Source organism: Cydia splendana, chromosome 20 (genome assembly GCF_910591565.1).
Source record: "Cydia splendana chromosome 20, ilCydSple1.2, whole genome shotgun sequence".
Classification (NCBI taxonomy): Eukaryota; Metazoa; Arthropoda; class Insecta; order Lepidoptera; family Tortricidae; genus Cydia; species Cydia splendana.
Window position 1 is genome coordinate 2,102,805 of NC_085979.1, and position 288,358 is coordinate 2,391,162.

At 38.7% G+C, this 288,358-nt stretch overlaps 6 protein-coding genes and 1 long non-coding RNA gene across 9 annotated transcripts in view; 4 read left to right on the top strand and 3 right to left on the bottom strand.

Moving 5' to 3' along the window:
* The first annotated feature begins 38,976 nt into the window (after positions 1–38,976).
* On the top strand, positions 38,977–179,151 carry LOC134800719 (gastrula zinc finger protein XlCGF26.1-like). Of its 2 annotated transcripts, XM_063773235.1 has the most exons (4): positions 38,977–39,118; positions 41,012–41,300; positions 42,655–43,395; positions 177,662–179,151. In XM_063773235.1, exons 2-4 carry the CDS (start codon positions 41,048–41,050, stop codon positions 177,664–177,666), a joined length of 999 nt encoding a protein of 332 aa, XP_063629305.1. In that variant the 5' UTR covers positions 38,977–39,118; positions 41,012–41,047; the 3' UTR covers positions 177,667–179,151. The 2 variants fall into 2 exon arrangements, with proteins under 2 accessions (XP_063629305.1, XP_063629304.1); XM_063773234.1 differs by lacking the exon at positions 177,662–179,151 and having other exon boundaries at positions 42,655–44,980.
* Positions 85,603–93,085, top strand: LOC134800882 (uncharacterized). Of its 2 annotated transcripts, none has more exons than XM_063773419.1 (6): positions 85,603–86,170; positions 86,603–86,686; positions 87,603–87,674; positions 87,782–87,931; positions 88,909–89,055; positions 92,532–93,085. In XM_063773419.1, the coding sequence occupies exons 1-6, from the start codon at positions 85,888–85,890 to the stop codon at positions 93,011–93,013; spliced, it is 1,218 nt and encodes a 405-aa protein (XP_063629489.1). In that variant the 5' UTR covers positions 85,603–85,887; the 3' UTR covers positions 93,014–93,085. The 2 variants fall into 2 exon arrangements, with proteins under 2 accessions (XP_063629489.1, XP_063629490.1); XM_063773420.1 differs by having other exon boundaries at positions 88,912–89,055.
* LOC134800605 (uncharacterized) lies at positions 94,419–102,580 on the top strand. The gene is made up of 4 exons (XM_063773089.1): positions 94,419–95,049; positions 95,248–95,480; positions 96,173–96,239; positions 102,150–102,580. Exons 1-4 carry the CDS (start codon positions 94,620–94,622, stop codon positions 102,578–102,580), a joined length of 1,161 nt encoding a protein of 386 aa, XP_063629159.1. The 5' UTR covers positions 94,419–94,619.
* LOC134800883 (oocyte zinc finger protein XlCOF6-like) lies at positions 118,658–121,315 on the bottom strand. Its single transcript, XM_063773421.1, has one exon. It carries the CDS (start codon positions 121,228–121,230, stop codon positions 118,927–118,929), a length of 2,304 nt encoding a protein of 767 aa, XP_063629491.1. The 5' UTR covers positions 121,231–121,315; the 3' UTR covers positions 118,658–118,926.
* LOC134800445 (uncharacterized) lies at positions 143,798–146,822 on the top strand. The gene is made up of 3 exons (XM_063772909.1): positions 143,798–144,147; positions 144,430–144,569; positions 145,080–146,822. Exons 1-3 carry the CDS (start codon positions 144,069–144,071, stop codon positions 145,617–145,619), a joined length of 759 nt encoding a protein of 252 aa, XP_063628979.1. The 5' UTR covers positions 143,798–144,068; the 3' UTR covers positions 145,620–146,822.
* A 92,362-nt stretch (positions 179,152–271,513) lies between the features above and the next one.
* LOC134800884 (uncharacterized) lies at positions 271,514–272,668 on the bottom strand. The gene is made up of 2 exons (XR_010145587.1): positions 272,121–272,668; positions 271,514–271,887 (listed from the first exon to the last, which is right to left on the bottom strand). It is a non-coding gene; the product is annotated as an uncharacterized LOC134800884 (long non-coding RNA).
* A 14,693-nt stretch (positions 272,669–287,361) lies between these two features.
* Positions 287,362–288,358, bottom strand: part of LOC134800606 (uncharacterized) — a 1,170-nt gene continuing 173 nt past the window's right edge. Inside the window, exon 1 of the mRNA XM_063773090.1 lies at positions 287,362–288,358. This exon is cut by the window's right edge and continues 173 nt beyond it. Coding sequence (XP_063629160.1) covers positions 287,362–288,358 — 997 coding nt within the window.

Sequence of the window (288,358 nt, forward strand, 5' to 3'; positions counted from 1 at the left end):
AGATGGGTATGTTGAATACCTCCCATTCTGTTGATATAGCATATGGCAGTGGTGTTATCAATCCTCAATAAAATTTGACAATTGCTACGATCCCGAGCAAACATTTTTAACCCATAGAAAGCGGCCTTTAATTCTAAAGCGTTTATATGCCAATCTAATTTAGACTTGTCCCAATGCCCTCCTGCAGATTGGTTATCGCAGGCGGCGCCCCAGCCAGTAGGGCAGGCATCAGTAAAAATTACAAGGTCGTAATTATTACTGTATAAAGGACAGTAAGAATCATCAATATTATCGATCCACCACCGAAAATCTTTCTTTAGATTCGACTGTAACTTCATTATTCTATTGTAATTTTCAGTATAATTTAAAGCTAAAAACTTTTCTCTTTCAAACAATTTTGTGTATAGCCAGCCGTATCTTACAGCTGGGCAAGCTGAAGTTAATAAAGCAAGAAATTCGGCAAAATGTCTTATAGAACACTTACTCAATTTAGAAAATTTAATAGCCTTGTCTTTTACTCGTTTCTTTTTCTCATCGGTCAAGTTAATTGTCATATTTTCGGTATTAAATAAAAAACCTAAGAAAATACACGAAGTATTAGGACGCATCATACTTTTTTTTGTATTAATAACATATTAATAATGAAACCTAAGGATTCTAAAAATGTTCCTGTTGTTTGAACATTATGTAAACAGTCCCAGTAAGACCTTCCTATACAAAGAAAGTCGTCTAGGTATTGAACCGATACGAAACCTAAATTTCGTAAGTGTTGTATAACCGGTTTTAACAATTTAGTAAACATGTAAGGGGCCGTGCATAAACCGAATGGTAAAACATCAAATTGGAATAATTGGGAATTCCAACAGAATCGTAAATATTTTTTATCATTTTTGTCAATAGAAACCAAAAAATATGCATCTTTAAGATCAATAGTTGCCATAAAGTCATTACAATTTAACAATTTTAAAACAGTACGGTGGTCTTCCATTTTAAAATGTTCCACTTGTATAAATTTATTCAAGTTTTTCAAGTTCAAAATAAATCTACATGTGCCATCTGGTTTTGGAACCGTAAAAATCGGTGAGATAAATTGACCTTCACACGGTTCGCAGGACGATATAATTCCCTTTGCTAACATATCAGTTATACACGCATTGATTGACTCAGTTTCATTACTAGTATAACAACGATCGCTAGGTACCGAAGACTGAGAAGGCTTATCCTTGAAGGGTATAGAATAGCCCCTGATCCAAGACAAAATCATGGGATCATGTGTTAACTCACACCAGTTTTTATAAAAATATTTTAATCTGCCAGCTACTGGAATGTCGTGGTCGTGTATCTGCGACGCGGTGCTCAGCGTCTCCTCCTCCCTCGCTGGACTCGATGACGATGATAGCTCGAGCGGCTCGTAGACGATTCGTGACGGCGATCCCTGGGCCCAGTTTTATAAAGTTACAAGTTACAAGTTTACAGGCGTTTACTGGCAACACTTGCTCCGTTTTTTACAATTTGCGTTTTATAAAAGTACTGTGTCAGGGGTGCGAAACTCCTGAGATCGGTCAAACTCGGCTCCGCTCGGCTCAGCATTGCTCCGAGCAATTATTAGGGTTGGCACCACTTGACTTCCTTCTGCGTGCACGACCACAGATAAGATAATCACTTGAATTTTGACAACCCTAAATAGCCGAAAGGGATAGTGCCATATATTAGAAAGGGATAGCATGATTCGACCCTGAACCGCTGTCAAACTTCGGTTTTGTAGGAAGTTTCCTTTCTGTACGGTAGTACTATTATTTATTCTGTGACTGTGTTACAATTTTACAGGTTACAGGTACAAGTGCCTGTAGCTCAACCATAGACGAAAATATGGGAGTTTAATAGTTTTTTTTTTTTTTTTTTTTTCTTTATTAAGGGGCTTTTTCGATTTAACGAATATGTCACCCCATAAAAAACAGACTTAATTAACAAAGTTAAAAGAAAGTACTAAGCTACATCTAGTTTAATTACATCACACATTTCTGTCCCTCAGACCGCACTTAACAATATTTAATACCTTTTCAACAACCTCAGACATGGGGTTCGAAAGGTAGGTATTACATAACCTGTTAATAATATAGTATAACAAGCGGTGTTAACCATTTCCCAGATAAGTTCATACTGTCTCGAATAGCTTTAGCTGTCATCTTCGCTTGACAGATATGTTATCCGTTTCTCTTTGATCCTAGACACCGTTCGGTTGACATCGTTTCTCATAGCTAAGTAATAGATAAGTCTTAATCCTAAGCCATCCTTTATTTCAAGTGTTTGATATTGCTCTGGTTTAATGAATAAACTCTGTGCAACATCTATATGTGCGTTCTGGATTTATTTTCTGTCTCATCATCCTGACGTCGAGCTGCAAGTGTGCATTTCTGCCAAGAGGTTATTGCCCCAGCACTACACGCCGCCATTGCAGTTGTAGTTTGAGCTTGCCAAAAACAGAACGGCAAAGCGGGCATGTCTGATGATGAAAGAAGAAATCCCAGACAGAGTGATGCACCTTCAGGCTCCGGCACGGTCGCCGCGCTGCCTCCGTCGCAACCTGGACCTTCGACTAGTGGTCATGGAAGTTCCGCGACCGGCGGTTACCACGTGGAGAAGCTGAATGGTCACCAAAACTTTAATGCTTGGAAATTTGTTATGCGGAATATCCTCATAATCGACGGCTTGTGGAAATGTGTCCTAGGAGAGGACCTTGACCCCACGCGCGACGAGCGGGCGCTCGCGCGAATATGTTTGTCAGTAGCCAGCACTTGCCACCAATATGTGCAGAATGCCAAAAGTAGTAAAGAAGCCTGGACCAACCTAGTAAAAGTATTTGAAGACTCCGGTTTAGCAAGAAAAGTTCTTCTAGTAAGAAAATTACATAGAATGGAACTAAGCACATACAGCACAATGACTGAATATATTCAGGAAACGATGGCTTTAGTGCAGCAGTTGGCTGACATAAACAAAGTTATTGATGACAGTGAGGTCGCAGAAATATTACTCTCTGGACTACCGAAAGACTACGAAACACTGGTGACTAACCTGGAAACAGTGAGCATGACTTCAACACTTAGCAGCGAAATTGTGAGGACCAGACTTTTACAAGAAGAGGCCAGAAGAGCCGATGCAAGTCCCAGTAATGGAACGGCCTTCATGTCCAAACCTTCATCTGTTTCCAACTTAAGACGCTGTACATATTGTGGCAAAAATGGACATTTAAAAAAATCCTGCTTCAAACTCAAGAGGAAGAAGAAAGAAGATCAGGCAGCCTCCAAATGCCTGCTTGCCTCTGCCTTCGCAGCCTCCAGCAGTGATTTTCTTATAGACTCGGGCTGCAGCCAAACAATGGTCCAGTGCAGCGAGCTTTTACAATCCATGAAGCCAGTCAATACCAAAGTCATTATTGCCAACAACTCCAAACTGAAATGTATTGGATCAGGAGAAGTCGAGCTACAGTTTAACAACAATGACAATGTTTTGAATTTAAATAATGTACTGTTGGTTCCGGATCTCTCTGCCAATTTGCTTTCGGTAAGTTGTCTAGTTTCTCAGGGGTATAATTTAGTGTTTTCAAAGGAGGGATGTCTAGTTTATAATGCTAATTCTCTTAAAATCTCTGGCAAACCAATTTATAAAGTTGCTTGTACAAATGGGATCTATCGATTGCCCTTAAATATCTCCCCCGTGGTGCACTCTTCATCTCTCTTGCATAGGCAAAAGGCTCAGAGTGCTAAACCAATTGAGGTGTCAGCTGCAGAGTGGCACAGGAAATTGGGCCACTTAGGTACGTCTGGAATGATAAGTTTAAGAAACGGGATGGCATGCGGTGTTTGCTTTCAGGATACGGGTCTGCAGGAGTTGAAGGATTGTGCTACTTGCCTCAAAGGAAAGATGGCGAGCCAGCCTTACCCTTCGGCCTCCACACACCGTGCCAGTCAAGCGCTGCAGCTCATTCATTCTGATGTCATGGGACCCCTGCCAGTGGAGAGTTGGGGCGGCTCGCGCTATGTCGTCACATTCACTGACGACCACACGAGGATGACCCATGCCTACACTTTGAAGAGGAAAAATGAGGTACTTGCAACATTTATTAATTATAAAAATCTTGTTGAAAAACAATATGGTCTGCCAATAAGAACCTTACGTTCAGATGGAGGTGGGGAATACTGCAGCCATGCTTTTATTGATTATCTCACTAAACATGGGATCGTTCACCAGACTACTGTTCCATATTCACCTTCCCAGAATGGAGTCTCTGAACGCCTAAATCGCATTTTATTGGATAAAGTTAGATGCATGCTTTTTGAATCCGGTTTAGACAACCGTTTTTGGGCTGAGGCATTGATGACTGCGGTCTACCTAAAAAATAGGTCGCCTACATCAGCACTCTCTGGCCATACACCATTAGAGAAGCTGACTGGATTGAAGCCTAATCTCAGTCATTTGCATACTTTTGGTTGCATTGCATATGCTTTATTGCCTAAACATAAAAGGACTAAATTAGACCCAAAATGTAAAATGTATATTTTTGTGGGATATAGTGAAACTTCAAAAGGTTACAGGCTTGCAGACCCACTTGACCCCAGAAAGGTCATTATATGTAGAAATGTAGCATTTATAGAGAATACATTTTATACCAAAGACATGGATAAATTAAATTTTATTAACAATGATTTTAGAAATGATTATATTTATTATGAATTTTTAGATAATGATAATGAAATTAATGATGTCAATAATTTAAATTTATCTGATAAATCAATCAATTCTAGTCAAATTAATTGTAGTAAAGATTGTAGTCAATCTTTATGTGAGCAAAATGTAATCAGTTCGCCTCTGGTTTCAGGAGATGACGAGCACTACTGTACCGGGAGTGAACACGATGACTCCGTGTCGTCACCTGACGAGGAGTCGCCGCAGCAGCGTGTGACGTCATCCGACGTCGAGACGCCGCCGCAACGCGTTACGCCACCGTCGAGGGGGGTGACACATTCAGGGGAAGAGGAAGTCTCTGTTCCCGTGCCGCCAGTGTCTTCACGCCGTCCCGTTCGTAGCACTCGTAATAAGTTGCCAAATATGTATGAAGATTATGATCTTAACTTTTCTCTCCTAACACAAGATGGCGCTGGGTTGCATGCGGATCCTCTAACATACGAGGAAGCCATTTCTAGCTCTGACTGTCTCCATTGGCAGACAGCTATGCAAAGTGAATATGACTCACTTATTGCCAACAAGGTATGGAAGTTAGTTGACCGCCCTAAAAATGAAAATGTTATAAAATGTGACGTTCCACGGGAAAAGGTACCTTATGAGGGTTTCTAGTTTCGGAGATATTAAATGTTTTGTAAAGAGGTGAAAACATGCTCAATTTTTTTTATTGTGTGATCTGAAACCTTAATGCGTAACGTTTGTTTACCTGTTTTTATTTTTGTTATAAGTTAGTTATAAGCCTAGTAATGTCGTCTCAGAGTTTAGTAGAAAAGGTACCTTATGGAAAAAAGATTGAAAATTCCCAAAAAAACTAGTTAATACGGGAAAAGAAGTTTGGTAGAGAACTGTATTAGCATTCTGCAAAACTAATTTGATAATTTCAGTTCTGGTTGGGGCGCCTCGCAAATATTATAACCGTACATAGACCTACATCACAAATCCAAGTAGACTGCTATTATACCAAAGTTACTCTCGTCAAGTCTTTCTTAACTAGAATAATCTTCATTTGGTTTGGTCGCATGCAGTAAATCAGCCATTGGTTGGTGCTGAAAAATGCCAATATCCGACGCATTACCTTATGGAATATCTGAGGTCATTGAACCTCAATGCCGCTTATCTTCAATAGCAACCGAAATATATTATTGATAAGAAATAGACGATTTATACCATCTTAACCCCAAAATATTATTAGTTTATCCTAACTGTTCCATCATCATCATGCCTCATCATGTAACTTGACCACAAGGTACCTTTTCATTACATACAAATTATTGGTCTTTTTTAAGATTATTATGACGAAGAACTAATTAAATTGGGGGCAGTTTAATGTAAATTAATATTTTCTATTCATAAAAGATAAACTATAATATGATTGATATTTTGTAGTGATGTATTATTAGATTTATTTCCATAAGGTACCTTTTCGTAAATGTATGGAGCAAATACTGTTATTGTTATGTAAGTTTAAAGTGGCATAAGGGGTTAAATATAGTATTTAGTTGGGGTTTTAGGATTTATTTCATTTGAATGACAGAATTTCTTTCATATGTGCTCAGAAAAATTGATTGTGTGTCACATTAAAAGTAAAAATATTCAATTTTGTGATTTTATATGAAAAAGTCAGAAAATACATTTTCACCTCTAAATCGGTATTGTTTTTTGCTTAAACTGTCTGTCAGTGTCGTTTTCTAATAGATAAAATTTAAATCTTGAGAGCTCATTGCAATCAATCGTGAAAATGAAATAAAACTTTATTTTCAAGAGATTGGTTAGTATACACATAAATCAGTCGATATCAAAAGTTTCTATTTGCATTACAGAACAAGTCGCAATATTTTTTTAATCTCAGATATATAAGGCATTATTATTTGTAGTCAACTATGTAACTTACTTCAGGAACATAGTTTTTTAGGCGGCTAAACTTAAAACTTCTCTATCGTAAAGTTGCTCATTTCACAACATTATTTTCAAAAAATCATATCTCTGTAACTACGCAACCTAGAAGGTTGATCTTTTGTGTTATCGATAGGTTATTTATTGTAGATTACTGGGGTATGCATAACTCCATACCCGCCATAAGGTACCTTTGACCGTGGGACGTCACAAATGTAAATGGGTATTTAAAAGAAAATTTGATGCATCTGGTAAATTTGAAAAATATAAAGCTAGGTTGGTTGCCAGAGGTTTCACACAAATTTTGGGGGTTGATTACAACGATACTTTCTCGCCTGTTGTTAGGCACAGTACATTAAGAATATTGTTTTCATTAGCAGCTGAGTTGGATTTAAATATTAATCATGTTGATGTCGCTACGGCATTTTTGCATGGTGAGCTGCAAGAAACCATATATATGGAGCAGCCTCCAGGTTTTAGTGATGGTAATAAAAGTAAAGTCTGTCTACTGTTAAAGGGGATATACGGCCTTAAGCAGGCTAGTAGGATTTGGAACTTAACAGTACATGATTTGTTATGTAAAAATGGTTTTAAGCAAAGTGATTGTGAACCATGTGTTTACGCTAAAATTTCAGGTCAATCAATGACTATTCTAGCACTTTATGTAGATGACTTCTATATTTTCAGTAATAATACTAGTGATAATAAAGAGATATTATCTTTGCTTGAAACTCATTTTAATGTTAAAAACTTGGGAACACTTACCAGCTGTTTAGGTTTAAATATATGTATAAACAGAACTGAGCATTTTATAAAAGTGGACCAGTCTGATTATATTAAAAAATTATTAGTCAAGTTTGGCATGCAGAATTGCAAACCGGCCTCTACGCCTATGGCTACAAATTGTAAGTTGCAAAAGGCTGATGTGTGTCTAGATGATAATACTTATAGATATAGAGAGCTGTTAGGGTGTCTTATGTATCTGAGTGTGTGTACTAGACCGGACATTGCATTTTGTTGTAGCCAACTGAGCCAATTTAGCCACGCGTACGATAAGTCACATTGGCAGGCAGCTAAACGTGTTCTGAGGTACTTGGCAGGGACACTAAATTATAGTCTATATTTTTATAGGTCTGGTAGTTTAGACTTAACTGCTTACTCAGACGCAGATTGGGCTAACGATACTGTCGATCGTAAGTCATACACAGGTTACGTGGTTAAGCTGGGTCGTAACGTAATAAGTTGGGAGGCACGTAAACAGCGGTGCATAGCCCTTAGTACGGCCGAGGCCGAGTACCTTTCTATTGGAGATGTTTGTAAAGAACTTTGTTTCATAAAAAACTTTCTTACAGAGCTTTTAAATGTTAATTTTAATATTACTCTGTATAACGATAATCAAAGTGCTCATAGAATTGTAGAATCAAAAGAATTCTGTCACAAGCGTACCAAGCACATTGATTTGCGTTATCACTTTGTCAAAGATTTAGTACAGAAAGGATTTTTAAGTGTTAAGTATATGCCTACTGAAGAAATGGTAGCCGATGTGCTCACAAAGTCTCTAAGTGCTGAAAAACATAAGAAATTTGTTGAGAAGTTGTGTTTAAAATAACTAAAATGTCTTGAATTTTTCTTTGTATTAGTATGTGGAGACTTCAATTTGTTTTTATACATTAGACTAAGCATGTAGAGCATGTAGAGTTTGCTTTATTATTTGTTTAGCTTGTTATCCTAAGGGGAAGTGTTAATAATATAGTATAACAAGCGGTGTTAACCATTTCCCAGATAAGTTCATACTGTCTCGAATAGCTTTAGCTGTCATCTTCGCTTGACAGATATGTTATCCGTTTCTCTTTGATCCTAGACACCGTTCGGTTGACATCGTTTCTCATAGCTAAGTAATAGATAAGTCTTAATCCTAAGCCATCCTTTATTTCAAGTGTTTGATATTGCTCTGGTTTAATGAATAAACTCTGTGCAACATCTATATGTGCGTTCTGGATTTATTTTCTGTCTCATCATCCTGACGTCGAGCTGCAAGTGTGCATTTCTGCCAAGATAACCCAATGGAACTGTCATTGTCATGAAATATCTGTCTTCTAAGTCGCTCATTTCGGACACACTCCATTAAAATATGATACACATCCTCGACGCGATTACATAAGGTGCATAATTCCGAATTCACTTTACGCATGAGGTAGGCGAACTTATTCAATGGAATGTGTCCAGAGCGCAATCTCAATAATAAAACTAGATCCTGCCTACACAACACACTATTATCAATCCAAGGAGAATTAAAGGGTTGTGGCTGTATTGTCTTATACCAAATACCTTTGTCCCTAGATCTCTCGTCGAAATATTCCTTCCACAATTCGCGACACTTTAATTTGATTAAAATTATTCGTTTTCTGAGCGATTTTAAACTTTAATCTTTATTGTTAGGCACCAACGCCAACGATTTTGCCAGGGCATGCATATTTTTCCATGCACTGACCTCATCAGTTTTTGTTAATGTATCTGAAGTATATAGTAAATAGGAAATAAAGTGACAATATGTTTGATATTGATTTTATTGATGATATCGTTTTATTTTATCTACTAGGAAACGGAAAAGGATTGGTGCCGATATTTGTCGTTGATTTATTAGCATTCGTCTCTTTATTTAAGTATAGTGCATTCACATTATGGCAGGGGTGCGAAACTCCTGAGATCGGTCAAACTCGGCTCCGCTCGGCTCAGCATTGCTCCGAGCAATTATTAGGGTTGGCACCACTTGACTTCCTTCTGCGTGCACGACCACAGATAAGATAATCACTTGAATTTTGACAACCCTAAATAGCCGAAAGGGATAGTGCCATATATTAGAAAGGGATAGCATGATTCGACCCTGAACCGCTGTCAAACTTCGGTTTTGTAGGAAGTTTCCTTTCTGTACGGTAGTACTATTATTTATTCTGTGATTATGGTAAAGTGTACTATTCATAATTTTCGATACACAGCGCAGCTTTGAGCCGCTACCGAAGCGATACATTTTATAATGTAATGTGAAACAGTATTTATTTACTTATTAGGTAAATATTTCATGAAATCTAACTTAATCTGAATCTGAAAACGGCCCGAAAAGTATATCCTTGGCATCGAACACCGCTCTCAACCACTCGATTTTTCCTTTTAATTTCTGGGCATTTTTCCAATAATTAATATTTTACAGCAAACAACAACACAGCTTACACAGCATTTAGTAGAGCACAGAGTATCTATGACAGACGTTTTTTTTAAATAGTGATGTCCTTCACACCTGTAGATTTCACATGTAATCGAGATTGACCGTGGTTCTTTACAACTGTAATTATCTATGTGTATTTATAAAACACCTGTAGCCGTTCACAGTGCATTACAGGTGCCTGTAGCCTGTACTCTTGTAACCTGTAACTTGTAACTTTATAAAACTGGGCCCTGGTCGTCGAAACGGTCGCTGGTGGTCTCCGGGCAGCGGCGTACGGGCGCGTCTCGGAGGCTGCTGTCCGCGACACCCCCCGTGAGTTTAAAGCCCCTCGTTGAGGTTGCGTGGCTGGAACTATTTTCGATTGCACCCGCGGTGTGTAAACGGGTTTTAATTCTAATCCCGATTTCTTAATTGCCTTAGACGACCTCAAATGATCGGCAAGGTCAGATCCAGAGAGATTTTCGCATACCTTTTCATTATTATCTGCAATGCAAAAAAAACAAAGCGCTGACATGCATTTATAGTAAACAGAAATACTAGGTACACGCTTAGCGTACAAGCAGGTAGGAAGTTATATAGTACGCATATTTTTGCGATCACCAGTAGCTAGGCCATAAAGGCACCTATATTTCTCAACGCGATATACGCGGAAAAACAATCTTTAACAATCCATATAGGATGTTAGGTCAATTACTCGACACTAATAGTGGAGATTTAACATTCCATATAGGAAGTTAACTTGTATTTAGCCACACGATATACGTGAGCCAATACGTACAGCGAAGTTTGAAAAATAAATTATTACTAACTTCGTAATTATATGCACTTAGGAGGCAGGAAACCTTGATCCAATAGGTTAAGGATCAAAGTCGGATGCGAAGCTATTTTCATTTTACGGCGACAAAGTTGTTTTTTCTAGCGGTAGGTCACTAAATAGTCATCCCAACCTACCTGCTTCGGTAAATTCCGTATCCCGCAACGGCGACTGCATTTCCGATTGATGCACGTCTATATTCACATCTATATTTTCCTGTTCAATAGACGGCGAGCGCGAACTACTTCGTCGACGATTTTTTAACCGTTGTTCAAGTTTCTTAATCTTTCTTAATATACGGTCGTAATCGTCGTCCCTAGAACGCGACCTCTTCCTTTTCCCCATGGCGTAAATGTTTTTGTGCTTATTCGAATCGAAGGAATACTACAAATTAATTTTATTTAAGAGACGTGTGACTTCGACCGCACAAAAACGCGTAATGGCGCGAGCCCCGGTTCCCACTACCACCAGGAGTGTGCGGTTGAGATAAAAAATCTAGTTTTTTGTTGTGGGCTCTAAATGTGTGACTGAGACAGCATCATTCCGTGAACTGCTGCCTTGTAAACCTTAAATCGTCTTCGGTTGAAGCTCGAAGTATAAAGCTCGACGAGCTTACGAGTCATGAGACGAGCCTCGAGCCGAACCACGAGGCGAGAGTGTAATCATTAGCTCGACGGGCTCATGCGCTCAAGGCCACTCGAGGCGAGCCACGAGACGCGCCGCGAGACGAGCCGCGAGTCGAGAGTCTAAACCATATGTCAAAAGATTGGACAGGACTGTCACTACTGTCAGCAAGTCAAATTATTAAGGTTAGGTTAGCGTTGTACGCTGATATGCTCGTTTTGTTGTGGTATTTTACTTATTTTTGGGACAATTGAAGTATTCTTGCGCTCCGCACGGTGGCCGCGATGGACGTGATGCATGCGTGTCGCTGCTGCCTGCGGCGTGCTCCGGACAAAGACCTGATGACGCCGTACACACATCTCGGCAAAACGGAGATATATGCCGACATGATCAAAGAGAGCTTCGATATACAGGGTGTCCCATAAGTGACACGTCACAGTGACACTGGAGGTAGACCAAGCCAAGAGGACCCAAACCAACTTAACATGACCCCAGTAAAAGTGGCACGGTTTTCGAGTTATTGCCAAATTAAGGTTTTTCATGAATTTGACCGTTTTTAACATTGTTAGTGCCAGTGTGCACTCGGAAAGGTCTCGAAGTTAGTTATTTTTATGTGTACGGCATCATGAATAGTTAATTAAGATGACAGAATAGGTATTTTATCGATAAACAATGTAAAATGCTAAAAAGTACTGGTTTAATCTTGAATTAAATTCACAGCGAAACATTAATTTCGACTTTGACCACCTATCGTGAAAAAAAATTACTAGAAAAGTAATGAGCAAATAACGTCAAAATATTGAGCATGTTATGCAGATTCAAAAATGGTATAACACATGTACCTTCCTGCAATAAAATAGGAATTATTATCATCTTTCGGAAGCCTCATAAAAAATAAGTTAAAACTTGGAAATCTGCAATCCGTTGCTACTTAGTAAAAATAACGATTTATGTTAAGATATTTCATTCTGGATACAGAAATAAAAAAAGACGCCTATTCAGTATTTGCCAAATGCCTAAAAGAAAGAGATGAAAAAAGCTTATTTCCCTTTTTAAGGATATCATTGAGTTGATAAAGGTTCAAAGAAAATAATACAGGTTGAAGTTTGAAAGGGTAGGTTGAAATAATTTTACAATAGGTGCTCGAATTGCTTTTCTCCGGCTCGTATGCATGCTTGGCACCGTCTTGTAAAACTTCAAGTTAATATTCTTAAATTAATTTCGGATATGTTTCGTGCTGCCTCGAACATGCCGTCGTAGTTCCTCTTCGGACCTTATTGGGTTGGAGTCAAATTTATCTTTTAAGTATTCCCAATAAAAAAATCTAATGGATTTAGGTCCGGGGAACGTAGGCCATGCCACTGGTACCAGTCGGCCGATCCATCTTCTGGAGCTGGAACCACAGCAAGATGGCTGCCCAGAACACTACGCTCGCGATGTCCGCGACCACCTCACACAGAAATTCCCAGATGGATCAGCCGATTCGGACCAGTGGCATGGCCGCCGCGTTCCCCGGATATTTGATTTTTTTCATTGGGGATGCTTAAAATGCTTAAAAGATAAAGTTTACTCCGTGCCAATAAGGTCCCAAGAGGAACTACGGCGGTGCATGTTCGAGGCAGCACGAAACATATCCGAAATTAATTTAAGGAAATTAACTTGAAGTTTTACAAGACGATGCCAAGCGTGCATACGAGCCGGGGTAAAACAATTCGAGCACCTATTCTAAAATAAAATTACTTAAAAAAATTGATTAAACTTCAACCTGCAGTATTTTATTTTCTTTGAACCTTTATCAACTCAATGATATCCTTAAAAAGGGACGTAACCATTTTCCATCTCTTTCTTTTAAGCATTCGGCAATTACTGAATAGGTGTTTTTTTTTCTGAATCCAGAATTAGATATCTCAACATAAATCGTTATTTTTACTAAAAGTAGCAACGGATTGCAGAGTTCCTAGTTTTCACTTATTTTTTATGAGGCTTTCGAAAGATGATAATAATTCCTATTTTATTGCAGGAAGGTACATGTGTTATACCATTTTTGAATCTGCATAACATGCTCAATATTTTGACGTCATTTGCTCATTACTTTTCTAGTAATTTTTTTTCACGACAGGTGGTCAAAGTCGAAATTAATGTTTCGCTGTGAATTTAATTCAAGATTAAACCAGTACTTTTTTGCATTTTACATTGTTTATCGATTAAATACCTATTCTGTTATCTTAGTTAACTATTCATGATGCCGTACACATAAAAAAAACTAACTTCGAGGCCTTTTCGAGTGCACACCCCATACAACCATTTCCAGTTGCCGTTACGACGCGGTGTTGACACATCTTGTGTCGACACCGTCTGTTTCGGTCACAATTCCAGTCGCAGAGTCGTCGCCGTGTCGACACAGTTACCAGAAATGGGGAAGGGTCGACACATGACACAAAGTGACATAAAGTGTGGTCGCCGTGTGCACACATTGTTTCGGGTTTGCGACTACTTTATGCCAAAATCATTCGTTCATTCGTTCATTTTGTTCCTGTCAAATGGAAACTGTCAGATGGAAAAATACTTAAATAAAAATAAGTGACATTAATACGCCATCTCTAAAACGGATTACAAGACGTAATTATATATTGTTTGCATTTATATTACAATAGGACTTAAATTATTATGGGGAATTAAACTGCTCGAGTGATTTGATAAACTAAGTGTAATATAATCAACGCGCCACCACATTGTTTTAGTTTAGCCGGAAATGAAATTGTTTACTTCTCAGTGCCTGTGTTCATAACTATATTATTTGAAGCATTTTTAGTACTTCGATGCGTATACTATACTTAAATAACAGAAATAACGCTTTACATACTACGAAACTTGTTAATTATGATGTATAAATATGGTTTAAGGCTGAGAAATATTGCAGTCACAAAGTAGTTGCAATGTTTCGACTTTGTGTCGACTCTGTGTTGACACATGACACGCGCTGTCAAAAGTAATAACAAAGTTACTGGTATGTTACTGGATTTGCAAAATGGGTCCTTGTGTTGATTTGTTTTCAGATATTCTCAAAGTGTAAAAATGCCGTGGTCAGAGATGGGCATTAATCGATTAACTGTTTATTCGACTAATTAATGGAATAAAAAAAGTTAATTCTCAAATTTTAATCGCGATTAGTTTAGTCGACCTAACATAGATTGAAATTGAATTAATCTGAATATTAATCGAATAAATTATCGATTAAATCTCGATTGAAAGTTGACAGGGGGCCATTTTTGTACGTAAAAATAATAGAAATGTCTTGCATGCAGATGGTAGCAAAACACTTTGTCATAAAAGTCGAGATGGGTGTCGATATATAGGTTTTAGGGAGTGCCGATTTCGAAAATAATGACCATTTTGGAATCCGAAATGGCGGCCATGCACTGTGTCATAAAAGTCGTCATGGATGTCGTTTTATACGTTTTAGGGGGCCCCAATTTTGAAAATGATGACCATTTTGGAATCCAAAATGGCGGCCATGCACTATGCCATAAAAGTCGTCATGGGTGTCGTTTTATAGGTTTTAGGGGGCGCAGATTTCGAAAATGATGACCATTTTGGATTCCAAGATGGCGGCCATGCACTATGTCATAAAAGTCGTCATGGATGTCGTTTTATAGGTTTTAGGGGGCCCCGATTTAGAAAATGATGACCATTTTGAAATCCAAAATGGCGGCCATGCACTATGTCATAAAAGTCGTCATGGGTGTCGTTTTATAGGTTTTGGGGGGCGCAGATTTAGAAAATGATAACCATTTTGGATTCCAAAATGGCGGCCATGCACTATGTCATAAAAGTCGTCATGGGTGTCGTTTTATAGGTTTTAGGGGGCGCAGATTTCGAAAATGATGACCATTTTGGATTCCAAGATGGCGGCCATGCACTATGTCATAAAAGTCGTCATGTATGTCGTTTTATAGGTTTTAGGGGGCCGCGCTTTCGAAAATGATGACCATTTTGGAATCCAAAATGGCGGCCATGCACTATGTCATAAAAGTCGTCATGGGTGTCGTTTTATAGGTTTTGGGGGGCGCAGATTTCGAAAATGATAACATTTTCAATTTAAAAATGGCGGCAATGCACTATGTCATAAAAGTCGTCATGGATATCGTTTTATAGGTTTTAGGGGGCGCAGATTTCGAAAATGATGACTATTTTGGATTCCAAGATGGCGGCCATGCACTATGTCATAAAAGTCGTCATGGATGTCGTTTTATAGGTTTTAGGGGGCGCAGATTTCGAAAATGATAACATTTTCAATTTCAAAATGGCGGCAATGCACTATGTCATAAAAGTCGTCATGGATATCGTTTTATAGGTTTTAGGGGGCGCAGATTTCGAAAATGATGACTATTTTGGATTCCACTTTTATGACAAAATACGTAGCCGCCATCTTGGATTATAAAATGATCATCGTTTTCGAATTCTGCACTCCCTAAAACCTATAAATCGACATCCGTGACGACGCAAGTTATCTTTATTTTCAGATCTAACAAATTGCTACAGAATACAAAGGACAAAAAAGAAGCGAGAGGTAATGAAACAAGCAAAAATACAGATGATTCCTCGACGCAATTGGGTGATTCTTAAATTGTGTCCAGATTTTTTTTGTCATAAAAGTTTTTATTTTTCACATATTACTCTCACAAGTTCCGTGACATTTCGACCTTGTAATTTTTTAAGTAAATGTTTTTGTTTATCTATGAGGATCTCACTAGAATAGTATAATCAAGGTATGTTTATATTTGATGAATGAAATAGTAACGCAAAAAAAAAAAAAATATTTGTGTCTTATATTCCTGCCGAAGACTTTTATTTTACCTTTTCCTTCTACACAAGTTTGGCCAAGTAATAAGAATTTAGGGCTCTCAATTTTATTTTGACTTCTACAACAGTAAAGCTACGAGGCCATGTTTGGTATCGTTTTCGTATAAATTCGCAGTACCAAATTTAGTTAAGGTATCACATTGACACCATTCCGAAGTAAAAACATATAAACTTATTAAAATACTTTCTTTTAAACTCCTCTTCACGCTTAAACTGCTGAACAGTTTTAATTTAAATTTGGTACACATATATTTTGAGTCCCGAGACAGGATATAATAAGTTATCTCAAAAATCATCCTTTAAAGGTGTGAAATGAGGTGTAGGGGGGAATTCAGAATTGACTTCTTGAAGTTAATACTGTTTAAGTTTAGGTTTGAAGTCATGTTTTTTCATCATTTTTAACTAAATCAAAGATGTAGACCATCCCAAATTTCATATAAATCGGTTCAGCGGTTATTGATTTCCCGTACAAATTTCTACGCCACTTTTCACACCTTCAAAAGATGATTTTGGTTATAAGATCTATCCTATGTCCTGTTCCGGGACGCAAACTATTTCTATACCAAATTTCAACGAAATCGGTTCAGCGGTTAAGCGTCAAGAAGAGTTTCAAAAAAACCGGCCAAGTGCGAGTCGGACTCGCGTTAAGGGTTCCGTACATTAAGTCCGACTCGCGTTTGACTGCACATTTCTAATAGGTTTTCCTGTCATCTATAGGTAAAGAACTATTTTGTGTATTCAGACGGACATACATACAGACGCACGAGTGATCCTATAAGGGTTCCGTTTTTTCCTTTTGAGGTACGGAACCCTAAAAAGATTTATTTTTATTTTGTGGAATGGTGTCAATGTGATATCTTAAAAAATGGATTCAGCACCCCAGATTTATACGAAAACGATACCAAACACGGCCTAGCACCTTCACTGATATAGATATATCAAGATAAAATTGAGAGCCCTAAATAAACTTTTAAGAACGGATATCTCAAAAACTATTCAACATATCGAAAAAATTGATTGAATAAACTTGTAACAAATTAAATTAACTTTCATTTTGTATAAGTGGCCATGTCGCTGAGATGCATAGTTTCCGAGATATAATCGAAAAACGGGAAAATGGGACCTTTAAAGCCCCCTCTCTCCCCCCCGCTCAAGGGCTACGACCGGGGTCTTTTGATATGTTCACCTCCTAACTTGTCAAACCGAGTTACGGAGTCAAAAATTGTGTTCCGAGCATTTCCCTCTACAACTTTTGGAGCATTCGTTGCCTGACCTAAGTAGCTTATTGAATTTCTTTAAAAACTTTTCTGTAAAAGGTTGACGGGTGTTGGGTGTTTATATGGTTTCGGTCGATTATTATCATTTGCATTGCCCATGATGACTTACTAGAATTACGAGCACACGAGACACTAATAGTAGTTTGACAAACCTTGGTTTTCAAGAGGTATTTTATATTGACATTTGCTGTCACAAATTTGCTGTCAGATTTAGTCGCAAACCGCACGCAAAGTGCACACAAATGTGTCGACACCTTGTTACGGAAAAGTGTAGACACGGCGACGACACTTTGTTTCGAAACAATTCTAGACACATTGTGTGGACTCTGTTACGACACATCTGACATTTAGTTACCACTTTGTGATTCTGCGACTGGAATGGTTATATGGGACTGGCACTAACAATGTTAAAAACGGTCAAAATTCATGAAAAACCTTAATTTGGCAATAACTCAAAAACCGTGCCACTTTTACTGGGGTCATGTCAAGTTGGTTTGGTTCCTCTTGGCCTGGTATACCTCCAGTGTCACTGTGACGTGTCACTTATGGGACACCCTGTACATGTAAGTAAAAGTATGACAATCTGGTTATTGTAATATATCCAAGTACACAAACCATAAATTGCGAAAACTTGTTTTGTTTGAATAATTTAACTTGCAGCTGGTGGTGAGCGGCCCGGGCTCGTGCGGCATCTGCTCGGCGTGCGTGGGCCGCCTGCGAGACGCGAGCGACTTCAAGCTGCAAGTGCAGCGCAGCCAGGCGGAACTGCGGGCGCGCACACAGGGAGGGAGCCATGTCAAAGGTAGAGAAGCACCACACATGAAACAATTAGTAATTTTAAGTCTATTCTATATGAATACACGGAAGTCCATTAAATAACAATGTTATTATCACCACCAGTGGCACCATACTCGCTCCTGCTAAGGGTTCACTGTCCTAATGGGTATTATCCAGCCAGATAGTGTTACTGGACTTCTTTAAAATCTTTGAGCATAAATTTAACAAAGAGATATCTAATGTGATTTGTTCCATCCATTGTTGTGTTGAATCCAGAAATGCAGGAGAAAGATGGGACCAGTGAGTTGGTATCAGGTGAGTCTATTGCTCTTCAATGAACATTATTATTATATATTATATGACAAGCCGTTATAACTGATGTTCAAATAATGCAATCTTCAAATAATGTCATTGCCAAGTATTAGAAGACACATGTATGTGCTTGTCTAAGGTGTCGTCATTGTGGGCCGAGACCACATCTACAGGCAGTTTGTTCCAAACCCTCACTACTTGGTTGCTAATGGGAATTTGGCTTATAGTAGAGGTTACTAGGTTTGAACAGCTTGTGGCTAAACTAGCCTGTTGCTTATAAACTTGTATGTTTGCTTCAGGTGAAGAGCCCCCGGTCAAACCGGAGATGCTGAAAGAAGATCAAACACCTGATGAGAGATTGCGTGAGTCATTAGTTTTAACAACAGGTTTAGAAGATGTGACAATGTGTGATGTGTGAGCAACAGGCTAAACATTTAAAACATATGAATAAATGTGAATATTGAATCTATGGGTATTGGGGATTTGTAAAATATTGAATATTATCATTAGTTTAAGAACAGAAAAAATGTGAAAGTAAAATGTATTACTTCAAGATAAAAAGTGTATTTTACAGTTTACTAAGAAAAATCCTTTGACGTAACCATTGCAAAGAAGAAATTGCACTTTATCGGGACAATGGCGCGGTTTAGTTTAATATAGTGTTGGTTGCTTTTTTTTTTTTAATGTTGTTACACAGTTTGGTCGACACAGTGACCAGCGACTGCTTTTTGTGTGAAGAGATTGGTGTCGTGGCCGAAAGGGTCACGTCACCACCAAGGATGAAAGGGAAAGGAAATTTAGAGAATATATAAGGATAGCAAAGAATAGAGAAGAGAAGTAGGATAGAGAAAAGCAAAGAATAGAGAAGAGAAGTTAACTCATAGCAAAATGTTGGTTGCTCTAGATGACATGCTCCGGTTAAACATGGCGGCCGGAGCCGGGGCGAGCGACGAGGATGACCCTGGGACGAGGGTGAGTGCTTCATGTACAAGTCACTAGTTCAAGTGGAAATCAGATTTTCTATCATCAAATTTTTTTATATTAAAATATTAGAAAAATGTATTAGGTTGCACAGTTACATATATGATTCGTACTGTCATCTATTTGAGGATTTTGTTTCTATTGTGCTGTAAATAAGAAAATTTATACTTCATCATATTACTGCATGGCAGCGTTGCCACACTGAACCAGATCTGTTGCACCAGGCACGACCCGGAGCGAGGCTGCGAGATCCCTGAGTCGTTCACACAAACCCACGAATAGTATGTTTGTTTCAGATCAAGAGCTCCTAGTCAAGCCAGACTCGGCGAACGAAGATAAGACAAGTGATGAGACGTTGCGTAAGCACCAACTTGAATAGGAAACACAACCTGTAGTATTGGCAAGGCTTTTCCCATCGGCGAACCGACCTACGAATATGCCGGGACCGGGACTAAAGATTATTACATCAAAGATTCAAGAATAGGATCTTCGAAATAAAAGTAATCAAAATAAGATATATTTAATGACATAAGTATTGTGTTAATTTTTGTAGATATTGCACTCCGGGCTTTAAGTTGATTGTGATCAGACGTAGTTTGATTTAAGAATTTTAAGATCCATTATGCGGTAAGTACTCCAACTTAAGTGCCTACCCATGTCGCCATACTCGATGTGTAGACAAGTGAATACTCAGCCTGGAGTCCGCTTGGCAACCAATCCCAAAAATTGCCGAAGGCAAAAGTTTTTACGAAAACGACTGCTACATTTAACCTTCCAACCCATAGGAGAGACTAGGCCTTACTGGGAATAGTCCGGTTGCCTCACGATGTTTCCTTCACCGTGTGCTGCATAAAAATACATTGTTTCAAGCATTATATTTGTCTAAATACTTATACCAAACTCTATCGCGATAATCCACGCTCGACAATGCGAGTCTTTAATACCTACTGTTAAATTTTAAATGTAAGACAGCCTGAAGTAGAGTTGTTGTTGTAGTGGAGGAGCGGGCAGTCAAGTCGGAGGTGTCTGACGCGGCGAGTGACGCGGACTGCGTGTCGGGTGAGTACTGCGACACCACGAGTCATTCATTTAAAAAAAATCCCAGTAGGTACCACCAAATCGAGTTGGTTGATTGGTGGATTTAGTACGCTGGGCGTAATTGAATTCCGAGCGTGTGCTGGCTGGTCCAAGCAGTCAGCCCATCCGAAGCGCTTTATAAGCTGGTTTAGTAACAACCATATACACCTGGCCTGTACTTATTTAGCCTTACTAAATTATGAAAATTTAGTTCTGCGTCATATTATAATAGAACGAAATGAAGTAGCTTAGCTATCAGTATTGGAATATTTATTAGTATTGGAATCAAACAAAATTTTCATGGTAACTACTGGGTTTTTTGTACAGTAAAACGGTAAAAGGTGGGAATAAAATTATCAGTTATTACCACTGGTAAAAACTTAGTGGTAACTAGTTGGAATAGCCCCAACACTACGATACTACTGCACATATTACGATACGAGCCACACTACATTATACTTACGTAAGTACGTACGTACGACTCATATTCATTATGGTATGTACCACCCATACTCGTGATTATATAGCGAAGATATTTTTAGATTGCGTGTAGCGGAGATGAGAATGTTAAGATGGATGTGGGGCGTGACGAGAATGGATAGGATAAGGAATGAGTATATAAGAGGAAGCCTCATAGTAGTAGCAAAAGTAAGGGCGAATCGCCTAGCGTGGTACTGGCCTGTGATGCGGAGGGATGAAAGTCGGGTCTCTATTGTTTCCCAAATAGTTTTAAGTCATAATGTATTATTTGTCCGAATTTTCGTTAGTCATAATTGGATTTTCCCAGAAACGCATAACTTTTCAGAATTGCCATAAAACAAACCTAACCTAACCCATCTATAGAATAACTTTACGAAAATCCTGAAAAGTTAACGGTTTCAGTTTTATGACTAACGATAATATGACAAACAATACATTATGACTTAAAACTTTATGGGAAACAAAGGGATTGGGAAACAATTTGATTGATTGAAAGGGACCCCATGAAGGAGGTCATGTGACGAGAAAGGTATTACGAATGAATGTGGATGGAAGTAAGACAAATGGAAAACCGAGGAAAAGGTGGATGGACTGTGTGAGAGACGATATGATACGAACGCAAGTGAATGAACAGCACAGAAGACGGGTGACAGAGAAGTCTGGAAGAAAAAGACATGCTGCGCCGACTACAAGCGAATGGGATAATGGCAAGCGAAGGATGATGATGACGATGGTTGTGTTTGTTATAGCTAGGTTAAAATAAAAATATTTCGATGAAAATCCCACACAATGCCGAGATGTTTGTTAAATTAATTATACGCGATGTACCCGATATAAAACTTACAACCTGTTTAGATTGTTTTGTAAATGTGTGTTTCAGTGTGTTCGGAGGGCAGCGCCGCCCGCGCCAGGCAACAGCTCGCGATGGCTTGTTACGTGGTGCTCGAGCGCCTCCGAGGCGACGCGACTGTTCACAGTGGAGTCAAACCATACCGCTGCGAACACTATGGCAAGCATTTTATGAACAAGTCTGTTTTACGAGAACACATTCAACACACCCACTGACCGGACAGAAACCATTTGCTTGTGATTTTTGTAGTTCTCCGTTTCAAACCGAATTGCTTGTAACAGAACACGAGAAGAGCGAACACGGGGTTACAAATTTCATGTGTGCTGAATGTGAGTATACAACAAGTTCCAAGAAAAATTTGGAGACTCATTTAAAGAGTCATTCTTTGGAGAATAATTTCAATTGTAGTCACTGTAGTTACACAAGTTCGTGTAAAAGTGATTTACACAAACACCAAACAACACACATTGCTGAAAATCCTATTAAGTGTAGCGACTGTGATTTCAAATGCAATGATGAATCAAAACTGCGACGTCGGAAGTCACACTTACAAAGTCACCTGAGGATACATACTGGGGCAAAGCCATTTCAGTGTAGCCACTGTGATTACAAATGCAGTCGGAAGTCACACTTACAACGACACCTGATGATACATACTGGGGCGAAGCCATTTCAGTGTAGCCACTGTGATTACAAATGCAGTCAGAATTCACACTTACAAAGTCACCTGATGATACATACTGGGGCAAAGCCATTTCAGTGTAGCCACTGTGATTACAAATGCAGTCAGAAGTCACACTTACAAAGTCACCTGATGATACATACTGGGGCAAAACCATTTCAGTGTAGCTACTGATTACAAATGCAATAATAAATCAAACTTACATAATCACCTGCTGATATATGTATCAGCAGGTGATTATGTAAGTTTACTACTAAACTGACTAAAAGGGTTTTATTTGTTTCCACTGCAACTACAGGAGTGGATGTAAATGCGCTTTATAAAGACATCTTAGAAGGAAACATCCTGGCAAAAACCCCTAGTTCCGCACGCAAGTGACGGGAAATATGATCCGCTAGTTACTGGTGGAGCATGTGTCGGGTGTGGGCTGTGTGATGTGTGTGTCGTGGTTCCCTTGCACGCGCGTGCACGATGTGTTCCCGGTGTCGTGCCGGCGTGTGTCGCGCAGGACGAGCGAGTGCCGTGTGTCGCGGCGAGAGGCTTCTTAAGGTTGCGTTTTCACCAGAGGTGTGCGAGGATGCGTGGCGAGAGATGTTTTTTAAAGAACAGAATCACTTCATTTGTTTTCCACGCTCAGCGTGTAGTGATTCTATTGGTTCTTAACAAACACATCCCTCGCTACGCATCCTCGCACATCTCTGGTGGAAACACAGCCTTACACGTTACTATAAACTACAAGATATTAGAGAAAAACTATAACCTGTTTGCGGATAATGTGTCAACACTCAATACATACAAACTTTTTGTTATTCTGTTTAACCTTTTCGACGCCGTATCAAACACAAAAGCTGTCACTCGGACGCCACGTCACCCAAGTGTTAAAACTGAAATTGAACTTTATGCATATGCATGTAGGTCTATGTTGCTCTGTGGTCTGTGACCGATTAATCGGTCTTTGGCGTTGAACCTGCGGTGCGGATATATCGGTTATTGGGCGTCCAAAAGGTTAATATTTTGCTTACACCGGCCGAAAAGAACAATTAGTAGTTATGAATTTTTGAGACTTTTTCAAATAAATAAAAATGTTGGTGATGTACATTTTTATTGTTTTACTTTTCATTCCTGTGGTGTTAATGTGTGTACTATCATAGGTTGAGGGAACCTACTTCGCGGGAGGAACATAGTCGGACTAAGCTAACTCTGCACCGTGTTTTCGCATTTGTAATATTAAGTATGGATTATCTCAACAATGACTACCTACCTACCAAAATGTATTAATTTATCTTTATATCTAGTTACCATGTTTTTGCTGCAATAAGGACGTACAGGGGATATTTTAACTATCCTTTCGCCATTTTGCGCCATGTTGAATGTTAAGAAGGACAGGGAGACAACATATAGCTTTCTCTATCTTTCTCAGCAGAAAGTGTCCTGAAAAAAGGGTAAATGTAATAATCCCGTCACCAGGGCCACAGTCTATACTTACAATTACTTTTTACACTGTGCCAGGGCTATGACCGCGAGCCACTTCGTTAGATCGATTGTCTTTTTGCCTCTATCGTTTAAATGATACAAGAGCGACAGAGAACCCATATAACCATTCCAGTCGCAGAATCACAAAGTGGTAACTAAATGTCAGATGTGTCGTAACAGAGTCCACACAATGTGTCTAGAATTGTTTCGAAACAAAGTGTCGTCGCCGTGTCTACACTTTTCCGTAACAAGGTGTCGACACATTTGTGTGCACTTTGCGTGCGGTTTGCGACTAAATCTGACAGCAAATTTGTGACAGCAAATGTCAATATAAAATACCTCTTGAAAACCAAGGTTTGTCAAATTACTATTAGTGTCTCGTGTGCTCGTAATTCTAGTAAGTCATCATGGGCAATGATAATAATCGACCGAAACCATATAAACACCCAACACCCGTCAACCTTTTACAGAAAAGTTTTTAAAGAAATTCAATAAGCTACTTAGGTCAGGCAACGAATGCTCCAAAAGTTGTAGAGGGAAATGCTCGGAACACAATTTTTGACTCCGTAACTCGGTTTGACAAGTTAGGAGGTGAACATATCAAAAGTCCCCGGTCGTAGCCCTTGAGCGGGGGGGGGGGGGGGAGAGAGGGGGCTTTGAAGGTCCCATTTTCCCGTTTTTCGATTATATCTCGGAAACTATGCATCTCAGCGACATGGCCACTTATACAAAATGAAAGTTAATTTAATTTGTTACAAGTTTATTCAGTCATTTTTTTCGATATGTTGAATAGTTTTTGAGATATCCGCTCTTGAAAGTTTATTTAGGGCTCTCAATTTTATCTTGATATATCTATATCAGTGAAGGTGCTAGGCCGTGTTTGGTATCGTTTTCGTATAAATCTGGGGTGCTGAATCCATTTAAGATATCACATTGACACCATTCCACAAAATAAAAATAAATCTTTTTAGGGTTCCGTACCTCAAAAGGAAAAAACGGAACCCTTATAGGATCACTCGTGCGTCTGTATGTATGTCCGTCTGAATACACAAAATAGTTCTTTACCTATAGATGACAGGAAAACCTATTAGAAATGTGCAGTCAAGCGCGAGTCGGACTTAATGTACGGAACCCTTAATACGCGAGTCCGACTCGCACTTGGCCGGTTTTTTTGAAACTCTTCTTGACGCTTAACCGCTGAACCGATTTCGTTGAAATTTGGTATAGAAATAGTTTGCATCCCGGAACAGGACATAGGATAGATCTTATAACCAAAATCATCTTTTGAAGGTGTGAAAAGTGGCGTGGAAATTTGTACGGGAAATCAATAACCGCTGAACCGATTTATATGAAATTTGGGATGGTCTACATCTTTGATTTAGTTAAAAATGATGAAAAAACATGACTTCAAACCTAAACTTAAACAGTATTAACTTCAAGAAGTCAATTCTGAATTCCCCCCTACACCTCATTTCACACCTTTAAAGGATGATTTTTGAGATAACTTATTATATCCTGTCTCGGGACTCAAAATATATGTGTACCAAATTTAAGTTAAAACTGTTCAGCAGTTTAAGCGTGAAGAGGAGTTTAAAAGAAAGTATTTTAATAAGTTTATATGTTTTTACTTCGGAATGGTGTCAATGTGATACCTTAACTAAATTTGGTACTGCGAATTTATACGAAAACGATACCAAACATGGCCTCGTAGCTTTACTGTTGTAGAAGTCAAAATAAAATTGAGAGCCCTAAATTCTTATTACTTGGCCAAACTTGTGTAGAAGGAAAAGGTAAAATAAAAGTCTTCGGCAGGAATATAAGACACAAATATATTTTTTTTTGCGTTACTATTTCATTCATCAAATATAAACATCATCATCATCATCATCATTTCAGCCTATATACGTCCCACTGCTGAGCACAGGCCTCCTCTCATGCGCGAGAGGGCTTAGGCTATATAGTCCCCACGCTAGCCCACTGCGGATTGGGGACTTCACATACACCTTTGAATTTCTTCGCAGATGTATGCAGGTTTCCTCACGATGTTTTCCTTCACCGAAAAGCTAGTGGTAAATATCAAATGATATTTCGTACATAAGTTCCGAAAAACTCATTGGTACGAGCCAGGATTTGAACCCCCGACCTCCGGATTGAAAGTCAGACGTCATATCCACTCGGCCACCACTGCTTTTTATATATATATAAATATAAACATACCTTGATTATACTATTCTAGTGAGATCCTCATAGATAAACAAAAACATTTATTTAAAAAATTACAAGGTCGAAATGTCACGGAACTTGTGAGAGTAATATGTGAAAAATAAAACATCAAACATCAAACATCAACATTTATTCAGCAAATAAGCCACAAGGGCACTTTTACACGTCATCATTGAATTTACATACAAGCAAAAATAATAACATCAACAATTTTATAAAATAAAACTAATAATTCAATCTAACTTATTACAATTACTAAGAGATGTATATGGTCTCTTAATGTCGAATTACATAAAAAATACAGATACAAAACACAAAAAAAATTCTAAAACTTTTATGACAAAAAAAATCTGGACACAATTTAAGAATCACCCAATTGCGTCGAGGAATCATCTGTATTTTTGCTTGTTTCATTACATCCTCGCTTCTTTTTTGTCATTTGTATTCTGTAGCAATTTATTAGATCTGAAAATAAAGATAACTTGCGTCGTCACGGATGTCGATTTATAGGTTTTAGGGAGTGCAGAATTCGAAAACGATGATCATTTTATAATCCAAGATGGCGGCTACGTATTTCGTCATAAAAGTAGAATCCAAAATAGTCATCATTTTCGAAATCTGCGCCCCCTAAAACCTATAAAACGATATCCATGACGAATTTTATGACATAGTGCATTGCCGCCATTTTGAAATTGAAAATGTTATCATTTTCGAAATCTGCGCCCCCTAAAACCTATAAAACGACATCCATGACGACTTTTATGACATAGTGCATGGCCGCCATCTTGGAATCCAAAATAGTCATCATTTTCGAAATCTGCGCCCCCTAAAACCTATAAAACGATATCCATGACGACTTTTATGACATAGTGCATTGCCGCCATTTTTAAATTGAAAATGTTATCATTTTCGAAATCTGCGCCCCCCAAAACCTATAAAACGACACCTATGACGACTTTTATGACATAGTGCATGGCCGCCATTTTGGATTCCAAAATGGTCATCATTTTCGAAAGCGGGGCCCCCTAAAACCTATAAAACGACATACATGACGACTTTTATGACATAGTGCATGGCCGCCATCTTGGAATACAAAATGGTCATCATTTTCGAAATCTGCGCCCCCTAAAACCTATAAAACGACACCCATGACGACTTTTATGACATAGTGCATGGCCGCCATTTTGGATTTCAAAATGGTCATCATTTTCTAAATCGGGGCCCCCTAAAACCTATAAAACGACATCCATGACGACTTTTATGACACAGTGCATGGCCGCCATTTCGGATTCCCAGGGTTGGGCAAAATACTGGCTTCCACGTATTTCAAATACAAATTACAAAATACATTTTTAAAAGTATTTGAAATACCAAATACAAACTACTTTGGTGACTGGTATTTGAAATACAAAATACAAATTACAGTGTTTAAAATAATGTATTTCAGATTAATTCAATTTCAATCTATGTTAGGTCGACTAAACTAATCGCGATTAAAATTTGAGAATTAACTTTTTTTATTCCATTAATTAGTCGAATAAACAGTTAATCGATTAATGCCCATCTCTGACCACGGCATTTTTACACTTTGAGAATATCTGAAAACAAATCAACACAAGGAGCCATTTTGCAAATCCAGTAACATACCAGTAACTTTGTTATTACTTTTGACAGCGCGTGTCATGTGTCAACACAGAGTCGACACAAAGTCGAAACATTGCAACTACTTTGTGACTGCAATATTTCTCAGCCTTAAACCATATTTATACATCATAATTAACAAGTTTCGTAGTATGTAAAGCGTTATATCTGTTATTTAAGTATAGTATACGCACCGAAGTACTAAAAATGCTTCAAATAATATAGTTATGAACACAGGCACTGAGAAGTAAACAATTTCATTTCCGGCTAAACTAAAACAATGTGGTGGCGCGTTGATTATATTACACTTAGTTTATCAAATCACTCGAGCAGTTTAATTCCCCATAATAATTTAAGTCCTATTGTAATATAAATGCAAACAATATATAATTACGTCTTGTAATCCGTTTTAGAGATGGCGTATTAATGTCACTTATTTTTATTTAAGTATTTTTCCATCTGACAGTTTCCATTTGACAGGAACAAAATGAACGAATGAACGAATGATTTTGGCATAAAGTAGTCGCAAACCCGAAACAATGTGTGCACACGGCGACCACACTTTATGTCACTTTGTGTCATGTGTCGACCCTTCCCCATTTCTGGTAACTGTGTCGACACGGCGACGACTCTGCGACTGGAATTGTGACCGAAACAGACGGTGTCGACACAAGATGTGTCAACACCGCGTCGTAACGGCGACTGGAAATGGTTGTATGGGAAGCAAATAGACGAACGAACTATTGAAGAGGTTGGCGGTAGGCGCCACTGTAACTATCATCCTGACCAGCAAGGCGTTAATACTAGACGAGAGAGTCCTTTTTACAAGCTTTTATTTAGTTTCACCTGACCATTGTCTGTCAGTCTGTCTGAGTGTAATCAAATCTTGCAAGTTAAATTTGATCCACTTCCCGGTTTCCGATTGAGCTGAATTTTTTTATTACGAAAGTATTATTACTTACTCAGTGCGGGTTCACGTACCGGCCGTTCTCGAGGCGCCGAGTCGGTGTAGCGCAGCGGTAAGTATTGTGTATCTACATGTTCTGGAAGTGTAAGAGGGCCTACACGTGTGCCGTATGCAGCAGAATCACCAGCAAAAGTAGCGGACCGGCGGAGTATCTACTTCTCTAATAGCTTCACAAAAATACATATGTAGAACGAAAAGTCTGTACCCAACTAACCACAGAATAAATAACCCTTCAAGTGGCGCCACCGAAAACGCGAAAAGTAGTCAAGTGGCGGGGCCTCGGTGGGTGGTCAGCGCAGATTAAGAAAATTTTACAAAATCGTCGATTTAAGGTTTTCTATGTTTGAAAGTATATTAAATCACATATTGTTAGAATCAGCATTATATAGGCTATTTGAATATAGCAATTAAATTATTCTAATGTTTATACATTTGGCCAGACATAATCAAACTCCGGAAGAATGACAGTTTTCCAGCTTCCATGTTAAAAATGACTACCACCATAAAATTTATTGATTATTGGAGGTCATTGCTATTTACCCTAATTATCAAAGGAAGACTTTTATCTTTAAGTATAAATCAATAAACAAGACCTAAGATACAATTTCTTTTACAAAACAACCTCTTAAAAAACGAGACTGACCTCGGACTAGGCGGTCGCTCCCGAATCAATGGTCCTCACCAACAAATTTTGTACCAAGTGTTTTGGTGTTTCTTATGGTATGCTATCCTTCTCTAACTCGATACCTAATTTTGGGCGCTAGAAGAGCGTAACTATACTTAAATGCGTTCAATTTCACCTCTAAATACGTCAACACCTCATTAACCACTCACTGGTGGATGACAGTTTACTGGTTTTCGCATCGACCATTCACGGGTTGACCGCCACTTGAAGGGATAATAGTACTCGTACTACCGTACAGAAAGGAAACTTACAAAACCGAAGTTTGACAGGTGTAAGTTGGACTCGCGTGTACGGGCTTTTCTGTTGTTTATAGGTAAAGAACTAATGTCGTGAGTATTTATTTTTTAATTTTAGGCATCGGAGAAGAGTTGTGGGTATGTAAAAATGTATATTCTCAGAAGCAGCTCCACCTAACGCACCGAATTTCCACTAAATCGGTACTTTCGTAGCACTCTGGATGAAACAGAGGGGCAGACAGACACGAGTGATCCAATGAGGGTTCCGTAGTCAACTAGGCACCCTAATAGTTACGCTATGCCTTTCTGTCCGTCCGCGGCTTTGCTGCGTGAACGTTAGTGCTAGAAGCTGCAGCTTAAATCAATCATGCCGACATACTTAAAAGAGGTAAAATAGTACCTAAACTAAAATAAATATCCCCTACACGTAAACCTTCCCTTTACGTAAAGTGGGGATCGTTTTTTTTTTGCTTTATCCTTATGGTGCGGGATGTCATTGGATAGGTATTTCAAAATAAATAATAAGGGTTTTAAAAAAGACGTAAAATAGAATAATTATTTTTATTTGAGGATACGAGTACACATCAATTAATTTTTGTAATATACTAATTATAGTGGAATACAAAGTCACTTCTTATATTTTCTAACAACACAGCAGCCTCAAGCCGCTGTGGGCACCGAGACCTTCCAAATTTGTAATATAATTACTTTAATATGCAGATGAGATTTTCATTAAGCAAGCAAACTTGAAAGCAACTGGTAAATATCAAACGATTCTTTAATTTAGTCGTTATGTTGTATCTTCTTGCTGTGCAACTTTTTCTTATTTAACTTGTTATGTTATTTTATGTCTTTTTTCTTGTCTGTTACCTTCCGTGGTTCTTCTCACTTGATGGTTTTATCGGAAGATCAGCGCTGGAAGCCACCAGCAACATGCTGAGATGAGGCCATTTCCTGGCACTTTAATCTTATTCTGTGTTTTCTTTCATATTATGTAATGTTTCGTTTGTTTGTGCTTAAGAATAAAATAAATCTAATTCTCATATGTACATAAGTCCCAAGTAAGTCGGTGGTGTCTGTAGTTTGAGGCCACGACCTCCGGCTCGGAAGCCACATGTCTCACCACTTCGCTCACAGCGCTCACTCACTGCACTAAATAGCGGATTAACACTAATATACTTCACCACTGTATTTTAATATTAAGTGATTACATTTGTACAAGTACATTATGTTTGTACTATAGGAGCAGCACAGGAGCCCGCTGCTTATTGCGATGTGTCAATGTCAGGTTTAACTTTCCGATTTAGGACAAAAGGCGACATACCCTCCGCCGCGAACGATCCCTATAATAAGGGTTCTCTTCCGCGTCTCATCTGGTGTCTCCGCAGGTGCTGTTTCAGGCTGCACTTGTAGTCGCTATTATTGCTTTTTAAGATTCGTCCCATGCGTCTTCTGGTGACGTCGCAGGCTGGATTTATTGCTGAATTTGTAATCACAATGACTACATATGAAAAGCTTTTCTCGAGTGTGTATCCTCTGGTGTTTTTTTAAATCCGATTTATTAGTGCATTTGTAATCACAGTGGCTACACTGAAATGGCTTCGCCCCAGTATGTATCGTCAGGTGTCGTTGTAAGTCTGACTTCTGACTGCATTTGTAATCACAGTGTTTACAATGAAATGGCTTCGCCCCAGTATGTATCATCAGATGTCTTTGTAAGTCTGACTTCTGACTGCATTTGTAATCACAGTGTTTACAATGAAATGGCTTCGCCCCAGTATGTATCGTCAGGTGTCGTTGTAAGCACCACTGCAGACTGCATTTGTAATCACAGTGTTTACACTGAAATGGCTTCGCCCCAGTATGTATCGTCAGGTGTCGTTGTAAGCACCACTTCAGTCTGCTTTTGTAATTACAGTGGCTACACTGAAATGGCTTCGCCCCAGTATGTATCATCAGGTGTAGTTTTAAGTGTGCTTTCTGACTGCATTTGTAATCACAGTAGCTACACTGAAAAGGCTTTTCGCCAGTATGTGTCCTTTCATGTCTTCGTAACAAAAAACTAATACTGCACTTATAGTCGCAATAACTACATTTGTAAGATTTTTTTCTAGTAATAATACTCTGGTGCCTCCGGTTGTGCGTCTTCTGGTGACGTCGAAGTTTTGATTCATCATTGCATTGCATTGTGATTTCAAAATCACAGTCGCTACACTTAATAGGATTTCCAGAAATGTGTGTTGTTTGGTGTTTGTGTAAATCACTTTTACACGAACTTGTGTAACTACAGTGACTACAATTGAAATTATTCTCCAAAGAGTGACTCTTTAAATGAGTCTCCAAACTTTTCTTGGAGCTTGTTGTATACTGACGTTCAGCACACATGATATTTTTAACACCGTGTTCGCTCTTCTCGTGTTCTATCACAAGCAATTCGGTTTGAAACGTAGAACTACAAAAATCACAAGCAAATGATTTTTGTCCGGTCAATGAATGCGTGTGTAGAATGTGTTCTCGTAAATTAGTCTTGTTCATAAAATGCTTGCCACAGTGTCCGCAGTAGTATGGTTTGCCTGCACTGTGAACAGTCGCGTCGCCCCGGAGACGCTCGAGCACCACGGAACAACCCATCGCGAGCTGTTCCCTGGCGCGGGCGTCACTGCCGGCCGAACACACTGGAACACAAAATAATTTAAACTGATTACAATGCGTATAATTAATATAACAAACATTACGACATTATTAGACTGGTCATATTTTTGTAAAAATCGATTTCGACTGGCTAATCATATTACTTTTTGGCAACCGGGTTTTTTAACCTAATTAGACCCCGCTGAATCCGAATTTGCCGGTTTCTTGATCGAATTCTTGACTGGAAGTGAGATATTTGATATTAAAGGTCCCGTTTTTTAGTTTTTCATAAATAACTCTTAAACGGTGGGGCATAGCAAAAATGTTCTAATACATAAGTAATCTGCATAAAATTGTCATAAGAAAGATTCCGTACAATTTTTCGCAAGGATCAATATGCAAAGAGATATTAACGCGGGAAAGTTAATACAGTGAAACCTGGATAAGTGGGATCTCAAGGGACGAGCAAATTTGTCTCACTTAAAGAGGTTTTCCACTTACCCAGGCTCCCAGTTAGCCAGGTACAAATAAATTTCTGTCTCATTTACAGAGGGTCCCATTAATAGAGGTGAGAATAGAGGATATATCTCAGTTATAGAGGTGATTAATTAGGTATTTTGTAATATCTCTAAATATTTTTTAAGTCTATTTAAATATTTCTTTGAATTTATTTTGAATGATTTTCCGGAGGATAGATTTTTTCAATTAAATTTGATACGGACGGAAGACGCAATGAGTCTTAGAAATTAATTAAATGAAATTTTGTTTATTTTTGTTACTTATCAAAATTTCAGCTTTCGTTTCGATAGTATTAACTACATAAAGTAACTAAATGAAACTTAAAGTCGTTTAGACACAATTAAGCAAATGCGAGATTTGTGGATAGACTAAAAGTTAGGAAGAATACGGAAACAGATCAATAAAGTCCAAGTTAGAGAGGTCACAGATTGACGTTATCTCAGATACAGAGGTAATTCGTATAAAATTCTAAAAAAACAATTAGGAAAATGTAATCTTAATAAATATAGTCTCAGTAACAGAGGTAAAATACACTCTCTGTCTCAATTATAGAGGTAAATGTGACTATAAAATCACAACAACTAATCTCAGTTATAGAGGTTCGTTTTATCTCACTAACAGAGGTAATTCAGTGCTAAAGTGTCGGGACCGCACCATGAGTCTCAGCTATAGAGGTTTCTCACTTATCCAGGTCCCACTTAACCAGGTTTCACTGTAATAATCACTTCTAAGGTTTTTTTTAGTTTTTCATAAATAACTCGTAAACGGTAGCCAATATAAAAAAATGTTGTTAAACGTTAATAATCTAGACAAAATTTTCTATAAAAAAGATTCAGTACACTTTTCGCAGGGATCAATATTTAAAAAGATAAAAAAGAGGGAAAGTTAATTATAATAAATTCTAAGGTTACTGTAGCAGTTGGACGTATATAGGCTCTGAATTATATATGGGTGGTACAAGACCATAATGAATATGGGTCGTGCATGTGTAATGTAGTGTGGCTCGTGTCGTACTATGTGCAGTAGTATCGTGGCGTCGCAGTACTCACCCGACACGCAGTCCTCGTCACGCGCCGCGTCCGACACCTCCGACTTGACTGCCCGCTCCTCCACTACAACAACAACTCTACTTCATGCCGTGTCTTACAATTACAGTACAGTTGTACTTAAAATAAAACAGTATTAAAGACTCGCATTTGCGGTCGTGGATTACCGCGATGGGGTTTGGTATATTTGGCCAAAAAGAATACTTGAATGACAGCAAAAGCAATGAAAGAAATGCAGGAATATAGTAACTGGATACCGAGCATGAGAAACAGAAGAACCAAAAAATTAGAAACAAAACGTAAGAATATCTCAAAAGCTGCCACACAATTCTACAAAGAACTATATGACTGCGAAGATACGACCCTCCCAAACTTAAAGTCACTATATCAACTCGACGAGGAGATAATACCACTAATTGAAGAAAATGAAGTTATTAAAGCTGTGTCAACTCAAAAAAATGGAAAAGCAACTGGCGAAGATCAAATCTCTAACGAACTTCTTAAATGTACACTCCCAGCATCACTCAGAAGCATCGTCACGTTATTCAATGAGATCCTTCAGAAAGAAGAAATACCTAAACAATGGACTACCTCCACTATCATCCTACTACACAAGAAAGGCGACAGAAACGACGTTGGCAATTACAGGCCCATCAGCCTCATGTCAAACCTATACAAGATATTTTCCAAAATCATACTACAACGCATAGAAAAAGTGTTAGATGAAAACCAACCCAAGGAGCAAGCGGGTTTCAGAAAAGGCTTTGCAACAATAGACCATATTCATACCATTAAACAAATAATAGAAAAGAGCAATGAGTATGGTAAAAAATACTACCTAGCTTTTATAGATTACAGCAAGGCCTTCGACTCCCTACTCCACAGCTATACAGGGTTACTTTTTTACCGGTACAATAAATTTTACCACATCATTGGTATCGATAATAGATCACATTGCACAAATAAAAAAAATTTTTTTTTTATATCGCATCAATCAATTTATCCTTCACCAATTTAGTAACTTCTGGTTGCACTAATTACAAGGTGTCAACGGTATGAGGTAAAAGGGGCGGGGCGGGGCGAGCGGCCGGCGGCGCACGATTTGACAACTGTTGGAGACTAAGAACGCAACCTCATTAGATAGGTTTTATTTTTCTGTTCTTACTGACATGTGTTGTCACGTCACTTCTTGATTTCCTTCAAAAATACGTTTGTGTTATTTGTTCCCGTTTTATTTAACTCTCACTTATCTTACAAATAACCATCAACAACAAAGCATCCAGGAAACTGCGAATGCAAAGTGCAACCCTTTGACCGATAAGACAGTGCGTTTGACGATTTTAAACGTGAAAATTACTTGGAAAGAATCGAAGCAAACGTACAAAAACGGGCACGGCTTTGTTTACAAAACCACGGACAGCATTTTGAACATTTACTTAAGTATGTGAATTAGTACGAGAAATGGACTCCATTAATTTGGTATGTAGGGTAGATTTCAATCATTGTACATAGTTGCTTCCAATTTTTTAAATACGCCTCAATGAAAAATGTTGCAGACTTACTTCGTAATTTTATCAGATTTCCAGACCTTTTGTCATACTTCACACAAAGCAACATCTTCATTTTGACGGTCCTAAGCCCGTGCAAGTATGAAGGAAGAATTGGGATCAAGTAGTATTTTTTTATGTCAATACGTGTGCCGCCGCCGCTCGCTAAATCGCGCGCGATGACGTAAACAAACAGTTGCCAGTTCGTGCGTTTGCTAATTGATGCGTAAGGCATCCACATTTTCTAGTACTTTAGCGGATAAGTTCGGGCATTGGTATTTTTGTTTTTTTGTTCCCAAATAGTAGTAACAAAGAATGCTGGTATTTTTTATTATTGGCAACAATAACGTATGTTGATTTATTGTACTGGTAAAAAAGTAACCCTGTATATGGGAAGCGTTGAAAATGCAAAACGTCCAGAACAAATATATAAGAATAATCAGCAACATATACAAATGCATAACAGCAAAAATAAAACTAGAAACAGTAGGCGAGGAATTCAAACTGAAAAAAGGAGTGAGACAAGGAGACCCACTGTCACCTAAATTGTTCTCAGCAACTTTAGAACAGGTATTCAGAAACCTGAACTGGAAAGAATATGGTTTAAAAATAGATGAAAGGTTGCTGAACCACTTGCGATTTGCTGATGATCTCATACTTCTCTCGGAAAACACAGATGACTTGCAGGAAATGCTTCACCAACTGTCTTATGAAAGCAGGAAAGTGGGACTGGAAATCAACACCGAAAAAACTAAACTTATGACAAATGGACAAAAAATTAAAATGTCAATAAACAACAACATAATAGAATATGTAAATGAATACACATATTTAGGACAGATAATTTCTCCAGAACACCAGAATGACAAGGAAACAGAAAACAGAGTGTGTATTGCATGGAAAAAATACTGGTCATGGAAAGAGGTTATGAAGAACCCGGAAATCCCACTAAAATGCAAAAGTAAATTGTTCAACTCTTGCATCCTCCCTAGCATGACATATGGTTGCCAAACGTGGGCCTTAACACAAAAAAATAGGAAATCCCTAGAAGTATGTCAACACAACATAGAGAGAAGTATTCTCAACATCAAAAAGAAAGACAAAATAAGACTAAGCACCATAAGAAAAAACACAAAATTAAGAGATGTATCCTATGTAACAGATAGCCTAAAATGGAAATGGACTGGACACATGCTCAGAGAGCCAGGACAAAAATGGTCAAAAATTGTTACAACCTGGTACCCCAAAGACGGGAAAAGGAAAAGAGGCAGACCTTACCGCAGATGGGAAGACGACATTAGAGCTATCGCTGGACCAACATGGACATGGACAAGAAGAGCAACTAACAGAGAGGAATGGAAGGTCTTAGGGGAGGCCTATGCCGGGAGGCAAGTCGACCGATGTCAACTCTAACAAAAATGACAACCAACCTTATTCTAAATCAAATTATAATAATAATAGTGTAATATGTTTGACTAGCATGACAAATTTGACAAATATTCAATAACATGACAAAACTGTACCATTTAAAAAAATTTAAGGTCGAAATAAAAGGCTATTTTATTTTATTTTATTTTTATTTTTATTTATGCTATCCTAACACTATTTCTAACAATAACATCCATCTTTAACTGAACAGAATGTTAAGTTTGTGTACGTTTCGCTACACTAACAAGAATGTCGTACTTACATTTATGTCATGCTTTCACTTACATGTATATCGAAGCACCCTTTGATCATGTCGGCATATATCTCCGTTATGCCGAGATGTGTGTACGGCGTCGTCAGGTCCTTGTCCGGAGCACGCCGCAGGCAGCAGCGACACGCATAGATCACGTCCATCACTGCAACTGCTACGCTTACTCTAAAGTAATGCAAGCACGAACGAGTTGTATCAAAAGTAAATAAAACAAAACAACCGTGCTTTGCTTTCGTTTCGTGGTTGTTTTCATTAACAAGTTAACCTCAAATATGCCTCAAATTCTAAAAAGTGTCAAATCAAATTTGACAGCTTAATTTTTTTTTTTTTTTTTTTTTCTTTTTCGTCCATCAGGACAGGCTAAAGCTCTAAGCCATACTGCCTAGTCATAAGTAGATTTTTTGTCTTTTCAGTAAGTTCAATCCGGTAAACGTCTTCAGTAAATACTATCCATATTAGGTTAATTCCGATAGTAATGTCTTCAGTAGTCTTCATTTTAAAAATACTTTAAGTAAAAGCGTCTCTTCCAGTTATTTGGTCATATCCATTCTCATTCTGTTTCATTAAAATCTTGTTCGATAATTGAATTTTAAGGATCTTGTAAGGCGCTTGTAACGTCCGGACGTTACAAGGGCCTGCGTGAGCTACCCAGCGTTGACGCCAGAATGGTGGTTAAACGCGTTTCGTGATAAATTTTTCGTTATCTGCACACTTCCACATTAATTTACTGCATAATACGCTATCAATATTACACTTTGAACAACATTAATGAGCAAAAACAAAGAAATGAATCGCGAAGCGACACGACCAATTTGGCGGTCGATGAATAACTCGTGGTGTGAAAGTAAAAATATAGCGATTGTGCACTACAATGAATTTTACTGTCCGGCAGTCTGAGTTTTCATGGTTTGTTTCGCTGTTCCACGAGATTCAACTCACTCTATTGTGATCGATCAAATCAAGGCGTCAATCTCCAATTTAATCACCAATTTTAAAGTTCTAGCACACTATCGCACCTCACCACGACCTTGGTATTTCGATTTAACGACCAAGGCTTAAAGTCGAAAATCCAACAACGCTTCATAAAAAGCGTCACCGCTGTCGTGTGAATACATACATGGCTATCCATTTGTGTCATTCAAACGCTTTTTTAACGCGGGTTGAAAAAGCTGCCGTGCGAACGGGGCCGTACGGCTTTAAAACTATAACAGACGGGCGTACCGGCCACGGACTTGGTTTGGTCAGCACAGCACATAGAAGTAGGACAAAACATACGCAAAGTGACAGTATTAAAAACACGTTTTAACATTCCTGACAATATACCAAATCAATCTACGTAATTCGGTCGGGTTATTTGTTGCCCACCATAAACCATGCAAAATTTTTGGTGGGGAACAAACAAAAAGTGAGACTGTGACAAGGACAAGCAATAATACCGCTTTCTCTGCTACTCCTACTGAAAGGTCCATAAGTGCATCTCGTTCGGTCATTTGGCCCCTCCCCATGTCCTCTCTATATTATTGTACCTCTATGGCACAGCATAATCTCTTCACCGATTCGTCGATTTTCATGATTCATCATCGTGTCTAGAGTGGCTTTAATGTTAATTGTCAATTTTTTGAGGTTACGTGTGGGTTTTTTACATGAATCTAATCCTACCTTCTATGGTTTTTTATTAGTTGTTTTTTGTTAAGAGAATTGCGTCTCAATTTCGCTTTAAACATACTAGATTTATGGCTTTAAATTAAATGAAATAGTTGTACCGGCGCGAGTTGTTTCCGATACGTATTATGTAGTTTTGCCCCGTAATGGAATATACTTCCGCTTTCGTTGACTGTTCGATGCTGTAAAGAGAAAGGTACTTACTCTCATTAGTCATTACTTACGTATGTTATATTGTAGCTTCTTTTACGTGTAGTCTAGTTATACTTGTCAACGTTATTTCGTCTAACTCTATCTAACATGTAATTCTGTGGTATTTTGTATTTTTCTTTTAGTTTAGGTGGCTATATAGGTCAATGTGGAACTAGTGTGACTTGTATATTATTTGTTATGCTCTAATGGATATTTATCAAAAGATTACTCCTTCTTGGAGTTGCTAAAACCTTTATTTGCAAGCTTTGTACCTCACCCACTTCCATGAGACAGATGTGATTCAGCTACATTTTAATGATTACTTTTTCTTGGTGTTAGAACACCTGAAATACTTTGTACTTGTCCTACTTGGGTAATAAAATAAAAATTAAACGCCATTTATTTCTGGGTAAACATACACTACATAATAATATTAAGTATTTGTACTTAATCTAAGATAAATCTTAATTACTAAAAAGTTACTCCCAAACCCTCATGTTATTCCCACTAGTTACCACCAAGTTTTTACCAGTGGTAACTACTGGGAATTTTTCCCCACCTTTTACCACTGGTAACTACTGGGAAAAAATATTCCCACTAGTTACCACCAACTCGGCTTGGTGGTAACTACTGTGAATTTTTGTTCCCAGTAGTTACAACTGGTATAAAGGTGGGATTTTTTTTCCCAGTAGTTACCACCAAAATATTGTTAGAATTCAATACCAATAAAAACAGTATAAATATTATAGTATAAATGTAGCGTGCTGTAATAAATAATTATGTGTCAGTTAGTGATTCAGTAAACTGCTTTAAAACTGGTACGTGAAATCAAAGATGTATTGGACTGTTTCGCATTACAGGATGATGTTGATCGAGTCGTACAATGGAGTCAAAAAAATAAACTTTACTTTAACGTTGGTAAATGCTCATCAATATCTTTTAGCCGGTCACACAGTCCGATACATCATCGATACACTGTGGAGGGAACGGCCATAGAACGCGTTGCGGAGGTGCGGGATCTGGGCGTGCACTTTACAGCTGACCTTTCCTTCAGAGATCACGTTGTTAGGATTTGTAAAAGGGCATACAGGAATTTAGGGTTTGTCATGAGGCAGGCACAAGGTTTTACAAATATAGTCGCCATACGTGCATTGTACGAGGCTCTTGTAAAAAGCCACCTCGAGATGAACGCTAGTATCTGGAGCCCGCACGAATCCAAATACAAATTAATGCTGGAGCGAGTACAAAATAAATTTGTGAGGATTTTGTACCTGAAATGTTATGGTGTTTACCCTTTTTACCCCCTTATGTACCCAACTTTATTTATACTGGGAATGGTAGGGTATAACCAGTTGGAGGTTAGGAGGGAGCTTGCTCTAACATCCTATATATTTAAATTGTTGCGCGGTAGAATCAGTAACCCGCGGGTACTGGCCACGGTGAGCCTGTGCGCGCCCCCGCGGTATGTGTGGCGCCGACGCCGACCGCCGCTGCTGGCGGAGCCGCGCGCGCGCACCGGCCTGCTGCGCGAGGCGCCGTGGACGAGAGCTTTGCGCACGCTCAATCGAGTTGCTACCCGGATTGATGTGTTCCATTGTTCTGAGAATGACTTCAATAAAATCACTTTGTTTGTATTATGTTATATGTAATTCTTTGAAATAATAATAGTATTAAGTCCTAGGTTAAATATTTGCTACACTATCGCATTGGGCAACTGTCATGATAGCTGTACCGTTATTATAAATAAATAAAAAATAAATAAAAGTGATCAAAAATATTAAAACAGTTTTACCGGTATAAGTGTAAAAAATAAAATAGAAGAGTCTCATTCTAGTTAAGTAGAAATTAACTTATCATCCGGATTAAATTTATCTTTTTATATTTACTTGCATTACAGGTTCTCACTGTTACCAGCTTGTGAGCACACAACAACATGTCACTAGAGACAGTGTGGGTGAAGATGGAGCCTGGAGAGGTGTGTGTGAAGACGGAGCCTGGAGAGGTGTGTGTGAAGACGGAGCCCGGAGAGCTGTGTCTGAAGACGGAGCGGGAGTGTGAGGACAGCGCCTGGCAAGGACTGAGCACGGCGGCCGCGCAGGCCGGACTGTATACCGACCATGAGGTCAAGGACGAGCTCGTGCTGGGCCCCGAGGAGTGGCACCGCCCTAAAGTGCGCCCTATACAAGGTCAGTTTATTATGTATTTAAAAATAGTAATAGTTTTGCACCTGCAGCCCAAGAAGCTGAGATATTTACTATTAATATGGTAAGATTGTGCACCCGTTAATATTTTACAATCTTACGTAGGTTAGGTTAGTTTGTAATCTTCCTACCATCAGTTTAAAATTTTACTAGCGAGATTGTAAACTGACAACTGTTTAAAATTATATGGTAATGTTTGACCAACTACTATATACGTGTGATTGAACTGACATTCGGAATACTGTGCAATGTTATTTCAATTGTTTACTCACATACAACTTAAGTTCTTTTGATCTATTTAGAGGCATTTTAGAGGACTGTTTAAAGACATGCACAGTTAATCATTTTAAAATTAGTTTTCGTTATTTGAAACTTATTTTTGTGGTTTTAGGGTTCCGTACCTCAAAAGGAAAAAAACGGAGCCCTTATAGGATCACTCGTGCGTCTGTCTGTCCGTCCGTCTGTCCGTCTGTCACAGCCTATTTGCTCCGAAACTACTGGACCAATTAAGTTGAAATTTGGTACACATGTGTAAGTCTGTGACCCAAAGACGAACATGTAACTTCAACAAATAAATTTGAAACATAGGGGCTACTTTTGGGGGGTAAATGAGAAAATAAAAAAATAAAGTTTTGCAAACTATATCATGTTATATATCAAACGAAAGGGCTCATTGTAAGAATTTCAAATATATTTTTTTTATAATTTTAGGATAAATAATTTAGAAGTTATTCAAGAAATTAAACAAAAAATTACCATTCCCCCCCCCCCCCTCTATCTCCAAAACTACTGGGTGTACAATTTTGAAAAAAAATATACAATATAGTTCTTTACCGAAACATGACAGGAAAACCTATTAGAAATCTACAGTCAAGCGTGAGTCGATTTTAGAAACAAAAATGCGGCTAGGCTTTTTTAGGGACACAGCCGCAATGGTTTAAGTGAAACGTGGTGTAGACAGGTATTGCCAAGGCCGTAGGCCGATATCCGCATAAAGCCGAAGCCCCGAAGCGTCCCGAAGGTGAAAGACTGAACACAAAAAATGCGACTACATAGGCTATATCTGGCACACAGCGACAATGGTACTTGTACTATTAATTGATTAGGTACTTGTACTATTGTAAAGGCCCGTCTCCATATCTATAGGTGTATAATTTGTTAAGGTTTTGTGAAACCCATGTGAAGCCGGGGCGGGTCGCTAGTTGAGTAATATGTAACAATATGATAAAAAAATTACGTCTACTCTTAACGCGCGTCAATCAGGCGAATCGTCAAGATGTATGTTACAGTCATTGTAAGTGGTATAATTAGTTTAAATTGTTTTGTTAATTTGTTCCAGTGTGTTCGGCCAGCAGCGCCGCCCGCGCCAGGGAACAGCTCGCGATGGCTTGTTCCGTGGTGCTCGAGCGCCTGCGCGGCGACGCGACTGTTCACAGTGGAGGCAAACCATATGCCTGCGGACACTGTGGCAAGCATTTCGGAAACAAATATATTTTAAGGAATCACATACAAAACACACACTTGTCGACCGAACAAAAACTATTTGCTTGTGATTTTTGTAGTTCTACGTTTCGCACTGAATTGCTTGTAACGGAACACGAGAAAAGCGAACACGGTGTTACAAATTTGATGTGTGCTGAATGTGAGTATACAACAAGTTCTAAGAAAAGTTTGGAGACTCATTTAAAGAGTCACTCTTTGGATAATAATTTTAATTCAAATCACTGTAGTTACACACGTTCGTGTATAAGTAATTTAAATAAACAGCAAACAAAACACATTGCTGGAAAACTTTTAAAGTGTAGCGACTATGATTTTAAATGCAGTGTTGAACCAAACCTGCGACGTCACCAGAAGACGCACAACCGGAGGCACCAGAGAATACTCACTGGAAAACAGCCTTACAAATGTAGTCATTGCGACTTCAAGTGCAATAAAAGTTCAGGCTTACGAAGACATGAAAGGACACATACTGGCGAGAAGCCTATTCAGTGTAGCCACTGTGATTACAAATGCAATCAGAAATCATACTTACAAAAACACCTGATGATACATACTGGGGCGAAGCCATTTCAGTGTAGTCACTGTGATTACAAATGCAGTCAGAAATCAAACTTACAAAATCACCTGATGTTACATACGGGGGCGAAGCCATTTCAGTGTAGCCACTGTGATTACAAATGCAGTTATAAGTCACACTTGCAACAACACCTGATGATACATACTGGGGCGAAGCCATTTCAATGTAGCCGCTGCGATTACAAGTGCATTCAGAAATCAACCTTACAAAGGCACCAAAGCATACATACTGGAGGGGAGAAGCCTTTTCAGTGTAGCCAATGCGATCACAAGTGCAGTGATAGGTCAAGCTTACGCAGACATGAACGGACACATACTGGCGAGAAGCCTATTCAGTGTAGCCACTGTGATTACAAATGCAATCAGAAATCATACTTACAAAAACACCTGATGATACATACTGGGGCGAAGCCATTTCAGTGTAGCCACTGTGATTACAAATGCAGTCAGAAGTCAAACTTACAACAACACCTGACAATACATACTGGGGCAAAGCCATTTCAGTGTAGCCACTGTGATTACAAATGCAGTCGAAAGTCACAGTTACAACAACACCTGATGAAACATACCGGGGCGAAGCCATTTCAATGTAGCCACTGTGATTACAAATGCAGTCTGAAGTCACGGTTGCAACAACACCTGATGATACATACTGGGGCGAAGCCATTTCAGTGTAGTCACTGTGATTACAAATGCCCTAATAAATCGGATTTAAAAAAACACCAGAGGATACACACTCGAGAAAAGCCTTTCATATGTAGTCATTGTGATTACAAATTCAGCGATAAATCCAGCCTGCGACGTCACCAGAAGACGCATGGGACGAATCTTAAAAAGCAATAATAGCGACTACAAGTGCAGCCTGAAAAATCACCTGCGGAGCCACCAGATGAGACGCGGAAGAGAACCCTTATTATAGGGATCGTTCGCGGCGGAGGGTATGTCGCCTTTTGTCCTAAATCGGAAAGTTAAACCTGACATTGACACATCGCAATAAGCAGGGGGCTTCTGTGCTGCTCCTACAGTACAAACATAATGTACCTCTACAAATCACTTAATATTAAAATACAGTGGTGAAACTGGTGAAGTATATTAGTGTCAATCCGCTAGTTTGTGCAGTGAGTGAGCGCTGGGGGCGAAGTGGTCAGGGCTGTAATTGCGGAAATCGAAGTTCGCAAATTGCGGGCTTCTTTCTCTGTCCCTCTAATTACGCCTTAATTGAAGTAAAAGAGAAAATTACCCGCAATCTGCGGAGTTCGCTGTTCGCGGTAGGCCCTCAGCCATGTGGCTTCCAAGCCGGAGGTCGTGGGCTCAAACTGCAGACACGAAGTACCACCGACTTTCTTGAGACTTATGTACAGTCGCCATCAGATATATCGGAGCGGCCAACGTGCTCACAAATATCTGAACACGCCTCTATTGTTGGGGTGTTAGAGTGTGTGTTCAGATATTTTTGAGCACCTAGACAGCTCCCATACGGCGACTATGCATCACTTGATACTTACCAGTTCCTTTGTAGTTTGCTTGCTGGAGGAAAATATCTCAAATGAACCTGCATATTAAAGTTATTGCGAGGGCTGTCATGAGAACAATAGTCATAACCCTCTTATTCGGTGAGATCTACATCTCTCCCGCTCTTGCTATATTGGAGTGACAGAGATGGAGGTACTCTATACTTAAAATTTTCGAAGGTCTGCGACTTGAAGCCGCTGCGTGTTAGAAAATATAAATAGTTACTTTGTATTCCACTATTAATGATTAGAACAAATTGAAAATTGATTGATGTGTATCCTTTAATAAAAAGTATTAGTCTATTCTACTTCCTTTCTTTACCATTCCTACACACTCGCTGTCGTATAGCGCCCTCTCTCTCGACCGTCCCGGGCTGTCACGTCGGCGACATTTATATACTCATGGAACCCCCACACAGCAGCAACGCAGAAGGAGCGGAGATATTACTGGTATAACGCCTTTATGTATACAAATGGTAAGGTATACCTTCATGGTATCGCCTGTATGCTTTATCTAATTCCCCTGTGCAAGATACGGTATAAGAAGGGTATAAGAAATATATACAGTCATCTGTTATTAGTGATACGAAATAAATGATTGATAATATTCACATTGACACATCGCAAATATGTTGCGTAGTAATTGCGTACTGATAATATTAAATTAATAATAATTATTATTAAATTTATTTAATCTACTTCCCGCCTTTGTTATTTAAAAAAAATTAATAAACTTACATGTATAATCTACTTCCCTCCGTTGGTATTTTAAAAATACATACACTAGTTAAGAGAATATTATATATACCCAACAGAATTGAAAGAGTAAAGGTTGCTTACTTTCCCCTCTGCCCAACTGTGAGTTGCCAGGTGTCGGTGCAAGGTAAGTGGTGTTTTTATACCCTCATCACCAGGGCCGGGTTAACCCTAAGTCAAAGTAGGCAACTGCCTAGGGGCCCCGCCTCGGCTAGGGGGCCCCGGCGGCTCAGCGCGCTTCCATTTTGTTCCATAGGGTCAAAATTCATGAGTAAGTACCTAAATGTTTTATTTTATAATAATGATTATGCTTTGTTATTGTTTTTTTTTCGATCTACGCGTCTGTTTTACACGAGTCGTGTATTTTTACTACCCGTATAATGATATAGGTACGTGTTGGTTATATTTTGGGTGTACTTTACTTTTAGTTTTTTCTATAAATAAAACTTGGGTTTCGTGGATTTTTTATTTTATTTATTTCATTGCATGTTTGAGAAAAGCACTATACATACCTCGGCGGGAAATGGGGTTGCCCGCGCTCAGACCTATCCGGCCGAAGACATATCGTTCTATATGTCTTCGGCCGGCAACCCCTTTCGTCCCGGCCTCTGTAGTAATGTACTATTGCACTGCGAGTGCTATCAAAATTGTTGCAGGCTTATCTTGGTCTAACTCTAGTAATTTAAGTAATTTTAACATATGGAAATTCTTTATTATTAGTTTGATGCTAATCATGCGGCTCGGCGGTCTTATGGTCGGACAACGCTGTTCAGCCTGGCAAAGTATTAAGTTGACGCTAAAGTTCACATCTTTGGTATTCCACTGGGAATCGCCTAAAGGGCTCTCCCCACACTTGACGCGACGCGGAATCGGCAAAATCTGATAGAAAAAAGCTTCATGTCCACGCAATAAGAGCGAAAAAGACATCGTTCAATCGGATCGGCTCGGCCGACGCCTGAAGATTGAAATTAAAAACGCAAACTTATTTCCCTGTACTGAATATATATGCTGTGTGCAGTGCAGTGTGCAGAATTGACTGTAGGGGGCCCCGAGCCTCGCACTGCTTAGGGGCCCCGACATGCTTAAGACGAAACAGGAGCTGAGTTTTAAATATTTTAGGTAAATATACCCGTCTCGCTAACGCAGTGGTTCCTAACCTGGGGGTAATTACCCCCGTGGGGGTAAAACTGGTATTTTACGGGGGTAATAAGCTAACCTAATATGACAATACAACAAAGGTACACTTTTTATTTTTTATTACCATTGGAAAGAGGGGTAAAATCAGGTTCCCTAGTTAGTCATAGGGCTGACCGGACTGAAAAGGTTAGGAACCACTGCGCTAACGGAAGTGGCACCTAAAAGTAGTGTGATAAGGACAAGGCGAAAAATCCTGCGTAAAAATCTCAAAAATCGAGGTTTCGTACTCCTCTGTTTCCTCCTCCAAAACTTAACCCTTATCTGTGTCGGACCGTTTTGCTTTTTTGGCTAATTGATATCAGTTTTGAATGCCACGCCTCTCATTGCGGCATAGTCAATTAGGCCATTTTGGCCATTTTTGAAGGGCTCTAGCGCCTTAAAAAACAAAAATATCAAAAAAAGCAAAACGGTCCGACACAGATATTGACAATATTAATCTGTGTTGAAAAAATCATTTCTCTAGCTTCAAAAACCACGGAGGAAAACGAGGAGTACGTTTGTATGGAGAAATGACAATTCCTGTTGGCTCTTAATCCGGCCCTGCTCATCACATCAGTTATAATCGTAAATTATAACAAACGAAAAGTATTTTCGTCTTAATTTAACTGTATTAACTTATTGTTGTTTTTTTTAAAAGTCGGTACAGTCCAAGGTTGCCAGCCTTTTGGAGCACAAGACAAGTATCAATGTCTCCCATCATTCATGACTTTATCGACATACACAGTTAATCATTTCATGACTCGTTTATGTATCTAATGCGAGTGTATATACTCGTGTAGGTTTCACTCAGGGTGTCTGTTCCATTGCTGTAGGCTCGACAACTACAGGAGATGGACAGCCCTTTATTACTACTACGTACGATGGTATGCGTATACGTATGATGGAGCGTGATGACATGACACTCCGCGATTGTGTCGCCATTTAGGGTCCTAGTTAAATTGGTTGTTGCATACTTACGCTATGGAATGTCAAATTAGCTAGAACCCTAAGCTGCGTAACAATCACGGAGCGTAACTGTTCTCACTGGTACTTGCATACTCGTCGAGGCCCGAAGCCGTCCCGCGACTAGGGCTTCCGATCCCGCAGAATATCTTCCCCGTGGTCCTTTATAATCCTGCCGGGTCGCGGTTCCGGCAGAGGAATTAATATGAAACGTTAATAGTTGCAAATGTATTTTATCTTCCTGAGACTCGGAAGCACATGTTTGTTTTTGAATTTGGAAATTTTAGTGACTGTATAATAGTTCAGAATATATTGTGGGATATGTACAGCGAGCTGCAAAATTACATGGACACATCCCCTGAAGCTGCCGGAGCCACTGCGGGTTGGGAGACGGACGAGCTGAGGGACGTCAGCTGGGGCCGCTCAGGAACTGCCGGGCTGTCTTCACGGCTACGGTTCTAGCCGTAACTAGGCTCCCTGGAATTTATTTCCATTGTGTGAGGAAAAGCTCTTAATAAGTCTCCGCTGACTGTACCCGGCACGGCAAGAAGCAAAGCAAGAAGCAGTACTGCGTGATGATGATGGTGAAAGTTTGGTGAAGTGCGGAATGGTACAGTCAGACGGAGTTTACACTTTACACTGATGCTAAGTTTAAATGAACAAGCTTTAAAACAAAACTGAGTATAGAATGTAACGGTCAAATTTTGAATTATAAATTACTGGAAAATAAACTAACTCATAGACTTTAAAGAAACACAATTTAGCAATTAAAACGAGATGTAATAAGAGTGGAATGAATGCAAGAGTACTTGAATTAAGTGGCAAGCAAAATCACACAAAGAAGTAGCATAGCGAAATAGCCGTTAGAAATAACATTTAAATCTACCTGCTTAGAATAAGCGTAAGAAATGTTCAACACTTACCCAAAGTTGCACTTTTGCAGCGGGAAAAACAGAAAAAGTACACAGAGTCTCAGGTGGTTGAAATTGGAACAGGAGTCTTCCTGTCGGACCGGGGCTGCTGAGGAACTTGTTACCATCCACAGCGGTACAGCTCTGTGTGGGAAATTAAATACAGTAAAAATAACGTACAACATTTAGTTGATATTATATAACAAAATACGTTCAACTTAATTAGACCCTCGTCTAGCGAGCAGCCTCTCGCCGCGACACACGGCACTCGCTCGTCCTGCGCGACACACGCCGGCACGACACCGGGAATACATCGTGCACGCGCGTGCAAGGGAACCACGACACAAACATCACACAGCCCACACCCGACACACGCTCCACCGGTAACTAGCGGATCATATGTCACTTGCGGAACTAGGGGTTTTTGCCAGGATGTTTCCTTCTAAGATGTCCTTGTAAAGCGTATTTACATCCACTCCTATAGTTGCAGTGGATACAAATAAAAGGCTTTTAGTCAATATGTATCATTAGGTGATTTTGTAAGTTTGAATTATTATTGCATTTGTGGTGTTGTTTTCAGTGTGACTTCCGACTGCATTTGTAATCACAGTGGCTACACTAAAATGGCTTCGCCTCAGTATGTATCCTCAGGTGTCTTTGTAAGTGTGACTTTTGGCTGCATTTGTAATCACAGTGGCTACACTGAAATGGTTTCGCTCCAGTATGTATCATCAGGTGTTGTTGTAAGTGTGAGGTCCGACTGCATTTGTAATCACAGTGGCTACACTGAAATGGCTTCGCCCCAGTATGTATCATTAGGTGTCTTTGTAAGTGTGACTTTTGGCTGCATTTGTAATCACAGTGGCTACACTGAAATGGCTTCGCTCCAGTATGTATCTTTAGGTGTTTTTGTAAGTTTGAGTTCCAACTGCATTTGTAATTACAGTGGCTACACTGAAAAGGCTTCTCGCCAGTATGTGTCCTTTCATGTCTTCGTAAGGCTGAACTTTGACTGAACTTGTAGTCGCAATGACTACAAGTGTACGGCTTCTCTCCGGTGTGTATCCTCTGGTGTGCTTTTAAGGATGATTTGAAACTGAATTTGCGATCACAGTAGCTACATCTGTGAACAGTCGCGTCGTCGCGGAGGCCCTCGAGCACCACGGAACAAGCCATCGCGACCTGTTCCCTGGCCCGGGCCGCGCTGCCGTCCGAACACACTGAAACACACATTAACAAAACAATTTAAAGGGATTATAGCGCTTATTATATTTTTTCTGGCCTCCGGCCGGAAAAGAACAGCTCTGGACTCGCTGCGCTAAACGAAGTTGCCGCTTTCCGGCTTCGTCGAGGAGAAACATACATAGAATACATGTACAACTCAGGCAGTAAATAAGAAAGCTGAGGCTTCACGTGTAATTGTCGGCCGAGGCCAAGACATTTCTTACTTTACTGCTTTATTATTTATTGTGAAAACTTCTTTAGCGGCGCTGTGCACTTTTTGTGATGGGGAAAAAATGTTCAACTCGTAACAGGTCTCACGTGACCGTAAGACGTGACGTCACGTGTGACGGATACTGTTACAGGCCTGGCCAAATACACGGCGCGAACATCAAACATCAACATTTATTAAGCAAATAGGCCACAAGGGCACTTTTACACGTCATCATTGAATTTACATAATTACAAGCAAAAATAATAACATCAACAATTTTATAAAATAAAACTAACAATTCAATCTAACGTATTACAATTACTAAGAGATGTATATGGTCTCTTAATGTCTAATTACATAAAAAATACAGATACAAAACACAAAAAAAAAATCTATAATATTTAGAGGTGTAAATGTCTCTAGGTGTCGGAACTATAAGATTATATAGTTTATCAAGTTATCCTTAGAGATGTATAGGGTCTCCAAGAGTCAATATCCTGTATAATTAATACATTCATTAAGAGAAAAGAAACATACGAGAGCAGAATGAGGCGTCTCACTGTAATTAATTAATAAAAATAAAGTTACTAAGTATAATAGCTTGTGTTAGCTTAAACAGACCAGTCTCCACAAACAGCACCCGTTCACGAGTATGACGCGTATCTCAGCCATCGCCTCCCTCAACCTTCATTCGGGAAAGTGGCGACCCGATCAACGACGCCACCGTAAGCAAAGACTTTTAAGCGAGCATGACATGTTCAAGCGCGCGATGCCGGCGCGCGACCGCGGCACATGCTAACAGGTTACCGACGTCAAACAGACTGCGTCCCGCCGGTATCACGCCCCGCTTCTGTCGCGCCCCGCGCCGCGCGGCCCCTTGCGTCCACGTTGCGCGTTCGCGCGCGCGATGAGGGCGTGTTGAGAGCGTGAGGCCGGCGCGGCCTGTTTGAACAGGCATCGCGTCGGCATCACGCGGCGCTGCGTCGCGCCGTGTGTTTGGCCAGGCCTTACAAGTTTTTCTTTATTGATTTAAATACCATCTAGTGAGTTTCCCTCAAACTGGTACTAATATAACTGTAGTACTCACAGTGATGTGCTTAGGGGTTTCAAGTAATGCGACGAAATAACGCTAGATGGCGTTAACCGCACAGTCATAGTGCTGCAGACATTCATTGATTTTTCACTTCTGCCGGCACTCCCGGAGTGCAACCCGTTGTTTTTTTTTTATAGCTTTATTTACTCAGTGCTTAACATATTAATTTATACAATTCAGAAGTGTATTCAAATTGTTACTTAATCCTATTTCATGTTAGATTGGTTGCACTTTTGATTTCATTGATCCCTGCTGGGATAACGCCTCCTCATTACCCTTCCATTTCTCTCTGTTGTTAACTGCTTTAGATATGTAATATCACAAAACACAAAACGTTCGGACAATCCGCTGAAGTAAGTGTTAACAAAATCGACTCACACGTGTGATCTCTTGAGTGCCACAAAGGAACACATATACATATATAGTAATATTCTATGTAGTACACATTACCCTCCTTTGCATCGTTTTGATTATCTTTAAAATTATTTAATTTGATTCATTTAATAGCCATTTTAAATATTTTTACACAATTTTCAATCATAGCTGAATGCGGACGGGCCCGTGCCTTTGATGCCTAACTAAACTAGTAAAAAATTACAATATGGAAGACGAATGTATGTGCTTGCAGCTGTCGTGAATACATAGACTATCTTAACGTTATATTAACTGTGGATGTATTTAAACAGTTCTCAAAGTGAATCAAAAGAACTTTTATGTGAGTAAATAATTTAAATAACATTTTGACCTAGTTTCCTATGACATACTATGGGCAAAACTAAGGAAAACCAATATACCACCGGAAACAGTATGTATGTTCAGGTACTGGTATGGAAACCAGGTCAACTGCGTTAGGTAGCAAAAATTAAGAATTTGGCTACCACTGTATTACATCTATTTGTCAATTTTAATGTGTATATGTTGTGTTTATGTGTAATTATTGTATGTTTATTGTTTTGTATAGCTATGTGTGTAAATCACATGAAATAAATAATTTTGAATTAGAATTTGAATTTAGCCTTCTTGAGCTTACCGTGGGACTTAGTCAATTTGTAAAATAATATTTATTTATTTATTTAATGTTTTTGTGTTGTTTATTTATGTAATGTATTTCACAGTTCAGTTCAATCAGACACCAGTAGTTGGTCAAAGTAGGTTTGCAAATTTTGATGATAATGTACAATGGTAAATATAAAATGGTATTTATATTATATTACCTATGTGAATAGTAAAAGCCCTGCTCAGGTTCAAGGGCTGCACATGCAAACATATCATTATTTTTACATAATAAACGGACCTTGTAAAGGGAGCACTTGAGGGCGATGCCACTCCTCGGGGCCCAGCAAGAGCTCGTCCTTGACCACATGATCAACATACAGTCCGGCCTGCGCGGCCGCCGCGCTCACTCCGTGCCCGGCGCTGTCCTCACACTCCTGCTCCTTCACACACGGCTCTCCGGGCTCCGTCTTCACACACACCTCTCCAGGCTCCATCTTCACACACACTGTCTCTAGTGACATGTTGTTGTGTGCTCACAAGCTAGTACCAGAGAGAACCTGCAATGCAAGTAGCATGTGATGATTTGTGGAGCCTCACAGAAATCACAGTAGATCAAGAAGCATTGTGGTTCTTGTGGTATTAAATTTCCAACAGAATAAGGTACATAATCATTACGAGAAAAAAAAAACACCTTAACTAAATAACTGTCACTACATCTCCTATACACCACAGAGTGGTTTGGTGTGAGGCAAAGAGCATATAATCACTACGTGAGGTAAATAAGATAGTTACCCTAATATAGTAACTATAACATACGTAAGTAATGAAAATACCTTTCTCGTTACAGCTTCGAACAGTCAACGAAAGCTGGAGCATATCTATTTACGGGGCGAAAACTACAAAATACGTATCGTAGACAACTCGCGCTGGTACAACTAATTTACAGCAAAATTAAAATTAACACAGTATAACATAACCTCTAAAATTTGACAATTGACATTCAGTCCGAGAGATCCGAAATTCGTAGAGCCATACCACACTACCGTACCGTACCGCAACCTTGGTGTGCCGCATATCGAGATATCTCTTTCTCGCTCTCACTTACCTGTGACCTTGGTGCGGTGCGGTAGTGTATTACGGCGGACCACCTTCTATACGATCGAACAGGGCCTCGGACCGGACTAAAGTTGCCCGTTTGTTACAGCTTTAGACTTACTACTATTTCTGAACGCATCCTTAGCTTTGCTATCTGTCAAACCAATGTTAAATGTCAGTGTCATTAAGGATTTGAGGTTAACTTGTTATTGTTAACGAAAACAACCACGAAACGAAAGCAAAGTACGGTTGTTTTGTTTTATTTAGTTTTGATAAAACTCGTTTGTGATTGCATCACTTTAGAGTGATTGGAATTTTAACTTTCTGTTAATTACATTTATATTTCATACAAACATTCAGCGTAGCAGTTGCAGTGATGGAAGTGATGTATGCGTGTCGCTGCTGCCTGCGGCGTGCTCCGGACAAGGACCTGACGACGCCGTACACACATCTCGGCATAACGGAGATATATGCCGACATGATCAAAGGGTGCTTTGACATAAATGTAAGTACGACATTCTTGTTAGTGTAGCAAAACGTACACAAACTTAATATTCTGTTCAGTTAAAGACGGATGTTATTGTTAGAAATAGTGTTAGTATAGCATAATGGTCTTTAATTGAATACTAGCAAATGTTGGTGATTGATTATTTTACATGCAGCTGGTGGTGGGCGGCTCGGGCTCGTGCGGCATCTGCACTACGTGTGTGGGCCTCCTGCGAGACGCGACCAACTTCAAGCTTCAAGTGCAGCGCAGCCAGGCGGAGCTGCAGGCGCGGCTGCTGGGAGAGAACATCAAAGGTAGTTTATAAAATCTCTGTTTAAGAATACAAATGGATGTTAAATAAAAAGAAGGTGATGTGATTTGTGTTCTGTTTCTTTGCCCTAGAGGAAGAATCTGCTGTCGAGCCAGAGAATCCTGAAATACAGGAGGAAGATGGAACCAGTGAGCCTGTATCAGGTGAGTACTGCAATGAGTAATAGTAATAATTATCTAGTACTCTTGGTACTTTGTTTCAACTACTGGTTTAGAAGATGTGACAATGTCAGTGTGTGAGTAGCCGGCTAAATTTACATTTAAAACATCTGCATAAATAATGTGAATATTGTTATTGGACTGATCATCCAGTGAAGTTACTTATAACTTATAAGTTACTTATATTAGGATAATAAAGAACTTTATGTAAAATAATTAATATTACTATTTGTGTAAGAACAATAAAAAATGTGAAAATAAACTGAATCACTTCAAGATAACAAGTGTTGCAAACAAGAAATTGCTCTCAGTCCTGGTTCCTGTGCGGATCGAAGTCGCGGAACATGGGGTTAATTAGTATTGGTTGCTCTAGATGACATGCTCGGGTTCAACATGGCGGCCGGAGACGGGGCGAGCGACGAGGATGACCCAATAGTGTTGGTTCCTCGAGATGACATGCTCCAGTTGAACATGGCGGCCGGAGACAGGGCAAGCGACGAGGGTGACCGGCTGTTGGGTGAGTACAACATGCTTCATGTACTAGTAACTAGGTCTAGTGAAAATTGAACTTTAGTTTATTCAGATATTGCATTGCATAGATATATGCGCCTGTAGGGGTCGCGTGGGTATATGTCTACATGAAGCAGTTTTAACAGGGGCTCCCAATCTTATTTTGTCTGCGGCTCACTCTCAAGTTTAAAATCAGCGCTATACGTATATAATACATTGCCTCATGGCATCCCTCTTTATACGGTGTACCGGGGCGCCGCAGCGCACAATTTAGGAACCCCTGAGTTATAAGGTTCATACTGTTTTCTATCTGATGGGATTTTTTCTTCTGTGCTTTCAAATAAATTCAAACTTTATATTGCTGGCAGCGTGGACACACTGAACCAGATCTGTTGCACCAGGCACGACCCGGAGCGAGGGTGCAAGATCCCTGACTCGTCGACACAAACCATGAATAGTATGTTTGTTTCAGGTGCAGAGCTCCTGAGAGTCAAGCCAGAATCGACGAACGAAGATGAGACAAGTGATGAGACGTCGCATAAGTACAGTCCCCATCACATATATCGTAGGTATATTCATGGCGCTTCTAATGTGAATTTGTAATGTTTATGTGTTAATATTAGATACATCTCTTAATTATTGTAGGTATTATACCTCCAGTCCTGGCTATCTGTAGATTGTGATAGGACTTTTTTTTTACTTAAAATCCAATTCCATTGTGCAGTGTGAGCCCCAATTTAAGTACCCGCGTCGCCATACTTGCTGTATCGAAAAATGGATACTCAGCCTACGGTCCGTTTGGCGACTAAGCCTAAGAATTGGCAAAGGCACTAGTTTTTAGGAAAACGACTGCCATCTGACCTTCCAACCCATAGGGAAAAGTGAGTCTTATTGGGAATAGTCCGGTTTCCTCATAATGTTTCCTACACCGTGTGCTGCATAAAAATGCATTGATTCAAGTATTCTTTTTGGCCAAATATACCAAACCCCATCGCGGTAATCCACGATCGCAAATGCGAGTCTTTAATACTGTTTTATTTTAAGTACAACTGTACTGTAATTGTAAGACACGGCATGAAGTAGAGTTGTTGTTGTAGTGGAGGAGCGGGCAGTCAAGTCGGAGGTGTCGGACGCGGCGCGTGACGAGGACTGCGTGTCGGGTGAGTACTGCGACGCCACGATACTACTGCACATAGTACGACACGAGCCACACTACATTACACATGCACGACCCATATTCATTATGGTCTTGTACCACCCATATATAATTCAGAGCCTATATACGTCCCACTGCTACAGTAACCTTAGAATTTATTATAATTAACTTTCCCTCTTTTTTATCTTTTTAAATATTGATCCCTGCGTAAAGTGTACTGAATCTTTTTTATAGAAAATTTTGTCTAGATTATTAACGTTTAACAACATTTTTTTATATTGGCTACCGTTTACGAGTTATTTACGAAAAACTAAAAAAAGCCTTAGAAGTGATTATTATTAACTTTCCCGCGTTAATATCTCTTTGCATATTGATCCTTGCAAAAAATTGTACGGAATCTTTCTTATGACAATTTTATGCAGATTACTTATGTATTAGGACATTTTTGCTATGCCCCACCGTTTAAGAGTTATTTATGAAAAACTAAAAAACGGGACCTTTAATATTAAATATCTCACTTCCAGTCAAGAATTCGATCAAGAAACCGGCAAATTCGGATTCAGCGGGGTCTAATTAGGTTAAAAAACCCGGTTGCCAAAAAGTAATATGATTAGCCAGTCGAAATCGATTTTTACAAAAATATGACCAGTCTAATAATGACGTAATGTTTGTTAAATTAATTATACGCATTGTAATCAGTTTAAATTATTTTGTGTTCCAGTGTGTTCGGCCGGCAGTGACGCCCGCGCCAGGGAACAGCTCGCGATGGGTTGTTCCGTGGTGCTCGAGCGTCTCCGCGGCGACGCGACTGTTCACAGTGCAGGCAAACCATACTACTGCGAACACTGTGGCAAGCATTTCATGAACAAGACTAATTTACGAGAACACATTCTACACACGCATTCATTGACCGGACAAAAATCATTTGCTTGTGATTTTTGTAGCTCTACGTTTCAAACCGAATTGCTTGTGATAGAACACGAGAAGAGCGAACACGGTGTTAAAAATTTCATGTGTGCTGAACGTCAGTATACAACAAGCTCCAAGAAAAGTTTGGAGACTCATTTAGAGAGTCACTCTTTGGAGAATAATTTCAATTGTAGTCACTGTAGTTACACAAGTTCGTGTAAAAGTGATTTACACAAACACCAAACAACACACATTTCTGGAAATCCTATTAAGTGTAGCGACTGTGATTTTGAAATCACAATGCAATGCAATGATGAATCAAAACTTCGACGTCACCAGAAGACGCACAACCGGAGGCACCAGAGTATTATTACTAGAAAAAAATCTTACAAATGTAGTTATTGCGACTATAAGTGCAGTATTAGTTTTTTGTTACGAAGACATGAAAGGACACATACTGGCGAAAAGCCTTTTCAGTGTAGCTACTGTGATTACAAATGCAGTCAGAAAGCACACTTAAAACTACACCTGATGATACATACTGGGGCGAAGCCATTTCAGTGTAGCCACTGTAATTACAAAAGCAGACTGAAGTGGTGCTTACAACGACACCTGACGATACATACTGGGGCGAAGCCATTTCAGTGTAGCCACTGTAATTACAAAAGCAGACTGAAGTGGTGCTTACAACGACACCTGACGATACATACTGGGGCGAAGCCATTTCAGTGTAAACACTGTGATTACAAATGCAGTCTGCAGTGGTGCTTACAACGACACCTGACGATACACAGTGGCGTAGCTAGGGGGGGGCGGCGGGGGCGGCCCGCCCCGGGTGTCACCCATTTGGGGGGTGACCAGTGGCGTAGCTAAGGGGGGGCGGCGGGGGCGGCCCGCCCCGGGTGTCACCCATTTGGGGGGTGACACCCGACCGTGAACATCAGTAGTGCCATCTATAAAAAATCGTAAAACTGTGGCAGATTGCACAACCGCCATTAAGGAAATAATATACAACATGCCCACGAGGAACCCGAGAGATTTTGACAGAATATTCCTGATCATATTTAAAGACTAATATGTCCTATAAACTGTTTTGGAATTCGCCTAGTTTCATAGTCCAGTAGCACCAGCATAGCAATGTACAAATTGCAGAACATTCCCAAAAAGCGGAAACGTTCTTGAGAATGTTCTCAGAACATGGAAATTATTGTTCCGCCATCTTGGATTTTTTCCAAAAAAACTTTTTTTTGACATAGGAATCTAGAGGCCTCTATCTCCCGCCATGCCAAATCTCAGCGCGCTCGCACCAATTTGAAAAAAATAAAAAAAAAAGTCGGCCATTTTTTTTTAATGCAGTTTGTTTTGTCTCGGGGCCCTCTATGACATTTGGTCGAGCACCCCCCACCTATCACGGACCGTTTAAAAGTTGCCATACAAAATAAAAGTGGCCAGTTTTCCCGCAATTGTAGCATTTTTCCAAAAAAACAATTTTTGATAAGTATTTAGGGGATCCCGAGATTCCGTGGCCAAAATTTCAGCGCGCTAGTGCAAACTTGAAAAAATTAAAAAAAAAGTCGGCCCTATTGAAAAAAAATATGGCGGCGTCAATATGACATTTGGTCGAGCACCCCCCACCTAGGTCTGACCGTTTGGCCGGGCCGTCATACATTTTTCTGACCGGAAGCGGTAGACCAAAAGTCGGAATTTTCTGGGGGTAAGGATACTACACCTAAACTATCGTGAATATTCATGGTATAAACTACGATTAATAAATAAATTCTCGTTCTCGAGAACATTCTCAGAAGTAACCGAGAAATTCTCATGTGGAAAGTTTCGCAACTTTGGAAAGTTTTTCTTTAATTATGTGATTATTTCTGTAATTGACAAAAAAAAGTTAAAATTATTTTTGGTGACAGTTTTAAAAATTATAGCATTTACATTTTATGTACAAAAAATCGAAAAACGAGAAATTCTCACGTGGAAAGTCTCGCAAATTTGGAAAGTTTTTTTTTTAATTGTGATTATTTCTGTAATTGACAAAAAAAAGTAAAAATTATTTTTGGGTGTCAGTTTTACAAATTATAGCATTTACATTTTAAGTACAAAAAATCGAAAAACAATTTTATTTTGGCGAAATTGACGTAAACTCTTTTAGTATTTTTTCCTTATTTTGGCCTCAGAAATGCATGGTTAAAATCTCTCGGGGTTCCTGGTATGTAACAATAATATGTTGGTGCCTCGTAGGTTTTTTTATTCAGAAATTATTTTTTAATTATGTGATTAATTGAGAAGCTATGTCACTATTTCTAATTGGGTGACTCTGGACTATTTGAAATTCATTGTGAAATGGGATTTTACAGAATCTCTTTGAAATCGCGCACTTGGCAAAAAAAGTTTTAAATTTTTTTTTAACGTAAATTATTTGTATATCTTTCACGGGACAATGATGACTCGGACCTTTAGGAGGCGTGCGCGGAGCCCAGGCCAACATGTAGACCCTTATGACACTTATGAAATGTGGGTTACACCGAGCGGATGCTGTCCTTGCCCGTGTCATAGAACGCGCGCAGAGGCAACACCCACCAGGGTGTGGACTATTGAGAGTTCATGGAATCTAAAATGAAAGCGATGGAGTAAATTGTGAGCTATGGAAGTATGGAATATTAAACGTAATTTTATAATTGTAAAATATTAAACATATTTTACAATTTTGATTGAATTTTGGGGTGACACCCACAATTTCCGCCCCGGGTGCCACTCATGCTAGCTACGCCACTGACGATACATACTGGGGCGAAGCCATTTCATTGTAAACACTGTGATTACAAATGCAGTCAGAAGTCAGACTTACAAAGACATCTGATGATACATACTGGGGCGAAGCCATTTCAGTGTAAACACTGTGATTACAAATGCAATCTGAAGTCAAACTTACAACGACACCTGACGATACATACTGGGGCGAAGCCATTTCAGTGTAGCTACTGTGATTACAAATGCACTAATAAATCGGATTTAAAAAAACACCAGAGGATACACACTCGAGAAAAGCTTTTCATATGTAGTCATTGTGATTACAAATTCAGCAATAAATCCAGCCTGCGACGTCACCAGAAGACGCATGGGACGAATCTTAAAAAGCAATAATAGCGACTACAAGTGCAGCCTGAAACAGCACCTGCGGAGACACCAGATGAGACGCGGAAGAGAACCCTTATTATAGGGATCGTTCGCGGCGGAGGGTATGTCGCCTTTTGTCCTAAATCGGAAAGTTAAACCTGACATTGACACATCGCAATAAGCAGCGGGCTCCTGTGCTGCTCCTATAGTACAAACATAATGTACTTGTACAAATGTAATCACTTAATATTAAAATACAGTGGTGAAGTATATTAGTGTTAATCCGCTATTTAGTGCAGTGAGTGAGCGCTGTGAGCGAAGTGGTGAGACATGTGGCTTCCGAGCCGGAGGTCGTGGCCTCAAACTACAGACACCACCGACTTACTTGGGACTTATGTACATATGAGAATTAGATTTATTTTATTCTTAAGCACAAACAAACGAAACATTACATAATATTAAAGAAAACACAGAATAAGATTAAAGTGCCAGGAAATGGCCTCATCTCAGCATGTTGCTGGTGGCTTCCAGCGCTGATCTTCCGATAAAACCATCAAGTGAGAAGAACCACGGAAGGTAACAGACAAGAAAAAAGACATAAAATAACATAACAAGTTAAATAAGAAAAAGTTGCACAGCAAGAAGATACAACATAACGACTAAATTAAAGAATCGTTGGATATTTACCAGTTGCTTTCAAGTTTGCTTGCTTAATGAAAATCTCATCTGCATATTAAAGTAATTGTATTACAAATTTCGAAGGTCTCTGTGCCCATAGCGGCTTGAGGCTGCTGTGTTGTTAGAAAATATAAGGAGTGACTTTGTATTCCACTATAATTAGTATATTACAAAAATTAATTGATGTGTACTCGTATCCTCAAATAAAAATAATTATTCTATTTTACGTCTTTTTTAAAACCCTTATTATTTATTTTGAAATACCTATCCAATGACATCCCGCACCATAAGGATAAAGCAAAAAAAAAAACGATCCCCACTTTACGTAAAGGGAAGGTTTACGTGTAGGGGATATTTATTTTAGTTTAGGTACTATTTTACCTCTTTTAAGTATGTCGGCATGATTGATTTATATGTTAATGCCAAATTGCAGCTTTCTAGCACTAACGTTCACGCAGCAAAGCCGCGGACGGACAGAAAGGCATAGCGTAACTATTAGGGTGCCTAGTTGACTACGGAACCTGTAACTCCCCCCTTATTTATCTACCTAACCTACCTTAATATAATATCCCCTTTAGATTTACCCTTAAAATATGGCCATGTGATCGTCTAGCTAGTGGTTAGGACCCCTTGAAGTGAACCGCGGCAACCTCAAATTCTTTAATGAGTATCAGCAAAATTTTGGACTCTGACTTTATTTATTATTACCTAGATTTTGAGAACAGATATTTATGGTAATAAAATAAGTATTTATGCAAGTAAGAAATAATTTAAAGAAAAATGAATTACAAAAATAGAAAATTATTAGAATTTATTAGTGCAATGTAAATGATGGTGTAAAATTTACTATAATGTATTTAAGTATTGCAGCATATATGATGATATAAATATATAAAAATGTTGTTGGTAAAATCCTGCCACACCTATTAAGCTTCCGGGATAACATAGAAGCAGCACTCCTGAGATAAGCTCTTTTACACCCTAGCATTTCAAGGTTAATTATAATTAACTATCATCTTCTAAACGATGTGTGATTTAATCACACGTGCTGCTCCGTACGCCCGATGCAGGTCTGGAAGCTCTTAGTCCGATTTGCAAGTATTAATCGGAACACCTACCCTACCAGTTTAGCCAGACGGGCTATGACCAACACTTCATAACCTAAACGCACCTAGATGATGATGAAAAGAAGTGTCAAAGTATCCATCAATCATCATAATTACTTATCTTTTTTATATTCAAAAGCTAGGGATGCTAATCCCATAGTCCCATTCCCCAAAGCTGATAATCTAGACAGAATTCCTAGTTCTCTAGATGTATAAACGAAGTACCGAGTTTATTCACTAATTATTATGTTTAATCGAGGCCGAAATTGAGTATTCACTCAATTTATCCTTTGTACTGCTCTTGCCTGACAAAGGTTCCCTAAAGCAAACCGTTCTTCAATCCCAGAATAGTCTGCGTTCCTAAATCCAGATTGATAATTAAGAGATTATGTTGTATGTATTACCTGATTATATTACTCAGTACCTCGTCCCTACACCAGACAACCAGAAATGAAAAGTAGAAATAAAATTTTATAGAAGCATTAATTCTTTCCCCACATAAATTAGAAATTAGGAAGATTTAGGCAGTTGAACCTTTACCTTTTAAACACGCATATTTTAGGATAAAGAAACCATATTTTTAAACCCTTAAAGAGAAATATATATCAACCATATCAATTGTATAGACCAGAACTAAAAAAGAACCCTAATAAACAATAAAATGAGTGTGTGATTCTACCCTAACTCTACCCATTGTCCCTAATCTAGTACATTCAAAGCATAGTTCGTTCTTACCATCGACCTAATGCTTTGTAATATACGCAAGTGTGGTCCCTACGAGAAGCTGTAAAGTTCGGCAGGCGAAACCGAGAAGGCAACCTACAGGCCAGTGTATTTGACTCCCTCCTTATCGCCCGCGGGCATGGTGGATAAGAATAAGTCGCCCTATTCCGTGTATATAAGTGGATCAGTACCCTAGCACACACACGCACTAATCACGAGAGAAACTCTGCCGCAACAAAGACTAAGTGTAATATCAGTCACGACAGAAGTCTGTCCCCGCAACCAGCACTAGCATGAACCGGAGCACCGAAATATATAAATAAATTTAATAAGAGACCTAGTCTCAATTACTGTCGACTTCAGTGGGCCCAGATTACTCCGGATGACGCGCACGTGACGTCCCCACATCCATCTAAACAGCTGGGCCTTGAGACTAGTGAGATAATTCGTCTCTTATGTTGATATAAAAGAGACGCCAAGTCCTCTCAAACTTGGAGCAATAGACTCCTAACCATCCAATCCTTTGGCACCGTTAGGCGGAGTGAATGCTTAGCTGGACAAACTGTCAGTCCAAACAATGATCTGGCTTTTAAAATAGCAATAATACCCCATAGAAAAACACTAAAATAACTAAGTTATCACTAAATTAAACTAACTCAACAGAAAAGTGAAATTCCCTTAAACACTGTCATCTATATTTAACGTTACGAGAATTTCTTCCCGCAAAACCAAACACAGACACTATTCCTAGCCCCGGCTATGCATTGACATTGTCCCTGCATAACATGACGGCACTTAGAACACACAGCGTAGAGAAAACTTCACGATAACTAAAACCCCACACATGGCAGTAAAGAATCTCCACAACAGTCTAAACTTAGCGTTACGACAATTAAAATCCCCGCAAAACCAAGCACAGACACAAATTCTAAGTTTAAATTCACTAGGATAATTCCAAGTAAAAACAAACACAGAAAAAGTCGCGGAGAAACTTCACCTCCCCGCACTACGTTACACCCGAAAACCAGAGTCACTGCTAGCCCGGTCGAAGAATGAATGAATCCCCAACGCTCCGCACCGGCCTTTTATACCTTTTTACTATGGCGACATAACGGCGACATATTGGCGACATAACGGCGACATAATAGCGACATAACGGCGACATATTGGCGACATAATAGCGACATAACGGCGACATATTAGCGACATAACGGCGACATAACGGCGACATAATAACGACATAACGGCGACATATTGGCGACATAATAGCGACATAACGGCGACATATTAGCGACATAACGGCGACATATTGGCGACATATTAGCGACATAACGGCGACATATTGGCGACATAATAGCGACATAACGGCGACATATTGGCGACATAACTGCGACATATTGGCGACATAATAGCGACATAACGGCGACATATTGGCGACATAATAGCGACATAACGGCGACATATTAGCGACATAACGGCGACATATTGGCGACATAACGGCGACATATTGGCGACATAATAGCGACATAACGGCGACATATTGGCGACATAACGGCGACATATTGGCGACATAATAGCGACATAACGGCGACATATTGGCGACATAATAGCGACATTACCTAGAAAGACTTAATGGCGACATAACGGCGACATAACAGCGACATATTGGCGACATGAATCAAAACAAAGACAACTGGCGACATAACAGCGACATAACAGCGACATAACAGCGACATAATAGCGACATATCGGCGACATATTGGCGACATAATAGCGACATAACGGCGACATATTAGCGACATAACGGCGACATATTGGCGACATAATAGCGACATAACGGCGACATAATAGCGACATAACGGCGACATAATAGCGACATAACGGCGACATATTGGCGACATAATAGCGACATAACGGCGACATAATAGCGACATAACGGCGACATAATAGCGACATAACGGCGACATAATGGCGACATAATAGCGACATAACGGCGACATAATAGCGACATAACAGCGACATAACGGCGACATAATAGCGACATATTGGCGACATAACGGCGACATATTGGCGACATAAAAGCGACATAACGGCGACATATTGGCGACATAATGGCGACATATTAGCGACATAACGGCGACATAATAGCGACATAACGGCGACATATTGGCGACATAATAGCGACATAACGGCGACATATTGGCGACATATTGGCGACATAACGGCGACATAATAGCGACATAACAGCGACATAACGGCGACATAATAGCGACATATTGGCGACATAACGGCGACATATTGGCGACATAAAAGCGACATAACGGCGACATATTGGCGACATAATGGCGACATATTAGCGACATAACGGCGACATAATAGCGACATAACGGCGACATATTGGCGACATAATAGCGACATAACGGCGACATATTGGCGACATATTGGCGACATAATAGCGACATATTAGCGACATAACAGCGACACAACAGCGACATAACAGCGACATAATAGCGACATAACGGCGACATAATAGCATAAACATTATTCCAAAAGTACCAGGATGGCAGAATTGCAGAAGAGGTCGTTTGCCTCGGGCGGGTAACCGACAACAGGTGTCTTATTGAGACAAACGTTTACCAAAAGTACCAGGATACCAGAACTGAGGAAGATGTCATTAACCTCGTGGCGTGTAACAAGGTTTGATTCAAGAAGAAAGATCATAAGTTCCAGGTTGTTTACTAAACCATATGTCTTAAATATTAAGGTTCACTATTGCTTACTTCAGAATATAAATCATGTCCTTTTTACTCACGCAGTTTAGAGAAAGACGGAGCTATTTTTAATGACATCTACGAACACATTCATAGGCAATAGTCGAGTAGTCAGTTGGAGTAGACTAAATTATGATAAAAGGGAACGTTCGAAAACTCATCACGTACGAATTTGTAAGCATTATTTTTCTTTGAGATATTTTTTAGTTTACTTCTGAAAAACGTTCCTGTATTGAAGTTTTTTTATGTTTATTAGTATCTAATATATTATTTAAGACATCCGGAATATAGAGAAATAATTATTTTAATATTTTTATTTATCTTATGATTTTTTAGATTTTATGTTTCGAAATTGTACTAGAGCATCAGCGTAACGGAACGTCGAGCTGTCTTCATCAGTTTTATTGTCAACGTTAATACCAATTTGTTGTTGATTATTTCCTGAAGGTTTATTTTGTTTATTTCTAAGTTAAAATAGAGAATAAAAAAAAAGAAAGACACGTGATAAGTATTATGGATTACCATGGAATTGCTTCAAGTTTCAATTGTTAGAATATTCGATGGAATCATGAATGAAATATGCGACTGAAGAGGTCTTTAGTATTACAAGGTATTCCTTTCTATTTTCTGTGTTTCAATGAAAAATGTGGTTATTACTAGGCAATAGGCATACGACTAGTCACAGTTCGCCCCCGATTTAAGTGTTTTATGAATTACTACAGTAATTTGTAAAATACTTCAATCTACTCTAGATTAGTCGGATATATCCCCCCTTTTCTAAACGTGTAGTGTGTGTCTCAATACTAAGTGACCTTTAATGATTCAGTTCTGAAATTAGTTCATCAGAATTCTGTCAATGAACCATGACAACTTTTTCCCCAGTCACCTCGCTCCACCAAAGATATTAGGTTGTGAATCTAATAGGCTACTAGTTAACCCGTCCTTGCCAGCTCAACCCGGCCGCGTCGAGTATTACTCTTGTCTCTACCCGAATTGCGCCGTACACTTCCGTAGAAGAGCATCTGTTGAGACAGCAAAAACTCCCCAAGCAAAACGAAGAGACCTTTAATTTTTATAAGTACGAAGCTTTCAAGTTCCATCGCCAAAATTCGAACCAATTTCATTGCCTTATCACCCTCAACCACGTTTTCTTGGCGCGTGTCTCATACTTGAATAAAATATACCGACCTTTAAGTTTGTTTGGATGTGTATATTTTTTTTTTATATATAAACAAACTTAAAATTGACATAAGTAAATACCCCAATATGGTATGATAAAGATACTTTTGTTTAAAAAAAAAAAATACCAAAATAAACAAAATATTTGCTTATTATTATACTGTATGTAGAAAGTCTGTGATGTCCTGTATATATACTAACCTTAGTTGTAGGAACATTAATTTAATGATTTCACACTGTTACTAACACATGTAATGTATTAATGTAATGTAATGTTATAATTTAATTTAATTTTAATATTAATTTTAATTTTAATTTTGATTTTAATTTTAATTTTATTTATTTTAATTTTAATTTTATATGGACCTGGTCTGAAATAAAGAATATTCATTCATTCATTCATTATTATACCTCATATTGAAAGCAACATAAGATATGTAATTGTATCTAATTAACCTCTTGAAAAGAGCCTCGTCCTTTTAGACGCTCACGGCCCTTAAAATATGTCGAGTGTCAGATATATCTCACCCAAAATGAGTGTGTGGGTTTCGTAAGGGTCTTATTACCTTGTGTAGTACTAGCCATAAAAGCCTACCCTTGTGAATGGGTCGAAATTTTAACCTACCGATAAGGTTTTTCTGGCTAGTTGTGTATGCCCTTCCCCCCCAGTTTGTTCCCCTGCAAATACCGACAAATCTAGTTTGATTACCCTCCAGCCTTTGTCTATCTGTATCAATCCGTTCTTTCCAATAAAAGTACATACGTCCACTTAGCATCCGTCATCTCATATCATACATCTCTTTCATAAATCACCACAAAGTCATAACTATAAACACTCAATGCACACACATTTTCATTCCTCCTCTGTTACACTTTCACACTGATTTCTACAGACAGCCAACGCGTCGATTAGTAATCAAAATGAGAATATATAAACTTATATTTATAGCCACATAATCATTTGAAAAAAAACTTACTCATTTTGTCCTAACCCCATACTAGCCCAACATTTCTAGATGATTCCCAGATGATTTTAATATCCCTCAATTTTCCAATTAATATATATTATTTTATGTTTATTTATTTAATAATTACTAGTTAAAAGTACTTTGACACTAAGTATTAGAATCAAATGATACGCACATAAAGAAAAATCTGCACTTTTGTTGTTAGATTTTATGATAACGCTCCGCGATTAATTTCTCTATAATCCCTATCTTTCGCTCACTTACTGTCGTTCAACGCGCGGCATCAAAACCTACTATGCAATAAACCACCGCGGAAGTATACAGACAAAAAAGAGTCGAACTTGAAACGCGTTTTCGCGTCATTCCGCTGCCAAACCATGGCAGTTCACACGGCTGCTTGTAACGTCTAACTATTGCTCATAACCGTACATTGTATAGCCTTTAAACGACCTTAATCTCACTACTCCAAAACCCACGCACAGCCACGAATATATAAAAAAAACTGACCTAAAGCGATTATGCGATTAATACATTTAAAACCATAATGATTGACTCTACTTGTACGTTGTTTTTATATAATTAGCCCATTGGCCAGCCAAAATAATGCAAACATGCTCACAAATAAATAAAAATAAAATTTATAAGACATTTATAATGATGATGATAAATCAAAAATTATAGTAGTGACGAATCATAAAGTATAGTAACATAAATGCTGCAAAACATATTTATATAGTTTTTTTAAAATTTTATAAAATTATTATCCGTTTTAATGCATTTTTACCAGCCTATTTACACTATAAAACACACACCGTTTGACTTAACGTACCTATAAAAAAATCCGAATCATAATATTATTAGCCATGGTATTCAAATTACTATTGTGAGACCTACTGACTCGTTTATGCACTGAGTGCTTAAAAATGGAGGCCTAGGCATTCTGAAACATGCCGCACGAGTGATCAAAAATACGTGAATGAATATCTAGGTATTTTAAGAACTAAGTACCCAGGTGCTCCTAATACAAATACAACTGCATTGGAAGGGTTAGGTAGGTAATGAATCCATCTTTGATATAAAGAGTAAGTAGGTAAGTATTTATCTAAACATTGTGCAACAATTAGTTTGTGTAAACAATTTAAAAAAAATAGCCTACTGAACATAAGTTTATTCATAACTCCAGTTTATTTTATAACGCTACTCGTAGATACATATCCAAAATAACTTGTATAGAAAGATTGTAAGAAAAACAGACCACGGAACTAAAACAAATAAAATAAAATAAAGTTCTAAAAGGATCCTAAGTATCTTAATAAACTTGCAAACAAGTCTAATAAATTAAAACGAATTATTTAAAAAAAACTAAACAAAAAAAAACTTATTTGCTTGCCGGGATTCGAACCCATTCCACGTTCAAGTAATCTTCATACATTTGTCCACCTTGATATCCACTAGACCACGGGAGAGTTACAAGTGACGACAAATTTAACAATGGCTTTTATAACAAAGTGTTTTATTGTTTTGTTTTATTTTTCAAGTGTTTTTCGCACTAAATTACTAACAAAGAATTTTATTTATCACATGAAAACCATGTCATATAATGCAAATACCTATGTATATACCTACGAACACATTATTATGGAATCCATTGAAAACGTGTTACTAACCGAATTCCATTTAGAAAAACCAAGAAAGCATGTGATTATATTCATATTGAAACGCTTGAAAGATCTGAACGTCAATTTAGTATTATTTCATATAATGTAAACAAGCTATAATGCGTTTTATATACTAATATATCCTACAATTGTTCTAGGCTTGCCAAAATTTCTACTCACGTGTTTATTTGTTGAACGCACGTTTCTTGCAGATGAATACTATTTTCACCACTTTATCACGTCACTAATTTCACCCACTACACTATTCTACTAATTCAATATAGATTTACTACAGAAAACTACATGATTTTTGTTATTTGTTTTCAAAATGCACTCGTTACTTGCGTCCGCAAAATGCACGTAAAACTAACCATTTCTCGCTCAAATACACATTTGCACTCAATTATGGACCTTTTCCGGGTTAGTATCTAAACACTGTTCATTCTATTTTATCACTTCTTAATAACATAAATATTTCCGTTCAAACCAAAGTTGTTTCGTTTACGAAACCGCAATATTTTATTTTAACACGTTTTGACCAGACAACATGGCCCCGGTTTGTTGATATGCACTTAAACTAAACGTCACAATGATTTTCATTTATCTCACATAAAGATTTCCATTATTAAACCATCTACAGTCTCATTTTACGATTAGAATAGGATCCTATAGAAATGCGAATAAATTTAACTATAACTCTTCAATAATTGTTTTTGTAAGTAGCAACACCATTACGATTGTCATCCATTATCTTCCGATTCTATGATCTTCCGTCATAGATGGTAGAATCCTATAGACGTGCTATACTCGCGCGTCCGTGAGGGACAAATCATACGCAACTACACGAGACCGTAACAAGGACAACCAATAATAGCGCTTTCGCTGCCACTCCTACTGAAAGATACGTAAGACTGTCCCGTTCTGTCACCTAGTGACAGTAGCGCCACCATTACCATCGCTAAATATCTGTTAATTTTTGCAATTATTATCAATGCTAAATGAAATCGTTCGTGTGAACAAGTTTTTACGCATAGACAAAATTCTAATAACCAATTTACAATCGCGTACAATCGGCGAGTCGAGCCGCGGAACGAGACACGAAACGAGAGTGTAAACGGGTGCGCGTGCGTCCATGCAATGCGACAAAATCAAAAACACATTCCAATACTCCTGGCAACATAACAAGCACAACCCACTCAATTTGGTCGGGTTCTTAGTACGACTTCTTAAGTAACAATTCCGATAGATGGCGTGAATAACTAAGTGGTTTTGAATAAACTATTCGAGACTGAATTATAAACGTTCAACAGTGAAACATGAGTGAAACGAAATTTTGTCTTTGGCAAATTATAACTGCTGTCATTTCAGATTATGCTTATTTTTTGAAACGTAATTAATTTATCCTTCATACAAGTAAACTAATCGTGATGTTAATGATTAAAATTACTTCAGTTTCCGGTGACATTTTGATCAAATACCTAAACATTTGACAATCACTCAAAACATGCTCAGAACAAAATTAAAACGCCATTTTGAATACAAGCCATTGCCTTTGTTTCACAATGATTTCCTACAGTAAAATACCACGACGCAAGCTTTACCCGATGTAGCGAGTAAGGATTGCCTCCAAGAATGCCCTAATGGTTTCCAAAATATAGCCCCTTGAAGAATTTACTATAAAACGAATGAAGTTAAAGTTCTGTTTCGTCGCCGCATGGCTGACCTTTTCTCAGCTTGCGTCTTCTATTTTTCTGTGAACCTAGTGCCCATAACTATGACCTAGTGTTTGAACTATCTAGTACAAAGGATGTGTAATGAGTCTAGCTGTCGATACTGCGAATGAAATGGACTTAAATGTGGAAACTGTTGCTTCAAACAAAGGTAAGATTTTATTCCTCTTCTTTCTTTAAACAAGTTACTGCTATTCAAAATCTGTTTCACTTATTAGAATATCAATCAGCGGAAAATAATTGATCACAAATTGACCTATCTATCAATAAATCTGCTTTTTATTCGGTCCTATTCAATACAGACAAACATTAAAGCTTCCTAGTTTTCGTATGATTCTGCTTGTAATGACCTAATGTAGTGAGTTGCCTTATTTTTATTCTTCGTTCAGCAACACATTTCTTTCTGAAAATTGTGATCAAAGTAAAAATCCGTATTAAAGGAATGACATGTTGATTTTTGATTTTATGCTGTCTGTCTAATATAATATCTGTTTTTCACTACATGTTTTCTGCCGCATTATAGATTTACAAAGTATATTTGATTTTTCAGCATACTGACAACTTTATTAGAACCCCCGGGAACCCCGGTATATATATATTGTTATTGAAAGAAAAGGAGTTGAAATCTTGCTGTGAAGACTCCCTGGCTATTTTCGATGAATCAAAACAACTGTGAGACGTAAGTATGATATTTCAACTATTAGACATTTACTCACTGGTCCCTACTGTTTTTGGAATTTTAAAATGTTTTCACTCTAAAAAGATGACCAGGCTCAATTTTTTTTCGGAAATACTAGCTTTTTTAAATTTAGAAGTGCAATATAGTATAAAAATCATAATTATATGATAATATCAGCTAAAAATAAACAGGATTTCTTGCGTGGTACTGAAAATTTGTTAATAAATATGTATTTTCTTTACAAAAGGATCCCGCAGTCTTCCGGTAAATTTAATACAATATGTGGGCCTAACCCTAGATCTGTCATAAATATTCCTCTTTTTGCAATAAATCTTACAATATATACTGTTATTTTTCAGCAACCGAAACCCAATACCTAGTCGTCAGTGAGCGGAACAAATTTCCATTAATGCCCTCATGGGTTCTTTCGAGTCTTTCCACAGTCCCCTAGTAAGTATAACACTCATGCTACTAGAAAACTACTGTAACATATACATATGTACCTAGAAAAACAAACTTCAAAATTTTTCATCGCTCTCAAAAATAAAATAAAAATTGATTTTATTTTTATCTTGACTGTAAAGACCCTACTTGTACTAAATAATAAACACTTTTAATGAGACTTATGAATAGGTTCTCTTAAATATACCCTACTTTAGCTAACTTTTATACTTTATCAATTTCAGAGTTCCCGGAGAAATGGCTTCGCTCCGCAGTAACAATATGCCTGCCTTCAATGTACTTCTATAGACTGTCTCCAGTCATGACAGGTATTTTATTTCATTATATAAATACCAAACTTATCATAAGCTATAAAAACTCTTAACTTATGTCTGACTCTAATATTTCAAAATAATGAGTGAAGAGGTTCCGGATGAAAGATCGGAGATATGAAAACTGCCATTAACCTTACATCCTATTATGATTTTGTTGACTAAGTAACTTAATCTAGCTTATTTGTGACCTCACTTTATGGAAATGTGCCCTGTAAGGCAAAGATTCTCAAACTTTTTTGGATTTTGAAGAATTTAAGTACTGTCTAGTCTACTTTTGTGAAACCTAATATTTCCTATGAGTGTATTTGACAATAAAATAATGATGCGCCCCCTCTAATGAATGACTGTTGATATTTTACTACTATTATTGTACTTATTCAACTCTTTTCTCTAAGGTTTCCTAATACTTGCCTAATTTATTCCAGGCTACCAAGAACCTCTGACTTCAATACTTCAACACTCCTGTTTGATGGCCGTATCTCAAGAATTTGCTGCTAAGGTCGCTCTAGTCTTCAATGGATACAAGAAAGAAATGTTAGGTACTAGCGTGTTAGCTTAACCAATTATTGTATATTATTACTTAATAGCAATCAGAATACGATTGAAAAGTACCGTCAGCAGAACTGTACTGTAATCATAAGTTAACAGGCTACCTTCATACTACAAATATGTCTTTGTATGCACGCTGTTCGTCCGGCTAATTGGCGCGTTGCATTTCTCAATTGATTTTCATGAAATTATTTGAGCGGCTTAAATAATGACAATAAGGTACACAAGGCAGCTCGCAGGAGCTCTTATAGATAATAGTAATAACTATAACCAGTAAACTATACATATCTCAGCGCTGTTCTCGATAAATGTTGTGACTCTTAGGGTTCCGTACTGAAAAATATGTAGATAAACTTTCATACAAATGTGTATGTTCTACTTATGCTCCAATAGTGATTGCAGCATGTACTATTACTCTTTTCTTAACCTAAATATCTATAAATTGGCCTAAAAATAGTCTTAACATACGATTTCCTATTCAAATCCAAGCTCATGCATACATATATGCTCATTTTTCTTATCCTACAGTAGCAAATGTATGATGTTTCCGTACATTAATGAAATTTAAGCTTATTACTGGCATGTGTGGTTGTCATTCGGACCCACACGTGAAGCGAATAAACCCTAACAGTATTATCTGTAATATCTGTTTCATACTCTTACTCTTTGATTGACAGGCCTATCCAGGACCGTACATACATATTATGCAATCTGTAACTTAACTAGTTTATTATAGTGACAGCTTATCAGTAAACAAAGCATGTAACAAAGATGGAACTCCAATGTTATCTATCACACACGCTATTTTTTTTTTATGATATAGAAGGCAAACTAACAGACATATACCCGGTGATGAATGATTGCCGTTTCCTCGTAAAGCCAGAGAGGTTGTAAGTGCGTTGCCGGCTTTTAAGACGGGAGCATGAGAAAGTAGTGAAATACGCCCCCTGTGCCTTAGTATTCCTGCGTGTAAATAAACAATTACACGCCCCCATAGTTTTATAACTAAAGTATATCTTAGTAATACGCCCTCTGTTCTGTAATATTTCAAGTAAGCCTACGTGAAATGAACAATTTCACGCCCCCATGATTTTTCGACTAAAGTATATGTTCTTACACAACTAGATATCTTATCTAACCATAACCTAGGCTAACTTAGGTAAACTAATCTTATTTCTAGACTATGGCAACAGCCTCCTAACCCAAATTATAGTAACCCTGCCTACAAATGCTGCCTGGCAAAGGCCGTCTACCACGAATATGAGTTTCCAAGTCATGGACATTATTTGTTAATCTAAGTATGTATTTATCTATACAAGTATGTACTGCGCCGCCTAGTACCAGCAGTACAAGTTTTGCCTAGCCCCAGGCCAAATTGATATGTGAAAGATTGTCCCTAGAATATTTATTTATTTATTATTGGTACCTGCAATGAAGCTAATTTCTTAATGAATGTATGACAGGAGATAAATAAGACTGATTGTTTTCGCCTAAATAAGCGTTAATAAGTGCTAATGTTATACTACATAGGGTTTAATTTTGTAACTTTATTTTTCAGATATCAAAGACGCAAGAAGATGGATCATTAGTAGTGATGACAAACATCTTAAGCTGAGGAATATGAAAATAAATCCCTAATTACGGCGCGCAGAGAACGAGTAAAAAAATGTAGTACCAAACTCGTCAAGAGATGGCGCCACCTCCGAGATAGAACGCGCCAACGATGTGTCAACGTAGAATCTTGATATCCGAGATGCAAATTACTAATCGTTTTTAAATGTTAGGAGAAGATTAATGCTTGGTTGGCTGCATAAGTGCATACCTCTGCTGAGGTCTCAGCAGCTACGCACAAGTTATCAGTAATTGTACATAGTTAGTGTTTTAATAAATAAGCCGACTGATATAATTACGTTCTTTTCGTCTGCGGATAGATAACCCTTACTACAGTGGAATAGTAATAGTTTTTCTTTGTGTACATAGTAACTATTGAATAATAAACTTAATGTTTCATGACTTTTATATAAGACCTTTCTACGTGTACATAATAACTATTGAATAATAAAATTAATGCTTTATGACTTTTATTTAAACCATAATAAAAACAGAGTCCAAAATCAAGTGTACCCATTCCATTTCACGCCAGCAAAATGTAGCCTGGAAGGCTACTTTTACATACATATACCTTGAAGAACCGTAGTAACCCAGGTAAACTACATCCTGGTCACGGCACCAAAATGTAACTCCCCCCTTATTTATCTACCTAACCTACCTTAATATAATATCCCCTTTAGATTTACCCTTAAAATATGGCCATGTGATCGTCTAGCTAGTGGTTAGGACCCCTTGAAGTGAACCGCGGCAACCTCAAATTCTTTAATGAGTATCAGCAAAATTTTGGACTCTGACTTTATTTATTATTACCTAGATTTTGAGAACAGATATTTATGGTAATAAAATAAGTATTTATGCAAGTAAGAAATAATTTAAAGAAAAATGAATTACAAAAATAGAAAATTATTAGAATTTATTAGTGCAATGTAAATGATGGTGTAAAATTTACTATAATGTATTTAAGTATTGCAGCATATATGATGATATAAATATATAAAAATGTTGTTGGTAAAATCCTGCCACACCTATTAAGCTTCCGGGATAACATAGAAGCAGCACTCCTGAGATAAGCTCTTTTACACCCTAGCATTTCAAGGTTAATTATAATTAACTATCATCTTCTAAACGATGTGTGATTTAATCACACGTGCTGCTCCGTACGCCCGATGCAGGTCTGGAAGCTCTTAGTCCGATTTGCAAGTATTAATCGGAACACCTACCCTACCAGTTTAGCCAGACGGGCTATGACCAACACTTCATAACCTAAACGCACCTAGATGATGATGAAAAGAAGTGTCAAAGTATCCATCAATCATCATAATTACTTATCTTTTTTATATTCAAAAGCTAGGGATGCTAATCCCATAGTCCCATTCCCCAAAGCTGATAATCTAGACAGAATTCCTAGTTCTCTAGATGTATAAACGAAGTACCGAGTTTATTCACTAATTATTATGTTTAATCGAGGCCGAAATTGAGTATTCACTCAATTTATCCTTTGTACTGCTCTTGCCTGACAAAGGTTCCCTAAAGCAAACCGTTCTTCAATCCCAGAATAGTCTGCGTTCCTAAATCCAGATTGATAATTAAGAGATTATGTTGTATGTATTACCTGATTATATTACTCAGTACCTCGTCCCTACACCAGACAACCAGAAATGAAAAGTAGAAATAAAATTTTATAGAAGCATTAATTCTTTCCCCACATAAATTAGAAATTAGGAAGATTTAGGCAGTTGAACCTTTACCTTTTAAACACGCATATTTTAGGATAAAGAAACCATATTTTTAAACCCTTAAAGAGAAATATATATCAACCATATCAATTGTATAGACCAGAACTAAAAAAGAACCCTAATAAACAATAAAATGAGTGTGTGATTCTACCCTAACTCTACCCATTGTCCCTAATCTAGTACATTCAAAGCATAGTTCGTTCTTACCATCGACCTAATGCTTTGTAATATACGCAAGTGTGGTCCCTACGAGAAGCTGTAAAGTTCGGCAGGCGAAACCGAGAAGGCAACCTACAGGCCAGTGTATTTGACTCCCTCCTTATCGCCCGCGGGCATGGTAGATAAGAATAAGTCGCCCTATTCCGTGTATATAAGTGGATCAGTACCCTAGCACACACACGCACTAATCACGAGAGAAACTCTGCCGCAACAAAGACTAAGTGTAATATCAGTCACGACAGAAGTCTGTCCCCGCAACCAGCACTAGCATGAACCGGAGCACCGAAATATATAAATAAATTTAATAAGAGACCTAGTCTCAATTACTGTCGACTTCAGTGGGCCCAGATTACTCCGGATGACGCGCACGTGACGTCCCCACATCCATCTAAACAGCTGGGCCTTGAGACTAGTGAGATAATTCGTCTCTTATGTTGATATAAAAGAGACGCCAAGTCCTCTCAAACTTGGAGCAATAGACTCCTAACCATCCAATCCTTTGGCACCGTTAGGCGGAGTGAATGCTTAGCTGGACAAACTGTCAGTCCAAACAATGATCTGGCTTTTAAAATAGCAAAAATACCCCATAGAAAAACACTAAAATAACTAAGTTATCACTAAATTAAACTAACTCAACAGAAAAGTGAAATTCCCTTAAACACTGTCATCTATATTTAACGTTACGAGAATTTCTTCCCGCAAAACCAAACACAGACACTATTCCTAGCCCCGGCTATGCATTGACATTGTCCCTGCATAACATGACGGCACTTAGAACACACAGCGTAGAGAAAACTTCACGATAACTAAAACCCCACACATGGCAGTAAAGAATCTCCACAACAGTCTAAACTTAGCGTTACGACAATTAAAATCCCCGCAAAACCAAGCACAGACACAAATTCTAAGTTTAAATTCACTAGGATAATTCCAAGTAAAAACAAACACAGAAAAAGTCGCGGAGAAACTTCACCTCCCCGCACTACGTTACACCCGAAAACCAGAGTCACTGCTAGCCCGGTCGAAGAATGAATGAATCCCCAACGCTCCGCACCGGCCTTTTATACCTTTTTACTATGGCGACATAACGGCGACATATTGGCGACATAACGGCGACATAATAGCGACATAACGGCGACATATTGGCGACATAATAGCGACATAACGGCGACATATTAGCGACATAACGGCGACATATTGGCGACATAACGGCGACATAATAACGACATAACGGCGACATATTGGCGACATATTAGCGACATAACGGCGTCATATTGGCGACATAATAGCGACATAACGGCGACATAATAGCGACATAACGGCGACATATTGGCGACATAATAGCGACATAACGGCGACATATTAGCGACATAACGGCGACATATTGGCGACATATTAGCGACATAACGGCGACATATTGGCGACATAATAGCGACATAACGGCGACATATTGGCGACATAACGGCGACATATTGGCGACATAATAGCGACATAACGGCGACATATTGGCGACATAATAGCGACATTACCTAGAAAGACTTAATGGCGACATAACGGCGACATAACAGCGACATATTGGCGACATGAATCAAAACAAAGACAACTGGCGACATAACAGCGACATAACAGCGACATAATAGCGACATATCGGCGACATATTGGCGACATAATAGCGACATAACGGCGACATATTAGCGACATAACGGCGACATATTGGCGACATAATAGCGACATAACGGCGACATAACGGCGACATAATAGCGACATAACGGCGACATATTGGCGATATAATAGCGACATAACGGCGACATAATAGCGACATAACGGCGACATAATGGCGACATAATAGCGACATAACGGCGACATATTGGCGACATAATAGCGACATAACGGCGACATATTGGCGACATAATAGCGACATAACGGCGACATATTAGCGACATAACGGCGACATATTGGCGACATAATAGCGACATAACGGCGACATATTAGCGACATAACGGCGACATATTGGCGACATATTGGCGACATGAATCAAAACAAAGACAACTGGCGACATAACAGCGACATAATAGCGACATATTGGCGACATATTGGCGACATATCGGCGACCTAACGGCGACATATTGGCGACATAATAGCGACATAACGGCGACATAATAGCGACATAACAGCGACATAACGGCGACATAATAGCGACATATTGGCGACATAACGGCGACATATTGGCGACATAATAGCGACATAACGGCGACATAATAGCGACATAACGGCGACATATTAGCGACATAACGGCGACATAATAGCGACATAACGGCGACATATTGGCGACATAATAGCGACATAACGGCGACATATTGGCGACATAACGGCGACATATTGGCGACATAATAGCGACATATTGGCGACATATTAGCGACATAACAGCGACATAACAGCGACATAATAGCGACATAACGGCGACATAATAGCATAAACATTATTCCAAAAGTACCAGGATGGCAGAATTGCAGAAGATGTCGTTTGCCTCGGGCGGGTAACCGACAACAGGTGTCTTATTGAGACAAACGTTTACCAAAAGTACCAGGATACCAGAACTGAGGAAGATGTCATTAACCTCGTGGCGTGTAACAAGGTTTGATTCAAGAAGAAAGATCATAAGTTCCAGGTTGTTTACTAAACCATATGTCTTAAATATTAAGGTTCACTATTGCTTACTTCAGAATATAAATCATGTCCTTTTTACTCACGCAGTTTAGAGAAAGACGGAGCTATTTTTAATGACATCTACGCACACATTCATAGGCAATAGTCGAGTAGTCAGTTGGAGTAGACTAAATTATGATAAAAGGGAACGTTCGAAAACTCATCACGTACGAATTTGTAAGCATTATTTTTCTTTGAGATATTTTTTAGTTTACTTCTGAAAAACGTTCCTGTATTGAAGTTTTTTTATGTTTATTAGTATCTAATATATTATTTAAGACATCCGGAATATAGAGAAATAATTATTTTAATATTTTTATTTATCTTATGATTTTTTAGATTTTATGTTTCGAAATTGTACTAGAGCATCAGCGTAACGGAACGTCGAGCTATCTTCATCAGTTTTATTGTCAACGTCAATACCAATTTGTTGTTGATTATTTCCTGAAGGTTTATTTTGTTTATTTCTAAGTTAAAATAGAGAATAAAAAAAAAGAAAGACACGTGATAAGTATTATGGATTACCATGGAATTGCTTCAAGTTTCAATTGTTAGAATATTCGATGGAATCATGAATGAAATATGCGACTGAAGAGGTCTTTAGTATTACAAGGTATTCCTTTCTATTTTCTGTGTTTCAATGAAAAATGTGGTTATTACTAGGCAATAGGCATACGACTAGTCACAGTTCGCCCCCGATTTAAGTGTTTTATGAATTACTACAGTAATTTGTAAAAGACTTCAATCTACTCTAGATTAGTCGGATATATCCCCCCTTTTCTAAACGTGTAGTGTGTGTCTCAATACTAAGTGACCTTTAATGATTCAGTTCTGAAATTAGTTCATCAGAATTCTGTCAATGAACCATGACAACTTTTTCCCCAGTCACCTCGCTCCACCAAAGATATTAGGTTGTGAATCTAATAGGCTACTAGTTAACCCGTCCTTGCCAGCTCAACCCGGCCGCGTCGAGTATTACTCTTGTCTCTACCCGAATTGCGCCGTACACTTCCGTAGAAGAGCATCTGTTGAGACAGCAAAAACTCCCCAAGCAAAACGAAGAGACCTTTAATTTTTATAAGTACGAAGCTTTCAAGTTCCATCGCCAAAATTCGAACCAATTTCATTGCCTTATCACCCTCAACCACGTTTTCTTGGCGCGTGTCTCATACTTGAATAAAATATACCGACCTTTAAGTTTGTTTGGATGTGTATATTTTTTTTTTTATATATAAACAAACTTAAAATTGACATAAGTAAATACCCCAATATGGTATGATAAAGATACTTTTGTTTAAAAAAAAAAATACCAAAATAAACAAAATATTTGCTTATTATTATTATACCTCATATTGAAAGCAACATAAGATATGTAATTGTATCTAATTAACCTCTTGAAAAGAGCCTCGTCCTTTTAGACGCTCACGGCCCTTAAAATATGTCGAGTGTCAGATATATCTCACCCAATATGAGTGTGTGGGTTTCGTAAGGGTCTTATTACCTTGTGTAGTACTAGCCATAAAAGCCTACCCTTGTGAATGGGTCGAAATTTTAACCTACCGATAAGGTTTTTCTGGCTAGTTGTGTATGCCCTTCCCCCCCAGTTTGTTCCCCTGCAAATACCGACAAATCTAGTTTGATTACCCTCCAGCCTTTGTCTATCTGTATCAATCCATTCTTTCCAATAAAAGTACATACGTCCACTTAGCATCCGTCATCTCATATCATACATCTCTTTCATAAATCACCACAAAGTCATAACTATAAACACTCAATGCACACACATTTTCATTCCTCCTCTGTTACACTTTCACACTGATTTCTACAGACAGCCAACGCGTCGATTAGTAATCAAAATGAGAATATATAAACTTATATTTATAGCCACATAATCATTTGAAAAAAAACTTACTCATTTTGTCCTAACCCCATACTAGCCCAACATTTCTAGATGATTCCCAGATGATTTTAATATCCCTCAATTTTCCAATTAATATATATTATTTTATGTTTATTTATTTAATAATTACTAGTTAAAAGTACTTTGACACTAAGTATTAGAATCAAATGATACGCACATAAAGAAAAATCTGCACTTTTGTTGTTAGATTTTATGATAACGCTCCGCGATTAATTTCTCTATAATCCCTATCTTTCGCTCACTTACTGTCGTTCAACGCGCGGCATCAAAACCTACTATGCAATAAACCACCGCGGAAGTATACAGACAAAAAAGAGTCGAACTTGAAACGCGTTTTCGCGTCATTCCGCTGCCAAACCATGGCAGTTCACACGGCTGCTTGTAACGTCTAACTATTGCTCATAACCGTACATTGTATAGCCTTTAAACGACCTTAATCTCACTACTCCAAAACCCACGCACAGCCACGAATATATAAAAAAAACTGACCTAAAGCGATTATGCGATTAATACATTTAAAACCATAATGATTGACTCTACTTGTACGTTGTTTTTATATAATTAGCCCATTGGCCAGCCAAAATAATGCAAACATGCTCACAAATAAATAAAAATAAAATTTATAAGACATTTATAATGATGATGATAAATCAAAAATTATAGAAGTGACGAATCATAAAGTATAGTAACATAAATGCTGCAAAACATATTTCTATAGTTTTTTTAAAATTTTATAAAATTATTATCCGTTTTAATGCATTTTTACCAGCCTATTTACACTATAAAACACACACCGTTTGACTTAACGTACCTATAAAAAAATCCGAATCATAATATTATTAGCCATGGTATTCAAATTACTATTGTGAGACCTACTGACTCGTTTATGCACTGAGTGCTTAAAAATGGAGGCCTAGGCATTCTGAAACATGCCGCACGAGTGATCAAAAATACGTGAATGAATATCTAGGTATTTTAAGAACTAAGTACCCAGGTGCTCCTAATACAAATACAACTGCATTGGAAGGGTTAGGTAGGTAATGAATCCATCTTTGATATAAAGAGTAAGTAGGTAAGTATTTATCTAAACATTGTGCAACAATTAGTTTGTGTAAACAATTTAAAAAAAATAGCCTACTGAACATAAGTTTATTCATAACTCCAGTTTATTTTATAACGCTACTCGTAGATACATATCCAAAATAACTTGTATAGAAAGATTGTAAGAAAAACAGACCACGGAACTAAAACAAATAAAATAAAATAAAGTTCTAAAAGGATCCTAAGTATCTTAATAAACTTGCAAACAAGTCTAATAAATTAAAACGAATTATTTAAAAAAAACTAAACAAAAAAAAACTTATTTGCTTGCCGGTATTCGAACCCATTCCACGTTCAAGTAATCTTCATACATTTGTCCACCTTGATATCCACTAGACCACGGGAGAGTTACAAGTGACGACAAATTTAACAATGGCTTTTATAACAAAGTGTTTTATTGTTTTGTTTTATTTTTCAAGTGTTTTTCGCACTAAATTACTAACAAAGAATTTTATTTATCACATGAAAACCATGTCATATAATGCAAATACCTATGTATATACCTACGAACACATTATTATGGAATCCATTGAAAACGTGTTACTAACCGAATTCCATTTAGAAAAACCAAGAAAGCATGTGATTATATTCATATTGAAACGCTTGAAAGATCTGAACGTCAATTTAGTATTATTTCATATAATGTAAACAAGCTATAATGCGTTTTATATACTAATATATCCTACAATTGTTCTAGGCTTGCCAAAATTTCTACTCACGTGTTTATTTGTTGAACGCACGTTTCTTGCAGATGAATACTATTTTCACCACTTTATCACGTCACTAATTTCACCCACTACACTATTCTACTAATTCAATATAGATTTACTACAGAAAACTACATGATTTTTGTTATTTGTTTTCAAAATGCACTCGTTACTTGCGTCCGCAAAATGCACGTAAAACTAACCATTTCTCGCTCAAATACACATTTGCACTCAATTATGGACCTTTTCCGGGTTAGTATCTAAACACTGTTCATTCTATTTTATCACTTCTTAATAACATAAATATTTCCGTTCAAACCAAAGTTGTTTCGTTTACGAAACCGCAATATTTTATTTTAACACGTTTTGACCAGACAACATGGCCCCGGTTTGTTGATATGCACTTAAACTAAACGTCACAATGATTTTCATTTATCTCACATAAAGATTTCCATTATTAAACCATCTACAGTCTCATTTTACGATTAGAATAGGATCCTATAGAAATGCGAATAAATTTAACTATAACTCTTCAATAATTGTTTTTGTAAGTAGCAACACCATTACGATTGTCATCCATTATCTTCCGATTCTATGATCTTCCGTCATAGATGGTAGAATCCTATAGACGTGCTATACTCGCGCGTCCGTGAGGGACAAATCATACGCAACTACACGAGACCGTAACAAGGACAACCAATAATAGCGCTTTCGCTGCCACTCCTACTGAAAGATACGTAAGACTGTCCCGTTCTGTCACCTAGTGACAGTAGCGCCACCATTACCATCGCTAAATATCTGTTAATTTTTGCAATTATTATCAATGCTAAATGAAATCGTTCGTGTGAACAAGTTTTTACGCATAGACAAAATTCTAATAACCAATTTACAATCGCGTACAATCGGCGAGTCGAGCCGCGGAACGAGACACGAAACGAGAGTGTAAACGGGTGCGCGTGCGTCCATGCAATGCGACAAAATCAAAAACACATTCCAATACTCCTGGCAACATAACAAGCACAACCCACTCAATTTGGTCGGGTTCTTAGTACGACTTCTTAAGTAACAATTCCGATAGATGGCGTGAATAACTAAGCACTGAAATATGAAACCTATGGAAGTGAAACGTCTACGAATTATGCGTGCCACTGTGACGTCATCTTAGAACTAAACATGGCGGTTTTAGTGCTGCCCAGAAGATTTTTACTGTTACTAGGTTTTATCGATACATCGATACCTTTTTAACGTTCTCGGCTCATTTTATTTAAAATACTAAGTATGTATTATTTGTGGAGTTTATGTTTTAATAGGAAGTAAGTAAATAAATAAAAATTCTTTATTAGTATATTGTTATGTGAAAAGATACTTTGATTTAGTAAGATGTGTGGAGTCTAGGACAATTTCGTGCTTCAAATTTGACAGGTAAACGAGATGACGCTGTACTACTCAATACATATTGCGATTTTTGCGGTAACACTGATTTTCAAAAGTTGACGTTTGACAACTTAGTGACCGCAAAACACATGGCGCAGTACAGCGCCATCTGTTTTGGATGTCAGAATAAGTGTACGTGTTTTTCTTGGACTTTACCTCTCTATTACAATCAATTTTGTTGTGTTGCTAACCCTGAAGTCTGTAACACACTACCGCACTGCACCTCGACCTTGGTGCGCCGTATCTATAAGTGAGAGCGATACAAAATTCAAGCTTATTAAGCGACGGGTGAAAAAAAACAAAACACCTTCAGAACATTTTTTTATTACAAAAATAAGGAATGACTTCCGCTCTTCAACTTCTTCAACATTTATTCAGCAAATAGGCCACAAGGGCATTTTTATACGTCAAAATAATAACAATACATTAACCATTTTATAAATTACAACTATATGTATATGGTCTCTTAATGTCGAATTATATAAAAAAACTATAAAAATGATATAAAAAAGCCCGCAGGGCAGCTTGTGGAGTAACGACCCCACGGACCCGAGTGCTCCCGAGAGTCGGTCAGGGTCTCCATCTCCAGCTCTTTCTTTTTATGTTCATTTCTTGGTAAGCTATAAAAATGATTTAATTATTAAATTAAGATAATTTAGTTGGTTTGAAGCGGGGTAGCATGATAAAATAAGAAAATATAAATAGGCAATCATAATATATCGATATCAAATTCGATAAATAAAGTACAACCCTAGCTGAAATGTTTACATTATTTAAGCGTAAAAATATAGTTAAATAAATCCAATCACTTCATGATCTATAACTGCACAGAAGAACCTTGCTATTTATAATGTGAAACATCCTTAAATTTCCCAGGAACATTAACAATAACCAATATTTTTCATGTAAATTATAGCGTACCTGTGTATGGTTAAAGATGGCTGATTTGGTGGTTTTCTTATGCCGCACCCTAATACACTACACACTGGCATATTCGCGACGTAATTATTCACATTTGGCTTCAATTATTTTCAATCACAAGCAAAATATTGAAAGATAATTAATAATTTTAATTTTCACCACGACTTTTTGACAGGACAAGTACCTGCTGAACTGACAGACAATGACATTTGCGTGACTAAACATGGCGGATTTTCGGCCGCATTAGGTATTTACGTATTTTCATGGAACACTTTATGTCCGTACTGAAATACTGTCACCTTTTTTTGCTATGGGTTACAGTGCTGAGTAAAAACGAGATAGATATATATTTATGTGTGTGCCGTCAAAATGGGTGCTATTTCTATAAGCAATTGTACGTATAGAACAATATGTCTTGTCCCTATTATATAGGTCTATGCACGGCTGTTAATCTACGTACAACGGAATGTGTACGATAGCGCCATGTTGCTTTTAGATGATACTGACAACTTGCCGCGCTCTGATTGGCCGATCGTCGCCTAAACGTCAGTTGTCAGTGGTTGTCGCCCATGTTTGTTGAAAACTTTGAACAGTTTAAATTATTTTCAATTGCAATAAAGTGTTGATCGAGTGAAGTTCTTGTACTTATCCTCTCCGCTTTATTTGTGATTCATCCATCACCCAGTTCTGCAAGCATTTATGCATTGTGCAAAATGTATTATCAGTGCTGTGTGTGTAAAACTCTGCGAAAGGACGCTTTTACTTTGTACCGTTTTCCTAGTACTGAGAAAAGACTCATTATGTGGTTGAAGTGTTTGGAAACAAATGGTTTTGGAAATATGTCGCCGGAGCAAGTTCGAAAAGCTTTTATTTGTGAGAAACACTTCGAACAGCGGTTTGTTTCGGCATCGACACGGCGTCTCAACGCGAAGGCTTATCCTTCGTTATTCAGTCAAGATGAGATTAACAGTGGGATCCCATCTCATGAAAATGCCGGTAAGTGTAGAAAATGATAAGAAGTGATATAATAAATCAGTCTAATCTAATTCGTATCATTTACGACCATAAAAGATAATGTCATAAACTTCTATGCAATTGATGACTCATGAATCACGGCATGGTGATTTTATTATGTGTAGGTAATACAAAGTGTTTGTTTATTCCTGTAATAAGAGCATATGTTTCTAGTAAGATAATTATTTCATGCGATCGATATTAATATCTTAACACTTGTGTGTTAATTTTAGCTTAGCATTTTTGTACTTCTTTGGGTAAAGATATCATTGGCAAGTGTTGCAGTCTTTTATTAATTATTTTATTTATATAGAAATTTCCCAATCCTAAAAAAACACCATGCAGAATTTGTAGATAAATAATACCACATTTCACTTTAGTTATTTAAAAATAATATTTTGTTATCAATTTTAGAAAACATGGATCCGCTGAAAGAACATGCATATGTTCGTAAATCACATGACGACCACACATACTGTCAACAAGTGCCTCAAAAAGGTTTGTTTAATTTTTCTGAAATGCATGATAGCCATGATAGATACTCAATTACATTTTAGGTGCAAATTAATGCCTTCTTATCAAAGACATTATTAATATTATTATGCACATATATATTTCATTAATGGTACTTAGATCTGCAAGCAATGTAAAGAATCAATTTCTTGTATTAAGGTCAGGCATGGCTAGTGTTTCCATGGGCAATATTTTTTTTTATAAAATATCACCACAAAAGTAAAAAAAAGTCAAAAGTATTTATTTGTCAAACATAAGTACAGGTCCCATATACATCACTGTATCACTATGTTGTGCCGTAAGGCATACAATTTTTCATTTATGGACTGTGACTGCATGCTGTGCGCAGTTACCATTAATTATCAAAATCATCTAACAAAAATTCACATACACTATAATTATATGTTATTAAATATTTATCATCCAAAATTATCATTTAAAAGTTAATTAAAATCTATTTATACATAATATGCTTTGTTATCTAAAAATTTAAATAACTTACTTTTGAAACTAATCATGTCATCTGTATTTCTTAGTTCAATAGGAATTTTATTAAAAAATTTGGCGCCATTTCAAATATACTTTTTCTAAATAACTCCGTTTTGGAAGGCAATGAATTTATTTTACCACTCTACCCTACCACAGTAATATTTCCAATAAGGAAACAAAACTGTCAGAGGAAGGACCTACATGCCTTACCAATATACGTACATTTTAATTACGCATGTATATAAGAAAAGCCAAAGTTATCCCATAGAAGTATTTCCGTAACTACCCATAACAAATTTGTAGCAATGTGCACTGTGTAGGTCCTTTGGAAGATATTTTATAATAATTATAAGCCCTTATTAACAATAATTTTCAACGGTTTTAATGTGTTTATTATGTATTTCTGTTTTAGCGTCTCCTGCCATTCCATCCACATCGGGGGTTAAATCAACCGCAGTGGGCCATACACCAAAACAGACTATGGGTAAGCTAAATAAATGAATATGACACTATTTCCTATGTATTTTAATATTATCACAAGTTATTAGTAAATCTTATAAAAAAAAATTAAAGTGCTATTTTATGTTACAGCCGTTTCTATAGCCACAGAACCTGTCCCGACAACTTCAGACATTGAAAAGGAGACCATGCCCGAACTATGCAGCAGCTTTATTACAGAACTTGTTGTAGCTGAGAAGGTTACAGCTTGTATTTCACCTAGTGTACAGTCACACAATGAAGGTTAGTGAATTCTTATCATTTTTACAAGCTTTTATTTACTTTCACCTGACCGTTGTCTGTGTGTAATCAAATCTTGCAAGTTAAATTTGATCCACTTACCGGTTTCCGATTGAGCTGAAATTTTACATACATATGTAAGTCGGGTGACAATGCAATATTATGGTGTCATCGAGGTGATCTGATGATGGAGACCGGAGGTGGCCATAGGAACTCCGTGATAAAACAACGAAACCTAATTGTGTTTGGGGTTCTTAGAATTGTCTCGATGAGTATTCGTTGCTTGTGGAAAAAAAAGTACAGTCGGCGATAAAAGCTTGTACCAAAAATGAAATTTTGGCCAAAAACTTATTTTGTGTTATTGTATGGCAGTGACAGTACATATAATAGTACTTAATCATTTTTAAAGCAATGGCAATATTTTATGTTATTGTATGGCAATGACAGTGTTTACATAAAATAGTACTTAAACTTAATCATTTTTAAAGCAAAGGCAATATACCTATTCCCCACTATCATTTGAAACTTTATTACAATGTGATAGAGTTCAATTTTACACAATTTCTAACACTCTTATGCCCATTATAGGGTTATCTCACTCTGTCTTTCGCGTTATGAATATGATGATAGTCACTGAGTAATGAAAAATCAAATCAAATAAATGTGTCATTCTATTTTAAGTGCTCAGAATCACGAAGTCTCTCTGTTCTAATAGGAGAAAAAAAGCCCCAAGGTTTATATTCCTATTTCGTTACCATTTTCCATACTAAGTGAATGGAAATTTAATAATTTCAGAAGTCAATTTGTGTAACTAGTAATTTTAATGAAACTAAGTTTTACCTGTTCAGGTCTCGAAATTCTTGAATAACGATCATCATGTGTAAGTCTAACTAGAGTATGCCCCGTGCGAGCCTGCTAGAACTGAGGCATGATCCATATGTGTGAGACTGATTGTTTCATAATTGTTATTTCTGTTTCAGCAGTCTTTGTAACAACTGCTGAAGCTGCAATCAAACAATCAAATGCTGAAGAGCAGCAGATTTTGCCAGAAGCAAATATTCCAGAATGTGTTGCGGTTGAGGAGGTTACCTCTACCAATTCACCAAGGGAACAGTCTCAAGTTCAAAGTTAGTATTTACCTTGACAATATTTATATTTGATATTTTAGCCGCAATTTGTACATTGTAGTACAATTAAGTATAAAGTACCTGGGAGATTGAGTTTTGCTCGGAAAACATATAAAAACGCTTTACACACTAATTCAATCGTCCTAACTGGCATCCTAACTAAACAAATGGTTCTAGTTAGTGCAGTCAGAGTCTTACTAAACGCAGTTACAAAGAACCGTGTCCCGATTTGGGCCATGGTGCGTCCATTAATGAATCGCATACTAACGGATAGGGGTTTACGAGTACATTCACGGAAAAATAGTTTCATTGTTAATCAAAGTGGGCATATGATTATAGGCAACCCAACACTGGTGGCTTAATTGCCGTTTATGTCTGAAGATTCTTCAAGGATATTGTCAAATCTTATAAAATATGTCTCCCATTTCTGTTCATAGACGTTTTATTATTGTGTTAGATGCCTTGCATACTCTTATTACCAAATAATGGGCTAATTTGGTTAATTTTTTTTAATGAGTTTTTCGGAACTTATGTACGAAATATCATTTGATATTTGCCAGTCGCTTTTCGGTGAAGGAAAAACATCGTGAGGAAACCGGACTAATCCCAATAAGGCCTAGTTTCCCCTCTGGGTTGGAAGGTCAGATGGCAGTCGCTTTCGTAAAAACTAGTGCCTACGTCAAATCATGGGATTAGTTGTCAAGCGGACCCCAGGCTCCCATGAGCCGTGGCAAAATGCCGGGATAACGCGAGGAAGAAGGAGAATGCGCTAATTTGGCCCGGTAGCAACGAAATCATACCGTATACCCAAAAGAAGGGGAGAGGGGAAATAGTCGGCTCCCCAGGTCTAATCTATGCTATATTTCTTCATTTTATTAGCAATAAGGGCAAGTTATATATCATTTTTGTATAATTTAGAGACGAGGAATTCATTTTTGAAATAATCGTTATACCTTTTCATACAAATAAACTGAATTTTGCACAAAAAATGAATATTATATGTATTTTTAGGACAATTTTGGCCTTTACAATCACAGTGTAGTGATTTATACTAAATAAAATATTGGACAATTTAGCTCATTTATTCCTCATTCTAAAAAGTATCACTTTATAATAGGCACTCATATATTTTTTGTGAATAATAATTTGTAGCGCGCGGCGGTAACGATTTCCATTTAAATTGAATTATGGCCAAAGTCAAACATTTTAAAATGTTAAAAAAAAACTGAATCTGTCATTTGAAAAGTATGAATACAATGTTTCAATATTTTACAGATAAATTACATAGGCCAAGCAATAAGAAGGTATAGAGGGAAATGCTAGGAACACAATTTTTGACTCCGTAACTTTGTTTGGACTAGTTAGGAGGTGAACATATCAAAAGTCCCCGGCCGTAGCCCCGGTGCTGGGGGTAGAGGGGGAAAAGAAGGTCTCATTTTTCGGTTTTTCACTTATATCTTGGAAACTTTGCGTCTTAGCGACATGACTACTAAGACAAACTAAAAGCTGATAATTCTTTTTACAAGTTTTATTAAGTCAAGTTTTTCGATATCTTAAATAGTTTTTGAGATATCCGCTCTTGAAAGTTTATTTTAGGGCTTTCAATTTTATCTTGATATCTACATTAGTGAAGCTGATAGGCCGTGTTTGGTATCATTTGTTTGGGGGGGGATGTCGCTAAGACGCAAAGTTTCCAAGATATCAGTGAAAAACCGAAAAATTAGACCTGCTTACCCCCCTCTACCCCCCAGCACCGGGGCTACAGCCGGGGACTTTTGATATGTTCACCTCCCAACTAGTCTAAACAAAGTTACGGAGCCAAAAATTGTGTTCCTAGCATTTCGATATAGGCTATGCACTATATCTAATGATATATAAGTTACTTCGGGACGCGACATGGCCCAGAACCCATACTATCCGGAATACGGTTCTTTACGATTTAGGAAGGATTTTGGATTAAGTAAGTGTTAGTGTCCGACCGAAACATGTTTTTTTGCCGAAACCGAAACCGAAACCGAATGTTCGGCTTTGGCTCTAGTTTCGGCCGAAACCGAAACCGAAACCGAAACCGAACCTTTTGTAGACTTGTTAAAATCGTTAAAAAAATGTCATAAAACCGCTTTTACACACATATTATGGAGCTGTCAACACCCAATGTCCTTGAAATTGACGTTACTTTAGCAGTTTTTTAAGAAAATTACTAGAGTTAGACCAAGATGATTCTGCAACGATTTTGACAACACACGCAGTGCAAGTGTTATTATAAACGTCAAAACTTCTATGAAATTATTACGTATAAATAACATTTGCACTAGTTGCACTGCGTATGCTATCAAAATAATTGCAGAATTTTCTTAGTCTAACTCTATTCATTCACCAGTCAAGTAAACATGTAGATACAGGGTCAACCAAAACAAAAACGCGAGCGCAGCGAGCGCGAAATTTTTTGTTAAAATATCGCAAGGCCGGGTACCGATCTTCACCTGGGCCTAAAAGTCCGAAGTACCCCAGTGAGGCGAACTTTCATGCGAAGTCAAAGCCGTGCTTCAGGGTTCAGGATAAGTAGTTGAGCACAAACTCCAACCAACGTCCATTGTATTAAAAAGCGAGATATTTCCTTGAGCGCTGGTGGCCTAGCGGTAAGAGCGTGCGACTTTCAATCCGAAGGTCGCAGGTATAAACCCCGGCTCGTACCAATGAGTTTTTCGGAACTTATAGGTATACGAAATATCATTTGATATTTACTATTTGCTTTTCGGTGAAGGAAAAACATCGTGAGGAAGCCGGACTAGTAGTAGTAGTAGTACTAGTAGTAGTAGTAAACTCTTACGTACTACTACTAGTCCCGATAAGGCCTAGTTTACTCTCTGGGTTCGAAGGTCAGTCTGATGGCAGTCGCTTTCGTAAAAACTAGTGCCTACGCCAATTCTTGGGATTAGTTGTCAATTGGACCCCAGGCTCCCATGAGCCGTGGCAAAAATTCCGGGATTACGCGAGGAAGATGATGAGTTTTCTTATTATTCCTTTGCCCAGGCCCAGTAACATGCGACAGTGCTATTTCATTTACTCCGATACAATTAGACAGTGTGCGTGCTATAGGTATTAACAGCCTCTTAAGACTGCGTCTAGTGGCGCCCTCATTAGTAGAATTGTTTTGATAATAAACCAATTAATTACTGTACCTATACATGAATCAGTATATTATGTAGGTACATATTAATATTGTTGTCCTACTTATTCCCCAACTTTTGGTCTTTGTCACATAGTTTAGTTTCATAGTACGAAGTACCATTTCGTAAGTTTCGGCCCGGCCGAAAGGTTCGGCCGTTTTTTGGCCGAAACCGAAACTACAGCCGAAACATGATTTTTTGGCCGAAACTGGCCGAAACCGAAACCGAAACCGAACCTTCGGTCGGACACTAGTAAGTGTCCACATAAAAATTTCCTAAATTAAATTAAATGCTTATATTTTTCAGGTGTTGTTGAAGTTAAAGTTCAAAGTGCGAAAAGGCCACAGAAGCAGAGGAAACGATTGATTGGGAAATTAATGAACCTGACACCAACGGGCCGAATGATATACGACGAATATAAAAAATCTAAACGTCAGGCAGATTTTTACCACAGGGCTAAGAGGGCCTTGAAATTCAACAAAGAGAAATCCTTTCAAGAATTGACAAAAGACATGAATCCGTATGCGAAAACTATTTTGAAAATGCAAATCAACCTTTGCAATAAAAATAAGAAAGGGCGTCGATTTTCATTGGAAGAAAAACTAATAGCACTGTCGATAATGAAACAAAGCCCTAAGTGCTATAGGTTCCTGCACAAAATTTTTATCCTGCCGTCGCGATCGACTCTAAATAAAATGGTTGCAGGACTTAAGATCGAGTCTGGGATTTGTCCTCAAGTATTTGAAGTAATAAGAAGAGAGGTATGTATCTACGTCATAAAATCTTAGGATCTACATTAAGTAATTGATAACTGAGTTAAACAATATCATGAAATCATAATTTTTAATAAAAAATACATTGCGAAGATTGTAAAAAAAAAACTAAAGCAAAAAAGGCATATTAAATTTGAACTTTCGTATTTTGATCACATATTAAAACAGTTAAGACCTGGTCTTACGCGAATTTATTGTGTAACCTTAATTTCCGACGTTTCGACACAGGTTTCAGTGGTCGTGGTCGCAGCTAACTGATGTCCTAGTAAAAAAAAATCGCGTTGGACCCGGTTTTAAATATATTTTAATAAAAGGAATATTGTTTTCATTTTGTTGAAAATTATAGAGTTTCATTGTTGACCGAAGCGAAGCGAAGGTCTACGTTTTGACTCGGGCATTTTGCTTTCGTATGTCCGGATGTTCTCCTCTACAGGTCGCAATTCTTAACCGATTCTCGTGAAATTTTGTGATCGAATTTTATGACTAAATACATTTTTTTTGTCAATCCGGTTTTTAGAAATTTTTAAAAATGGCGGAGTCGTGATACCTGGCGCCTAAACAAATAGTCGTATCGATATCATAAGACTTTTTTCTTTTTGAAACATGTTTACAGAGTTAATAGCAAAAAATGCAGAAAAAAATTATCGCTGGTTTAGTCGGTATTTAGATATTTAATTTTAACTAATTTTAATTTGAGAAGGAGTAGCTAAATTTCGTCAACCCATCTAAGAACTATTTGGCTCAGTTTGTAAACGTTCGCTTTTTCTGTTTGTACAGAGGGTCTGGGTTCGATCCCCAGTAATTGTATGCTGGGATATTATAACTTTTTGTATTTTTTTACACATAAATTTCGTATTGTTTTTCTTTAATTTACTATACACCGTGTTTTTATTGAATTCCGTTAACTTCGGGGTATAGTTAAGTACGTTTATAAGAACTAAATGGCATAGTTAATTTTCAAAAAAAAATTTTTTTTTTGTTTTCTTTTTTGTTTTTTTTTTTGTTTAAAAAGTAATTAAATGTAGCATATAGCGTTGTTGTAACACGGGCATTACATTTAACTCAACCAAACAATTGAAATCTGTGACATATCAATGTCATTTCGTACCTCAATCGACCGAGATTGTACTTAAGTTTAGTAGCAAATGTATGAACTCATTCTAAACACTAATCAATATGTAAGCCGGCCCTAAGGCAAATGTACACGCTTGTAGAGGCCTTATAGTAAAAAAATAAATTATGGATTATCTCCGAAATGGACTTAATTAGAACATCGGTGTCTTTGAGAAAGTTACTTGATTTAAGCTCAGGAATGCACCCTTGAAATTAACGGAAATAAAAAAAAACACGGTGTATTTAAAGCTCTTAGCACCATGTTATTTCAAGCTCTGCTCGCGAGGTCTACAGCTCACAGAGCCACTAGTAATAATTGTAATTTAAAAGGGACCTTGACCCGCGCTGTGAGTCATTCTTGGCTGTCCATCGAAATTGAACGCAGCAAGTGTGATAGGTACCTTTTCACTGGCGGTTTATTTAGTAGTTTCATATTGTGTTGAATTTTAGATTTATTAAGGGATCTTAGATATAATTTAGTTTTATTTATATATATACATTTAGTTAAATGTTTTTAACGCTTATCTATGTATTTAAATTTCAGACCGAAAAATGGAGCTACAAAAAAAAACTGTGTTCAGTCATATTTGACGAAATGTCTTTAGAGGCTGGCTTGTCTTATGACAAAAACAAAGATAAAATTAATGGGTTAGTAGAGCTTGGCGAGAGAAAAAATGATTTCGCTGATCATGCCCTCGTGTTTATGTTGAGAGGAGCTGTCCACAAGTGGCAGCAGCCAATAGCCTTTTATTTTTGCCAAGGCGCTACTAAAGGCACAGAATTAAAAAGTATACTCGTGGATATTATCACAGCGGTTGTAGGATGCGGGTTAAAGCCGATATCCCTTATTTGCGACCAAGGGTCAGCTTTCCAAGCGGCTCTAAATTGCCTGAAGGCTGACACAGCGCGTGACCAATTACTGACAAATCAGGAACCAGGTTAGTAGTACTTATAGGTTTAATAACACTTTGAATTGATGTATGTTAAATAATTCTTCAAGGCTTAATTTTTTTTACCATAGCGCGGGGCAGATCATTGCAAAGCCATCGTAAAACAGTTGTAACTCGAAAATAGAATAAGATATTTCAAAGGTGTGATATTTGAAGTGTTTTTTTAATTTTCTGTGTTTTTTTTAGATGGCACAGTAACAATAAACGAAGTCAAACTGATGGTTATATTCGACCCTCCTCATCTTATTAAAGGATTGAGAAATAATTTTTTGAATAAAGACATTTCCTTTGAAGGAAAATTATCCACATGGAGAGACATCGTGGATGTATACGAAACGGACTGCAATAATATGGAAACAAGAATGCTGCATAAGTTAAATGACCAGCATGTGATACCTGAAAAAATTAAAAAGATGAAGGTTGGTGCCGATTTTTACTAAGACTGCGCAGAGCGTCAAGTGACGCCCTCATTAGGGGGTTTGTGTTTTCTAATAAACCAATTAATTTCTGTATAAATAAGTATATATTAGTGTTGTCCTACTTATCCCACAATAATTAATCTGTGATATAGTTTTATATGTTACTTACTTTTGACTTCATCACTTGAACGGAAAAAAGTGGCCACCATTTGCCATTTAGATGATGTAGCAAAATAAAGCTATGAGACAATAATGATTATAATGAACAAAAGTTGGTGAAATCAATAGGGCTACAATATTAATATATATACTTACACTTACTGGATTATAGACAAATGGATTGGTTTATTAGAAAACACAATAATGAGGGCGTCACTGACTCACTTGACAGTCGATACCCTCTCAATGTGTGAAATCTAGTATAACTAAAGATTTTCTTATACAATCAACTAGCATATGCTTTACCTATGTACTGTAGTAAATGGTTCCGTCCTTATAATCAGCCTATAGATGCATTGAGAATGTTATGACCAGTTGGAATATTTTAATGATTTTATATCCTAATACTCAAGTAATTTATACTACATTCACATTGCTGCATTTTATCCGCTAAAATATAGTTTGGTTATTGGTATTTTAATATATTAACGATATATTACATATTGAGTACTGAAATATATATTTCTTTTCAGGTCAAGAACTGTGTAAAAGTATTTAGTTACACACTGTCTTCGGCTCTATCTTACACAGCCAACTTCTGTAAGTAATTAATTTTTCTCCTTTTCACTAACATAAATAGTTAGGTACCCATTTGTAGAATGCAAGAGTAAAAATATAGTTATACTGGGTGTGGCCTGTAACATGAGCAAATAATTAAAACATAGACTCTACTCCTTAAACGGTGACACTTTTGTTCAACAACTTTTAAAAATTATGAAGTATTTTGACTCCCTATTTTTCATACAAAATAAATATTATCTTCAATGGACGCCATCGCCGCGCCATATCATTGTGATAGACGTTGCTTGTCACGCCTTAAACATAACAAAATTCGCAATACATTGCGTCTTAGTGTTAGAAAATTGAATCTTGTATGTACACCCTTATAATACCAACCAATGAATGTACGCATGTGTGAATGACACCTTATGTTCTTTAGTCTATGTCGCTACTCTATTTGCTCCCTCTCTTTGATTTCGGCTGCGTTGATGGTCGGACGCGTAAGCTTTGGCTCCCATAATTGTATTAACATATATTATTTACTAGATAATAAAGTTCATGTGCATTGTGCGAACAGTGAGTATTCTTTCTCCACCGCCCTGCTGCTGCGGAACCTCGTATCCGCGTAATAGGTTCTGGGCACAGTCACGATTGATATATATTCACTGTTCGCCATCACGCCATCCACACGTGGGTCATCATCCTATGATCGCCGGTAAGCGCATTCATCATGGCCGAGGTGAATCAAAACCAACCTCTCAGCTACTCCAACCATTCGATAGAAAAGCTACGTGGCTCGGAAAACTACCAGACATGGAAGTACCAGATCAGGATGCTGCTGACCCTGGACGGTTTGTGGGAGACTGTGGAAGGGACGGACGTTGACCCTTCGCACGTCAAACGAGCATTGGCTCGCATCGGCCTCAGCGTTTCGACCGCGTGCCTACAACACATCAGAAAGGCGACGACCGCTAAAGAAGCGTGGGATAACCTAAAAACTGTTTTTGAAAACAAAGGTTTGTACAGGCGCGTGCTGCTATTGCGGCAGCTGCATCGTATAGAGTACAAGCAATATAACTGCATGTCCCGTTACCTGGAAGCGGTGATGTCGCTCGTTCATCAATTGGCGGATATTGACAAGAACATAGAAGATAAAGAAGTGGTGGAACTTCTCCTTAGCGGACTGCCAGACGAATACGACGCGCTGGTAAGCAACCTCGAGACTGCAAATATCGCCGACACCAACCTCACCGCTGATATGGTGAGATCTCGCCTTCTTCAAGAAGAATCGAGGAAAATGGAAGGATCTTCCTGTGTAGATGAAGCCGCCCTGTTCTCCAAGGCAAGAAACACAGTACCCAGACAACAAAAACAGGTTACTTGTCACTACTGCGGAAAATCAGGCCATATAAAAAGCAAGTGCTTCAAATATAGGAAGGACAAGGTGAAGAATCGGTCGCTTCTGGCTACCGAGTCATCGAAAGCCTTTTTTGTGAAGAAGTCATCCTTTTACCTGGACTCTGGATGCTCCAATCATCTTTGCAACGACAAGACAATCCTGAAGGACTACAAGGAGCTGCCGGGCGAAGGAAGTAAAGTGACTTTGGCCAACGATGACTCTATATCGGCTGAAGGCGTCGGGGAACTGCCAGTGGGAGGCGTCATCGATAAACTTAATAAGGTATTATATGTTCCAAACTTGACCGCTAATTTATTATCTGTTAGTAAATTGTGTGATGTAGGCTATACTGTAGTTTTTACCAAAGAGAAATGTAATATATACAATAGTTGTAAAATTCATGGCAACCCTATTACCTCAGCATTTAATAGGAATGGTTTATATGAATGGGATGGGTGTAGTCAAGGAAAAGGAACTTCGCAAGAAGTGCACTCTTCCATGTTTTTGCATAATAGGCAAGATACACAGAGTGCTAATGTAGCTGTTTCTTCTCTGCCGGTTCAACTTCTGCATTCCCGTTTAGGTCACCTCAGCTTTAAAAGCATGTGTACTCTAAGGGATGATCCTGCAACTGGTATACAATTTCAGGAAACTTCTGGTGCGAAGTGTGAGACCTGTCTGCTTGGGAAGCAAGTTGCCTTGCCGTATCCCGTGGGCGAGGCTACACGTGCACACGTACCTTTGCAACTAGTGCATAGCGATGTAGCAGGTCCGTTTCAAGAAGACAGCATTGGAGGTGCGAGGTTCATGGTTACCATGACTGATGACTACACCAGGAAGTCACACATCTTCCTCATGCGTCATAAATCCGAGGTAATTAAACATTTTATTACTTACAAGAATTTAGTAGAAAAACAATTAGGATTGCCAATTAAAACTCTTCGGACAGATTTTGGGTCTGAATATTGTAACAAAAGTTTTGCTGATTTTCTTAGAAGAGAAGGTATTGTTCATCAGAAGAGTGTTCCTTACTGCCATCAGCAGTGTGGTGTTGCTGAGAGACTGAATAGGACTCTTCTTGACAAGGCTAGATGTATGTTATATGAAGCTGGTCTCAGCAAGTGTTTTTGGGGTGAAGCAGTTATGACTGCTGCATACTTAAAGAATAGGAGTCCAACAAGTGCATTGTCGGGACGTACCCCTGAAGAGCTCTGGACAGGTTCTACACCAGACCTCAGGCATCTTCACGTCTTTGGCTGCATTGCCTATTCCTTAATACCTAAAGAAAATCGTCGCAAACTTGATCCTAGAAGCAAACCTTATATTTTTGTTGGTTACAGTGAAACGACAAAAGGCTATAGGCTTTTGGATCCGTTGAACCCTAAGAAAGTGATCTTGTCTCGAAATGTTGTGTTTTTAGAAGATAAATTTTACAACAATTTAGATAAATTAAGTTTTAACCAATCTGACAATGAGAATATATTTTATGAATTTGAATTTATTTCTAATGATAATGATAAATCTAGTCATAATAATATTGGAATTCCTAATAAAAATAATGAGAATCTAAATAAGAATAATGTAATTGAAATCCCTAGTCAATGTAATGAAAATCTAGTCTCTAGTGAAACTGATGTGGATTCAATGTCTATTCAAAGTGAGCAAATTCCAATCTGCAACCCAGGAAGTGAAAAACAAATGTGTACTCAAAAACCTAATGATTCTTCCATGGTGTTTTCAGATTCGGAGGAATTCTGTACCGGAAGCGAGAATGAGGAGCCAGGCTGCTCTACTTCGGGCTCAGGTGACTCGTCGAGCGAGTCTGTAGTGCTGTCGCCGCGACCGTCACATTCAGGGGAAGCCCGGCCCCCAGCTGATGCGCCGGCTATACATTCCTCGCGTCCCGTACGTACTACAAGGTCACAAAAACCCAAAAGGTATGCTGATTACACGTCAGACTACTCCATGGTAGCGCACGATGCTGCGTCTGTCCACAGCCTAGACATACCCTTATCGTATAAGGATGCTGTCACTGGTCCCCTTAGTGCAGAATGGTCTGCCGCAATGAAATGTGAGTTTGACTCTCTTATAGCTAATAAAGTTTGGAGATTAGTTGATAGGCCACATAATACGAACGTAATAAAGTCTAAATGGGTATATAAAATCAAAACAGATGCATTGGGTAACTTTGATAAATTTAAAGCGCGTCTTGTTGCCATGGGTTATACACAAGTCCCTGGTGTGGACTATAAAGACACATTTTCACCAGTTGTAAGACATAGTACAATGAGAATATTGTTTGCTTTAGCTTGTGAGTATGATTTAAGCATAGATCACATTGATGTGACCACAGCTTTTCTCAATGGAGACCTTGAGGAAACCATTTATATGGAGCTTCCACCAGGTTTTAATAATAACCATAAAAATAAAGTTTGTTTGTTACAAAAAGGGATCTATGGTCTTAAACAAGCTAGTAGAATTTGGAATAACAAAGTAAATAAATTACTGTGTGAAAATGGGTTTGTTCAAAGTAAACATGAACCTTGTATCTATATAAGTAAAGATAAAAATAGTTTAATAGTAGTAGCGCTTTATGTAGACGACTTTTACATTTTCTCGAATAACGAATCCTGTAAAAATAATCTTTTTAATTTACTACAGAGTGAATTTCATTGTAAGAATTTAGGAAATTTAAAAAGTTGTCTGGGCATCAATGTTGTAAGGGAGGGAAATGTATTAAAGTTAGATCAAAGCGACTATATTATGAAAGTACTCAAGCGGTTTAATATGGAAAATTGTAAACCTGTCTCTACACCTATGTCTGTAGGATGTAAATTTGAATCTGAAGGAGAAAATTTATGTGATGAAACTTATAATTACAGAGAACTTATTGGTTCCTTGATGTACTTAGCTGTTTGTACCAGGCCAGACATAGCATATGCTTGTAGCCATTTAAGTCAGTATAATTCAAAGTTTAATAAAAGTCATTGGCTTGCAGCAAAACGGATTTTAAGGTATTTAGCGGGAACAATTAACTATTCCTTATATTTCATAAAGAGTAGAGAATTGAATTTAATTGCATATGCTGATGCCGACTGGGCTAATGATGTAGATAGACGCTCTTATACTGGTTTTGTAATAAAGTTAGGCTCGAATTGTATACATTGGGAATCACGCAAACAGCGTTGTGTAGCACTCAGTTCTACTGAAAGTGAATTTATTTCAATTAATGATGTATGTAAAGACCTATGTTTCATCAAAAATATTTTGTTTGAAATTTTACATGTGAAACCTAACATCACTGTGTTCAATGACAATCAGAGTGCGCACAAGCTTTTACTTTGTAAAGAATATTCACATAAACGTACCAAACACATAGATGTACGGTATCACCATATAAAAGATTTGGTACATAATAATGTGTTAACTGTAAAATACTTACCAACAGAAGTAATGATAGCCGATGTACTTACCAAACCGCTGAGTCTTTATAAACATTCCAAATTTATTCAAAGCATGAATATAAAGTTAAATGAGTAGGCATGTTTGCATTATGTGCATGTAAAATCATTATATAATCGTTTATATTGTTTACAAATGTACATGTGCAATCGTAAAAATAGCATGCATTCTTTCTTCACTCAGTCCATGTTTGTGTCTCGTGAAAGCATGTTATTATACGAATGTGTATATGGATAGAGTTAGTCTCTACTTAGGGCAAGCATTATTGTAAATGTTAACTAATATAATTGATATTATATTAAGTTCAAGCCTTTTATCAGGGATGTGCCAATACACATTGACAACATATGTTAGTTTTGTATAGTGTTCTGTGTACTTATGTTGTGTTTAAGCATGAGACATTTGGTCTTATAAGTGTGAGGGGAAGTGTTAGAAAATTGAATCTTGTATGTACACCCTTATAATACCAACCAATGAATGTACGCATGTGTGAATGACACCTTATGTTCTTTAGTCTATGTCGCTACTCTATTTGCTCCCTCTCTTTGATTTCGGCTGCGTTGATGGTCGGACGCGTAAGCTTTGGCTCCCATAATTGTATTAACATATATTATTTACTAGATAATAAAGTTCATGTGCATTGTGCGAACAGTGAGTATTCTTTCTCCACCGCCCTGCTGCTGCGGAACCTCGTATCCGCGTAATACTTAGAATAAACTTTAAAGTGTATTAGAAATCAAACCACAAGTTATTTTTTAAAGTCGCTGAACAAATGTTGGTCAGTATGAGGAGTACAGCCTACAGTTTAATTTTTTGCTCATATTACAGGCCACACCCGGTATATAGGTACATATCTAGATTAATATCCGGTAGACCGAGAAGACTCAGAACACGAATCCCTACTTATATTATATGCGAAAATATTTGTCTGTCTGTTGCTATAAAGTGCTGCAGGGAATGAAATGAAATTTATGAAGATAGAACAATAGGTATAGATAGTGAATACTATTGATGATAAAGTACCTACTTGAACTTCACAAATCTATTATGCATAAAATAAACAAATATGGTCATTTTCTTGTTTTTAGCTCACTATGCGGACGGCAGACCTGTGAGTGAAACATTAAGAAACACTGCTGAAACAGTTTTGTTCTTTGATAAATTGTTTGATAGCATCAACGGATCAGCAACCTATTCACAAAAGAAAGGAAAAGAGCTACGCTGTGCAGTGACAGAAAAATCTAAGCACCATGAATTTTGGCCGGAGAGCATCGAGAAACTGGAAAAAATTAAATATGTAGATTCCAAGGGAAATCCGAAATCCGTGCCTTCCTTAAAAAACTTTATTGCCACGGTAAAAACATTCATGAAGCTGTGGCAGTTTTTTAAGAGCAAAAATATGACAATAATGCGCCCAAGGTTCTTCAATTCAGATCCAATTGAAAACTTCTTTGGCCAAGTCAGGGCCTATAATTATAGGAACAACGACCCCAACTGCCAGTTTCAAGAACACCTTTAAATCATTATTGATTACTAGAATGATAAAGTTTCATGGTGACGCTTATAATTGTGAGGATGACTCGGCAGACCAAATAATTAATTTAAAATCATTATTTGAAGATAGTGAAACTGCTAGGGTCGAGCCGGGTCATCCCAAAGTAGGAGATGTAGAAGATACTGTAGAAGAGGCCCAACGGGAGCAACTAAATGTTCTCCATTCGCGAGCGTACACTGCTGGATGGGTGGTAACAAAAACAATGCAGAAATATAATAATCAATGTGACAGTTGCAGAAAAAGCCTTACTACTAAAGAAGGCGCAATCCACAAATGGATTCATCAAAGAGAGTATGATGCCGCCACGAAACGCCTTACTTACCCATCCAGAGGTGCTGTTCGGTGTTTCGGTACAATTATTAAAGAAACAAACGGATTCTTGGAACACCGAGCCCATGAATTAAATCTGACGGCCAAAATTATGGAAAAAATTTTGTTCAACAATCCATTTAGTTTCTTTAAATGTACCACACACCGTGAAATTTTGTCATATTTTATTTCCGTGACAGTAAAGTTCTCGATTACAAATTGGTGCAATAACATTAATAAAATATTAAAAGGAACGGATATTGTGCGGATAAAAAACCGCACTTTGCCTGCGATGCAGCAGAAAGCTTTTTTAAAATATAAGAAAAGACTGAGGAATAAATCGTTTAATAAATAAAATTGTGTTTTATTTAAATTATTGCGACAAGTGTAGTTCCCGGCATTTAAATTGAACACTGACTCAATTTTACTGTATAAGTCGGTGTTCAATTTAAATGCCGGGAACTATATCAATTATAAGTATTAATTTCCTATGGAGGAGGGTTGGGGGGGGGGCTGGTCACGCAAGGTTGGCTGTATACGTTACGTCCTTTGCTACGCATCAATTCAAAATTTAAAAAAAAGAAACGTCATACATGACTAGGAGTACAGATAAAATATACTTGTCTAACGTACATAGTCTTTGTTCCCGAGTTGGCGGTCTGATCTCTTTGTAGTCTGTGGGTCTATGTAACTAAGTGGTTTTGAATAAACTATTCGAGACTGAATTATAAACGTTCAACAGTGAAACATGAGTGAAACGAAATTTTGTCTTTGGCAAATTATAACTGCTGTCATTTCAGATTATGCTTATTTTTTGAAACGTAATTAATTTATCCTTCATACAAGTAAACTAATCGTGATGTTAATGATTAAAATTACTTCAGTTTCCGGTGACATTTTGATCAAATACCTAAACATTTGACAATCACTCAAAACATGCTCAGAACAAAATTAAAACGCCATTTTGAATACAAGCCATTGCCTTTGTTTCACAATGATTTCCTACAGTAAAATACCACGACGCAAGCTTTACCCGATGTAGCGAGTAAGGATTGCCTCCAAGAATGCCCTAATGGTTTCCAAAATATAGCCCCTTGAAGAATTTACTATAAAACGAATGAAGTTAAAGTTCTGTTTCGTCGCCGCATGGCTGACCTTTTCTCAGCTTGCGTCTTCTATTTTTCTGTGAACCTAGTGCCCATAACTATGACCTAGTGTTTGAACTATCTAGTACAAAGGATGTGTAATGAGTCTAGCTGTCGATACTGCGAATGAAATGGACTTAAATGTGGAAACTGTTGCTTCAAACAAAGGTAAGATTTTATTCCTCTTCTTTCTTTAAACAAGTTACTGCTATTCAAAATCTGTTTCACTTATTAGAATATCAATCAGCGGAAAATAATTGATCACAAATTGACCTATCTATCAATAAATCTGCTTTTTATTCGGTCCTATTCAATACAGACAAACATTAAAGCTTCCTAGTTTTCGTATGATTCTGCTTGTAATGACCTAATGTAGTGAGTTGCCTTATTTTTATTCTTCGTTCAGCAACACATTTCTTTCTGAAAATTGTGATCAAAGTAAAAATCCGTATTAAAGGAATGACATGTTGATTTTTGATTTTATGCTGTCTGTCTAATATAATATCTGTTTTTCACTACATGTTTTCTGCCGCATTATAGATTTACAAAGTATATTTGATTTTTCAGCATACTGACAACTTTATTAGAACCCCCGGGAACCCCGGTATATATATATTGTTATTGAAAGAAAAGGAGTTGAAATCTTGCTGTGAAGACTCCCTGGCTATTTTCGATGAATCAAAACAACTGTGAGACGTAAGTATGATATTTCAACTATTAGACATTTACTCACTGGTCCCTACTGTTTTTGGAATTTTAAAATGTTTTCACTCTAAAAAGATGACCAGGCTCAATTTTTTTTCGGAAATACTAGCTTTTTTAAATTTAGAAGTGCAATATAGTATAAAAATCATAATTATATGATAATATCAGCTAAAAATAAACAGGATTTCTTGCGTGGTACTGAAAATTTGTTAATAAATATGTATTTTCTTTACAAAAGGATCCCGCAGTCTTCCGGTAAATTTAATACAATATGTGGGCCTAACCCTAGATCTGTCATAAATATTCCTCTTTTTGCAATAAATCTTACAATATATACTGTTATTTTTCAGCAACCGAAACCCAATACCTAGTCGTCAGTGAGCGGAACAAATTTCCATTAATGCCCTCATGGGTTCTTTCGAGTCTTTCCACAGTCCCCTAGTAAGTATAACACTCATGCTACTAGAAAACTACTGTAACATATACATATGTACCTAGAAAAACAAACTTCAAAATTTTTCATCGCTCTCAAAAATAAAATAAAAATTGATTTTATTTTTATCTTGACTGTAAAGACCCTACTTGTACTAAATAATAAACACTTTTAATGAGACTTATGAATAGGTTCTCTTAAATATACCCTACTTTAGCTAACTTTTATACTTTATCAATTTCAGAGTTCCCGGAGAAATGGCTTCGCTCCGCAGTAACAATATGCCTGCCTTCAATGTACTTCTATAGACTGTCTCCAGTCATGACAGGTATTTTATTTCATTATATAAATACCAAACTTATCATAAGCTATAAAAACTCTTAACTTATGTCTGACTCTAATATTTCAAAATAATGAGTGAAGAGGTTCCGGATGAAAGATCGGAGATATGAAAACTGCCATTAACCTTACATCCTATTATGATTTTGTTGACTAAGTAACTTAATCTAGCTTATTTGTGACCTCACTTTATGGAAATGTGCCCTGTAAGGCAAAGATTCTCAAACTTTTTTGGATTTTGAAGAATTTAAGTACTGTCTAGTCTACTTTTGTGAAACCTAATATTTCCTATGAGTGTATTTGACAATAAAATAATGATGCGCCCCCTCTAATGAATGACTGTTGATATTTTACTACTATTATTGTACTTATTCAACTCTTTTCTCTAAGGTTTCCTAATACTTGCCTAATTTATTCCAGGCTACCAAGAACCTCTGACTTCAATACTTCAACACTCCTGTTTGATGGCCGTATCTCAAGAATTTGCTGCTAAGGTCGCTCTAGTCTTCAATGGATACAAGAAAGAAATGTTAGGTACTAGCGTGTTAGCTTAACCAATTATTGTATATTATTACTTAATAGCAATCAGAATACGATTGAAAAGTACCGTCAGCAGAACTGTACTGTAATCATAAGTTAACAGGCTACCTTCATACTACAAATATGTCTTTGTATGCACGCTGTTCGTCCGGCTAATTGGCGCGTTGCATTTCTCAATTGATTTTCATGAAATTATTTGAGCGGCTTAAATAATGACAATAAGGTACACAAGGCAGCTCGCAGGAGCTCTTATAGATAATAGTAATAACTATAACCAGTAAACTATACATATCTCAGCGCTGTTCTCGATAAATGTTGTGACTCTTAGGGTTCCGTACTGAAAAATATGTAGATAAACTTTCATACAAATGTGTATGTTCTACTTATGCTCCAATAGTGATTGCAGCATGTACTATTACTCTTTTCTTAACCTAAATATCTATAAATTGGCCTAAAAATAGTCTTAACATACGATTTCCTATTCAAATCCAAGCTCATGCATACATATATGCTCATTTTTCTTATCCTACAGTAGCAAATGTATGATGTTTCCGTACATTAATGAAATTTAAGCTTATTACTGGCATGTGTGGTTGTCATTCGGACCCACACGTGAAGCGAATAAACCCTAACAGTATTATCTGTAATATCTGTTTCATACTCTTACTCTTTGATTGACAGGCCTATCCAGGACCGTACATACATATTATGCAATCTGTAACTTAACTAGTTTATTATAGCAAAGACATATGTAACTTCGTATAAGACGAATAAAGTCTAAGGAAAAAACGTGCCTCAGATTTCAAGTAAAAGTCATTCTCGAATAGATGGCGCACACACCTTTAGCCTATCCTCGGCTAGATGGCGTGACGACACCGTTTCATATTTAACAATTTTAACACATAGATATCAGTGAATGAACATGGATCAAAATGATATAAAAATAACAAAATCATTTTATCCATATATATACATTTTTTGATAACTTTATACGTTTTCATTTTGAGTTTTAGTCGTGTGTCGATAGATGGCAGTAAATTTACAGTGACTACAAAATTTACAATGACAGGACCCCTCTATACTATCTATTCTTTTTGATTATAGTGACAGCTTATCAGTAAACAAAGCATGTAACAAAGATGGAACTCCAATGTTATCTATCACACACGAGTACCTAGCTATTTTTTTTTTATGATATAGAAGGCAAACTAACAGACATATACCCGGTGATGAATGATTGCCGTTTCCTCGTAAAGCCAGAGAGATTGTAAGTGCGTTGCCGGCTTTTAAGACGGGAGCATAAGAAAGTAGTGAAATACGCCCCCTATGCCTTAGTATTCCTGCGTGTAAATGAACAATTACACGCCCCCATAATTTTACAACTAATGTATATATTTGTAATACGCCCCCGGTTCTGTAATATTACAAGTAAGCCTACGTGAAATGAACAATTTCACGCCCCCATGATTTATCGACTAAAGTACATGTTTTTACACAACTAGATATCTTATCTGACCACATCCTAGGCTAACTTAGGTAAACTAATCTTATCTCTAGACTATGGTAACAGCCTCCTAACCCAAATTATAGTAACCCTGCCTACAAATGCTGCCTGGCAAAGGCCGTCTACCACGAATATGAGTTTCCAAGTCATGGACATTATTTGTTAATCTAAGTATGTATTTATCTATACAAGTATGTACTGCGCCGCCTAGTACCAGCAGTACAAGTTTTGCCTAGCCCCAGGCCAAATTGATATGTGAAAGATTGTCTCTAGAATATTTATTTATTTATTATTGGTACCTGCAATGAAGCTAATTTCTTAATAAATGTATGACAGGAGATAAATAAGACTGATTGTTTTCGCTTAAAATAAGCGTTAATAAGTGCTAATGTTATACTACATAGGGTTTAATTTAGTAACTTTATTTTTCAGATATCAAAGACGCAAGAAGATGGATCATTAGTAGTGATGACAAACATCTTAAGCTGAGGAATATGAAAGTAAATCCCTAATTACGGCGCGCAGAGAACGAGTAAAAAAATGTAGTACCAAACTCGTCAAGAGATGGCGCCACCTCCGAGATAGAACGCGCCAACGATGTGTCAACGTAGAATCTTGATATCCGAGATGCAAATTACTAATCGTTTTTAAATGTTAGGAGAACATTAATGCTTGGTTGGCTGCATAAGTGCATACCCCTGCTGAGGTCTCAGCAGCTACGCACAAGTTATCAGTAATTGTACATAGTTAGTGTTTTAATAAATAAGCCGACTGATATAATTACGTTCTTTTCGTCTGCGGATAGATAACCCTTACTACAGTGGAATAGTAATAATTTTTCTTTGCGTACATAGTAACTATTGAACAATAAACTTAATGTTTCATGACTTTTATATAAGACGTTTCTACGTGTACATAATAACTATTGAATAATAAAATGAATGCTTTATGACTTTTATTTAAACCATAATAAAAACAGAGTCCAAAATCAAGTGTACCCATTCCATTTCACGCCAGCAAAATGTAGCCTGGAAGGCTACTTTTACATACATATACCTTGAAGAACCGTAGTAACCCAGGTAAACTACATCCTGCGTCACGGTTTCACCAAAATGTAACTCCCCCCTTATTTATCTATCTAACCTACCTTAATATAACATCCCCTTTCGATTTACCCCTAAAATATGGCCATGTGATCGTCTAGCTAGTAGTTAGGACCCCTTGAAGTGAACCGCAGTAACCTCAAATTCTTTAATGAGTATCAGCTAAATTTTGGACTCTGACTTTATTTATTATTACCTAGATTTTGAGAACAGATATTTATGGTAATAAATATAATTATTTATGGAAGTAAGAAATAACCTAAAGAAAATTATTCAGAGAAATAGAAAATTATTCAGAATTTATTAGTGCAACGTAAATGATGGTGTAAATTTACTATGATGTATTTAAGTATTACAGCATATATGATGATATAAATATATAAAAATGTTGTTGGTAAAATCCTGCCACACCTATTAAGCTTCCGGGATAACATAGAAGCAGCACTCCTGAGATAAGCTCTTTTACACCCTAGCATATCAAGGATATTTATAGTTAACTATCATCTTCTAAACGATGTGTGATTTAATCACACGTGCTGCTCCGTACGCCCGATGCAGGTCTGGAAGCTCTTAGTCCGATTTGCAAGTATTAATCGGAACACCTACCCTACCAGTTTAGCCAGACGGGCTATGACCAACACTTCATAACCTAAACGCACCTAGATGATGATGAAAAGAAGTGTCAAAGTATCCATCAATCATCATAATTACTTATCTTTTTTATATTCAAAAGCTAGGGATGCTAATCCCATAGTCCCATTCCCCAAAGCTGATAATCTAGACAGAATTCCTAGTTCTCTAGATGTATAAACGAAGCACCGAGTTTATTTGTTAACTATTATGTTTAGTAGAGGTCGAAATTGAGTATTCACTCAATAAATCCTTTGTACTGCTCTTGCCTGACAAAGGTTCCCTAAAACAAACCGTACTTCAATCCCAGAATAGTCTGCGTTCCTAAATCCAGATTGATAATTAAGAGTTTATGTTGTAAATACCTGATTTTATTACTCAGTACCTCGTTCCTACACCAGACAACCAGAAATGAAAAGTAGAAATAAAATTTTATAGAAGCACTAATTCTTTCGCCATATAAATGAGAAATTAGAAAGATTTAGGCAGTTAAACTCTTTACCTTTTAAACACACATATTTTAGGATTAAGAAACCATATTTTAAAACCCTTAAAGATAAATATATATCAACCGTTTCAAATTTATAGACCCTAACTAATAAAGAACGTTAATAGACATCAAACAAGTGTGTGATTCTACCCTAATCCTACCCTTTGTCCCTAATCTAGTATATTCAAAGCATAGTTCGTTCTTACCATCGACCTAATGCTTTGTAATATACGCAAGTGTAGTCCCTACGAGAGGCTGTAAAGTTCGGCAGGCGAGACCGATAAGGCAACCTACAGGCCAGTGTATTTGACTCCCTCCTTATCGCCCGCGGGCATGGTGGATAAGAATAAGTCGCCCTATTCCGTGTATATAAGTGGATCAGTACCCTAGCACACACACGCACTAATCACGAGGGAAACTCTGCCACAACAAAGACTAAGTGTAATATCAGTCACGACAGAAGTCTGTCCCTGCAACCAGCACTAGCATGAACCGGAGCACCGAAATATATAAATAAATTTAATAGGAGACCTAGTCTCAATTACTGTCGACTTCAGTGGGCCCAGATTACTCCGGATGACGCGCACGTGACGTCCCCACATCCATCTAAACAGCTGGGCCTTGAGACTAGTGAGATAATTCGTCTCTTATGTTGATATAAAAGAGACGCCAAGTCCTCTCAAACTTGGAGCAATAGACTCCTAACCATCCAATCCTTTGGCACCGTTAGGCGGAGTGAATGTTTAGCTGGACAAACTGTCAGTCCAAACAATGATCTGGCTTTTAAAATAGCAAAAATACCCCATAGAAAAACACTAAAATAACTAAGTTATCACTAAATTAAACTAACTCAACAGAAAAGTGAAATTCCCCTAAACACTGTCATCTATATTTAACGTTACGAGAATTTCTTCCCGCAAAACCAAACACAGACACTATTCCTAGCCCCGGCTATGCATTGACATTGTCCCTGCATAACATGACGGCACTTAGAACACACAGCGTAGAGAAAACTTCACAATAACTAAAAACCCACACATGGCAGTAAAGAATCTCCACAACAGTCTAAACTTAGCGTTACGACGATTAAAATCCCCGCAAAACCAAGCACAGACACAAATTCTAAGTTTAAATTCACTAGGATAATTCCAAGTAAAAACAAACAGAAAAAGTCGCGGAGAAACTTCACTTCCCCGCACTACGTTACACCCGAAAACCAGAGTCACTGCTAGCCCGGTCGAAGAATGAATGCCCCTCCCAACGCTCCGCACCGGCCTTTTATACCTTTTACTATGGCGACTGAATGGCGACATAACGGCGACATAACGGCGACTGAGCGGCGACTGAGCGGCGACTGAGCGGCGACTGAGCGGCGACTGAGTGGCGACTGAATGGCGACTGAGTGGCGACTGAATGGCGACTGAATGGCGACTGAATGGCGACTGAATGGCGACTGAGTGGCGACTGAATGGCGACATAACGGCGACTGAATGGCGACTGAACGGCGACTGAATGGCGACATAACGGCGACTGAATGGCGACTGAGAGGCGACTGAATCAAAACAAAGATACTGGCGACTGAGTGGCGACTGAGTGGCGACTGAATGGCGACTGAGCGGCGACTGAATGGCGACTGAGCGGCGACTGAGTGGCGACTGAATGGCGACTGAATGGCGACTGAATGGCGACTGAATGGCGACTGAGTGGCGACTGAATGGCGACTGAATGGCGACTGAGTGGCGACTGAATGGCGACATAACGGCGACTGAATGGCGACTGAAAGGCGACTGAATCAAAACAAACATACTGGCGACTGAGTGGCGACTGAGTGGCGACTGAATGGCGACTGAGCGGCGACTGAATGGCGACTGAGCGGCGACTGAGTGGCGACTGAGTGGCGACTGAATGGCGACTGAATGGCGACTGAGTGGCGACTGAATGGCGACATAACGGCGACTGAATGGCGACTGAAAGGCGACTGAATCAAAACAAACATACTGGCGACTGAGTGGCGACTGAGTGGCGACTGAATGGCGACTGAGCGGCGACTGAATGGCGACTGAGCGGCGACTGAGTGGCGACTGAGTGGCGACTGAATGGCGACTGAATGGCGACTGAGTGGCGACTGAATGGCGACTGAATGACGACTGAATCAAAACAAACATACTGGCGACTGAGTGGCGACTGAATGGCGACTGAATGGCGACTGAGCGGCGACTGAGTGGCGACTGAATGGCGACTGAATGGCGACTGAATGGCGACTGAATGGCGACTGAGCGGCGACTGAGTGGCGACTGAGTGGCGACTGAATGGCGACATAACGGCGACTGAATGGCGACTGAGTGGCGACTGAGTGGCGACTGAATGGCGACTGAATGGCGACTGAGTGGCGACTGAATGGCGACATAACGGCGACTGAATGGCGACATAATAGCGACATAACGGCGACATATTGGCGACATAACGGCGACATAATAGCGACATAACAGCGACATAACGGCGACATATTGGCGACATTACGGCGACTTAATAGCGACATCACGGCGACACAATAGCGACATAACGGCGACATACTGGCATAAACATTATTCCAAAAGTACCAGGATGCCAGAATTGCAGAAGAGGTCGTTTGCCTCGGGCGGGTAACCGACAACAGGTGTCTTATTGAGACAAACGTATACCAAAAATACCAGGATACCAGAACTGAGGAAGATGTCATTAACCTCGTGGCGTGTAACAAGGTTTGATTCAAGAAGAAAGATCATAAGTTCCAGGTTGTTTACTAAACCATATGTCTTAAATATTAAAGTTCACTATTGCTTACTTCAGAATATAAATCATGTCCTTTTTACTCACGCAGTTTAGAGAAAGACGGAGCTATTTTTAATGACATCTACGCACACATTCATAGGCAATAGTCGAGTAGTCAGTTGGAGTAGACTAAATTATGATAAAAGGGAACGTTCGAAAACTCATCACGTACGAATTTGTAAGCATTATTTTACTTTGAGATATTTTTAGTTTACTTCTGAAAAACATTCCTGTATTGAAGTTTTTTTATGTTTATTAGTATCTAGTATATTATTTAAGACATCCGGAATTTAGAGAATTAATTATTTTAATATTTTTATTTATCTTATGAATTTTTAGATTTTATGTTTCGAAATTGTACTAGCATCAGCGTAACGGAACGTCGAGCTGTCTTCATCAGTTTTATTGTCAACGTCAATACCAATTTGTTGTTGATTATTTCCTGAGGGTTTATTTTGTTTATTTCTAAGTTAAAATAAAGATTTAAAAAAAAGAAAGTCACGTGATACCTATTATGGATTACCATGGAATTGCTTCAAGTTTCAACTGTTAGAATATTCGATGGAATCATGAATGAAATATGCGACTGAAGAGGTCTTTAGTTTTACAAGGTATTTCCTTTTATTTTCTGTGTTTCAATGAAAAATGTGGTTAATACTAGGCAATAGGCATACGACTAGTCACAAAGCCAATAGACGTATAATGGAACACACGTGGCGCATAATACAGCTTATCGCTGAACATGTTTACCGCTAAGCAGCTTTTTTTATTCTGACTTTTTGAGGAGCACGAATGAACTATTATGAAGCCAATAGACGTATAATGGAACACATCGGGCGCATAATACAGCTTATCGCTGAACATGTTTACCGCTAAAGCAGCTTTTATTGCGCTGACTTATTATAAGGGAGAACGAGTGAACTATTATGAAACCAATAGACGTATAATCGAACACATGTGGCGCATAATACGGCTGAGCGCTGAACATGTTTACCGATAAGCAGCCTATTATACTACCATTGGGACTGTCTGCATAGCGGCTGTTAAAACGTTCACAAGATGCCTTATAACTGTTTAGAGGTTCACTAGTGTATCGAAATAACGACTTGGACTTTATAGTGGTTCACTTAAGTATCTTTATCAGATATATAACAGTCGTATGCTGCATATAAGAATTTTAACGGTTCACGTTGCTTTTTAACATTGATCGCCATTTTATTGTATATAACCTACAAAATTGAAATTGCTTTTCCAACTTTTAAGGGTAACAATAAGGTTTTGTGCCTGAGTTCTTAACCTAAATCATTAGTTTAGTACTTCCTATCACGTATTATTAACTTTTTATCTCATAATTCTGTCCAAACCACTGAAATAGTTTTTACACGTAGCTTATTTATATCATTAATTTAAATAAATACTGATTATTTTCTTGGCGCACTGAAATTTTCTTAGATAATGTATATATATAAGGGGTCATCCATTAATTACGTCACACGAATTTCTAGGTTTTTTGACCCCTCCCCCCCCCCTTGTCACATTTCGTCACATTTGGCAAACCCCTCCCCCCTAGTGTGACGTCACATTTTTTCTACGAAATCGCCAAATCGAATTAAATAAGTACCTAAGTATTATTAATATTTTATCAAAATATTTTTGACGATATAAATATTAGTAATTTTATAACCCAAAACTGCTTAGGAAAGAAAATTAAAAGAATAAAAACGATTATCGTTTTAAAAACTTGTTATTTAAATGTACAGCGAATAAAATAATTTAAAAAAAAATTTCGGTTACTGATGAAGTTAAAGTGACGTCACAAAGTTTGTGTCTCCCCCCTCCCCCATGTCACAATATGTCACATTTTCTTGACCCCCTCCCTCCCCCTAAACGTGTGACGTAATTAATGGATGACCCCTAATGTCAATAAACTTGCATTCCCAAACATCTTTCTCGCATTAATATATAAAAGATCATATACAACCATTTAACTAAACACTTCAACAAAATGACTTATGGTGTCGTTGCGCTTAACGTTTTTGCTTCAATATAAATATGTTCACCTCTGCGTTCGTCGTCACTATACTAAATATAATAGATGATTTTTAAGGCAGAGGTGTAAAAATATGTTATAAATTATCTTTTATTCAGCCCAACGTCAATCTTTCCCGGTATTAGGGCGCACATGTGACATATTAGATGAATAAAGGGTAACTGGTGGTCTCTTACCCAGTAAATATACACCTCTTATAACTGCTGTTACCCCTTATAATTCCGTTAAATTGGTGCTACAACGCTCTTAAGTAGCTATGTGAACTTAAGGCTGCTTGATTTGTGCCCATTTAAGAGTTATAAAAGCTGAAAAGACGCTTATACAGCTCTTATGCAGCTTTTATATTCCAGCTTCAAGCGTATTCGTACTTCATTATGCGGCTGCTATACAGCTAATCTGTGCTACTTGGGCGAGAGTTGCCGAGAAATGTCCGATGTCGTAAAATGAAGATTGTTATGAAAATTTCTTTTCCTTATTGTAAATTAAATACGCATCGGAAGCGATAGTTTTTATGCTCTAGTTCTATTCCCATATGTAGATAATTGATTTGAACAGGTTTTTCTTATCATACGTGTGTCGTATTCGAGAAACGTGTCAAAAACTTTTTTAGAAATTTGTAAGGCGCAACCTCGCTTCTTCCCTCGTTTTTTATCCCGTTCTGGTTTTTCAATTATATATATATGATATGTAGCCGCCATCTTGGATTATAAAATGATCATCATTTTCAAATTCTGCACTCCCTAAAACCAATAAATCGACATCCGTGACGACGCAAGTTATCTTTATTTCCAGATCCATCCAATTGCTACAGAATACAAAGGACAAAAAAAGAAGCAAGGAGGTAATGAGACAAGCAAAAATACGATGATTCCTCGACGCAATTGGGTGATTCTTAAATTGTGTCCAGATTTTTTTGTCATAAAAGTTTTTATTTTTCACATATAAGTAACTCTCACAAGTTCCGTGACATTTCGACCTTGTAATTTTTTAAATGTTTTTGCTTATCTATGAGGATCTCACTAGAATAATATAATCAAGGTATGTTTATGCTTGATGATTGAAATAGTAACTCAAAAAATATATATTTGTGTCTTATATTCCTGCCGAAGACTTTTATTTTTCCTTTTCCTTCTACACAAGTTAGGCCAAGTAATAAAAATTTAGGGCTCTCAATTTTATCTTGACTTCTACATCAGTAAAGCTACGAGGCCATGTTTGGTATCTTTTTCGTATAAATTCGCAGTACCAAATTTAGTTATGGTATCACATTGACACCATTCCGAAGTAAAAACATATAAACTTATTAAAATACTTTCTTTTGTGTTAGTCGGACTCGCGTATTAAGGGTTCCGTACATTAAGTCCGACTCGCGCTTGACTGCACATTTCTAATAGGTTTTTTTGGGTATAAAATTAATTTGTTTACCTTACATGTCCGTCTTTGGGTCCCTAATTTACATATTTGTACCAAATTTCAACTTAATTGGTCCAGTAGTTTCCGAGAAAATAGGCTGTGACAGACGGACAGACATACAGACGCACGAGTGATCCTATAAGGGTTCCGTTTTTTCCTTTTGAGGTACGGAACCCTAAAAAGATTTTTTTTTTATTTTGTGGAATGGTGTCAATGTGATACCATAAATGGATTCAGCACCCCAGATTTATACGAAAACGATACCAAACACGGCCTAGCACCTTCACTGATGTAGATATATCAAGATAAAATTGAGAGCCCTAAATAAACCTTCAAGAGCGGATATCTCAAAAACTATTCAACATATTCATTTTGTATAAGTGGCCATGTCGCTAAGATGCATAGTTTCCGAGATATAATCGAATGGGACCTTCAAAGCCCCCTCTCTCCCCCCGCTCAAGGGCTACGGCCGGGGACTTTTGATATGTTCACCTCCTAACTTGTCCAAACCAAGTCAAAAATTGTGTTCCGAGCATTTCCCTCTACAACTTTTTTGAGCATTCGTTGCCTGACCTAAGTAGCGTATTGCATTTCTTTAAAAACTTTTTTGTAAAAGGTTGACGGGTGTTGGGTATTTATATGGTTTTGGTCGATTATTATCATTTGCATCGCCCATGATGACTTACTAGAATTACGAGCACACGAGACACTAATAGTAGTTTGACAAACCTTGGTTTTCAAGAGGTATAGTGTAGTAAATAAAGGTAGTGGACCCCGCAGTAATTCCTCAGCCAGAAAAAACTTTACAGTATGATAAAGTATCAATAAATAAAAAGTATTGTATAAATATCCAAAGAATAATAGTAATAGTATTTAAGTAAATACCTAAAGTCTTAAATCGTTAATATCTTTTTACGGAAAAATGCTCCGTTCAAACTTTCGTCTCCACCGGAAATATTCATGTAACGTATTGCAACAATATATGACATAACAATAAAAAAAATCCCAGCAGAAATACCAATAACTTATTTGGTAAAAAAATTTCGGACGGAGGAATTACTCGGTTAAATAAATAAACAGCTTTGTATGTTTACGTATAAATACCTAACTTAGGAGTGTTTTTAGGGTTCCGTACCTCAAAAATAAAAAAAAAGAACCCTTATAGGATCACTCGTGGGTCTGTCTGTCTGTTTGTCACAGCCTATTTCCTCGGAAACTACTGGACCAATTAAGTTGAAATTTGGTACACATATGTAAATTAGTAACCCAAAGATGGACATATTTTTTGTATAATTTAAAAATACATAGGTTCGAAGTTATTTAAGAAAATACAAATAGCCAAAAAATGACCATTCCCCCTGTATCTCCGAAACTACTGGGTCTAAAATTTTCAAAAAAGTACACATAATAGTTCTTTACCTATAGATGACAGGAAAACCTATTAGAAATGTGCAGTCAAGCGTGAGTCGGAATTATGTACGGAACCCTAGAAACGCGAGTCAGACTCGCACTTGGCCGGTTTTTTTTTGGATATTTATAATGTTAGTTTCGGCTCATACTATACAATAACCAAGCAAAATTTCATCGACTGAGGAATTAATGCATGGGTCTCCATACAACAACTTGCTTCGTTTACTACCCTAGTATTTTATATTGACATTTGCTGTCAGATTTAGTCGCAAACCGCACGCAAAGTGCACACAATGTGTCGACACCTTGTTACGGAAATGTGTACACACGGCGACGGCACTTTGTTTCGAAACAATTCTAGACACATTGTGTGGACTCTGTTACGACACATCTGACATTTAGTTACCACTTTGATGATTCTGCGACTGGAATGGTTATATGGGAGATAAATACCATTTTTGTTCTGCAGAAGAGGGCTATTCGAGCAATATACAAAATGAACCATAGAGACTCGCTTAGAGATAAATTTAAGGAAATTGACATAATGACAGTGCACTGTCAATACATTTATGAGAATATTCTGTATGTACATAAAAATATTGTAAATTTTAGGAAAAAATGGTGAAATCCATAATATTAATACTAGAAATAAACATAAGCTCGCAGTGCCCTTCACTCGGCTCCATAAAATTAAAAAATCATTCATGGGTAATTGTAAGATTACCCATGAATGATTTTTATAATAAACTTCCAAACCATATTACTGAATTATCTATTAATAAATTTAAGATTTAGATTTAGATTTCTTTATTTCAAGATGAAAATTACACTATAAATTTGCTACATTCGTCAAAATTATGTTTATCTTCTCATCATGATCGTCAAAAATTACATTATATATTTAAAAATAAAAAATATTAAGATTAATAAAAAGAAAATTTTTAAATTGCCTGTGATTACATTAGTACACGGGAGCGCGCGTGAGCTGTAGGGGGCAGCACAGGAGCCGCCTGCTTATTGCCGTCAAGTGTCGTTGTCAGGTTTAACTTTCCGATTTAAGAAAGAAAGAAATACATACATTATACATTCCTTTAATACAATTTGTATAACATTCGATAAATACTATGACATAATAATGTTACAAAAAAATAAACTAAATAGGATTCCCACGGCACAGCCTTGATTTTCAGCGTTAACCTAACTTAAAACTTAACTAAAACTAATTAAATACACAAATTTAGGTTAAAATGTGGCATCGCCTCCAACCCGACCGTTCCCTATAAGGCTTCTCTCCCGTGTGTATCACCCAGCGTCTTCGCAGGTGCTGTTGTACTGCAGGCCGCTCTTGTAGTAGCTGTTGCTACGTTTTAAGCTTTGGCCCAAGCGTCTTCTGGTGACATCGTTGGGTTGATTTATCACAATGACTGTTTACCTATATTTGAAAGACTTTTCTCTAGTGTGTGTCCTCTCGTGTATTTTTAAATGTGATTTCAGCCTGCATTTATAATCACAGTGGCTACACTGAAAAGGCTTCTCCCCAGTATGTGTCATTTCGTGGTATCGTAAGTTTGAACTCTGACTGCATTTGTAGTCACAATGTCTGCATGTGTAAGGCTGTTCTCCAGTGTGCGTCCTCTCGTGTATTTTTAAATGTGATATCTGCCTGCATTTATAATCACATTGGCTACACAGAAAAGGCTTCTCGCCAGTATGTGACATCTGGTGTATTTTTAAATTTGATTTCTGACTGCATTTATAATCACAGTGGCTACACTGAAAAGCCTTCTCGGCAGTATGTGTCCTTTCATGTATTCGTAAGGCTGAACTATCACTGCTATTGTAGTCACAATGTCTGCATTTGTAAGGCTGTTCTCCAGTGTGCGTCCTCTCGTGTATTTTTAAACGTGAATTCAGCTTGCATTTATAATTACATTGGCTACACTGAAAAGGCTTCTCGCCAGTATGTGTCTTCTGGTGTATTTTTAAATTTGATTTCTGATTGCATTTATAATCACAGTGGCTACACTGAAAAGGCTTCTCGCCAGTATGTGTAATTTCGTGGTATCGTAAGTTTGAACTCTGACTGCACTTGTAGTCACAATGTCTGCATTTGTAAGGCTGTTCTCCAGTGTGTGACATCTCGTGTATTTTTAAATGTGATTTCAGTCTGCATTTATAATTACAGTGACTACATTGAAAAGGCTTCTCGCTAGTGTGTGACATCTGGTGTGTTTTTAAATGTGATTTCAGGCTGCATTTATAATTACATTGGCTACACTGAAAAGGCTTCTCGCCAGTGTGTGTCCTCTGGTGTATTTTTAATTGTGATTTCCGAATGCATTTATAATTACATTGCGTACAATGAAAAGGTTTCTCGCCAGTATGTGTCATCTGGTGCGTTTTCAAATGTGATTTAATCTTGCATTTATAATTACAGTGGCTACACTGAAAAGGCTTCTCGCCAGTGTGTGACATCTGGTGTATTTTTAAATTTGATTTCTTACTACATTTGTAAACACATTGGCTACAATGAAAAGGCTTCTCGCCAGTATGTGTCCTTTCATGTATTCGTAAGGCAGAACTATCACTGCACTTGTAGTCACAATGTTTGCATTTGTAAGGCTGTTCTCCAGTGTGAGACATCTGCTGTATTTTTAAATGTGATATCAGCCTGCATTTATAATTACAGTGGCTACACTGAAAAGGCTTCTCGCCAGTGTGTGTCCTCTGGTGTATTTTTAAATGTGATTTCCGAATGCATTTATAATTACAATGGCTACACTGAAAAGGCTTCTCGCCAGTATGTGTCTTCTGGTGTATTTTTAAATATGATTTCCGACTGCATTTATAATCACAGTGGCTACACTGAAAAGGCTTCTCGCCAGTATGTGTCATTTCGTGGTATCGTAAGGTTGAACTCTGACTGCACTTGTAGTCACAATGTCTGCATTTGTAAGGCTGTTCTCCAGTGTGTGACATCTCGTGTATTTTTAAATGTGATATCAGCCTGCATTTATAATTACAGTGGCTACACTGAAAAAGCTTCTCGCCAGTGTGTGTCCTCTGGTGTAATTTTAAATGTGATTTCCGAATGCATTTATAATTACATTGGCTACACTGAAAAGGCTTCTCGCCAGTATGTGTCTTCTGGTGTATTTTTAAATATGATTTCTGACTGCATTTGTAATCACACTGGCTACACTGAAAAGGCTTCTCGTCAGTGTGTGTCCTTTCATGATCTCGTAAATTAGAACTAACACTACACTTGTAGTTGCAGTGACTACATTTATAGGGTTTTTCTCCAGTGTGTATCCTCTGGTGTCTTTTTAAATTTCCTTTCTGAGCGCATTTATAATCACAGTGGCTACATTGCAATGGCTTCGCCCTAGTATGTGTCCTGTCATGTTTTCGTAAGACTGACCTAGACTTACACTTGTAGTCGCAATTACTACATTTGTAAAGCTGTTTTCCAGTGAGTATTCTCTGGTCTCTCCGGTTGTGCGTCTTCTGGTGACGTCGCAGGTTTGATTCAACACTGCATTTGAAATCGCAGTCACTGCACTTTAAAGGCTCTCCAGCCATGTGTACTGTTTGGTGTTTGTGTAAATCACTTTTACACGAAGTTGTGTAACTACAGTTACTACAATTTAAATTATTCTCCAAAGAGTGACTCTTTAAATGAGTCTCCAAACTTTTCTTGGAACTTGTTGTATACTCACATTCAGCACACATGAAATTTGTAACACCGTGTTCGCTTTTCTCGTGATCTGTTACAAGCGATTCGGTACAAAACGTAGAACTACAAAAATCGCAAGCAAATGGTTTTTGTCCAGTCGACAAATGTCTGTTTAATATGTGACTTCTTAAAATATATTTATTTCCAAAATGCTTGCCACAGTAATCGCAGGCATATGGTTTGCCTCCACTGTGAACAGTCGCGTCGCCGCGCAGGCGCTCGAGCACCACGGAACAAGCCATCGCGAGCTGTTCCCTGGCGCGGGCGGCGCTGCCCTCCGAACACACTGGAACACAAATAAATAAAAAGACTGTACTTTTACTATTTAATACAGGATTTGTATAGGAAACAAACTTAATTTTGCGTGCGAATAAGTGCCATACCTAACTTTTAAGGGTCTCTGGCAGGAAGTTGCAACCATCAACAGTGTCTGGCAACTTAAGATACATCATTTTATAGTTAACCCTCAACAAAAAAAAAGAAGTAAAAAAAATTAAGTTAGGTATATAAAATTCTGCTCCTAGAGTCTGGTAGCCAAATTTTGTTGACAGATATTTCCTTGTTGTATCACCTTCCTTCCTTGTTGCCTATGATTTAAAAAACAGTTAAAAGTCTTTTGTCAATTTATGTCATTCATTCAAATTGTTTGCGTTGTATAAGGCGTTTATTTTAAATAATATTAATAATAACTATACCGAGTGAGGTCCGCAAACCATTATTTAAGCTAGTAAATAATTACTACAATGTGCGAAGTCGACGTGAAGCGTTCTACTCGTATAACGAAAAACTGCTATGTTTACAAGTCGTAAACAATTTAGTAGGTCGGTGCTCTATTAATATTTTGATACTTTAAGTACTAGTTCTAACATTTGCCTATAACTTTGACCCTTTAACCATTTGACATTCCTTTCTAGTCAATCGATTTCGAACCGTAAATCTTACAGTAGAGATGCGTTTTTGTTCTAAGTATGATGGCAAGTATGTTGCCGCTACGGACTAAAGGGTTAAGTACGTGATTTTTAATGCCTGAATCTCATGCAAACAGTTGTACAGAAACGGATAAACTAGAAGTTCTGGAAAAAATCAATAAAATTAAAACATTGGAACGTATACATATGTGTTTGTCGTTGACTGTACTTTAAATAGTGGTAGAAATTATGTGAGTTGACTTTGAGTGCACGTTAACGTATATTTAACTTATTTCCTTAGGTACCTTACGTGTGCACAGAAAATATAAAATATTTTCTAGTATCAAAACTATTATTCCTACTACACAAAGTGTGACCAGCCCAATATTTTTTTAATTTCCCGCCAAAAATGTGTGTAACATTTCAGTAGCCAGACTCTATACTATGACATTTTTGAGCCATAATTTTATACACCTTCATTACCTGATAGCTGCCAAACCCACAACGACCCAGGTTTCATAATCGGGGATCGTTCTTACCTATTAAGGAGCAATTTATAGAAAAGAAAAACTTTCAGCTTTTATACTAAGACGACGTCTGGCAGTCATGGGCTCTTGCTCTATAACATTACTGGAAATAACATTACCTGAGCGCGAACGACCGGTCGAAGAGCGCGCAATAGATTTAAATAGATTGACGCGCCGATAACAAAGGGCAGTTCAAGTCTATACACAGTCCGCGTAGTGTGTGATGACAATAGTGATAGTGTCATGATCATGATTGCATTGCTTTGTTATCCCGCTCGCACTACTCGCACTCGCGTGATGTTGCCATCTCGCGTTGCGTTGCGTGCTACTGTGTATCGTCCTCGACTATTATTATAAACGAAATAATAAACTACAAATACTACAATGCAATAAATGCAATGATTGAAATAAATCCAAAAATTATCTTACAAGAAAATGTTATCATCACTACACGCCGCGTCTGTCTGTTTGTGAGTATCGCGATAAACTTAAAAACTACTGAACGGATTTTCATGCGGTTTTCACCTATCAATAGAGCGATATTCATTTGTTAAGGTTTCGTGTTACCCGTGCGGAGCTAGTCATATGTGTTTAGCTAGTCTGAAAATTAGGTAAGTATGTAGAAAATATAGTTACTGTACTGTATATTGTATGTATATCTTCTATTCAATTTATTGATAAAAAGTAACAGTTACCAAATGTAATACAGTGGAACCTCGATAAGGCGCTTTCAAAGCCCAAAACCTCTAGGTATAACTCGCAATATTTAACCTCACTGTGACGAAGTAACCAACGATTCCCTTCAGGACTATTCAGTAAATTTTTTAGCTCTATAACTCGAAAAATGAAATTTTACCTCTATAACTCGAAAAATGAAATTTTACCTCTACAATAGTCGTATTGTTTTACCACATATCGCGAAGTTATTTATTGACTAACGAACCTCTGTAATTCGAAAAAGATAATACCTAAGACTGTACTTTCTGCGTTTCTATAATTACCCCTGTAACACGAATTTTTCATGTCTTTTATTACCTCTCTAACTCGAAACTTCTTTAAGACGAATAAAAACCTACAAGAACCTCCCTAAGTTGATGCTCTCTATAAGACGAAACTTTCGTTAATACGAAGTTTTTGGCATTTCCCTCTTGAGATTCGTGCTATCGAGGTTCCACTATATATTCAAATTCATACTAAAATTCAGATGACACACGTGGTTGATTAATACTTTGCCTTAAAGCTCATTGCTTAGTTACTATTGTATTATTTATTTTGTGGGTAACGTGGTATTAATACGACCACGGCTTTCCTCTGAATATCACTATGAATGTATAGTAGCAGGAAGGAGAAGAGCAGGACAACATGACCGCACTAACCCGCCGCTGACGAGTCGCCGTCACTCATCACATCATCCGTCTCCGACTTGACGAGGGGGTCTACATCTGGAACAATGACAAGGAACTACACACCACAGCAGATGGCAGTTATGTTAGCAGTGATAATTGTTTTTAAACGGAAATAGGCGCCGTAAACTAAAAAATCTGCTTCTCGCTGTCTTCGGCTTTCATGGATAAACTCTCGAGTTACATTCTGGAGTATATGCAATCTTTGACAAGCTCTCACCATACTCTAAGGGCAAGCAACCACAACCTAGCCTTTAAATACCCTATAAGAAAAAAAAACTGGTGAAGTGTTGGAAACGTGGTTGAATTTATTTTGTTTTGTACTCAATAGAAACGAAAGAAATGCAACTCTGTATCAATTGAAAATACATTGAAGTAAGTCTTCCAAGTAATTAGTATTATGGGTGGGGTTGAGGGCCTTAGGAGGCTTAGGAGATTGAAAATCATCCCTAGAAATAATTATTTAGAGTCAATGAAAATAAACAAGACAAAAGCAATGGCAAATTGTTATTACTGTAAAATGTTAATGTCCTATATTTCTGTGTATTCCTACTCATATGTGTGGTAGGTATGAAAGAAATACGTAAATTGTTAATTTACAAAAGAGTAACATTACGTATATAATAATACTTGCTACATATGTAGGAATAAGGAATACACTTTTGTAAAACTTTCACCTTTACTTTGTTATGAACATACACTATTAAATATCAATGCTTTAGCTTTAACTCTCGCGCACACAGACACATATTCAATTATACGAACAAAACGAACATCAGAATTTAAGATAATTACAAAAAAAGCAAACCGACTTCAAAAAGGACGAAATAAAATATTATCCTTTTTGAAGTCTATGCGTTACCAACTGATATGTTTGAAGTCGGTGCCAAGCCAAATTTTGAAGCATACCATGATTTTGGTGCGATTCGATAAGGATGTACGTTGGATTGCCTTACACGACGACAATGAACGTACTTTCTGTAGGTACAGTCGACGTTAAAAATATGTTTACACTTTTCGCCTTATTACAAAGGAGTAAGGTGCAAAAGTGTAAACATATCTTTGACGTCGATTGTATCTAAGAACACACCTCAGAACACACGATCAAACCTTCTTGGCGCAGTCTGTACCATGTTTGTCGGCACATTAGTGGGAATCTGGGAATCCAATGCATTTTTTTTCCGTCGTATTTTTTAAAGAGCATTTCGTACTTTCGTACGTATGCTCGAACAGTCTATAGCACGCAAGTGTGAGATTGGGACTGAGTTATTTCCCGTCCCTTATCCAGAGGACTACATTTCAAAATATAAAACAATTCAAGAAGTTTACCTTCTTGCCAAATTTCACCTAAAGCGGTTCAGTTGTTTAGCCATGAAAAGGCAACAAAGAGGCAGACAGAATTACTTACACATTTATAATAGTTATTAGTACAGTTCTAATGGGATTTATAGCCATAAAGCTGATTTTTTTTGACTGGTATTGTTACTACTTGGCTTGTCACCGACTTCAAACATATCAGTTGGTAACGCATAGACTTCAAAAAGGATAATATTTTATTTCATCCTTTTTGAAGTCGGTTTGCTTTTTTTGTAAAAAGTTTTTATTTTTCCATTTTTAGTTTTAACGCATTGTTAAGAGCGCGACGCATGAATGAAAAACAAGATCATGTTTAACACTAAATTCGTGTACCTATTACTTTAATAAATATGTAATCAGGAATTTTCTCCAGTCCGTCTGGGAAATTATAATTCCTGTCACTACACTAAATCCATCCTCCCGCCTCCGCCCCGCCACTGACCCAATCCCTCAACGCCCCGATCACTCAACCTCACAGCGCATCAACCCCTGATCCAGGAACTCCTCGACCCTGAACCAGCAACCCTTCAACCGCCATTCCCCGACCCCTTAATCCCTGACCCCTTAACTTCTAACCCTAACCCCCGATCAGTAGCCTTACCAGCTTACCACGAGTTTGACATTGATATATTCGCTAGCGTGTGTGTAACTTACTTTATTTGCATCTCGCTCGTTCTGGCATATTAGTGCGAGCGAGATGCATAAAAAGTAAGTTACGAAGACGTTAGCGAATATGTCAATGTCAAACTCGTGGTAAGGCCACTGATCGGGGGTAGTGTCAAACACATGGTAAGGCTACAGTCGCACTACATCAAATTGGTGGTTTTCGGAAGCAAATGCTCGAGTTACTTTAGAAAACACCGAAATCACTTTACACGTGCCTTTAAGAATTGAGGAGTTCCCTCAATTCCTCATGGATTCCATCATCAGACCAGAACCAAAAATAATACGGAAACACCTTGGAGGTAGTTACCAAACAAACAAAAAAAGAATTACTCAAATCGGATCACAGTTGCCGGAGTAATCGCTGAACAACTACATTTTAAAAAATCATCATCATTATCATCATAACAATCATCATCATCAAGTCTACTTCATCAAATTGGTGGTTTTCGGCAGAAAATGCTCGAGTTGCTTAAGAAAACACCCAAATCACCATGCATGTGCCTTTAAAAATTGAGGAGTTCCCTCAATTCCTCATGGATCCCATCATCAGAACAGAACCAAATTAATATGGGACCAACTTGGAGGTAGCTCCTTTCAAACAAAAAAAGAATTACTCAAATCGGACTACGGATGTCGGAGTAATCGGTGAACGTACATAGAAAAAAAAAATAGCCACAACCGAATACAGACAGAACCTCCTCCTTCTATGAAATTGAAGTCGGTTAAAAAACAATGAAATTATATTGCGGGCAATAAAGACACTATTATACATTGTATGTATGAAAACATGAACTAACCCATGAGTTCCTCGCTCTTCTCTTCCCCGACCTCCGACTGTTCCACCAGTATGGGCTCCTCGTCTGAAGCAAAACTTAATTATATAAACATCAGAACAAACACCTCTTTATGAAGCATACATGGAGAGTCAGGTCACCACAAATTGGGGCTTTTTTATTTAATTTTAAAATCCCACGCAGCAAGCAACTATGCCGAGCTCCACCCAACACCACGGTAACAACAACCCCGGTTTATCTCTTAAACGCAATTTCTGTTAATTTACTTAAGGGGCCGGTATATGACGTTTTCGATTTAGACCTCACTTTGTGACCATAATTTGTTCAATAAATGTTTAATAATTGCATTAAATTACACGTAAATTTGTTCACGAAGAAACCGTGTACCGACTCTTCATGCCATTATATTTTTAATTTGCTGTTATTCTCTACAAATCGACACTAAAAGTAACAAAAAATCATAATATGGAGTTCCGTTTAAGACTGAAGCAAAACAATTTTGTCTTTGACAGTAATTGAATTATTGTGTGATTTTGAAAGCTAGATAACTCAACTACCAATTTATTATCGATTTATATTTTTACTCACAAAGACAACACAGAAATTCAATCTCAAATGTAAACTTTCGAACAATTTCCATATATTGACGCCATCACTCAAAATTCTTCTTTGACTCAGATGCCCGCTGGGCTCGAGTCAAAGCAGACGTATAGCTGCTTTGACGCTAATGACAGCTGCTTTAAACAATTATATTGACATTAAATCATATACGCATACGAGAAAGTATACCAGTAGATAAATTGTATTTCAAAAAATAGGGTAAATAAATAACAGCTCGCGTCTCATTTCAAATTTGATTTGCTATTATTTACGGGTCATAATGGTCGAAAACGGCAGTAAACTATCTTAAAACATTACGATTACAGTCGAATTTAAGTATTATGTTACTTCAAAACCCGCTTAAAATGAAAAAGTTTAAAGACTCATCTTTACTGATTGGGATTAATTTTCATTATGCTGGTATTAATTTTGGGTAATTTTAAAAACATAATATATGACTTCTGTACGTCAATGAATTTTGATGACAATTGTAATTTTGTATTTATATTAGAGAACTTTTATCTTAAAATATTGCCTATTAACCGGAAGCGTTATGTAATTCGTATAAGTAATACCTGAAAGCCTTGTACCTAGATCTGTAGGTAAAGGTAATAGGGTAGTTTAGCCGGTTTACCGGCCACCTCCGGTTCTCGGCCACTACGTAGTAAAACTGTAATAACATGACAACTTTACCGTATTTATTGAAAAAATGAGGGTAGTCGGATAAATTAAGTTGACATTGACATATCCTAAATTTGTTAGCTTGATAACGTTTTGATTGGCTCGTCAGTGCACCAAAGCAATTTAGCAAGTGTGGATGTTGGACAAATTTGTAAAAAAAATTGTGATTCAATCTGTTTTCAAGGTAAGTAAAAATATCGTTTTCGTGGGTTTGAGGCCATTATTGATGTTAATGTGCATTGTGGATAAGTTGAATTTATGTTATTATGATTTAAATGTACGATTTTTTTTATATAAGTCGATTAAATTTGATGGTCGGGCAACTAAATGCAATTTCGTAAAGATATTTAGTTCTCGGCCGCCCGGCCGAGAACAGGATTGAGGCACGTAATTTTTAATTGATTAATCTTTCCTATTAAAAGACAGCCAACAAAATAAATATTTCAAATAATACTTATTTGTATCCAAGTAATTCATGTAGTTAGTTCTCGGCCGCATGCTTATTAACAAATAATTGGTTAAAATCTGCTTTAAAATCTTTTGTATTTAGCGGCCAAGAACAGGATTATAAAAAGTTAGTTTTCGGCCTAGCTAACTTATGACGGCCGAGAAACAAGTAAAATTTATTTTGTTTTCGGCCCTTGAAAAGTAAATATTTTTTACACAATTTTTATATTAACAAGATGCTTCAAAAAGAAGATGAGTTTTTGACTATCAGCGACGAAGAATTTTCGTTATTTTAATGTAACGTCTTCATGATCTTCCTAGCCTTGTCACGACTCATAGGAGCCTAATAGTTTTTACGAAAATGACTGCCATCTGACCTTCCACCTATGTGTCTATTGGGATTAATTCGATTTCTTCACGAAATTTTCCTTCACCGAAAAGAGAATGGTAAATATTACTGGTGATAAGTAGTTACCGTAGCCTATGGATGCCTGTAACTTCAAGGGTGTTACCGACCCATAAAAACCTCCGGACTTACGCACGCTGCTAGTTAGACTACAAAATGTCTTATTTTAATATTTTTGAGTATGTTTTGGAAAACTTTTTACGAGATGTAGGTACCATAAAAGTTCCCATTAACGTTCCTTAATGTACCATTGAATATTTGTTGTTTTATTCAAAAATAATTCCTATTGATAGTGAAATAAGAGTCATTTAAAAATATAAATAACAGCGGCCGACAACTAGTTAACAAGCGGCCGAGAACCAAAAAAAGTGTCCGAAAACCAGCTAAATTGCTACTTTTTCATATTTTTAATTATACAAACAAAACGTTGTAATTAATAACGGATTTTGATACAAACATGGTAAGTGTATTATATTTTTAGTCTAAAAATCACAAAATGACAAAGATTGGTCGAATATATTGTTCATAAAATACATTTGAATTCGAAATTTTGCTTAACTGGCCGACAACCGGCTAAACTACCCTACCATGGAACATGGATTACGACGAATAAATGATTATGTAGGCATATGCCGTTCGTTCCGTATATATGTATAATGCGTGTACGTGCTGTTCTCTGAAAATCTTTAAGAATCTTCAAGAAAAAATAACGGCACCAGCACTAAGTACTAGCTAGTTTTTGCGGCTTTGGAGACCGAGATGAAGCTTACAGGCAAATAGCGCTGTGGCCTGGTTATTGTTATGTATACCTATGTATCGAATGTTTTATAAATTTACTATAAAAAGCAATGTTTTATTTCGATTAGGTCTACATTTTGTGCATATTGCATATCTGAAGTATTTTCGTACTAAACTTGAAACTTTCGTTGAAACTAAATAAAAGAATTATTCCAAATGTACAGTCACCTGCAATTTATGTTACACAACGAAGGCCGCAAAAATATCTGACACGATCTTATTTGTAGAACCATAAGAGCATGTCACATATTTTTGCGGCCTTCGAAGAGTAGGTGCCGTCATTATCACCAACTTTGCCCGCTTTTTAAAAAAAACACGAATTTCTCAAAAAAAAAATCATATCATATGATTTTTTTTTGCTCAGCACGTCCATTGTGATCAAACGCATCAGTTTAGTTGCAGAAATTTTTTTTATCGCTTTTTTTCCCCATTTTTTTGCGTTTTAGAGGGCGGGCAAAGATATCCGGGGTTTTCGCCAACATAGCCCACGTCAATTTGGTATTCAAATACAGCTCGTATGATGATGATGTCTAAGGATCACTTAAAGGTTTTGGGCAATCCTACCATTCCCCGTTAATAACTTAGCGATAAGTGTAAAAACTTTTAAATAAATTTGCTGGGCAATGTTGCTTACCCGTTTTTGCCCATTTCCAAATAAGGCTCGCCTGAGCATTTTACAAAGGCTAGGGTTGTCACTTTATGAAAATCTGATACAATAGTTTAATGGTCAAAAATATGATTTTTTCTGTGTTTTTCATTCGTTAACGGGATAAAACATCTAAACAAAGGATAATAAAACAAATTAAATACAGTATATATATATAAACTTATTTTAGTGTACAAACATAACCTTCTTTTACTTGCGAAGTTGGGTAAATTAGATGAAAGTGACAACCCTAATCCGTTTTTGGTGGTGGGCAATGTTGGTATGGATGCCAAATTACCGGATTACTTTGCCCACTGCTAAAACTTTTGTGTATTTAGGCCTTTTTAGTTTAAATCTCAATAGACATAATCTATGCTTCATGTGTTATAACTCAAACCCGGAAATATTTGTCAAAGGGTTCTCAATTTTTTCTACTTGCATTCATTATTTATCAATTTTTTGCCCGCCGAAATATACCCTATATTAGACAACTCGCTCAAAATTCCCAAGTCAAGTTATGCACAAGTTTGGTATATAGTTTTGTCAGAAATATAACCTATTTTCTACTAAAAACAGCAGGGTGGCCATAACTATTATAAATTTTTCTACATTAACGAATTTGTTTAAAATTGTCGTTTTGGGCAAAGTTTCCCTGGAGGCAAAGTTGGCGCTAATGACGTAACATATTATTGCAGGTGACTGTACATAAATGTTTCGGTGATTTTGAGATTATTTTCCAGGTTAGTTTACTAACAATCAAGTTATGCAGATACCGATTTCGTGAACGTATAAGTAGTAAGGTACCGCTATTGTTTAGCGATACCGATTATTTTTAAAGGTAAAACTATACCGGTTGAAATATAAAGATATTAAAATTACAGCAGGGACAACCATTTTTTATAGGTGTACCTAAACCATCATTGGCCGAGCGTTAGCAAAGGTCTCCGTTTCAGCTTGGGCAAAAATGCTTTTGTATGTTCTCCTTTGCAGATCACATTTCTCAACTGATTCTCGTGAAAATTTGTAAGCAGGTTCGATAGAACTATTCTGTTTCGCTTTATCCGCCAAAATGGAATAGGCTAGATGACAAATTTTCATTTATGGTATCAATCAATCAGGTTTGTTTTTAGGATCAAATGTATGGGACCCATTGCATTAAAGCAATACAAAAGTCAGAAATGGTAGTCAAAGTCCGACAGTCGTACTTCACTCGCAAAACGCTCCTAACAAAAGGATAAGTGACCGTGACGTCAAGGTCACTGAGAGTCCATCTTGAAGTGTGAACAAAACAAGAAAATTGCGTTTTTGTCGGTGAAATATTGCGTTTATGTATATAGTTGCTATGCAATCTTTTTTTGGATAAAATGTGAGGAATCGAATGGTATCCTTACTTATTTAGTTTTTGGAAGTTAAAATAAACTTAAATTCTGAAACTTTCAGGTGCTGTATTTTTGAATTATTTCCATATATTTTTTTAATATCTACAATATTGTGATAAATTGCTTATTTGCTATCTATTTTACTAGATTTTCTTATAAAGTTCAACATGTGTCATCATCCCTATTGCCACCCTGCCGAAACTTTATTTATTTAAATTTCCATTGAATGGATTTTGCACCTTATGGAAAACCGTATAGTTAATAACATTTTACATCTGACTTAATGACATCTTGTTTTATTCGCTTTAATTGTACAAAACGCGTATCTCGACAAAGCAATATTAGGTAGTAAAACAGTCAACAATCAAATGAATTAAATAGGTACGTCACGTGTGACATGAACAGACAAGGAAAGCAAGATTAAATGCATTGTTTCTCTTTCATCTTTCAATGGAACGCTTTTACCCTCAAAGGAGGCTAGTGGTCAATACGAAACTAAAAGTCCAATCTTAAAAAAACATGATGGGTCACTGACCTGTCCCAGTAAGGTGAGGTAGTGTGCGTGAAGTGCGCTTGTGTGTGAAATGGGGTAAATTGACAGAATCTGAAATTTTACCCACCGCTACCGTCGCCTTAAGTACAGTACAGACAGGATATAAAAGTGGGGTCATTCCCACTAGTTACCACCAAAGTGAGTTAGTGATAGAACATTGTGTATAAAGAGTGGTAAACAAGAATTTATCAAGAATGGAAGTACTCACATAACACATCAAAAACAGAGTTATCGTTCACACCATCATCAGCCCCCTCAGATTTGACCGCAGACTCAGCTGAACAAACAAGAAAATTTATTTAATAATAAAAAAACTAGAAAAACAAACGGCTACAAATATAATGACCACCAAAAAATACTTTGGTACCCTAAATAAAAAAATCATGCTTACCAAAAAAAAATTACTGAACACCAAAAAAATAATGCCTAAAAATACAAAAGTACCACCATTTTAATTACGACTGCACTTCAAATTGTATCAAATACCAAATATATTGAATGATCACCAAAAATCATTAATGATCACCAAATCTTGAAGACCAAATGAATGCGATATTTTCACCTAAATAAACCACTATGATTACCAAAAAATGTATACATATTACCAAATAAAGTAAACTGATGCCAAAATTACTAGCCCCTCCCGCTCAACCCCCCGTACCCCGCACCGCATACCTACCTTACCTAATCTACTTTTCTAGTAGCATTTCGTTATGCTACTAGAAAGGTAAGTCAAACTGCTATCAGTTAAGTGGGTTAGGTTAGCACTGCGACCCTTACAGAAACGAAATGGTACTAGAAAAGTAGGTTAGGTTAGGTTTGAACTGCGACCTTTACAGAAACGAAATGCTACTATAAAAGTGGATTAGGTTAGGTTAGAACTGCGATCCTCACAGAACCGAAATGCTACTAAAAAGTGGGCTAGGTTAAGTTTCAACTGCTACCCATACAGATACGAAATGCTACTAGAAAAGTCGGTTAGGTTAGGTTTGAACTGCGACCCATACAGAAACGAAATGCTATCAGAAAAGTGGGTTAGGTTAGGTTTGAACTGCGACCCTTACAGAAACCAAATGCTACTAGAAAAATGGGTTAGGTTAGGTTTGAACTGCGACCCTTACAGAAAAGAAATGCTATTACAAAAGTGGGATAGGTTAGGTTTGAACTGCGACCCTTACAGAAAAGAAATGCTACTAGAAAAGTGGGTTAGGTTAGGTTTGAACTGCGACCCTTGCAGAAAAGAAATGCAACTAGAAAAGTGGGTTAGGTTAGGTTTGAACTGCGACCCTTACAAAAAAGAAATGCTACTAGAAAAGTGGGTTAGGTTAGGTTTGAACTGCGACCCTTACAGAAAAAAAATGCTACTAGAGAAGTGGGTTAGGTTAGGTTTGAACTGCGACCCATAGAGAAACGAAATGCTACTAGAATAGTGGGTTAGGTTAGGTTTGAACTGCGAACCTTGCAGAAAAGAAATGCTACTAGAAAAGTGGGTTAGGTTAGGTTTGAACTGCGACCCTTGCAGAAAAGAAATGCTACTAGAGAAGTGGGTTAAGTTAGGTTTGAGCTGCGACCCATACAGAAACGAAATGGTACTAGAATAGTGGGTTAGGTTAGGTTTGAACTGCGAACCTTGCAGAAAAGAAATGCTACTAGAAAAGTGGGTTAGGTTAGGTTTGAACTGCGGCCCTTGCAGAAAAGAAATGCTACTAGAAAAGTGGGTTAGGTTAGGTTAGGTTTGAACTGCGACCCTTACAGAAACGAAATGCAAGAAAAGTGGGTCAGGTTAGGTTAGAACTACGACTGTTACAGAAATAAAATGCTACTAGAAAAAGGTGACGAAGTGGATTAATTAATTTAATAGGATAACGGTAATTATATTAAATATTTGCACATTTTTAATTAAAATGTGGTTACAATTTTGGTGGTCATTTACTATTTTTGGGTTTACAATGATTATTTTGGAGTCATTTGCTTTAATATGATATCAAGATTTAAAAATTTGGTTATAATTGTACATTAAAATGGAGTTCTAAATTTGGTGGTCATTTACTATTTTTGGGTTTACAATGGTTATTTTGGTGTCATTTTCTTTAATAGGATAGCAAGATGTAAAAATTTGGTTATCATTTCACATTAAAATGGGGTTTGAAATTTGGTAATCATTTAGTATTTTTGGGTTAATAATGATTAGTTTGGTGTCATTTCCTTTAAAAGGATAGTAAAGTGTAATAAAATTGATAATCATTTCACATTAAAATGGTGTTATAATTTTGGTAATCATTCATTATTTTAGGGTGGTAAAATAGATTTTTTTGGTATTAAATTTTACTAAATCTGGTGATCAGTTAAATAACAGCCAAAACAAACTAAGAAAATTATACTTTAGTTCTTCAAATAGAGACACACCACTGACAGACAGAGAGTACAAGTTTAATAATGATGATGCCTCAAATAAATAAATATAATATCAAACATCAAACATCAACATTTATTCAGCAAATAGGCCACAAGGGCACTTTTACACGTCAATATTGAATTTACATACAAGCAAAAATAATAACAAGACATCAACAATTTTATAAAATACAACTAACAATTCAAACTAACGTATTACAATTACATAGAGATGTATATGGTCTCTTAATGTCGAATTACATTAAAAAAAAAATACAGATACAAAACACAAAAAAAAATCTATAATATTTAGAGGTGTAACTGTCTCTAGGTGTCAGAATTATAAGATTATATAGTTTATCAAATTATCCTTAGAGATGTATAGGGTCTCCAAGAGTCAATATCCTGTATGGAGAGCAGAATGAGGCGTCTCACTGTAATTAATTAATAAAAATAAAGTTACTAAGTATAATAGCTCGTGTAAGCTTAAACAGACCAGTCTCCACAAACAGCACCCGTTCACGAGTATGACGCGTATCTCAGCCATCGCCTCCCTCAACCTTCATTCGGGAAAGTGGCGACCCGATCAACGACGCCGCCGTAAGCAAAGACTTTTAAGCGAGCATGACATGTTCAAGCTACCGGCCTATATTAATATGAAAATAGTAATAACATGTAGCTGTAAGACACAGCATTTTGTGCTCGTAGCTCGTATGTTACATAAAAAGACAGTATAGCTTCACATAATTACTAGCCTAAATTGACTTAGAGATGTAAAGGTCTCTAAGTGTCAGAAACATTAAAAATATAGGTATGTACAATCAAAAATAAAATAAATAAATACTTAGAGATGTATAAGGTCTCCAAGTGTCCAATACTAAAATTAAATTAAACAATATAATCAAGCGAGAACATGATTGTCTCATGTGTCAATTCTACTGGACACTAGCATATTTAATTCACAATGTAAAAAAAAAACAATATTTATTTAACTCTTATTATACTAATGAAATCAAGCTACCGGTTTAAAGGCATCTCTATCGTTTATAAAATCTTTTACACTGTAGTACGCCTTACTTAATAAGGAGCGCTTAATGTGCGACTTAAATTTATGAAGTGGTAAATTCACTATATCAGTGGGGACTTTGTTATAAAAACGTGTACAGTTCCCGACGAAAGACGTACTAACCTTACGGAGACGGTGGGCGGGCACAGCAAGTTTATGTTTGTTTCTAGTGTTATAGTTATGGATATCACTGTTAACCTTGAATTCGTGGATGTTTTTCCGAACATACATAATATTCTCTAGTATGTATTGAGATGCAACGGTAAGAATGTTAACTTCTTTGAATTTCTCTCTTAGGGATTCTCGAGCGCCCAGTCCATAGATGGAACGTACAGCTCGTTTTTGCAGCACAAATATTGTCTGAATGTCTGCCGCTTTTCCCCACAACAGAATTCCATACGACATAACACTATGGAAGTAACTAAAGTATACCAGCCTGGCCGTCTCTACGTTTGTTAGCTGTTTGATTCTCCTCACTGCATAGGCTGCTGAACTAAGTTTTCCGGCTAGAGTGCCTATATGTACATGCCATTGCAGTTTGGAGTCTAGAGTGACTCCCAGGAAAACAGTTCGATCTTCAAATTCCAGCGTATCACCTTTTATTTTAATCTTGCTGTTATTTACCTGCTTGACGTTAGGTAGCGTAAACTTGATGCATTTGGTTTTCTTGGCGTTCAAAAGCAAATTGTTTGCCGTAAACCAGTTTACTATGGTAGATAGCGCGTCATTAATGCTCTCGAAGCTATTTTCCTTTCTGTCCACTTTAAATATAAGGGAAGTGTTATCTGCAAATAACACTATATCATGTCTATCTTGCACAACTTTTGGTAAGTCATTAATGTATACCAATAACAGGAAGGGACCAAGAATTGAACCTTGAGGCACTCCGAGGGCTACCGGGGACTCCGCCGATTGAGTTCCATTAATAACTACTCGCTGTTCTATCCGAAAGGTACAATGAGACCAGGTCAAGGGCACTAGCTTGTATCCCATAGCGGCTTAATTTTCTCTTTAAATTTTCGTGATCAACGCAATCAAATGCCTTTGACAGATCACAGAAAATTCCAACAGCATCTTGAGCTTTTTCCCAGGCATCAAAGATGTGTTTTAGAAGTACCGCACCGGCGTCAGTAGTTGATCGACCTTTGGTAAAACCAAATTGATTGCTATCAAGCAGTTTGTTTCTGTTGAAATGTGACAATAGTTGATTCAGAATAAGTTTCTCGAACACTTTGCTTAATGCCGGTAGTATTGAAATCGGTCTAAAGTTCGTGGGATCTGTTCTCGTTCCTGATTTAAACAGCGGGATAATTTTGCTATGTTTCATTATATCTGGAAAAATTCCGGCATCAATGCATCTGTTGAAAATCTCAGCTAAGTATGGTGTAATTGACTCAATAATGGATCCTAATACTTTGACTGACCAAAGATCTTCTGTTTTCTTTAAATTTAAAGACCTAAAAGTCTTAAGAACTATGTTCGGAGTGACATACGAAAATTTGAAGATTTCTGTACATTCTGCCACATATGTCTTCAAAATATCTTCAGCAACGTCTGGCGATGAATTAAGAGATCTTGTCGTTTCTACCGGGATATTCGAGAAAAACCGCTCAAAATGATTTGCCACTTCACGGTCGGAACTGTCAGCAATTCGTAGGTTGTAGTGCGGATCCTTCAGTTTACGTTTTCCAGTTTCATTACTGATTACTTGCCATACAGTTTTGACTTTATCGCTGGAATTTAGGATCTTTTTCGACAAATAATCGGCTTTAGCAGCGACACACAACATCTTAAAAGTTTTAGAATAATTCTTAACATACTCCAGAAATTCCGGTCTTTTATCAGTTGCCTTTAAATCATATAAGGGGCTATTCATAAATTACGTCATTTCAAATTAGGGGGGGGGGGGGGGTCTGGACATCGGATGACGGTAGCATGAAGTAGGAGGAAATGGGGTCATTTGAAGCATGATTTTTGGATGATTATAGGGGGGGGGGGGGTCCAAAATCGTCAAAAATCGATGACGTAATTTATGGACAGCCCCTAAGTCGTAGAGTCGGCATCTTTTCTCGTGAATATCCGGTGTAGCCCAGTCGCTAAATTTAGTCTTGGCCTTGCTTTGCACCTTTTTCTGAATGAAACAGGCATCAAATTCCTTTTTAATACAATTAAACAACTTGCGGAACAACCAATGCGGAACTCAAACAGTCAGGGTTTTCCTGGGTACTAATAAGGTATCATCTGTCACCCTTCAGGTTTGGAATCCTAATAATGTTACAAAATAATTCAAGCAAGCCTGAAGCCCTGAACTTAATGAAGAGAAACATTACTGCTAATGCTATCAAAATGGTAAAAGCAAGCACTGGTGGCCTAGCAGTAAGAGTGTTCGACTTTCAATGTGGAGGTCGCGGGTTCGAAACCCCAGTTTGTACCAATGAGTTTCTTGGAACTTATGTACAAAATATCATTTGATATTTACTAGTCACTTTACGGTAAAGGAAAACATCATGAAGAAACCAGACAAATCCCATTAAGATCGTTTACCCTCTGGGTTGGAAGGTCAGATAGCAGTCGCCTAATGCCTACATCAATTCTCGGGATAAGTTGTCAAACCCATCCCATCAGATAATTAAAATTAGTTGTTGAAGCCAACCTTTAATAAGCATTCCCTGCAGCTCCGCCTGGCTGCGCTGCACTTGCAGCTTGAAGTCGCTCGCGTCTCGCAGGCGGCCCACGCACGCCGAGCAGATGCCGCACGAGCCCGCGCCGCCCACCACCAGCTGCACATTCAAACAATAATTATTTAACAATTTAATTGTTAAACAATATTATTGTCAATTAACGCAATCGTAGGCTAATGTACGGTCACATACACCAACGAAATTGTAGTATTTACATGTATATCAAAGCACTGTTTGATCATGTCGGCATATATCTCCGTTTTGCCGAGATGTGTGTACGGCGTCGTCAGGTCCTTGTCTGGAGGACACCGCAGGCAGCAGCGACACGCATGCATCACGTCCATCGCAGCAACCGTGCGGAGCGCAAGAATACTTCAATAGTCCCAAAAATAACACAACAAAACGACCGTATCAGCGTGCAACGCTAAGCTCAGATATGCTAAGCTAACCTCAATACTTTGACAGTATAATGACACTGATAGTTCAGCTGTAAAAGCCATAACTCACTATCGCACTACTCTGCGACATTGGAGCATGAACTTATAAGATGGACTGCACTGTCACTTTTTTTGCCATACTAAATTGAACTTTATCACCGAGCCAGAAAGACGTTCGTACCAGACTAGAGAAAACGGTCCACTTGAGATAGCAAAGGTGGGTCGCGGTGTCTCACTCGCACATGTTGCCAATGTTAAAAATATACCATTGTGGTAGTATTTATATCAATATACTACTGAAATTAAATACCTTCTTATATTATTTAAGTGCTATATTCAGAGTAAGGTCCTGATATCTTTTAAGAAATTTGTAAATATAGTGCGTCAAGCAAATCTTGTCAGTAGCAATGTAAAGCAAACTAAAGTAGGGCAACACTCAAAGAACAGTATTGCGCTAAGAAAAGCAGCAATGTACGTCGAACCAAAACGAATATGATTTTTTTTCCGCTGAGCGCGCCCTATACGTCAATTCAAATTGTCACTTGCGGCTTATTGAAAATTTTAGAAATTGTTATTTAATATGGACGGACAATTTAAAAGCCATGTTAGTCAAAATGATTAACAAATTTGAAGATATCAAATTACAATTAGAAACGGACTATGCCATTAAACCATTCTGAGAGAACTCAAAATCACCAAACGACTCTCAACAATCTGCCAGGAGAGGGCTCTTAGATTCTTTGGGCACATACTGCGGTCGCCACACCACAGCCTCGAACGTGACATCATACCGGGGCAAGTTGAAGGCAAGCGCGCTAGAGGAAGAGCCCCTGCAAGATTGTCGGATTCCATAAAACAAGCATGTGGTTCCATGCAGAGGGCAGCCCAAATAGCCCTTGTTCGCGATAAATGGAGGGACATAGTTATTGGTCACGATCCTCAGTCATGAGGGAACGACAAAGAAGAAGAGATGCCATTAAACTAGAATGTATGAATAAAATCATTGGTTCCGCAGGTAGATGTCCTACTGAATTTTAATATTTTATTAGATTTCTCAGTTGGAATTCAATTTTAATCATAGCAAAATGGAAATTGTGGAATATTTGATGCTTACAATATAATATGCTACTTGTTAATGTAAATTAGTGTACTTTGCTGGATCAATATCACATACCTACCTGTGTAATATTTTGATTGGTATATATTGTACAATATACATAATAAAAATAAAACAAATGATATTTGGGTGCTTATTTAATTTAAATGTAAGATAAGATAAGGGTCACTTTAACCTACCTACACTTTAATTCAGGGCATTCATTGAAAAAATATGAAGTTACCAAGGTTACCTGGTCACTTCAACCAAGCATCATAATACTCTGTAGTCATCTATTGCATCTTAAGCATAAAACAGATTTGTTACAAAATGTGTAATTTAAGTTTCCAAACATAAGGAGTTAACTCCTTTTATCTTCCCTATATAACTTTAATTAACTTACAATAAACATTTCTTGGGTAAACTAAATATTTTTAGTTTAGTTTAACAATAATTTGTCTAATTTAACCCTTGGTACCTATTTTATTTCATGGTCTAAGAAATACTATTCTTCTATTCAATTTATAATTTGTAGGGTTCTGTGGCAGGCATAAAAAAGATTCTTTATGTAGTTTGGCCCAGGACTGACTGTCTAAAGACAGAGGGAATCATACTCTTTTTCTTATGCTAAAGCTATGAGTATAATTTTCTTGGATCTGACTAACTGGCTAGTTGTGTTTGCCCGGCTAAAGTTTAGGAAATATGTTTGAGAAATATAACACAATTATAATATTGTATAATAAAAATAAAAAATACTGTTAGGAAATTTTATTAACTTGTACATTAGGCTATTCAAGACTTGTCATTTTGGAAATGTGAAAATACTTTTTTAATACAGTTGCTCACAAAGTGCTACTTTACGTAGCTGTTTAGCGTGCGGAAAGTTGGTTATGTCGAACTAGTGCTTTTTACTTTTCCAATTTTTTTAAATTTATACTTGTTCCAATTCACGACTACTTATTGATGAGTGTTAATATTAGTTTCCTTTAAACGTCGTAATCAGCATAAAAACCTACTGTTAATGTAAGAATATGAAAAATATACATATTTCATATTTTAATACTTACCTCTTCATCATTATAACACGTTTATTTTTTAATATTGAATATTGAAAATTCCGTTCTTAATAAGGTGTCTGAATGGAACGGAATAGCTGCCAAACGCCCATAGATATAATATACTTAAAGACGACGTCTAAGCGAGCTGTCACTGTTACCACTTTTGTTTAGTGTACGATTAACAATGTTTTACTTATTTTTTCGCAACTGTATTAAAAAACGTCGTTCGATACACGTGCGGAAATGTCATTCTTCACTCGTCCCGAGTCTTCCCACTCGCCTGCGGCTCGTGGCAAGATATCTCGGTACTCGTGAAGTAATGACATACCTTCCGCACTAGCATCGAAATGTACTATTCTAAAATGATACCTACACTGCGTCTAGTGCTCCCTCGGAGTAAATATCTATGGAGTAGAGACGCGCACTAATTTCTATCTGAAAAATTCTGTCGTTTTTGGTGCGGGGGACGAGGTAACGCACACAAATAATGTTAACACTAATGCATTTTTAGCATGCGTCGCTACACACGCACACGACAAAATTATCAAACACTAGCAAAAACTATATTCACACAAGTACAAGAACAAACACAGACAACCCTGTCCGTGAACAAGATGACGTCAGTTCTAAGTAAACCTAGATAGTGCGAGGGACGCGCCGATAATATTGTCGATAAAATTGACAATGAATTTTAATTTCTGATTTTATCAATTATACTAATAATACAATATCAAGGCTTTGTACCAGCATTTTACTAACTTTGAATTTATGTATTGTTTAGATGTTATTTCTAATAGTTTGTCAATTTGTTTAGGGCGAATCTTGCAAGCTGATATAGAATGTTTTTTTATTATCAGTTCATTACTTAATATTTTACATGTTGGTTTACTTCTGAAAGCAATGCAATATACTATCGAGCATGCAGATCTGATGACAGAGATGGAACGCGGCCATAGGATGTCATTTAAGGGATATTGAGTAGGGGATAATTAGTATATATATCGGCGGTAGATCGTAAAATCGGGCATATCGAGATATTCCTAGGCATATCATGAAACGCCGCCATTTAATAATCTGCCTTTTGCATTTTTTTCCACGGCTAGTGCTGCATTCTATGTGGCATTTGGAGCAGAATGCGTAGGTACTAGGTAGGTACTAAAATCATACGCTACCCAAACACGTACTATAAGTAGGCTGTCAAGCCATTTCAATGGTTATCATTTGTTAAAATTTAGGACATCCTACTTATTCGATATGCCTAAATGTTGAGGTTTGAACGGTATGGCTGGTGGTCACTAGTCAGATTATGACATGCCGGCGTTTCATGATCTGCTTAGGAATATCACACCTTGAAGTTAGCACGATATGGCTGGTGGTCACTAGGCAGATCATCATCTGCCTAGGAATATCACTCCTTGAGGTTTGTACGATATGGCTGGTGTTCGCTAGGCATCATGACCATCTGTATATTATTCATTATGTTTATATCGATTTTACCGATATTGGTTTTTATGGTGTCCCATCACTAATATTGGTACGGTGATACCAGAGTAATAAATTAAAAGTGCCTATTTATGGAAAGTGACAGCCGTAAATACCTTAAATTAATAAGATATTTGACATGTTAAATAAAAATGTATAGCTGGTCAAGCAAATCTTGTCAGTAAAAAAGGCGCGAAATTCAAATTTTCTATGGGACGATATCCCTTCCCGCCTACATTTTTCAAATTTGCCGCCTTTTTCTACTGACAAGATCTGCTTGACCAGCTATATGTAGAAACTAAAGGAAAAATTAATTTAAAAAAAAGAGTCTATCGGTAATTTTACGTTATTTAGGGGTTGTGCACAAATCACGCGAGATGTTTTCGAATACTTTTTGATCCCCCGTCCCCCTTTTCTTTATTCTTATAGATCTATTTATTTGATTAAATAGATTAGGTTGATATGAAACTAAGGTGTTATATAAAAATAATGTGTTACATAAATTATATTATAACAAAAAGCAACGCAAATAGGGCATATTACTGCAATGTTCTGCCGCCAGAGTGTAGCACTAAGCTAGCTAGTAAATTTTCTCTTTTCTCTTTATCGCTCAAATATGCAATAGTGATAGAGAGGTTAGATAACGAAATTTAAATTTTCTTGTTCCGCGGCGGACCCCCAGATTGTGATGGATTGTGGTAGTCGCGCCCCCTACGCAGAGTTTCGCATAATATTTCCTATTAGAAATTCTACTCGTACCTAATTAATATTTAGAAAGTCTTCTTTAGAATTACCCTAAATTTGATCTAATATACTATCACTGGTATCACTGTCAGATTGACAATGTTTTTTAGTTATTTGCAAAGTTAATGCACTATTTGATAATATTTAGATGTAATAGTACTTACATATGATAAGAAACGTGTTCTTTTTGTAGACTAGACGTTTCCGATCTCATTTTGCACGAGAAAACGCTGCAATTCGGCATTTTCGGCTCCTATCATTCCGCTTAGACTGACGTTTGCTGAATGGCGTATGACGTGTGGCAACTAGTTTTATATAACCTCCTTGACCGGCGGCCGCGATCTTTTTGCAGAGGGGAACGCCTGTTAATGGCCGCTCCATAGATATTTACTCCGAGAGTGCTCCATATGAATGCTGACTACATTATTTTCTTTTATTGAACAAACAGGGCCCAGTTTTATAAAGTTACAAGTTACAGGTTACAAGAGTACAGGCTACAGGCACCTGTAATGCACTGTGAACGGCTACAGGTGTTTTATAAATACACACAAATAATTACAGTTGTAAAGAACCACGGTCAATCTCGATTACATGTGACATCTACAGGTGTGAAGGACATCACTATTTAAAAAAAAAACTTCTGTCATAGATACTCTGTGCTCTACTAAATGCTGTTGTTATTGTTTGCTGTAAAATTTTAAATATTGGAAAAATGGGCAGAAATGAAGGAAAAATCGAGTGGTTGAGAGCGGTGTTCGAAGCCAAGGATATACTTTTTGGGCCGTTTTCAGGTAAAGCACGATAGATTTAATGAAATATTTATCTAATAAGTAAATAAGTACTGTTTTACATTATATTAACATGTATCGTTTCGGTAGCGGCTCAAAGATAAGTACGCTGTGTATCGAAAATTATGAATAGTACACTTTACCATAATGTGAATGCACTATACTTAAATAAAGAGACGAATGCTAATAAATCAACGTTTCCTAGTAGATAAAATAAAACGAATCATCAATAAAATCAATATCAAACATATTGTCACTTTATTTCCTATTTACTATATATTTCAGATACATTAACAAAAACTGACAAGGTATTGGCATGGAAAAGTATGCATGCCCTGGCACAATCGTTGGCGTTGGTGCCTAACAATAAAGAATATACATATACCAGGGACACATTCTGGCAAAACTTGAGGAAGAATGCAGTGGTATGTATGCATAGTAGTCAATCACATTGAAAAAAAAAAGTTGCCTTTTTAGGGTTCCGTACCCAAAGGGTAAAACAGGACCCTATTACTAAGACTGTTGTCCGTCCGTCTGTCCGTCCATCCATCCGTCCGTCCGTCCGTCCGTCTGTCACAAGGCTGTATCTCACGAACCGTGATAGCTAGACAGTTGAAATTTTCACAGATGATGTATTTCTGTTGCCGCTACAGAATAAAATAAAGATTTAAGCGGGGCTCCCATACAGCAAACGTGATTTTTGACCGAAGTTAACAACGTCGGGCAGGGTCAGTACTTGGATGGGTGACCGTTTTTTTTTGCCCCTTTTTTGCATTATGGTACGGAACCCTTTGTGCGCGAGTCCGACTCGCACTTGCCTGGTTTTTATATTAAATATTCTAAAGCATTGATGGCCAAATGGTAAAGAATGTATGTTCAATATGTTCGTTGTATAGAAGCTACTACCTATAGTAATGGTTGTATTTTATTTATAGAAAAAACGAGATAACAGCCGGGCCACTGGGAGTGGAACCACCAAATTTACGAATATCGATGAAATGGTGTACAGCATCATCGGGAAGGAGTCACCAGTCCTGGTAGGGCTCCCTGTTGCAGAGTCTGGTGAAGTAGTAACTGAAAGGCATAGTAATCCTTTAAATTCCATTGGTATTGATGGCAATAGACTAACTTCTACGAACAACATAGCACATGGTGAACCATCCAATGCCTCTGCACTTGCCAAGAAGACAAGCACCAACCGGACTGCAGCCCCGCAACACAAAATACAAAAAAAAAGAATGCAAGATCTGAAATATAAAAAACATTTTTTAATGGTTCAGCTTTTAGAGAAAGAAAACTATTTAAAAGAGTTGAAAATTAAAAAAATAGAAAAAGAACTGAATATAGATTCCAATGAAAGGGCCAAACAAGCCAACAGCAGCAACAACAGCAAACAAATGAATGAAGATGCCAGCAGCAGTGATGAAGAACAATATGAAGTTGACTATTTAGAAGAAATGGAAGATTCTGAATAGTCAACTCCATAAATAATTATTCTTCTTTTACATATTGAAAATAGAGACTTTGCATAGCTGGTGTAAAAATATTGTTAGGAGACACCTTTGCTGTTCTGATGTATCTGTTTGCGACTGTGCAGCCAGACTTTAGTGTCACATCAGTATTGGAGTGCCTTTGAGGCGGTTTTCTTGGAGAAATTATTTTTATTGTTAATTAGTGTGCAGTTGATCTTGATCTCATTATTAATTAAAAAAAGTTGTTATTATTTAATCTATGTAATGTGAGTAGTGTGAGCACCTTAGGTGAGGTTCTGATGGAAGGTAAAACAAATATTGTTAGGATTGTCTACTTATATGCACACACACATATTACATAGATTAAGATGTGTTACAATCAGCATCAAATATCTACTATGTGCAGTTGATCTTTATTTAAGTGACTAAATATCAATATTTTTAAGGTTTTCTTGGAGAATTTATTTTTATTGTTGATTAGTGTGCAGTTGATCTTGATCTCATTATTTAATAAAAAAGTTGTTATTATTTAATCTATGTAGTCGCTAATGTGAGTCGTGTGAGCACCTTAGGTGAGGTTCTGGTGGAAGGTAAAACAAATATTGTTAGGATTGTCTACTTATATGCACACACACATATTACATAGATTAAGATGTGTTACAATCAGCATCAAATATCTACTATGTGCAGTTGATCTTTATTTAAGTGACTAAATATCAATATTTTTAAGGTTTGGAGAATTTATTTTTATTGTTGATTAGTGTGCAGTTGATCTTGATCTCATTATTTAATAAAAAAGTTGTTATTATTTAATCTATGTAGTCGCTAATGTGAGTCGTGTGAGCACCTTAGGTGAGGTTCTGGTGGAAAGTAAAACAAATATTGTTAGGATTGTGTACTTATATGCACACACACTACATAGATTAAGATGGTTGATAATTCGCCTGTATGTCTGGCATTTAGCAATGGTACCTTTTGTACTAAGCATATTTAATACAGTCATCATCAAATATTTACTAACGGCCAAAGTGACTAAATATCAATATTTTTAAGGTAATGACAACACATCGCAATGTATATGGTTATGACCTCCCTAACTATCTCTAACTGTTTATTGCTAAATGTATACATATAATAACGAGTGTCCTGTATCCGATTTTGCCACATTACTGTATTTGATTGTTAGTTAGAATTAATATGAATAGAACTAATGGCTCCTCTACTCGATGGGCCAACGCCGGCCACTCCAAGGGACGCAGCCATGCGGTAGAATGAGATTACAATATCACTTGCTCCCTCTAACGCGTAAATGCGTCCCTTGGAGTGGCCGGCGTTTGCCCATCGTGAAGAGGAGCCATAATATAAGGTGATGTTATTAGAATATAATGAACAGTGAAGTGATCGTACATTTTCCAGCATTTTTGGTGCAGCGGAGTGGTGTTAACGGAATTGGTATAAATAATTTCAATCTTAATGATTAGTTAGCGTTAATTACGTTAATATTAACCTTAATTTACCATTTCAGTTAAAATTATCTATACCAATTCCGTTAACACCACTCTGCTGCACCAAAAATGCTGGAAAATGTACGATCACTCGCGGATTCAAATCCCGGCTCGTACCAATGAGTTTTACGAAACCTATGTACGAAATATCATTTGATATTTACCAATCGCTTTTCGGTGAAGGCAAACAAACCGGGAAAACGCTACGAAGAAGAAGACTGATTCTGTAATTGTATATCAGTATAATAGCATTCTGTGATTGTATCAATAAAACAACTTTGTAAAAGTATTTGAGTTCAATATTGTTTTTTTACCATATCCATTTTATGATTTAGGTATTTTAAGGGACTGGCTAATAAACTTGAATTTGGAGTATGGATGGTATTAGTATGAAGTATAGATAAAGGTGCTTAATGCATGCAGTATACTGGTCAATATTTGGAGACTGCCAGTGACACACTATTTATACAAAATAAGTTCAAAAACTAAAACGCGACTACTGAAAATCGCGCTCTGTATGAAACAAGATAGAATTCTTATCTGAAATTATCATACAGGAAATATTATAAATGTATCATTTTTTTAAATAAAAAAATACATCGTAATATAATTTTCTATTTTTTATATATGTTTACAAAGATTCAGAAGGTAGCCGTGGTCATATGCCACGATTTTAAACTTTAAAGGCCGAGCCACACCGGCTGCGTGTGCAGCACGCTGCGTTGCGTGCGCTGCGTGACGTGCGCAGCACCCCTGTCACACCGGGTGACGCGCACGTCACGCAACGCACGCAACGCAGTGTGCTGCACACGCCACGCAGACGCACGCTGCAGCTCAGTCATGCGTGCAGTAAAATAAAATACGCCTGCGACAGTACCTACATCATGTTATTATAACTCCCGTTGCAAATGGAAGCAGCTCACCTAATGCCGCCATTGCAATTAGAGGAAAAAAATGTCTCATATTTGAATCGAGATAATTGAGAGTACATAATATTATTCACCGACGCACTATAGTTCACAATACAACAACCTTGTTTTCCAATAGTATCGTTAATACCTATCGTAATAGTATAGTATCGATTTGTTCCCACAGGCCAAATTAAATTTTTATAAGACGTATTTTTTGTAATCTTTGTGCTATGTTGTAAATATACATTCGTATTGACGAACGATTTTAATTAGTTTTTCTTTTATCACTGAATCCATATTAAAAACAAGCACGCCGAGTTGTAAATAAATACAAGCGAGCTGCGCGTGTACACGCACAGCACCTATGCAGCACCGAGCTGTGCGTGTCCGAACCTGCTCGGTTCGCCCTCTCATAGGGAACGCAGTTAAACACAACGTCATCACTGCGCGCAACGAAGCGACGTTGCCGCTCCGCCGCGTAGACGCGTGCACGCAGCACGCAGCCGGTTTGTCTCGTCGGAGTTGCGTTGCGTGCAAGTCACGCGTACGCGCACGTCACGCACACGGCACGCAAGCGGTGTGTCCTCTCGTATGAGTTTTCGTATTATACAACGCATCGGGACGCGTACGTGCACGTGCACGTCTACGCACACGCATCCGGTGTGGCTTGGCCTTAAAGGTGGCATTAGACCACGGCTATCTTCTGAATCTCTATAAATTTGCGCGATTTTCAGTAGACGGGTTTATTTATTATTTAATTAATTTTGGGGTCATAAAGTTCGTTATTAACTAATTTGAAGTCACTTCATATTAATTTTGCGAGGGCGTCCTCAGTACCCACTACCTACTAGGTAAAAATATTTATAAAAATACGGCTTTGCTTGGGCTACGCCCGATTCTTTCAGTGTGCTGGAACGCGTACAGCGCGCCACCTACGTCGGGCTAAGCTTGACTCTTTTACTATGAGGGTGCCGAAAGCGCCTGGATTTTGACCGTGTGCAGCGCACCACGTGCGGCGGGCTACGCCCATCTCTTTCAGTATGAGGACAGGGTTTGGACGGCTTAGTGACGTCGGGCTGCCTGTGCTGCGGCACCTAGATTAGTGACGTTGGGCTGCGCCCGCCGTTCAGAGTGCCCCGCATACGCATGCGCGCTGAGTGCCTGCGTTAGAGTTCAGAATGCCCTGAGTGCGCTCCCGATCTGTTGATTCATAGTTTGAATTACCCGAGAAATTAATGTTTTCTCGGGTGCATACAAGCAAAACTGGGTGCAAAACATAACAATATGTATATATTTGAAATGTCATATAGCCTATAACCAGCGGACAATTAAGACAATTCGAATGATCGTTTGTCAAAGTATAATAAGTACTTTAGAAGTTATGAGGGAACAGATGAACATACATACCTACCCATATACATTACGGTCAAAATCATAACCCTCCTTTTGCGTTGCCGTACTCGGGTAAAAAGATAGAACTCTTAATAAAACAAAAAATCATTATTGCATAAATCGGTTTATTAATTAAAAATATTTATTCATCATCATCATTTTTTTATGAGTTCAATATTATCTATATCTGTGTCTGTACATTTTGCTTTATTTGATATTTTTGATTTTATAAGAACTAGGTTACTTCAAAGTGCGCTAAAAACGGCCAAATAAATTCGCCGTAAATAGACGCCTAGCATACAAAATTGGCAACAATAAACGCAAAAATCACGCAGCTAATATTTCCTCTTAATTTCTAAAATAATTTAACATTTCTTGTAGTCTGCGCTGGCCTTGTAGATTCCTGTCTGCTACGTTGTCATCGACATCATTATTATGGGCAATTTCCTGCAGAATTTGCTCTTCGTCCTGCACTGTGCGGGCAATGTTGCACAATGTTGTGCAACATTTAAAAATTTCTCCGGCAAATGTAGGGTTAACCCTTAAATAATTCAGGCAAGGGAACTTTTCCTTTAAAATGCCAAAAGCATTTTCAATTACTCGCCTTGTTGATTTATGTGCTCGATTATATCGGGCTACTTCTATGGCGTCTAGATTTACCCCTGTGGGCGTTAATAGCCAATTTAATAAGGGATATCCAGAGTCTCCAAGAAGGACGCAATTAGGCAATGGTCTCCATCCAGCTTCCATTTTTGTGAAGAGCTGCGAGTTCTTCAGCACTCTGCTATCGTGGACACTACCAGGCCAGCGAGCACTCACAAAATAAAATATGCCTGTAGGGCCACAAACTGCCATACAATTGATGGAATGGTTTCCATGTCGATCCACAAATTGGTCTTCCCGGATTCGTGGTGCGTCAATTTCGATTAGGGTGCCATCAACACTCCCAATCACAAGTGGCATGCCAGCAATTGCATGGTATTGTGCTACCACCTGCAACAAATAAAATGAATTTTTATAATGTTTGTATGTTTCTTCCCAACTTTGAGCAGAGATAGTCTGTCCTGTCATATATTAACTGTGTAAGTCCCAATATGCAGTGGGCTAGTACCTACTAGGTAGGACTATAGGCTTTAAGTCACCTTTTTTAATCAATTTAATTTACCAGATAGCTAATGAATCATATTGTTCATATTGTAACTCCAATTCTCCAAATCACTTGAAGAGTTTAATATTGGCAGATTTATATATATTTTATTTTTGTAAAAATCTAGTAGCAACTTACCTCATTTATCTGCTCTGGCCAGGCGACTACTTTATTAAAAAGTTTTCTATTAATGGCGTTAACAACGCCGTGCACAGCTTTGCACACGCTTGACTTAGAGACGCCATGCATGTCACCCACAGCATGATATTGGCAGCCAGTTCCGAGCCAGTGCATGGCTACGCAGAGCTGCAACTTCGAGCTCATTGCCTGATTGGTGTTGGTCGGAGATTCCAAGCAACCGCCAATCTCGGCAAGAATGTTCTCCATTTGTGTGGAGTTCATCCTAAACCTTTCGTTAAATTCGAACGGTGTCCGAAAGTCCAAATTTATTCGGGGCCGAAACAACCTTGGTTGACGCTGCCGCGGTCTCTCCTCATCTGAGTCAGACTCCGAGGAATCTCTCAAAAAACGAAACATCGTAAAACGAAGTAAGAATTACGAGAAGCTAATCACTGAGACACTACGCTGTTATGCTGTTACAGGTGTTACAGGACTCGGACCGTATGTCAGTTTTTGTTACAAGTGTACCAACCTACACTTGTAATTTACAATATTTTTATAAAACGCTTGTTCGATTATGAGTTTAAAACTATTAAACTCCCATATTTTCGTCTATGGTTGAGCTACAGGCACTTGTACCTGTAACCTGTAAAATTGTAACACAGTACTTTTATAAAACGCAAATTGTAAAAAACGGAGCAAGTGTTGCCAGTAAACGCCTGTAAACTTGTAACTTGTAATTTTATAAAACTGGGCCCAGGTATGTAAAGCGACTTAAAACTTCTTTTAAAAAGATACACAGGTACAGTCAGCAGCAAAAGTTACTAAGCGGGCCAGGTATTCAAAATTACCTTGACACACTCTTATTCTCTTAATAATAAAGTCGCGTCAAGATCATTTTGAACACCTGGCCCGCTTAGTAACTTTTGCTGCTGACTGTACCTGTTTCAGCAAGTATAAACTAGGATTTCCCATAGGTATATATGTGCAGTAGCTGAGAGCATGAAACAAATTAGCCTAAATAATAATTATACTTTCTTAATGACTAACATAAGGACAACTTATACAAGAATAATCTAATATTTAAGCTCTCAATATTTTTGTTACATTTTTAAATAATAAATTTATTTTTCGTCTTGGTTGCGCTGTACACGTATATAAACCGCCGTAGGTAAGTATTGTCTGACTGAACTTCTGAAGAGAAACTACCTACTACGAACGCCTCATATTGAGCGAGATTTAATCCTGCAACAAACATATGTAAGGATTAGGTAATGTTGCGAAAGAACGGCGATATAATCAAAGTTCTTAATACTGTTTTAAAAGTTTACCTTTGTAAATTATTTAGTCGAATCAGTCGCTGAAAATAGTAAGATATGTGGGCCTATGGACGGTTTCCAGGACACAATGTGTGGTCTTATTGGATAGATTTAGGCATACGTTTTAATTTTATTTATGCCTTTTAACCCTAAAACAAAAAAAAACTGCACATAATCTTAAAAGTTCCCAAGTTCTTCCCATGTTCTTCCAGTACTTGTCATAACCTAAAATTTTAGTAATGTTTACTATGAAAGAGTATGATTATACATTGCAGGCTTAGCTTTGCTTAAGGTAATGCACAATCTTATTAAATATCAGAAAATATCACAGGTCACAGCAGAAATATCTCTTGAAATAAAAACGATTCAGAATGTCAACAAACAAGTTGGCCACAGATAAAACACAGACGACACGCGATTTTGGAATTATTCGAACACAGTGTTGCTAGCCCGCGATTTTTCAAATTTGCCGCCTTTTTCTACTGACAAGATTTGCTTGACGCAGTATAAATATGATGTCAATATTATTAACTGATTTAACCAAGCATGTGCACAACAAAAAAAAAACATTAATTTTGGTATGGTAGACATTGTAGAAACTTTGAATGTTAATGGATACCAATTAACATTCAAAGTTTCTACAATGTGACGTGATGTGTGATGAATCTAACGTGATGACATGTTATCAAAACACGTGAATGCAAAATTTCTTAAAAATGGTGAATAAATGATGCGTTATAGGTTGTGGGAGTGAAATAATTTCTAATTGTGGAATATTGTTTCACAAGGAAGTCACAATTATTACATTTTGCGATAAAAATACAAGACAACATTGTCAAACTCATTAGGGTGACTATGATTTCGGCACGATGAGAGTCAGTGTTACACAATTCTTATTACGTACTTAAGTAAGTTTATATAAATAGGTATGTATTTATTTCGGCATGTTTAAATTGGTGAAATGAGAGCCAATACAGAATAAATAATTGCCAAAATTGAAATCCAAAGTCCTTAAACATTACAGACACATTTATGCATTGTTATAATAATAAAAAAACACATTGATAATAAAAGAAAAATAGAACTTTATCGTAATTTACTGACTTTTGGGACGATACCAGAAACGTTACTGGGAATTTAACCTCTTTAGAAAATTTACTAGGAACGGCACATCACTAGTTTCTTACATTTCACGACTCTTCTCTTTTCGCACCGATGGCCTAGCACCTTGAACACCGAAGTTCGCAAATTACGGGCATCTTTCTCTTTTACTCCTATAATGGAGTAATTACAGTGACAGAGAAAGATGCTCGCAATTTGCAAACTTCGGTGTCTATGCTCCAGTGACAAGCGTCCTAGTTAAAAACTATAGCAAACGGGCATAGCGGACCTACGCGACCCTGAGGCAGTTGCGAATTTGCCCTAAGCCCGAGTAGGCCCGGGCCTAGGGCGGCCAGATATTTTGGGCGGCAGTCTATATGATGGGTGCTGAGAAAGGGGCGGCTAGTGCTTGCTATGTAGGGCCTGGGGCCTAAGGCGGCAAAGACTGTAATTCCCCCACTGTCCTGAGAGCCTACCCCGAACCACTTTCGACATGTTGCCTCTTTGTCGCATTTGTAAATTCGTACGTAAGTGTGACAGAGAGGCAACACGTCGGACATGGTTCGCGGTAGACCCTCTGGTTCTGTCAGCATATCTGTCTCTCTATCTCTCTCACTCATACCTGTGTTCTTGACAGACGTTACGGCGGACCACCTTCCTGATGATCGACCATGTTCGTTGTCGAGACTTACGCGTCTTAGTAACAGCTTTTCTTTTTCTTCAGTCGGTCCCTCAATACTTTGGTTCGTGACATCATATTATCCTTCTGTTGTAGACCAGGTTCCTCCATAGGGTTCTGTTCCCCGCCAAGCGCATGGCCTTGTGCAGTTTTAATTGCATAGGTGCCGTAATTTGAGCACACCATTTAGAACAACTAAATTAAGTACCTAAGGTTGTGTGAAGCGTTTTACAGAAGAGAAATATATCCATCCCTCTTTAGGCCATAATACTAGTACAGCGAAAAGACAGTATGATTCTCTATAACTAATATAACTATAGTTCGTTTTTTTTAGCATTAGAAATAAGGTAAACAATCTTGATGTGTCTTTTAATTAAAAAACGCATTTTAAAAATAAGTTACGGCAAATATGTAACATTTATGAATCTAATACGATCATTTATATTCTTCTGCTTTCATAAGTAATAGTTTTTGATTTTTAAAAAGCGTTTTTCAATTAAAAGACATGTCAAGATCGCTTACCTTCTTGCAAGTTCTTTCTAATGCTAAAAAAACGAACTATATGCACGAATAATAAAAGATCCTGGCCAAACTATATATTCAATGTTATCCTAATATCCCACATACATATGACGTATGGTCACCCTAATTAGAAAGAGATGCAACGGCCCACCTTGGCTTCTCATGTGGACACACTTTTTGGCCAATGTACTCCATCCAGTTTACTCTCTAGGTCCGTGCATTGGAGCGGTTCATAGAAGGTAGGATCGTATAGAAGTGGTATACGCGTGCCTCCGTGAGGGACAAAACATACGCAAATGCGACACTGTGATTGGTCGAATTTATTTGTTGCCCACCATTATCCATACTAAAAAAATGGTGGGAAACAAAAAATATGTGAGACTGTGATAAGGAAAAACAATAATGGCGCTTTCTCTGCTACTCCTACTGAAAGATACGTAAGACTATCCCGTTCTGTCAGTTATCCCCACCACTCATGCCCAATCCAGTTTAATACTAGATTCATTTTTTTTTTTATTGAAAATTTAACAGAAAAAATACAATATTTAGTACCTTAATCTAATGTTTCGCCAAACTGTGAGACAGTTTGTTGGCGGTGCGCTCTAAACTAATCTTAAGCTAAATAGGTACACTAATTATTAAGTGACAAGTTAAGTTATCATTAAGAACATATAAATTTACCTATATGTATGTATCCTAAATCTATCTTGCGATAATCTAACATAGTACTAATAGTGACATTTCATAACACGAACATAACAGGAAGAATTCTTATAATATTATAGCGGCACAAACGCTTTGTTAACACAAGAAAGTAGGTAGCTAGGTTAAATTTTCATATTTGTGTAGTAAAATCTGTTTAAATTTCGACTTCAATCTACCTATGTTCAATTTAGGTGTTTCAAGTAAAAGAGGGTACTCGTTATAAATTTTTTTTTCGTGGAGCGGTTCTAGGAATAGCTCTTACTGGCGTGGGCTCGGAGGCTGTTTACGCCAAGCGCGCACCACGATTTTAGTTTTTGCGACACGATTTTAGAATCGCGCTGTAATATATCGCAGAAAATTCACTGCGCGCACTGCGATGAAAAAGTCGACGATTTGTTCATTCTCAACATGGATTTCGTACCAGTCGTTTGTCATGAAACGTTGTCTTTAATATGCGATCGCTGTATGACTTTGAGTATTTATACCACAAAGGTCTTCAGCAGCAGGTTCCGACATGTTGACGCTTGGAGAGCGAAATGCCGACTGAGGTCCGGGTGCGATCCGTGCGATTTTATTATCGCAGTGCGCGCGGGGCCATACAACTCCGTATGCTGCAATCAGGCCTGTTCACTTCCTAAGAAAGTTATGTCCCCAAATAATTGCGCATGTGTGCGCCTTAGGCCCCATTCGCACGACAGCTTAAAAAGCGTTGCGTTAAAACCCGACGTTGGCGCTTTTTTACCGTTTCCAATATTTGTGTTCATATGAACGCTTAAAAATCACTTGTGAGTCGTACTGCCACGTACGCATCTCAGAAAAGCCATACTTTTTTGCTATTACTACTAATATAGCTTGAATATTTCAGGAATTTGTAAGCATAAGTTGACATTTTTAAGGTGAAACTAATAATAATCTTGACGATTGACACCAAAAATTGACACTTGACAGCCAACTGACAGCAGCGCCGGCGCTTTTTCAACGCTTGTGAGAACAGATACACGGATTTCCGTATGGTCTATTCAGTTTGACGCCAACGCTCAACGCCGAAAATCGAACAGTGCTCGATAAAAAAGCGCCGCGCTTAAAAACCGCCTTCGTGTGAATACATACATGGTTATCCATTTGTGTCATTCAAACGCTTTTTTAACGCGCGTTGAAAAAGCTGCCGTGCGAACGGGGCCTAAATCTTCTATGTGTGCGTTGGCCTCCGGGAAAAAGTTGCGAGTAATAAAAATAAAAACATTTTTCTACAGCAACATTGCTCCCAACTCTGATTTAAATTATCACGAATTTTATACAATATTAATCATAAAACGGGACTTAAAACGCTTAAAACTTAATTACATGCGATTAAGTTTTATAATGAATATTTGCTTCCAACTGTCTTTATCAATGTTCATAAAATATATGGAGGGTAGGTACGTCTACCCACCATAATAAAAAATATATTTGTCAATGACTCTGTCCAACTGCTGTGGTTAAAGTTCATAACGAAAATTTTATTTATTAACTCTTTAAATAATACATACAACGTGTACCGCTACGTACCACTTAAGACTGTAAGTCTGTACCTACATGGATTACAGCAATGCACATATAAAATGTACTAAATGCGGAGCAACGGCTGTTGAAGCAGCCAGAGTGAAATTTACAACTTTAATGGGTTCAGAAGGAACCGAGTCATAACGCATCTGGAAAGCGTATTAATTAACCGTGAAGAAATGTATGAATACAAGTTGGAAATCTGTGTAAAATGCCGTATGTAAAGTGTAGTGTATCTGTGTGTAAAGTGTAATAGGTAGGCATGCCTAATGTTATTTGTATAAAAGGTACTGAAAACTTTGTGAATGCGCTTTATTAATGTCTATTTTTTTATTAAGTTGCCAGTTGCCAGTTTTCAGTGTATATTTTTATATGTAAAACATTTTTTAATAAATAATATATATAATGTTATAAACATAAACATGCCTTTTATTTAAATCAATTGATAATACCACAAACAAGGGGTAATATTTGCATCTTGCATATATTTCGTGATATGAAGATAACAAATATGTTTATCAACAGAATTACTACCTACCAATACCCGCCAGGCTAAACAGGTTGTCAACTTTAGTTCCATTGGTACACAAAGACGGCGCCACTAGTATAAACGTATAAACGGTTGGGGACATTTTTTTGTATGGAGTTACCGTTCTTCTCCTAGTGAGTATTAAAGTGGTAACAGACTATCGCACCGGACCGCGACCTTGGAGCGGTTCTAGGAATTGCTTTACTGGCGTGGGCTTCCACACTATCGCACCGGACCGTCAAAACGGTGCGATCCTAGCTTACAGACTGCCGCACACGTGCGCCAGTGTTGCCAAGTGTCCCATATTTCCGTGTTTTTCATCAAATTTTTGCAATGGAATCCTTTATAATTTTAAATTAAATCTTAAGGGCTTCAATGCGGCTTTGCTTTTTAGAGGTAGGTAGAGAGCCTAAGACAACACAATCCATAGTTTTGCATGAAAATCTTTGCAAATCAGTTTCTTTGAAGCATTGTACCTGCATATTTTTATTTCGTCAACTGGCTACATTGCCGTCCAGTTGCTATGACACCACGAAAATGTATAAGTTTTCAAAAAAGAATGCCTCCAGTGTTATCTAAACAAACTAAAATCGCCTTGGTAGTGGCTACAATTGCCACTAATTTTAGGCGACGTTAAAATATCTGGCAGAGACCTAAGAGAACTGAAATTCTGCACGACCATATCGTCCCAACTGCTCTCAGAAATAATACCAGAGACCTGCCAAGCTATCTTTGAAGCTCTCAAAGACTATATAGAGGTGAAACAATTGTATCTTTTGTCATACCTATGTAGTTAACTTTGTGTATAACAAATGAAACAATTCATTTCCCTTGTCATCACCCAAGTAAATGGCGGTACCAGGATTTGAACCTGGTACCATCAGCTTAATATGCATATATTTAGGTAATGTGTACATATTTTCCCAGTACATGTCATCTTGAAACTTAAGTCATTGACTCATTGTCAATAGCGATGACAGCAAGGTGTCATCTATTGAGCAAATACCATGTGGAGTACTAGTATTTTGACTAGTATGTTTACCTTACTTTTACTTTAGAAAACCTTTTAGTATCTGGAATAAAAAAATAAAACAGCAACTTTTGTGTCAACAACAAACATGTGTAGGTACCTAATGTGAGAAATAAAACAATATGCTATTAATAATCAAATTATTATTATTTATGAATCACAGCTTTTATGGCACCTAATTAGAATGATCATACTAAATACCTAATAATAATTAACAATAATTTTATTATCAGTCACCTCTCTGTCACACCAATTTTGGCAGTATTAAAGGGAAGAAATATATGTTACTTATACTTATTTATAACAATAATATTAGTGTCAGAAAAATACATACTCCCCATGACTCACTAAACTGGCTAACATTTGTAGGATCACTAGACCCTTTCCAAATAATAGTTACAAAATGTGAAAACTGTGCAGTCAACCAATTTGGTTTCGGGGCCACTTCATAACTTGCCACATTATGAAGGGGTACCGAAATCAAATAGGTTGACTGGACTTGAAAATTAAAAGTGTAAATAGTACAGTAAGCTGCAGAGAAAAGGTAGCCTCTGCAGCTTACTGTCCCATATACCTAACATAATATATCATCTCAAGGGGCTATTTTATAAAAAACAGATCTTTAATTGACTTTTTTTTTATTCGCCTCTGAATAGACTCTGACCACACTAACTATGCACAAACGTTGCAATAAGAATGCATACACATCCCTATAAGCTATCCATACTTGATAAGTACTTGGAATGAAAACTCAGGATGGTCAGAATATACTCATACAAGTCATACATTTAAATATGGGTAGTACCAGAGATTCGGTTGGTATATTTCCGTTGAGCCAGCTCCTGTAGTCTTGCTGGACTCCACCTGAAGTTAGCAAGATTTTTGTATGTTATGATTTATTGTTTTTATTTGGTACATTATTGAATACAATTTAAAAAAAACTTGATTTATTTACCAACCTTTTTTCGCTCCCGCCGGTAACATGATCTTAAGTATTCAATTTTTTTCCTGATATCCTGGTGACCGTTGCATTGGGAAAGTATTTTTGATAGCACTCTAAAAGGACTTCGAATGATTGCGAGCGAGCGTCCTTATCAAAATATTTGGCGTGGATTAAGTCCCATAACCACGGGAAATCTTTATACAATTCCAAGATTTCAATGATGGATTGTCTTTCCGCGTCACCTATGATCTCGGGCTCCATGTTGATCACATGATATATATAGTATATTAGAGAAATGGCAGCCTTTAGGGCCTTTGCCAGAGTCAGTGAGAATGGTGACAGGTAGAGAATATCAACAAAATTAATTATAAACTTAACAAGAAAAATCGCTGTACTCCCGTCATAGTAGTATAATTGACGTTTAACATTCCACTGAAAATTAAAGCCGAGGGTCTACCGCGAACCACTTTCGACGTATTGTCTCCCTGTCACACTTACGTACGAATTTATAAGTGCGACAGAGAGGTTACACGTCGAATGTAGTTTGCGGTAGCCCCGCTGTCAAACGGTGCGACGCAGCTTACACACTATGGAAATTGGTGCGGAGCGCACCAGTATTATTATTACCTGTCAGTTGGTGCGACGTGCATGCCCACCGCACCGCTATTAATAATAATTATGTGCGATGGAAGCTTACAGACTATCGATAAATGCTCCGCACCGCACCAAGGTCGCGGTCCGGTGCGATAGTCTGTTACCACTTTTAGGCCCCGTTCGCACGGCAGCTTTTTCAACGCGCGTTAAAAAAGCGTTTGAATGACACAAATGGATAACCATGTATGTATTCACACGAAGGCGGTTTTTAAGCGCGGCGCTTTTTTATCGAGCACTGTTCGATTTTCGGCGTTGAGCGTTGGCGTCAAATTGAATAGACCATACGGAAATCCGTGTATCTGTTCTCACAAGCGTTGAAAAAGCGCCGGCGCTGCTGTCAGTTGGCTGTCAAGTGTCAATTTTTGGTGTCAATCGTCAAGATTATTATTAGTTTCACCTTAAAAATGTCAACTTATGCTTACAAATTCCTGAAATATTCAAGCTATATTCAAATAATACGTCGTAATAGCAAATAAAGTATGGCTTTGCTGAGATGCGTACGTGGCAGTACGACTCACAAGTGATTTTTAAGCGTTCATATGAACACAAATATTGGAAACGGTAAAAAAGCGCCAACGTCGGGTTTTAACGCAACGCTTTTTAAGCTGTCGTGCGAATGGGGCCTTATATTCTTTGACATAGATATATAATATTTAGAGATTACGTCTCAACGAGCTGTCACTGTAACCACTTTTGTTTAGTGTACGATAAACAATTTAACACGGGTTATTCCCACTAGTTACCACCAAGTTCTTACCAGTGGTAACTACTGGGAATTTTTTTCCCACCTTTTACCACTGGTAACTACTGGGGAAAAAAAATCCCACTAGTTACCACCAACTCGGCTTGGTGTAGCACCACCTTGCTGTAGCCATGTCGATAAAGTCATATCGATAAACTATCGACATTTCTTGCAATTTTAATTTTACTTCAAAGGTTTAACGATACCTAAAATGCACAAAAACGCTTTTATTCTTTATTGTGGTTATCAGATCACAATTTTATCGTCACGCCCCAGCAGGGAACCAAGGAAAAGTTCAGATATTTAATTAAAATACATAAATACCTACTAAAACATGTGTTTCGCAATAATTGAATTATTTTATTATATTCTAATATATTTATTATTCATTAGCATTTCAATTATGTTTATGTTTAACGAAGATAACGAAGCTTCTATTAATAGCTATTTCGTTCCGCTGTGTAGCGTTTATCGATATATAACATGATTAAAATCGACTTTTCACATCCCTAAAAGAGCACACATACACACACAGCCTGAATGCACCAAAAAAGGCAACACTTTGATTTGAAGTTCATCTTGTCAACAGTATGGTTGTCCTTTTTTGACAAATGGCATTTTTAAAAGAGCGAGGAGAGAGAAGTGATACTAGTTGCTGCGCCGTCAAAGTGAACAGATAACGTTGGGGCCTTGGGTGTCAAACTCCAGTTTCCTCACCAATTTTCGATTAAAGTGGAGTCCAGACAAGATGATTTAGATGATCAAATGCGTCAATCTGCAATTTTTGATTAATAGTGATACTTGAGCGCTCTACATTTTTTAAAAATGTCCCCAGACGCGAATACTATACTAACGTCAGAAATTGTTAGTCTTGCGTCCGCACCTACATTTTATCGGTCATAATCGGGGGCGTTTGTATAAATACCAATACATATCACCTGATTGGATCAGACAATTTAATCGGATTGGTGAAAAATTGTTCCCGTCTGGACTGGCCTTTAAGCTGTCAAATTATTAAGGTTATGTTAGTTTGTATTTTTTGCCAGGTGAATAAATAAATAGACTTACGCTTTCGTTGATCGAGCGAGACTACTGAGGCTAGCGAGAAAGGTACTTATATTCATTGCTTATGTTTAGCTACTTTTACGTACTCTGCATGTGCTGTAGCTATACTTGTTCACGTGATCGCGTCTAACTATATCGAACTTGTATGTAATTCTAGGAATATCTCATTTACGTCAACAGTGTAGTACTTAGTCCATGGGTTCCCTATATTTTTAGTCCGCGCGCATTTGCATGTTAAAAATTTAATCTCGGCGCGGCGCCCTGACCTAGCTAGGCTATTCGAAATAGGTATATAACATGGTGAAAAAGATTGCCTTACGGCGCCCCTCTTTATTGTCTGCGGCGCCCCAGGGCGCCGTGACGCACAGTTTCAGGTCTGAGTCCCATTTGGCCTTACATCAAGCCACATGGTATTTTTGTAATTTCTTTTATTTTAGTCTTTTAGTAGTTTGTGTCACCATTTAGTGTAGGATTATTGTGTTTCTTAATGAGTAGTAAATAATGTGACATGGTGGCTATGTAGGCCATTGTGGAACTAGTGTGACTTGTGTGTTATTTGTTATGTTCTAATGGATATTTATCAAAAGATTACTCTTTCTTTGTATTGCTAAAACCTTTATTTAATAACTTTGTACATTACCCACTTGCATAGTATAGATTTTATTCTGCTATATTTTGGAGATTAAATTTATTACAAGCTTTTATTTACTTTCACCTGTCCCGTTGTCTGTCGGTCTGTAATTAAATCTTGCAAGTTAAATTTGATCCACTTCCCGGTTTCCAATTGAGCTGAAATTTTGCATGCATGTATAAATCGGATGACAATGCAATATTATGGTACCATCGAGCTGATCTGATGATGGAGACAGGAGGTGGCCATAGGAACTCTGTGATGAAACAACGCAACCTAGTTGTGTTAGGGGATTTAGAATTGTCTCAATGAGTATTAGTTGTCTGTCGTAAGAAAAGTACAGTCAGTGATAAAAGCTTGTACCAAAAATGAAATTATTGCCAAAAACTTATTTTTCTTCTATTCTTTTTCTTGGTGTTGCTGACACTTGCGTCATACACATATTCTGATAGAAATGAAATACCACAACATTCCTTCTATGGTAGTTATTGTGAGACTCCACAGATCATGTGCTACTTGCATTGCAGGTACTCACTGTTACCAGCTTGTGAGCACACAACAACATGCCTCTAGAGACAGCATGTGCTAAGGCAGAGGCGGTGTGTGTGAAGACGGAGCCCGGAGAGGTGTGTGTAAAGGAGGAGGTGGAGTGTGAGGACAGCGGGGTGCGAGGAGTGAGCGCAGCAGCTGCAGAGGCTGGACTGTATATTGATCATGAGGTCAAGGATGAGCTCGTGCTTGGCCCCGAGGAGTGGCACCGACCACAAGTGCTTCAAGGTCTGTTTATGATAAAATTTGCTCTTGAATGTCAAAACCTACCACCATGTCTAACCATTGCCCTGAGATGACAACAGTACAAGAATCTGGAATGATTAACTTGCTTACATTACACTGTAGCTACTTTGCATCAAGATTTTTTTATACATTTGATTACTAATATAGGTCATTATCATCTTCAAATATTGTTGGCTGTGACATTACTTCTTTTCTCAATGTCAAATGGTGAAATTTTTCAAAAACAAATTATTTAGCCCATTGAAATTGTTGCAACTTGGTGCTACAGAAAGGTTGGCTTTTATATGACAACTAGACGGGCCCGCAGCTCAGCTCGCCTAAATGAAATAAAGAGTTTGTCTTATGTTTAGTTAAATACCAATATTATTATGTATTGAACCCTGCCAGGGTTTATAACTTTGATAGGGACTTCTTATTTGTAACCGATATTTGGATAACTTAATTCGCAAATTTCTCAATAAATGATGTGATTTGGTAAAAGGCAAGATTTTTTCATCTACGTAGGTATTTATTTAAAACTTGTTTCAACATAAAATTATGGGGTTGCATTTGAGTTACGCATTATAGGGAGGGGGAAGGGAGTAGGAACCCCCCCGAACCCATCCCCAAAGTTAGGAAATCAATAGTTACCACGAAAATATTTTTTTTAATTTTTGAGGTTATGTTCAATAAAACAACCAAAGCGTACGAAAGGGTAACCAATTTGAATTTCCTATACATATTTTTGAGCACTTTGTCCGTATACATGTTTTTGACCACTTTGTCCGTATACATGTTTTTGACCACTGTATTTCTTTTTTGAAAGCGAGTCGGGTGTGTTGTGAACGCAAGATACCTAACACTCCTCCTCGCTTCGCTCGTCGTCGTACCTAACGGTGACTCTGGCACTGTATTTCGTTCCGTCACTTCCGTCACACGTAATTTCAAACACTCATTAAAAAAAAACTACGCGTCTCCTAGACACAAATCGGGTGTCGTTTGAAAGGGGTGACCAACCCCTATACAATGCCACCCTTCCCCCCGCCCCTCCCTATTGCGTGATTCAAATGCTAACCCAAAATTATTATTTATTTTTATAAGCCCAATTGCAAAAACGTTCATTAGATTAATTTCCGCCTTAAGACAAATATGTACGACCACCGCCCATAAATCGCATTTTCATACAAACGTAAATAGTCCCCATTTCCCTGTCTGGATATTGATATTACTTACGACGGCTACGGTGACGCAACGACCAAAAATGACTCCTGGCTTCCGACACCAGATCACGCCATGTTTCCCGGTCTTGCGATAGCTCTCGCCAGTCGCCATGGCCGAGGTTGAGCAGATCTTGAGCAACCCTTGAGCTCCAAAATATCTGAGCATGCACTTTAACTACATTATAATTTACATTGTTCAGATATTTGTGAATACCTCGGCCGTTCCGATATATCTGATGGGGACTGTTCAGCAAGAAGAAAAAATCCTACCTGGTCGAGTCGTATCGTATTACGCGAGAAAACAGTTCCCGAATTGGTTATATCTGTAAAGTCATTAATAGTTATTTGTTTTACAAGGGGACAAAGTTGTTGTTTAACCGCTCGTGCTAATATTGATACCCGAGCAACCGAAAGATTCCAAAATTGAACCACGAGCGTAGCGAGTGGTTCGAAAAATGGAATCTTGAGCGTTGCGAGGGTTTCAAAGCACGAGGGTTAAACAAAATTTGCCCCCGAGTGAAACACAAAATTTTTCACCACACCAACCCGAAGCAAATATTAAATGTAAAATATCAAACAAAATCAAACCAAATCAAATTCAAATGAATTTTATTAAATATCTATCATCCAAAATCATCATTTAAAAGTCAATTCTTCCAGCAAACATAAGAAAACAACTCAAAATTTGCATTTGTGTACTTTGCCTCACATGGGAATAAAATGCAACTTTGCTATCAGTTTTTGAAGTGCAAAGTAAGCCTTTCCGAGCTGGTGTGGTGAAAAGTATAATTATCACACACACACATTATTACGGGCACCATCCCTTGAACTGATATTTTTGGCCCATCTCGGCAGCCCGTTCCCCGGACGAATGGTAATGTTTGCCGAAGCCGTGAAAGTCAATCTGAATAATATAACTCAAAAAGAAATTTAAAACAATAAAATACAAATTATTAACACGATAATCATACGATAATACTAATTTGATTGATAAGTCATTTACGGCATTTAAGTCACTCGTATGGTTATAGACTAAGGTTGAGGTTGTCAGCACTTTTTATTTTACTTCGTGTAATAAAACGCCGCAATAACTGTATACCAACATGACAAACTTAAACATTGGGTATGTCTGTAGCACCACATCAAATAATTTTGACCACCGAAACGAAACTAACCGATAGTTGCCGAAAATGGTCGATCATCGTAAAATGAAGATTGTTATGAAATTTTCTTTTGCTTATTGTAAATTAAATACGCAACGAAAGCGATAGTTTTTATGCTCTAGTTCTATTCTCATATTTAGATAATAGATTTAAACAGTTTTTTCTTATCATACGTGCGTCGTATTCGAGATACGTGTCAAAAACTTTTTTTGAAATTTGTAAGGCGCCATCTCGCTTCTTCGCTCGTGTTTTATCCCGTTCTGGTTTTTCGATTTTATATATATGATAGCGACAAAACACTCTTGTCCAGTACAAGGTTCTGACCAATGTCCTCATTGTGAAATGATGTGAAAGGATCCCAACCCCTAACTATTAATTGCCGATCCAATTCTTAAGCCCCGTCTCCATATCGCGCGGCAAACCACCGAACATTCACACGGCTGCCGCGCGAGCCAATGTTCGATGGTTTGCCGCGCGATATGGAGACGAGGCTTTACACAAACTCCGTAACCTCCGCACCCCAAGGTCCTGTAGTCTCCACCGCAACTGGTATAAAATCATATGGTTCCTCTACACGATGGCCCAACATATTGGTCCAATATGTTGGGCCAACGTGTAGAGAGGGTAGTGGTGGCGGTTGGCTTATGGCGCGCGGGATGGCGATGGGTTGGCCGCGGTGACTGTTATTGTCCGCACATCAAAGGGACTGGGCCAGCGATGGCGTGACGCATCTACACGTGGCCCAATCCATAGTGCGTGCTCGAACGCGATCGAGTGCGGACGTTTGTACTCAGTATCAATTTACGTTTCTTTTTTATTAAAATGACGAGTACGTGGCCTCATTATAGATGTAATGAAGGACTAGGAAATTTACGCAGACAGTACATTTACAATTTAAATAAATAAATATAACAATACATACTTATAGCTAAATAAATGAATATTAGATACATATCTTACTATATACAGGGTGGAAAGATATGTCGGGCCCTGGAGGGAAACTACCTTAAATCCTTAAGTTGGCTCATTTTACTTAAAGGAGACATTCCTTTATTTTTAAAAAGAAATAAAACTGCATTCAAAGATTTTTCTTTTTTTCTTCAATTTTGCTAAAAATATTCTTGAGTACTAAATATTCGATTTTATGGATAATTTGTACGACAGACGAGTGTAAGACCTAATGTTTCTTGGAGAAATGTTATCATTAACATTGACTGTATCGACTAGTAGAAAAAATAGCAAGTGTTTATTTTTTGGAAGTTTTACTTGGTTCGATTCCCGGTCGAGACAAGCGAATTTAAAAAAAATCTTTGAATACGGTTTGGTTTCTTTTTAAAAATAAAGGAATGTCTCCTTTAAGTAAAATGAGCCAACTTAAGGATTTAAGGTAGTTTCCCTCCAGGGCCCGACATATCTTTCCACACTGTATAGTAAGTACATACATTGCACAATTTGCATAGCTATGTTGGTAAGCTAGTATGTAACAAAATTAATTAAAATTAAAATATGCTATAAAATAATTTAAGCAAATTATATGGTAACATGAAATTAAAATAAGATATTTAATTAATTTAATTCTTTAAAAAAATCTAACATTCATTTATTTTCGGGAAGTAGGTATCATCAAAAAACTCTTGCAGTTTCTACAACATTTTTTTTAAATTACTTGATTAAAATAATGGTACGTGGCGTATAGATAAATTGCTGCAACGGCTAATGCTTCCACGTCCATCTTGGAAACCGGTTAGATCACAACTGAATGTCGCCATCGTGTAGTTCCGTTCCAACCACCACAAGGTCAACCAACTCGCTGGCGCAGCGCTGGGCCATCGTGTAGAGGAGCCAATACATTGGTTCCAAGGCAGAGTAGTTAGTATGTTTCTGTTTAGCCGCATACTCCGCAGTCGAACCAGCAGCACTGACTGCTGAAACACGTTGCGTTGCGTCCCATAAGAGGCACCGACCCTTCTATCCAGGAACCAATGTAAGACCATCTAGCCGTTTGCCATCAGCACGGCACTAACCCGGAGGCTCCAGGACACAGGGAACGTTGGCTGAGACCAAAACCCTGCGATTCCTGCGAACTAGGGCAAACCTTGGCTTATCGGTGATACTTGGTAATTCGGTGATAATGCATTGTTAAATTACGCTGAGCTCACAATGCTGAAATGTAAGCAATTAAATCGCTGCCAACCCGATTTCAAGCATAAAAACTGCCAGCTGCCAACGATTTTATAGCTCGCATTTCCTCATGGTGAGAACTGTGTAAGATTATAACGGAGTATCACCGAATTACCAAGTATCACCGATAAGCCAAGGTTTGCCCTACCTCATTTATCGCGTGCTGACGCGAATACGCCCAGTTAATTGGCAAATTATATGTGTTCCAAATGTTATATATATTATGTCATAAAATTAATATACCTATTTCGACCTAAAATAGATCGTAATCGTAATAACAAATGGTGACAATACGTTTAGCGCGAGCCTTGCGGCGCAAGTACTTACCGAACGACAGTAGGTACTCATTGCGTCGAAATAGGGTTTATTACAGGCTGGAAGGCAGTTGTGTGTTGTTGATATTTGTTATATGATACCTATTACCTACCTAAGTACTGTTGTTGTTTTTAGTTTAATTGAGCGCATCGCCAACAAACTGTTTTACAGTTTGGCGAAACTTTAATTATAGGTAACACTGTACTTTGTGTTCTGTTAAATAAATTAAAAAAAAAAAAAAAAAAAAAACTTAACAAAAAATTTACAAAGCAAAACATTATCATAATGGGGAGTATATTACTGCAATGTTCTGCCGCCAGAGTGCAGCACTAATTTATTTAGTAAACCATAGAGTAACTTATACATACTAGGCCTTAAACAGTTTTTTGACAAGTTTTCACTATGACATTGATGCATCAAGGCGGTTTGTTTACAGGTGGCCTACCGCGAAACGCGTAAATGGAAATTTCGTTATCTGCCTCTCTATCGATCGAATAGGCAAGAGTGATAGAGGCAGAAACCGAACTTTCGATTTCTGCCTCTCTACCACTCTTGTCGTGTTTCATGGTAGGCCATGTGATAGAGCAAGTGACGCCCTCTACTCTACAGGCAGAGTTTTGCGTAATATGAAGGTTGGTTGTCAAAATAAAATCATTGGCGGAAAGTTGATTGACAAATGAAATTCGTATAATAAATTTAATGTTCGGGGAAAGGCAGAACATCATTATTTTAATTTACCGAAATTTTTAAAGTCTTTAATTTTTAAAGTTTTTCACGAATATTGTAATTTTGTGTTTCAGTGCGTTCGGAGGGCAGCGCCGCTCGCGCCAGGGAACAGCTGGCGATGGCTTGTTCTGTGGTGCTCGAGCGCCTCCGCGGCGACGCGACTGTTCACAGTGGAGCCAAACCATATAGCTGCGGACACTGTGGAAAACGTTTCAGAAACAAGTCTATCATAAGGAAACATATTCAACTCACTCACTTAGGACAATTTCCTTGTGATTTTTGTGGTTCTACATTCGAATCTGAACGGCTTGCAATGGAACACGAGAAAAGCGGACATGGTGTTACAAATTCCATTTGTGCTAAACATGAGTATACAACAAATTCCAAGAAAAGTTTACCGACTCATTTAAAGAGTCACTCTTTTAAAATTGATTTACAGAAATAAATTATTCACATTGGAGAAAAGACTCACTAATGTAGTCATTGCGACTACAAGTGCAGTGCTAGTCTAGTGCTATGTTACAAAGTCACGAAATGATACATACTGCTAAATATATGAGATGTGTAGCTACACATAGACCGCAGGTCCGCGGGCCACGAGCAAAAATCGTCAGTCATCGCCTCCCGCTTGATACTTTGTCAGATGACAGTTTAGATGCTATCATGAATTAAAAAAATAGTCACCCGGTTGTATCGCGGCGGAAAGACCGTCAGTTGATCATGTCCGCAAATCCATAAGGCGTATATTGAAATGCCTTATGAAATCCTACATGCAAAGTTTCATGATTTTGTTATTACTATAATAAGTCTACGCTCCGACCTACTCGAGCCCATGTTCAAAACCCCGAAAGCTTTCAACTCGAGCTCTCTAACCGCTTTGCTTGCCTAGAGAACTTGGCTTCAGTGGACGAAATCAACGACGGGCTAGTGGAAACTGTCCACACAGTAGGGTCTAAGTTTTTTAGACCCCGCCGTAAAGATAGACCTCAGAAATTGACCGAGCAAACCTTAAACCTCATGGCTGAACGATGCTCGCTACAGTTGCAGTCTCCCGATGACGCGGAGTCATATAGGCAGCTCAATAGACGTATATCTAAGTCCTTGCGACATGATCTGCGTCTCTTTAATACTAACCGTATTAAAGAGACTATTGAGCGAAACCAAGGCTCCAAAGTGTTCGCAAAGGACAAGTCTATTGGGCAAAGCCAGCTGACAAAGCTGAAACGGGAAGATGGCAGCATAGCGTCGAGCAAAGCGGAGGTTTTAGGTGAGATCGAGAGGTTATATGGACAGTTATACACTTCGATCGCAAAGCCCGTTGACAGCTTGGTAGGAGATCCAAGAGCCAAGCTGTCCCGACATTATACCGAAGATATCCCGGACATCAGTCTGTACGAGATTAGGATGGCCCTGAAGCAGCTTAAGAACAACAAGGCGCCGGGCAAAGACGGAATCACTTCAGAGCTTCTGAGAGCGGGTGGAACACCGGTACTTAAAGTCCTCCAGGAAGCTCTTTAATTCCGTCTTGTCCGAGGGCATAACGCCTGAAACATGGAATAGAGGCGAGGTGGTGCTGTTCTTCAAAAAAGGTGATAACAACCTATTGAAGAACTACAGACCCATCACGCTTCTGAGCCATGTCTATAAGCTGTTTTCAAGCGTCCGACCGCCGGCCGACCGGCGTCGAACCGTCTCGAACACAGACTTGATGACTTCCAGCCTCCCGAACAAGCCGGTTTCCGAAAAGGCTATAGTACCATAGACCACATCCATACGCTGCGGCAAGTTATACAGAAGACCGAAGAGTATAACTTGCCATTATGCTTAGCGTTTGTGGACTATGAGAAAGCCTTCGATTCGGTGGAAACATGGGCGGTGCTTGAGTCTCTTCAGCGATGCCATATTGACTATCGGTACATCGAAGTGTTGAAGTGTTTGTATAGTAACGCCACCATGTCGGTCCGAGTACAGGAGCAGAGCACGAGGGCGATTCCATTGCGAAGAGGCGTAAGGCAGGGAGACGTTATCTCTCCGAAACTGTTTACTGCCGTAATGGAAGACGCCTTCAAGCTCCTGGAATGGGAAGGACTTGGCATCAACATCAACGGCGAATACATCACTCACCTTCGGTTTGCCGACGATATCCCTAGGCACAAATCAGGACAATCTCATAGCGGCTACTACTCGGCAAGATGTTGACGTGCTTGCACTTAACGAAACTTGGCTGACTGCAGAGGGCGACGGGCGGGCCCCGGTGATCCCAGGGTACAAGTTGCGACACATACCCAGGCCTCAGGGTACTCGTTCGCGAGGGGGAGGCGTTGGGTTTTATATTAAACGCAATCTTAATGCCCGTACATTCCCCCACCCCGTCGATCCTCTGCATAGATTAGTTGAGCAAATGTGGCTTACTATGACGGTGAATGGGAGAAAGCTAGTTATTGGTACAGCTTATCGGCCACCTTGGATGGACGTGGATTTATTTTTTGACGCAATTTCTGACACAATTAGTTCAATTCCGAATTATGATAATTTAATAGTATTAGGAGATTTCAATATAAATTTGTTAACAAATGCTGACTCAAGAATAGTTAAATTTAATAATTTTTTGACATGTTTTCAACTTACACAACTAGTTTCGCAACCTACGCACTTTACAGAAAAAAGCCAGACTCTGCTTGATGTGGTTTGCACGGATATGAAGCCAAAAAATATATCCATTGAACATGTAGGCACACTCTACGGACACTGCCTCATAGTCTGTGAATTTAATATCAAACTAGAAAAGCCTAAACCATATCACATAACCTACAGGCCTCTCAAAAACATACAACTTGAATATTTTGATAGGGACTTGCAGTGTGTGACTTTGGACCCTCTGTTGAATTCCGGAAATGTCAATGACATGGTTAGAGTATTCAATAAGAACTTACTTTTCTTATTCGACCTTCATGCGCCTCTAAAAACAATCACACTCAAGGGAGGTTCTCACCCCTGGATTACAGACACAATCAAGGATATGATGCGGCTGCGTGATAAGGCTGCAGCTGACTTCCATAAGAACCGGTCTGAGGGAAAACGACAATATTATAAGGACATGAAATCCATAGTAAATAAGGCTCTGTACTGTGAGAAATCAGCGTATTATAAACTTAATATAAATAATAAAATAAACGAACCAAAATCGCTATGGAAAAATTTAAAATCTACTTTATTGCCCAAGAAAAATACAGAACTGCCCAACTCATTCAGCGACCCAGAAGTAATTAACACACATTTTCTGACCCTACCGGGCACTCCAGACATTAGAATATCTGACCTCACTTATTTTGAATATCATAGATTTAATGACTCTGTCTTTCATTTGCACCCATCAAGCTCTGATCAAATAATTAAAATTGTTAAGAGCCTTAAGTCTAATGCCGCGGGCTGTGATGGCATTAATTTAAACATGCTATTATTGACTTTTCCTCATACTGCAGACATAATTACCAAAATAATAAATATCTCTTTTTTGACATGTACATTCCCTGACATCTGGAAATTAGCAATTGTTCGCCCACTTCCTAAAATATCAAACCCATCTGAACTAAAAGATTTGAGGCCCATTAGTATTCTGCCATGTCTCTCTAAAATAATAGAAAAAATTGTAAGTAAACAACTAACTGACTACTTAGAGACCAACAATATCTTACCAGATGTTCAGTCGGGTTTCAGAAAGGGGCGAGGCACAGCGACTGCCTTGCTGGATGTCACTGACAATATCTTGTGTTCCCAGGATAAAGGGATGTGCACACTGTTAGTACTGCTAGATTTTTCCCGGGCTTTTGACTGTTTAAATATTAATCTGCTCTTATCTAAGCTTACTTACTATGGATTCGATAATAATGCTGTAAAGTGGTTTGACAGCTATCTTAATAATCGCTCTCAATGTGTTAAACTAACTCAGAGCAACGGCACCATAAAGACCTCGGTTCAGGCTAGCCTTAAGAGAGGCGTTCCGCAGGGATCGGTTATCGGTCCAATCTTATTTATTCTATACTCTGCTGATATAGGGACGCAGATCACACACTGTAAGTACCACATTTATGCAGATGATATTCAAGTGTACATTTCTTGTAAGCCAGATGAAGCAGATAGTGCAATTGGAAAACTTAACCACGATCTTAGCAAAATTGCATGCTGGGCCAAAAATAACTGCCTAATGCTCAACCCTAGCAAGACCAAATATTTAGTCTTTGGCAGCAAACAACAACTAGCGAGGTTTACCCCCACGGCCAATGTGTTATTGATGGGGCAATCCATTGAGCAAGTTCAGGAGGCTCGTAATCTCGGGCTCCTCATGGATAGTTGCCTTCGGTTTGAGCGCCACACTGTTAATGTTATCAGAAGCTGTTTTTATAAACTTAAAATTCTTTATAAGATAAGGCCATATATAAATGAAAATGTGCGTATAAGGTTAAGGTAGAGTCTCTTGTTCTTTCTAAATTAAATTATGTTGACAGTGTATATGGTCCCCGACTTCTTGCCAAGACAAAGAAGCTTATTCAACGCGTCCAAAATGCCTGCGCACGTTTTTGTTTCAGCATTCCTTCAAGGGCACATGTCACTCCATTCCTCAACAAACACAATATGCTAAAAATGCAGCATCGACGCAAACTCCATTTAGCTTGTCTTCTTTTTGGTGTCTTGAAGTTCAGTGCCCCACGATATCTTTACGATAAGCTGACGATCAATAGGACGCGTGAACGCCGGCAGTGTGCGATACATCTACTTCCACCTCGACATGCTACATCAGCGTTCCGTGGTAGTTTCCGATATGCAGCAGCAAAGATTTGGAATAATATTCCTCCGCCAATAAGGAACCTGCAAAATGTTAACACTTTTAGGTGCAAACTTAAACAGTTTATGTATTTACACCAAAAATCACAGGAAACTTTGAGTCATGACACTAGTTGCATATAACTTGTTTTGTCTCTCGTATTTATATAGACTTACCGTTCGTTTATTGTCCCTTTTGCTTTGCCATATCGCTTCTTTTTTTCACTTCTTTATAATTTTAAGTTACGCCTACTTATATTGTGTTGTCCATCTTCTTATAGTTTATCTTTTCCCATGGTGGGACCATGCCATGCCACGCTTGTAGATAGTTTTAGTTACGCAAGTCGCCGCTGGCGCTAGCAGCTGCAGGCAAGCGTTGACGCATGGTATGGTCGCGTTCATAATATTACGTCTACTATAAATTTTTGTCTATGTTTATGCTTTTCTTTTCATTTTGTTTTGTTTCGTTTCTTAATTAGTTTTCTTGTATTTTGTATTTTCTGTTTTCTTAATTATTTCTTCTGTCTTTCTTTTGCAATGTTTTAATATGTATCTTTTTGTGTTATCTGTCGTGGCATCACCGAATGGGCCCTACGGAAGACCAGCGCTGGCTTTATAGCTAGCATTATGCTGAGTTGGGTCCATTTCGTGATGCACACTTATTGTTCTCTTCTGTTCTTGCTGTTGTTGTCTGTACATGTTCGTACATGTTTTGTGATCGTCACGAATAAAAATCTTTTTTTTTTATCTATCTTATATCGTAGTCATGGCAAAGTCGGTGGAGGAACTCAGCATGATGCTCGATGACCTCAACCGAGTTTCACAACGGGTGGGCTTGAAAATGAACATGGACAAGACGAAACTTATGTCAAATGCCAATGTTGTGCCCATCCCAGTCTCTGTTGGGAACTCGGTACTCGAAGTTGTTGACTCGTACATCTACCTAGGACAAGTAGTCCAATTAGGTAGGTCCAACTTCGAGAAAGAGGTCAACCGCCGAATCCAACTCGGTTGGGCAGCGTTCGGGAAACTACGTAATGTCTTTTCGTCCGACATACCTCAGTGCCTCAAGACGAAAGTCTTTAATCAATGTGTGTTACCAGTGATGACTTAAGGCTCCGAAACGTGGTCTTTCACTATCGGCCTCATCTCAAAACTCAAAGTCGCTCAACGAGCTATGGAGAGGGCTATGCTCGGAGTTTCTCTACGTGATCGAATCAGAAATGAGGAGATCCGTAGACGAACTAAAGTCACCGACATAGCCCACCGGATTAGCAAGCTGAAGTGGCAATGGGCAGGCCACATTGCACGCAGAGAAGATGGTCGATGGGGTCGAAAAGTGCTCGAGTGGAGACCACGGACTAGCAAGCGCAGCGTAGGACGTCCACCCACAAGATGGACAGACGATCTTGTTAAGGTCGCCGGAAGACGCTGGATGCGGGTCGCTTCCAACCGGCACGTATGGAGGTCCAAGGGGGAGGCCTATGTTCAGCAGTGGACGTCTTATGGCTGAGATGAATGATGATGATGACTATAATAAAAAGGTACAGCGCTTAAGTTTTACATATTTATACAAGTAGCTGACGGTCTGTCCACCGCTATACAACCGGCTGACGGTTTTTATTATTTATAATGACATCTAAACTATCTTCTGACAAAGTATCAAACGGGAGGCGATGACAAAATTTATTTAATTTTTTTACATGTTTCGCTGGCTGCCATTCCTCACCCCCCAACGGAGCGCCAGCTGACGTCCATGGTGGTCATCATATATAGCCGTTAACCAATATACGAGTTATCACCCGGGAGGCGATTGGTCATGGAAATCTGTTCGTGGCTCGCGGTCTATCATACTCATAAATCCGATTTACATGTCAAAATGCTACACGTGTGTCAATGATAACTAACACTAACACTAACAATCTTGTGTTGATTGTCCGAGTGTCATTCTTTAACTAGTGATACGGCGCCAATCGGACAACACGTTGAGATTTCGCATAACGTAATGCTCCTAATTCAAATTGGCATAGATTACCCATAACTTTATTTCGCATAACTGAGTACGCAATACGCATAATGTTAATGCGCATAACGTATATTGTTATAACGATGACTTAGGATAAATGTAATAAGCATAACGTTACTTTGCATAATTATTAAATGGTATAAATATAAAAGGAAGAAAACAGACGTCACCAAAAAGCGGTATTTGGAAGCAATTGCAGCCAATTTAAATTTAGGTTGGATGGTTTTCTCCATCCTACCGATTTATAGGTATAGATTATATTCACCAGTTAGAGGTACTGAAAAATGTAATTATGACTGTATATATTATTTTTCTCAAAAATGGACGGCAAAGTCGACTTCGCCGCTTAAAAAATAGGTTGCGAAGCGCGTAGTTTATGGTCCGTCAAAAATTAAAAAGTTAAAAACATTGCAGTCTCGATTTTGGGACTGCAATGTTGCATACAAATTCCATTATTTGTCGAGTTCCAAACTTTTTAAAAGTTGAAATGGCCATATCAAATGAAGGCACAGGCCCATTAAACAGCCAAACAGATGATTAGTACCGCGACTATTTAGCTGTCTCAAATAGGTTGGCGTATTTTCGGCAGAAAAATACACTTCTATTTTTTTATTAAAAAAATAAAAAGGCGGCAAAGCTAATTTTTTCAATTGTTTCTACTTTTTTCTGTGAAAATATATACTTCAGAAAGTTGCTTTTGTAAAATATTTCTATGATATTTATATTTCTTGCACCATTTTTGAGAAAAGCACTATATATGACTCGGCTGGAAGGCTACTTGCTGGCTTCGGATTCAATTAAACGGACTCCCAAGGTCGTCCGTTTAAAACGAATCCTCAGCCTGCAAGTAGCTACTTCCGAGCCTCGACAATAATGTACTATTATTTATTTAATAGATCTGAAGAGTTAATCAGGATGTTAATATTCTATTGTAAAAAAAACCTAACATCGAAGGCTAAGGCCTTCCGAACCTTACCTAGCCGAGTTGTTTAAGTTGGTTTTGCCCTGATCCATCTAATACGCTCACTTTATAAAATTATGCTAATTCATTTTAAGACAGTTAAAGTTATAGTTAATAATGTTATGCATATTTAAATTATGCGGAGTCATTATTATGCGCAATTAGTGTTATGCTTCTTTATCATTATGCATGTTTAATGTTATGGACAATTATTTATTTTAATTATTATTATGTCAAATCTGTTATGCGAATTTATATTATGCCAATTAATACGTATTAAGGGGCACCCTAAATTAATAAAATAGATAGATAATCCGTTTAAATTGTTTTGTTAACTTGTTTTCCAGTGTGTTCGGAGGGCAGCGCCGCCCGCGCCAGGGAACAGCTAGCGATGGCTTGTTCCGTGGTGCTCGAGCGCCTCCGCGGCGACGCGACTGTTCACAGTGGAGGCAAACCATACCGCTGCGGACACTGTGGCAAGCATTTCATGAACAAGTCTGTTTTACGAGAACACATTCAACACACCCACTCATTGATCGGACAGAAACCATTTGCTTGTGATTTTTGTAGTTCTACGTTTCAAACAGAATTGCTTGTAACAGAACACGAGAAGAGCGAACACGGTGTTACAAATTTCATGTGTGCTGAATGTGAGTATACAACAAGCTCCAAGAAAAGTTTGGAGACTCATTTAAAAAGTCACTCTTTGGAGAATAATTTCAATTGTAGTCACTGTAGTTACACAAGTTCATGTAAAAGTGATTTACACAAACACCAAACAACGCACATTGCTGGAAATCACTGTGATTTCAAATGCAATGATGAATCAAAACTGCGACGTCACCAGAAGACGCACAACCGGAGGCACCAGAGTATTATTACTAGAAAACAATCTTACAAATGTAGTTATTGCGACTATAAGTGCAGTGCTAGTTCTGTGTTACGGAGACATGAAAGGACACATACTGGCGAAAAGCCTTTTCAGTGTAGCCACTGTGATTACAAATGCAATAAAAAGTCACACTTACGACAACACCTGATGAGACATACTGGGGCGAAGCCATTTCAGTGTAGCCACTGTGATTACAAAGGCAGTCAGAAGTCACACTTACAACAACACCTGATGATACATACTGGGGCGAAGCCATTTGAATGTAGCATCTGCGACTACAAGAGCAATCGGAAAGAACACTTACTAGTTCACCAAAGAATACACACCAGGGAGAAGCCGTACACATGTAGTCATTGCGACTACAAGTGCAGTGATAGTTCAACTTTACGAAGTCATGAAAGGACACATACTGGGGCGAAACCTCACCAGTGTAGCCACTGTGATTACAAATGCAGTCGAAAGTTACACTTACAACAACACCTGATAATACATACTGGGGCGAAGCCATTTGAATGTAGCATCTGCGACTACAAGAGCAATCGGAAAGATCACTTACTAGTTCACCAAAGAATACACACTGGAGAGAAGCCGTACACATGTAGTTATTGCGACTATAAGTGCAGTGCTAGTTCTGTGTTACGGAGACATGAAAGGACACATACTGGCGAAAAGCCTTTTCAGTGTAGCTACTGTGATTACAAATGCAGTCAGAAGTCATACTTACAACAACAGCTGACGATACATACTGGGGCGAAGCCATTTCAGTGTAGCCACTGTGATTACAAATGCAATAAAAAGTCACTCTTACGACAACACCTGATGAGACATACTGGGGTGAAGCCATTTCAGTGTAGCCACTGTGATTACAAATGCAATAAAAAGTCACACTTACGACAACACCTGATGAGACATACTGGGGCGAAGCCATTTCAGTGTAGCCACTGTGATTACAAAGGCAGTCAGAAGTCACACTTACAACAACACCTGATGATACATACTGGGGCGAAGCCATTTGAATGTAGCATCTGCGACTACAAGAGCAATCGGAAAGAACACTTACTAGTTCACCAAAGAATACACACCAGGGAGAAGCCGTACACATGTAGTCATTGCGACTACAAGTGCAGTGATAGTTCAACTTTACGAAGTCATGAAAGGACACATACTGGGGCGAAACCTCACCAGTGTAGCCACTGTGATTACAAATGCAGTCGAAAGTTACACTTACAACAACACCTGATAATACATACTGGGGCGAAGCCATTTGAATGTAGCATCTGCGACTACAAGAGCAATCGGAAAGATCACTTACTAGTTCACCAAAGAATACACACTGGAGAGAAGCCGTACACATGTAGTCATTGCGACTACAAGTGCAGTGATAGTTCAACCTTACGAACACATGAAAGGACACATACTGGCGAAAAGCCTTTTCAGTGTACCCACTGTGATTACAAATTCAGTCAGAAGTCAAACTTACAACGACACCTGATGATGCATATTGGGGCGAAGCCATTTCAGTGTAGTCACTGTGATTACAAATGCAAATATAAATCAAACTTACAAAATCACCTGCTGATACATACTGACTGAAAGCCTTTTATTTGTTTCCACTGCAACTACAGGAGTGGACGTAAATACGCTTTACAAAGACGTCTTAGAAGGAAACATCCTGGCAAAAACCCCTAGTTCCGCAAGTGACGGCAAATATGATCCGCTAGTTACTGATAGCACATGTGTCGGGTGTGGGCTGTGTGATGTGTGTGTCGTGGTTCCCTTGCACGCGCGTGCACGATGTGTTCCCGGTGTCGTGCCGGCGTGTGTCGCGCAGGACGAGCGAGTGCCGTGTGTCGCGGCGAGAGGCTTCTTAAGGTTGCGTTTTCACCAGAGATGTGCGAGGATGCGTGGCGAGAGATGTTTTGTTAAGAACCAACAGAATCACTTCATTTGTTTTCCTCGCTCAGCTGTAGTGATTCTATTGGTTCTTAACACACGCTACGCATCCTCGGACATCTCTGGGCGAAACGCAGCCTTACACAACTTCTTAAGATATGTGAAAAACTATAACCTGATCCTGAAATAAACACTCTATACATATATATATATATATATATATATATATATATATATATATTGCATACTTGGGCGAAAAAGACCAATTACTTGTTTTGAATTTCTGATAGTACATGACTGCACCATTCATTTTTAAACGGATAAATACTACATGAAATAAAATGTTGGTGATGTACATTTTTATTGTTTTATTTTTCATTCCTGTAGTGTGTGTCATAGGTTGATGGGAAACTATTTCGCAGGAGGAACATAGTCAGGCTAAGCTAACTCTGCACCGTTTTTGATAGAGCACAGGACGTGGAAGCGTTATCATAAACGTCAAACTCCTATGTAATTAAGACGTTTTTAATAACACTTGCACACTCTGTGTTATTAAACACGGTAGAGTTAGTTTAACCCGACTCTACCTACTCGCGGCGCGCGGATTAGGAGTAGAGAAGTGGCCGGGGCGATGTGTGCGCGGCCGTGACTCTACTACTGGCGGCTATTTATTTAATAAATTTTAGTATATCATTCTCTCAACAATAATGGCAATCGCTTTCGTGAAAACAAGTGCCTACGTCAATTCTTGGGATTAGTTGCCAAGCGGACCTCATGCTCCCATGAGCTGTGGTAAAATGCCGGGACATCGCGAGGGAGACAAGGGTTTATTATATCTATCCTTTCGCCAATCACTTTTCGCTATGTTGATGTTAAGAAGGACAGAGACACAACATATAGCTTTCTCAACAGAGTGTCCTAAAAAAGGGTAAATGTAATAATCCCGTCACCAGGGCCACAGTCTATACTTACAATTACTTATTACTCTGTGCCAGGGCTATGACCGCGAACCACTTCGTTTGTTTTATTGTCTTTTTGCCTCTATCATTTAAATGATACAAGAGCGACAGAGAAGCAAATAGACGAACGAACTATTGAAGAGGTTGGCGGTAGGCGCCACTGTAACTACCATCCTGACCAGCTACACGTTAATACTAGACGAGAGAGTCCTTTTTATTACTAAAGTATTATTACTTACCCAGTGCGGGTTCACGTACCGGCCGTTCTCGAGGCGCCGAGTCGGTGTAGCGCAGCGGTAAGTATTGTGTATCTACATGTTCTGGAAGTGTAAGAGCGCCTACACGTGTGCCGTATTGTACAGTCAGCAGCATCACCAGGAAAAGCTCTCTGTTCTCTAATAGCTTCACAAAAATACATATGTAGAACAATAAGACTGTGCCCTGTGCTGTGCCTAACAGAGGCTTTTTGACACGAACTGTAGAGATTTATATCTATTTGGAAAAGTATTCCTCGTGGCAGATACTTTAGACGCGTTATTGTTTTATCCGCTACTATTGAAGCTGACTGGTACCTTTCCCTTATCTTTACTTAAATAATGCAGAACCGCATATCTGCTAACGTGGGGGAAAGTGGAGGCGCCATCAATATTAAATACTTCAAGTCAGCGCGGGCCAGTACACGCGGCGAGCAGGTGCACTGCTGCGAGCCCGCGGTGTGTTCCCAGCCTTCATCAGGATATTAGGACATATCAGGGTAACAAAGGTGTAAGACGGACTCGCGTGTACGGGCTTTTCTGTTGTTTATAGGTAAATAACTAATCTCGTGAGTATTTATTTTTTAATTTTAGGCATAGTAGTTTCGGAGAAGAGGTGGGGGGGATGTAAAAATGTATATTCTCAGAAGCAGCCGTACTTACCTAACGCACAGAATTTCAACTAAACTAGTTTCGTAGCACTCTGGCTGAAACAGAGGGGCAGACAGACACGGTTTCTTCCCACTAGTTACCACTGGTAAAAGGTGGGAATTTTTTTTCCCAGTAGTTACCACCAACATTTTGTAAAATTTAAATACTAATAAAAACAGAATAAATAGTAGGTACCTATAGTATAAATATAGAGTGCTTTAATAAATAATTATAAGTCGATTAGTGTTTCAGTAAACTGCCTTAAAAGTAATCAAAAAAATTGAAACAGTTTAAACGGTACAAGTGCAAAAACTTAAATGTGAATGTAAGGATAAAAATCATCCATTTAGATTATTTTTCAAGTGATTTTATTAGGTAACTAAACAGTTTATGCTTTAGTAATTTTGATCATTTTCAAGGCTATTTACTGAAATGAAACACTGATCAATTTATAAAAAAATATAAAAAGCATAAATTTATTTGGTTGTGTGTATAAAAGTTGGCTGGGTCATACATTTTGGCTGGTCTGTTGTTGATATTTGTATGGGAGAGTCAATTATTTTCGCCTTTTCAATATAAATAAGTTCCGTCTGTAAAAGTTGTTCAGTATGACCTACATATTTACCCCGTAAATTATTCCAGGTGACTATAAAAAACAACCTGTAGGTATTTATACTGTTTTTATTACTGTTGAACTCCAACAAAATGTTGGTGGTAACTACTGGGAAAAAAATCCCACCTTTCACCAGTGGTAACTACTGAGAAGTTTTATTCCCAGACCTAACCGAGTTGGTGGTAACTACTGGGAACCAGTGGTAAAAGGTGGGGAAATAATTCCCAGTAGTTGCCACTGGTAAGAACTTGGTGGTAAATAGTGGGAATAACCCACAGACACGAGTGATCCTATGAGGGTTCCGTAGTCAACTAATAGTTTCGCCATGCCCGTCTGTCCGCCCGCGGCTTTGCTCCGTGATCGTTAGGGCTAGAAACCTGCAATTAGGCATTGATAAATAAATCAATCATGCAGACATACTTAGTGGTAAAATAGTAAACTGAAAAATCCTCTACACCTAAACCTCCCCTTTACGTAAAGTGGGGATCTTTTTTTTCGCTTTTTCCTTATGGTAGGTATTTCAAAATAAATAACAAAAGTAAGCATAACAGGTTAGCCATGATTGACTATTAGCACGTTATCTTTTCGCAGATTAGCAAAGTAATATTTTGGTTTTGATTAAATAACAGGGGTTTTGAAAAAGAAGTAAAATAGAATAATTATTTTTATTTGAGGATACGAGTACACATCAATTAATTTTAGTGATATACTAATTATAGTGGAATACAAAGTCACTCCTTATATTTTCTAACAACACAGCAGCCTCAAGCCGCTGTGGGCACCGAGACCTTCGAAATTTGTAATACAATTACTTTAATATGCAGGCTTCATCGTGAGATTTTCCTTAAGCAAGCAAACTTCTAAGCAACTGGTAAATATCAAACGATACTTTAATTTAGTCGTTATGTTGTATCTTCTTGCTGTGTAAATTTTTCTTATTTACCTAACTGTATGTTATTTTATGTCTTTTTCTTCTTGTCTGTTACCTTCCGTGGTTCTTCTCACCGGAAGATCAGCCACCAGCAACATGCTGAGATGAGGCCATTTCCTGGCACTTTAATCTTATTCTGTGTTTTCTTTCATATTATGTAATGTTTCGTTTGTTTGTGCTTAAGAATAAAATAATTCTAATTCTAATATGTACATAAGTCCCGAGTAAGTCGGGGGTGTTTGTAGTTTGAGGCCACGAGCTCCGGCTCGGAAGCCACATGTCTCACCACTTCGCTCACAGCGCTCACTCACTGCACTAACTAGCGGATCGACACTATACTAATATACTTCACCACTGTATTTTAATATTAAGTGATTACATTTGTACGAGTACATTATGTTTGTACAGTAGGAGCAGCACAGGAGCACCCTGCTTATTGCGATGTGTCAATGGCAGGTTTGACTTCCCGATTTAGGACAAAAGGCGACATACCCTCCGCCTCGAACTATCCCTATTCCCTATAATAAGGGTTCTCTTCTGCGTCTCATCTGGTGTCTCCGCAGGTGCTATTTCAGGCTGCACTTGTAGTCGCTATTATTGCTTTTTAAGCTTCGTCCCATGCGTCTTCTGGTGACGTCGCAGGTTGGATTTATCGGTCAGCTTTATTTAAAGGCTTTTCTCGAGTGTGTATTCTCTGGTGTTTATTTAAATTCGATTTATTAGTGCATTTGTAATCACAGTGGCTACACTGAAATGGCTTCGCCCCAGTATGTTTCATCAGGTGTTGTTGTAACTGTGACTTCCGTCTGCATTTGTAATCACAGTGGCTACACTGAAATGGCTTCGCCCCAGTATGTATCGCCAGGTGTTGTTGTAGGTTTGACTTCTGACTGTATTTGTAATCACAGTGGCTACACTGAAATGGCTTCGCCCCAGTATGTATCATAAAGTGTCTTTGTAAGACTGACTTCTGACTGCATTTGTAATCACAGTAGCTACACTGAAAAGGCTTCGCTCCAGTATGTTTCAGAAGGTGTTTTTGTAAGTATGATTTCTGTTTGCATTTGTAATCACAATGGCTACACTGAAATGGCTTCGCCCCAGTATGTGTCATCAGATGATTTTGTAAGGTTGACTTCTGAATGCATTTGTAATCACAATGGCTACACTGAAACGGCTTCGCCCCAGTATGTCTCATCAGATGATTTTGTAAGTGTGACTTCTGAATGCATTTGTAATCACAGTGGCTACACTGAAATGGCTTCGCCCCAGTATGTATCATCAAGTGTTTTTGTAAGGCTGACTTCTGACTGCATTTGTAATCACAATGGCTACACTGAAATGGCTTCGCCCCAGTATGTATCATCAGGTGATTTTGTAAGGTTGACTTCTGAATGCATTTGTAATCACAGTGGCTACACTGAAATAGCTTCGCCCCAGTATGTATCATCAGGTGATTTTGTAAGTTTGACTTCTGAATGCATTTGTAATCACAGTGGCTACACTGAAATGGCTTCGCCCCAGTATGTATCATCAAGTGTTTTTGTAAGGATGACTTCTGACTGCATTTGTAATCACAATGGCTACACTGAAATGGCTTCGCCCCAGTATGTCTCATCAGGTGATTTTGTAAGGTTGACTTCTGAATGCATTTGTAATCACAGTGGCTACACTGAAATGGCTTCGCCCCAGTATGTATCATCAAGTGTTTTTGTAAGGATGACTTCTGACTGCATTTGTAATCACAATGGCTACACTGAAATGGCTTCGCCCCAGTATGTCTCATCAGGTGATTTTGTAAGGTTGACTTCTGAATGCATTTGTAATCACAGTGGCTACACTGAAATGGCATCGCCCCAGTATGTTTCAATACATGTTTTCGTATGTTTGACCTGTCACTACTTTTGTAGTCGCAATTACTACATTTGTAAGGCTGTTTTCCAGTGAGTATTCTCTGGTCCCTCTGGTTGTGCGTCTTTTGATGACGTCGCAGGTTTGATTCAACACTGCATTTGAAATCACAGTCGCTACACTTTAAAGGCTCTCCAGCCATGTGTATTTTTTGGTGTTTGTGTAAATCACTTTTACACGAACGTGTGTAACTACAGCGACTATAATTGAAATTATTCTCCAAAGAGTGACTCTTTAAATGAGTCTCCAAACTTTTCTTGGATCTTGTTGTATACTCACATTCAGCACACATGAAATTTGTAACCCCGTGTTCGCTCTTCTCATGTATTATTACAAGCAATTCGGTTTGAAATGTAGAACTACAAAAATCACAAGCAAATGGTTTCTGTCCGGTCAATGAGTGGGTGTGTTGAATGTGTTCTCGTAAAACAGACTTGTTCATGAAATGCTTGCCACAGTGTTCGCAGCTATATGGTTTGGCTCCACTATGAACAGTAGCGCCGCTGCGGAGGCGCTCGAGCACCACGGAACAAGCCCTCGCGCACTGTTCCCTGGCGCGGGCGGCGCTGCCCTCCGAACACACTGGAACACAAACAATACCTATTCGTGAAAAAATTTAAAAATTAAAGACTTAAAAAACTCGGTTATTTAAAATAATGAGGTTCTGCCTTTCCCCGAACATTAAAGTATGCGGCTAAACAGAAACATACTAACTACTCTGCCTTGGAACCAATGTACGATTTCATACCAGTTGCGGTGGAGACTGCAGGACCTTGGGGTGCAGAGGTTACGGAGTTTGTGTGAGAATTGGGTCGGCGATTAAGAGATAGGGGTTGGGATACTTTCATATCATTTCACAATGAGGACAATGGTCAGAAGGTCAGAACCTTGTACTAAAAAAAACAAACTTTCTGTAGTACCAAGTTGCAACAATTTCAATTACCTAAATAATTTGTTTTTGAGAAATTTCACCATTTGACATTGAAAAAACAGGTAATGTCACAGCCAAGGATGTTTGACAATGATTATGTTCTATATTAGTAATCTAATGTATAAAAAATCTTGATGCAAAGTAGCTACAGTGTAATGTAAGCAAGTTAATCATTCCAGATTCTTGTACCATTGTCATCTCAGGGCAATGGTTAGACACAGTGATAGGTTCTGACATTCAAGAGCAAATTTTATCATAAACAGACCTTGAGACACTTGTGGTCGGTGCCACTCCTCGGGGCCAAGCACGAGCTCGTCTTTGACCTCATGATCAATATACAGTCCGGCCTCTGCGGCTGCTGTGCTCACTCCTCGTAGCACGCTGTCCTCACACTCCCGCTCCTCCTTTACACACACCTCTCCGGGCTCCGTCTTCACACACACTGCCTCTGCCTTAGCACATGCTGTCTCTAGAGGCATGTTGTTGTGTGCTTACAAGCTGGTAACAATGAGAACCTGCAATGCAAGTAGCACATGATATGTGGAGTTTGTAAGGTAAAACTTAACTACCATAGAAGGAATGTAGTGGTATTACATTTTTAGTAGAATAAAATGTGTATGACGCTTGTGTCAGCAACACCAAGAAAAATAATAGAGTAAATATAAAATTAATCAATAAAATATAGCAGAAAAAGATCTGTACTGTATAAGGGGGTTATGTACAAAGTTTTTAAATAAAGGTTTTAGCAACATGAAGAAAGAGTCATTCTTTGATATCTTTTAGAACATAACAAATAATTATACAAGTCACACTAGTTCCACAATGGCCTACATAGCCACACACAATGGAATACATAGTATTATTTACTACTCATTAAGAAACAAAATAATCCTAAACTAAATGGTGACACAAGCTACTAGGAGACTAAAATAAAAGAAATTATAAAAATACCATGTGGCTTGATGTAAGGCCGAATGGGACTCAGTCCTGAAACTGTGCGCCACGGCGCCCTGGGGCGCCGCAGACAATAAAAAGGGGCGCCGTAAGGCAATCTTCTTCACCATGTTATATACCTTTTCCGAATAGCCTAGTTAGGTCAGGGCGCCGAGATTAAATTTTTAACTTGCAAATGCGCCGCGAATTGAAAAATATAGGGAAACCCTGGACTAAGTACTACACTGTTGAAGTAAATGAGATATTCCTAGAATTACATACAAGTTCGATAGAGTTAGACGCGATCACGTGAACAAGTATAGCTACAGCACAGAGTACGTAAAAGTAGCTAAACATACGTAATGAAAGTAAGAACCTTTCTCGCTACAGCCTCGATCAACGAAAGCGGAAGTCTATTTATTCACTGGCAATAAATACAAAGTACGTAACGTAGACAGCTCGCGCTGATACTCAAGTATTTGATTTAAATCAAAAATAAAGTGCAATTATCTTTGTAAAAGTCACTTTTCAACAGCGTAACGAGATGGTAACGAGTAACGACTGGTGCTTAACATGATTGACATAACATAACCTTAAAAATTTGACAGGATAAAGTTCTGTCCAGACGAGAAAAATTGTTCGCCAATCTCATATTGTCTGATCACATTCATCATTATGACCGATAAAATGGAGATGCGGACGCAAGTATATCAATTTGTGGCGATTTGGCGTCAATCTCCAATTAATCACCAATTTTAGGTTTATGGTCATAGCGCGCATAGAGCGCTTTATATAAATTAAAAAAACTGCCCCTAAATAGCGTCACAAATTGGTATTCTTGAGTCCGCACCTCCGTTTTATCGGCAATATTGTTTATAATCGGCGATCGAATTCGGCGAGCCAAATTGGCGTTTGCGTCCGCACCAATTTTGAACAGACAATTGAATGAATCAGGACGGCTATGATGGTTTTGTCACCATATCATTAATCATTTAATGCATGATATGACGACTATCTGATAAATGATATAATTCGGTAAAAAGTCGCGAGGATAACGTATAAGTGGCTAATGATAGCGTGATATGTTTTGAGGTTTATAAAAATCAATTTTAAACTCGATGACTTAAGGTGTATTTTAAAGAAAAGATGGTTAAATCACATTCTACCACTTATCCACATATGTCATTGAGAGTTAAAACTTATCCATGATTTGAGCTTTTGAAAAATCAATTCTAAACAAGTTTACTTAAAGCGTATTTTAATTAATAGTTCGCGAGGATAACGTATATGTGATTAATGATAACGTGACATGTTTTGAGGTTTTGAAAAATCATATTTATACTCGACGACTTAAGGTGTATTTTAAAGAAAAGATGGTTAAACCACATTCTACCACTTATCTAGATATGTCATTGACAGTTAAATTTATCTATAGTTTGAGCTTTTGAAAAATCAATTCTAAACAAGTTTACTTAAAAGCGTATTTTAATGAATAGTTGGCTAAATGACATGCTATCACCACTTATGCACATGTGGCATTGATAGTTAAAAGTTATCCATGGTTTAAGATTTTGAAATATAGATTCTAATTGAGTTTATATAAGGTTTTTTTTAAAGTGAATCTTTTATTCCATCGCCTCAAATTTAACCGTCTTTATCATGTCGCAAAATCTACTTTATTTCTAGTACTTAAGAGTTCATAGTCTTTGAAATAAGCTACATTATCGGACTAAAGTAGACTCGGCTATAATACTTAATTCACGATTGCTGATATTTGCTTGTAATGTCATACAAAATTTTAAGGACAGTAGTCGACCTTATAACCTAAAATACGGTGATCTGACAAAATGAAATAAATAATTCTGCCGTGCTTATTAAGAGCAGTAACTCATTTTGAAATCTCTTTCAATTGTAGAACATACAAGTACAAAGTATCCAATTGAATGACACTTCAAAATGAGTTAGAGTCGGACCAAGAAAAGTCTGCAGCGGATTTGATAGCCCACGCAGTGCAAGTGTTATTTATACGTCATAATTTCATAGAAGTTTGACGTTTAAAATAACACTTGCACTGCGTGGGCTATCAAATCCGCTGCAGACTTTTCTTGGTCTGACTCTACTGCTCTTGTTATAAGCACGGCAGAATTGTACAATCACCCACACTGTTAACTGCACATTGGTGGACTGTATGCCTTTTGAAATAAGGTCCACCGGTGTACCTACAGTTAGGAATGTTGCAGTTTAGAAAAAGAAATCGTTTATTTGAAAATAAAACATAACCTATTCGCTGGGTGCGACAGCGGACTTTGAAATGTCAAATGGCTGGCTGTCATTACGAAGAGAACAAATAATTTCAATGAAATATTGTAATTTACATATATTCTATTCGAACATGTAAATCTTCATTTCCCCTCTAAAATGGCACAAATGGCACAATCAATAAATTTCAAGTAGTACATACACACGGACTTTCTCATGGCTGACTTTACGAGAAGTAAAGAAATAAAAATCGATTAACGCATTTCATATAGGTAACTAATATCTGGGAGACCGAGCTATGCTCGGAAAACATATAAAAACCTAGCTAGATCAATTTTTCGCCACCGAAAACCCCCATATAGCAAATTTCATCGAAATCGTTTGAGCCGTTTCCGAGATCCCCGAAATATATATACATATAAATAAATAAATATCCAAGAATTGCTCTTTTAAATGTATTAGATATGACTGTAGTGTCGTTAATAATGCAGACTTTTCGTGTTTTTCCAAAAGGATAATAATAAGTTTTGGCTTAACATGTGCAAGATGTACCTAAAAGAAATCAAATGTGAAGATCATAAGATTCATAAGAGCCACACCATTGAAGCTCGTGTACCTAATTCGTCAAACTTCAGTGACAAACATCCTTGAATGTAAGCTGTTTTTTTCTGTTTTTGCGATCTTTGACGTATGTATGTACATACATAATATTATGATCCATTAATGTAATAATGTAATAGAAAATAAAGAAATAATTTATTTTTTACAGATTGATTATAGTCGTTATGTTACGAGTGGAAAATGTGATTGTGTGTACGTTAGGAGTAAACATATCGCGGCTCTGATATACTACATCAACTACTAAGAAAACTTCCCAAAAACCAGTGAAGAGCAGCAATTGGGCAGACCTAGTGCCAGACAGTTCGCCAAAGAAAATAACTCAAAAGGGAAATACCTACTTTGAAGAAATGTATCCACCTGCAAAGAAAATTAGGTGTAATCCTTTGCCGTTACATGTTGGAATTGAAGGGAGAGTCAGCATTAAAGTTAATAATGGAAGCTGGTGCTTTATTTATTATTCTCTTTATTCAATTAGGGTCTTAGGTTAGGGTTTTACAATGTGAGTATAAAAGTAAAATATAAAAACACTTACAAAACGATAAAAAATACATATAAACACATAATAAAAAACCTAACCTAGGGTGCCGCCAGCAGCGGGGCAAGGCCCAAGCTACCGGTGGTCAGGGCTGCAGAGAGAGGAACCGGCGGACTATCCGCGCCGTGTCCAAGATCACCGCCTTCTGCATCTGACCCTTGATCCAACCACCTAGCGAGAGTCTCTCAAGATGTTGGTCGAGACTCTTCGCTATTAGACCGTTCACTGAAACGACTATCGGGACAATGATCGTCGAATCAACATCCCACATGGCGGTTATCTCGTGAGCCAAGTCTAGGTACTTACTGGACTTGTCCTTCTCGGCCTTCACGAGATTCTCATCATGGGGGATGGTGATGTCAACGAGCACGGCCCGACGTTGCGATCGATCTATTATCACAATGTCAGGCTTATTGGCTACAATAGTCCTGTCTGTGATGATAGATCGATCCCAATAGAGCGTGGCACGACCATTCTCGAGAACAGGCGCAGGTAAGTACTTGTAGTACGGTACTTCGCGGTCCACAAGGCCATATAGAAGAGCAAGTTGCTGGTGAATAATTCTGGCTACGAGATTATGTCTGTGCAAGTACTCGCCGTTAGCAAGATGAGAACAACCGGAAATGATATGCCTGAGTGACTCTCCGGGACGGCGGCATGCCCGACAAATGTCGACCGTACCGTCCTTCAGGATATATTTCCGATAGTTGTTCGTCATCATCACTTCGTCCGCAATTGCACAGGCAAAACCCTCGGTTTCTCCGAAGAGGTCCCCGAATCGTAACCAGTTCACCGACGCGAGCAGGTCCACATCGGGTCCCGTGAGGGCCTTGTAGAACCGCCCGTGTAGCACCTTACTCTCCCATGCCGCCTTGCGATCCGCAGTACTTAGTACCACAGGTTTGCGCCAGTTCTCGTTTGCCAAGGAGAGCGGCGTGAGGTTCCTGTCTACTGCCACCACATCACGATACATCCCACACTCGTTGTTAAGGAAATAATTCCTGAGATTGTACACCTCGCGGTTGTGGAGATCCTTGGCGTTTAGGAAGCCTCGGCCTCCACACTTCCGTGGGATGTACAATCTCATAACTGACGAGCGTGGGTGTAGCATGCGATGTGTGGTGAGCAGTGACCGGACCCTCCGATCCAGGGCGTCCAGCTCGGTCTGAGTCCACCTTAGTATGCCAAAGGAGTATGTGAGTAGGGGCATTACCCAGGCGTTGAAGGCGCGCACTTTGTTGCCTCCTGACAAAAGACTGTTAAGGACTTTTGTGAGCCGACTGAAAAAGCGCTCCTTCACCGACCGTCTAATACCCTCGTCCTCAATACCCAACGACTGTGACATGCCAAGGTATTTATAGGTTTCTGATTCAGAGATAGATCTGAAAGACATTGTCTCAGAGAGTTGTAAATTTGTTGAATTTACAACCCTCCCCCGCTGTACATGCATAACCGCACATTTATCGACACCAAACTCCATGTTGATGGCACTACTCAAACCTTCGGTGGTTTTCAGTAGCTCCGACAAGTCTTGGCTATTTGGTGCAAATAATTTGAGGTCATCCATGTACAGAAGGTGAGAAATGATTTCACCCTCTCTCCGAAGCCGGCAACCTAGTCCCAAATCCTTCAGCAGGGTACTGAGGGGATTGAGAGCTAGGCAGAACCATAGGGGACTCAGACTGTCACCCTGAAATATTCCTCGCTCAATCCTTATAAAATCCTGCGGGTCAGGGGGGTCATCCCCGCCTCCTGGTTGACGAAGGACTGTGGTCCACTGCCTCATACACGCGCTTAGGAAGGCTCTCAAAGCTGCATCAACTTTATACAACTCTAAGACCCTCCCCAACCATGAATGAGGCACCGAATCATAGGCCTTCTTGTAGTCAATCCAAGCGGCTGAGAGGGCCCCCTTGTTCCGCCGGATTTGTTATTATCATTAAATTGTTTGTTTATTTATTATTATTATTACTTTATATGCACGGATACGTAGGCAAACCTCGCTAGTAAAAAGTGACAGTTGGTCTGCCGAAACTTTCTTTTTGGGCCACGGTGCGCGTTGCGATCGATTCGTGGTTCTCCGACCCAGCGAATAATATGTACATATTCTAGTAATAAGTAAAACTAAATGACTTAACAAATACAATATTACCCCCCACTCTGATTATACCCCGGACATAATGTGCCAAAAATACTAGCGGCATTACCTCGCTAAATGGCCAGTGATATTTGTTGGACAAGGAAAGAACCAGAGCGAGGGTCACAGCCCCTTTCCCGTAAGCGTCACCTTATACTAGCCCTATATGTTACGGCAGGAGCAAATATCGTCAGTCATCGCCTCCCGCTTAATACTTTGTCTGAGATGATAGTTTCTTAGATGCTATCGTGAATTAAAAAATTGTCAGCCGGTTGTATCGCTGTGGAAAGACCGTCAGTTAATCACATAAACATGTAAAAAGAATTTTTTTTTCAATCATCGCCTACTGATACTTTGCCAGATGATAGTTTAGATGCTATTATAAATAAAAAAACCGTATAGCGGTGGAAAGACCGTCAGTTATTTGCATAAACGTAAAAAATACGGGCCTACCATTTCATGCCTTAAAGGGGTGGAATTTTGTATGGGGACTTAACAACAACTGCACATCAAACATTGTCAATAGGAACTGTCCCGCCCGCGCGGAGTAGGACCGGCGCTGGTGCAGAATTTAGTCGAAATTTGGTATGGAGATAGTTTGAGTCCCGGGGAAGGATAAAGGGTAGTTTTCATTCAAGAATAATAATTTAATAATTCAGCCTATATACGTCCCACTGCTGGACACAGGCCTCCTCTCATGCGCGAGAGGGCTTAGGCTATAGGCATATATCCCCACGCTAGCCCAACGCGGATTGGGGACTTCACATACACCTTTGAATTTCTTCGCAGATGTATGCAGGTTTCCTCACGATGTTTTCCTTCACCGAAAAGCTAGTGGTAAATATCAAATGATATTTCGTACATAAGTTCCGAAAAACTCATTGGTACAAGCCAGGATTTGAACCCGCAACCTCCGGATTGAAAGCCGGACGTCATTTCCACTCGGCCACCACTGCTACTCATTCAAGAAATCACTCTTTAAGAAAAAGGGGGGTTAAAGTTTGTATGGGGAATCAACAAAACGCAGATTGAATAAAATAATAGCTACGTTAATAATTAGTATAACCTAAATTAATAATTCCACGCTGACGAAGTCGCGGGCAAAAGCTAGTATTATAAAGGCGAAAGTGTGTCTGTCTGTCTGTCTGTCTGACTGTCTGCCTGTTACCTCTTCACGCTTAAGCCGCTGAATCGATTTAGTTGAAAAATGGTATAGAGATAGTTTGAGTCCCGGGGAAGGACATACAATATAGGATAGTTTTTATGTCGGAAATCATCAAAGGAAGGAAGGGAAAAACCAAAGGGGGGTGGAATTGAAAGATTTAATGAATTACCTAATAATTGAAGTAAGCAATGCGCGAATTGAATAATTGCTATTAGCATTATCCAGGCGCTATACCTACTTTAGCTGCTGTCACTAATTCCACGCAGACAAAGTCGCGGGCAAAAGCTAGTATTATAAATGCGAAAGTGTGTCTGTCTGTCTGTCTGTTACCTCTTCACGCTTAAACCGCTGAACCGATTTAGTTGAAATTTGGTATTGGGGTAGTTTGACTCCCGGGGAAGGACATAGGATTCTTTTTATCTCAGAACTCACCCCTTAAGAGGGCGAAAAGGGGGATGGAATTTTGTATGGGCAATCAATAACCGCTGAACCGATTTAAATGAAATTTGGTATGGTGATAGTTTGAGTTGTGGGGAAGGATATAGAATAGTTTTAATCCCCGAAATCATCCTTTAAGCGTGTAAACAAGGGGTAGAAATTTGTATAGGGGTTCAATAATTTCTTGAAATGGGACTTGCCTTTTATCATTTAAAAGTTCGTAAGAGATAAAGAATGTTTATGTATTTGTGACCAATTTTATTAGCCATACCTACCTTTAAGGGTGAAAAAGAGATGACATGGGGGTGGAAGTTTGTATGGAGAATAAATAAAAAGCAACTTTTAACTTCTCCATCTTCTTTATCTTCCTAACCTTCTTCAACTTCTCCAACATCTTCATCTTGTTGAACTTCAACTTCTTCAACTTAAACTTCTCCAATTTATTTAACTTCTTCAACTTCAAATTCTTCAATTTTTTCAAGTTTTTCAACTTCGATTTCTCCAACTTCTTCAACTTCAACTTCTCTAACTTCTTCAACTTCAACTATTCCTACTTCTTCTCCATGGTCTTGTCCAGTTCCTCTTTGGTAACTACCGTCAGCCAGTAGATGCACTGATGTTAGAACCTAAAACAAAGAGTTGTAAGTTGGTATGTCGTTATTAAATAAGGTGACAAGAATGATTTGAGGAATAGAGCAACATAATACGAGTATCTTTACTTTAAAATGTGCCGGCAATCCATCGCCATGTTGAGGCTTGAGGTCAGCGTCGAGTTTGGCACACAAATAGAGTGCCAATTCTTTGCGCACTATATATATGTGCTGAAACTCCTCGCTGGGCATATCAAATGGGTTGCATGTAGCCCTTAATGGCCCGTCGTTGGAGTTATCTATGCTATTTTTCTTCGATAACTAGCAGCAGCTGCCAAGAAGAAATGATATTATAATCTTGCCATCCCTTAAAATAATGTACGTATTGATAATGTTATATGTAAATTCAAATTTAATTCAAAGTTCAAATTGTATATATTATATTTAAGAAAAAAAACAGATACTTACCTACTGATATTTTAACTTCAAGAAATTGCATTTTTCACCACTTATATACCACAAGAGCACTTATGACTTATGAGTATACATCGGTAACTCGTGGCATTTAGGTAGCACTTAAAAGATTAGTTTAATTAATTTCCGTTTTTTAGTGGTTTCTTTTTCTCGACTCGTATAGGAAGAACATTGTCACATCACTAGTCTGTGCCTGCTACCTAAATGCCATGAGTTACCGATGTGTGCTCATCACTAATCTTTTAAGTGCTACCTAAATGCCACGTTTTACCGATGTGTACTTATGAGTGTATTGCAAAAAATTTGTACATAGTTAAGCACCTGTAATTAGTCCAAAGTTAATTGCTTCCATTGTGTTACCACAGTTAAGCCATTTCTATTTAAGTTAGATGCATGAAAGTGTGTTAGAGAATGCTAATAGACTTATATGTGTACGATTTAAGTACAATAAATACAATACAATACAATTTACATAGTTAATTTTCGTAACACAAATTAGTCAATTAAGTTAAGACTAATCACAGCTTCTTAACTGCGCTTATCGTGACCCAGTGAGCACTACGATAAATTAATCAAAGGCTAGCCGTCAAAAATCGACTTTATGTCTACTTATCCAACAATTGTAGCCACTTACCGTGTATTGTTGTCTAAGTGGACAAAACGGTATGAATGTTATAAAACTGTATAAATCTAGACAAGTGACATTTATATCATTTAACTTATCCACTTATCCACTAAGTTTAAGTTGGAAATGTAGACAAATGACATATTATCCAACGACCATGTTATGCAGTTAATCGTTTAACGACTATCGCTGTCAAAAGTGGAAAAGACGACAAATCAATAAAAACTGGATAAAATGTCCGTTTTATCATCATTTATCCAGCCATATCATTTATACAGTCGACCATCATAGCCTTGCAGATTGGCACAAAAATTGGTCCCGTCTGGACTGGCCTTTAAATTCGTTACTTGTCAAAAGATTGAACTGTCAGTGTCACTACACTGTCAAAATCAACTTATTGAGGTTACCTTAGCATTGTTCGTACGTTGATACGCTCGTTTTGTTGTGTTATTTTACTTATTTTTGGGACTATTGAAGTATTCTTGCGCTCCGCACGGTGGCCGCGATGGACGTGATGCATGCGTGTCGCTGCTGCCTGCGGCGTGCTCCGGATAAGGAGCTGACGACACCGTACACACATCTCGGCAAAACGGAGATATATGTCGACATGATCAAACAGTGCTTCGAGATACATGTAATTAAGACAATTTAGTTGGTGTATGTGACCTTACACTACCTATAATTGCGTTAATTGACAATTGTTTGAATGTGCAGCTGGTGGTGGGCGGCCTGGGTTCGTGCGGCATCTGCTCGGCGTGCGTGGGCCGCCTGCGAGACGCGAGCGACTTCAAGCTGCAAGTGCAGCGCAGCCAGGCGGAGCTGCAGGCTGCGAGTAGTGTCAAAGGTTTGAGTACAAAAGGCCATTAGATAACTATGTAACAATCACTCTTAGATCTGCAATGCTAGATGGTGGCACCATACACCCTCCTGCTAAGCATTGACTGACCAATACCCACTAGATAGTGTTATTGGACTTTTTGAAAGTTGCTGTGTGAGCATAGCAGATAATGTTTGCTTTGTGTTTGCTCTAGAGGAAGAATCTGCAGTTGAGCCAGAAAACCCAGAAATGCAGGATGGAGATGGAACCAGTGAGCCTGTATCGAGTGAGTCTACTCCTCTGCTATAATAAGTAATCATTATTATTATTATTTAACTTCTCATATGCCAAAAAGTGGATTTGCTTGCATACAGGGAAAGTTGGAAAAAAATATGTGCAGCGCATGAGAGTATAATAAGCTATAGCAGGCAGTTATAACAAGCAATTAGAAGACATATAGTTAGTTAGTATAAATCAAATACTATATGTCTTTGCTAAGTATTAGAAGACCCATGTAAGTACTTGTCTAAGGTGTTGACATTGTGTTCCGAGACCACATCTTCTGGCAGTTTGTTCCAAACCCACACTACTTGGTTGTGGGAATTTGGTTTACAGTAGTGGTTACTAGGTTTGAATACCTTGTGGCTGAACTAGCCTGTTGCTTATAAGCTTGTATGTTTGCTTCAGGTGAAGAGCCCCCGGTCAAACCGGAGATGCAGGAAGAAGATCAAACACCTGATGATAGATTGCGTGAGTCATTAGTTTTAACGACAGATTTAGAAGATTTTATGATGTGTCATGTGTGAGCAAGGGGCTAAACTTACGTTTAAAGCATTACATAAATGTGAATGTGGTATTAGGGATTTGTAAAATATTTGATATTATCATTAGTGTAAGAACAGATGTAAGGACAGAAAAAAAAATATTTCAATATAACAAGTGTTATTAAAAATAATCCTTTGGCGGAACCACTGCAAAGAAGAAATTGCATTCAGTCCCGATTACTGTGCGGAACATGGGGTTTAATATAGTGTTGGTTGCTCTAGATGACATGCTCCGGTTAAACATGGCGCCCGGAGACGGGGCGAGCGACCCGCTGTTGGGTGAGTACCTGCTTCATGTACAATAAATTAGTTCAAGTGGAAATTAGACTTCCATTGCGCCTGTAGCGGTCGCGTCTATGGAGTATACTACGTCTACGTCTATTTAGACATGTTTATTACTTGAAAATCCCAATTTAGATAAGTACGGCTACCACTAGTTTTGACATTGACATACTCGCTCACGTCTATGTAACTTACTTTCTATGCATCTCGCTCGTACAGGCATATTAGTGCAAGCGAGATGTACAGAAAGTAAATTACGTAGACGTGAGCGTTATGACCACGTCAAAACTGGTGGTAGCCGTAAAGCACAAAGTGCAGTTAGCACAAGAAAAATGATAAACTCGAGACAGTAACGCGTAACGCGCTGACGTCATGTGTGACGGACAATGTTATTCACCAAAGAACTTTAGTGATGACGTATCATAATCAGGTCAATTATTTAAAACTGGACCTTTATATTAAGCAATAAAGCTCAATGTTCTAATCTTGTACGGGCTGAAATACGAGGATCTCACAGTTATATTCTAACTTAATATCACTCCAATATAATTCAATAAAGCTACATCTTGATGAAATCGCTAATAAAAGTGAACTCTAGTCCTGGTGAATAAAACTCAAAATATCATGATCAAATAAATTTAGATGCGAGGTCTGCAAGGTAACTTTACAATTTCTATTCGAATTTTAAACAGTTAATGCTATAAATTTAAGCTTACTGGCCAGCAATTTCGGAACTAAAGTTTTTCAATAGAAAGGAGGATGGGTCAATTATACATAGTGCTGCAGACATTTTGGACTAGTCATTGAGTTTTCACTTCTGTCGGCACTCCCGGAGTGCAACCCGTTGTTTTTTTGTAGATATTACACTCCGGGCTTTAAGTTGATTGTGATCACGCAAGGATCGGACAAACGCCCGTCATTTAGGTAACATACCCCAGTTCCGTACAGTAGAGACTTCCTCGTTTTATGATGTTAACATATTTTATTTTTTAAGATTTATTAAATAACAATTTAACACAAAATATCATCTATTGAGCATTACTAATTCATCGATATTTACCTAATTAATATAGGATATCATCACACCAGATAAATACATACACATAGGTACTTAATTTTAATGACATTGTTTACTACTGGCCATTTAGATAAAATACGTAATATTTCTATCACACTTGTCACACTTTGACGTTGTCTCTTTAGGAACGTATTTTCTTTAAGCAATATAATTTCTTTTAATTACAAATTATGCCTCCCAGACGTCCGGCAAGTGAAAAATGTATACGATCATGGATTTCTTCCTATCCAGATTTATTTTTCGACGGATTTCAATTACGTTGCCGTATTTGTGATAAACGCCTGAGAACCTACCGGAAATCTGATGTTCAGGGTCATGTTGAGTCAAAAAATCACCTGAAGAACCGGAGTAATTCAGAATGCAACACAGATTTTTATATAGATTTGACAATTATGATGATATGTGCTAATATTCCCTGGTCTAAACTGAGCAACTATCATTTTAATACCTTTTTGCAAAAGTATTGTGGTGTCCGCGATATTCCAAGTGAATCAGTAATACGTAAAATTTATTTGGAAAAAGCCTATAAAATGACAATGCAAAATATAAGGAGTGAATTACGAGAGGCTGATAGTTTTTGGGTTTCTATTGACGAAACGCGTGACTGTTTGGGTCGAAAAATTGTACATTTTCTATTGATGCCTTTGAATTTAAACGCTGGTAACAGATTCTATTTAATAGCATCCAAGGTTTTGGAAACGGTAAATGGTGAAACTATTTATCAGTTTTATGAAAATACACTGAACTGGCTATGGACTGACTCTGCTGAAAATTACAAACGGAAAGTATTTATTTTTTCATCGGATTCTGCCAGTTACATGTTAAAGGCTGGAAAATTGTTGAAACGTGCATATTCTCAAATATTGCATGTAACTTGTTTCGCACATGGCCTTCATCGATTAAGTGAAGAAATACGTAATGGATTTTTAAATGCGGATAAGATGATTGCATATATAAAACAAATATTTTTAAAATCGGACTCTAGAGTTAAATATTTCAGAGAACAATGTCCTGGTTTACCTTTACCACCTAAACCAACAGTTATTCGATGGGGGACTTGGATCGAAGCCGCATGTTACTATGCAGAATACTTTGAACAAATAAAAAGGGTGATAAATGGTTTAAAAAACGAATCTTCCGCGATTCGAAAAGTCTAAAAAAAGATTTCCTGTTCATCAAAAGATATTTCCAAGTCATTCCACAAAAAATTCTTGAACTACAAAAGACGAAGTTACACATAAAAGATTCATTTAAAATGATTAAAGACATACATACTGTTTTACGAAATATTCCCGGGAGTTTTAGATCTAGAGCTATATCAAAATTTCAATCAATATTTAATAGGAATCCTGATTACGTCACCGTGAAAGAAATTCATGAAAAAATTATCTCCGAGGCACAAGCATATTGGAAGAACAATATACCAATGTCAACGATTACATATGCCCCTATGACGTCCGTAGACTGTGAACGGACTTTTTCAACGCATAAATGGGTCCTCAATTCACGTCGTTATAGGCTCACAAAAGAAAATTTAGAAAAAGTAATGGTTATTCTATTTTACTGGCGAAAGTAATTTTAGGAATGTTAATAATTAAGTACTTTTTCTTTGGATATAAATTATGGTACAATAAATGTATAAAATATATTTTTTTACTTCTTCTTCTTCTTCCTCGCGTTATCCCGGCATTCTGCCGCGGCTCATGGGAGCCTGGGGTCCGCTTGACAACTAATCCCATGATTTGACGTAGGCACTAGTTTTACGAAAGCGACTGCCATCTGACCTTCCAACCCAGAGGGTAAACTAGGCCTTATTGGGATTAGTCCGGTTTCCTCACGATGTTTTCCTTCACCGAAAAGCGACTGGCAAATATCAAATGATATTTCGTACATAAGTTCCGAAAAACTCATTGGTACGAGCCGGGGTTTGAACCCGCGACCTCCAGATTGCAAGTCGCACGCTCTTACCGCTAGGCCACCAGCGCTTTTTTTACTAACATAAGGAAGTCTCTACTGTACGGAACAGGGTTATACCACCCAAATGACGGGCGTTTGTCCGATCCTTGTGATCAGACATAGTTTAATTTAAGAATTTTAAGATCCATTATGCAGTAAGTAGTAAGTACTCCAACTAATAGACACACCGAGAAAACAGAAAAAGCCGAATACAAGATGGAGAGATGAGCTACGAAATTTCGACAGATACTGGTGGAGAACAGCCCAGAATAGAAAGGAATGGGAAAAACTGGGGGAGGCCTTTTCCGCACACGCGACATGCAAATAAATAAAATAAATTGAAAAACAATAAAAGTTAAAGAAAATAATTTAATAAATAAATGTAATAACAATGAAAGTGTAACAAAAACGCATGAAATAAAGGCTATTACTATTACTACTACTCCAACTTAAGTGCCTACCCATGTCGCTATACTCGATGTGTAGACAAGTGAATACTCAGCCTGGAGTCCGCTTGGCAACTAATCCCAAAAATTGCCGAAGGCACTAGTTTTTACGAAACCGACTGCTACATTTAACCTTCCAACCCATAGGAGAGACTAGGCCTTACTGGGAATAGTCCGGTTTCCTCACGATGTTTCCTTCACCGTGTGCTGCATAAAAATACATTGTTTCAAGCATTATTTTTGTCTAAATACTTATACCAAACTCTATCGCGATAATCCACGCTCGATAAATCGAGTCTATGATACCTACTGTTAAATTTCAAATGTAAGACACAGCCTGAAGTAGAGTTGTTGTTGTAGTGCGGGCAGTCAAGTCGGAGGTGTCGGATGCGGCGAGTGACGAGGACTGCGTGTCGGGTGAGTACTGCGACACCACGAGTCATTCCCACTAGTTACCACTAAGTTCTTACCAGCGGTAACTACTGGGAAAAAAATCCCAGTAGGTACCACCAAACCGTGTTGGTTGGTTGGTAGATTTTGTAAAGCTGGGCGTAATTGAAATGCGAGCGTGTGCTGGCTGGTCCGAGCAGTCAGCCCAACCGAAGCGCTTTATAAACTGGTTTAGTAACAGCCATATAAACTTATTTAGCCTTACTAAATTATGAATATTTAGTTCTGCGTCATATTACAATAGAACGAAATGAAGTAGCTTAGCTATCAGTATTGGAATATTTATTAGTATTGGAATCAAACAAAATTTTGATGGGTAACTACTGGGTTTTTTGTACAGTAGTTACTAACGGTAATAGGTGGGAATAAAATTGTCAGTTATTACCACTGGTAACAACTTAGTGGTAACTAGTTGGAATAGCCCCAACACCACGATACTACTGCACATATTACGATACGAGCCACACTACATTATACTTACGTAAGTACGTACGTACGACTCATATTCATTATGGTATGTACCACCCATACTCGTAATTATATAGCGAGGATATTTTTAGTTTGCATGTAGCGGAGATGAGAATGTTAAGATGGATGTGGGACGTGACGAGACTGGATCAGGATAAGGAATGAGTATATAAGAGGAAGCCTCATAGTAGCAAAAGTAAGGGCGAATCGCCTAGAGGGATGTATGTCAAAACTAAAATAAATAACGACTACTCGCGTTATACGTCATCTGTAGAAAATGATTTGCATTCTAACCCCAAGAAATTTTGGTCCTTTGTCAAAAACTCACGAAAACAGCCTAGGAACAGTTCATCTATTCCTTCTAGTATGTCCATTGGAAACGTAATAGCCAGTAATGATTCCGATATATGTAATATGTTTGCAAGTCACTTCTCCTCTACATTTTCACGACATTTCCATCCTCCAATGGGCGATGTGGTGTCCAAACAAATCTCCACTGATGCACTGAACAACACGTTTTCTTCAGTTCGAATTAATGAGTCATCTGTCATGAAGGAGCTTAAAGCCCTCGACGTCAGTAAGGGCCCCGGTCCCGATGGCATTCCTCCGTACTTTATAAAAAAATGTAGCAAATCTTTGACTGCCCCATTGGTTAAAATATTCAACGAGTCACTCCGACACTCCATATTCCCTACTATCTGGAAAGAGGCTAACGTTGTTCCGGTTTTTAAGAAAGGTGATAGGACAAAGGTATCCAACTATAGGCCGATATCTCTTTTATCTATTTTTCCTAAGGTCTTCGAGTGCATCATCTGTAAAAAACTGGCTTGGCATGTTAAAGAAAGAATTTCTCCTTTGCAGCACGGTTTCATAAGCTCTAAGTCCACTTCTACAAATTTGCTTTGCTACGTGAACGACGTTGGTACAGCTATTGACTCGGGCCACCAAGTAGACGCCATCTACACCGATTTTAGCAGCGCTTTTGATAGAGTGGACCACAGTATTCTCATGCATAAGCTTCTCGACCAGTTTAACGTCACAGGCGAGATGTGGAGATGGTTTGGTTCGTATCTGTCTGGTAGACGGCTAAGAGTAGTGAAAGATGGATACTTTTCAAACACGTACGTGGCGACATCGGGGGTTCCTCAAGGCTCGCATCTTGGCCCTGTTCTATTTATTTGCTTTATAAACGACTTAGTTTCGTCTGTCAAGCATAGCAAATGCCTGTTATATGCTGATGATATGAAGCTTTACAAAGTGGTAAAATCAGTAACTGACTCGTTGCTATTACAAGATGATTTGAATAGTGTAAAGACCTGGTGTCTGGAGAATAATATGACTCTAAACGCTGACAAGTGCCTCTTTATTAAATTCACGCGGAAAAAACTTCCTACCGACTCAAAATATTGTCTCAATGACGTTGTGCTTCGGGAGGTTTCCAATGTTAAGGATCTTGGAGTATGCCTAGATTCTAAATTAAACTTTATAAATCATATTGATTCAGTTATTAGTGAAAGCAATAAAATGCTTGGGTTTATAAAGCGTATAGGCAAAAAATTTAGACGAGCTGACACATTTCAAACTCTTTTCAATGCTCTAGTACGTTCTCGTCTTGAATACTGTTGTCAAGTTTGGAATCCAAGCTACGCAATTCACATCAATCGGTTGGAAAAAGTCCAACGTTCTTTTACTCGATTCTTAGTGTTTAAGACAAAGACCGAGGGAGTTCGTAAAAACCCCATATAACCATTCCAGTCGCAGAATCACAAAGTGGTAACTAAATGTCAGATGTGTCGTAACAGAGTCCACACAATGTGTCTAGAATTGTTTCGAAACAAAGTGTCGTCGCCGTGTCTACACTTTTCCGTAACAAGGTGTCGACACATTTGTGTGCACTTTGCGTGCGGTTTGCGACTAAATCTGACAGCAAATTTGTGACAGCAAATGTCAATATAAAATACCTCTTGAAAACCAAGGTTTGTCAAACTACTATTAGTGTCTCGTGTGCTCGTAATTCTAGTAAGTCATCATGGGCAATGCAAATGATAATAATCGACCGAAACCATATAAACACCCAACACCCGTCAACCTTTTACAGAAAAGTTTTTAAAGAAATTCAATAAGCTACTTAGGTCAGGCAACGAATGCTCCAAAAGTTGTAGAGGGAAATGCTCGGAACACAATTTTTGACTCCGTAACTCGGTTTGACAAGTTAGGAGGTGAACATATCAAAAGTCCCCGGCCGTAGCCCTTGAGCGGGGGAGAGAGAGGGGGCTTTGAAGGTCCCATTTTCCCGTTTTTCGATTATATCTCGGAAACTATGCATCTCAGCGACATGGCCACTTATACAAAATGAAAGTTAATTTAATTTGTTACAAGTTTATTCAGTCAATTTTTTCGATATGTTGAATAGTTTTTGAGATATCCGCTCTTGAAAGTTTATTTATGGCTCTCAATTTTATCTTGATATATCTATATCAGTGAAGGTGCTAGGCCGTGTTTGGTATCGTTTTCGTATAAATCTGGGGTGCTGAATCCATTTAAGATATTGACACCATTCCACAAAATAAAAATAAATCTTTTTAGGGTTCCGTACCTCAAAAGGAAAAAACGGAACCCTTATAGGATCACTCGTGCGTCTGTATGTATGTCCGTCTGAATACACAAAATAGTTCTTTACCTATAGATGACAGGAAAACCTATTAGAAATGTGCAGTCAAGCGCGAGTCGGACTTAATGTACGGAACCCTTAATACGCGAGTCCGACTCGCACTTGGCCGGTTTTTTTGAAACTCTTCTTGACGCTTAACCGCTGAACCGATTTCGTTGAAATTTGGTATAGAAATAGTTTACGTCCCGGAACAGGACATAGGATAGATCTTATAACCAAAATCATCTTTTGAAGGTGTGAAAAGTGGCGTGGAAATTTGTACGGGAAATCAATAACCGCTGAACCGATTTATATGAAATTTGGGATGGTCTACATCTTTGATTTAGTTAAAAATGATGAAAAAACATGGTTTCAAACCTAAACTTAAACAGTATTAACTTCAAGAAGTCAATTCTGAATTCCTCCCTACACCTCATTTCACACCTTTAAAGGATGATTTTTGAGATAACTTATTATATCCTGTCTCGGGACTCAAAATATATGTGTACCAAATTTAAATTAAAACTGTTCAGCAGTTTAAGCGTGAAGAGGAGTTTAAAAGAAAGTATTTTAATAAGTTTATATGTTTTTACTTCGGAATGGTGTCAATGTGATACCTTAACTAAATTTGGTACTGCGAATTTATACGAAAACGATACCAAACATGGCCTCGTAGCTTTACTGTTGTAGAACTCAAAATAAAATTGAGAGCCCTAAATTCTTATTACTTGGCCAAACTTGTGTAGAAGGAAAAGGTAAAATAAAAGTCTTCGGCAGGAATATAAGACACAAATATATTTTTTTTTTGTTTTACTATTTCATTCATCAAATATAAACATACCTTGATTATACTATTCTAGTGAGATCCTCATAGATAAACAAAAACATTTACTTAAAAAATTACAAGGTCGAAATGTCACGGAACTTGTGAGAGTAATATGTGAAAAATATAAACTTTTATGACAAAAAAAATCTGGACACAATTTAAGAATCACCCAATTGCGTCGAGGAATCATCTGTATTTTTGCTTGTTCCATTACCTCCTCGCTTCTTTTTTGTCCTTTGTATTCTGTAGCAATTTGTTTTAGATCTGAAAATAAAGATAACTTGCGTCGTCACGGATGTCGATTTATAGGTTTTAGGGAGTGCAGAATTCGAAAACGATGATCATTTTATAATCCAAGATGGCGGCTACGTATTTTGTCATAAAAGAGGAATCCAAAATAGTCATCATTTTCGAAATCTGCGCCCCCTAAAACCTATAAAACGACATCCATGACGACTTTTATGACATAGTGCTCAAATAACAGGAGAGGTTTTGTTATGTTGTTTCGAGCAGGAGCAGGGAGTATGTATTGAAACACCTTATGTGTGATAGTATAAGAACGTATATTCTCTAAATGCCTGCCTATATATACACGTTAGGTTGCGCTGACACAAGCAATACGCGTTTATGTCGCAGTAAACCAAAGCGTTACTGCTAAACACTAAAAGTGGACAATCGCCATATTACACCTCCCCCGAAAGTTCCTCTCACCGCCGGGGTGGCAGAAGAAAAAATTTAAACGCATGTTACTTGTTTACAATTTTTTCTGAAATCAATAAAAAAAAATGTTAATAAATTATATAGGTATAATGCAAACAATCTTTATTTAGCTTGACTTTATGTGTCGTATTAATGTCGTAGTCCTTGTAAAAAAATATCGTTATCTTTTAATAAGAAAATATTATCTTCACTTAAAATGTTATCATCTCTCAAACGTTAAAATATTAATTTACTTCCTTTTCTCATAAAATATAAATCTCGTTCTTTAAAAACATTTACCTACTCTTCATCTTTAAAACATTTACTATTCAACTTTAAAACATTTAAAAACATTTGGTATTCAACTTTAAAATATTCACTCTCGCTGTTTATAGTTACGGTACCCTATAAATCTCGTAATAAAAATAACTAATGCCGTATTAAGACGGAGTCCTAAGCTCCTAACATAATTAATGGGAATGGTTACCCAGGGCATGGTCACCCTATAATCAATACATCATGGGCTACGCTCCCGTGCGTACCCGAACTTCATAACTACACGCGGGATTGGCTACCCGAGGGCATGGTCACCCTAAAACACAATAATAGCGGCATATCAGGCCAGGCTGTACGGCTCTGCCTGTACCTAGAGACACAAATACATTAAGACTTAAAAGTCTCCTACAACTTTCACGGAGGATACTGTATATCACACTATGATCAAGTACGAAGGACTAGTGCTCTAGCTATAAGGTCACATTGTACGAATGTGCCTATTAAACTCCTTAAAACTTCTCAAACTTGTACCGTACTGTAAGGTTTTTTATTAAATAAACACTTTTATTTAACTTCCAAAATTAAAAAAAAAATGTAATAAATCAAACTTTCGCTGTATATCAGGTGATCAGTCCGACACGTAGCTAAAGTATTAATAATTACTCAAAAAACAATTAAATAATTTTATTGAATTGAGTTGTTTATTACTTAATCGTTATGCGATGTATCAAATTTCATTCATCGCTTATTAAAATATTCTAACTCGCGGCAAAGTCTCGCGGCCTAGTTAAGTTTTCTGTCGACGTGCGCACAACGTGTGGCACGCGCTGCAAATTGCAACATACATAATTGAGGACACTATTCGACACTTTTAATTTTTATATTATATTATGAATTCTTATGAAAATTATTTATGCTCGAAACGAAATTGAGTTTCGCGACAACCTTTAATAATTATGAATGATTTAAATATGACTGCTACTGAATTGGAAAAAAAAAAATGCTGGCTTTTAGAGAAAATTAAATAAAATACTAAATTACACGTAGGATTTACATCCTAATGCTGCGTGGCTGGCCGTCCTCGGCTTCGTCTTCGTCCGGTCCGGTGCGAGTTCGCGACCGGCATTCTTGGCAGCTGTTGGCGCGGCCTGGCGAGCTGGCACCTCCACGTGGCACTCGCTTGACGCTTCATATGGCTGGCTGGCTCTGCTTCCGATGATTATGGTGGGCCGGGATAACCCTGGACACCTCTTGGTTTGCGAGCCGGGAAACCCTGGACAACGCTCTTCGATCTTCGCTCTTCTTGATTTCTCTTCTTAACTTGGTTTCCGTTTTTTGATGTTGGGTGGTTCTTCTTGTCTGTTGGTTCTTAATGCTGGTTGGTTCTGACTGCGTGGTTCTGACTGCGTGGATTCTTGCGTTGAAAGTGTGATTGATTTTCTGGGTTGATCTTGACTGCGTTGGTTCTTCTCTTCTTTTGTAGTCTTGGTAGATTTTCCTTTTTAAGTGTTAGTTCCTTGGTTCGCTGGTCCGGGTCGCCATCAAATAACAAGATATAGTACTTGTTGTTTATGGTTTCGAGCGGGTGATGGGAGTATTAGTTAAACACCTTAAGTGTGATAGTATAAGAACGTATATTCTCTAAATGCCTGCCTATATATACACGTTAGGTTGCGCTGACACAAGCAATACGCGTTTATGTCGCAGTAAACCAAAGCGTTACTGCTAAACACTAAAAGTGGACAATCGCCATATTACAGTGCATGGCCGCCATCTTGGAATCCAAAATAGTCATCATTTTCGAAATCTGCGCCCCCTAAAACCTATAAAACGAAATCCATGACGACTTTTATGACATAGTGCATTGCCGCCATTTTTAAATTGAAAATGTTATCATTTTCGAAATCTGCGCCCCCCAAAACCTATAAAACGATACCCATGACGACTTTTATGACATAGTGCATGGCCGCCATTTTGGATTTCAAAATGGTCATCATTTTCTAAATCGGGGCCCCCTAAAACCTATAAAACGACATCCATGACGACTTTTATGACATAGTGCATGGCCGCCATCTTGGAATCCAAAATGGTTATCATTTTCGAAATCTGCGCCCCCTAAAACCTATAAAACGACACCCATGACGACTTTTATGGCATAGTGCATGGCCGCCATTTTGGATTCCAAAATGGTCATCATTTTCAAAATTGAGGCCCCCTAAAACGTATAAAACGACATCCATGACGACTTTTATGACACAGTGCATGGCCGCCATTTCGGATTCCAAAATGGTCATTATTTTCGAAATCGGCACTCCCTAAAATCTATATATCGACACCCATCTCGACTTTTATGACAAAGTGTTTTGCTACCATCTGCATGCAAGACATTTCTATTATTTTTACGTACAAAAATGGCCCCCTGTCAACTTTCAATCGAGATTTAATCGATAATTTATTCGATTAATATTCAGATTAATTCAATTTCAATCTATGTTAGGTCGACTAAACTAATCGCGATTAAAATTTGAGAATTAACTTTTTTTATTCCATTAATTAGTCGAATAAACAGTTAATCGATTAATGCCCATCTCTGACCACGGCATTTTTTACACTTTGAGAATATCTGAAAACAAATCAACACAAGGAGCCATTTTGCAAATCCAGTAACATACCAGTAACTTTGTTATTACTTTTGACAGCGCGTGTCATGTGTCAACACAGAGTCGACACAAAGTCGAAACATTGCAACTACTTTGTGACTGCAATATTTCTCAGCCTTAAACCATATTTATACATCATAATTAACAAGTTTCGTAGTATGTAAAGCGTTATTTCTGTTATTTAAGTATAGTATACGCATCGAAGTACTAAAAATGCTTCAAATAATATAGTTATGAACACAGGCACTGAGAAGTAAACAATTTCATTTCCGGCTAAACTAAAACAATGTGGTGGCGCGTTGATTATATTACACTTAGTTTATCAAATCACTCGAGCAGTTTAATTCCCCATAATAATTTAAGTCATATTGTAATATAAATGCAAACAATATATAATTACGTCTTGTAATCCGTTTTAGAGATGGCGTATTAATGTCACTTATCTTTATTTAAGTATTTTTCCATCTGACAGTTTCCATTTGACAGGAACAAAATGAACGAATGAACGAATGATTTTGGCATAAAGTAGTCGCAAACCCGAAACAATGTGTGCACACGGCGACCACACTTTATGTCACTTTGTGTCATGTGTCGACCCTTCCCCATTTCTGGTAACTGTGTCGACACGGCGACGACTCTGCGACTGGAATTGTGACCGAAACAGACGGTGTCGACACAAGATGTGTCAACACCGCGTCGTAACGGCGACTGGAAATGGTTGTATGGGACCTAACATATGAAGAGAGACTCCAACGGTTTAAAATGTCTTCTTTACAGCTCAGGCGGTCTTTCCTTGACATGGATTTGTTACACAAGTTGTTAAACGGTAAAATCGCGGAACCTTACCTGCTGGGCGGTTTAAACTTTACAGTACCAAAAGCTTGCACACGGTCTTGTCGTCGCACTATTTTTCGCCCCAGTTCTACCAGGACTAAACTGGGCAAGTCACTTCCGGTCCATAGAATGCAAGTAACATGGAACAATCTGTCTCTTGAACAAAACTTTGAAATAGACATATTTAGTGATTCTATACAAAATTTAAAGCGCAGAATGCTAACAAACTTTTAATAAGTAATGTTTACAGTAGTTATAGTCTTTCATGCATGTCTTAATTACTTAACCTATTAATGTATAGTTATAGTTTGTAAAGTAGTGTAAAAGCCTCGAACTGTTTGAATGTTGTTGCACACCTGTTATTGGTGCATAAATATCATACGTGTCTGCTGTACTTATGTAACTTTACTTGCTTTGTTTATGTACTGTTGGTGTGTCTTATAAACTAAAATAAAAAAATAAAAATAAAAATGTCATGTGACGAGAAAGGTATTACGAATGAATGTGGATGGAAGTAAGACAAATGGAAAACCGAGGAAAAGGTGGATGGACTGTGTGAGAGATGATATGATACGAACGCAAGTGAATGAACAGACACAGATGACGGGTGACAGAGAAGTCTGGAAGCAAAAGACATGCTGCGCCGAGCCCAAGCGAATGGGATAATGGCACGCGAAAGATTATGATGATGATGGTTGTGTTTGTTATAGCTCGGTTAAAATAATGATATATTTCGATGAAAATCCCACACAAATGCCGAGATATTTGTTAAATTAATTATACGCGTTATAACACTTATAACCTGTTTAAATAGTTTTGTAAATGTGTGTTCCAGTGTGTTCGGAGGGCAGCGCCGCCCGCGCCAGAGAACAGCTCGCGATGGCTTGTTCCGTGGTGCTCGAGCGCCTCCGCGACGACGCGACTGTTCACAGTGGAGCCAAACCATTTCAAGCGGCAAGTGGCAAGCATTTCATGAACAAGTCTGTTTTACGAGAACATATTCAACACACCCACTCATTGACCGGACAGAAACCATTTGCTTGTGATTTTTGTAGTTCTACGTTTCAAACCGAATTTCTTGTGATAGAACACGAGAAAAGCGAACACGGTGTTACAAATTTCATGTGTGCTGAATGTGAGTATGCAACAAGTTCCAAGAAAAGTTTGGAGACTCATTTAAAGAGTCACTCTTTGGAGAACAATTTTAATTGTAGTCACTGTAGTTACACAAGTTCTTGTAAAAGTGATTTACACAAACACCAAACAATACACATTGCTGGAGATCCTATTAAGTGTAGCAATTGTGATTTCAAATGCAATGATGAATCAAAACTGCGACGTCACCAGAAGACGCACAACCGGAGGCACCAGAGAATACTCACTAGACAAAAACCTTACAAATGTAGTCATTGCGACTACAAGTGCAGTGTTAGTTATAATTTAAGAAAACACGAAAGGACACATACTGGGGCGAAGCCTTTTCAATGTAGCTACTGTAATTATAAATGCAGTCGGAAGTCAAACTTACAACGACACCTGAGGATACATACTGGGGCGAAGCCATTTCAGTGTAGCCACTGTGATTACAAATGCAGTCAGAAGTCACACTTACAACAACACCTGATGAAACATACTGGGGCTAAGCCATTTCAATGTAGCCAATGTGATTACAAATGCACTTCTAAATCAAGTATAAAAAAACACCAGGGGATACACACCCGAGAAAAGCCTTTCATATGTAGTCATTGTGATTACAAATTCAGCGATAAATCCAACCTGCGACGTCACCAGAAGACGCATGGGACGTATCTTAAAAAGCAATAATAGCGACTACAAGTGCAGCCTGAAACAGCACCTGCGGAGACACCAGATGAGACGCGGAAGAGAACCCTTATTATAGGGATCGTTCGCGGCGGTGGGTATGTCGCCTTTTGTCCTAGATCGGAAAGTTAAACCTGACATTGACACACCGCAATAAACAGAAGGCTCCTGTGCTGCTCCTACAGTACAAACATAATGTACTTGTACAAATGTAATCACATAATATTTAAATACAGTGGTGAAACTGGTGAAGTATATTAGTGTCGATTAATATGATCCGCTAGTTAGTGCAGTGAGTGAGCGCTGGGGGCGAAGTGGTCAGGGCTGTTATTGCGAAAATCGAAGTTCGCAAATTGCGGGCATCTTTCTCTGTCCCTCTAACTACGCCTTGAAAGTACAAGAGAAAGATACCCGCAATCGGCGGATTTCGGTGGTCGCGGTAGGAGTTCGGTTTTCAGATATTTTTGAGCACCTAGACAGCTCCTATATGGCGACTGTGCATCACTTGATACTTAACTTACGAGTTCCTTTGTAGTTTGCTTGCTGGAGGAAAATATCTCAAATGAACCTGCATATTAAAGTTATTGCGAGGGCTGTCACGAGAACAATAGCCCTAACCCTCTTGTGCAGTGAGATCTTCATCTCTCCCGCTCTTGCTATATTGGAGTGACAGAGATGGAGATAATCTATACTTAGAATTCTCAAAGGTCGCGGTGCCAACTGCGGCTTGAGGCCGCTGCGTGTTAGAAAATATAAATATGTAGATACTTTGTATTCCACTATTAATGATTAGAACTAATTGAAAATTGATTGATGTTGTGTATCCTTTAATAATAGTACATTACTACAGAGGCTGGGAAGTAAGGGGTTGCCGGCCGAATGCATATAGAATGAATGGATAGTTATGAGGCCGACAACCCCTTTTCACGCCGAGGTATGTATAGTGCTTTTCTTAAACATGCAATGAAATAATAATAAAAATTGATGATGATGATTGTTTCATGTCCTAATGTGATAGGTTATTGCAGTGCGTGCAGTGCGTGGGGTTCATAAGGGGAACGAAAATTTTATTAATTTTGCGCTACGACGCACGGTTTAAGAGCATTATAAAGTATTTTAATTTTTTTTTATCTTTTTTTTTAGTTTTTTTTTTAATATTAATTAGGGGTTTCTTACAGAGGAACGAACATTTTATTATTTTTGCGCTACGACGCATGGTTTAGGAGATACAGTCCTATAAAAAAAAAAATTTGCTTTTTTTTTCTTTTTTTTTTCTTTTCTTGTGTTTTTTTAAATGTTATTAAGGGGTTTCCTAAAGGGGAACGAAAATTTGATTATTTTTGCGCTACGACGTACGGTTTAGGAGATACAGCATTATAAAGTTTTTTTTGTTATTATTTTTTTATCTTTTTTCTGGTTTTTTTTTTATATTAATTAAGGGTTTCTTACAGAGGAACGAACATTTTATTATTTTTGCGGTACGACGCATGGTTTAGGAGATACAGCCCTATGAATATTTTTTTTGCTATTTTTTTTCTTTTTTTTCTTTTCTTGTTTTTTTTTAAATGTTATTAAGGGTTTCCCAGAGGGGAACGAAAATTTGATTATTTTTGCGCTACGACGTACGGTTTAGGAGATACAGCATTATAAAGTTTTTTTTCTTTTTTTTTTTTTTGTTTTTTTTTTTAAGTATTAATTAAGGGTTTCTTACAAAGGAACGAACATTTTATTATTTTTGCGCTACGACGCATGGTTTAGGAGATACAGTCCTATAAATTTTTTTTTTGCTTTTTTTTCTTTTTTTGTGTTTTTTTGTTTTTTTAAATGTTATTAAGGGGTTTCCTAAAGGGGAACGAAAATTTGATTATTTTTGCGCTACGACGTACGGTTTAGGAGATACAGCATTATAAAGTTTTTTTTGTTATTATTTTTTTTCTTTTTTCTGTTTTTTTTTTTTTTAATATTAATTAAGGGTTTCTTACAGAGGAACGAACATTTTATTATTTTTGCGCTGCGACGCACGGTTTAGGAGATACAGCCCTATAAAGATAAAAAAAAAAGAAATCGTACCATAAAGCATAAACTGCCTATAGTTTTTTTTTTAAAGCGGTGCGATAGTGTGTTATCACTTTAATGGCTGAATGCCACGATGGTGTGTCACACATATCTGTGAAATGGAAATAAAAAAAAAATTACTTCCCGGCCTAGGCCTTAAATTTTGTATGAAATTCCTTTACAGCTCTCTGGAGTTGCTCCGCCCTAAACGTGATACTTCGAAGCCTGATATAACGCCCGGAGTGACGACATTTCATTGCATGTTTGAGAAAAAAGTATTTTTCTATTCTACTTATTTTCCTTACCATTCCTACACACTCGCTGTCGCATAGCGCGCTCTCTCTCGACCGTCCCGGGCTGTCACGTCGGCGACATGTCGTCGTCGAGCGGCGCCACAGAGTAGACACCAGTACTGCGCCGCGCTCACACTACTTATATACTCATGGAGCCCCCACACAGCAACAACGCAGAAGGAGCGGAGATATGACAGGTATAACGACTCAATTATGCTTTATCTCATTCTCTTGTGCGAGATACGGTATAAGGAATATATGTACTAGTCGTATAATTTAGATCAATTGACATAGACTTAATTATATTTTATCATAAGCCAATTATTGTTCAATGTGTTATTGTTAGATAATTTTTAATAGTTATTTGTTAAATTGTAATTGTGATGTAAAATTCAAACGCAAATGTATACTGTTCTATGAATAAATGACTGACTATGACAGTCAGCTCATCTGTTATTTATCAGTTATCAGTGATAAAAAATTAATGATCGCATTGAAACATCGCAAATATGTTGCCTTAGTAATTGCGTACTGATAATATTAAATAATTAATATTTTTAATAAATTTATATAATCTACTTCCCTAAGTTGTTATTTTAAAATTCGTACACTAGTCAAGAGAATATTACCCAACAGAATTGAAAGAGTAAACGTTACCTGCTTTCCCCTCTGCCCAACTGAGAGTTGCCAGGTGTAAAAAGGTAAGTGGTGTTTTATACCCTCATCAGTTATATAATCGTAAATTATAGCAAATGAAAGGTATTTTTGTCTTAATTTAACTGTATTAACTTATTAGGTTGCCTTATTAAAAAGTCGGTACATTCCAAGGTTGCCAGCCTTTTGGAGCACGGCAACGCGTCGTGCACGTTGGAGACTTCATCGACATACAAATTTAATCATTTCATGACTCGTTGATGTACCTATATAATGCGAATGTATATACTCGTGTAGGTTTCACTCAGGGTGTCTGAGTCAAATTAATTTGTTGTTCCATACTTACGCTATGGAATGTCCAATTTAGCTAGAACCCTAAAAGCCAGGCCGGGGCTGCTGAGGAACTTGTTACCATCCATCACAGCGGTACAGCTGGATGTGGGAAATTAAACAGAATAAAAACCACATTTTACACATTACATTAACTTGATATTATATATTACAAAACACGTTCAACTTATTATTGTGCATACAGGCAAGTGTCGTGAGTGTTGAGTGACTGATGTGAGGGGGCAGGTAGTGGAGCCTCACGGGGATGATGGGAATGAAAAGGCAGGATCCAGAGCGATGAGGGGTATTTATTATTTAAATAAAAAGGCACCTGTAACAATACAGGTTACGTATTAACAGATAGGTATGTATAAAAACACTTTCGTAATTCAGAAGGTTAGAAATCAAATAACTTACAATATGTGCCTTGGTGATGATGTAGATATATATCTGGAAGGTGTGCAGGGCCACAAAACGAGCACTATACTGAACTGCACGCACTTATGAATTATTACGTTTACTAATAAAAATCACACTTAAACGGTCGTGTTTAGAAACTTGGGAAGTACAGTCTGTTAGATTAAATGATGTTTATCGATCAGAGTATGTAATCGAACTGAAAATAAAAATCATTGAATGGAATTTGGAATAGGATTTGAATTTCAAAAGGGAATTTAGAATTTGTATGGTGCCAGAAATAGTATGAAGGTCGATAGTGTAACGCTTCGTTACACGCACCGTTACACTACCGGGGTCGCCCTGGAAGGGAAAATCCTGGGGCTTATGGCCAAAGGATTTTTCCGTAATGTAAATATAATGTAATGAATATGGGTATGAGTGATAAATTTAGAAGGTGGGGATGTTATATACAATGTTTATCATACAAGAGAGGCGATTTAAACATGCATACCAAAGGTCATTCATACATCATCTTATAAAATTTTGGTTAATTGTTTAACCAAAATAAGTTTCAATAGAGTACTCCTTTAAGTAGAGGACGTACTCATTAAATCGCTCTCCATTGGTATTAAGGCTTATTAATCAGTAACCACCCGCTGAATATTAATGAATCTAAATATAATATCTACAATAATGTGTACCTACAAAGAGTACGATTGTTGAAATTTATTCAACAAAATAATGCCGTATGGAATGTAGGATTACTACAAAATATCATAAGATAATTCCTTAATGGAATTAATAAATGTACTGTACGGTACGTATGTACCTAAGTACGTAAATATGAACGTTATGTCAAGGGAAGAAATATATAAATAAGTATTGTTCTAACTCTGGTAGAGTTAGCTTTGAGTAACGTTATATGAACGTAATATAACGTTATATAAATTAAATAGTATAAATGAACGTATAAATTCGTACTAAGTAGGTATGTACGAAATGTAATGAGTCCGAAATGTATAATGGGGATGAGATATAATTATAAATGTATTTTACAAGTTAGGAGCTTAGGAGAAAAGTAGCTAAGTTTGAGCCAAATAAGAATCTAATTAAGGAAAAACAGTATATTGTTTATTTTAGAATTTTGGGGAGAGGTTTAAGGTCTCTAATATGCCATCGTCCGAGCATTTTGCCGGACATGTCTTGTAGGACATATACTAAGGGTGATATTTTTTTTAGGATAGAACATTTAATAAACTTGGGTGCAAGTTTAGCAGAATAGTGTTTAGGAGAATTACTAATTGCGTAATTTCGTTTCCAGACGATGTCATTTTCGTTGAATTCGAAATGTTGGTGATGTTTATTATACGATGAAGAATTGGTTTGGTGTGCTCTCCAAAGACGGGCTTGTACTTCGGAGAAGACAGGCTGGAGAAGACCAAGATTATCAGCGTATTCGTCTCTGGGCGCGAATATAATATCATCTGTGAGATCAGATTTATCGTATGCTGATCCACATGTGACTAATTCGCGACCAAATACAAGGAAAGAAGGAGTATAATTTGTTGTTTCATTTACGGAAGTATTAATAGCAAATTGTATCTTATGTAGGTTGATATCCCAATTCCTGTGGTCATCCTGTATGAATGAGGATATTGCTGTGGTAACAACTTTATTATATCTCTCCACGGGATTTGGTTGGGCGCATTTAATTGCGCAATAGTGTATTTTTGGGATATGATAGGAGTGGAATAAATCCGTTGTCTCTTGACTAACGAATTGAGGACCATGGTCAAGAATTATGGTCTGTGGGATTCCGTACACTAGGAAAACTAGGTTTTCTAGAATATGAACGATTACTGATGACGTAGCACGTTTAATCGCAAAGAGGAGGCAGTATTTTGAAAAACAGCAAGTAACGACAAAGATGAATCTGTTGTGTTTTAGTGTAGTAGGCAAGGGGCCGATCAAATCTATTGAAATGCATTGAAAGGGTCGAGAGCATTGCTTAGGTTTACCCATTAGGCCAAGTTTTAGTTGGGTTTGGTGTTTGCAAGCTAAGCAAGTCTCGCATTTGGCAATAAAATTTGAAATATCTTTGTACATTCCTGGCCAAAAATATTTCAATTTAACTTTATTGTATGTTTTAAATGTTCCGAAATGAGCGCAAGTTGGGGTGGAATGATTTTCTGTGATAATGGGTATTCTGTACTCTAGTGGGATAACTTCTTTCCAATTATACTCAGATTGGAGTAACGAAGGGGTTTTTGAGTATCGGTATAATTTATTATTATGTATTATGTAATCTGGAGTGGTGTTGGGGTTAGAACTGCATTTAGCGTAGATATTATTATACCAGTCGTCATTGGTATTAGAACTATTGTAGTTAATAACGTCTACTGAAGGTAAGCGTGATAAAGCGTCAGGGATTAGATGATCTTTACCACGTTTATGTTTAATTTCGAAGTTAAATGTAGATAGACGAATACTCCAGCGGGCTAGACGTCCGGTTGGATTATCTAGATGGAGAAACCATTGTAATGCGGAATGGTCTGTGTAGATTGTGAACTTTAAGCCGTTGTCAAGATAGCAACGTCAATGTTCTAGGGCTAGTAAGACACTTAAGAGTTCTCTTTCTGTAATTGAGTAATTTCTTTGGGGACCAGTTAGGGATTTGCTCATATAAGCAATGGGTTTCTCAACGCCATCAAATTCTTGGGTCAGCATGGCACCGATGCCGAAGCTGGATGCATCACAGTGGACTGCGAAGGGTTTTGAGAAGTCTGGGCAAGCAAGAACAGGGGTAGAGACTAGAGCTTCTTTAATGGATTTGAAGGCATTGTCTTCTAGTGATGTCCATTTAAATGGTGGTGCTTTTTTGGAAGTGGAGGTAAGTTTAGTTAGTGGTGCAACCTTTGTGCTGAAATCGGGGATAAAGCGTCTATACCAACTTGCTGTACCTAGGAACTTTTTAACTTCTCGAGGAGTTGTGGGAGGTGGGATGTTAAGTATTGCCTTAACCTTGTCAGGATCTGTTTGAAAGCCGTGTTCATTAACTATGTAACCAAGATATTTAAGTTCTTTTTTGAAAAATGAACACTTGGGGAAGTTTATAGTAATGTTGGCTTGTACTAGCCTTTGGTAAACTTTATTAAGTAAAGTGATGTGTTCATCGAAAGTATTACTTATGATGATAATATCATCTAAGTAGGTAAATACTGAGTTATCAAGGTTTTCAGAAGGGAATAACGCATCCATAAAGCGTTGTTGGGTAGCAGGGGCATTAGTCAATCCAAAAGGCATTACGCGAAACATGTACATGCCTTTTGAGGGTACGTGGAAACTAGTTTTAGGTCTATCAGAGGGGCGTAGGGGTATTTCCCAAAATGCTTTTGCTATGTCTATCGATGATAGATATTTAGCATTTTTTAGATTATCTAAAATGTCAGAAATGAGTGGGAGTTTGTAGGCATCTTTGCGCGTAATCGAATTTAGTTTACGGCTGTCGATGCAAAAACGCCACGTTCCATCTTTTTTAGGAGTTATTATGACAGGGTTTAGCCATGGGCTTTCACAGGGTTCGATAACATTAAGCTTTAGCATTTCATCAACTTCTTTGCATAAAGCTTTTTGTTTCTCTGGAGAAAGCCTGTAGCATCGTTGTTTGATTGGTGGATGGTCACCGGTATCTATGTGATGTTCAATGAGGTGGGTTCGTCCTAAGGGTTTGGTTTCTGTTGAAATATTTTTAAATTTTTCAATAATAATATCTGAAATTAACTGTTGAGTTTCAGAAAGGTTGTCATAATTAGTGATGTGTTGGTCACAGGTGGAAATAACTAGGGTATCTATATGTTTATCAGAATATGACGTTATGTCAGGTAATATGTGGGGAGCTATATTGAATTTTCTCCAGAAATTTGTGCCTAGAATCAAGGGTTGCTTTACAGTAGGGATGACATGAGCGGTAATAATAGCCACAATATTTTTGTACGAAATTGGTAGTTGAATTGTACCAATAGAGTATATTGGGTAGCCGTCGGCTACAGAGCCTACGACTTTATGGTCGTAATTTATGGTAAAATTGTGGGATAAGAGAATTTTATGGGAATTATTTCCGAAAATAGTTAAAGCACTGCCACTGTCTAAGAGGCCACATAAAGTTAAATTATTTGTCTGGATGTTGACATAAGGTCGTTCATCGTATGGATCTTGAGTGAAAAGTGCTGATGTAGTATTGTATGATGACATAAATAATTTAATGGTATCTAACCATTGGTTCCATTCTGTAGCAGTAGTTTTATTTAAGTTACTTTTCTCCTTTATGTGTTTTTTGGAAATTTATGGCAAACTATACATTTTGCAAAAGTGACATTTTGTTTGCCACAGCGGAAGCATACTATATTTTTACTTGTACAAATATCTAAAGAGTGATCGTTTGTTCTGCAACGCGGACAGGAGTAACGTAACGTAGAAGGTGGTGCTGTTACAGTATGGACCGGTTTATTAAATGGGAATGGTGGTATATACGGTTGGGAAGGGGGGGTATGGTTAGAATCTTGTTGAATGTTGGTATAGTTGCTAGAGCTATAAGTAGAGGTAGTATTACAGCTTTCGTACCATTTGCACGATTGGAATAATGTGTCTATAGACGTAACATCTGTAGGAACTAATCTGGAACTGTAATAAGGGCTCATGTTTCTACGGAGGATATCTATTTTTTGTTTTTCTGAAAGGGGTTCATGTAATTTGGCAAAGAGGGCTTCCATGGCTGAAAAATACATTATTATTCGTTCATGTTGTTTTTGTTTACGGGAATGTATATTTTGTAGTAAGTTGTGGTCATGGTCATGCAATTCGAAATCTTTTAAGAAGTGGGTTTTAAATGTTTTCCAATCTGTAAGGGTTGTTTTCTTTGACCTATACCAATCTAAAGGAGTGCCTGATAAAAAATCGTATATATATTTGTGTAAGCGTTTGTCGTCAATGTTACGCGCAATTGCAAACTCTTCGATGTTTCGAATAAAATCATAAGGGCAACTATCGCCTTTATAGTTGAATTTTTTAAAATCGCTTGGTTTTGCTTCAGAGAGGTTGGTTAATTTTCGAGCAAGTAGGTCTAAATTTGTGGAATCATCTATCAAAGAGGTTGCTGACGCGTAAGTTGACGTTGTTGTTGACGGTTGTGACATGTTAAATTTTGTTTGACATTTTGACAATAATTCGCATATTTTCGAATAGTTGTCAATAATTTCTGGAGATAATTCAGTGGTAATATAGAGACGTTCTATTCTGTTATATAAATGAAATAAGAAAACCGCTATTCTATCGTGCTTCGCTTGGTTCGTGGTCGCAAGCTGTAGCTGAGAAGAAACTATTGTGAGGCATCTGCTAATTTCGGTGATATCCTGTTCAAGATCATATGGGCTGGAGAGATTCGAACACGGGTCCGCGAATAAATTTGGAGTGAGGAGCTGTCTTAAATCATCAGCCTGCGCGGTGGCTGGGAACTGAATGTTCCTGAGTTTGAGCTCATAGATGAGTTCTGGTTTATTTAATAGTGCTGGATTCATTGTTTATTAAAGTGCATACCTATCACGAAGAGAATAATTGGTGTTATCAATATAAATAAAATATGTAATTATTAAAGTTTTTTTATTGGATTAAAAGGAGAAATAAGAAGGAGTTTATTGTAATACTAGGTTTAGGTGTATATTTATTTAATCGAGTGAAGGATAAGCTATTGGATTATCTCCAACAGTACTGCCGTAAGTCAGGATTGGTTCGCACTTCAGTGACTCCAAGGAGTTTTAAAAACACTTAGGATTGAAACCAATTTGTGAGATTTCAGTGGAAATCTTGGATTGTGTAATTGTATGTGATAGATGTTTTGTGTAATTACTATGTTAAGAGTTTTGTTACGTGGCGCGATAAAAAGCGTTGGACGCTGGCATAATAGGGATTAGAAAATAGATATAGATAAATTGGTATAAGATGATGAATGATGATAGATGCGTGATTATGTATATGTAATTGGTTATTTAAGGGGGGAATTTTGGTTAAACGGTTGAGGATTAGATAAAAGGTTGGTTGTAAAATAGAAAATTAAATAAAATGATGTTAGGCCGAGAGATATTGCGAAAATTTGAGTTGGGTCGACTATAACCTTTTAGAATTTTGAAAAGATCTTAAAGCTAGCAATTACAAACAATATAAAAAAAAAATTGGTAGAAAAAGGAAAAATGTAGAACTGGAACAGCTGGTTGCGGTTGTTGGGTAGGAGCAGGTGCTGGCACGGAGGTACTGGAACGGGCTGCTCAGCGTCGTAGGGCGGGTGGGTGTCTTGTCAGGTCCGGGTTTGAGCACGTTGGCGCCAGTGTGAGGGGGCAGGTAGTGGAGCCTCACGGGGATGATGGGAATGAAAAGGCAGGATCCAGAGCGATGAGGGGTATTTATTATTTAAATAAAAAGGCACCTGTAACAATACAGGTTACGTATTAACAGATAGGTATGTATAAAAACACTTTCGTAATTCAGAAGGTTAGAAATCAAATAACTTACAATATGTGCCTTGGTGATGATGTAGATATATATCTGGAAGGTGTGCAGGGCCACAAAACGAGCACTATACTGAACTGCACGCACTTATGAATTATTACGTTTACTAATAGGTGAAGAGCCGGCCGCAAAATTTCTAACCGACTTGATACCACGATGAAATGCACAATGGTTTCCCAGAAAAGTTATGCTAAGTCCGAATTCGATAGTCTGCCACGGCGGAACTTGCCGAAAGTACGAAAAAGAAGGCCACTTCCGGTGCGAAAAAAGGGGCTGATTTAACCCATCTGATACCGAGATAGTAGTTATGGCAGCAGTTAGAAATTTACATGTAGACACAGAAAAGCGAAGTCTGCCACTATTTTTTTTGCCGGAAGTGCTTGGCAGACGCTCTCAAAGGTGACCATCGGGACCCCTAAATTAACCCATCTGATACCACCATGAAACCAATGCCAGTCGGTAGGTATGAACTCTCATGTCAGGAATATATAAGTCTGCCAAGGCTTTTCCTGCCGAAACACCATGGCAGACGAGATTATGTAAGCAAGGTCGCCATCGGTTACCCTACACTAACCCATCTGATACCACCATGAAACCAATTCCATTCGGTAGGTATGAACCCCCATTTTAGGAATATATAAGTCTGCCAAGGTTTTTCCTGCCGAAACACCTTGGCAGACGAGATTATAAGCAAGATGACCATCGGTTACCGTACACTAACCCATCTGATACCGCCATGAAACCAATTCCAGTCGGTAGGTATGAACCCTCATTTCATGAATATATAAGTCTGCCAAGGCCTTTCCTGCCGAAACTCCTTGACAGACGAGATTATGTAAGCAACATCCGCATCCGTGGGACCGGTATACGTGATTACTGTAGGCTTATTTATTACTTTATGCTTTTACATATTTGTATATTATTATGTTATTAATGAAATATATTTATAATTTATTAAACCTATATACATATATACATTGGGAATTCATTACCTGCTTACGGCAGTAGTAGGGAGTAGTGGGTGAGTTCTGGCTCACTTAGCCAGGCCAACAGTCCCTCCCCCTTTTTTTCCCTTGTTGAGGCCCTGCAACCTTACCTTGAACCCAACCTAATGTCATTGTAGCTCGAATCTAACCTAATCTATTTTTATTGCTTTTAGAAAATATTCTAATAACAATTATCTACTTTTGCAAAGTTAAATGTTGAATTCTTTATTTCGCAAAATGGAATTTTAATGTGACTATAATGTATGTGCAATCTACTTAGAAACTGGGTTTAGAAATATAAAAACACACATTTTATATAGGATAATAAGTTTATTCAAGTAATATTCTGAACATATGAGATATAGTAACATCATTACTTATTCTGTGTACAGTGGAGAAAACATGCAAGTTGACATTTTTCGTTTTAAAATAAAGATAAACTAAACAGTATTTGCCACAAACCGATGTTAAAAAACTTTGCAGTTGTTGGTTGGCATAATACCATCTCTTACAATTTCTCTTCATTAACATTTTATGATACCTTCCTGTTTTTATTTACTTAATTTAATTTTTTACTTTTTATGTGATCGGTACTTCATTTATTTTAGATTTTGGGCTAATATTAGTTTGTTAACCGACTTCCAAATCTCAAAGAAGGAGGTTATCAATTCGGTTGTATGTTTTTTTATTTTTTATTTTTTTTATGTTTGTTACTCTATATCTCCGTCATTCCTGGACCGATTTTGAAAATTAGTTTTTTGATTGTATGTATATGCATACAGATTGGTTCCGTTTTTGTCAAAACCCAGTTCTGATGATGGGATCCATGAGGAATCGAGGGAACTCCTCAAATTTTAAACGCATACATATAGTGATTTTTGGGTTTTTATCATCAAATTAAGCATACACATTCAAAAAAGTGACATTTGATGAAGTGCAACTGCTGATGATGATCAGAACGGAACTCTTCAACGACGCATAGTTCACGTTTGGCGATTTGTCGTCTTCGTTATGTTTGTTAAGCAAGTCAAGTTTTTAAGCCACATTTTTGTCAAGCTCGAGTTCTGATGATGGGATCCATGAGGAATCGAGGGAACTCCTCAAATCTTAAAGGCATGCGTATAGACATTTTTGTATTTTCATCAGAAAATCAAGGATTTTCATTAAAAACTGGCGCATTTGATGAAGTGGAACTGCTGATGATGACCAGAACAGAACTCTTCAACCACGCATAGTTCACGTTTGGCGATTTTTCCTCTTCGTTATGTTTATTAAGCAAGTCAAGTTTTAAAGCCACATTTTTGTCAAGCTCGAGTTCTAATGATGGGATCCATAAGGAATCGAGGGAACTCCTCAAATATTAAAGGCATAAGTATAGATTTGTTTTCAGCGTTTTAATAACAACACCGAATCTTACATCAAGCGCTCTCCTAAATTCTTTTGGAAATATGTCAAATCTAAACGGGGAGGCTCTAATTACCCTAATTGTTTCAATTTAGGTAGTAATCACTACAACAGTGGCATGGATATCTGTAATGCGTTTAATACATTTTTTGAGAGTGTTTTTGATACCTCAAACTCCTCTTATAACCTTAACAATAGTTCTATGAGCAGCAATCAGTGCGATGCAATGCAATGTCCGGAATCGATGTAACTTGCGAGATCGTGTTAAGTTTCTTAAAGCGACTAGATAAAACTAAGGGACCTGGTTGTGACGGCGTTCCACCTATCTTTTTATCTTCTTGTGCTGAGAGCCTTGCATGCCCACTAACCATTCTATTTCAACGATCTTTAAAGGACTGTATTTTCCCCTCCATCTGGAAAAGGGCCCACATTATTCCTATATATAAAAAAGGTTCAAAGTCCAATATCGAGAATTATCGACCTATCTCTATCCTCAATACCATAGGAAAGCTTTTTGAATCCATAATTTTTAAACAAATTTACCCCCTTGTCTCTTGTGGGATCTCGGATAAACAGCACGGTTTTCTAAAGGGACGTTCTACAGTTTCCAACCTAGCTTGCTTCACGAATCATGTTTTAACAGAAATGGAAGGAGGCGGTCAAGTCGACGTGATATACACAGACTTTGAAAAAGCGTTCGATCGTGTCAACCATGCTATACTTCTCATGAAGCTTGAAGCACTCGGAATTCATGGCGACTTGCTCAGATGGGTCAAATCATACCTCACTAATCGTTCCCAAGCTGTAGTTCTTGGCGGCTATAGGTCTGATTACATTAATATTCCCTCCGGCGTGCCCCAAGGCTCCCATCTCGGTCCTCTCTTTTATAATGCTTATATATACGATATTAATACATGTTTTGTAACCGCACGCCATTTATTATATGCAGATGATAAAAAAGTATTCATGCGTGTTAAATCTTTAGCAGACTGCGAACTCCTGCAAAATGATCTTAATAACCTAGTCGAGTATTACTTCCGTAATAAGATAACAATAAGTGTTAATAAGTGTCAGTGTATAAGTTTTACTCGAAGTCTTAAGCCATTTAATTACTCATACCACTTTAATGGCGTAGCGGTGAACAGAGTCGATGTTGTGCGTGACCTGGGTGTAATTCTAGATTCTAAAATGACAATGAGAAATCACGTTGACTCCATTATTAACAGATCATATCGCAGTTTAGGCTTCGTCATGAGGACCTGTAAACCTTTTCATAGCTTGTCATGTCTAAAAGTCGTATATTACGCATATGTGAGATCCATCCTTGAATATGCATCACCTATCTGGTCAGTTTGTTACGCTGTTCATAAAGACCGCATCGAAAAAATTCAAAAAAAATTTGTAGCTCATTTAAGTTTTAAATTTAAGAAACCATCTGCTGGGTACAAAGGTAATTGCCGGGAATATAACCTACTTTCACTTGAAGCTAGGCGCAAATTAGCTGATATGAGTCTACTTTTCGATATAACTAGAAATCGTTTAGACTGCCCTGAATTATTATTTGGTCTAACGTTTCGAGTTCCAAGACGTCGAACTCGACATACAACTCTATTTCATGTTCCCTTCCACTCCACTAACTATGGTTCTAACGCCGTGTTATCACGGATCCCTCACTTGTATAACACTGAATTCTGCACTGCCGATCCTTTTGTAGGTTCTAAAAATAAATTCAAAAAATATATATATTCCATTTTGTTCAAAGAAAATTAACATAAAATCAGTTTCTGTTTTTATTACTATTGTGTTTCTACATTTAACTTCAGTACTGGTACTAATTGCTCCTTAAATAAATACATACATTTTATTACAACATCTCTTTATATCATAAGATCATAATTTTTTCAAGCTATGTGTTCCTGGTTGCCAGGGAAATGCAGTTAGTTGTACGTTCAGGTAGGTGTACTTTTTAGATTCTAACTCCTATAATAATTCTATGAACAATAAACTTTCAGTTTGAATAACTACTACATTATGATGTTTATCTTGATATTTTTGTGAACGTCTGCTGGTGTCTGATTTTCAACTAATGCAATGTCATGGTTTTGTTTTGTATTAGAAGTAGGTATTTTTAACTAGATTACTTATACATTTTACAACCGGTTTATACATTTTACAACCGGTTTATAGTATTTCTAGCGTATCGAGCATTTGTGTGTATTGTACATTCTCATTGTTTTCTTATCTTTGTTATTTTTAATCGTTATATAATGTAACTCAATGGATGACTGTTACTGGCCTTATTTTTATGTAAGCATTAATATGTCTTAGTTATATTTACGGCTGTTGTTATCCTGAATACCAATAAATAAAAAATAAAATATTTTTTTTTTGTATTTTCATCATAAAATCAAGCATTTACATTAAAAACTGTCGCATTTGATGAAGTGGAACTGCTGATGATGACCAGAACAAAACTCTTCAACGACGCATAGTACACGTTTGGTGATTTCTAATTTCGATTTTGACTTGGACTGCGACCCGGACTCGGACCCAGAACCGGACTCATACCCGGATCCGGTTCGGACCCGGACTCGGACCCGGACTTGGAATCGAACTCGGACCCGGACTCGGACTCGGACACGGACTCGGACTAGGACCCGGACTCGGACTCGGACCCGGACTCGGAACCGGACTCGGACTCGGACCCGGACACGGACTCGGACACGGATTCGGACCCGGACTCGGACTCAGACTCGGACCCGGACTCGGACCCGGACCTTGACCCGGAAAACCACTATAATATATATTATATTATAATTATTATTATTACACGTAAATTTGTTCACGAAGAAACCGTGTACCGACTCTTCATGCCATTATATTTTTAATTTGCTGTTATTCTCTACAAATCGACACTAAAAGTATCAAAATATCAAAATATGGAGTTCCGTTTGAGAAAGAAGCAAAACAATTTTGTCTTTGACAGTAATTGAATTATTGTGTGATTTTGAAAGCTAGACAATTCAAGATTTATATTTTTACTCACAAAGACAACACAGAAATTCAATCTCAAATGTAAACCTTCGAACAATTTCCATACATTGACGACATCACTCAAAATTCTTCTTCAAGTCAGATGCCCGCTGGGGCTGCACCGGAGCACACGTATAATTCTTCAAATAAAAATGACAGCTTGATTTGACATTAAATCATATACGCACACGAGAAAGTATACCAGTAGATAAATTGTATTTCAAAAAATAGGGTACATAAATATCAGCTCGCGTCTCCTTTAAATTTGATTTGCTGTTATTTACGGGTCATAATGGTTGAAAACCTCAGTAAACTATCTTAAAACAATACGATTACAGTCGAATTTAAGTATTATGTTCCTTCAAATCAAAACTCGCTTAAAATGAAAAAAGTTTAAAGACTCATCCTTTACTGATTGGGATTAATTTTCATTTTGCGTCATTTTAAAAACGTATTTGACTTCTGTACGTCAATTAATTTTGATGACAATTGTAATCTTGTAATATATTATAGAACTTTTATCTTAAAATATTGCCTATTAACAGGAAGCGTTATGTAATTCGTATAAGTAATACCTGAAAGTCTTGTACCTAGATCTGTAATACCATGGATTGCGACGAATAAATGATTATGATTATGGCGTTCGTTCCCTCTATATGTATAATGCGTGTACGTGCTGTTCTCTGAAAATCTTCAAGAAAAAATAACGGCTAGACCAGCACGAAGTACTAGCGAGTTTTTGCGGCTTTGGAGACCGAGATAAAGCTTACAGGCCAATACCGCTGTGGCCTGGTTATTGTTATGTATACCTATGTATCGAATGTTTTTAAAAAAATTTACTATAAAAAGCAATGTTTTATTTCGATTAGGTCTACATTTTGTGCATATTGTATATCTGAAGTATTTTCGTACTAAACTTGAAACTTTCGTTGAAACTAAATAAAATAATTATTCCTAATATACAGTCACCTGCAATTGTCACAGAAACACTGCAATTGTCACGAAATTCCGACATAACTCATTACCTGTCAAGAATTACCTACAATTCTTCTAGATCTTTGACAATTGTCAGAAACTTCACAGGAGAAATATCTGTTTTTTCCGATATAATAAAGTTTTATTTAAATAATACAATGATGGTGGCAAACAGGAATACGGCCCGCCCGATGGTAAGTGGTAATCGTAGCTCATGGATGCCTGTGACGTCAGCGATAGTGATTTTACAATTCGTCGCACCTGTCACCGATGTGAAATTGGGGCCTGGCCTCTATTTCACTACGGTGGCAGGTGCGACACTTGTCGACATCACAGTTGGTACTGACGTTACAGGCCTCCATAGGCTACGGTAACCGCTTACCATCAGACGGCCGGTGTGCTTGTTTGCCACCAACATGTTAATAAAATAAAAACTCCATTATATCGTCAAATACTAAGTACTTATTTTGCGAAGCTAATGACAATTGTCACAAGAAACACGACAATTGTCGGTAATTCTTGACAGCAAATGAGTTCTGTGTTGTTACACAGAGTAAAATGAATATAGGCGTGGAATCGAATGTATTTGCAGCCAACAAAATGCCAATGTTTGTTCAGCTACCTGGCTCCAATTTCACCACGGCTACAATTGTCAGTGACATATGTCGAGCGACAATTGTCAAGCGACAGGTGACATATTACAATTTTATAAAATATTTTCTATAGAAATACTTACAAACATGACAGGCATTTTGCTACAATTGTATGTATTACAATTATGTTGTGAAACAAGAATTATTTTTTCTAGTCGACATATTCGTAGAATTGTCGGTGGATCTTGACAGGAAATGAGTTATATGTCGGAATTTCGTGACAGTTGTAGTGTTTCTTGTGACAATTGTCATAAACTTAGCAAGAGAAATATCTGTTTTTTTCCGATATAATAAAGTTTTTTTTAATAATACGATGATGGTGGCAAACAGGAATACGGCCCGCCCGATGGTAAGCGGTAACCTTAGCCCATGGATGCCTGTGACGTCAGCAACAGTGATGTTTTACAATTGTCGCACCTGTCACCGTGGTGAAATTGGGGCCTGTTCACCTGTTTAAATTGCTTATTATCAATTTAGATCCGGATTTTAAACCTGGCTGACATCGGATAGCCATTTATATTGATGTCAATGGTGTTGGTGAATATTTTAATTCATTCGGGCGAAAACCGGAAGGTTGGTTGGGTATCATAAAATGTTCATGGAGAGAAATTGTAAAGGCCCCAGTACACAATGGGCCATTGCCGGCCACTCCAAGGGACGCAGCCATGCGGTAGAATGAGATAGCAATATCATTTGCTCCCTCTAACGCATAAATGCGTCCCTTGGAATGGCCGGCGATGGCCCATTGTGTACTGGGGCCTTAAGATATGGTATTGTAATCAACAACTGCAAAGTTTTTTTTACATCGGTTTGTGGCAAATACTGTTTAGTTTATCTTTATTTTAAAACGAAAAATGTCAACTTGCATGTTTTCTCCACTGTACACAGAATAAGTAATGATGTTACTATATCTCATATGTTCAGAATATTACTTGAATAAACTTATTATCCTATATAAAATGTGTGTTTTTATATTTCTAAACCCAGTTTCTAAGTAGATTGCACATACATTATAGTCACATTAAAATTCCATTTTGCGAAATAAAGAATTCAACATTTAACTTTGCAAAAGTAGAAAACACATGGGTACTATCCCTACATGTATCCCACGCCGTTTGTATTGGGAATGGTCTCATATCAAAGTCTTGAAGTACGTAGGCAGCTTGCAACAGTAAAATACTTTTTTAGGCTAATACGTGGTTCAATATTTAATCCATTGCTACTAGAATATATTCATTTTAAGGTACCATCACTATTTGTTAGAAGTACTCTCAGACCTCGCATTTCACCCCTATTCGTAATTCCGAAGACCAGCACAATGACACTAGTTACTAGTCCACTATACGTCGCACTTAACCACATTAATAATATTATTTTACATAATCCCACTCTTGACTTATTCTCACAAACAGAACCGAAATTCCTAGCCACGGCAGCCCGCTATCTAGAGTCAATATCTACGCCCACAACTATTAATATTAAGTAGGTAAATTTAGTGATAAGTCTATTATAATTAGTTTTAAGTACATATGTTTGTAACCCATAACTTGCATGTTTGGTTTAACTGTCAATGTAAAGTTGGTTAAATAAATAAAAAAAAAAAAAAAAAAAAAAAAAAAAAATTGTTATTAGAATATTTTCTAAAAGCAATAAAAATAGATTAGGTTAGATTCGAGCTACAATGATATTAGGTTGGGTTCAAGGTAAGGTTGCAGGGCCTCAACAAGGGAAAAAAAGGGGGAGGGACTGTTGGCCTGGCTAAGTGAGCCAGAACTCACCCACTACTCCCTACTACTGCCGTAAGCAGGTAATGAATTCCCAATGTATTAGGTATAGGTTTAATAAATTATAAATATATTTCATTAATAACATAATAATATACAAATATGTAAAAGCATAAAGTAATAAATAAGCCTACAGTAATCACGTATACCGGTCCCACGGATGCGGATGTTGCTTACATAATCTCGTCTGTCAAGGAGTTTCGGCAGGAAAGGCCTTGGCAGACTTAAAAATTTCCGAAATGAGGGTTCATACCTACCGACTGGAATTGGTTTCATGGAGGTATCAGATGGGTTAATGTAGGGTAACTGATGTACACCTTGCTAACATAATCTCGTCTGCCAAGGTGTTTCGGCAGGAAAAGCCTTGGCAGACTTATATATTCATGAAATGAGGGTTCATACCTACCGACTGGAATTGGTTTCATGGCGGTATCAGATGGGTTAGTGTACGGTAACCGATGGTCATCTTGCTTATAATCTCGTCTGCCAAGGTGTTTCGGCAGGAAAAACCTTGGCAGACTTATATATTCCTAAAATGGGGGTTCATACCTACCGAATGGAATTGGTTTCATGGTGGTATCAGATGGGTTAGTGTAGGGTAACCGATGGCGACCTTGCTTACATAATCTCGTCTGCCATGGTGTTTCGGCAGGAAAAGCCTTGGCAGACTTATATATTCCTGACATGAGAGTTCATACCTACCGACTGGCATTGGTTTCATGGTGGTATCAGATGGGTTAATTTAGGGGTCCCGATGGTCACCTTTGAGAGCGTCTGCCAAGCACTTCCGGCAAAAAAAATAGTGGCAGACTTCGCTTTTCTGTGTCTACATGTAAATTTCTAACTGCTGCCATAACTACTATCTCGGTATCAGATGGGTTAAATCAGCCCCTTTTTTCGCACCGGAAGTGGCCTTCTTTTTCGTACTTTCGGCAAGTTCCGCCGTGGCAGACTATCGAATTCGGACTTAGCATAACTTTTCTGGGAAACCATTGTGCATTTCATCGTGGTATCAAGTCGGTTAGAAATTTTGCGGCCGGCTCTTCTACCATAATAAAAATCACACTTAAACGGTCGTGTTTAGAAACTTGGGAAGTACAGTCTGTTAGATTAAATGATGTTTATCGATCAGAGTATGTAATCGAACTGAAAATAAAAATCATTGAATGGAATTTGGAATAGGATTTGAATTTCAAAAGGGAATTTAGAATTTGTATGGTGCCAGAAATAGTATGAAGGTCGATAGTGTAACGCTTCGTTACACGCACCGTTACAATCTATACTTAAAATTCTCGAAGGTCGTGGTGCCAACTGCTGTACGGTGAGTAGTACATGACGTGATGAGTATTAGGGTCAACACGTCATGTGACATTTAAGGTGACTTTTAATAAATAGAAAATATATTTAATAAAATAAACAATAATTCTAATTACATTTTCATAAAGGTCACCTAAATGCCACTCACGTAGGCCACTAGTATATAAGCACCAATTTACTCAATAAAGATGTTCAGTATTGAGCAGACTTTCTAGTATTCATTATCTACCCGAACGCCCCACATTACATGGCGACCCTGCCAGTGGGACTGCTCAGCAGTCCTGTTATCATCACCACCTTCGGAATCGTCTAAGTTGTGCTTTCTAGTATTCATTATCTACCCGAACGCCCCACATTACACTGCGGCTTGAGGCCGCTGCGTGTTAGAAAATATAAATACGTGGTTACTTTGTACTCCACTATTAATGTTTAGAACTAATATTAATAGAATACTAAATACTAATAATATTATATATTACAAAACACGTTCAACTTATTATTCTGCATACAGTCCAGGGTCGTGTGTGTCGGAGCCCCTCGGCTAGCGAGCAGCCTCTCGCCGCGACACACGGCACTCGCTCGTCCTGCGCGACACACGCCGGCACGACACCGGGAACACATCGTGCACGCGCGTGCAAGGGAGCCACGACACACACATCACACAGCCCACACCCGACACATGCTCCACCGGTAACTGGCGGATCACACTTCTCACTATTTTTGAACTACACTCGGGTTTTTGGAAGAAATATTTTGTTCTTCGGTGAATTTGTAACGCGTTCTCATGTCGGCTTGCGTACTTGCAGTGGGTATATTCATGGCGCTTCTGGTCAGTCGAGACTAAGTATATTTTCTACTACAGACTACATTTGTACCGCTGCTCTCCTGAATGTATCTTTTGGTGATTGCTCAAGTCTACAGTCTGACGACACATGGAACCGCAAATGTCACATTGTTATGTCTTCGCCTTAGTATGCATCGTCTGGTGTCTTTTTAAATATGATTTCAATCTGCATTTGTAGTCGCAATCGCTACATTTAAATTGCTTCGTCCCGGTATGTTTCAGTAGGTGTTTTTGTAAGTTTGATTTCCGACTGCATTTGTAATCACAGTGGCTACACTGAAATGGCTTCGCCCCAGTATGTATCGTCAGGTGTCTTTGTAAGTGTGACTTCCGACTGCAATTGTAATCGCAGTGGCTACAGTGAAATGGCTTCGCCCCAGTATGTATCATCAGGTGTCTTTGTAAGTCTACCTTCCGACTGCATTTGTAATCACAGTGGCTACACTGAAATGGTTTCGCTCCAGTATGTATCATCAGGTGTAGTTTTAAGTATGCTTTCCGACTGCATTTGTAATCACAGTGGCTACACTGAAATGGCTTCGCCCCAGTATGTATCATCAGGTGTTGTTGTAAGTGTGACTTCCGACTGCATTTGTAATCACAGTGGCTACACTGAAATGGCTTCGCCCCAGTATGTATCTTCAGGTGTCTTTGTAAGTGTGACTTCAGTCTGCATTTGTAATCACAGTGGCTACACTGAAATGGCTTCACCCCAGTATGTATCGTCAGGTGTAAATGTAATTGTGACTTCAGTCTGCATTTGTAATCACAGTGAACACACTGAAATGGTTTCGCCCCAGTATGTATCGTCAGGTGTTGTTTTAAGTTTGACTTCAGACTGCATTTGTAATCACAGTGGCTACACTGAAAAGGCTTTTCGCCAGTATGTGTCCTGTCATGTCTTCGTAAGTCTGCACTATTACTGCACTTGTAGTCGCAATTACTACATTTGTAAGGCTTTTCTCCTGTGTGCATCCTCCGGTGTCTTTTTAAGTTTGATTTCTCAGCGCATTTGTAATCACAGTGGCTACACTGAAATGGCTTCACCTCAGTATGTATCATCAGGTGTCTTTGTAAGTGTGATTTATGACTGCATTTATAATTACAGTGGCTACACTGAAATGGCTTCACCCCAGTATGTTTCGTCAGGTGTAAATGTAATTGTGACTTCTGACTGCATTTGTAATCACAGTGGCTACACTGAAATGGCTTCGCCCCAGTATGTATCCTCAGGTGTCTTTGTAAGTGTGACTTTTGGCTGCATTTGTAATCACAGTGGCTACACTGAAATGGCTTTGACCCAGTATGTATCGTCAGGTGTTGTTTTAAGTTTGACTTCAGACTGCATTTGTAATCACAGTGGCTACACTGAAAAGGTTTCTCGCCAGTATGTGTCCTTTCGTGTATTCGTAAGTCTGAACTTTTATTGCACTTGAAGTTGCAATTACTACATTTGTAAGGCTGTTTTCCAGTGTGTATTCTCTGGTGCCTCCGGTTGTGAGTCTTCTGGTGACGTCGCAGGTTTGGTTCAACACTGCATTTAAAATCACAGTCGCTACACTTAAAAGGTTTTTCAGCAATGTGTTTTGTTTGCTGTTTATTTAAATTACTTTTACACGAACTTGTGTAACTACAGTGATTTGAATTAAAATTACTCTCCAAAGAGTGACTCTTTAAATGGGTCTCCAAACTTTTCTTAGAACTTGTTGTATACTCACATTCAGCACACATGAAATTTGTAACACCGTGTTCGCTTTTCTCGTGTTCTTTTACAAGCAATTCAGTGAGAAACGTAGAACTACAAAAATCACAAGCAAATAGTTTTTGTTCGGTCGACAAGTGTGTGTTTTCTATGTGATTCCTTAAAATATATTTGTTTCCGAAATGCTTGTCACAGTATTCGCAGGCATATAGTTTGGCTCCACTGTGAACAGTCGCGTCGCCGCGGAGGCGCTCGAGCACCACGGAACAAGCCATCGCGCACTGTTCCCTGGCGCGGGCGGCGCTGCCGTCTGAACACACTGGAACACAAATTAACAAAACAATTTACACTAACTATACCACTTACAATGACTGTAACATACATCTTGACGATTCGCCTGATTGACGCGCGTTAAGAGTAGACGTCATTTTTTTATCATATTGTTACATATTACTCAACTAGCGACCTACCCCGGCTTCGCATGGGTTTCACAAAACCTCACTATATTGATGAATCACTCTATTGATAGGTAGGTGAAATCCGCATGAAAATCCGTTCAGGGGGCAGACTCGAACGAAATTCAAAAATCGTCTCTCTGTAGTTTTCGAGTTTATCGCGAACATCTTCTTCTTCTTAGTCGGTTCCTCAAGGCTGAGGGTCGTGACCATCAGGAGTGCAGTTCTTCACCACCGCTCTCCAAACCCCCCTGTCTTGGGCCAGCTGTATTGACCCCTGGATGTTGACGCCCGTAGCGTCGCGTATGGCATCAGACCACCGAGTTGGAGCCCTGCCTCTACTCTCGCGAACATACATACACACAAAAATAACTTTCGTCAAATAACGAAAACTAATTTTAAAATTATTAACTGTGCATGTCTTTAAACAGTCTTCGAAATAGATCAAAAGAACTTAAGTTGTATGTGAGTAAATAATTGAAATAGCATTGCATTGTATTCCAAATATCAGTTTAATTACACGTAGTGGTTTTTCAAACATCACAGTAAACTTTTAAACAGTCATCAGTTTACAATCTTGCTAGTAAAATTATAAACTGATGGTAGGTAGGATTACAAATTAACCTAACCTACTTTAGATTGTAAACAAATGGGTGCACAATCTTACCTAAATCTTACTTATATTAATATTAATAGTAAAACTCAGCTTTTTGGGCTGCACGAGCAAATAAATTATTATTTCTTCTTCAGTCGGTCCCTCAATACTGAGGATCGTGACATCATATCCTTCTGTTGAAGATCAGTCAAATTATTATTTATAAATTAATAATAAACTGACTTTGTAAAGGGAGCAGTTTAGGGCGGTGCCACTCCTCGGGGCCCAGCACGAGCTCCTCCTTGACCACATGATCAACATACAGTCCAGCCCGTGCGGCCGCCACGCTCACTCCGTGCCCGGCGCTGTCCTCACACTCCTCCTTCACACACAGCTCTCCAGGCTCCATCTTCACACACAGCTCTCCAGGCTCCATCTTCACACACACTGTCTCTAGTGACATGTTGTGTGCTCACAAGCTAGTACCAGTGAGAACCTGCAATGCAAGTAGCACATGATGATTTGTTGAGCCTCACAGCAATCACAGTAGAAGCATTGTGGTTCTTGTGGTATTTAATTTTCAACAGAATAAGGTACAAAATCATTACGAAACCACAGAGTAGTTTGGTGAGAAGTAAATAAGATAGTAACAGAATTATAAGTTGGATAGAGTTAAACGCAATTGCGTTAACAAGTATAACTACCAACTTACAGGTGACAGTAGTTACAATATAGTAACTATAACATAAACATAGTACATAGTATAAAAGAAACATAGTGCAAACATACCCACTTAATACTTATCTAAAAAGTATTTATACTTTATTATTCTTCCTATTTGGCTGCCGCCTACTCTATGGATGCGTGGCTGTCGATAATGTCACATATGTCATTGAAAAATATGAAATGCAGTAAAGAAAACGTTTATTTAAGATAAGTTTATAAAATAGTGATTTAGTGTACATACGATGGACGAATAGACATTAAATGTCGTTTCCTTCGTTTCTGGTATGTAGGTTTACTTTTAGTTATTCTCTTACGAATGTAATAAAGATAAAAACACAGAGTAAATAAAACTTTCGTTTCAGATAAAGCAACGCATTATTATTATTTGTCCATCATATCATACTGATAAAAATATATCTTATACTTATATTATTATTGTGTTACACAGCAATAAAGGCTTATTTTATTTATTTATTTTAATTTTAACTATAACATACGTAAGTAATGAAAATACCTTTCTCGTTACAGCTTCGAACAGTCAACGAAAGCGGGAGCATATCTATTTACGGGGCGAAAACTACAAAATACGTATCGTAGACAACTCGCGCTGGTACAACTAATTTACAGCAAAATTAAATTAACACCCAATTCTCTCGACAAAAAACGATTAATCCAAACCGACACAGTATAACATAACCTCTAAAATTTGACAATTGACATTCAGTCCGAGAGCTCCGAAACTCGTAGAGCCATACCACACTACCGTACCGTACCGCGACCTTGGTGTACCCATGGAGTTATAAGAAGGAGTGAACTGTCACTTTTTTTGTCATACTAAATTGAACCTTATCACAGAGCCAGAAAGATGTTCGTACCAGTACAGAGAAAACGGTCCACTTGAGATAGCAAAGGTGGGCCGCGGTGTCTCACTCGCACATGTTGCCAATGTTAAAAATATACCATTGTGGTAGTATTTATATCAATATACTACTGAAATTAAATACCTTCTTATATTATTTAAGTGCTATATTCAGAGTGTTACGGTTCTGATATCTTTTAGGAAATTTGTAAATAATTATGATGTCAATATTATTAACTGATTTAACCAAGCATGTGCACAACAATAAAAAACACTAATTTTGATATGGTAGACATTGTAGCAGTAAGTTTGAATATTAATTGGTATCCCTAACCTGATGACATATTTACAAAACACGTGAATGCAAAATTTCTTAAAAATGGTGAAGAAATGTTGCGTTAAAGGTTGTGGGAGTGAAATAATTTCTTATTGTGTAATATCGTTTCACAAGGAAGGCACAATTATTACATTTTACGATAAAAATACAAGTTAGACATTGTCAAACTCATTAGGGTGACCATGATGTCGGCACGATGAGAACCAGTTTAACCACTTCCTTTATGGTTTTACACAATTCTTATTACGTACTTAAACGTAAGTTTTCATAATATATTTATTTCGGCATGTTTAAATTGGTGAAATGAGAGCCAATACAGAATAAATAATTGCAAAAATTGAAATCCAAAGTCCTTAAACATTACAGACACATTTATAAATTGTTATAATAATAAAAAAAGCACATAGATAATAAAAGATAAATAGAAGTTTATCGTAATTTACTGACTTTTGGAACGATACCAGAAACGTTACTGGGAATTTAGCCCTCATAAGCACGAGCGCTCTTTGGAAAATTTACTGGGAACGGCACATCACTTTTTTCTTTACATTTCACGACTCTTCTCTTTTCGCACAGATGGCCTACCACCGTGAACACCGAAGTTCGCAAATTACGGGCATCTTTCTCTTTTACTCCTATAAAGGAGTAATTACAGTGACAGAGAAAGATGCTCGCAATTTGCGAACTTCGGTGTTTATGGTTTTCGGTGACGCCGAAATAATTTTTAGCTTGTAAGATTTTTACTATTGTACGTATGTTAGTTTGTAAGGTATGTATCTATGGGCCTTAGTCGCCTGATAATAAATGATATTTATTTTTTTAATTTAATTTATGCTCCAGTGACAAGCGTCCTAGTTAAAAACTATAACAAACGGGCGTAGCGGATCCACGCGACCCTGAGGCAGTGGCGGATTTGCTCTAAGGCTGAATAGGCCCGGGCCTAGGGTGGCAGTCTATATGATGGGTGCTGAGAAAGGGGCGTCTAGTGCTTGCTACAGGGCCTGGGGCCTAGGACGGCAAATACTGTAAATCCCCCACTGCCCTGAAGGCCTACCCCAAACCACTTTCGACATTTTGTCTCTCTGTCGCACTTGTAAATTCGTACGTAAGTGTGACAGAGAGGCAACACGTCGAACTTGGTTCGCGGTAGACCCTCTGGTTCTGTCACCATATCTGTCTCTCTATCTCTCTCACTCATACCCGTGTTCTTGACAGACGTTACGGCGGACCACATTCCTGACGATCCACCATGTTCGTGGTCCAGTGCGCCTATTAGCAACAGCTTTTAGAACAACTAAATTAAGTGCCTAAGGTTGTGTGAAGCGTTTTACAGAAGAGAAAAAAACTATATCCATCCCTTTTCAGACCATAATACTAGTACAGCGAAAATACAGTATGATTCTCTATAACTATGCACGAATAACAAAAGATCCTGGCCAAACTATATATTCAATGTTATCCTATTATCCCACATACATATGACTTATGGTCACCCTAATTAGAAAGAGATGCAACGGCCCACCTTGACTTCTCATGTGGACACACTTTTTGGCTAATGTACTCTGTCCGGTTTACTCTCTAGGTCCGTGGGTGTACCGCATATCGAGATATCTCTTTCTCGCTCTCACTTACCTGTGACCTTGGTGCGGTGCGGTAGTGAATTACGGCGGATGATATACACGATCGAACAGAGCCTCGGACCGGTCTAATGATGCCCGCTTGTTAAGCCTCCTCCACACTCGTGCGCGAATCGCGGCGCAAAGCCGCGAACGCGAGTGTGGAGTCCTGAACGCAGACCTGCGAAATCGACTCCACACTCGCGTTCGTGGCTTGTCCCGCGATTCACGCGCATAGTCTGGAGGGGGCTTTACAGCTTTAGACTTACTACTATTTCTGAACGTATCCTTAGCTTTGCTATCTGTCTAAAGCCCCCCATTCACACTCCTATATTGTAGTCCGCCTCGTAGTGTAGATTGTGTATGGGGGTTGCGGACTACGAGCCGTCCTATCCTACCGTTTAGCCGTTTGTAGGACGGCTCGTAGTCCGCAACCCCCATACACAATCCTACCCAACGAGGCGGACTACAAGGTAGGAGTGTGAATGTTAGCCCCCATTCGCACGACAGCTTTTTCAACGTGCGTTAAAAAAGCGCTTTAATTTGTCCACACTCTAAATTCGACTTAACGACCAAGGCTTAAAGTGGAAAATCCAACAACGCTTGATAAAAAGCGCCATCGCTGTCGTGCACCTGTCGTGTGAATACATACATGGTTATCCATTTGTGTCACTCAAACGCTTTTTTAACGCGCGTTGAAAAAGCTCCCGTGCGAATGGGGGCTTAAACCAATGTTAAGCCTCCTCCACACTCGTGCGCGAATCGCGGCGCAAAGCCGCGAACGTGAGTGTGGAGTCCTGAACGCAGACCTGCGAAATCGATTCCACACTCGCGTTCGCGGCTTCGCCCGCGATTCACGCGCATAGTCTGGAGGGGGCTTTAGGACTTCTGGTTCGAGCGCTATCTTGACTGTCACGCGTCGGGATCAATTGCTTTGTTTTTTGCTCATTAATATTGTTTAAAGTGTAATATCGATAGCCTATTATACAGTAAACTAATGTGGTAGTGTGCAGTAAATGGATAATTTATCTTGAAGCACGTTTAACCATCATTTTGGAGTCAACGGCCGGTTGTCCAAGTGTTCCTTGTAAAATTCGCTATCGCTTTACAAGAGCTAAATCACCAATGAGAATGGATGTTTAATGGATATGACCAAGATTACTGAAGACATTACTATCGGAATTGACCTAATATGAATAGTATTCACTGAAGACGTTTACCGGATTGAACTTACTGAAAAGACAAAAAATCTACTTATGACTAGGCAGTATGGCTTAGAGCTTTAGCCTGTCCTGATGGACGAAAAAGAAAAAAAAAACAATGTTAAATGTCAGTGTCATGTCACTTTGTACGGTGAGTACGTCGTTTTTTAGTTTATAGGGTTTTATATTTTCTTGCTAATAAATCCAATAATGTATATTATTTAATTTTGTTGACACTTATTCTCTAATCCTAACTGACTCTAGCAAAGGCTCAAGGCCTATTCTTTAACAATATAAAGAGTTCGTCTTGTTGTGGTATTCTTTTGAATCCGTTGCAATATTTCTGCGCACCGCGCAGTTGCCGTGATGGACGTGACGCACGCGTGTCGCTGCTGCCTGCGGTGCGCTCCAGACAAGGACCTGACGACGCCGTACACACATCTCGGCAAAACGGAGATATATGCCGACATGATCAAAGAGAGCTTCGATATACATGTAAGTAAAAGTATGACAATCTAGTTATTGTAATATATCTGACACAAACAATAAATTGCGAAAAATTAAATGTTTCTGTTTGAATAATTTAACTTGCAGCTGGTGGAGGGCGGCTCGGGCTCGTGCGGCATCTGCTCGGCGTGCGTGGGCCGCCTGCGAGACGCGAGCGACTTCAAGCTGCAAGTGCAGCGCAGCCAGGCGGAGCTGCAGGCGCGGCTGCAGTTAGAGAGTATCAAAGGTAAAAGGAGCACATATCAAACAAGTAGTGAATTTTAGTCATTCTGTTTGAGTTCTATGCAGTACATTAAATAACTATGTTACAATAACACTTGATTTGCACTCGATGGTGGCACCATACTCTCTCCTGACTACTTATTGCTGTTGGAGCATACATTTATCAGGAAGATGATGTGATTTGTGTTCTGTTTGTTTGCTCTAGAGCAGCGGTCGGCAACCTTTTAGCAGCCAAGGGCCACATAGCAGTTAACGAAGTGGACGCGAGCCACACTTTCTTAATATTTGTAACATTATCAGACATTGTCATTTGTCAATATTACATACAAAACAGCCAGGGAGGCTCGCGGGCCGCAAGTGAGAGGCCGCTGGTTGCCGACCGCTGCTCTAGAGGAAGAATCTGCCGTCGAGCCAGAGAATCCTGAAATGCAGGAGGAAGAAGGGACCAGTGAGCCGGTATCAGGTGAGTCTATTCCTCTTTAATGAACATTACTAATCATTATTATTATATATTAAGCTGACAATTAATGACATGCAGTTATAACAACTGATGTTGTCTGTGTAGCAATCTTCAGATAATGTCATTGCCAAGTATTAGAAGACACATGTATGTGCTTGTCTAAGGTGTTGACATTGTGAGCCGAGACCACATCTTCTGGCAGTTTGTTCCAAACCCACACTACTTGGTTGCTAATGGGAATTAGGTTTACAGTAGTGGTTACTAGGTTTGAATAGCTTGTGGCTAAACTAGGCTGTTGCTTATAAACTTGTATGTTTGCTTCAGGTGAAGAGCCCCCGGTCAAACCGGAGATGCAGGAAGAAGATGAAACACCTGATGAAATATTGTGTGAGTCATTCATTTTAATGACAGGTTTAGATGATGATGCGTGATGTGTGAGCAACGGGCTAAATTTACATTTAAAACATCTGCATAAATGTCAATATTGAATCTATGGGTATTGGGGATTTGTAAAATATTTTGACATTATCATTAGTGTAAGAACAGAAAAAATGTGAAAGTAAAATGAATTATTTTAAGATTTTTTTAATACACTTGTTTACTAAAAAAATCCTTTGACATAACCATTGCAAAGAAGAAATTGCACTCAGCTCCGGTTACTGTGAGGAACATGGGGTTTAATATAGTGTTGGTTGCTCTAGATGACATGCTCAGGTTCAACATGGCGGCCGGAGACGGGGCGAGCGACGAGGGTGACCCGCTGTTGGGTGAGTACCTGCTTCATGTACAAGTCACTAGTTCAATTGGAAATCAGACTCCATTGCGCCTGTAGCGGTTGCGTCTATGGAGTATATACGTCTACACCTATTTAGACATGTTTATTCACGTAAGAAAGAATGAGCGCGCCGCGCTCTGACGGGAAACGGCATGTGCCTGGATTAGTATGGAAACCTATGTCGCCAAAACGCTGTCATATTAATTGGCCATATTTTCTTATTTCGAAAGGGATTATGAGCCGTCGCCCATCACAATAATTTAAACTTTACTTTACAGTAAAGAAAATTATGTTGACAAGTGAATACTCAGCCTGGAGTCCGCTTGGCAACTAATCCCAAAAATTGCCGAAGGCACTAGTTTTTACGAAAACGACTGCTACATTTAACCTTCCAACCCATAGGAGAGACTAGGCCTTACTGGGAATAGTCCGGTTTCCTCACGATGTTTCCTTCACCGTGTGCTGCATAAAAATACATTGTTTCAAGTATTCCTTTTGTCTTAATAGTTATACGAAACACTATCGCGATAATACACGCTCGACAATGCGAGTCGTTAATACAATACAAATACTCTTTATTGCACACCTCATTACAGAAAACAATACAAATAATACAGGAAGAAGAGGTTAAACAACAGGCGGTCTTAATACCTATTGTTAAATTTGAAATGTAAGACACAGCATGAAGTACAGTTGTTGTTGTAGTGGAGGAGCGGGCAGTCAAGTCGGAGGTGTCGGACGCGGCGCGTGACGAGGACTGCGTGTCGGGTGAGTACTGCGACACCACGAGTCATTCCCACTAGTTACCACTAAGTTGTTACCAGCGGTAACTACTGGGAAAAAAATCCCAGTAGGTACCTACCACCAAACTGAGTTTGTTGGTTGGTGGATTTTGTAAAGCTGGGCGTAATTGAAATGCGAGCGTGTGCTGGCTGGTCCGAGCAGTCGGCCCATCCGCAGCGCTTTATAAGCTGGTTTAGTAATAACCATATAAACCTGGCCTGTACTTCTTTAGCCTGACTTAATTATGAATATTTAGTTTTGCGTCATATTAGAATAGAACGAAATGAAGTAGCTTGAAGTATTGAAATATCTATTAGTATTGGAATCTAACAAAATTTTGGTGGTAACTACTGGGTTTTTTGTACAGTAGTTACTAACGATAAAAGGTGGGAATAAAATTGTCAGTTATTACCACTGGTAACAACTTAGTGGTAACTAGTTTGAATAGCCCCAACACTACGATACTACTGCACATATTACGATACGAGCCACACTACATTATACTTACGTAAGTACGTACGTACGACTCATATTCATTATGGTATGTTAGGTATGTACCACCCATACTCGTGATTATATAGCGAGGATATTTTTAGATTGCATGTAGCGGAGATGAGAATGTTAAGATGTATGTGGGGCGTGACGAGAATGGATCAGGATAAGGAATGAGTATATAAGAGGAAGCCTCATAGTAGTAGCAAAAGTAAGGGCGAATCGCCTAGCGTGGTACTGGCCTATGATGTGGAGGGATGAGTCATGTGACGAGAAAGGTATTACGAATAAATGAGGATGGAAGTAAGACAAATGGAAAACCGAGGAAAAGATGGATGGACTGTGTGAGAGATGATATGATACGAACGCAAGTGAATGAACAGACAGAGAAGTCTGGAAGAAAAAGACATGCTGCGCCGACCCCAAGCGAATGGGATAATTGCAAGTGAAAGATGATGATGATGATAGTTGTGTTTGTCATAACCGGTTAAAATATTTGATGATGATAAATGATACGCGATATAACACTTACAACCTGTTTAAATTGTTTTGTAAATGTGTGTTTCAGTGTGTTCGGAGGGCAGCGCCGCCCGCGCCAGGGAACAGCTCGCGATGGCTTGTACCGTGGTGCTCGAGCGCCTCCGCGGCGACGCGACTGTTCACAGTGGAGGCAAACCATACCGCTGCGAACACTGTGGCAAGCATTTCATGAACAAGTCTGTTTTACTAGAACACATTCAACTCGCCCACTCATTGACCGGACAGAAATCATTTGCTTGTGATTTTTGTAGTTCTACGTTTCAAACCGATTTAGAGTGTAGCCACTGTGATTACAAATTTAGTCGAAAGTCAAACTTACAACAACACCTGATGATACATACTGGGGTGAAGCCATTTCAGTGTAGGCACTGTGATTACAAATGCAGTTGGAAGTCAGACTTACAAAGACACCTGACGATACATACTGGGGCGAAGCCATTTCAGTGTAGCCACTGTGATTCCAAATTCAGTCGTAAGTCACACTTACAACGACACCTGACGATACATACTGGGGCGAAGCCATTTCAGTGTAGCTACTGTGATTACAAATGCAGTCAGAAGTCAGACTTACAAAAACACCTGATGATACATACTGGGGCGAAGCCATTTCAGTGTAGCCACTGTGATCACAAATGCAGTCAGAAAGCACACTTAAAACTACACCTGATGATGCATACTGGGGCGAACCCATTTCAGTGTAGCCACTGTGATTCCAAATTCAGTCGTAAGTCACACTTACAAAGACACCTGATGATACATACTGGGGCGAAGCCATTTCAGTGTAGCCACTGTGATTACAAATGCAGTCTGAAGTCAGACTTACAAAGACACCTGAGGATACATACTGGGGCGAAGCCATTTCAGTGTAGCCACTGTGATTCCAAATTCAGTCGTAAGTCACACTTACAAAGACACCTGACGATACATACTGGGGCGAAGCCATTTCAGTGTAGCCACTGTGATTACAAATGCAGTCAGAAGTCAGACTTACAAAAACACCTGATAATACATGCTGGGGCGAAGCCATTTCAGTGTAGCCACTGTGATCACAAATGCAGTCAGAAAGCACACTTAAAACTACACCTGATGATACATACTGGGGCGAAGCCATTTCAGTGTAGCCACTGTAATTACAAATGCAGTCTGAAGTCAGACTTACAAAGACACCTGAGGATACATACTGGGGCGAAGCCATTTCAGTGTAGCCACTGTGATTCCAAATTCAGTCGTAAGTCACACTTACAAAGACACCTGACGATACATACTGGGGCGAAGCCATTTCAGTGTAGCCACTGTGATTACAAATGCAGTCAGAACTCAGACTTACAAAAACACCTGATGATACATACTGGGGCGAAGCCATTTCAGTGTAGCCACTGTGATTACAAATGCAGTCTGAAGTCAGGCTTACAAAGACACCTGATGATACATACTGGCGAGAAGCCTTTTCAGTGTAAACGCTGTGATTACAAATGCGGTCAGAAGTCACACTTGCAACGACACCTGATGATGCATACTGGGGTGAAGCCATTTCAGTGTAGCCACTGTGATTACAAATGCAGCCAGAAGTCAGACTTACAAAAACACCTGATGATACATACTGGGGCGAAGCCATTTCAGTGTAGCCACTGTGATTACAAATGCAGTCTGAAGTCAGACTTACAAAGACACCTGATGATACATACTGGCGAGAAGCCTTTTCAGTGTAGCCGCTGTGATTACAAATGCAGTCAGAAGTCACACTTGCAACGACACCTGATGATGCATACTGGGGTGAAGCCATTTCAGTGTAGCCACTGTGATTACAAATGCAGTCAGAAGTCAGACTTACAAAAACACCTGATGATACATACTGGGGCGAAGCCATTTCAGTGTAGCCACTGTGATTACAAATGCAGTCGGAAATCAAACTTACAAAAACACCTACTGAAACATACTGGGACGAAGCAATTGAAATGTAGCGATTGCGACTACAAATGCAGATTGAAATCATATTTAAAAAGACACCAGACGATGCATACTAAGGCGAAGACATAACAATGGCATTTGCGGTTCCATGTGTCGTCAGACTGTAGACTTGCGAAATCACCAAAAGATACATTCAGTAGAGAAGCGGTACAAATGTAGTCTGTAGTAGAAAAGATACTTAGTCTCGACTGATCAGAAGCGCCATGAATATACCCACTGCAAGTACGCAAGCCGATGTGCATACGTGGTACAAATCTACCTAAGAACAAAATATTTCTTCCAAAAACTCGAGTGTAGTTCAAAAATAGTGAGAAGTGTGATCCGCCAGTTACCGGTGGAGCATGTGTCGGGTGTGGGCTGTGTGATGTGTGTGTCGTGGTTCCCTTGCACGCGCGTGCACGATGTGTTCCCGGTGTCGTGCCGGCGTGTGTCGCGCAGGACGAGCGAGTGCCGTGTGTCGCGGCGAGAGGCTGCTCGCTAGCCGAGGGGCTCCAACACACACGACACTGGACTGTATGCAGAATAATAATTTGAACGTGTTTTGTAATATATAATATTATTAGTATTCTATTCATATTAGTTCTAAACATTAATAGTGGAGTACAAAGTAACCACGTATTTATATTTTCTAACACGCAGCGGCCTCAAGTCGCAGTTGGCACCACGACCTTCGAGAATTCTAAGTATAGATTATCTCTGTCACTCAACACTCACGACACTGGCCTGTATGCACAATAATAAGTTGAACGTGTTTTGTAATATATAATATCAAATACATAAATGTAATGTGTTGTTTTTATTCTGTTTAATTTCCCACATCCAGCTGTACCGCTGTGGTGGATGGTAACAAGTTCCTCAGCAGCCCCGCCCCGGCAGGACGACTCCTTTTCCAATTTCAACCTTGTAATTTTTAAATATATTTTGACCTGTTGTACAGTAACTAGGGCTTGCAAATATTCGAAACTTTCAGGTATTCGAATATTCGACTTTTTCTGACGAGATATTCGAATATTCGAATAATTATTCTAATATTTAAAAAAAATAAGAAAAGGAACGAAAAATCGGTTTATTATCGTTTTATTCAAAAGCTTTTTCCACATATTGCTAAAATTAATGATATTTTGCAGAAATCCACTTATTGACTAGATTTTATCATCCTACTCTGAAATACCCACGTTTATAAAAGCAAGTAAGTACCTAAAACGCAAAAATTAGTCATTTTCAATATTTCTTGATAAAACTTTTTATTATAAATGCGTCGTTGCGTGAATTAATATAACTTTAACCATCCAAACACGTATGTAAGAGAGAAAACATTTTAGTAGGTAATCAACTAATCACTAATCATTTACTGATTTAAATTAACTTCTTGTCGTTAAGAAGCCTGTAAAATGGCCTTTAATTCCATTGTATTTTGAATCTTTATTGACTTTATTAGTCTTGGCAAGTTTAGTTTTGATTCCTAATGGTCGGCTGTTATATAATAAGTTATATAATTGGTATTCGAATATTTAAGGGAAAAAGTTGGCTGACTACGGGGTGGATTACTCGTTAGCTAAAGGTGCATGGTTAGAACTAGTTCGGTAGGTTTGGTATGATCAAATTTGTGAATTGCGATAAAGGGCAAGGTTTAGACTTCGAATATTCGCTTAAGGTACGATTTTACTCAATAAACAAAATGACCCTTTATCTTAAAACTTACGTAAAGTTACTTGTACCTAGAAAAAGCATTAGCCGCACCGTAATAAAACATACTTTTTGATTTCGTTTCCTTTGAAATTGAGTTAGGTTTAACTGTATTCACGAAGCCTATTGAGAGGAATACAGTAAAAACATTATTTCCTTCGCATTTGGGTACCTACGGTTCCTCATTCACTGTTAACACCCGGCAAAATACACAGAAACTGTAACTATAACGGATGATAATAGATTTTACCTAGTAATAAAAAATATTCGAATATTCGAAACCTGAGCGGCCGAATATTCGAATATCAAAACAGGTCGAATATTCGACATATTCGAATATTCGAATATTCGAATTGCAAGCCCTAACAGTAACTATAATTTCTAAATTCTAAAACAAACGAATGCTAATTCCTCTGCCGGAACCGCGACCCGGCAGGATTATAAACGACCACGTGGAAGATATTCTGCGGGATCGGAAGCCCTAGTCGCGGGACGTCTCCGGGCCTCGACGAGTATGCAAGTACCAGTAAGTACACTCACGCTCCGTGATTGTTACGCCTCTTAGCGTTCTAGCTAAATTGGACATTCCATAGCGTAAGCATGGAACAACAAATTAATTTGACTCAGACACCCTGAGTGAAACCTACACGCCGAGTATATACACTTGCATTAGATAGGTACATCAACGAGTCATGAAATGATTAACTTTGTATGTCGATGAAGTCATGAATGATGGGAGACACTGACACTTGTGCTCCAACGTGCACGACGCGTTGCCGTGCTCCAAAATGCTGGCAACCTTGGAATGTACCGACTTTTTAATAAGGCAACCTAATAAGTTAATACAGTTCAATTAAGACAAAAATACCTTTCATTTGCTATAATTTACGATTATATAACTGATGAGGTGATGAGGGTATAAAACACCACTTACATTTTTATACCTGGCAACTCACACTTGGGCAGAGGGGAAAGTAGGCAACCTTTACTCTTTCAATTCTGTTGGGTAATATTCTCTTAACTAGTGCACGTATTTTTAAAATAACAAACGAGGGAAGTAGATTTTATAAGTTTATTAAAAATATTAATTACTTATTTAATATTATCAGTACGCAATTACTAGGCAACATATTTGCGATGTGTCAATGTGAATATTATCTATCATTTTTTCTTATCACTAATAAATAACAGATGACTGTATATATTTCTTATGCCGTATCTCGCACAAGGGAATGATAAAGCATAGAGGCGATACCATAAAGGTATACCTTACCATTTGCATACATAAAGGCGTTATACCAGTTATAGATTTAGATATTTATTCTCATAATATTAAATTACATTATAAATTATGCTAGACTAATCTACACGAATTTATATTATGATCGTCATTCATATTTACATAATATTATTTAATACATACAAATTAAAAAATGTCTTGCAATAATTAATCTTATGTCAACAATTTATCCATTCATGTCAAAACAAAATACGGTAATAACTTAGTACGAGTATCTCTTAATGATCGTCATGTTCTAAATAAAATACTAGGTACATATTACAATATACAGAATTCTCGGGCCGACTCCTCGAAATTAATTCCCACATGGCACTATGTATTCTTCGTTCCTGCCTTTTCGTTCCCAAATTGACGTATTCCTTACGCTGCAGTCCCTTATGGAAGTTTCCAAACATAACCGCATCCATAGACTTAATACTGCACACTCAGCTGGAAAAAATTTTAAATGTCAAAATTAACGATCGCCAATTCCTCCATGCCACCCTACCAATTAGATTCGGAGGACTCGGTATCCGTCAAATTTCAGGTGTCGGCTTACCCGCATTTCTGTCCTCAGTACATAGTACGCTCACCCTCGTAGGCAAAATCCTTACGCCATCACTCCGTGGTTTCGAGGTAGCGTACTTGTCTGAGGCAGAAGACGCCTGGAAGATGGCCTGCCCTGGAAGAGATAAATACCCATAGATAAATCAGTTCAGAGAATCTGGGATCAACCTATCTGCACACAAGTACATTCCCACATCCTAAACTCTTGCCCCACCAGCCAGGAAAAAGCACGCATTCTGGCTGTTTCGGAAAGAGAATCCGGCTCCTGGTTGCATGCTCTCCCCTCCTCCAACTTTGGTACATTGCTCGACAATAATACCCTCAGGCTGGCTGTCGGTCTTCGCCTGGGATCCCACATTGTCTCACCCCATCGCTGCCCCTGCGGAACTTTTGTGGATAGCCTTGGACACCACGGTCTATCATGTCCTAAGAGTGCCGGCCGCCTGTCACGTCATGCCTGCCTCAATGACATCCTCCGTCGGGCCTTCGTCAGCGCCAACGTTCCAGCCATCCTAGAGCCACCTGGCCTCGCACGTGACGATGGCAAGAGGCCCGACGGAATGACCCTTGTGCCCTGGAGTGTGGGACGGGCCCTTATTTGGGACGCAACGTGTGTGGACACCCTGGCACCGTCCCACCTCGGTTCAACATCATTGAGAGCGGGCGCGGCGGCTGCAGCTGCTGAGGGGGCAAAATGCCGCAAATATATAGCTCTCACTGACCGGCATATATTTGCGGCATTTGCAGTCGAAACTCTGGGACCGTGGTGCCCAGGGGCCCATAAACTAGTTCGCCAAATATCAAAAAAAATATTCGAGGTCACCGGGGACCGTAGGGCTGGCTCGTTCCTCGCCCAGCGGATCGGCATAGCCATCCAAAGGGGGAACGCAGCCAGCCTTATGGGAACCCTTCCACAGGGTTCGGACCTGGGTGATCTAGCCTAATATATACATATTGGGCTAGGTCACCCACATTATGTTTTATTTATTTTTTTAGGTATTAGTTTTAGTTTTGTAGGTAGTTTTAATTTTAGGTTAATTTTTATTGTAAGTTTGTTATTAATTATGTTTATGGTTTTATTAAATTTTTACATAAATCAATAACTGAGAACATGTCAAATTTATACGATTCAATTTTCAATTTAAAATGTCAGGGTCATATACTCATTTACAGAATAAAGTGGATTATCCAATAAAAGGACTCTCAGTTGACGTTCAAATGTTTCGTCAGATGTTTCCGTTCGTAATTCAGCGGGTAGACGCTCGTAGTATGTCGGGCCGATTACTCGCGGGTTTTTGCATGAAAGCGCCATGCGTCGCGGCACTGTTCTGAGTCTCCCCGTGGATCTGATTATTTTGCCCGGAAAAGAAGTAGCATAGAATAATACTCTTTATTTAAGGAATCAATTAATTTAATTCTAGTAATTGTAGTGAAATACACAGTCACTCTTTATATTTTCTAACGCGCATCAGCCTCCAGTCGCAGTGGACACCGCGACCTTCGTTTGTGTAGATATCCCCATCTCTTTTACTCCAGTATTACAAGAGCGAGAGATACATAATATGCAGATCTCATTGTACTAGAAGGTGTGAGTGATGTTCTCACGCTCGCCCTTTCAGTTACTATAATATGCAGGTTCCTCAAACTTCAAAGCAACTGGTAAATATCAAACGATGCTTCATATGTACATAAGTCCCAAGGAGTCGGTGGTGTCTGTGATGTGAGCCCACGACCGCCGGCTCGGAAGCCACGTGTCTGGCCACTTCGCCCGCAGCGCTCACTCACTACTCTAACTTGTAGATCTAAACTAAGATATTTCTCCACGTAAGGTATTTAGATTGACTGGTGTAATGGCAGTGATTACATTAGTACACCGGAGCGCGCGCGAGCTGTAGGGGGCAGCACAGGAGCCGCCTGCTTATTGCCGTCAATGTCAGGATTAACTTTTCAATTTAAGAAAGAAAGAAAGTAAATACATTTGTTTAACAGCACAATTTGTATGTACGAGTATACTATTTGAAATAGAAAATAACACAAATTAGATACTAAAAAGGATTTGATTTGATTTCAGTATGGACATTTCTTAAATCGAATGAATTAAATAAATTTAGATCAAAAGGTCAAATGCGGTGGTTGCCGAGTGGATATGACGTCCGACTTTCATTCCGGAGGTCGCGGCTTCAAATCCTGGCTCGTACCTATGAGTTTATCGGAACTTATGTACGAAATATCATTTGATATTTACCACTAGCTTTTCGGTGAAGGAAAACATCGTGAGGAAACTGTAATATATGAGTATAATTATGTATGAGGGTAGAACCAATTCTCGGCGACAGATTAATGTATACCTACATATCATCGCTCTCTTTCAATAAATGGTTGTTACCAAGTGGACGTGTCTTATGCTTTCTCTCTCTTCTAGAAGTTCCTGGATAGCTAGTGCACCCTAAGATACTTCAGTGGCGACGAAATCGAACTGTGAACGCGTGTGAAACGTTTTTTTTAGTGGACGAGAGTGAATATCGCAGTGACAATGTCGGTCGGTAAGATTGGTGCTTTCGATGTCCATAAGGATAATTGGGACTTGTATGTGGAGCGCTTGGGACAATTTTTTTTGGCTAACGACGTTAAGCCGGCAGTGCAAGTACCAACTTTAATCACCGTCATGGGTAGTGAAGCGTACGAACTCATGGCAAATTTATGTTCACCGGACAAACCGTCAACAAAAAAATATGATGACCTCGTGGCACTTATGAAAAAGCACCTACAGCCGACACGGAGTACCATGGCCGAACGATTTAAATTTCGTCAGAGGGCACAAAGATGTGACGAAACCATTGCAGAATATACTGCGGAGTTAAAAAAGTTAACAAAAGATTGTGATTTTCAAGAAGCCAATTTAAAAGATAATTTACGAGACCAATTTGTGTGTGGTATCCGTAATGATAGCATTCGGCAAAAGTTATTTACGGAAGATAACCTAACATTTGAAAGAGCATTTAAAATGGCGGTGGCGATGGAAGCTGCGGAAAGTCATGCGGCGCTGGTACAGGACCGGTCTATAACAGAGGAGGGAGTATCATCGTCCATGATGGCAACGGCAGTGCATCAGCTGGCCGCGGTGAAGCGGGACAAGCGGCAGTCGGCGGCGGAGGCGGCCAGTACAGAGCGTTATGGACCGCGCGGGCCAAAGGTCACGCAGTGCGACGGTACAAAGGGCGCGGGCGCGGGCAAGCGACAAGCCGTTAGGAACAGTGCGCACTGGAAGGGTGCACAAACGCAACAATGTTCGGCGTGCGGAGGGCAACATGGGCAGAGCTCGTGTAAATTTAAGGCCTACGTGTGCATAGTATGTAACAAAGAAGGGCATCTTAAGAAAATGTGTCCTAATTTGAGGAAAAACGTCGCATTTCATGCGATGTTAGAAGAGCGGGCAGTCTACGAGTATTCAGACAGGGACAGTAACGCCAGTGACGAGGTAAATAACTTTTCTATAGAGGCTAAAAAGTTTAAGAAGTATGGGCCTTACATGGTGCAATTACGAGTGAATAATGTAAATTTAGTAATGGAAGTAGATACGGGCAGTCCGATATCTTGTATTAGCTATGATTGTTATAAACAATTATTTTCTGAGTATCCGTTAAAAGCTAGCGATTTGAATTTGTGTTATTATACGGACATTAATGTCACACCCACAGGTAAAATATTACCTTCGGTTCAATATAATAAAAAATGTAAAGATTTAGATTTGTATGTCATGGTTAACGGGAAAACGAGTTTACTCGGCAGACAGTGGATAGAAGAATTAGGAATTCTGCCTGACGTAGTAAAATCGGTAAATTGTAATAATGTCAGTACGAAACATATTTTTGATATAAACGATTTCAGTTCCAGATATTGTGAAGTGTTTGAAGACGGCTTGGGAAGGTTTACCGGCGGAACGGTGGGGTTCCGGCTGCGCGAGGGCGCGGCGCCCGTGTTCCTGCGCGCGCGGCCGCTGGCGTACGCGCTGCGCGAGCCGGTTGAGCGCGCGCTCGATCAGCTGGTGGCGGACGGTGTGATCACTCCGGTAAACTCGTCCGACTGGGCTACGCCTATTGTTCCGGTGATGAAAAAAGATGGAACCATTCGGGTATGTGCTGACTTTAAATTAACTCTCAACAAATGTTTGGAAGTGGACCGTTTCCCGCTGCCACGAGTGGAGGACTTACTTGCTAAATTACATGGAGGGAATCGATTTACAAAATTAGATTTATCACAAGCATACGCACAATTTGAATTAGATGAGTCCAAACGGTTTACAGTCATAAACACTCATAAAGGCTTGTTCATGTACAATCGACTTATATACGGCTTAGCTTCGAGCCCTGGTATTTTTCAGAGGAAATTAGAACAGCTGTTCGGAGATTTACCGCGTGTAGGTATTTTTTTAGACGATCTGATAATAACCGGGGAAGATGACGAAACGCATTTAAAAACGTTACACGAGGTGTTCAGGAGGCTCAAAACTTACGGTCTGAAGGTTAGGAAAGATAAGTGTACTTTCTTTTCCAAGTCGGTGACGTATTTAGGTTTCGTTATCAGTAAACAAGGTGTACACACGTGTCCCGAGAAAATAGAAGCAATAAAAAAAGTTCCCGAACCAAGTAATATTACTGAGTTACGTTCGTTTATAGGCTTAGTAATGTATTATGCGAAATTTGTCCGAAATATTAGTACAATACTCACACCGTTTTACAAGTTACTAAAGAAGGGGGTTACTTTTCAGTGGAACCAGGAGTGTAGTGAGGCGTTTAGGAGAATAAAAGAAATATTAATGTCTAGTGAAGTCCTGGCTCATTATTCTCTCCATCTGCCGGTGGTTCTCACATGTGACGCTAGTAGTTTGGGGGTAGGTGCTGTGGTGTCTCACATTACGCCCGGTAGCGTACGCGTCACGAACACTCAATGCAGCAGAGAAGGGCTATTCCCAAATTGAACGTGAAGCACTAAGTATAATATTTGGGGTGAGGAAATTCCACCAATATTTATACGGTAGAGAGTTCACTTTACGAACCGACCACAAGCCTCTGGTATCTATTTTTGGCGAAAAGAAAGGAATACCCATGGTCTAATAAAACATGGTCTTCCATTCCCAGAGTGACACGCGATTACGTCACAATAACATTGCCACTTTATTTCAACATAACATGTTACATGGGTACATTATACCTATGGTTAATAAGTTAAAATATTTCTTTATAATTTTATAATTTTCATTTATATGTATTTTAGCTTAAATTTTACAATAACACGTCATTTTTAATTACTCGTTAGCAATATCTTCCGATTCACGAAAGAAATTTCAGACTTTCGGGTAATTCTGTTTATACTACTGGCAACACAGGATAGCGCTGGGGACATTTGACAATTCGGATCTAGATAACTTCATGCCCTGACCGTCATCCTTGTCGAACGCGTGTTAATTGTTATTTCCTTCTCGCTCAGTGTCAGCAGTCGCAGTGTTTTCCAAACTTTTCACGTCGTAAGCTTGGTAATTAATGTGTAACTGTGAATTAGTTTTTTAAACGTTTGTCTTGTATAGATAAATAAAGTTTAATTTAATACATTAGATTTGTTTTATTTTACTATGTTTCTACATGAATAACTTAAAATTAATGCCGTTAAAATAATTTTCACCGTTGGTTAAAATTCTCCCACATTTCAAAGTTTGAGAACCTGTAAACAGCATGATGACGTAGGCGCGTGTCAGTTAGGTCATACGCGAATCTCGGAATGGAGTACCAGGCGGAGTATATTATTATACCATGGGAATACCAGTAATGGCAGCTAGTAGACTTCAACGGTGGGCGGTATTGCTAGCCGGATATAATTTTAATATTGAATATGTGCGCAGTGAGAATAACGCGGCAGACGCCCTGTCCCGTTTACCGGTAAAAAGATCGGTCGGTTTAACGAAAGAGGTTACGTATTTGAATTTTGTTCAAGATTTTTTACCCATAGATAAAAAAATGGTTCAGGTTAGCACAGAAAAAGATCCTTTATTAAGGCAAATAGTAAGTTACTTACAGGCCGGGTTGGGCGGAGGCGGGTCCATATGCAAGGAATAATTTGCGGCCGGTCGCTGCTTGCGATGGGTCTGTCTCTATGGTAGCTACCTGTCCGGTAGTTGGCATGGTGAATGGTCTCGGGGGGAGCACAAGTTGCGGAGATCCTCGAGGCAAAACTGGTTGTGCTCCTTCCCGAGGTTACTGCCTGTTAACTGCCTGGTTCTACCGTAGAAACAGGCAGAACGGAAACAACCAGTTGAACTATCTCAGGGTGAGTTTTGCAACGGATCGAACGCCGGGCTCGGAAGTCGATGATGTCATCCGTATGACTTCATCTATAACGGGGCCAGGTAAGTGAACCAGTGCAAAGAACACCCTTCACGCAATCCCAACCCATCCCTATCCCTCAGATGGATCTGTATTTGTGTGCCAACATCGAAAAGCCACTGTAGGTTCGTCTCCTTTGACGGAGGCGAGCATGCAGGGGCGGGAAGATTGGTGGCCGCAAATAACGATCCATATCCCACGTAATCAGCCGTAAGCGATGATGTGGCATGTCGCAGCGGGCTTTTCATCCACAAAGAAGGATGATTAGCGGTAGAATGCCACCCGCGTGTTTGTGCCGTGCGCGGGGACCCGTACGGGTGGAGAAGGAGATCCTGGGAGCGGGCGCGAAGCGGGGGTCTGTTGTCGTTATCCCCGTTAGAAGAAGTTCCTTCGGCTCTAGATTCATCTCACACGGGAGGTCTAGACCTAGCCAGTCAAGATCAATCGGCTGTTGTGTCCAGTCAGATGGCCGCATGGCGAGTGTCCTGGGGTGTAGGGGTCTGTAATCGGCGGAGCACGACTCCCATGTCGGCTGTGGAGCTGACTAGGGTTTTGGCACCGTGCGGATTCATGGGCAACGCACTTTGGGACGCTATATCAGCTTGGTATCCCTGATGCGTCAAAGCATCCCAAATGTGAGGCTCCGAGGAGGGTGGGGAGCCAAGCTGCTGAAAATTTCACTGGTGGTTTATGGACAACATAATACCAAAAACGACGGAAGGAGGAAAAGCCGGACCCGTACGGGATGAGGCAAAGGCGCATAGCGCAAAGGTTGCTGCACCAGCTCTTAGTGGGCCTGTCCCTGACAGGAACGCGAGAGTAGGTAGCGGTAAGGTTTGGCGGTCCGCGAGGACGGAGGACGCGCACGGCGCGAAAGGCAGAGGCCATGGTGGAGCAGGCCACTCCAAAGGTACCACTCGCGCCGAGCAAGTTCCCCCAGGGGGACCGACTAGCGCAGGTGCCGGAGGAGTAGGCAGCGGAACGATGGCCTACTGCAAGAGGCAAACGGGAGCACCGCTTCCAAATCCTGCTGGCGTTGCTCCGGGCGCCCTCGACAGCGCGGCCATGCCTAAGGGCGTGGACGTGCAGTCGGGTGGAGGAGCCGCTAAATCCAGGAGGCAGAAGAGGCGTGCGAAGGCGCGACTTAGAACGGACGCGGAATCGGTGGCCGGACCCTCCACAAGTGGAGCGGGAAGGCCACAGAATAAGAGGTCACTGGGGGCCAGTGGCGATTCATCTCTGCTCGCTGGTGACTCCAAGAGAGCGAAGGTAAGGGGATCGTTCGCGGAAGTCACGGCGAGCGAGAAGATGGCCATCGTCCCAGTGGCCTTTCCTGCCGAGAAAGTGGTGCAGGAGCATATGCCGGCCATCGTAGGAGCTCTGCTACTATCTCTTGACGAGGCCGAAGAACCAATGCCCGACATCACACTCGGCAATCTCGTGGGGGGCGCGCTCAACGTCACCTGCAAGGGGAGGGAATCCGCGGCATGGCTCAGCACGGTAATCGGAGGTGGAGAGATTGCCGGGCTGCGCCTGAAGGTCGTGAGTGCCAAAGATCTGCCGAAACCGGTCAAGATGGCCTGGAGAACGGTGGTCGATGGCACTCAGGACATGGCGAGAGCCCTCAGGGTGCTGCAGAGGAGGAACCCTAGGCTGCGCACGAGCGAGTGGAAGGTAGTCGACACCGTGGGGTCGGGGCCGAGCACCAGGCGAATCGTACTGATGGACCGGGTGTCGGCCGCCGTCATCAAGGAGGCCGACTACGTTCTGCACACAGGGCTCGACACCAGCCACTTCAAGCTTCTGGAGGAAGCGCGGGAGCAGGGGCCTGGGGGGGCTGAGGTCGAGCCGTGTAGGGAGGGGGGAGAGGGGGGGGAGGTAGCCCAGAAGGCTACGGTCGCTGTGGCGACAGGGGGGGCCCCGGAACGGGAGGCGCCACCAGCCGGTGACGCACCTGTGGAGGTGGCGGAGGATCAGTCGGAGGAGGCCGGGGGCATGGTGCAGCTAGGAGAGGACCATGCTGGACCGCGCATGTCTCGAGCATCGTCACCGATTTCATCGATGGCGGGCTCAGAGGATCTGCGTGGTCTGGCGGAACTCTACCTGGAGGGTACCATGTCACCCATGTCCTTCGACGACACGGTCCAGGAGGTGGCTGCTGATCTCAGCACCACCAAACAATAAACGCCGCAATGGAGGGCTTAAGGTGCGTACAGATTAATCTCCAGCACAATAAAGCAGCCACTGCCCTTCTGGCTAAGCTGTTAAAAAGCGATAAATTCGATATTGCTCTTATTCAAGAACCATACATTTACAAAGGCGAGATAAGAGGCTTAAACGGTACTGGCGGGACATTGTTATATGTTTGTCCTGAGAGTACTATGAGGACATGTATCTATGTTAAAAATGGCATTGACGCTCTGCTTCTACATGCTTTCTGTTCCAGGGATGTAAGGCACTAATCATCTCATCAGCCTACCTTCCCTACGAGGCAGCGGATCCAATCACTGGGCAACTGAGGGATCTCGCTGCTTACGGCAGCCAGGCGAACACCGACCTGATCATCGGCTGCGATGCAAATGCTCACCACGTCATCTGGGGGAGCTCGGATGTCAACAGAAGAGGAGAGAAGGTACTGGATTTTCTGGTAAGCTCTTCTTTACAACTATTAAATAAAGGCAATGAACCGACATTCGTCAATGCAAGGCGGGGGGAGGTTATTGATATAACGCTAGCGTCCAACAACGCGAGTAATAAGATTAGCTCATGGCATGTCTCTGGGGAGATTTCTTTATCGGACCACAGATATATATGCTTCAGGTATAAGACTAAAATCCAATTAGAAACTATACGCAAACGGAATCCCAGGAACACCAACTGGTTAGCGTTCAAAAGCGACCTGGAGGTGGAACTGGGAGACCCTAAAGGCAAGTTAAACTCTATTATTGACATAGAACTTGAAACAGACAGAATAGCACAAGCTGTCTATACAGCTTGGACAAACAACTGCCCGGAAAAGAAAATCCTGGCGAAGAAGGTGCCCTGGTGGAACCCGGAGATTGCAAAACTCCGGAAGGAAACCAGGGCTGTCTTCAATGATGCTAAAAGGACCAACGACTTCGAGCATTACGCGCGAAAACTCACGGAATACAGCAAAGCTGTGAGGAAAGCAAAAAGGAAAGCATGGATGAACCATTGCGATCAAATCAGGTCCATACCGGAAGGCATGAGACTTACAAAGGCACTAGCTGCAACGAAGTCAGTTCCACTCACTTCCATTAGAAGAAGTGACGGAAGAATGACTGAAACGGGGCTAGAAACCCTCAAAGTTATGTGTGACACACACTTCCCAGGCTCGATAATACATCAGAGCGTAACGGACGATGGAACCGGTGCAATGGAACAATCCATCAGCACGACCAGATACAACTGGGACACGTCTAAAAAGGTAGTAGATCACGATAAGATACAATGGGCACTATCCACATTTCAACCATACAAAGCCCCGGGGCCAGATGGAATCTACCCCATACTACTACAAGAGGGCGCCAATGTACTAATACCGCACTTAGGTAGACTGTACAGAGCGTGCATAGCCTTCGGACACGTACCGCGTGTGTGGAGGATGGTAAAGGTAACGTACTTGCCTAAACCGGGCAAAGCAGATTACACAGAAGCCAAATCATACAGGCCGATAAGTCTGTCATCGTTTTTCCTCAAAACACTGGAGAAACTGGTAGACAGACACATAAGGGATGGTCCTCTTAAGAGGCATCCGCTGCACCAATTGCAGTGTGCGTATCAGCCGGGTAAATCGACTGAAACGGCACTACACCTGGTGACAACCAGAGCGGAACAGGCGATAGAGAACAAAGAACTATGTCTGGCCACTTTTATAGACGTGGAGGGGGCATTTGACCGCACCACGTATCAGGCAATCAATATTGCAGCATCTAAACACGGCATAGAACCAACAATCTGTAGATGGATTGGTACTATGCTAAATAGCCGACTAATAAAATCCTCCCTTATGGGAGATGAAATATTAGCTACGGCCACGAAGGGTTGTCCACAGGGTGGGGTTCTCTCACCAACTCTCTGGAGTCTGGTAGTTAACTCACTGTTGGAAGAACTAAACAAAGGCCCAATACATACGGTAGGGTACGCAGATGATTTAGTGATTCTTGTAAACGGGAAATTCCCGGGAACAGTATCGGAAATCATGAATAAAGCACTGAAGCAAGTGGAGAGATGGTGCAACTGTCATCAACTCTCCATAAACCCAGGCAAAACAGTGGTAATACCGTTTACCAGGAAAAAGACCCTTAATGGCATGAAGCAGCTGAAGCTTTATGGAAGGGTACTGGATATGTCCAATGAAGTGAAATATCTAGGCGTTACACTAGATAAAGAGCTGAACTGGAGAAAGCATGTCGAACTAACAACCACCAAGGCACTTAGAGTGTTTGGAATGTGTAGATCGGCTTATGGCAAAACGTGGGGTCTAAACCCAAAGGTACTAAGATGGATCTATACCATGATGGTAAGACCAATCATCTTGTACGGATGCCTGGCATGGTGGCCAAGGACACTAAAGAGCACATGCAGGGATGCCCTTATGAAAATACAAAGAACGGCATGCATGGCTATTACTGGCGCGTTTAGAACGACGCCAACAGCGGCGATGGAGGTACTGCTAGACCTCTCGCCGCTACACCTAGTGATACAATCTGAGGCGCGGAAATCGCTACACAGGTTGACCCTAACAGGCCTCTGGAGCGATAGCAAGCCAAAGACCAAACACACAAACATGGAATGTGACAATTTCATGAAAAGGATTACGAACATGGGCTGCGATAAGATGCAACCCAAGTTTGTGTTCCATAAGAATTTTAACGTTAAAATTCCAACAAGGGCTGAGTGGACCGAAGGTCTTGAAGCACCAATCTCTGATGAAAACGACATCATATGGTACACAGATGGGTCTAAGACAGAATCTGGTACGGGGGCAGGCATTTATGCAAATGACTTTAGTAGTAGTATAAGCATGGGCAATTACGCCACTGTCTTCCAAGCCGAGACATTCGCTATAATTGCCTGTGTGCATGAGAATATAGTTAGGCGAACCCAAGGGAAGAATATCTATATACTCAGCGACAGTCAGGCCGCTCTCAAAGCGCTCGAAGCTCCCAGAGTGGACTCTAGACTGGTATATAATGGCGTCCAAGCCCTGAACCAGCTTGGAAGGCAAAACAGAGTGCAACTGGTATGGATCCCAGGGCACGAGGGATTCATAGGCAATGAAAATGCAGATGAACTCGCCAGAGCCGGATCTGTAAGTAACCTTATAGGTCCGGAACCATTCGTGGGGCTCTCACAGGGAACCATCACAACGGCTATTAAAGACCATACCAAGACCAAACACCAGGAAGAATGGGATAGTCTGACGGGTCTAAAGCATGCAAAGCTCTTTATGCAAGGAATAGACTCCGGCTGGAGCAAAAAGCTTTGGAAACTTAGCAAAAGACAACTCCAAACCATAACGGGGGTGTTTACTGGCCATTACGGGGTCAAAGGATTTCTGGCCAAGATGGGACACTCTGACAACACCGATTGTCGTATGTGTGGCGAAGAGGAAGAGACAGTAAGACACTTAATGTGTGAATGTCACGCCCTCGCCAGACAAAGAATGAAGGACTTTGGAGCAGGATACCTGGAACCAAAGGACTTTAAAACGCTACCCATGAGCTCCATCATCCGACACATGGATATGGTGGGAAAAGCTCTTGAGTAGTTGACGGATCTCTTCTAGGGGGTAACTGCACAAAAGATCCCTATGGGTCGAAGTGTATCCGCAAGGGCCCCCGAAAACAATAAGATAAGATAAGATACAGGCCGGGTGGCCATTATCAGTAAACGATAGGGAGGTCCAACCTTACTTTTTACGACGAAACGAATTGTATATGGATAGGGGCTGCATGGTTTGGGGCTACCGGTTAGTAATCCCAGAAGTGCTGCGGGAAAAATTATTACGGGAGCTGTATGTGGGACACATGGGTATTGTAAAAATGAAGAGTATGGCGCGCAGTGTGATGTGGTGGCCGGGCATCGACGCGGACGTGGAGCGTGCCTGCAGGAGCTGCGGCACGTGCGCGGCGGTGAGCTCGGCGCCGCCGCGCGCGGCGCCGCAGCCCTGGCGGTACTTGACAGATGCCTGGACCAGATTACATATCGATTTCTTGGGACCCGTACAGGGTAGAACTTTTTTGATTCTTATCGATTCGACTTCTAAATGGTTAGAGGTTTTTCAAATGCAGTCGACCACGGCGAAATCCGTAATTAAGGTATTAAGAGAGACATTCGCGCGTTTCGGTTTACCACGGGAAGTAGTTTCAGATAACGGACCACCCTTTACGAGCCACGAGTATAATAGTTTTATGTCACATAATCGGATCAAGGTCACCTTTGCGGCCGCATACCATCCGGCGTCCAACGGGGCCGCGGAAGCGGCGGTCAAGTTGTGCAAGCGGGCAATTAAAAAGGCTATGCGGGATGGTGGCGACATAGATGCAGCGTTGCAGGCTTACCTTCTAGCGTATCGAAATGTAGAACATAGTACCACAGGGGTATCACCGGCAGAGCTACTGCAGCGTAGGAAGCTTCGTTCCAGGCTAGACTTGTTAAAGGATGGATCGGTAGAAGACAGAGTCAAAGAACGGCAAACAAAGCAAGTAACTTACGCTGGCGGTACATCCAGGGAATTTAACGTGGGGGAAAAGGTATGGTATAGGAACTATAGTGGGGGTAAGAGATGGTTAGATGGCAAAATTCAGGAAAAAACAAGTTCACGTAATTACATAGTTGCGGCGGAAAACGGTTCACCCATTCATAGACATGTGGATCAACTTAAAAGTCGCTGGATGAGCTCATATGAGGATCCGTCTCCATCATCACCAACCCAGGAGTCGGACGGTTTGGGGAGTGAGAGCAACGACACATCTAGTGTAACGGTTCAAGATCAATGCTCTGAGGAATCTGGTGGGGCAGCGGTGGCAGCTCCCTCACCACCCCGACCAAATAGGTCAGAACCCACCGACCCCCCGGCCCACACTGAGACCTAGGGACAAGTTACCACTTGTAAAAAGATATGGTTTCGAGATAGACTAAATACTTTATCATCCTTTTAATGTACCTAGGTTAATTGTAATTTAAATACATGTTAGAAATAAGGGTGGAGGTGTAATATATGAGTATAATTATGTATGAGGGTAGAACCAATTCTCGGCGACAGATTAATGTATACCTACATATCATCGCTCTCTTTCAATAAATGGTTGTTACCAAGTGGACGTGTCTTATGCTTTCTCTCTCTTCTAGAAGTTCCTGGATAGCTAGTGCACCCTAAGATACTTCAGAAACCTGCATACATCTGCGAAGAAATTCAAAGGTGTATGTGAAGTAGGGCTTCCAAATACCGGGCTTCTTTCAATACCGGTATTAATACCGAAACTGCCTTCATCAATACCGGGATCCCGGTATTGTCTATAAATGGCTTAAAAAAATTGAGTTTTTTTTTAAAGGCTCACTTTTACACCAGATATGTATGTCCTTAGCTTAGGATATTAAACAATAATCGCCATCTGCAATAATTATGTGAACCCTTCAGGTTGGCAATCATTTTATCCGCCTTGTTGACTTCACAAGTCACATTTTTAGTTCAATCTAATAATCAGCCAATAAATATTCTTTGGCACCAAAAATTCGTATGCCATTACAATTAATTTCTTTCTACTTTTTGATAAAATTTTAAGAACTAATTATATTAAGGGCCTACCCGACATTTTTCTAAAATAAAACACTTTTTTCGTATCTAGTTTGCAGTGAAGAATCTTACAATTACATGTACGAAATCGAAATATTTGGGTTCGTCTTTGACGTCTCGAGAAACGTGTCCAGGGTTTTCATTTTAAACTAATTAACACAAAGGTTATGGCCAGAAAAACAGTTTTTAGCCTAAAATTGTTCAACTTTAATGCCAAATATCTCGAAGGCAATGAACTTTGAAGTAAATATAGGATACTAAACTGCAAAACTTAATTCAAGACCAAAAAAAGTAAGACAATGTTGCCACTGCAATAATTTGTTTGTAAAATAGTAAATTCCTTTTGATAAATAATCACGCTAAGATAATCTATTTATTAGTAATTATACTTCTGCGATTTAAAAAAGTACTTTTATATACTTATTTTTGCATAAATACAAGACGCGCTAGTAAAAAGTGGCAACATATTCTTACTTTTTTTGGTCTTGAATTACGTTTTGCAGTATATATTGCTTCAAGATGTTGTTTGTTAATATAATAAGCTACAAAAAACATTAGAAAACTAAGGGATTCAGATCGAAGGTCATTCGCGTGGGGTAGCCCCTAAATATATCCTGAACATCAGAATTCATCACCAAATATTTATCTAACGCATATGCACAGATCTTGTTTCAATTAAATGATCTTCTTTAATTAAATTGGCAAGTTATCTTCTTGATACAGCCGAATTTGACCATTTTAATAGATTTTAAACGTTATAATAGGCACATTTTCCTTGTTTTTGAAAATACCGGGATCCCGGTATTTCATTAAAAAATACCGGTATTGAAAAATCTGTTTAAACAGACGGGATCCCGGTATTTCGGGATCCCGGGATCCCGGTATTGGAAGCCCTAATGTGAAGTCCGCAATCCGCATTGGGCTAGCGTGGGGACTATAGCCCAAGCCCTCTCGCGCATGAGGGGAGGCCTGTGCCCAGCAGTGGGACGTATATAGGGGCTGTCCATAAATTACGTCATCGATTTTTGACGATTTTTGACCCTCCCCCCTAAAATCATCCAAAAATCATGCTTCGAATGACCTCGTTTCCTCCTACGTTATGCTACCATCATCCGATGTCCAGACCCCCCCCCCCCCCCTAATTTGAAATGACGTAATTTATGAATTTTATGAATTTTTTATTTTTTATTATAGATTAAAAGGTACCCTCTAACGCGAACGTTCCCTACAAGGTTTCTCTTCAGTGTGTATCATCCGGCGTCGTCGCAGGTGCTGTTAAGGCTGCAGTTGTAGTCGCTATTGCTACGGTTTAGGCTTGTTCCCTGTATGCGACTTCTGGTGACGGCGTAGGGTTGCTTTATCACGACACTTGTAATCACAACGACTACATTTGAAAGGCTTCTCGCCAGTATGTGTCCGTTCATGTCTGTGTAAGCTTGACCTGTCACTGCACTTGAAGTCACACTGACTACATGTGTACGGCTTCTCTCCGGTGTGTATCTTCAGGTGTTGTTGTAACAGTGACTTCCGACTGCATTTGTAATCACAGTGGCTACACTGAAATGGCCTCGCCCCAGTATGTACCATCAGGTGTTGTTGTAAGTGTGACTTCCGACTGCATTTGTAATCACAGTGGCTACACTGAAATGGCTTCGCCCCGGTATGTATCATCAGGTGTTGTTGTAAGTGTGACTTCTGAATGCATTTATAATCACAGTGGCTACACTGAAATGGCTTCGCCCCGGTATGTATCATCAGGTGTTGTTGTAAGTTTGACTTCCGATTGCATTTGTAATCACAGTGGCTACAATGAAATGCCTTCACCCCACTATGTATTATCAGGTGTTGTTGTAAGTCTGACTTCCGATTGCATTTGTAATCACAGTGGCTACACTGAAATGGCTTCGCCCCAGTATGTATCATCAGGTGTCTTAGTAAGTCTGACTTCCGATTGCATTTGTAATCACAGTGGCTACACTGAAAAGGCTTCGCCCCAGTATGTGTCCTTTCGTGTCTTCGTAAATTACAACTAACACAGCACTTGTAGTCGTAATGACTACATTTATAAGGTTTTTTTTTTGTGAGTATTCTCTGGTGCCTCCGGTTGTGCCTCTTCTGGTGACGTCGTAGTTTTGATTCATCATTGCATTTGAAATCACAGTCGCTACACTTAATAGGATTTCCAGCAATGTGTATTGTTTGGTGTTTGTGTAAATGATGTAAATCACTTTTACAAGAACTTGTGTAACTACCGTGACTACGATTAAAATTGTTCTCCAAAGAGTGACTCTTTAAATGAGTCTCCAAACTTTTCTTGGAACTTGTTGCATACTCACATTCAGCACACATAAAATTTGTTACACCGTGTTCGCTTTTCTCGTGTTCTATCACAAGAAATTCGGTTTGAAACGTAGAACTACAAAAATCACAAGCAAATGGTTTTTGTCCGGTCAATAAATTAGTGTGTTGAATGTGTTCTCGTAAAACAGACTTGTTCATGAAATGTTTGCCACAGTGTTCGCAGCGGTATGGTTTGCTTCCACTGCGAACAGTCGCGACGCCGCGGAGGCGCTCGAGCACCACGGAACAAGCCATCGCGAGCTGTTCCCTGGCGCGGGCGGCGCTGCCCTCCGAACACACTGAAACATACATTTACAAAACAATTTAAACAGGTTGTAAGTGTTATGTTATAACGCGTATAATTAATTTAACAAACATCGGCTTTGTAGGGGATATTCATCGAAATATTTTTATTTTAACCGAGCTATAACAAACACAACCATCATGATCACCATCTTTCGCTTGCCATTATCCCATTCGCTTGGGGTCGGCGCAGCATGTCTTTTTCTTCCAGACTTCTCTGTCACCCGTCATCAGCGCTGTTCATTCACTTGCGTTCGTATCATATCATCTCTCACACAGTCCATCCACCTTTTCCTCGGTTTTCCATTTGTCTTACTTCCATCCACATTCATTCGTAATAGCTTTCTCGTCACATGAGTTTTATCCCTCCGCATCACAGGCTAGTACCACGCTAGGCGATTCGCTCTTACTTTTGCTACTATGAGGCTTCCTCTTATATACTCATTCCTTATCCTATCCATTCTCGTCACGCCCCACATCCATCTTAACATTCTCATCTCCGCTACATGCAATCTAAAAATATCCCCGCTATATAATCATTAATCACGAGTATGGGTGGTACATACCATCATCATATATATAAAATTGAAAAACCAGAACGGGATAAAAAACGAGCGAAGAAGAGAGATGGCGCCTTACAAATTTCTAAAAAAGTTTTTGACACGTATCTCGAATACAACGCACGTATGATAAGAAAAAACTGTTTAAATCTATTATCTACATATGAGAATAAAACAAGAACATAAAAACTATCGCTTTCGTATTCCTATTCGCTTAATTTACAATAAGGAAAAGAAATTTTCATAACAATCTTCATTTTACGACTTCGACCATTTCTCGGGAACTCTCGGTTGCTTTCGTTTGGCGGTGCTACAGATTAGACCAAATAATCCGTAAGTTAAAGTAAACTAAATTATGTTTGTCATGTTGGTATACAGGTATTTCTGAGTTTTTTTACACGAAGTAAAATAAAAAGTGCTGCCAACCTCAACCTTAGTCCATAACCCATACGAGTGAATTATGCCATTTATGACATATCAATCAAATTAATATTATCGTATGATTATAGAGTTAATAATTTGTATTTTATTGTTTTAAATTTCTTTATGAGTTATTATTATTCAGATTGATTTTCATGGCTCGGCAAACATTGTCATTCGTCCAGGGAAAGGGCTGCCGAGATGAGCCAAAAATACAAAGTTATAGAATGGGAGACGAGCGTACTTGGGACAACAAAATGGGAGACGCCCGATGGCGAGAGCTATCGCAAGATCGCAAGAAACATGACGTGATCTGGTATCGGTCCGGTGGTATATAGGTACATATTGATAGAAAATTAAATAATTACTTAATCTTAATTACTCATATTTTTATGGTTTATATGGTTGTTACTAAACCAGCTTATAAAGCGCTTCGGATGGGCTGTCTGCTCGGACCACACGCTCGCATTTCAATTACATCCACCTTTACAAAATCCACCAACCAACCAACTCGGTTTGGTGTTCCTACCTACTGGGATTTTATTCCCAGTAGTTACCACTGGTAATAACTTAGTGGTAACTAGTGGGAATGACTCGTGGTGTCGCAGTACTCACCCGTCACGCAGTCCTCGTCACTCGCCGCGTCCGACACCTCCGACTTGACTGCCCGCTCCTCCACTACAACAACAACTCTACTTCAGGCTGTGTCTTACATTTAAAATTTAACAGTAGGTATTAAAGACTCGCATTGTCGAGCGTGGATTATGGCGATAGAGTTTGGTATAAGTATTTAGACAAAAATAATGCTTGAAAGAATGTATTTTTATGCAGCACACGGTGAAGGAAACATCGTGAGGAAACCGGACTATTCCCAGTAAGGCCTAGTCTCTCCTATGGGTTGGAAGGTCAAATGGCAGTCGTTTTCGTAAAAACTAGTGCCTATGGCAATTTTTAGGATTAGTTGCCAATCGGACCCCAGGCTGAGTATCCACTTTTCTATACATCGAGTATGACGACGTGGGTATTGGGTAGGCACTTAAGTTGGGGTACTTACTGTATAATGGATCATAAAATTCTTAAATTAAGAATGCAATCATATCTAATTTCGATTACTTTTATTTCGAAGATCGTATTCTTGAATCTCTGATGTTATAATCTTTAGTCCCGGTCCCGGTATATTGGTAGATTAGAGAAAAGCCTTACCAATAATACAGTTTGTGTTTCCTATTCAAGTTGGTACTTACGCGACATCTCATCACCTGTAACATCTTCGTTCGCCGAGTCTGGCTTGACTAGGAGCTCTTCACCTGAAACAAACATACTATTTGTGGTTTGTGTCGACGACTCAGGGATCTCACACCCTCGCTCCGGATCTTGCCTGGTGCAACAGATCTGGTTCAGTGTGGCCACGCTGCCAGTGATATGGTAAAGTTTAAATTTTCTTAATTTCACCACAATAGAAAAAAGCCCTTCAGATAGATGACAGTATGAATCATATAAATGTGCAACGTAGAAAAAAAATCTGATATTTTTAATTTAAAAAAGTTAAAACAAAACACCCCTCGATTGATAGTTTTAAAAAAGTTGTCCAGAAAGAACAGCATTGAAATGCACTTTGTGCTTATTTAAATTGGTGAAGTAATAAACATGTCTAAATAGACGTAGACGTAGTATACTCCATAGACGCGACTGCTACAGGCGCAATTGAAGTCTGATTTCCACTTGAACTAGTTTATTGTACATGAAGCAGGTACTCAGTGTACTCACCCAACAGCGGGTCACCCTCGTCGCTCGCCCCGTCTCCGGCCGCCATGTTTAACCGGAGCATGTCATCTAGAGCAACCAACACTATATTGAACCTCATGTTCCCCACAGTAACCGGGGCTGAGTGCAATTTCTTCTTTACAATGGTTCCGCCATAGGATTATTTTTAATAACACTTGTTATCTTGAAGTAATTTATTTTACTTTCACATTTTTTTCTGTTCTTACACTGCTGATAATATTAAATATTTTACAAATCTCTTAATACCCATAGATTCAATATTCACATTTATGCAGATGTTTTAAATGTAACTTTAGCCCATTGTTCACACATTGCGCATCATCATATCTTCTAAACCTGTCCTTAAAACTAATGACTTACGCAATCTCTCATCAGGTGTTTCATCTTCTTCCAGCATCTCCGGTTTGACCGGCAGCTCTTCACCTGAAGCAAACATACAAGTTTATAAGCAACAGGCTAGTTTAGCCACAAGCTATTCAAACCTAGTAACCACTACTGTAAACCAAATTCCTATTAGCAACCAAGTAGTGAAGGTTTGGAACAAACTGCCAGAAGATGTGGTCTCGGCTCACAATGTCAACACCTTAGACAAGCACATATTTGTGTCTTCTAATGACATAAAGTATCTGAAAATTACTAGATACAGGCAACATTGGTTGTTATTAGTGTTCCAAAGGACTCGAGCCTTTTAGTTTTTTTTTTAGGGCTCGCCTCATATCTTGACACCTAAAAGGCTAAAAGCCTATTTCTGTTTAATTAGTAAAATAGGCTTTTAGCCTTTTAGGCGTCAAGAGATGAGGCGAGCCCTAAAAAAAGACCTAAAAGGCTCGAGTCTTTTGGATCACTAGTTGTTATAACTGCCTGCTATAGCTTATTTTCCCCTCATGTGCTGCACATATTTTTTTCCAATACTTTCCTTGTATGCTAATCCACATTTTGGCATATGAGAAGTTAAATAAAATAATGATTATTTATCATTGCAGAAGAGTAGACTCACCCGATACAGGCTCACTGGTTCCATCTCCATCCTGCATGTCTAGGTTTTCTGGCTCAACTGCAGATTCTTCCTCTAGAGCAAACAAACACAAAACAAGTAAACATTCTCTGCCTGTTATAGTTATGCTCACACAGCAACTTTCAAGAAGTCCAATAACACTATCTAGCGGGCTATTGGGCAGTCAATGCTTAGCAGGAGGGTGTATGGTGCAACCATCTAGTATTGCAGATTTAAGAGTGATTGTAACATAGTTATTAAATGGCCTTCTGTACTCAATCAAACCTTTAACACTACTCGCAGCCTGCAACTCCGCTTGGCTGCGCTGCACTTGCAGCTTGAAGTCGCTCGCGTCTCGCAGGCGGCCCACGCACGCCGAGCAGATGCCGCACGAGCCCGAGCCGCCCACCACCAGCTGCACATTCAAACAATTATCAATTAACGCAATTATAGGTAGTGTAAGGTCACATACACCAACTAAATTGACATATTTACAATATTTACATGTATATCGAAGCACCGTTTGATCATATCGACATATATCTCCGTTTTGCCGAGATGTGTGTACGGCGTCGTCAGGTCCTTGTCCGGAGCACACCGCAGGCAGCAACGACACGCATGCATCACGTCCATCGCAGCAACCGTGCAGAGCGCAAGAATACTTCAATAGTCCCAAAAATAACACAACAAACTGAGCGTATTCTACAAGCGTACAACGCTAAGCTAACCTCAATTATTTGACAGTGTAATGACACTGACAGTTCAGCTGTAAGCCCACTTAGGCACGAGCGCTTTTTCAACGCGCGTTAATTGCATTTTTAAATTAATAGTGATATTTGAGTGCTCTACGTTTTTAAAAATGCCTCCAGACGAGATTGCGTATAATATGAATAACGTCAAAAATTATTAGTCTTGCGTACGCAACGCGGATTGGCGAAAAATTGTTCCCGTCTGGACTGGCCTTTAAGCTGTCAAATTATTAAGGTTATGTTACTTTGTATTTTTTGCCAGGTGAATAAATAAATAGACTTTCCTTTCGTTGATCGAGGCTACTGAGCTCCTAGTGAGTATTATATTCTTTGCTACTGAGGTTAGCGACAAAGGTACTTACCAAAGAATATAATACTCACTAGGAGAAGAACGATAACTCCATACAAAAAAATGTCCCTTTCAAAAGTTCGTTTATACTACTAGCGCTCTGGTAGGATACCATTGTAATTAGAATTGACAACCCGTTTAGCCTAGCGGGTATTGGCAGTAATCCAGTTCAGGAAGCTAATGGTCCTGGGTTCGAATCCCAGAGAGGGAATTTCTTTTTGTATTTTTTTATTTTTTGTTGATGTCAGGTTTTTAAGAGCCCATCAACGTGCACACTAGCGCCACTGCTGAATACATTAAATTAGTTTTTATGTTATTGGATTCGTCAATCTACCCGTCCAAAGTTAAAACGGCCGTTTTTGTTTTGAGCTCATAGATCGACGAATCCAGCAACATAAAATCTAGTTTGATGTATTCAAAAGGTACCTAAATACACAATACAGTCCGTAGCGGCCCTTTTTTTAAATACATGTCGTTAAATTTAAATAATCACGATTATTTAGCAGTGGCGCTAGTGTGCACGTTGTTGGGCTCTGAAATTAGCATTTCACAAATAAGTAAAAAAATACGTTAAAAGATAATGATTAGGTACTATATTCAGAAATTCGTGAAATATAAAAGGTAACAAAAAGTTACGTATTATTAAGATATAAATATTTTCATAATACATATGAATACATACACTGATATGGCAAATGGTTACAAGTTGTTATTACATCTATCCGGTTATCGGACATTTTCTGCTTCACAGCTCCGCGCAGCGTTCTTGGTCACCGGGAAACTAGTTTGGATATGCGGCAGATACGTGCCCTTCTGAGCTTTTTCCAAAAAATCATATGACGGCCCAGGATTATATTATTATCTCACGCTCAAGCCATCTGCTGATTCACTTTCTAAAACAAAATAGTCAAAAAATTAAACAATATAATCTATCTTCCTAATTACTAACGTCGCTAATTCCTAGGGTTACCAGCTTAAACAATGTGGGGTTTTACATCTATGTTGAATTTTGATTATAATTTCGGACGCGTCCGCGGGACTTACGGGGATAGTAAGATTAAATTATTATATTTGAATTTGGTAATTAGCACGCTCATTTTTATTTAAAGATTAATATATATCTTACCTTGAAATTATCGCTGTTTCTGATTTACTACAACGGTTTCCACACACACATTAGGGCTTTCCATAATCCGGATAAGAATTGTTGATAAAGTCGCCATTGCCGGATACATACAGCAAGGAAGGAAGAGAGACAACGGTTTAAATTTAACTAAGTCTGTGCGAAGACGCATTTAGATATGTTGCTCGTACATATGAATAGATTTTATTTTCAAAATTAATAGGTAAATAAATATATTTCAAGTGAATAAATCGTTTTATATGAAAATTGATATTTTTGCATTAAATGACTTAAATGACAGCATTGACATTACAGACTTTTATCTTGTCTATGTTCTTACCGGCCAGACCCAAATCAAGGCCTATCAAAGAGGCCAATTGACAAAGATTTTTTTTTATTTTATCAAGGAGGGTAGAGGCACGTCTACCCTTCGTAGATTTTATGAACATAGACAAAGAAAAACTGAAATATAATAGATAATAATATACATATATCAAAAAATAAATAATAATTTACATATGACTACTTCATAAAATACAAATCAAAATAATTTGATTTGTTCCTAGAAATCGCATCTATAGACAAAGCCAGTTCTAGCAATGTTGCTGTAGTAAAATATTTTGATGTTAATTACTGGCAATCTCGTCTGGGAACGGACAACACATGCTAGGCTTGTGCCTGCTCGGTCACTACAGAGAGCGCTCCGCTCTCGGTCAATCGGTCAAACGAACTAGTTCGGTCTTTTAGTTCCTTTAGTTCAGTTCGGTCGTTGAGAGCCGGGAATGAATAGGAGTCGATTTTTCATTGGTTTCTTTCCAATCTTTGGTAACTGAATACAATTTAACTTGTACGATACGATATGTCGATATTAAAAATTAAAACACCATAACAAAATTAAAAAATATCAAATATGTCGAAATATATTTGATTTTCCTTCATATTTTACGGGCTTAGGAGTGTCACGTCGTTCTTTCATCTCGTTCACACTCGTGCCAGCGACATTGACAACCGTTTCGTTCCGTCCATTTTACGTTTCACTCAGTCAAGCGCTCTCGAATCCCACTGAACTAAAGGACCTAAAGACCGATTAAGAGCGTGCAAAAAGATTTAGTTCCTTTCGGTCCTTGATGGGATTTCATTCTTAATAGTTCTTAGTTCAGGACCGACTCAAGCCTAACACATGCACAATTTTGAAGGGTCACATCGTTTCAAGGAAGTCAATAGGCCTTGGTACTTACTTTCATTACTTATGTTTAGCTACTTTTACGTACTCTGTGCTGTAGCTATACTTGTTCACGTGATCGCGTCTAACTCTATCGAACTTGTATGTGATCCCAGGAATATCTCATTTACTTCAACAGTATAGTACTTAGTCCAGGGGTTCCCTATATTTTTCAATCCGCGGCGCATTTGCAAGTTAAAAATTTAATCTCGGCGCCCTGACCTAGCTAGACTATTCGAAAAAGGTATATAACATGGTGAAGAAGATTGCCTTACGGCGACCCTCTTTATTGTCTGCGGCGCCCCAGGGCACCGCGGCGCACAGTTTCAGGACTTAGTCCCATTTGGCCTTACATCAAGCCACATGGTATTTTTGTAATTTCTTATAGGTATTTTAGTCTCCTAGTATTTTGTGTCACCATTTAGTTAAGGATTATTTTGTTCCTTAATGAGTAGTAAATAATGTGACATGGTGGCTATGTAGCCCATTGTGGAACTAGTGTGACCTGTTATATTATTTGTTATGTTCTAATGGATATTTATCAAAAGATTACTCTTTCTTTGTATTGCTAAAACCTTTATTTAAAAACTTTGTACATTACCCACTTGCATAGTACAGATCTTATTCTGCTATGTTTTAAATATTAAGTTTATTTTTCTTCTAGTCTTTTTCTTGGTGTTGCTAACACTTGCATCATACACATTCTGATAGAAATGAAATACCACAACATTCCTTCTATGGTAGTTATTGTGAGACTCCACAGATCATGTGCTACTTGCATTGCAGGTTCTCACTGTTACCAGCTTGTGAGCACACATTAACATGTCGATAGAGATAGTGTTTGTAAAGATGGAGCTTGTAGAGGTGTGTGTGAAGACGGAGCCCGGAGAGGTGTGTGTGAAGACGGAGCCCGGAGAGGTGTGTGTGAAGGAGGAACGGGAGTATGAGGACAGCGTGCTTCAAGGAGTGAGCGCAGCAGCCGCAGAGACTGGACTGTATATTGATCATGAAGTCAAGGACGAGCTCGTGCTTGGCCCTGAGGAGGGGCACCAACCACGAGTGTTTCAAGGTCTGTTTATGATAAAAATTGCTCTTGAATGTCAAAACCTACCACTGTGTCTAACCATTGCCCTGAGATGACAATGGTACAAGAATCTGGAATGATTAGCTTGCTTAAATTAGACTGTAGCTACTTTGCATCAAGATTGTTTTATACATTAGATTAGGTATTAATATAGATCATTGTCAAACTTCCTTGGCTGTGACATCACCTGTTTTTTTCAATGTCAAATGGTGAAAATTTTCTAAAACAAATTATTAAATTAAAATTAAAATTTCTTTATTAAAGACAACATATGGTCCATACATTTGTTAGTTATTGCTTATAATTTATGTTAGTAACAACAGTAACCTAATAAAATATTTAATAATTTATAAACAAAAGTGACTTTGTCCGCTGACCCATTGCCCATAACAGAGGACAATCTAGCTTATTAGCTATCATGTTTAGAATGCTGTTGGTACTCCCGCGCACTCTGTCAAGCAGTGAGGCCGTTTTCTTGCGCCGCACGGCATGGAAACCGTCTGTGCGCGCCTCGACGAACATGGACGATGCGCTGCAGAAACGCGGCAGTCTCAACAGCATCCTAAACGCATTATTGTATTGAATGCGCAAGGCATTTTAAGCTCGCTGAGTATATCTAACCCACAGACTTGACGTGTACAAAGATGTACAATAAGCCTTAAATAGAGTGATTTTGACTTCATCTGTACACCGAGCAAATCTGCGGGCTAGCATGTTCGCTCTAACTGACAATGCCCTGCGCTCCCTCTCCATATCTAAATCATCCTTCAAGTCTTCGGTCAGCAAATGTCCCAAATATTTGAACTGTGTCACTCTTTCGAGTGGAACACTATTAAGGATGATAGGTGGTATAAAGAAAGGACATTTACTTCCCGCCTTAAAGACCATGATCTTTGTTTTACTTACATTGTAAGTCAAACCATGCGCTGTCGCGTACGCCTCACACACCTTGATTAGCTGACGCAATGCACTGACTGAGGGGGCCAGCAGCACCATGTCATCTGCGTAACTTAGGTTATTGACGCAGACACCGTCAACAAAACAGCCGACTTGAGTGCTACTGAGCTCCTCAATCAGTGCATTCATGTATAAACTGAAGAGTAAAGGCGAGCTCAACCCCCCTTGCCTTACTCCGCAGTCCATCCCACATGGGTCCGACAGCTCTCCTGCCCATCTCACTCGATTTTCCTGGTGTAAGTAGGTACCAGTACTTAAATAGTGAAATTAACTCCGGTGGTAGCCCTATTCCTTCCAGTTTACGCCAAAGTATGTCATACGAAATCGTGTCGAAAGCTTTCGAAAGATCCATAAAACAAGCATAAATTGGCGTATCCCGGTCGGTGTAATACCTGACAGTGTGCTTCAAACTAAGAATGGCAGCTTCCGTAGATAGCCCCGGTACGAAACCGAACTGAGCATCATGGAGCTTCACATACCTTTTTAAATGCGAGTTGAGCACACTGTCAAGTACCTTTGCTATTATCGTGGCCAAGGAGATAGGTTATTATTGAGGCCATTGGAAGTGTTGCAATTTGGTACTCCAGATAGGTTTTTTTTTAATGATGAACAGCTACAAAACACTCTTGTCCAGTACAAGGTTCTGACCAATGTTCTCATTGTGTAATACTAATGATGTGAAAGGATCCCAACCCCTATCTCTTAATCGCCGACCCAATTCTCAGACAAACTCCGTAACCTCCGCACCCCAAAGTCCAGCAGTCTCCACTGCAATTGGTATAAAATCATACAAGGCAGAATAGTTACTATGTTTCTGTTTATACTCCCATACTCCGCAGTCGAACCAGCAGCACTGACGGTGTAACTCATTGTCAGATGGGTCGGGGCAAAGGTGCTGACACACGTTGCGTCCCATAAGAGGCATCGACCCTTCTATCTAGGAGCCAATGTAAGACCATCTAGCTGTTTGCCATCAGCACGGCACTAACCCGGAGGCTCCAGGACACAGGGAATGTTGGCTGATACCAAAACCCTGCGATTTCTGCGAACTACTGCTGACGCAAAAAACGCCCAGCGCAATTATTTGGCACATTAAATGTGTTCCAAATGTTATACCGGATGTGGCCTGTAACACGAGCAAATAATTAAAACTTGTACTCCTCAAATGGTGACACTTTTGTTCAACAACTTTTAAAAATTATGAAGTATTTAGAGTCCCTATTTTTCATACAAAATAAATATTATCTTCAATGGACGCCATCGCCACGCCATTATCATTGTGATTGACGTTACTTGTCACGTCTTAAACATAACAAAATTCGCAATACATTGCGTCTTAGAATAAAATGTAAAGTGTATTAAAAATCAAACCACACGTTATTTTTAAAAGTTGCTGAACAAATGTTGGTCAGTATGAGGAGTACAGCCTACAGTTAAATTTTTTGCTCGAAGTACAGGCCACACCCGGTATATTATGTCATAAAATTAATATACTGAACAAAAAATATACAAATCAAAACATTATTTATTAAAATTAAACGACGGTTGCTTGCGAAAATAAAATCATTGGCGAAAAGTTGATTATTAGTTGATTAGTTTTTTAAGTCTTTATTTTTTTTTTACAAATATCTTACATTATTTTGTGTTTCAGTGCGTTCGGAGGGCAGCACCGCCCGCGCCAGGGAACAGCTCGCGATGGCGGGCTCCGTGGTGCTCGAGCGCCTCCGCGGCGACGCGACTGTTCACAGTGGAGCCAAACCATATGCCTGCCAACACTGTGGCAAGCATTTCAGAAACAAATATATTTTAATGAATCACATACAAAACACACACTTGTCGACCGGACAAAAACCATTTGCTTGTGATTTTTGTTGTTCTACGTTTCACACCGAATCGCTTGTAACAGAACACGAGAAAAGCGAACATGGTTTTACAAATTTCATGTGTGCTGAATGTGAGTATACTACGAGTTCCAAGAAAAGTTTGGAGACTCATTTAAAGATTCACTCTGTGGAGAACAATTTGAATTGTAGTTACACAAGTTCTTGTAAAAGTGATTTACACAAACACCAAACAATACACATTGCTGGAAATCCTATTAAGTGTAGCGACTGTGATTTCATATGCATTGATGAATCAAAACTGCGACGTCACCAGAAGACGCACAACCGAAGGCACCAGAGAATACTCACTAGAAAGAATCCTTACAAATGTAGTCATTGCGACTACAAGTGCAGTGTTAATTCTATTTTACGAATACACGAAAGGACACATACTGGGGCGAAGCCTTTTCAGTGTAGCTACTGTAATTACAAATGCAGTCAGAAGTCAAACTTACAACGACACCTGAGGATACATACTGGGGCGAAGCCATTTCAGTGTAGCCACTGTGATTACAAATGCAGTCAGAAGTCACACTTACAACTACACCTGATGATACATACTGGTGAAGTGGTGAAGCCATTTCAGTGTAGTCACTGTGATTACAAATCCAGTCGGAAGTCATACTTACAACAACACCTTATGATACATACTGGGGTGAAGCCATTTCAGTGTAGCCACTGTGATTACAAATGCAGTCGGAAGTCAAACTTACAACAACACCTGATGATACATACTGAGGCGAAGCCATTTCAGTGTAGCCACTGTGATTACAAATGCAGTCGGAAGTCACACTTACAACTACACCTGATGATACATACTGGTGAAGTGGTGAAGCCATTTCAGTGTAGCCACTGTGATTACAAATGCAGTCAGAAGTCAGACTTACAAAGACACCAGTTGATACATACTGGGGCGAAGCCCTTTCAGTGTAGCCACTGTGATTACAAATGCAGTCTAAAGTCACACTTACAACAACACCTGATGATACATACTGGGGCAAAGCCATTTCAGTGTAGCCACTGTGATTACAAATGCAGTCGGAAGTCACACTTACAACAACACCTGATGAAACATACTGGGGCGAAGCCATTTCAGTGTAGCCACTGTGATTACAAATGCACTAATAAATCGGATTTAAAAAAACACCAGAGGATACACACTCGAGAAAAGCCTTTCATATGTAGTCATTGTGATTACAAATTCAGCGATAAATCCAACCTGCGACGTCACCAGATGACGCATGGGACGAATCATAACAAGCAATAATAGTGACTACAAGTGCAGCCTGAAACAGCACCTGCGGAGACACCAGATGAGACGCGGAAGAGAACCCTTATTATAGGGATCGTTCGCGGCGGAGGGTATGTCGCCTTGTCCTAAATCGGAAAGTTACAACTGACATTGACACATCACTACAAGCAGGGGGCTCCTGTGCTGCTCCTAGTACAAACGGGCTATTTCATTTAAAGTTGTACCCTACACTTTTTTTTTAATTTGCAAATTTCTATGTTATTTCTACTCAGAATCACAAGCTCTTTCTATCCCTGCCGCGATAGCAGAGGACGCTGGTTCGATTCCAGCCTGGGGCACTGGATGCCTTGATCACTTTTTCTTAGTATATGACATTTATTACAGTTTAGAATGGGGTTGGCAACTGTCAAAGGTTTACATAGATGACGCCATCATAGTTGGCCCCTTTTTCTATGAGATTTGGCTTAAAGGGCTGGCATCCAGGGCAATAAAAAAAAAATTACACATTTCTACGGATTGACAGGGCAAACTCATGGAGTTATAAGAAGGAGTGAACTGTCACTTTTTTTGCCATACTAAATTGAACCTTATCACAGAGCCAGAAAGACGTTCGTACCAGTACAGAGAAAACGGTCCACTTGAGATAGCAAAGGTGGGTCGCGGTGTCTCACTCGCACATGTTGCCAATGTTAAAAATATACCATTGTGGTAGTATTTATATCAATATACTACTACAATTAAATACCTTCTTATATTATTTAAGTGCTATATTCAGAGTACGGTTCTGATATCTTTTAGGAAATTTGTAAATAATTATGATGTCAATATTATTAACTGATTTAACCAAGCATGTGCACAACAATAAAAAGCACTAATTTTGATATGGTAGACATTGTAGTAGTAAGTTTGAATATTAATTGGTATCCCTAACCTGATGACATATTTACAAACACGTGAATGCAAAATTTCTTAAAAATAGTGAAGAAATGTTGCGTTAAAGGTTGTGGGAGTGAAATAATTTCTAATTGTGTAATATCGTTTCACAAGGAAGCCACAATTATTACATTTTACGATAAAAATACAAGTTAGACATTGTCAAACTCATTAGGGTGACCATGATGTCGGCACGATGAGAACCAGTTTTACCACTTCCTTTATGGTTTTACACAATTCTTATTACGTACTTAAACGTAAGTTATATCATATATAAATAGGTATGTCTTTATTTCGGCATGTTTAAATTGGTGAAATGAGAGCCAATACAGAATAAATAATTGCAAAAATTGAAATCCAAAGTCCTTAAACATTACAGACACATTTATAAATTGTTATAATAATAAAAAAACACATAGATAATAAAAGAAAAATAGAAGTTTGTCGTAATTTACTGACTTTTGGGACGATACCAGACACGTTATTGGGAATTTAGCCCTCATAAGCACGAGCGCTTTTTCAACGCGCGTAAAGCCCCCTCCAGACTATCCGCGTGAATCGCGGGCGAAGCCGCGAACGCGAGTGTAGAGTCGATTTCGCTGTCTGCGAAAATCGACTCCACTCTCGCGTTCGCGTTCGCGCACGCGCATAGTCTGGAGGGGGCTTTACAAAAGGGGTTGAATCCGTTCACACGCTAAATTCGATTTAACGACCAACGCTTAAAGTCGAAAAAAAAAAACAAGGCTTGATAAAAAGCGCCACCACCATCGTGTGAACAAATACACATGTTTCCATTTGTTTCATTCTAACGGGCTTTTTTAACGCGCGTTGAAAAAGCGCTCGTGCGTATGAGGGCTTACCCTCTTTGGAAAATTTACTGCGAACGGCACATCACTAGTTTCTTTACATTTCACGACTCTTCTCTTTTCGCACAGATGGCCTACCACCGTGAATACTGAAGTTCGCAAATTACGGGCATCTTTCTCTTTTACTCCTATAAAGGAGTAATTACAGTGACAGAGAAAGATGCTCGCAATTTGCGAACTTCGGTGTTTATGGTTTTCGGTGACGCCGAAATAATTTTTAGCTTGTAAGATTTTTACTATTGTACGTATGTTAGTTTGTAAGGTATGTATCTATGGGCCTTAGTCGCCTGATAATAAATGATATTTTTTTTTAATTTAATTTATGCTCCAGTGACAAGCGTCCTAGTTAAAAACTATAACAAACGGGCGTAGCGGATCCACGCGACCCTGAGGCAGTGGCGGATTTGCTCTAAGGCCGAGTAGGCCCGGGCCTAGGGTGGCAGTCTATATGATGGGTGCTGAGAAAGGGGCGTCTAGTGCTTGCTACAGGGCCTGGGGCCTAGGACGGCAAATACTGTAAATCCCCCACTGCCCTGAGGGCCTACCCCAAACCACTTTCGACATTTTGTCTCTCTGTCGCACTTGTAAATTCGTACGTAAGTGTGACAGAGAGGCAACACGTCGAACTTGGTTCGCGGTAGACCCTCTGGTTCTGTCACCATATCTGTCTCTCTATCTCTCTCACTCATACCCGTGTTCTTGACAGACGTTACGGCGGACCACATTCCTGACGATCCACCATGTTCGTGGTCCAGTGCGCCTATTAGCAACAGCTTTTAGAACAACTAAATTAAGTGCCTAAGGTTGTGTGAAGCGTTTTACAGAAGAGAAAAAAAACTATATCCATCCCTTTTCAGGCCATAATACTAGTACAGCGAAAATACAGTATGATTCTCTATAACTATGCACGAATAAGAAAAGATCCTGGCCAAACTATATATTCAATGTTATCCTAATATCCCACATACATATGACTTATGGTCACCCTAATTAGAAAGAGATGCAACGGCCCACCTTGACTTCTCATGTGGACACACTTTTTGGCTAATGTACTCTGTCCGGTTTACTCTCTAGGTCCGTGGGCAAACTATGATGGCGCCATCTGCTAAATACTTCGACCGGCCAACCCCATTTATTGATTGATGTGTATCTTTTAATAAAAAGTATTATTCTATGTATTCTGCTTATTTTCCTTACCATCCTATATACTCACTGTCGCATAGCGCCCTCTCTCTCGACCGTCCCGGGCTGTCACGTCGGCGACATGTTGTCGTCGAGCGGCGCCACAGAGTAGACACCACCCAAGTAGCACAGATAGCTCTATAACTACTCACTTTTAGTTCTATCTAACGCTCTGTGCGTATTAAGAAACTTATAAGAGCACACTCGTGGTCCTACAGCTGTATAATAGATCTCAGTGGTATTTATATAGCTTAGGGCTGATTAAAAGCTGCATTACGGCTCTGAAAACTACCATTAATACGCAAAGAGTGATATAAAGGTATATTTGCTACGACCCTTTACAGCTTTAAGGGTTATCAAATGCTTTAACCGTTATAAGGTCTGTTTAGTGGATAAAATTACGCCATGTGCTGTATAAGGAGGTAATTGTGGACTTTTATTACGTTTACTTATTAAGGGAGCACAAGTGAACTATTATGAAGCTAATAGACGTATAATGGAACACATGTGGCACATAATACAGCTTGTCGCTTAACATGTTTACCGCTAAGCAGCTTTTATTACACTGACTTTTAAGGGAGCACGAGTGAAGTAATATGAAGCCAATAGACGTATAATGGAACACATGTGGCGCATAATACAGGTTATCGCTGAACGTGTTTACCGCTAAGCAGCTTTTATTACGCTGACTTTTTAAGGAAGCACGAATGAACTGTTATGAAGCCAATAGACGTATAATGGAACACACGTGGCGCATAATACAGCTTGTCGCTGAACATGTTTACCGCTAAGCAGCTTTTATAACGCTGACTTTTAAGGTTACACGAGTGAACTAATATGAAGCCAATAGACGTATAAATGGAATACATGGGGCGTATAATACAGCGTATAGCTGAACATGTTTACCGCTAAGCAGCTTTTATTATTCTGACTTTTTGAGGAAGCACGAATGAACTATTATGAAGCCAATAGACGTATAATGGAACACATGGGGCGCATAATACAGCTTATCGCTGAACATGTTTACCGCTAAAGCAGCTTTTATTTCGCTGACTTATTATAAGGGAGAACGAGTGAACTATTATGAAACCAATAGACGTATAATCGAACACATGTGGCGCATAATACGGCTTAGCGCTGAACATGTTTACCGCTAAGCAGCCTATTATACTACCATTTGGACTGTCTGCATAGCGGCTGTTAAAACGTTCACAAGATGCCTTATAATTGTTTAGAGGTTCACTAGTGTATCGAAATAACGACTTGGACTTTATAGTGGTTCACTTAAGTATCTTTATCAGATATATAACAGCCGTATGCTGCATATAAGAATTTTAACGGTTCACGTTGCTTTTTAACATTGACCGCCATTTTATTGTATATAACCTACAAAATTGAAATTGCTTTTCCAACCTTTAAGGGTAACAATAAGGTTTTGTGCCTGAGTTCTTAACCAAAATCATTAGTTTAGTACTTCCTATAACGTATTATTAACTTTTCATCTCATAATTCTGTCCAAACCACTGAAATAGTTTTTACACATAGCTTATTTATATCATTAATTTAAATAAATACTGATTATTTTCGTGGCGCACTGAAATTTCCTTAGATAATGTATATATATAATGTCAATAAACTTGCATTCCCAAACATCTTTCTCGCATTCATATATAAAAGATCATGTACAAACATTTAACTAAACACTTTAACAAAATGACTTATGGTGTCGTTGCGATTAACGTTTTTGCTTCAATATAAATATGTTCACCTCTGCGTTCGTCGTCACTATACTAAATATAATAGCTGATTTTTAAGGCAGAGGTGTAAAAGTATGTTATTAATTATCTTTTATTCAGCCCAACGTCAATCTTTCCCGGTATTAGGGCGCACATGTGACATATTAGCTGAATAAAGGGTAACTGGTGGTCTCTTACCCAGCCAATATACACCTCTTATAACTCCTGTTACCCCTTATAATTCCGTTAAATTGCTGCTACAACGCTCTTAAGTAGCTATGTGAACTTAAGGCTGCCTAATTTGTGCCCATTTAAGAGTTATAAAAGCTGAAAAGACGCTTATACAGCTCTTATGCAGCTTTTATATTCCAGCTTCAAGCGTATTCGTACTTCATTATGCGGCTGCCATACAGCTAATCTGTGCTACTTGGGCAGTACTGCGCCGCGCTCACACTACTTATAGTAGAGTCTGTGCGGAAAGAGAAGAGTCGTGGAATGTATGGGGCCCAATACATTTTACGACTCTTCACTTTCCGAACAGACTCTATGCTCGTGGAATCCCCACACAACAACACCGCTCGAGGAGCGGAGATATCTCATTCTCTAAAGCCCCCTAAGGCCCAGCCATACAAATGAAAAATCCAAAACTTGCCACTGAAATTTGAACCTATACTGTAAGAAATTGAGTTGATTTTGCTTTGTATAAAAATTTAACGAAAAAACCAGGGTGGCCACTTTCTGGAAAACCGGGAAAAGTCAGGGAATTTCGCTAGTCATGGAAAAGTCAGGGAATTGTCAGGGAAATTTAATGGAGGTCAGGGAATAAAAATTGTCTCTGTATGTACAGTCGACGTCAAAGATATCTTTACATTTTTCGCCTTGTTTCAAAGGAGTAAGGTGCAAAAGTGTAAACATAAATATCTTTGACGTCGATTGTACATAATACAAGTACATAATAAAAAAACAAATTATTAATTTTACCATCTCCAAACATTATAAATATCTACTATAGTAGGTAAATGCGATCATTCTATCACATCACACTAATATTAAAGAAAAACGTGTTATAATGACAATGCTGATTAAGGACGAAGTTACGAAGGCTGAAATCATTTGGTGTTTGTATCAAGTACTAAGTCATAGCTAACAAAGGAGCGGTGGACAAGCCGTGGATCTCTTTCCTCTGATGATTCCGGACTCTGATATCGCAAAAAAAATGCGCTTGCAAAGAACAAAAACAGCCTACACTGTTGTATACGGACGCCATATTTTTTTCGACAATTAAAAGAAGCATGTTCTGATTGTGATGTCGTTACCATAGGCTTTGACGAATCCCTTAATAAAGTTGCTCAGAAAGGGCAGATGGACATCTTTTTCCGTTATTGGGACAATGAGAAAAACCAAGTCCGAAGTAGATATTACGGCTCAGCTTTTCTGGGGCACGCAACTGCTGCTGATTTGTTGGAGGCTTTTCTTGCCACGACTGATGGCAATGACACAAAAAAAATATTGCAGGTTTCGATGGATAATATTTTTTTGCAAGACCTAAAGCCCAAACTCAAAAGTAAGGGCGAAGCAGGTGACCCAATTCTGCTCAACATGGGGAGTTGTGGACTTCATAATCTCAACAATGCGTTTAAAAAATCACTGAAAGCCTCGGGATGGAAGGTTAGCGTTTTTACGTTCTCTATACTACCTATTCTGCTATAGCCCCGCGCGACGTGAAGACTATACAAGGTTTTCAGGCTCGAGTACATTCCCATTAAATTTTTGTGCAGTACGTACGTTGGCTCGAGAACGTTAGCGTTGTTGATCGCGCCACTAAAATTATTTCGTATGCTTTGACTAAGGGAATATCTTGTTTCGATCCCGCAATCGCAGTCAATGCAGAATTCCGACGAGAGAGGCTCGATAAAGTGTTGGACATATTTGTCAAAAATAACCGGCTTTCAGGATATGAAGCAGATAACGCCAAAAGTGTCTGCAACATGAATCTAGTATTAAAACTGAATCTGGCATGAGGGTGGGGAGAAGTGACCGAACAGGATAGTCTTATGTATCTTTCAGTAGGAGTAGCAGCGAAAGAGCTATTATTGTTTGTCCTTGTCACAGTCTCACATTTTATTTGTTCCCCACCGTAAATTTAGTATGGATTATGGTGGGCAACAAATGAATTCGGCCAATCACAGTGTCGCATTTGCGTATGTTTTGTCCCTGACGGAGGCACGCGTATACCACTTCTATACGATCCTACCTTCTATGGTCTGCAATGATATTTTTAAATCACCTGAATTTGAGAAATGAATGAAACAATTTTCCATTAAGGATGGTCACCGACTGGATGATGTTTGGCTCGGTTTGATAAAAAAGGAAAATAAAGACATGCAAACTTTAATAAAAATGGTCATGGTGTTATCCCACGGAAACGCTTATAGTGCTGAGCGTGGCTTTTCCATCAATAAGGAGATATTAGTGGAAAATCTTTCGCAAGAGTCTATAATTGCGCAAAGACGCGTTTATGACGCTATATCCTAGAGTCGGACCAAGAAAAGTCGGCAGCGCATTTGATAGCCCACGCAGTGCAAGTGTTATTTATACGTCATAATTTCATAGAAGTTTGACGTTTAAAATAACACTTGCACTGCGTGGGCTATCAAATCCGCTGCAGACTTTTCTTGGTCTGACTCTACCACGGCGGTATAGACAAAATAAATATTGAAAAAAAAAAGATCCACGCGGCTCGATTATATTATATGATACATTTAATATCCAATAAATTCAGTAGTCAGAGGTACCTACTGTTTCAATTGGTTTTTCCTGTATACCTAGCTTTTAACAATAATGGTCAAAAATTAAATTAATTATTGGGTAACTGTAAGAACTGTCTGATAGCAAATTACAATTTTTAAATGCAATGAAACAGTACAAAAACGTCACCTGAAGTAGGATGTGAACCCACGACTTCCGTCTAACTATGCTTTCGCTCTTACCAACTGAGCTATTCAGATACTACTTCTTATTATTTACGTTTTTGTATTATTTCATTGTATTTATAAATTGTGATTTGCTAGCAGATAATTCTGCAAAAGCGCAAAAATGTATTCCAATTATATATTTTATATTTATTACATTTAAGATTATGGTCAGGGAAAAACTTGAAAAAACGCCTGGAAAACCGGGAAAAGTCAGGGAATTTTAGTTGTAGGAAATAGTGGTCATCCTGAAAAACAAATGCAACTCTGTTCCAATTGGATATGATTTAAATTTCATCAAACTGAATAAGTACTAGAGATGCAACGGATAGTTGTTTGGCCGGATACCGGATATTCGGCCTGACCATCGGCCGAATATTCTGCCGGCGGAACTATACCTTCATTTCGGTTTTTCAGGTGCGAATTGTGCAGGTCTAACCTGTTTCCTAGTGAACATTCGCGCGGACACATTTATAGGTTCGAAATGAGTGCACGCGCAAGTCAGTTGAATGTTTAAATTGTTTTAAAATAATAAACGAGTACGATTATGACCGTGACTGTTTCTTAAATCCAAATTGTTTACTCCGCAATCAAGCAATGTTACTATCCGGTATCCGGCCGGATAGTAGGCCACTAAGAATAAGAATAATGTTTATTTCTTTAAAATTATCCAAAATTATAACATTCATAATACACTTAAATAGAACATAACTAATGTAAATATACAAATATGGTTTTAAAAAGTAAACAATGTTTACTTAACATTAAATATAAAATCTTCTATGTAAGCTATAATTGTATCTGGCTCGAATATATTTTACATCAATACCTAAACTAAGTAACTCAATACTTGTATCTTAGGTATTTCGTGTTAGTAGGCTAATGTAGTGTAACTTATTGGGCAAAAAAACAATAAAGATTATATTAGTACGTGACAAAAACGTATGTAGGTAGGTACTTAAATAACTTTGTATGTCAAGCAATGAGCAAGACAACTAAATGCTAACCTAAGTATATAGCAGAATGATTATTTATAACAAACAATAGGAGGGTAAAGTGAGTGGACTATGTTATACAAATAGCAACTGGTGACATAACTATTTTTATGGAAAAAGTGACTTATACTATTTTTAATAACTCTTGCTATACATAGCGCTCTAGGCACCCTCATAGTCTATAGAACTTAAATATCTAGTTTGCGCATTTTTCCTCGCTGGCCACTGATCGTCTCCTGTTTTATGGTTGGACGGTTTCTTAAAGCGCTGACATGTAGCACATTTGGAAGCCTCACTCCTTGCACACTTCTTGGAGCTGTGCCCTGATGATCCGCAATGTCCACATGTGGGCTCTGTATCTCTGCAGAACTTAGCTGAATGTCCATATTGCTGACAGAAATAGCATAAGGTCAAAAGAGTAAAGTCTCGTACCGGACAGGAAGACCAATTGATATATACACGCTGTTGTTGTATAAGCATTCTTCTGATTTCGGCCGTACATTCCAAAATATAGTTGCAGGTAGAGCTGTCCTTTTTGCCTGATTTGTGACTGAGTTTGACTGAGTTCATAAATACATCTCTGGAGAAATTAGGTTGCAGGTCTAATATGTTCTGTTCGAATATACAGTCAAACACATCTTTTTCGGGCATGTTTGTCGGTATCCCCAGCAGGATTATCTTGGATCTCCGTTTGGCAGTGTCTTCTAGTTTAAGTCCTGATTGTTGGAGCTGTTGGGACGCTTTGAGCTTTTCGAGGTCGTCCTTTCTATCTGTGCTAATTATGACACCACCATTTTTCGTCTTCCTCATACCGCAAACATGTAGTTTGAGGGCTTCGGGCTTGATTAGGTTTTGGACTAGTTTTTTTGTATCCTCACTGGATTTCTCCTTATCGGCGGGGTAAATTGCGATGCTACTAGTTTTGGTTGGCACAACAGTGGACGTTTTTCCGGTTCTGATCATATCGGCGAAGGATTGGTTTACTTCGGTAGTTTTGGGTGCTGCTTGTAGGTACTGCTTAAGTTCATGAAGTTGGGTACTATAGTCTCTTTGCTGGGTTAAGTTCTTCACTTTAGCATGACACAGTAAATAATTCATCTTGGCCGACTGGTATTGAACGGCTAGCTGCGAGACTCCACCCATGACGCTCTTTGTAAGG

Excerpts from the sequence above, each read along its gene's own strand:
- LOC134800605 (XM_063773089.1), top strand. The coding sequence starts at position 94,620 with ATGTTTTTAACGCTTATCTATGTATTTAAATTTCAGACCGAAAAATGG. Across the intron at positions 95,481-96,172 it reads AAAAAATTAAAAAGATGAAG|GTCAAGAACTGTGTAAAAGT; the intron begins GTTGGTGCCGAT and ends ATTTCTTTTCAG. Across the intron at positions 96,240-102,149 it reads ATCTTACACAGCCAACTTCT|CTCACTATGCGGACGGCAGA; the intron begins GTAAGTAATTAA and ends TCTTGTTTTTAG.
- LOC134800445 (XM_063772909.1), top strand. The coding sequence starts at position 144,069 with ATGGGCAGAAATGAAGGAAAAATCGAGTGGTTGAGAGCGGTGTTCGAA. Across the intron at positions 144,148-144,429 it reads ACTTTTTGGGCCGTTTTCAG|ATACATTAACAAAAACTGAC; the intron begins GTAAAGCACGAT and ends TATATATTTCAG. Across the intron at positions 144,570-145,079 it reads ACTTGAGGAAGAATGCAGTG|AAAAAACGAGATAACAGCCG; the intron begins GTATGTATGCAT and ends TTTTATTTATAG.
- LOC134800882 (XM_063773419.1), top strand. The coding sequence starts at position 85,888 with ATGTATTATCAGTGCTGTGTGTGTAAAACTCTGCGAAAGGACGCTTTT. Across the intron at positions 87,675-87,781 it reads TACACCAAAACAGACTATGG|CCGTTTCTATAGCCACAGAA; the intron begins GTAAGCTAAATA and ends TTTATGTTACAG. Across the intron at positions 89,056-92,531 it reads GGAACAGTCTCAAGTTCAAA|GTGTTGTTGAAGTTAAAGTT; the intron begins GTTAGTATTTAC and ends TATATTTTTCAG.
- LOC134800883 (XM_063773421.1), bottom strand. The coding sequence starts at position 121,230 with ATGTGTGCTGAATGTGAGTATACAACAAGTTCCAAGAAAAGTTTGGAG.
- LOC134800719 (XM_063773234.1), top strand. The coding sequence starts at position 41,048 with ATGTCACTAGAGACAGTGTGGGTGAAGATGGAGCCTGGAGAGGTGTGT. Across the intron at positions 41,301-42,654 it reads TAAAGTGCGCCCTATACAAG|TGTGTTCGGCCAGCAGCGCC; the intron begins GTCAGTTTATTA and ends AATTTGTTCCAG.